We start from the raw sequence: 246,295 nt of genomic DNA, 5'->3' as shown, positions 1-246,295 counted from the left end.
CTCCCCTGGCACGGTGGGTCTGGGCCCGGCGAGCCCGGCTGGGTCCTGGCGGGCACCGCTCGAGGGTGTCTCGGGTGGGGATAGCGCTGCTTCAGCCTGGGAAGGGAAGGGAAGAAGGGAGAAAGGGAGCGCGGCCCGCGGCGCTGGAACTTTGCCGTTACCGTCCCGCCCCCGTGCAGCCGCTCGGGGCTCGGGCAGGTGCCCCGGGCTGCGGCGGGTTGTGGCGGGGAGGTCAAGGAGGCAGCAAACCCGGAGCGTTGTTCCGGGTAGATAGCAGGGAAAAAAAATATTTTGAAGGACGTCGCGGCCGCACAGGCCCTGGGGAAAGGTCTCTGCCGGGCTTTGGTGCGGTGTTACGTGGAAACAGCGCTGCTTATTCGCTGTGTTCTGTGGCGGTGGGGAAATCCTCCTTTCCTGCTCTGTTCAATCTCCTTGTTTGTTAGTATGTTTTGATATTCTGCTATAGCAGAGTAACTGTCTATGTTCCACTGTTCATCTGAAACTACAAAGGATGGAAATTTAAGTGAGCGTTAAGTCCTTAATGCAGTGTCGTTAATAGTGTGGTGAAAGGACAAAGGTGTTTCAGGAACTTTTGCCACAATAATAAATTATTGAAATGACTGTCCATTAACAAATGTAAATGGGGGTTTGTCTGTAATTATATAGGAATTGCCTCAAAGTTCCTTTAATTCTTTAAGAAACACGTCGATTTTTCCAGTTGTATGACAAGGGCTGCCCTTGCACCCTCTCCTCTTAGAGGGGCGATGCTTTAGCAGACAATGCTTTACATTTAATAACAGCAGCTAAGTGAGCATTACCTCAGAGAAGTTAACTCTGCTTTTCTTCCCTGGGTCTCTGGTTTACCATATGCTGCGTATAGCTGACTTTATTGGGTTGTTATAAGTGTCAATAGTGACTATTGAGTGTGCATAAAACATGGGGTATCTCAGTGCAGTGTGGTGCAAATGGGAACTAACATTTATGTGAGTTAGGATAAGCTTTATTCTAAAACCTCCTACAGTTTTCTCTTTGTCTTGCAAAGCTGCATGGAAAGGAACAAACTGCCAACACTGACAGGCTTCTTGCTCTTGGGGCATATTTTGAAAGTCAAATAGTCATGATAAAGCATGAATTCATTAGCTTAACATCATTTATGTTGCTATTTTGAGTAGAAATTACCAAGCTGGAAGAGACAGCTGCGAGGGAGGGAAGCTAAATTGGTAGTGCAATGAAGGAGCCTCACTGGCTTGTCTGGAATGAAATTTCCTCCTAAGGGAATCTGGAAACTTTAGGAAAAAGCTGTTACTGATAGGCAGAGAGAAATCTAACTGTTGCTGCTCTGTAAATCTTCCGTTGACTCATCTTTCATCAACTGTAATTTTAAAAATTGTTTGTGTTAGCCCATAAATTGTAAACTTAACTCTGAATTATCATTTCTTTGCTTTGGAATAACTACTTCTGCATGTTTGGGGATTTTTAACTTGTGAACTGCTGCTGATATGCATCAGGAGTGTGTGTGTATACATAAAGATAGATTAATATATATATGTATGTCTGTATGTATGTTAAAAATCCAGCAGGTAAGAATACATCTGCAAAAGTTAAAATGACAACACTTTTGATAATTTCAGATGGTGCAGGCCATGATCCCAAAGGCATTGAAACCCATGACATTCTACTTTTCTACTGTGTATCAAGAAATATGGGTTGGTGTAGCGTTAACATCTTACGCCTACTACAAGATTTCCTATGGGGGTGAGTCACACATTATAGTCTTTTTTTATAGAAGAGAATATCCACAGCTGGAATCAAGTCATTGAAAATAGCCAGCAAGTCAGAAATTAACATTCTTCCTTAGGGTCAGGTCTTTGCTATAATAATTTAGGTGTTTTAAATGCTGATTGTATATGGTTGCACAAAAATACTCAAATGTCAGTGTAACTGTGCTTATATTATAAAGATTAGGTAATGTTTGTAATTGGTTTTAAAATGCAGATCTAACTTATTTGTGATTTGAAAAAAAAGTTGTTTTAAACAGGTTCTCTCACACGAATGTGTGAAAATGTATTTTGGGCTGATGGCATCTCAAAATGAGAGCTACATCACTGAACATGAGAATGTGTGTTACTTGGTGACACTGGATGACTTTCTCAGAGAAACAGAAAATCTAATGTAAAAATAATAAATTTGAATGGGCCAGGTCCCTTAAAGCAGAAGAGTACAAGAGATTATGGTATCTTAAAAGTCCTGTTTGTCAATTTAGGCTATGCTCAATAAATCTCAAAACCTTTACTGGGTGTTGTGAAAAATGAAGTGTTGTAAGTTAGATAAAGGAACCCCTTGCTATGGCAGCAGCAGAGATATTACCTCAGTATTTCTCTAGCTTTGTACAAATCATAGCATTCCAAAACTGATACACTGCACTTGAAAGTTTAAGTAAATATAATTAGTTGATCTTTATGGCTGTTTAATGACTATTAAGTAAATATGAGTAGTTGAGGTAAACAGGAAGGAAAAAAAAAGTTTTAACTTTTGCTTTAACCTTTTATTTCAAGGAGAGTTCAAAATGGACAGACTTGTTTCAAACTTGTCTTCATGTCATGCTACATTAATTCATGACCTGGTGTAGATTTTTGAGGGCCAAAAAACCTGGATAAATAGCAACTGTATGCTAAGCTTTATTTGAAAGGGAAAATAGTTTTTAATAGCTGTAGCCCTTTCTGCACTATGGGGGATAATTTTGCAAATATATAGAATTACAAAAGAGTATGTTGTAGGATAAATCAGATTGGAAGGGACCTCTTGAGCTCACCTGGTCAAACCAGTGCTTGAAGCAGTTAGATCCCAGTTAGATCAGGTTGCTTATTACCTTATTCATAATTTAAGTGAGTATTTCCAAGGATGGAGATTGTACAAGCTTTTATAAAAGTCTTCCTTAGGAAGACTTTTTTTTTCATCGTTATGACCCAGTGTTTTAGGAGAACAATTACAATGGTAATGTAAAATACAAAGGAAAATTTTAAAGCCAACGTTTCACTTCAGTTCACATCCATATCTTGTGTGTGTGTATATACCCATATATAATGTAAAATAGTGACATTCCATAAAAGTTTCTTTTGAATTATAATAGAAATCTTGATGACTATAATTTCTAAATGCATGAAGTGTTGGTTAATTAAAAACAAACAATTTTTAAAAATCAATATAAAGTTTGCAGAAATGTACCATGGAAAGTACACTTTGTACACTTTCAATTTTTGTTTGACCTAATTATAAGCTAATTAAATCTGTGAAAAGTAAATAGGAAATATATTTTTAACTGTCATTGTTCAGCTTATTTTTTTTTCTTTTTTTTCCCCAGGCAAAAAATCATCAGGAAGTAGTAAGTATTAGATATCTAATACCTCGATATAATTTTTAAATAAGTACAGTAAAAATTAGTTCAGAATATTTTACATTAGATAAATCAGGGGCTTAAGTTACAGATTTAGCAAATGTTTAAAGACTACTTCAAAATAAGTAATTTTGGTTGTATTGATAATTTTATATCCTAGAAACAACTGTGGATCTGCACATAATTAATCTTTTGTGTAGGTTTTAGGAGTAAAATGGAAATTCTATACCTTGACTGTGTGGACAAGGAATTTTTTTTCAAATAATAGTTAAAACTATTTAATGGAATTACTTAAATCAGCATGATTTTAAGAGTACCTGCTATTTAGCTATCAAGAAACTAGAAAGTATAAACTTGTGATTTGAATTTGTATCTTTATAAAGTAATGTTTAGATATTTATGGACAGTTTGTCTGACATCACACTGGAATTTATTTTTTCATGACCCGCTGTATCTCAGTTCACTTTCTGCACTATGAGAGAGAACCCATTTGCTCACAGTTGAATTTTTACATGCAAACATTATTTACATTTTGAAATGTGCAATAAAAGAAAATACTGCCTAGTACTAGACTTAGAATAATAGTGTAAATAAACTTCAGTTCTGGAAGAACCATAACAAAACCAAGGAAGAATGGGTGTTCACTGTAATAGGGCTTTAAAACTCGCAAAAGAAAAATTTTAATATTTGCTACATTTACTCATGTACGTATTCTGAGGGTAGTGTTGTATTTGAATAGCCAATTCTTGTGCTCAGGTGTAAGTACAGTTGTCAGTTCTAGGACCTGCACTACATTCCTGAATTGATTTGCTTTACTGTTTGAACAGCCTAAATTGTGTCTTTGTTTCAGAGTCCTCTGGTTCTGGCCATCATTAAAGATCTCTTCTGTTCCTGGAATATGAATTTGGTGGTTCATCATTTCTACTGCAAATGAAGGGAGTTCCAACCATAGGGAAATGAATACTAGAGCTGTACCTGATCCATCTGCTGTAATTGGAAAAAGAATAAATCCATTGAGCAAAAAGTAATTAAAGATGTTGGACAATATATGCTGGAGTGCAGTCCTAACCTGATTTTTAGAACAAGCTTCTACAGTTCTAAGTACCATGTTAAATTTTTCAACAGTATTTTAAAAGGGACTGAATCTTTATAACTAAACTTCTTAATAGAATTAGATTCCTTTCTCCCTCCCCCTAATAATAGCTTTTTCGGCTATTTACTTCAAAAATGTAATTTAATAGGATGCCAAGTATGAGGACTTCAACCCCAGCTTTTTGTCAACTTGTGGTGCAGTAATCAAGAGTACCAAAAATTGTATTTTAACTCTTACATTTTTTAAAGAGTTCTTAGATCTGCAGGGTTTAAAAGCAAATATTACATTGTTATGAAAACACCATGCAAAACAAATGTTACAGGTATTTTTAAAAAGTGCATAATTGACAACTATATTTTTTTGTCCTTCACATTCCATAGAGCTAAGGCATTATTTTGAAAGGCTTTTTGTTTAGTCACAAGTTTTGCAAAGAAATAAGTAATAACATGCCCATATTGAATAAGAAAATTGATATTATATGGACTTTCATTTGCCATTGGAGCTTACCTCAGAATTTAAAGGGAATAATGAAATCACACACTTGCAGCAGTTGGTATGAGCACAAACATTTAACTGGCTTCAAAGAGCTTTCCTTTTTCCTCAAAGTGTAGAAGTAATACTTGTGTTATTAGGATGGGTATTAGTGGTTTTTGCAGATGGCTGTTAGAACTCCATAGCAAGTGTATTTTGATACTGCAGGAACATATGCTATCCTATGAAAATCAGTGTTCAGAACTATGCATACTGAACTCTGTACCAAGGATACATAGTGTGTAAAACCAAAACTGGACTTCATGTCATGTTTTGTTTAAATTTAGCCTAATCTGCCTTTGAGAAGATTAAGAGGCTTAAGTCATTTTAATGACTTAATGCTTACGTACATCTTTTTAACTACTTCACTGAAACATCTTAAATCTTTCAGCTTGATTAAAGTTTTGCTTTTCAATCTCCTGACTGCAGTATCTGGTCATAGCTTAAATTTTTGTATTCAAACACTCAGAACCTTACCTGCTGATGGTAAACATTCCAAACACTGTTGCCTTTAATTTCTTCAAAAGTTATATTGATGCTTATTAGCTGTACCTACTGAGTAGAGTAAATTTACAGTCTTATTTCTCTGAGAGCTTTTTTAAAGAAGGCAAGTTTAGCATCATTCATTTGAAAAGGTGACATATGTCCTTCATGTATTTTTGATATTTATTCCACCTTCCACAGCTTTCTTTGTTACACCTTTTCTTGATCTGTTTTAGCTGATTTCTTTAATCATTTCTATATGGGTTTTTCTGTTTCCTCACCACAGAGAAATGAATGAGAAATTGAAAGAACTCCTAGATTTTTTTAACATAAAATCAAAGCATCCAACAGAAGGGAATAGAGAATAAAAACGAGAAGAAAATGGAACTTAAATGAACAGATATTAAGCCAGTGGTAATTACAGGGTGAGTGAGTTGTGGTATACTTAATAAGCAGTTCAGATTGAAAATTTATGCCAAGTAAGGAGCTATAAGAGCATTTCTAATGCAAATTTATGATCACTAAGTTATAGTTCCTAAGATACCACACATACTTCAAATTACTTGCTTTAGGAATTTTCAATTACAGAGCTCAGGCAGACATATCAGGAAGAAATACTAATCACTGCAAGATTTGCTTCACCTTAGCCAGACCATTGTCACTGAGGTACATCAACATGCTCTTCTGATCTCCTGGGTTGGAAGCCAAGAGGAGCTTCTGCTGACCTGCCCTTGGAGCACACTTCACTGCACTTCTAGGTAAACTTCACCTGCTTCAAGTCTTAACTCTTCTTTCTATCTGACTTGCTTTATTTTCTAGTAGGGAAAGAAAGTACATACGGGCAGCAGTGTCTGCATTATAAAAATGATAATTTCTACTGAAACAATGCCATGTGTAACTGGTTCTTCCATTTGTGCTTCTCTGTCAGGAATTTCTATGAAGGCTACAGAATATTCCCTCCTTTGTGATCCTTAACACAAATATCTGCAAAAGATAGGGGAAGTAAGACTGCTGTTGATGTTTAAATAGATGTTCTGTTTTGTTTTTTTAATTGAGTAGCATACAGAAGGGGGAATTCAGTCAGTGGCTTGACTCGAAGGCAGAAATCAACACACCCATAACATGTAAACCTGTAGTACTGTATACTTCCTGCTTCTCTATGCTGAAGTAATGTAAAACACAATAGAGGAAAGCAAACTAAGGCATTGTAAGAGCCATTTCACATCTGCAGTGAGGTGTGGAAAGAGTAATCAATTTTCATTGCAGCACTAGCACCTGGAGCATATAGCTCTAGGTAGGCAAACATTTCAAGGAGTACCCACCCTTGAAGTGAATACTCTTATTTTACAATATGTGCCTTTCTGGTTTTTTTTAATAATTTAGCTAAGGCTATTTCTAAAGCTAACTTAAAAATATTTTCTTGTTCCAGGTAAGTGTCTAAACAGACAATACTCAGCTCCTGAATAAACTCATTTGCTATGCAAATGACTATGTAAGATCAGGACATTAATCCATGGATGTAATATTCAACATGATTCACAACTAAACACTGGTGAGGGATATGCTTACTGCACATTGATGGATCATGTTGCTTTCCTTTAGCTGCTGCCTCTTTATATTGCTGACATTTCTAAAAGAGGATTGCATTTAAACTTTATGTAGGAAAATAGTTAAGCAACTGCATTCTTAATTTGTCGCCTGTGATGAGGCATCAGCAGTGACAAAACCTGTTCACTACCTTTGCTATGTTAGTGGAACAACAAACATCTTTAAGGGTTGAAGAATCTCATCCAATTACTGCAGCATCCTTTTGACTAAATTTTGTTGTGGCACTGGTAACTTTTTTTTTATAATCAATACAGAACATGAAAGCTCAGCAGTAGGAAACTGTATTAATGATGACAATGCTAATGCTAGATGTCTTCTTACAGTACAAGTACTTCTGTATTTGCCTCTCCATGCTGGGTCTTACTTATAACTGGGATTACATTTTGGAGCTTGGAAATTTCTAGAACATTTAAAGTTCTGTTCTACAATTAGGAATCTCTGAGTTTCTCCTGCATGCTAATACAGTATGATAGAATACTCTAGGGGAGCAGCAAAATAGAGTCAGAGCCAAGGAAACATTAGTCACAAGGCCCAACCTACTTAACCTCCTTAATGGCTAACTTAGAAAAAACCCAAATGTGTATTCATGTTAATTGGGAGGATGAGTAAAGCTGCAGGAAATGATCCAAAGTAACTCAAACAGCTGAACAAGTCTCCTGTTTATCTGACTCATGATGGCAATCCAGTGTTTCTAGTACAAAACCGATACAGAGCTGGTATGTTCGTGCCTCTTGTACTTTGAGTCCTTAAGGAAGCAACAGTATCAGGTGCTTGTTAGACACAGGTGCTTGTGTGTGACATCACCACCAGCTGGCTGAACTGAAACAGAGGAAATCAGTGTGTGAAACTTCTATTGTTTCATTCAAAGGAATCTGTGAAGTAACTGGGAAGGAAAGAATAGTGAGATGGAGAGTCCCCGAGGCATTAAATCTGTTGGTTAATTCATTAAATGGAGGAACAAGAAGTGACACAGTAGTGTTTGAAGAGCAAACTCTTCAAACTACAATTCCATGACCTTTAGTAACTAACATTTAGCAGCTAATATTTTTAAGAACATAAAGCCATATGGCCGATTTGGTAATTTATTAAAGTCTCATAAATAAGACAGTCTTATGTAGTCTACTCCACTGCTGCAGGCAAAGTACTTGGAAACAATTATTCTGTCCTAACCCAAAACGAACTGACCACCACAAGAATGGATGATTTAGAGGTTTTAATTAAGTTCTGTCTTTGGTTGTGAGTTAACAGTATGAGTACTCTGGCAGCTACACCAGCTTGTAGAGTTTGCACCCTTACACTGCAGTGCCTTGCTCCTCATAGTTGTGTTGATAAAATTATTTATGATTAAGATCAGATGATTTTGCATAATTTTATGGCTTTTCCTCCCCCTAAAATAACAAAACAAGCACTTGTTGGGGTAGTTTTCCATTTTAATATGGACCCATCCGATTCCATTTACAGCAAAGCTGCTTTATAACTAGATGTTAGCACAGCAGTTGGGGGGGGGGGGAAGGGGAGTTGCAGAAAAAGGGCAGAAGAATCAGAATTTCTGTCCTCCCATTTACTCAGCCAAGTTCCCAAAGTCGTTGTGTCCCTCTTAACAAGGCAATGCAAGGTTCCTCCTCATCCACAACGCACATGATCAAAGCACTGTGTCTCCTGGAGGAACTGTCATCACTGTCAACAGCTGGAGCAATAAAAAGAATGCACAACTCCACCCTGAACAGAAATCAGGAATGACAGCTTGTGCTCCAGCAAAGGCAGAGCCTTACTTCCTTCCTCTTGAGTTTATACTATCACTTAATTAATTGGGACAAATGGACAAACAAATAGGGAACAGGGAGAACCACTGGATGATGATATCCTAATGCTCAGTACTAGCAGGAAGAATACTTTTACTTATAAAGGAAAAAATTGGTAGTGGTTCATCAAATTATATTATTGCTTGTCATCAAATGAAAATATGCTTAATTATTATGGCCTTCTAAAGGATCATAAAGGAATGGTTTTTAATTGATATGACCTTTAACTTCTATATCCATATCATGACAGTACCGTCAGTGATCTGCTGGGAGAGACAATAGAGATTTCTTCAGAGCTAATGAAGTGTGTTTGGTAGGAAATGATAATGGGGATTATGTGGGTGGTAGAACTAAGAGCTGTATACTGAATGAATCCCATCTGTGGTGACTGCTGCCTACACAGATTTTTTTCTGCAGTATTAGTTGTAGTCTTCATTTCTTGTTTTAACCTGTTGTGTTTAGCATGCTTTTGATAATATTAAGAATTGCTGCAATTAAGGGGGAATTCTTCAGGTATGAAGTAGAAACTGTTGTGAGGTATTTCATATGGAATGCTATGTAAACAAGCAGACTGGCAACAACTAAACTGAAAAGAGGCACAGCATTATGGGAGGAAAAAGGAAGGATTAATAAAGTGGACTAGAATGTGAACAGGCATTTGATAGAAGACCAAGAATACAGGGACCTCCCTTTTGGGGGAGGTCTAACCAAAAGCATTTTCACTTTTATAATTAACTCTATATTTTATTTTGTACATATATATATATGTCTCAAGAGATGTTTTTTTCAGCACTATTATTGACCATGATGTTTCAGGTATACCTTTTAATTTAGTGCAGTTGTACAGAGAAATAGCTTTGTTTAAATTCTCTTAAACCTGACATTACAATTCTCTCCTTATACCCCTGATGTTGTATTCCACATATTACTTACAGCTTGAAAAGAAAATTCTTCTGGTCTCAATTAGGATCTCTAGGCACTTCTTTAAAATAATTAGCTAAAATTTAAATCCTGCATTTCTTTCAGTAAGCTAAGAATTTGAGTCATACCAATTTTAACAAAGGACCTGACTCTTGGTTTAAGTAAATACCAAGACGTAATACTGTTCAGCATACTTTGATTTAAGTAATTCTTTTGGAGTAATGCAACTAGAAAAGGAATCTTGCAAAAATATTTTTGCTTTCAAATTATGTATTATTATTAATGCTAACTATCACACCTCTTTTTAAATTAAGGTGTGTAAGGAATACATTAAACATGTACTCAAGATCTTTCTAGAAGGAAGAAAGGCAGAAGGCAAGAAAAAAAATTATTCCCATAGGAACTGGAAGAAATAGAAAAAGATTACAGTACCTTGTGCTGTAGCTTGTCCATTTACAGAATAGAAATACTGGTTTTGAATTTGAGACATAAATAGTAGACAAACTTGAAAGTAGTATCTAATCATCCCCCAGCAAGTAGGTTATTATTGGGTGTACTCCTCCGTGATGCACACACTCCTTTCCAGCCTTCTAAATATTCTCAGGTTCAGCTGCATATTATGGTATCTTCTTTGAATAATTCAACCTAAAATAGATTCTAAACACATACCAGTGATACATTTTCTTCTGTCACTATTTCTAGAGCTTTTCACTGAATATTTTCGATAAGGTTCCATCAATGCCCTACACAATTCATCTGCTTCTTCTGTTGACATTCTTCTGTTTATGCAGCTAAGAACTGTAGTAAACCTTGTTGTAGGATCACAGTAGTAAAAAAAAAAAAATTATTCAGAAATGTATTTCTGGAAGATTACAAAACAGGGCACTTGGAAACAGAATCAGCTTGTCTCATTAATGTTCCCTGGACTAGAATATTGTTGCTTTATGTGGAAAAGGAATATTTACAGAAACAGAAGGGATGAACCTTAAGCATCAATAAGGCACAAACCCATTATTTTTCATAGCATGCAAAAATCATAATTGTGAATGTTAGATTACATCTGCTGGTCAGATTACCTGAGTGCAGATGTTCTTCTATTAAAATGCACTACTAAAATTGTGTTTGTGACTGAAAAACTCAGACTCGCAATAAATTGTATATACCTGTATAGAAGACAGCCATGCTCTGTAATCAAATTTTGGTCATCAAAAAGCCCAAAAAGTGGTAATTTAAGGTGGTGTTTATGTATATATGCACATATCTGTATGTGTATCTCTATCTATACAGATATCTATACAGATGTGAGAGAGTGCAGAAATGTTTTCCATAGAGATGCATGTTAAATCAGAACCTGTTTCACATCTCAATAGTGCTTTATTTAACAGATTTAATACTCTTAGTCTCTTAAGAGGAGACTTACCTTGTGTATTCTAATCTGTAAAATCTGTGATAAGTACATACATAAAAAAAGTAAAGAATGTTATTTCCAGTAGTGTAGTCTTAATAATGTAGTTGTTTAAATACTAAGTAGGAACAGATGATAAGGGTTTTTTTTTTAAATGCACATTTAATTTGGTTTATAATTTTTTTGTCCTACTCTACATGAGCATTCTTCTGCTCAGAGGCATGTTTTCCTCTCTAAGCCTCCTTTGCACATCACCTTGTCAGTAATTGCTAGAAAATACCTTTCAGTACATCCCAGACTTCAGAATTGAGCAGAGGACTTTGCCAGTCTGCCCTTCCAAGCTGCAGTCCTTCAAGTCCACCCATGACCAGGTTCAACAGCAGGAGCTTCATTACATGATACCCCCTTCATGTTTGTTCTTACTAGATCTGTTTACCTCAAGAAAGGTAACTAAGAAAATGACAAATTCTAGTAGGAGATGCACATTTCAAATTAAGCATTACTTGGTTTGAATATTGCAGTAATACAAATCAAATACGATAACAAACCTGCATCTGATACAGCAGTAAACATTAAAAAGGAGATTGGTTTCAATTATATTAAATAAGTAGTTGGCCATCTAAAACAAAGGAATGATGTGGTTAATAGAAAAGTCGAAGACTAAAAACCCAAAATTTTTGCAGCATGAGGGAAAAACTAATCATGTATCACAGAATTCTGCATTAGCCTTTTAGCTGAAAGAAAAAGTATTTGAAATGCCTTCACACAGAAACTGCAAAAAACACTTTAAGTGGTTTTTTAAGTGTAAAAAACACTTAACTAAAGTCTAACTAATAGAAGAGATACGTGAGAACAATTTTAGTTTTACTGTAACAAATTAAAAAGCTGGGTTCAATCTTAAAACATGGCCCATCATTTTCCCCTCACATTAACCAAGTGGTACACCCAAAACCACATAAATAGAAGAGGACTTAAAGAGTGAAGGATTGACTGTCCTTAATTAATGTTTCAACTAATGACCCATCATCTGGCTCATCTCAGATACTTGCGCTCATCATGGGCATATTGAAAATTTCAAGAAAAAGGATTTTTATATAGAAACATCCTGAGAGCTCAAATGGCTATAAAGCCTAAAAGTACAAGCAGAGAGAAATCTCCCAGGACATTGAAGTTTTTGTTTTCTCCACCTCTTTGCATATGGTTAATGGCTTCCTTGTTATAAATTACAGAGGAGCAGAACAAGATTTTCCATCTCTAAAGATGGTGGCATGTCATCTTACAGGACTGTGTCTTCTGTAGCTACAATATAAACCAATCCCTTTTAGTGCAATAATTTTATGAGAGTGGACAGCAGCACAGTCCCAATGAGACCACAGCATTTTGCACTAAGTATGTGCTTCTGCATCATGTGCACTGGATTAAGTATACAATTTCTGTTATTGTTTAAAGAAATTACCTCTAATCCACCAAATGCAGGGCTGGAACACATGACATACCAGACACCCAAATCCCAGGAAGTGCACACAGCTATGCTACACACACATAATGCTTCACTCCTGCTTTAATTGTGACACTTCTCAGAATGAAGCACTGAGTGCTGGGCTATGGAAACTTCAGATCATGAGTCACCTAGTCCAGCATACATTACCTTAGAATATTACAAGGCAGTGATGAAAAAGTATCTTTCTCCTGTTCACGTGTCTTAAATACTGTATACCAAACAGACATCAAAGTGTTTCCTTTAGGTTATTATTTGTAGTTTATTTATCTCTGAACAGGTTTGGTGGGGTTTGAAGTGCCTTGGCTGTATGTGAATCCAAGCATGGCAGCATATGACTATTGTTCACTAGGAGCACTTTATGGCTGCAGCCTTAGGAAGCCAATGGGATTCTGGAATGAAAGGCTATTTAAGGCCACAGTAACAAATTAATATACCTTTCCTTTACATATACACTCCTACTTTACACTGCAATTCAGTAAAGATTTTAGGCTCCTGCTGTGAAACTCCCCATGAAACATTCAGTGTTTTTGTTTTTACACAGCACTGCACTGTAGCCACCCCATGAACTGCCTGTCAAGTTAAAAGTACTTCTGTCATTCAGCTTCTCAAATTGCTTACCTACTCAGAAAGAGCTCCTCCTGCATTACAGCAAATGTAAAATACAATTTTTGAAAGAAGAGTTGTATTTTGTAATAATAATATTCTGTAATCCACTTACTCATTTAGCAAAGAGACATCATTTTCTTTAAATACATGCAAAAAAACCCCAGTGCTCCTACCCATACTCAATTTTAGAGATTTTATTCTGCCAGTTATGAGGGAACCCATCTGAACTGTAGCCTTCCAGAAGGCTGCTCCCCAGTCAGAGCTAGTCATCCAGGCTCCATCCTAAATCAATACAGAGATAGGCACCTTCAAAGACCAGGAGATTTAGATAGTGGTATGAGTATCTCGAGGTGAATGAATTACCTGCAGAACTGCCTCTCTCCCCTCCCCATCCTGGTTATCTGTAGAAGCAGCCTCAATGAGTGATTGAAATGACACACCTAACTCCTACCTTAGTCAAGTTGGATAAAATGGATCCCACCCTAAGTGTTTGACCTCTGACACTGTTGCTGGCTATAAATAGCAGTATCTGTTATTTAAAATAATACCACATGAAAAGAAAAAAATAAAGTGTTACATTAATTCAAAAATATTTTCCTGTGACACCTCCAAAGTGTGAAAACATTTTCCTATGCTCTGGAAAAGCATCTTAACAAGAGAATGCAAAACAGGAGAACACTTGGATCTCAGAAGGTAGGAAAGCTCATTTTCCTCCTTTTGTCTATGCATAGAAAAGAAGTAGGAGAGATTCAGACATACTAGTTTTTAAAATTTTTAAAACATCTACCTTTGAAAATCTTGCTAGAAGATACTTAGAAAACACAAGTAGCATTCAGAATTTCTGCAGGAGTGCTCCTGAAAATTTTATTAGTCTGCCACCTTTATCTTTGGGACTCTCTGCTTGTCCTAAGAAAAATAATGATCAAATAAGAGGCCTGGAAATTTATAAACAGAAGTTAAAATCCATTTTTCCAATAAACCTAGGTTGAATACACACCATGTTCTGGTCATTTTTTTTCTATGTGCCCATAAATTCCAAATGTTTTAGCAAAACAATAAGTGACAGTTTATGCATTTCAATCAAATTTCAGTTTCTAGGTAAATACAACTTCTGCACATCTCAAAAACTCAGCATACCATAATCAATAAGCAGTAATTCTTTATTTTTTTATGTCTTATGAGCTCAAAAAATGTGTGTTAAGCTACAGTGGTTTCAACTTGCAAAGTTAAATAGAATTGCTGAAGTTTTTTAAAAACCAAGAGGAGAATAAAAGATATTTGTATAACATGTTTTAATATTTACACCAACAAATAAGCACAACCCCTTTCCTTTAGCAAGAGGTTGACAAAATTAGAACACCTTTCACAAAGGAAGCAGATTTGGAAGCAAATAATTTGGGTTTAGTACCTCTGGCTTTATTTGCTTCCATACCCAAATTCTTTTCCCTTATCTTCTCAGGCATTCCCCAAATCCTGACTGCTTTCATGCAACCTCAGTTATCCCAGAAAGGCAACTGATTTGTAGATATCACTGACCCCTTGGGCCAAGCACCATAATTTCTACAAAATTGGACCAGTCATTTGCTATGGATATGCATGGACAATGGGGGAAAAAAACCCACATTATTATAAGTGACCATTTTTTTGCTCACAGTAAACAGATTTCTGGTTAAAAGTTGGAATCAGAAAATTTAAATTAAAATTAAATCAGAAATTGTCTCTTGACTGCTAAGAGAGTGGTTCCCAAAAAGATTTTTCTGTGGGAGAAGTGTTAAATAACTTCCCATGCTGCAGGTAGAATTTTAAGTATTATACTTGGTAAATATTGGTTAATATTTTTTTCTTTCTGCATTTCTGTAGAAAAATGGAGATGGGAAGACTTGAGACAAGTGATGTTTTCAAGGGAAGCAGAAACAGGAGTAGGAGCAGACTTGCATATAAAGTACTTACTCTACCTTTTGAAGACATTTCCTCCCAGCCCTCAGTATCCAGTCTGTCTGGTTGCTGCACTGGCTGAACCTTCATCTGCCAAAAGCAACACAATGACAAACTTTTATACTACAGGCCATTATTCCAACAGAGGAGTTGCTTGGAGGAGTGTCTGCATCCCCAGCAAATTGTCTACATCATATTCTCCCACTTTTCATTTTGTAGGTATTCCTGCTGTTACAGTAATAATGTAATAATATCTACAGTGTTTTATTTTTTATTATTCATTTAATGCAGGGAAATGTCAGCTATCAAGTATACCTGGAAAAAAATTTATAGACCAGTTTGAGAATTGCTGGCAATGAAAACCTAGTCAATGAGAAAGACTAATTTTTATAGAACAAGTGTGGAAAAAGGTGCACAAATCCCTTGGTGTTAGAATTTTAGAATTTCTGATTTTAAAATTTGAATTACTGTAAGTAGTAAGAGGACAAATTTCTATTCACTCCTATTCTTTTGTTGATTAAAGTTCAATATGAATTTGATGACGACAAATCACTCCCCCCTTTTTTTAAGATGGATGACTATGAGCATTTTAGAGCCTGTTTTATTCAAGCCAGCCTAGTTGCAGGGTTAATACTCTTCTGAGTAGATCTTGGAGTTCTGTATGGGGTTTGAGTAACCTATTTCCAAAGCTCTGTGTGTGAGGTGTAATCACAGCCTACAAGAATCTGAGGATGATATTGGGGTGATTGCCAGCAAGTAACACTCCAACGGGTACTTGCAAAATACCATCAAACTGGCAAAGTACTATCTTGTGATGCTAATCGATTTTCCTTGTAGGACTGTTTTAGTAGAAGAGGCAGAGGCTTTGTCCTGTCAAAAAGCTTACACCAGAGCCTGCAAATGCACTGAGAAGGATACACAGTGAAATCTTAAGCATGTATATATGAAGATAATTTACACAATTATCTGTTACAGATTCTTACGTGGAGAGGTTATGCTTACCATACAGGCTCATACATTAATGTGAGATTATTATGCTATTACCATTTACCTTCAAAGACTTACACAAACGTTATCTAAGCTCCTCAAAAACTTGCCAAGTTAACATTTTTTTTTCCACTCCTAGCTGAGATCTGTCACGGTGTTCTGCAAATAAAGTAACAAAGACTGGAAACCAGCCATTTTTCAGGAGCAGTTGGAGCGCTGGGTAGGTCCATGTATGCTGTAGATTAGGATTTAAGACTCCCAGCAATATGAAATTTGTCTACATCGCATGTGTTGCAGTACTAACATATGGTGATGTTTTGACTTCTAGATGAGCTTGGCTTCTTCCAAGCTGTTAACTTTCATTTTGCCGTTGTAACTACAGAATGAGAGACTAGAAAATGAAGGAAACTGAACCTCACTTTCAAACACGAGACCAGATCTCATGAGTCTGACATCAGGACAAAAATACCTTTCCCCTCCTGCTGCTAAGCGGAGTTTTGTACATCTGACAGATTTCACAAGGAAGGGACGGTGGAAGGAAGGTGACGCTATAGGCATGACACTATCCAAGGTGTGTTTCGGACCCGGACAAGCTGCCGAGAAGCGACCTCCGCTCAGAGGCACGGGAGACCACCGACCCCCGTGTTACCGCCCAGCTCCCCCCGCACGCCCAGCGGGCCGCGGGCAGCTCCAGCGGCGGGGCCGGGCCGGGCGGAGCCGCCCCGCATTCCCCGCATTCCGGGGGCAGAGAGCGCCCGGGGCCGCTGCCCCTTCCTCCACCGCCCGGGCCCGGGAGCAATGGGCCGCGGGCAGCCCGCCCAGAGGAGGCGGCGCCCGCCGGGGCCCGGCCCGGGGGCAGGGCGGCAGAGCGCCGGGAGGAGGAGGAAGCCGGGCGGGGGAGAACCGGCGTGGCGAGCCTGACGCTCGGCACGGCGCTGCGGGAGCGAGAGGGTCCCGGCGGGTCGGGAGGCGGGCGCGGGTGCCGGTCCCGCATTCCCGGCCCGGCCCCGCGGTCACGTGCGGCCCCGCTGCGCCTCCCCGCGCGGCCCCGCCCCGGCAAGGAGGCGGTGGCGGGGGTTAACCCGTGGCGGGGCGGTGCGGGTGGAGCGGAGCCGAGCAGAGCAGAGCAGGAAGCGCCCGGGGAGGGAGGCGGGAGAGGCGGTCGCGCTCCGGAGGAGGAGGAAGGGGGTTGGGAGCCCGGCCGCCGTCGCCGCCTTCGCCTCTTCCTTCCGCCCGCTGCGCGGAGCGAGGCGCGCGGGAGGCACCTGTCACAGCCGCCAGGGCGAGCGCGGCGTCCTCCGCGGTGAGAGGCGGCGGCGGCGGCAGCAGCAGCAGGAGAGGCCCGGCACAGCTCAGCGGGCCCGGCGCGGAGAAGGCTGCGGAGATGATGCCGGTGAGTGAGAACGGGGAGAGTTCGCGTCGTCGCTCCCCGGCCTGGCGCCGCGCTGCCGGGCGCTGGGACGCCTCGCCGTTTCCTGCGGGGCTGCCGGCGGCGGATGGAGTGCGCGGCGCCGCCGTCATCCCCGGGCCAGCCGGGACAGAGGGCTGCGGGTCTGCGGAGACGTCGGTGGGCTCCGTGCCGGGGGTGGGGCCGCGGGTCACCGCCGTCCCCGGCTGTAGGGGGGACGACCTGCCCCCGCCCCTCCACCCGCGGGGGCTGCACCGGCCGTGACAGGTCGGGGCCGCGTCCCCCCTGGCTGTGGCGGAGCGGCGCCTCACGCACCCCGGCAGGGAGCGCGGGGGTCGCCTCCGGGTCGCTGCCGGCCGCCGAGGCCCGCCGTGAGGCGTGGGGGGTGCGTTGTGTTTGGGTGAGTGGGTGTGCGGGCGGTGTGTCTGTTTGTTTCGGGGTTTTCCACCCAAATCCCGATCCCTCGCCGCCCGGGTGCGGGGAAGGGCTGAACCGTCCCGGGGCAGGCGGCTCCGGCCCTCCTGCCGGGGTCAAGCGAGAGCGGGCGGCAGCACCGTGTCAGCCTGGCTCCCTCCTCGATTCCTGTCACCGCTTTTGTGAAACCGTCGCTTATTTATCGAAGACAAACCCTTCCATTTCCCTGCAAGCAACCTTGATTGTCTTCTGTGACAGAATCCCTGTCCGTTTCCTGCCCCCCGCTTCCCTCCCTTGTCGCTGTGGGCTGATGCAGTGGTCAGAAGAGAGTTGTTCCTGATGACTGTTCGTTTTATGACAAGATCCTCTGGGACGGAGTAATAAACAATCACATTCCTTTTGTTGATTTCTTTCAAACTCTATTTGATCTCAAATGTGGCTTTATGAGATACTCTAATATAAGGGGCTATCTCCTATGTTTTCTCTAATTCTAGTAGAAATTAGCTTTTTATTTACAGTTCCTCTGCAGTGTTTGCAGCCAAAGCACTGCAGCAGAATGTTTCTGTGTGAGAATATTAAAGACATCTTTAACAAGATTTTATTGCTCTAAAATTGTTTTGTGACCGAGAGGAGAAAATAAATAGCTCAAACTAGGTGTAAAATTCCAGATTGAAGAGTTCAGGTAGTGTTTAAAAGCCAGGTATTATGACAAGCTTTTTAACATCATGTGCACTTTAACTTCCAGCTGCTGGGTGCCAAAATGCTCTATTGATAAGGATGAGAATTGCAGGGCACTGGGCGTGTTAGGAACCAGCAGCAAAGTTCATGGAGTTAGCCTTGTGCTATGAACTTATGGATGTTAGCATGTAGAAACAAAAACAAGGTGACAGCTTCATCTTCCATCTCAGCTTTGGTTATGCTTTACATTCATGAAATTCCTGTTGAAAACCCAGCATGCCAATGACATGCTAAGTCAGAACAAACGTATTTGCTTCCCATTACTAACCTCTGTGTGGGTTTCAGGTTAACGTCATAACTTGGGTAGTGCAGGGATTGACTTCTTACAAAGTTTCTTTTTACCTATTTGGATGTTTCTGCCAGTGTCTTGTGTTACCTTCTTGCTTGTTCAAATGTGGTGTTTGTTTATATTTATTGGAGGGTGGTTGAAGATTCAGACTTTTTACTGTGTTTTTGAAACACACTTCAAAGCATTTTTAACTGACGGATGAATTTTAATAAAAACAAATTACCTTGCTACAGGAGTAGTAGTCTTGCAGATTAGAGTTTACTTAGTCCAAGTCCTAAAATAATAAATACTTCATTGTTCTAAAGCCATTTTAGATGCTCTTATGGACAGTCTATCAGTCAGGAATATGTATATTTAAATAAATATATGTATTTAAATGGACTTGTAACAGTGCCTTCAGTCTTCCAGTTCTCCATCCCAGCTAGACTACAAGGGTGAAAAAAACCCATCTCCATTTACTGGACTCATCAATATATAATATCCAAATAATGTGAAGATATGGTTGTAGAACTGGACCAAGTGTTTTAGATTTTTACTCATTTTTTTTGTATTCTGAGAATGGAAAAGTTAGTGATTTAACTTTTTACCTAAGAGAATTCCTTGACTTCATAGTCATGGAAGCTTTTTTTTTCCCCTAAACCTGTTGGGTTATTGTTTGTGGGTATTTTGGGCTTTGGGTTTTTTTATATAATTAGCAAAAGCATAAACTAGCAAGAGGAGAAATTTTAATAACTGCTAGACTTACCTACTTGTTGTAAGAGTTCATCATAGTTAAAACTAAATGTTAAACTTCTGTAGTTTCTTAAGATTCACTTTTATTAGACTTGTAGTAATTGATTGGGACCACTTTTGCATCAGTAATTTTTTTGGCATTTGTACAACCATTTATAAGAATGAAATAATATCTGAAGTCCCTGTTTTTCTCCTTGGGTGTCTGTTATGATTTTTTTCCCTCCCCTCACATGGGGAACAGTGTTACTTCTCAGAGGTTTTTATCAATTACAGTTTCTTTTGTGAGTGGGATACTTCCCACTCTGTTCTTCAGCATCCTTTTCTTAGAAGGATTTTATTCATTATCTTTTTTCATATTGCTTATTCTGGTTCTGAAAAATACAGAATAACTGTTCTTGGTCCTGAACACAGTTGAGCTTGAAGAAGAATTAATGATTTAGACTACAGTTTTCTCACTTGTTTTTTTTTTTTTTCCCTTTGCTTTGCTGACAAGACCTATCAATCATAAACCCTTTCATTGCCTTCAGGAGATAAGGACTATGTGAATGGTGAGCTTATAATGTTACACTGAATATCATCCTCTGCTAAGTGTTCCTATAAGTGTGCCTTGATTAGAGGGATGTTTTTTCTCTGAAAAGTCAAGGTTAGTCTTTCTTGCATTCTTGGAATAAAGCATGCAAACATAGAACTATGTGGTATCCCTTCAAAGAGGAAATATTTTGGGTTAAAACAACCAGAGTTATATTTATTTGCAAAATTATTGTGGATAAATCTCCTTTTTCAGCCACAAAATCTACAACATGATTGGAGGAACTTAGTTATGTATTTTTTTGTCTATTTGACCCAGTAGAGAGGCTTTTATTTGTGGTACTTCAGGGTCTGTGTTTGAAAGAGTGTTGGAAACTTTCCCAATTAATGCTTTTTTTTTGTTTGTTTTTTTTGCATGGTAGTTCCAGAATTACCTCTTTTGTCAACTATTGGCATTTTTCTTGGGCACAAGGGTGCACACAAGAAAAAGTCACTTATGAGGAGCGCTGTTTTCCCACTTATAAAGAAATACAATGCAATAAGGAATGGATACGTTGGAGAAGCGTGTGACACTTTCCTCTTTTTGCCTTAATTTTGAGTATAATTCTTTCCCAGCACGTGGGGAGGTAACCCCACAGTAAAGAGCTGTGTATTGTTTACATAGCTGTACATTGTTTACATACATACCTGCAGTAATGTGATAAGGCAGGTGGTGGTGGGTGCTGTGTAAGAAGTTGTGATGGATTGAATCTTTTAGGAGGAAGAGTTGCTATTACATGTTCTCCTAGCAGAGCTTTTCTGGGGTTGCCTTTAACTCATGAATTATCAGTGAGGTTGCAGCCATCATTCACATTTTTGAAAGCATCTAGGGGAGCTTTACAGGACTTTGTGTGGTTAGAATTGCTGGACACATCCTTGTGTAGGATCAGGTAATTCTGATGGTTATTTTCACAGAAGGGAGAGTGAAAAGTCTGGAGTGTTTAGTGGATTTTTTTTTTCCTAGTTAATTTTGTGGGACACTGCAAGTCTTCTCTGAAGATGTCCATGACTAATGCATATCTTATGTGAGACTAGAGAATTTTTATGGAAGCTCCTGAGCTATGAAGATGAATGCTATGATAAAATACAAAGCAAATATGGATGTCCGCAGGAGTTATTTTTCAATTAAGCTGGTGAATTAAGAAAAAGTGGGGGGTTTGGTGGACATTTTGTTCTTTAGTTGGGTTTTCTTGGTTGTTTTAAAATGAGTATACACTTGTCCTGTGTTTGGTCTAAAACATTCCCCAAAAAGTCCCAATTGGGCATTGTTTATTATATTGCTTATAATTTAAAACCAAAATATTCTTAAATCAGTGTCTCCTGTTATCTTTCTGTAGGAAGGTTGCTACTGATATAATTAAACATTGTAGAGGAAGATGTATCACTTTAATACATTTAAATCAATACTATGAATTTTCATTATTTTAATAAGAGCAATTTTCAGTGATATGGAGATAAAATATATTGTGATTAATTCAGAACCGTATAGTTCTCAGCAATACTGATATCCTGGTTTGCTGAATAAATCTGAACTGACTGTAGAGAATAATTTGCATGTTTATCAGCCATTATTAATGGAGTTATTTATTGCAACAAAGCTTAAAGGCCATTTCATGTTTTTTTGGATCATGTCACTATTTTTTTAGGTTGACAGAATATGGCCTATTCTGTGGTAAAAACAAGTTCATCAGCTTCACCATGTCAACAAATGTACTATACACATACTAGTCTGATAATAGAATATTTAAATATATTTATTAGATATGTGTTGGTCTGTGAAATGTATGAGAAATTGAGGGAAAGGATGCTATCTCATATGTTAACATAGATGAGTTTGTTGTCCATTGCAGACTTCAGAGTAAATAATGTTTGACAACAAAATTCCATTCCACCAGATTGATTTTTCTAACAAAGCCAAGTTTCATATGAAATACATTATTTAAAAAACCCTTGCTAATTCAGATATTTATATTCAGATGCATACAGCTGTGGAGCAGCCCCCATTATGCCAAGAGCTGCCCATAGACAGAAAAAAGACAGTGCTTTTTTGTAAAGAATTTGAAGTCTAGTGCTTGGTATTACAATCAGTGCTCATGTTTATTATCTTCTTAAATGTCTGGGCTGGGGGGGGGGGGTTATTCAATAATTTTTTTTTGTCCTTGTAAACTATAGGCATCTCTAAAAATAAAAAATCTTTGCTGGGAATAGAGGTTTGAAGAAGGAAACAAATTATTGCCTGATTTGGGGAGTGGGGGGAAGGCGTCTTGCTCCCTTTCCCTCATGACTCACTGTTGGAATTTACAAGTCTTATGTGTTTGTCTAAATTAAAAGCTTAGTATTACCATACATTAATTACTAGCACAAGATAGCTCAAAATACTTAACCTCTTAAATGAATGTGCTAGCCTGGGATAGAGGAGGTTCATTTCTGGATTTGTATCAGACCCCAACAAAAGGAGATGATACCATTTTTTTCTTAAATTCAAACATTATTTTATTACGTGATCCGAAATATCTTTGAAATCTTTCTGCATTTATGAACAGTTTTTCTGTCAGCCTTGAATCTGGTGTCTCGTTTGTTCTTAAATTGTGGTAAGATTTTTAAGTAAACAAATATTCTAAGATATGAATTTTAACACTTCAGGCTGGTACATTTTTCTGGGAGTTGGGAAATCTGCCATTATCATCTATTAAACTTGAAAGCATGTAATAATCTTGAATGTGTTAGGCAATTTATCAGTGGAGTGTGCTCAATGTTTTGAGGTTCTGGAAGCAATTTTTTTATGACAGACAATAATAGAATTATATTGTGCAATAATAGACACCATCCTTCAGAAGCAGATTTGTGTGTCAAAGGCAACAATGGTACCTGGAGGACAAAGCATAAATTCTGTAATAACTCAAAGGACCAGCAAGAATATGAACTGCTTAGTGGAGGAACAAAAAAATGTTTGAACTTCAAATTTCAGTCACTTACCTGGATTTTAGGTCACCCTGTTATTTTTCTTAGATCGTGCTTGGAAGCAAGTATATGTGCTGTACTGGAGAGCAGGTTTATCATTGTGGTGCAGTAGGATGTTGGAGCAGCTGAATTCCTTTCTGGGCTGAGGTTTCACAATGGGGATGAGCTGGGTTAACCATTTCCTGCAGCTCTGGAAATGGTTAACCCAGCTCCTTCCTCTTCCTTGCTGCCCATTGCCACCATTGGCTGTGAATGGAGTGTCCTGCTTGTCTCAGCAAACCCATCCAGCTCACTAAACGTGTAACAGGAGCTGTATCCAAAGAGCCTTGAAGAGATTTATGTACATGTGTGTATGTATGTGAGTGTATGCATGTACCTGTGTGTGGGTATTGCACTGTTGTCTTGTCCATGTTGGTACAGGAGGGAGCACACTGCTTGGCTAAGATTGATACCAGAGAAGGGGATGGGCAAGTGGAATCTCTCTCTTCAAGTATTTCTGTTTATTCAGTTTAGTTTATTGTGGAGCTCTACCCCAGGCAATGCATTTTGAACAGGTGAGTAGAGCAGTGAGGTGAAACTAAAGTCTCTGCAGTGCAGTAATGTTGTTACTTCAGAGATAAGTTATGGTTTCACCAGTTTCCACATCTTTATTGCATACCCAGTAACACTTTACATTTTCTCTGAAATGGGGAAAAGTAAGGGATATTGGTTTTTTGGTAAAATATGTGGTCTTTGAGAAATCTTGAGAAACAAATATAAAGTTGAGACACAAAAAAATGGAAAACCATAAAATTTAACTGGCAGTTGGTAGTCTATTATCATTTCCCACCCCTCACTTTGCAGTAGTGCATTCCTTCGGATTTCTGCCCATTATTTCCTTATTCTCTAGATTCATAGTGTATTCTAGCCTAGTTCTTTGCTAGTGAAAGTACAATTAAGATTTTTTAGTTTCCAGTTCACTGCTTTGCTTAGCAGCAGAATTCTATTTATGTGTGAAGAGTGTAGCTATGAAATACTTTATTTAAGGAATTTCAACTCCAGCAGGAAGCAATCTCATCTAAACTTGCATATGTTGCAGACACTGTATTTAACCCATGTGTCTTTATGTCTGTTTGACAAAAGGATTTCAGTGTTCGCATGATTAAACTTTTGTTTATAAATTGAGAATGGGGAAGAAACGGAGGCTTCAGTTTTCTGTAGGTGAAATGGATGCAACTGCAGGGGTTGCTGAAGTCCTGCATCCCTGCTGCCCCCTCCCTTGTACTGGCTCTCTCTGGTATTTATCTGTTTCTGTGCTGAGCTGTTTGCAAACTCAGCAGGAAGTTGTTTGCCTTTACTTTTTTTTTTTTTTTTTTTTTTTTTTTTTTTTTTTTTTTTTTTTTTTTTTTTTTTTTTTTTTTTTTTTATTCCTTTGTTTCTTTTTTTTCCCTGCCAGGATGCTTCTCTGCCATCTGAGCACACTGAAACTGACTCAGTGCAGGGTCAGATAAGCCCTGGAACCAGCCCAAGAAAGGGCAGAAGTGTGTAGATTGCAGGAAGGATGTGATCAGTTTTATCAGTTTAGGTTTGGATCATCCTGTAGCTTGAAACAACTCCATGGTGGTAAATGAATATGGATGGGGAGATGAATTCCTACCAAAAGCATCTGGATCTATGTCCAAAATGGCAAACAACATAACTTCCCTGCTCTCTGAAGTCAGAACAAGTAAACAGTGAGTTTCTAAGGTCTCTGCCAGGCTGATCTAGGAGAGTCTCTCCAGTCCCAAATCCCATGCTCTAAGCACAATGCATTGACTAGCATCTGAATTAATTCTGTGTTCTAATCTCTTGGGAGCCAGTTGGACACTGGGAGACCAGTGAGCCTTGTTCTCCTTAAATCCAGAATGTGTCTGCCCAGACCTACTAAGGTGAATAGCTGAAAATTGTTGTGAGTTCCTGTATCAGATGAAAAAAGTAGACAGAGCTGCATTAACATGTGGAGAAAAGTCTTGCCTGCATTGCTCTCTGGTGTTTAAAGGGAAAGAAACAGAATGGTTTGAGACTGGCAAGGTTTACCACAGCCATTAAGTACAGGCTTACCTGCTTAATTTTTTTTTTTTAGTTTCTCTAAGAAGCTGGGCAAAGTCTTAGTTTATAGTAACATGTACAGTTTAAATTGAGAAGACATACTTTGAATGCATTTTTGCATGAGAAAATCCTTTTTTAATCCTGTTTCCTAATGCAATTTGTCTAATTTATGTTTCAAGACAGTACTGCACCTGTTGGCTGCTCTGCAGATGATACTTGCAACATACTAATGGTACTTTCAACATAATTCAACTTTTTATTTTCTTACCTCCTCCCCCTTCCCCCATGCTTACTTCTTTATAACAAACATGCTTCAGAAAGCCTATCTGACTATTTTCTGAAATCTTAACCGGAGTGGTGGTCAAAATCTGTCCTGAAATTATTCTACCTAGACAGAGGGGTTTTCAAATTACTTAAATCCCAAATATTGTCATAATATATCTTTAATAAATGTTACTGATATCTCAGTCACTTCCTTTGGAGAGATAAAATGTAAGGAGAGGATATTTTCACATTGTTATGGTATAATTGATGTCTGTGAAATGGTTGACAGGCTGTCAGTGTTTCACAGAATAATGTGCTAGCCAGAGCATTAACCATGTGATGGTATGGACAGCATAGGAAACTAGTGTCCCAAACAAGTTTAAAGAGTTCAACCAGTGGTTATTTGACTCAAACTCTTACCCACTGACAGCTTAACTAACTTGTTTGGGCAACTGAGAAAGCATCTGTGAAGCCATTGCTTACAAATCCTACAAGATAATTTTTATACTACATGGCTGTGTTAGATGCCTAACTTACTCAAATATGTATGTCAAAGTAGTCAAACCTGGTTCTTAGTGTTAAAGCTGCTATTCAGATCTATCCACAGAGAAGTGGTTAGATTTTGCTGCTGTGTATTTAAAATGCAAGTTCTTGGAATTGAAATTTTGAATGATTTTTCAGGCTAGTGAATGGGTTAATTACTGTTCAGGCACCAAACAGTTGGACTGTAGGTATGTTTTGGGAGATGGCTGAGTTCTTGAAACAGTGTCTTGTAAAAATAAACGATGAAACTCTTCTCTGCGTGCAGCTTCATCTCTGCATGCAGCTCTGAATGTCTCAGCATGCCTGATGCTTAATTTCCTAATGTACTGTTTTATTGTCCCAAGTCATCTAAGTTTCAGTCAATTTTAGCTGCAAGTCTGAATCACATACTTCTGATTGTGGAAAAAAGATCTGTAATGGTTGACCTCCTTTACACTTCTAAATCATGTCAGGTTCAATGCAATTATTTTAAAACCATATCACATGGATTGGAGTCTATTCTAGCCCATGCCACTTGGAAATCTTTTCAGTCCTTTTTCTGAATAGTTTTTTTGGTCTACTAATAGAACAGTGTAGCTGTCATTTTATTGTTATTTATTAACACTTCAGCAAGGGCTGGCTGGATATGGGAAGGTGCTATACGTTATCCAGGCTTTACACTCAAACAGAAAAATTTCAAGTCTTGTTTGCAGTGCTCTCTTCCTGCCAAATTACTGGCTGCAGTACTTTATTTTTACCTTTTCCCCTCACCCCAGATGGTGGAGAGCAATAGTATTTGTTTTTGTCAAAGTGATAGGAGGCAAAGTTGTGAAGGAGGTTAAATCAGTTTAAATTCTGTTTACCCCAGTGTAATTTTGAAATCCATTTCAATGCTTATATTGGAATAATTTAATTTATATACCAGGTATTTTAGTTTTGCTAATTTTTAGCTAAACAAAGTACTTTTGAATTGGATCCACTTTCATGAGTTCCAGCCTCTAGAATATTTTGATAGAGGAATTCTTGTGTTTATGGTTCAAAATTATAACCTGAAAAAGCACTTTAAGGAACATAAAAGACACACTGCATCAGAGGATTTACTGTGCAGTGTTTCTAATATGGTATTTTTGTGTTTCTGGGTGTTTTATAACCTTCAACCTGACAAATCTTTGTGATTTGAGTCTTCAAGGCATTACTGGATTACCCCCATTTGCTGCTGCTCCCTTCCCCCATCCATCTGAAGCTACCAAGAACTGCTCAGTTCTGAAGAACTGAGAGGCTTTGACACAAAATTACAAGGAAGCTTGATCTGGAGCCTGCCTGTAGTTGCCTTTATCTTTTCCAAGCAGGAAAAAGCTTTTGGTCAGCTTTTTCTTATCTCTCCCATGATTTAGAAATTTTTCAAGCACTGAAGTTTCAACAGCCTCTTTTCTTCAGTGCTCAGGGATGGCTGTTCTGATGTGTCTGAATTTGTCTCCCTCCCCCACCACACCTGAAGTGGGGACCAAAGTCTTTCAGTGATTCTTCTTGTTAATTAGTGCAGTTTTCTTATGAGACAAGATGTGTTCAAAGATGTGAAAGAAAGCAAAAATATGAATGTTTTCATGTAGATTTGTATGTTTTTATATATCAGTAGCTGTTGTAATAATGGAATAAAGAGTCTGGTTTCCTGTGGGCTTAGGGGTGCCACTGTGTTTCTAACATCTTTTGCAGAGCAGATTGTAAAATCCCTTCCATTCATTCCAGCCTCATATGGGAAAAGGGAAAAACCCCAAAACTCATTCTCTCTGTAGGTTAATGAGTGTACAGTTGTTTGTAGTGGAACATCATGTTTTTACCTCATGCAATAGGCTCAAGAAATGCATAGTCTTGGTTGTCAGTTTACTGAAGTGGAAGTGATATGTAAACCTAGGTACCTGTCTCATTAAGTGTTATTCATTTATAATGATCTGTGAAAATACTGATTTTGTTGTTATTGTTGATAGGGTTTTGTTTTTATGTTTGCTTGTATGATCCATGGATTTTTGCTTGGTCCTACTGTAGAAACAGAAAGAGAATACATAGAAAAAAACCCAAGGTGTTTGGGTTTTTAAAGTCTTGGATGCAAATTATAAGAAGTTAATTTTCATGTGGACACAATATTAAGGTGTCTGTTTAGATTCATTTTCCACAAATATGGAAAAGCTTAGCTTAGAGAGCCTCTGTGTAATCATGCATATATGTAGTTAAGCATGTTTAAATAAATTGTACATTTGCACATTCAGCATTTACAATTTATAGCGTATATAGCAAGAGGAGAGAAGTGACAATAGTGAAAGAGTGAAATAGGCTGGCCAAGTGACACATAAGTTATTAAAACAAATAAGCCTTAATTTCAAGTTATTGCTACCCTGCATGCAGTATGGTGTTATATTCCTTCTGAACTCTTGCTTTTCTTCTTACTTGTTCATTATTTCTGTAAGTGTTCTTCACTGCTCACACCTAGCAGTTTTCATTTCTAGCTTTATATTCAATAGTTTTCCATTTTGTACAAGCATTTGATGCAAAACTGTATACATTTCAGAGAATTAGACTTTTGAATTTTCCTTTTTATCCTTTTTTCCTACATCATTCTGTGAATTTTTCAGCGATCACGAGTGTGTTAACATTGAAGTACTTTAGTGGGGTCACAGGCTGCAATTACTTTCCTGCTGAGTGATTTACATTGTCTGCAGGTGTATAGATTTGCTACATATGAGCTTTGTCATACAGGTAAAGACTTCTTGGATCTTAAATGGGATTATTTTGCATTTAATGTAGGAAAACAGCTTATGTCAGTGAAATTGTGCATGTATCTTACCTCCTTCATATAGAACATTCAGAACTTCTTGAAATTTTAGTGAGGAAAATCCCCTTCTTTCTTTAATTTAGGATTTTGAGGCTGATACATTAAGCAACCAGAGACTGGTATTCTTATCTCTCTACATATAGCCTAGGTTTGTATTTACCTGTCTGACAGTAAGAGCTCTAAAGCAGCCAAATGCCTGCACTGGATCAGTGCACTGGATCTCTGAGTACTGGATTAGTACTCAGTGTGGAAATGGTACTTTCACAGAGCATAAGGGGCTACTCTGTGTTTGTATTGGTTTTATTATTTATCTGATTGAACAAACTACACACAGATGTTTTCAGTTATTTCAGGAGGCAATGACAGGATGAAAGGGAAATTCAGTGACACATGTTTATTTTAGTTTCTATTCTTCTTTTGAAAGAATCCAGTTGTCCAATAGGTGTGACAAGCTTTAGTGTTTGATCCTCCCAAATACTGCTGTTCTGCATGTCTGTCTTGCCTTCCTAAGTAAGGCTTTTATGAGTTTGGGGGGCAGTTTAGAAGAATTCAGACCATAGCCATGGTTGAAAGAGTGGCACAGTATGTGTTAAAACAGACCCAGCTTTTCCTCTCAAATATTTATTCGTGTGATAGTTTATTTTTCTGGCAGATCAAGATACAATCTGGTTTTGGAGAACAACCAGATTAGATTTTTTTCCATCCTTCCTAAAGCAAAACAACCCTTCCCTTTTTAAGAAATAACCTTGAGTTTCTCATTTATTTAAAATGTTTTAGCTGCTAACAGGTTAATTTTTTTTAAGTTGCAGCATTTTAAACATCTGACTATTCTACCAATGACACTCTCAATAAATCTCTCAACATGGTACATGTTTGCTGTGCAGGAAGGAAGAATACTGCATGGGATCAGAATGTTTTTGTTAGTGACACAATGCATTATGAAGGGACAGTCCTGATTCTGAATGTCAAAGCACATCAAATAAAGTATCTCATTAGCTTTGTCTGCTCTGCTGCTGCTGGTAGGGAAGGGTAAAAATGCTGTGGCTCACAAGCAAAGTTGAGAGCTCCATACTTTTCTGTTCTTGCAGTTAATGTGCAATGAACTACACAAAATGTGGCTCGTGGCTCTGGGAGAGATGGGTTGTCTGCTTCTGCTGATATTTCATAGTGTGGGTCAGCTTGTTTGGGTTTGTTTTTGGTTTGTTTTTACCCTTGGGTCCCTCCTCTCTCCATTTGCTCTAGGAAGGGAAGGATCAGGCTGCAGAACTGTGCTTTGCTGCTGCAGTTGCAGAGTAAGGGCTAAAAGCCCTGTGGGTGCTGTTGCACTGCCTGTTCCCCATGCCCGATCCTGTACAGTGCTGACAGGAAGGATGATAAACATTTGCTGTCCCTTGACATGATGAGACAGTCAGAAACATAGTTTACAGTACATTCTCTGCTGCTTGAATTATGTCCAGCAAGAAGACAGACTTTGCCAAGAATGGTGTAGTGCCTGAACTATAATATTTTTAGGCATAAATATATGGCGGTGTTGTTGTTAAGCTGGTTGTTCCACTTAAAATTTTTTTTGATTTAAGAAAATGTGTCATGGAAATGTCTTTTGACAATTGTTAGGATCATTTGCTCATCTTAGGACTTCTGCTCCTGTCTTTGCCTCTTCAACAGGAAAATCACTTCTGTGTCTTTTGAGACAGTCAGAGCCTTACATGTAGATTTATTTAAGATAAATACTTACTGTTTGTCATTATTATAATAGCAACAAAGACTGCTATTGCACAATGAGAGGATAGCAGAACTCCTGTACTGCAACCTTGCCTAATTAGGTGAAACTTGATCTAGCCTATCTTGTTCCTGTCACAACTGTGGCCTGTCTTGTTTCTTTAGAACATCTTATCACTGCTCGTCATTACTGCCTGAATTCATGTGCCAGTAGACCAAAAATACTCCATTTAAGTAGTTTTTCACTGTAGTTGTTGCACAGAAACTGTTATTAGGTTTTAGCTTTACACAACATTTTTATATTCACTGCTATTTAAAATTGTCCACATGAAGAATATTTTAAGGAAGGTTCTTCAGAATATTGTAAAAGCATCAAAAGGGAAATCTTGGCTACCGAAAAAGACTGGACTTAAATCTAAACAGTGGACCAAGGACAGAATTATAAAAAAGAAGGTGGGACAACATTGTTTTTTGTTTATTTGCTGTAATCTTAAGCAGTTTTGGATTTCTTTTTGTAAAACCAAACATTGACTCTTTATAATGCATTAGAGAGAGAGAGTGTGTGTGTGTGAGATTTTTCTTGAACACCAGGGATTTTTGCTTTATGTGAGTTTCTTCTGTGTATAAAATGCCTGAAATTTTTAGTTTTATCTCGCATAGCTTGATTTATTATCATTAGTTTTTGATTCAACCAAAGTGGACTTCTGAGTATAAAACAATAGCTTTTAATTTTTAAATCTGCCACCTTAAAACTAAAGAAATGTTTTGGAAAGCTTTATTCCACTCTGATGGAAGGAAAATTCTGCTGGTTTGCCTGTTGAATCCCCAAGGATGTATTCACTTTTCATTTACTATTTTTTACCAAGCCAGATAACATCTTTACATCTGAGATTGAATGGCTGGTATTCCCTGAAAGCAATGCACTAAACAATCAGCATTTTGTTAATACTTCCTGCTTAGTGGAAGAAAGCTATGGTAGTACTTTGTGCATTCACACTACTGAAAATAAAGAAGAAAGAATAGTGCGGGTTCCATTTACAGCACTACATATGGTTGTGTGTCTCTAGATTTTGTAGAAATTGTTCCTTGTTTCTAAAATGATACAATTATCATTGGTGCTGCAAATCACCTTTATTATTTGACAAAAAGCATAATCTTTAGTAAAAATACCATGTTGATTGGTTTTGTTTTGGTTTGATGGGGTGTCTTTTTCATGTTTTGCTGAACAGTTTGTAAAAGAAAAGATACAAATGCCTGTCTTTGTATCCTATGCTTTTTCCATGGGATGATTTTTCAATGCAGTAGGTAGGTCAGGCTTTTCTGGAATTCAGTGGATTTTGGATGACTTTGCTGTAGCTGTTGACAAGGTCGAATACAAGACTGTAGAAACATCAGCACCTCCCTGTCCTTAACCTTGGCCAAAATATTTTTAATAATTTGAGAACATTACGTTCTATGGTACAAATTCAATGGGACACTTCTGTTAAATGCGGATTTTGAAGATTGTTTTCTTTCAGGAAAATTGACTCACACTGAGCTCTGCTCTTCACCTTTGCCTGGTGTTGTCAGACTGAACTTTCTTTCTAAGTAAATTGCAGTGTTGCCAATTCCAATATGCAAAAAAAGACTTTGCTCCATATAATAAAACTTTGCTCCCACCTAATAAAAGTAAAATACTCAATTTTTTGTCTTTCTTATCTATCATCTGGTTCTCGAGTCTTGGTGGAGGGTGTCCTTTTGTGTGGAGTTTGGGGTTCAGGGGGTTTTTTGTGTGTGTGGTTTTTTCTGGTTTGGGTTTGCAAGTGGGGGTTTCTTCTGTTTGTGTTTGTGTGTGGTTCTTTGGTTTGAGTGGGTTTGTTTTTTTTTTTAACCTTTCATTTTAGTGAACGCAACTTTTTTTCCCACTGACTTTCCAGCAGAGATTATTATGTAATAAAAGGATCTCTGAAGCTGAGTCATCTTGAATTCATTTAGTTTTGGTTTTAATTTATTGCCAGTTCACCCGTGTGTACTGCAAATTTTACAGCACTACAGTTATGTTGTTCTTCAGGCACATCTTCCTTAATGATTTGGAGAATAAAATATTTAAGAGTATTTTTAACATGTTATTCATATCTCATCAGCTGATGAAATGGAATGGGCAGCTTATACTTTAGGACTGTTTTAGCAAGCTTGTGATGCATTTGAGGTGGGGCATACTGGTTAGCCTGTCAGATGTGAAAGATTTAGATCTCTGAACATCAGAACTAAGTGATGTGTGGGATGCTGCACAATGAGATGCACTTGTAGTGCCACAGGGGTTCCTCCCTCCTTTTCCCAAGGTGCTGTGAGACCACACCTGACCTTGTACTGGGGGTCCTCACATAGCTCTGAACCCTTTGGTTTGGAGGACCCTGGCCTGAAGATGTGAAGAACAGTGAACTATGAGCATCATGTTCATACTTTGTTAAATAGAGCTGGTGGAGTATAGGGACAATTGGAAAGATCACTGCACCACTGCAGCCTTGTTTTGATCTGGAGTCTTGCTGTCCTCCAGCCTTCTGACCTTTCCTGTGTATTAGTAATATTTTGTGCATTTGCAAATGCAGCAGCTGCTGCAGTTTTCTGAGAGTTTAGTAGGAATCCATTATTTAAGGAATTCTCATATTTACAAGCCTTATCAACTTCCAAAATCCTTTATTATAGCTGGGATATTTGCTAGTTTCTTAAATAGATTAGAATTTTTTTTTTTTACTTTTTAATTAAATCAGCATAAAATTTTGACAGCTGATTTTATTGGTTTGTTTCAAGCTGCTTTCGATAAATCTCATTGAAATTGGGCAGGTGGTACTAGATGAGGTTTGTCATTTGAAGATTCACAGAAAAAAGATATTCCAGAAGATAGGGTATCCTTAATGAAGACAGCAATTATAAAAAAAAACCTCTGGAACTTCTTCAGAGCTACTTGATTTGAAGGTCAGTCTTCTGCTCTTGGTTGATAAGACCCTTTTGCAATAATCCTGTAAGGAATCATATAATGTTAATTTGCAATTTGTAAGTATTGAATCATCATGAACATTGTAAGCATCAACTGCTCAGAGCAGAAAATCTTTCAGGAAGAGTCTCCAGCTTCCACCTTTTAATAATAATTGTATATATTGTGAAAAGATAGCATATGGCCCTGTCTTTTAAACAGTGAAAGAAAGCAAAATTTCAGAGCCTTGTTTTGGGGAGAATAAAAATCCATTTTAATCTGTGTTGCCTGATGGAGAAATGTTATCAGGCAGAACTTGTTGGTGTACCTGGAATTATCCCTGTGTTCCAAAGTCTCTTACATGGTAACCGGTGTCTTGACAGTCCTTTGGTAGAAATATTTGCATCAAGGAGCAACAACAAGATCTCTTGCTGTTCCTCCAGATGTAGCAATTTAGGAATCAAGCCAAAAGATAATATGATGCAGGGATGTTGAACTCATTCTGTAGCAAGTGCCAAATTATATTTTCCACTAGAAAACATCACAAGAGGCATGTTTTATAGATTTCTCTAACTTCAGGCTTTGTTGCTTTAGCTGATGATGATAAATATTGCACTTGGACAGATATTCTTCTAAAATAGCAGTTTCATATGTAATGCAATCTCTTTGTTTTTTTACTTTGTCCCTTTTAAGCTATACTCATTTTCCCCTGCTGTAGCCACAAGTTTACTGCCCACCTTTTAAAGTTTATGTAAATCTCAGCTCCTGCTTGGTTTTAGCAGAACTGTCTGAATCTAAAGCAAGGCATTTCAATGTTTTAACAAATAACAAACAGCTTCCCTAAAGATAATGTCTAGAGATCTGGCAGTGGGTTCACTCCCATGGATTGACTCTGACTTCTTATATAGCAAAATGTAGTCTAAAATCTGATACAGGATTATAATGCCTAAGTGATGTCACTCTTCTGTCCTAGGCAGATGCTAGAAACTTAACATTTGTTAGGTCAGTTGTTTTTTTTTAGTCCTGTTGATATTTTGCTTCTCACAGCCTGTAGTCTGTGGGTTGTTTTCGTTGTTTACACAAGTGAGCTCTTAGTTGCTATTGTTTTCAGCAGGTATTGTTTTCCTAGAGCTCTGGAAGTCCTTCATTTCACTGCTGTGAACCTTTCATTAAACAGTTTGTGGATCTGTCTTGCAGATGATTGTTGCTGTCTCCTTCCTTTAGCAAAAATGCTGGTTTATTTCCCTGCCCTGCCAGGAGTAAGGGGCTTCAGATCGCAGATCTACAACCATGCTGTAGCTCTTTTTCTGTCAAAGAAAAGAAAGTGTCCTAAGTATCCCCTCAGCAAATAAGTACCAGGTAGGTGTAGGTTTTTGGAATAGCCTGTTGAAGACCTGCTGTTGCATATGACAACTTGTGAAGGGAGCAAAAGCAACAATCCTGGGAGTCCTGAGAGGAAATCTCTGTGGTTCTGTCAGTTCTTTAGGCCTTCACAACATGTAGGCCCTAAACAAGATTTCCCTACGTCTTTATGAGATTTTCTTTTAACTCTATACTTCTACATTCCTAAAAGAGGACTTAAATACTTAATTAAAATTATTCCTGTGCTTCAGCAAGAGAAGTAATTTTATGCACAACTTTTGTCTGACAAGTTCCTGGTTGTGCTTTCTGTGGGCAGCTTGTGTAGTGCAGAGCATGGTGAAGGTGGATCTCAACATGGATTTTTTTTTTCCAGTGATAGCAAAATAGCAAGTTAATGTAACTAGCATATGAGCTGATGCACAAAAAAAGATTTTGTGAGATAAGTAGATTGAAGTACATTTAGGCAGCATGAACTTTTCAGATTTGATCAAAATCAAAAGTGTTGACCATAAATCATATGACCTTGTTGATATTTTTGAGTAACTTCATGAATGCTTGAGTTTACCAATAGTTAAATTTAAGGTTTTAATGTTTGTTAGTAGCCCATAGCTTAATACTTTACATTTTTTGTGTCTGAGATTCACTCCCAGTTTTGTGGATTCTTTTGCAGGCCATTTGGAGGCAGTTGGCTTCAGATTTGAAAGTGTAGTAGGAAACTATTGGTTTCACAAGTCTACATTTTGGCAGAAAATTTTGCTCATTTTTTTATTCTGTGCAAGCTGAAGTCTGTTGGTTACACTGCCTTTGTGAATTTTACTAATACAGTCAAAAGCATCACTGGGCTTTAAATTTTGTAATGAACTCTAAGTTTACACAGCTTGAATGTGAGTAGGATGTGAGGAAAGCTATTTAGAAATATGGAAATTGATTGTAGTAATTTCTCATCCCATATAGGGGAATAGATACAAGAAGATGTTAGAGTAAAGAAATCTTCTGGTGAAAACCACAGTAATTGATAATAAATTTGCTGTATGTCCTGATGCTTTAATTTGAATTAAGGCTCACAAGCATACTGCAAAAATTTCTTCAACAGACTTACTTTTAAAAATAACAGATTCATTCTGAAGATAAATAATTATTGGAAAAAGCATGCTGGTGAATAACTTGTTGGTTAGATGGATTTGAAATGTTTCTTATTATTAATAAAGAGAAGTTAAATTGTTTAATCTTACTTCTGTTTTTCTGGGATTTCCACATAATAACAGCAGAGATTTATTTGGGATTTGTTTCTTCTGAAATCCCAATAGTATAAAGAAATACTTGTGACTTCAGTCAAGAAAGGATCTTTAGATGGCTTTAATTCAAACAGCTCTGTGGTTATAATTTCATACTCTGTGGGTTTTCTTAATGTAATTGCTTAAAGTTTTACCTAATTACGTCTGTAATCATAAAAAGGGCTGTGTTCCTACTGCAAAAAAATGAAAACTCTGCTTTAATGCTTGAAATGTACAGCTACAGCCTCTACAACTGTAGCTGATGAAAGTTTCATATAATAGAATGAATCCCAGGCAAGCAAACTTGCATGAGAAAATTGATAACTTGTAACTTTTTTTCTGACCATTCTACATGCAAAGTTGTGCATATTAATATATCTCATCACCAAAGGGATGATTTTTGTAATTATTCACATTTTGCTTGCTTCTCATTCTATAATTTTTCCAGTAACTGAAATTCTTAGTCTTACTCAAAGTTCTTATTTGATTGATGGGACTAGGACATTTCAGTAAGATATGGGTTTGGAATTTCCACTTAAAACTCTATTGTAGTAGCGAACTCCTGGGACTCCTGAGTTAGCAAAATCAAGGACAGAAGTTGTTAAAATTCTTGGGACATGCTGAGGTCTCTGCTATTCTGGAGAAATTAACTTGGAACAAGTCCTGTCTTCACTGATTGTTCTCATCTCGGAGTTGTAGGCACCGCTGAAGGCTCTGAAATGGCAAAGCACTGCAAGATCATGACTGAATGTTTTGGAACTCTTTGTTAAGGGAAAATGCATGGTGAGAAGATAATGCCTTCCAGTTCCTGTGAAACAGAAGGATTGAAGTTGGCATTTCTATCAGAAATTGTTTTGTACTTTAAGTTCATTGTGTGTCAGCCTTGTATTTCAAATGTCTGTTTAGTGATCTGCTAGAAGGGGGGTTTTTGTTTGTTTTTTTCTTGTTCATTTACACAGTGAAAGTTCTAGGCTGGTTTAAAGATGAAAAAAAAGGCAAAGAGAGAGTGTAATATGACTAAATAGTAGTATGTGACTTTAGCCATCTTAAATATCTGGTATGTTTTTAAATTGCAGTCATATGTTGGATAATTCTTAAATTGACAAAAGTTTTTCAAAAATTTCTCTATTATCTGCTCTACTGTTAATATCATGTAGGCATTCTAAATTTGAGTCATAAGAGTAATAGCAGAAAGAGAAAAATTCATGGTTTTCATTTTCTTGGGATGTAGGAGTGTTTTATCTTAACCTTGGGTTTTTGCTGGAGTGATCTTGCTTCTAAACTTTCCTATATGTGTCTTTCTTTTTTAAGTTATGGGCATAAAATTACATGCAGGAAAATGTAAAAACTTCAGATCAGTTTTTGCCAGGAACTCTGGTTTTGTTTGGAAACATGGGTTTAAGTTAAAAAATGGTTATATGGAAAATAAAAAGCCAGCTGAATAGTTTGCCATCTTCAGTCACTTACTTTTTGTAGTAGAATACACCAATATTGCTGTAAGAAAATAATCTTAAACTTGTTTTCAGTACTAATGTTGCAGGATGTTCTGAAATAATATTTGTCAGGTTCCTTTCTAATAGCTTAAATACCTCAGTTTGGTGTGAGTAGGGTATCAGGAAATACCTACTTATATGGACTTTGTTATTTTTACAATAAATATTATCAGCTGCCTGACGTAGTAAATTGGCTTGGGCATAAGGCAGTGGAGGTGTGGGTGTACAATTTTTCTTCTCAAGCTGCAGTGTTTTGGGTCTTGGTAGCATGAGGTAATAGTTGAGAGAGATGTAGTTCTTGTCTCCAAAAAACTGTTAAAGAGGATTTACTTAACTGTATACTTTTTTAATTCATTAGCTGAAGATGAAAAAGAGGTTGGGTTTTTTCAGTAAGATTTTAGAAAAATATTGAGGCAAAGACTTTGTTGGCTTTTTAGACCATACCTTAACTAAGAATCAACGTGCTACATCAGCTGTCTTTGGGGTGGCAGTCTAGTTTTATTGCAATCATAAGTAATTGCACACTGAACTAGGGGAGTGTAACTTAAATAGCAAAACACAGGTAGAGAGGTCAAGGTGGATTCTAGGACAGCCAGACCAAGCTCATTTAGAAGAAAGGCCATTAGAGCCATTTGAAAGATGATTTGTTTCTGTATAGTTGTGTGTAAGGCATTTAGTTGTGACTTGTGGGATCTCTGCTCTGGTAGACAAGGTGAATGTATCTCTGGCACAGCTCTTGGAATCTTGGTTAGGGATGAAGAAAGCAATGAACGGAAAGGTTACAGAAGTCTAAGGAGACAAAACAATATTTATCACCTCCTTGGCAGCACTTTAGCACTTCTGCATATTAGTGACTTAGATTTGTGTCTGATGTGTTCTTTTAGCCAGAACAGCAAAGGAGGATCTCCAAGGAAAATAATGAGGTGGCCTTGCAGGTGCATATAAGGCATGGTGAACAACACTGAAGAAACCATAAAACCACCTGTTAGAGTCAGGCACATGGAGAGTAGAAACAGGTGTAAAGGGCCAATTTGACATAAATTTCTTGATAGAGAGTGCAAAGTGATAAGAAAGAAGATTGAAAGTGAAAACAAGTAAATTGTGCTTATCAGGACTGACACAGAAATGCAGCTGGGTAAAGGCTATAGGCAAGAAGGGTGACTTGTTTTGATAGTTGTCAGGAGTGAAAAAGGCACACTAGTGAAAAGTTGGGAAATGTTTATTGCAAGTTTGCAAACTGAGAGCATTAGCTGGACCACTTTATGGAAAAAACACCTTTCTCTGTTTTACATATGGTACAGGAAAAGTAGAAATAGATCTGAGACAGAAGACTGAGGAAATGGTTTGTGTCAAAGATGTCTCTCCTGCAGCTCAGGGTGATTGGGTACCTGTGTGATCTGATGAATGAAATCTAGGGAATCATTGGAGAAACATGGCTAAGAACTGTGTTACAGCCTTGTAGAACTTGAATTGACAGCCAGGCATTCATAAGAGTCAATTGAAGATTGCCAACATTTCAGTTTCCTTAGCAGGAGATCAGGTCTAGATAGATAAAACTGTCATCTGGGTGAGTGATGCCTATTGAAATTTTTGTAGGTAACATTATTCAGCTGTAGAAGGAGATAAGATAATAAGCAAGGAAAATGTTCTTGTAGGTTTATCCCTGTTTCTGTCTCCTTGAGAAACTGCAGAGATGATGAAATGTGTCCTTTAAATAATACATGAAGTATGGTTTGAAGAGGGAATGGATGAAGGGGAGAGACCATGCTAAGAGGAATGTGTGCAAATATTAGACAGGGATCTGTTGGACAGAGAAGATTCAGTTGTGGTACTGACTCCAAGTCCTAGGAGGAGGTCATCTGTCAGCTGGGAAGTGAGAGGACAGCAGTTTGGAAGCCAGCTTGGGAGGTTTGCTGTAGCTTATTTGGTGGGCAAAAGACCTGAAATGTGATGGGATACACTAGAGTTTGCATGAAGGTTAAAAAAACGAAAAACTGAGTGAAAATAAATGAGAATTTGTGAAAGTTGAAATCAAACCATTGGTTGGGTAGCAGGAACCATAGAGGGGAGTAACAGGTAGTACCCATCTGTGTGGTGAGAAGGAAGAAGTGTAAGGTTTGGAGCTTGATGTTTATTGTGGAAAAAAGACATGATTTAGCATCCCTGAGGTGATTTGCTTGTGAGTGTTAGGTTGATCCTGTTGAGTGACATTGTGTTCACATATTAAAAACTGTGAATTGAGAGATGATCAAAGAAATGCTACAATGGTTATGGTCACAATTTTAAAAGATAGGTTTTATTCAGCTGCTCCTATTTAGAAATCAATTTAAAATGAGAAATCAAAGACTTTATCAGTTCTTTCATGTCCTAATCTTTGGTGAAGAATGCTTTTTTTCTGTGTAACTGGTTTACTTCAGTAGGTAGACTTGGGTATTTCATGTATATTTCACTTGCATTCCTCAGCAGCAAATTTCCAGACTCCATCAATGCTTATTTGTATTTTTATCACTATGTGGTACCTCTGATTCTTACCCATTCCCACCACAAACAGGGACAGGTATGACATTGACTTGAAGTTGTAATTAATATTGCAATATATATATAATTAACATTGTAATAATGTTCAATATTTTGAGTCTTGCTGTGTATGTTTCAGGATATTTGTTTTGCAGCACAATGTTTCCATTAGTATTACTCAACCAGTTGAAAACAAATCCTTACTTAATCAAGTTTCTTTGAGGAGTGTTACACCAACTGTTGGCTGCAGCACCTTGCTTCCTCATTAGTGAGATACCTTTCCCTGGGCTGAAACTGTGCCACCCAGCTTTGCACAGGACAATACTGATGCCCTCTGAGCTCAGGAGTCAAGTGGTGTGATTGAGGTACAGCCAACTTTGGCCTGGTATTGCCAAGGGAACTGTGAGTTCATGTAGTGCTTGAGGTTGGAATTTATGGAGAGGTGACTGAGATAAATAGGATAACTCACATCTACAAGGCTTTTCTTTCTCTTTCAGTTTGTCTGCAGAAGCAGATATATAATCTTGAAGGTTTAATACAAGTTTTCTGGGCTAGTGTTACTTTTACAGCAATAAGGAAATCAAAACCTGGAAACCATGTAAAGTCACATGATGTTAAGACATTCTGTATATTCTTTCATACCAAGAAAACAGGTCTTCCACACATGATTCTAAGGCAGTAAAGCCAGGGTCACCTGGTATTCTCAAAAAGTTTCAGAAGTTTGGGTTTTGTTCTGAAACTGCTATCAAGTGCTGTGAGGAAACTGGAACACTGGCACTAATAATTTTGTTAAACTGATGTTATTTAATTTAAGTTACTTAATTTACTTAGATATTACACATTCTTTAAATTTAACTGTAGAGGGAGAAGGAGGAAAAATGTGTTTTCTATTTCCCCTGTGGCTAAAAGAACTATGGCGTTTAAATGGTGGTAAGGAAAACTTTAACTAGGCTTTAAGAAACTTCCTCTTGCAACAGGAATCCTGGATTTCTGGGCTGGATGGCTTAGGGAAGTGGTGGAATTTCCATCATGAAAGGCTTTTCAGAACAGGTTAGACAAGCATCTCTGCAGAATAATGCAGGTATAGTTTATCCTGCCTGAGGCCAAGAGACTGCATTAGGTGACCTCTTAAGGTTTCTTCTAAGCCTCTTGGTTTATGTTCATGTATGTGACTCTTTCTTCTTCAATATGAGGTCAAATTCCACTAATAGATTCAACATCAGTCACTTGTTATATGACCACAATCACTGAATATTGAGACTGTCTGAATTTTCTGTTGGGGGAACAATAAAGTTTTGAGCTTTTTACAGTAGGTGGTTACAGGCCCATTCATTATTATCTGTTGGCTGCATCCTGTAGCTTCCTCCAGCTTTTATTACAGCTTTTACCATGGCTTCCTTTATGCTGCTGCTGCTGGAAAAACTCGGGGGTGAATTCTGGTATATTTTCAGTTCTGGTTGACTGCTTCTTGTGTTGAAGTGTAGGTACTTGAAAACTTCAGGACACAGCATGCAAACTTGGCAGGCTGAGGGAAAGTAGAAACCTGGACTGAAATAGCCTGGAGGACTGACGAGACTGAGAGCTTGAAGCCTGGGCTTTCTTGGAATTTGTCCTGTGTCTATTTCTAAAGTAGACAGACTGCTCTTACTCAGTATCTAGCTGTTATTAATGGCAGTCTCCAGTCTGGCTGATGCATGTGTCCCACAGATAAAAGTATTATGAATGTTTTTAGGAGTTGCTTATGCAAATTGGAACACAACTTTTATTTACCTGGAGAGCGCTCATTTAATGAAGAGCTGTTATTAGGTTCAATGTGTGACGCCACATTTTATTTATGGGAAAGATCTGGCAGAACTTTCATTGCATGTAAAGTTACTAACTTTATCATGTTCTTTAGGGACGCTTACTGTTATGTTCTTCTCTCTTTTCCATCCACTGTTTACAGAACAGTGTTGTCACTACAGATGGGAATTAAGGTACAGAGAAAATGTATAAAATTATTCAGTTAATTTTAAGCAGGAGCTTAGGGTAAGGTGTCTTTCAGAGTATTTAGTGCATTTTAGGAATACTTATCTTTGAGTATATCCTGAAGTTTCTGGTTATTTTGCAAAGTATGAATTTATTTTCAACATTTAAATGCTATGATTTCAAGCATCTAACACAGCTGAAACTTGTTCCTTGTTCCTTTCGTCTCAACCTTGTTTTCAGACAGAACTGAAGCATTTCAACTGAAGCTTTTGTAAAAAAATTGTCAATTCAATGTACTGTCAAAAAAAATTAACACAAAGGACTAAATCTTTGTCAAAGTTACAGGAAACTGAAAACAACTTTGGAATGTAGTAAATAATCCTAGGCATACATTTTCATTTACAGAGGAGGAAAAAATTTACCCATAATCTTATGTATGTCTCTCTTTTTTTTAAATAGTCTGCTGCTTTTCTCTTTATTTCTTTCAGATGATATTAACTGTGTTTCTGAGCAACAATGAACAGATTCTGACAGAAGTTCCAATTACACCAGAAACAACCTGTCGGGATGTAGTGGAGTTCTGCAAAGAGCCTGGAGAAGGGAGCTGCCATCTGGCTGAAGTATGGCGTGGAAATGGTAAGTGAAATGTTCACTGGAAATGGAGTTTAATATGTGCATCAATGATAAAAAAAGAGTGACTTCTCAATCCTAATGATTCCAATTACATATTGTACTCTTTTTTTTCTTTTTCTTCTAGTCTAGTAGACTTTGATGCAAAGGATGGTAATTCAAATAACTGTAGAGATTAATGTAATTCTTGACTCTTCTCTGTTTTGTTCCTCAGCATGAAGTATTTGATAAAATGCATGTGTAAGGCCTGTTAGTGTTCTGTGTTTGTTTTTCTAATAGGATGGAGGGTATTTAAATGACAGTAGGGAATCTCATGATGATGTTTTTTCAGTCAGTGGGTGCAGATCACTACCTGCATTCTTTCCAGTCCTATTTCCTCATTGCTAACATGTGAACACTAGCTGAAATTTAAGAAAGGGTGTAGATTATTTTTTCCCTCTGTATCATGAATAGCAGATGTTCTGCAGACAGTGTTATGGCAGAATGGGACGTAGTTAGTATCTCTCACCTATTCATGAGCATTTCCTCTCAAAGATTTGCCAGTCTCTCTTGGAGCAGGTAGTAGTGTCCATATCCTATTTGTGTTGCCATTATTATTTCACAGAATCATGAGGCAGGCAGTTCTTTTCAGGAATGTGTCAAAATCCATGCACAGTAAATTCTGGTTTTAAATGGATTCTTGTAGATGCATGTTGTACAAACCTCTCCAGGTTATTGTTTATCAATGTATGGATGGAAGCAGAATTGATGGATGGGATAACAGACATGTTCATAGAATCACAGAATAGGCCCATGGAAGGCTTGGGATTGGGAGGGACCTTACAGATCTTGTAGTTCCAATCCCCCATTCTTATCTCTTAGTTATTAAAGTGACCCCTATTTAATGTAATTTGTTCTGTATAAAGGCTGATGATGTCATAACTTGATACTGAATTCTTCAATTTTGTATAGAGGTGTTTTATTTTGCTTGGGGCCTGTTTTGCCAGACAGACACAACAGACATTATTCAGATGCCTCTGGAACTTTTACCTATAGGCAGTCCATAATATTTTCCTCCTAGAAAAACTATGCCTCATCTTTTTCTAAACTGTTCTAAGACTTTGTAAAAGGAAAAGGTACCTGAAGAAGTAATTTCCTACCTGAGTGGAAACTCAGAGTTTAGGCAAGAGTGAACAGAGGAAAGGTTAAGAATTGTATGCCTGCAATTCTAGGAATACAAATTCAGTACACACTCAGTTAGAAGACTTCTCTTTAAGGATAGAACTTGAAGAATGGTTAAAACTTCTTCAAATTGGAAATTTAGGTTATGGAGTCTATGATGCCAAGTGCATCACAGATTTCTAAAATGGATCTGCAGACTTCAACTACACTCAGATATTCCTAATATTTTCCAATCCCTTGTCAGTGATAGTGTCATATGTGGTATTGTTTTTTCTTTTGCTTTCACAATACTTTGAAGGTGTACTTCTTTAAAAATGTAGGAAAGAATGTTGTCAACTAGCTTTAAAGGGTGACTGGAAACTGGAAAAGTGATCCACAGCATCTTCCTGGAACACTTAAACCTTGCAAAACTTGGACCTTAGAAGCACAGTTTTTCTATGATAACTTTTAAGAGTGAGAAAATATTTTATCTGTGGGTGTAATACTTTATTTCTCAAAGTGTTAGATATTGAAAGCTACAAGGCTTCTATAAAGTGGGAAATAGAGTTTATCCATGAGGTTGCAATGGAAGGACTAAGACTAAATTTTGGGTATCTGCCCTGAGAATTATCTTTCTTTGATCCCATTAAAGTCAGTGGAGATCTGGATATTGCTGTGAATAGAATAAGGAGATGTCTGATTTTAGCTGGTTGTTTTCTGTTAATTCTGTTAAATTTCTGTTAATCTCACCCAGTTTACTGGTGAGATTACCCAGATCTACATACAGACACTTAGGTGAAGGAGCAGAGGTCTGCCCAGAGCTTCTACCTGTTGTTAGCTCTGATCTTCTGGTAAAAGTCACAGGAAGATGCTTTCAAAAAGGTAGCTTGACTTGCTACATTCCCAAGGTGATAACTGTATAGATCTATTCCACTGAAAGTGTAGAACAGAAAACATTGGAGAGAATGAAAGAAAAAATAAAACATTCACTTATGTTTCTGGGTCTTTCACCCATAGTGTCAGCAAAAATGATATCCTGCACATTGGTTTTGAGGCTCTCTGATGGGACTTTCAGCACAAATGTTTATTTTATTGTTCTTAAATGTAGGATGCTGTTAGAAAATCTGTGACCTCAGCTTCTTGACCCAAAGTCTAGGGTGCATAGATTTCTCAGTGGAACAACCTGGGCATATAGATGATAATTTTTCCCACTGCTTCTTCTGAGAGCTAAATTGAACTCTTTCTACTGAAATTTTTTTAAAGAATTTTGCCTGGAGCAGAGATCTGATTTAGAAAACAAGAGTCTGAACAGTTAAATGCGACAGTTACAACAACCAACTTTAAACTATGGTTCTGAGTGGGAAGTGTGAGGCAATTTGCAGTAAAACTGCTGCATGTTGTGCCAGTGGAAAAGCATATTTTATCTCTTTTATTACACTGTCTCTGATCCCTCACCCTTATCCTCAAAAGATCTGCAAGTGTTCTTTCAGAGGACATTTTGGAAAGTAAAATTCAAAACAGAAGTTAATACAGCAAATCATGGGCTGAAGAAACACGTGAGATTCAGTCACACACTGTAAGTGGTCTGTTTTCCTGGCAGTCTCTCCCTGTGGCACAAATGACAAATTACACCTCCCTCCATAAGAGTGACTCTGCCTGGCCTCTTGGGAACATGCTTAACTCCTCTGCTCTACAGGTAGCCACAGCTTCTTTTAGGCAGCCCAGCTGAATAATGCATTCTACTCAGTCTATTCAAATTCAAACACTGAGGCTTGTGGACTGTAATCTTATCATCAGGTACAAATAACAGTTTGCATGCCCAAAAGCCTTTCTAAACTGTATTGCTCTAGCAAAATACTGTCTATTTCAATAGTCTTCCTGTTTTGAATGTGTATGTACAAGTAGATGATAAAGACTTGATTTTATTTTTAGAGGATGGGAGACCAATTTTCTTCCAGAAAAATGTTAGTAAATCCAAAAATTATGTAAGATTTCTACAGTGCAGAGGAAGATTACAATAGTTTAGCTGTTGGAAAACATATTGGTTTATTTATTATTGTAGCTTTCATTTCTTTGCTTTTGTGTGACAAAGATATGGTTGAGGGCTTCACAAGAGTTGTAAAATAGTTTAGGTGTTGTTTGCATTAGATTCAAGAAACTGATTCTTCTCAGAGCTGCATGGCCTAAGCATTTCATTTATTCACATTTGATTTTTGTATTTCATTTTCGGTTCCCTCTCCTTTCCAGTTTCTTGAGATCAGTAGTAGTTGAAAAACTCAGTAGGGTTTTTGCCTGATATATCAGGCTTTGTCAGTTTGGAGCTTACTCTTTTTGCAAGGATTTCTCATGCTGTAACAGGAGACAAACCCAAAATGTTCTTCCTCATTCCCCTGTTATTGTAAATAGCAGTCAGTAAGGAGGGTCAAAGACAGGTGTGAGGCAAGGAACTTGTAGTATGTTTCAAGAGAGAATTGATTACAACCTTTAAATCCACCCAGTACTTAATTTTTCAGTTCATTTACACCTGGAATGCCCTTCAGCAACTGGTCATAACATTCCTCAGTGTGGTGGTAACATAGGAACCAAGAGAGTGTGAAAGAAATAGTTTCTTACTCTGAGTGTACTTCTGCAAACCTGAGCAGGGAAAAACTCATTCCAGATATCACAACTCCCCTGTGGAGAAAATCCATTTTATTTTATTCTGGTTTTGTGTAGAGGAGGCATAAATGTGTTTATTTCACATAGCAGGATCCTTGAAATTAGGATAAAAACAGAATTTGAAGACTGAAACTTACTTTTAAGTAGTGGATTTGTAGCTCCACTAGAAGAATTTTGCAACTCTTTCCTGAAACATTGGTGCAGTATCTGTGTTTCAGATTTACAGGGTGTTTTGTTTTGGAATGCTTAAAACTAGCCCATCCTCAAAACTTTTACTTAAAAGGAAAGGACTATAGCTCATTTCTCAAAAATATTTTAGAATCTTGATCCAGCTTAAAATCAAAGGCAGTTTTTTCAGGTAAGCATTTATCATAGTTTTCTGTTTTGTTATTTATGAAAACAAATGTTCTCTAGATCATTTTTAATGTATTGCTAAAGTATAGGAATACAGCCTTTTTGTTATAACTCTACACCCATTTTCCTATTTAATGTTTTTGTCACACTTCAGAATGCTCTCTTCTATTTAATTTTTTTAAAAATTATAATAAAGTTTGAAATAGTTTTGAGAAACCAGTTACTGACAAATATTTCTGAAGCTATAACAACTAGGAAAAAATTAACTGTAGTGTTTGTTTTGATTTGATTTGGTTTTGGTTCTTAAAGAACAGAGATTTTCAGAAAATATCTCTTGTACTATTATACTACAAATATAAAATCATGCTTTCTTCTTGCACTTCTTATAGATTTAAAGGATTTTAATTGTAGGAAGGAATGGGGATTTCAATTCTTACCATGCCTTGTATCAAGTGTTAATGTCCATTCCTTCTTCCTCTTAATTTCCTGAATTTATTTAGTGTAGCCAGGTTGCACAGAATGATTAGTGCTGCTCCATCTTTCTCTTCATGGTTTCAGTGATGTTGATGATGCTGTTACTACTTTAACCTGTTTTCTGTCTACTTCAGGATAACATCCCAAACTGGTTTTGTGAAAGAACTGCTAAACTAGTAGGAAACATCTTTGCCATTTCTTTCCATTGTCACTGTTTGAAATATATTAGTCTTAATTATTGAAGGTGCATTATGTAAATGACACCTCTTACTTTGACTGGTTCCTGGGATCAGGCCTTGCTTTTGTGAGGAGACCAGCTCAACCAGGGGTGAAGCTGCAGCTACTCCTCACCATTCCATAATTAGTCCAGCCCTGTTACAGCTGGGTTTGTCCAGCAATTTTTCTGTTTGGGAGAAATTCCTGAAGATTCAAATCTTGTGTTCTAAAGTCTCTGAACTAAACCACTTAAATATTTTTTACATTCAGTGATGTTTAGAAGACTCTTGCTGCACTTTAGGTGGATATGCTTCAAAGCACTTGAAACCTTACTTTACTTTAGAAGTTGAAAAACCTGAAAATCATGCTTTTAAAATTCCTTTTCAAGAACTGAGTAGTAATAAGCTACTGACCTTATTCTTGTGTGCTTAAACATTATTGACAATGTTTCTATGACACCACTTGAGTGAGGGACAGGAAGAAGTGAAGCAAATCATCAATTTTTTAAATGCAGTTGTTGGTTTGGTTGTTTGGTTTGGGGGGGGGGGGGGGGGGGAAGTTTTTTTTTCAAGAGAAATAACCAGTCACCTGGTGAATATGATTAGCTTGTGGTTTGAATGACCCTTCCCCACTGAAAGCAGCTAGATCTAACTGTGGCTAAATTGTGTTAATCACATACCTACTTGACATGACATATTTTGACAAAAGTTTATTGTATTAAATGCATTGTAAAACTATTGATTAAATTGTATTGGGTTTTAACAATTTGTGAATTGGTTTTCCCAAGCCCTTTCCAAGATTGCTCTTATATCTTTGAATCATTTTGACTTCTAATGTCAAATGAGTGAAGTATGAAATGGATAACAGAGGTACTTTTCCTGGTAGGAGATAGTGTGGTTTGGGTTTTGGAGGCCAAAAGTATTTTGCTTTTAATAACAAAGTATAGTATATAAAACAATAAAATTTTATTCTGGTTAGAAGATATATTTTGGTTCCTTAGCAAGTATTAGATCTTAAAATGGGGATTTTATTATCTTAATAAAAACAACTGGTAATAAATGCAAGTGTAATTATGGAAGCAGTGAAAAACTTGTCTTCTTAAATGTATTTTCATTTTGAAATACTAAATATATAGTGTGCAGTGTCTTACTAACAATATGTATGATCAATTTAGATGAAATAATTACTGCATGCAAATGTTTTCTTGGGGAGAAGCAAAGAGACTGACTGTTGCATAGAACTTAGTCTTTATTTGTTCAAAGAGTTGCCAGTAATTCCACATATACTGGAAGGTAGTGTCTGGCAAAGTTTATTAGAGTGGGAGTACCTGCTCGAGTACTTAGAAGATTAAATGTCAATGTAATGATAAGGCTTTTTGTCTGTGTGGAAACCCAGAGGTTCAAATTGAATGAACCATTTTAATAATAGAACAAATGGCCCATTTGGTGTTGATGGGGAGCAAAGTTGCTATTTCCTAAATTAGTGTTCCTAAACACTGGTATGGATTTGCAAGCTGGTTCTGTAGTCCTGTGGAGCAGCAAGCTGTGTTACAGTGACAGGCCAGCTTTTAATACCATACATCCAGGGGATGCCTGTTTCTTAGACTTCATGTGAGACAAAATACATCAGGTAGGTTGAATTGCTACCAGAAAGGACATTCTGACTATTAATAAGAGTTCTGTATAACACTGCTTGACTTTAAGGAGTTGTGATGAGGATTTTTTGGTTTTGTGCTTGCAGAGCGCCCCATACCCTTTGACCACATGATGTATGACCACCTGCAGAAGTGGGGGCCCCGCAGGGAAGAGGTGAAGTTTTTTCTTCGTCATGAAGAGTCACCAGCTGAAAGCAATGAACAGAGTAAGTACATTTATCCTGTAGTGTTGTGACTAAAACAGATTTTAAAAGATTTCTGAAGTGGTTGGTTTTCAGTTCTTTCAGTGAACCTCAGTGGTTATATGTAATACAACTTCCTTGTACCAAAGCCATTTTAAACCTTCCTCAGGGGCACCTTTATTCTTGTTCTTGTGCACCAGTTCTCTTCTTTAGAATAATTTTTACCAGTCTGTTGAGGAACAGCAAGATCTGTTTGTATTCTGCTTAATTTGGATCCAAAAAAGTTGGTGGATATTAGAGACTTGATGTAGTTTTTTCTTATTGAGAGTCTCTACATTTTGAGAGGGTAGAATGGTTCTTTTTTCTTCTTTCAGTTGCACAGAGAAAGACTTGGTAAACTCCTTTGCCTCCTTTAAAAACTCAGATCTGTTTTACAGACAGAGGTTTCAGTGCCTTTGCTTTCTCAATACTTCATGTAGGTATATTTAATAGTCAGGAAAATTTGCATCTTGAAAAATTGCTGGTCTGCTTGGTTCTATAGGAGAAGTGTTTATATGAAGCAGTGCCCTATGAAGTGGGGTTTCTTAAAAGACTGGAAGAAATAAATAGAAGTGTTTTAGCTTTCTGAACTTACTGGGGTAGACTGTACTTAATCTGTGAGAAGATTTTTGAGACTGTAGACTTAATGGCTGTCAGACTGTCTGAAGGACAGGAAAGGTGTCTCAGTGAGGTGTGTTTGCATGCCCAGATTATCCTGACTCATTCAACTAATCTGACTGCTTTTAACAACAGGATTTCAAGTCTTTGAGTCCTTATTGCTTTCAGCTGAGGCTTCTCTTATTTTTAAGTGGTTCCGGCTTGTTTTGAATGCAGGACACCTAAAAATGTGTGAGGGATTTGTATTAATTGGATACTTTGTAATGGTCTATTATCCTTTGGGCAATACAAATATAAAGTATGTTAAGAAATTTAAGATACACTTAAAGCCAAAGAATTTCAATGTGCAAGGAAAGCATTGCTCCTGAACCATGCTTGCAAGGCTTTTTAATTCATCACTGAGCTATGGATAGATTTTTAGATTAAAGTTGTTTATAAGTTAGACATTAGAAAAACTTCCTCTACTGTCTTAATTTATAATGTGTTCAGTTGAAGCTACTGCTTCTTATGGACACAAAATATAAAACTTGAGTACATTGCTCTTCATGACATTTTGCCTAAAGAGAAGTTAGGAAAATAGAACTGCATGTCTGTACTTTTAACTGAGGAATTCTGTGAAGTCAAGGCTTTATTTCTGCTGGTTCATTCCTTACAAAAAGTAACTTTACTAAGAAAGAGTTGGAACTAACAGAATAAAAATTCACGGGTAAAAGTTTGATACAAGTTCTTGAACAGAATTCTCAGAACATATGAGAACAGACTCAAGAGTAAAATGCATTTGTGTTGAAAACTGAACTTTGCAGTAAAAGTGATGCTTTACTTTTAGGTGGACGTCAAGCCCAAAATCAAAGAAATGGCATAAATATACCTGTGGAGAAACGAACAGAGAATGGGGTATGTAATACGTCCTAAAGGTTTGGATCAACACCACTCAAACACTTTGTGTTTTAAAAATTATTCCTTTTCAAGGTGTGTTATGATGGGAACTGGTAAAAATATATTGATCTTGATTTTGTTTTGATTTTGTTAGAAAATGAATGGAACAATGTGTCTTTTTCATCAACTACTCTGAATTTTCTGTCTAGAAAGAAATTATGTGATGTGAGAAGCTCTGGAGTTTTATTAGTTCATGTTCTAATCTGTTGTATTCATTCTGTGTGAAGTAAAAACAAGCAACATTATTCTTTTATGCTTATATTGCCTGTCCACATATTTTTTTGTTGATTTATCTCACTGGTACTGATTCATGACATATTGTTATATGTTGAAACATGAGGATGTATCTATGAATTGGGATTTTTCAGATGCTGGTAGAAGAGCTTGCACACACCTCAGAGCCATCATTTTATACTGGCTTTATGCACTTGATTAATTTCTACACATGGAGGTTTTTTAACTAATATATTAGGTTTCTAATTAAAAATACAAATTACATACCATAGGCAACTTGTGATTCCTGGCTTGAACATTTTCTCTTTTATACATAAAACATAGTATATCTCTTTCAAAATTAACATGGCTTAAAAGCCTTCTACTCCTGAGCTGAAACTCTCATTACTTTCTTCTCTCTTGTCTTATCTTCAATACTCATGAAGATTCTACAAAGCATAGTCTGTTCTTGTTTGTTCAGGACCATTCTGCTGCCTTTACCAAGACACTCCAGCTATAGTTAGCTATTTTTAAACATTTTTAAATTTCAATAAACATGTTTGAACTCACCAATTCAAAGTTACATTGTCTCAATGAAGCACTGTCACTTTATCAATGTGCATATGGTTCTTTCTCAGAGTAAAATAATACTTAAAGCTTAAAAGCAAACAAATCAGTTTTTTCAAGCTGAAAATCTTAAAAACAATTGTGCAGATTCAACAGTTCTGTGTTTGTATATTGCCTGATAATTAACATTTAAAATTCACACACTCTCCCATGTAGACAGAGTTGTTCAGTCAGTTTGCAGGTCTTTGCAGCTTGTTTTGTGTATGGCATGTGGACCTAGAGGGAGGAATTTTTTCCCTATTCACAACAGTTAATCACGTATTGCTTTCCTTTTCTGTAGAGAGCACTGGCTGATAGCCTCTGCTGCATGGATCCGTTTATCCTGCTGCCATTGTCATATTGACAATGTAGTGAGATCATGGTGCTCTGAAGTGCTGGGGGAATATAACTCTTTCATGACCTCCCCTGATCTACTCCTCTGTGTGGGTTGTAGCTCAGATACTACATTTGAGATGTAGTGTATTTGGAAATTAGGACTGGCATGTGCAGAATGCCTTACAGTCTCACTTCTTGCCAGGGCTAAGCTCTATGATAGCATGGCTCTGTATTGAATTGAATTTGCTGTGAGTGTTAGGGGTAAAGCTCAGACTTGATAACTTGAATAATACTTGTATCTTCATTCCATTCAAGATACTTCTTTTTCTTTTTTTTTTTTTTTGTAAATCCCAAAAGTTGGCCACAAAATTAAAATTTGTTGGGGAACTGATCACTTTATAAAGGAGTTTTACCAGGTGTAGGAAATAAACTGTATTAAATACCAGGTTTATGAAAATAGAAGAAAGACTAAAACCTTAGGGTGTTATAGTAATGTAAAAATGTAGTGGGTTTATGTTAAAATGGTACAAATTAGGTTTTGGAAGTGTTTAAAACTAAGATTTTCAATTGTGCTAAGTTTTAAATCAGAGGGGGAGGGGGAAAAAGAGGTGGCTTCAGGATCAAGGATTTAATCAGCTTACACTTACGTAATGCATTAGGCTTATTCATTGTTGCTGGCAATGCTGAATGTTAGACTGGCCCTAAAATCAACACAAACCAATGGAACATTGAAGACAGCTCAGATTTTACCAAATACTCTGCATTCAGGTATATTTTTATTATGTGTACCTGCTTTAAGGAAATAGTTGATTTCTTGCTTAATATTGGGTAGAGCTGTAAGTGTGATATGCATAGAAAACTTTAAGATGAATGTTAGTTTAATTGATTGAACCAATAGTCTTGGAAAAAATTATGGGCAATCTATCCAGTTAAATTTAGATGATTCTATTAATTGGCATTTTGTCATATGCAGTAAGATTTTTTTGTTGTTGTTCTTTGAAACTATATGTGCTTGATCAGCAATTACTAAAATAATGGTTATCTTAAAATCACATTATGTAAATGCTTAAATTTCATTAGATTATTTTTCAAGTTAAAAATAGAATAGGCTAAGTCGCTTCCAGCAGTGAAACATTTGTTGTAAAAAGAATACTTACCTGTAAGTATTCATCTGGGAGCTTTGCATTCTGCATAACAAAGTCTAAAAGAAAAACTCAGTGAGGTTTTGTGAACTGACAAGAGGTGACCTTTTGGGGTTTGCTTTTTGTTTACAACTTTCTTTCTTAGAAGTGGAATTGTGGTGTAGTCAGGACCTGATCTTTATGCCAGTACACAGAGGTACAGATGAGTGAAGATCAGACTTACATAACTAAACATTTCCTTTTGCCAGGGAGATTGGACAGTGTCTCAGGAGGGATTCTCTTCTCGGAGAACAGCTGCCTCTTCCTCTGCTTCCTTTCTTTAGCTTGTGTAACTGAGCCAATTGGAGCTGAACACGAGTTGTAACAAGGGGAATTCTAAATAAATAAGGGAAAAAGTGTTTTATCATTGAGAGTAACAGATATTGGAACAGACTCTTCAGAGTCTGTGGAATTTTGATCTAGCTGAATAAAGTCCTGAGCAGTCTGAATTGCTCCAGTCAGGGCTTATTGAACCAGATGACTTCCAGAGGCTCCTTTCTACCTAAATCATTCTTTGATTCTGTGATTGGTGGCCATGAAACAGTGGTCATCCATCCAAATGCTGGGTCTTGTTTGCTTTCAGATGTGCTAGCATGATCCAAGCATCATTCCACAGAAGCAGCAGCAGTCTGTGAACAGTGAGGCAGAGCAAATATAGGTGAAACCACTGGGGGTCAGTGGCAGACAGGAGAGGGACTGGGGAGCCCCATCCCGGCTGAGCTGCCCTCAGCAGGAGCTGTGGATCCCATGCTGCTCTCCCAGAAAGAGCACCAACTGGATAATAACAGTTGTCCAGGTGAAAAGGTAATCAGATAACCCAGAAATTTCTTGGAGATGAGAAAACAGGAAAACAGATGTAGTCCGTGGGGGAAAAAAGGGATGTGGTACAGGAACATGACAGAAGTCAAATGTGTTGGACTGAATAAAAGTAGATTTGTGTAATGGAAACAGTCTGTATATGAGGAAATACTCATTTGCTGTAGTTGCTTATATATAAATAATAATGGATTTTAAATATAAACTATTTTATACATAATAATTTACTTGGGGAGCTAAAATCTCAGTTTGTGGTCTCTGGTGCCAATTTTTTAAACTTATTTTTGCTGTTTCTAAAGTTGCTTCCCTGATTTAGAGAGAATGATATCAATAAGCCTTTTTCTTAGTGGATGTTGACTGGAGCCTTTGCCAAGAAATACAAAGTGGAACCTCATTTTATCTCACTACAGAATTTGTGTTAACACTAGTATAAGGGAAATTTGTGTAGAGGAAGAAAACTTGACCATCATCCCAAACCAGACACATACTCCTGCAAATTTTCTTAGTATTGAAGCTGTGACCAGTAGATGAAGTTGAGTGTTAAAAGTTTTGTTCTGATTAGATAACAGAACTCATGTTCACTGTTTCTGTTAAAGTGTCTCAAATCAGCTTTTAATTTTAGCAAAAATTACATCAGTTATTCCAGCTGTTTTAGTATCAGGAGAATCTTATACTGAGGGAATTCTTAAGGATATTCCATTAACAGATGTGTTAGAACTTCTACATATGTGTATACACAAGGCAGTTTTTTGTAGCACTGATTTAATTTCAAAGAGTGTATGGTTGCTGATGGAGTCTCTGTATTCCACTCCATCATGACAGCAGGAAAGCTACACTGCTTTTGAGTGCCTGTGGTGTGACTTGTCCCATTCTGTGCTTAGAGATTAGATAGATTTACAAGTGGGGCCAAAATCCCTGAATAGAATTATAAATTGTTCATTAGTTTTAACCATTTCATCCATATGAGTGTGACCAGATAAAAAGGCATTAAACATCTAATGTACATTGTGTTATGGGGGGCCATTTACAAGTATTCTTGCTCAAGCTACATCACATCTAATTGTGAGGAAAAAGGCAAACAAGACACATTTTTAACAGAAGTAATAAACTCAGATGAGAAATACATTATATGTATTTGCTTGAAGTTTCTCATTTGAACTATTGAAGGATAAAGAGCTTAGTCTGGATAGAAGTTGTTCTTCAAAGCTGAGCTGCAAATTCAATTTAATATAAGCTTGTAAGTATTAAGCACTCTGTTTATAACATTTAACAGTGTGCTTGGAAGGAGCTGCCATTCACATAGGGCAGGTTTTAATCAAATTTGTTTAAAATGAACAGAAAACTATGTCACTCTTGAAATTTAGATTCAGGTGTCTCCTAGCAAAGTCAACGCAAATAATTCAATTAAAAGATGATTTTAAACAATTTAGGCACAAACAATTCTAACAGTGTGCAGAAAAGTATTTTTTTCTGAAGAAATATTCAGGTTAGCTTCCTGGAACCTTTTGACCTTCTAATAAAAGGGTAATTAAATTAGATTCAAGTTTTCTTAGTTTTCTGCTGCAAATTTCTCTCTTGCTTTTGTTAAAAAGACAAAAACTTGTCTGCTGCTCCTGCTGTCAGAGATGCTCCCTTTTATAAGGTATGGATTCTGAAAATTGTTTATCTGTTAGAGAGGGAAGCCTTGCTGCCCCTACACCAACCTTTCACACCATCAAATTCCTAGTTCAGTTCCTAGCTCAGAGTTAATAGAGTTTGGATTCTCCACTGACTGATACAGTTCTTTAAGTCTGTCTGAAGCATTTTCCAGACAGCTGGCAGTATGTTGCTCTTCAAAAAAATAGAAAAACTAATCCAACTAAAGGATTTAAGGGAAAAAAAATTAAATTAGGAAGCAGAAAAAAAAATTAAAGTCTAAAGCTAATTTTAATGCATACAAATAGCTTTTGAATTCTTGCCAGACTAGAAATCTGAGTATTTTCACACCTCAGTAAAGGATAGTTATGTAGGGGAACATCTCTAAAAGACTAATAATTGTGTGATCTTCTGGAAAGTATTTCTGTGAAGCTGTAGGGAATTCAAATGCTCTTGACCTCGTACCTCCCTCTGAGGCCTCTTTTAAACCTTATGGGCAGAATCACATCTTTCTTGGATTTGGAATAAAACCAGCATTTTAACTTGTCCTGTGCAATCTCAAATAAATTGCAGTCCATAATGGACAAAGTTACTGTATGTTTAGATTTTGTGAGAATAATTTCATAGGTTTCATTCCACTTACTCTGTGGTTATTTTCCTATTACAATTTTAATTATATTAGGATTAGTTTATGACTAATACTCACTTTTAACATCTGACTTCGTTTGGTTTGATGAGTCTAAGGGTTATTTGACTAGCTGGGACCAGGGAGCATTCTTGGAACCCACTTGGAACCTTGTGAAAGGACTGTTTTCCTCCATGTCTTCTCCATGTAATGTAATTCTTAATCTCTGTCACTCCAGATACCAGATATCTATCTAGATGGCTGTGGATATGAGAGTCACAGTATCCAGACTTGTATCATACAGACATTTGCACACACTTATTTGCAGTGTATGGATTTTGTAGTTCTGCTGCTTCTCTGGGAATCAAAGAGAGTTCTGTTCAACAAGTTACAGGAACTGAATATGTGGTTTTCTAGTTCAGAACAACCAAGAGAAGTGTCCCCATTTTAGGAGGAGAAAATACCTTAACTGTACCACTTACTGAATCTCTATCTCTAGTTCCTGTTTATGCAGATCTGTCTTTGCTTTTCTTCACTCGTGGCTTTGCAGTTTTACAGCATTACTTTGCTGCAGATATCCATGGCAGGGGGAGGAGGAGTAGTCTGTATGTTTGTTTAAACTCTAACTATGGTATTTATTTTCCTGTGTTTGTGTTGTGGACATGGAGCAATACCATTCACTCTTTCCCCTGGATTTCTAAATAAATGAAGCATGTGAAGAATTGCTTCCAGTTGTCACTGCACGTAGAGATCCTGAGCTGCTTGGCTCTTACATGAAGTTAGAACAATTGAGAATGAGTGTTTCAGCTGATCTATAACATTACACACATAAACTCAAATGTAAATGTAGTAAATGTTTACTTAAGTAAATATTTTAAAAGGATGTTAAAAACATTTACTTTAAGTAAATGTTACTTAAAGACTTGTTATTTTTCTGAAGTGTTGCTGTGCAGCCCTTACACCTGCACTGTACACTTCAATGTCCTTTGTCACAGCTGTATCCTTTTGCAGTCACGTTAGTATCATTTTTAGTTAAACCAAATATTTTAGTATCAAGTTATTTTAAGGAAGTTGGGACTTGTCTTTTCTTTTATTTCTGTAGTTATAGGAGACTGCTTATGAAATTCACTGTGTGGCTCTGAGAGCTTAAATGTGAAAGTTTGAGAGTTTAGACTGCTGCTCTGACTCTGAACAGCTTTCAGTTCAGAACAGGATGCTTTACCAGTCCATGCAAGGCCAGCTATTCATTTTCAGTCCAAATTCAGAGTTCTGTCTTTTATATAGCTGTGTCATTTGCAGATCAGTGTTTTCTCTCACCTTTTCCATGGTCTCTGTGGTGTTTCTCATGCAGTGCTGCCGTGGCCTCCTTTCTCTGACACACCTTTCCATGTTCACAGACTTGCTCATTTAGTTTCCTGTCCATCTTGCCTCTGGACACCAGGCATACCTATTTCCCACCTGCATGTTTTTCCCAGGCGAGTGAACCTTTCTATTTCTCTGTTGTTTCTGCAGCTGCCTCCAGGTCTAATGGTTGCTAAGTTTGTTCCCCCTGCAGTCTTCCTCAGATCAAAGCCGAGAAAAATGAAAGTCCCTCTGGCTAATTTAGGAGCAAGGGAGTTAAACTTGTTCTTCTCCTCATATTCCTAGTGGATGATCGTACTCTACAGCTCATACCTTTACTTGCTTGCTAAAAATAAGCCTGCTCTTTATTCAGCTGGAATAGTCACTGTATTGTGCTTGGACATAGAGTTCTTCACTGTTCTTATGGAGACTCATTTGACTGGATCTCTTGTATAAGTGCAGTGAATCATGCTTGAATTACTTTCTTGAAAGAAGGAAGAGGGTGAACTTGCATGGCATTCGTGATTTTGACAAGGTAAATTACAGCTTTTAATGTTTTGGGGTTTTATCTTCTGCAGTACCCTGATTTGTAAATACATAAGAAATTGTTAATGGGGTTTAGTATTTTCTGTAATGTTTAATATTTAAAAATCCTTAGGTCTAGGTTTTGGCTTATTCCAGTCTTCTCTGGCTTGCAGATTCTTGATTTATGCTATTGCACACATGCTTTAGCTTTATTGCTGGCTCATATATTCATCTTGTTGCATGCAAGATTTAAGAAAAATCTGAATTATGTAGGGAAAAGCAAATAGCAAACTCTGGAAAGGTTATTTGCATAAAATTGTGGTATCTCTTGTGACTCTGTTTGCCTTTAATCTTAGTCAGTCTCTGTTAATAAAGAAACTCTTTGTTAAGTTTCAGGTGGTGTAGTTTGCTATCACTTTAAATGGTAAAATTGCATACAAAAAGCAATGATTTTTGTGATTTCTTTGGTATCCAGTTTTGGCCCAGCATTGGCAATACTACAAAAATACAAAGGCACAAATAATCCATGTGGTTTTCAAGCTAAATTGTCTATAGTCTTACACTTTTAGTTTAACCTGATAACTGTGAAAGAACTGTATATTGCTCAACATTTTCCATTGAATATGAAAAGTGCAATGAATCAAGCTGATTATAGTTGACAGCTGGCTTGATCTTGCCGTGATTAGGTCTTTTACTGCTGGCAAAATCCACTAGCCTTTTCCGTTAGCTGATTGCTGATGAATGCAGAGAGACAGCTTTTCCTATCGATAAAGAGTTTGGGGAAACCTGCATCCCATATGGAGGAAGATTAAAAGGCATCCTACCTACTATTGATTGCACTGAGCCAAACAGCCATGCAGGAACTCGTAAGATGCGCAGGGTTGTTGTTTTGGCTTGCTCACAACAAACTGTTACACCAGTAGTGTAGACAGAAAAGAGCAGAAAGATGGAGCTGAAGCGTGTTGAAGCATCGGAAATGTTTACAGCTGACGGGCAGTGCTGCGAAATAAAGATGTGCTCTCTTGCAATTAGATGGGAAAATAGTGAACAGGTAACAAATTACTTTTCAAAATTTGTTTGTTTTGCACTTTGGTGAGCATGTTATTTAAGTGCTGTGCAGCTTTTGCACTTCAATTTAAATGATTTTGTGTTTAGTTGTCACATGACCAGAATGCAGACCAGCTTGGGTTTTGTAACACTTTATCTCCGAATTGAAATTTTTTATCAGATTTTCTTACATGCATTTACTATCGTTCTTATGTTTTAAGACTTTATCAAAAGCTCATTACTTCAAAATGTCATGGTCAACTTTTGCCTTTAAGTTTGCTTTTATGGAAAGTGCAAGTTGTATGCTAAGGTCACAACACATCTTTCAGTTACAGGATACTTACTTTCTGTGCTTCTTTGTTTTAGAAATGTTTCATTATACTATTCTTATATGAACAGTATTACATCACAAAAACTTTTTGTTGAAACAATTAAGGGCAGAATAAACACAGAATTGGTGCTAAACATATTATTCAGACTAATGATAACTGCATCTTAATCATCCTTAGCAATCCTATCAGAATAAGCTGTTGCTCTTAGAAAAGACCCAGAATAATATAGTTCCAAGACCATTTCTAAAGGATCTAGACAGTGTATTTTCAATGTATATTGTAACTTGTCATGACTCAAAATCACTATGAGTAAAAGGATCAGTGTTGTAGAAAGGTCTAAGATTTTGTGTACAACTCATATTTCAACAAGAATGCATAATCTCTTTTAAGATTTTTTTTTTTAGGAGTATGAGGTTGATGTTTAATTAAAAATCAGCTACTGGGTATTTTAGCCAAGACTAAAATTAATATAAACATACTTAAGATTTCTGTGGCTGTTTAAAAGTGGCTGCAAGGACAAGGAAGAAAGTAGTGCTTTAAATAAACAAGTTTCAGATGCTACTTTCCTAGAAGTAATTTATAAGCAGTCTATTTCAGATGTAGCAGATGTTCAATATATGCTTAAATCCATTTCTAATTTTGAAAATCTATTCTAACATTGTTTTCATTTTTGTTAAGTTCTGTCTTTTCATAGCTATTCTGCTTAAAATAGCAGCCTCACTAAGAAAGTAATATGGGAAAACAGGAAATCTGGAGTCTGTAGCTTATACTGAGTAGACTTTAAACATTTTCTTATGGAGTGACTCATAAGCATGAGCAAATTGGAGGAATTACTCACAAGACAGTGTAGACTGAGAGAGGTTAAGATTTTTGTCAGCTATAGATAATGTGACATTTTTCAGCAAACTGTGATGCAGTTGAAGCAACTTTATTGTAAGAAGCTGTTAGTGTCTTTATTTGCATGATGCAATAATATTTTATAGTAGGATTTTGGGGTAAAATTACCTAATTCTGTTTGTGATGTTAATTGCAGGATTATTTTATTATCATGAGATATTACACACTAGTTAGATTTTCTTTAATTCCCAATATTCTGGGTATCTTTTCTGGGTTTAATTAGCTGTTCATTTCCATTAAGCTAAAAAAAGGCACGTGCTATTGTCATTGGATTCTTTAAAATGGATTTCTGCTATCGGCATGTTTCTGACCCAATTAAAAAAAATGCAAGGCTGAGCTGTGGATAAAGCCACTAAACTGGAAATAATGTCATCCATGTCGAGATCAGCAAAACTCTATTTTAGTTTAAATAAAAACAGATACTTTCTTTTGTCTTTTTATAGCATTACACATGAGTTTAGACAAAGGATTTTCAAGTAATTTGTTGTGTGTTTCACTAAGATCAGGTTTTATGGAAAATGTGGTCATTTCCATATGACCACATTTAATTTGATGATATATAGGGTCAATATATTTCAGAAATTTACAGAGGTCTGAATCACTAATCTTCAGTAGATGCTCCATCTCCTCCTATAGACCTCAGAGAGCAAAAGGAGGCCACATACTTTTCATGTAAGACCTATCTGATGCAGGAGTGACTTAATAAACTCAGAAATCTTCCCTCTGTTTTCCTCATCACTCCTGTTGTGCCAAGGACAGGTACCCAAGATGTGTGTTAGATATTCTCACCAGCAGCCCTTAAGGCTTTGTTGCCAACTGGGCTTTTTAGAGCATCCCCCAAACTTTGTTATTTTGAATGCAGCTTAAGGCAAAGATGGAACATGTCTGGGCTTCTGCTGCTCATGTCCAGGTTAGCATTGGAGAATTAGGAAGTCTTTTGGTAGATTCAGCAGGCAAAGCAAGCTGTTTCTTTCCCTCCTGCTCTGGCACTCTGGCGTTCTTCAGCCAGAAGTGTTATTCCTTTGCTGTAAATGCCACACAGGGAGGAAATGCAGGGATGGCCCACAGGGCTGAGAGCAGCCTGGTGTGGAGAGGCTGTGAATTGGCAGAGCACTGATCCCTATCTGGAATTCAGTGGCTGGAGAGCACTCCAACCTACCCCTTTTCATTTTATAGTTGTCATTCTGCTTTCTTCTGGGAAGATGCTCATTTATGTAATACACTTCACTCCCTTTTTGCCCACATGCTTGTGTACCTAGTTCCAGATCTGCCAGTTCTGTTTGTCATGTAGCTCTGTAGATTTCCAGGATTTGACAGCTCTGCAAAGGTAAATCCCTGGAGATAAATTTTGTATTCCCTCCTATGCCCTAGGAAGTAAGAGCAACTTAAAAAAACTGCTGTGGATTATGGAAAGCTGAGTCTTTCACTGTGTGCAGTAAAACCTAAGTATTTACTGTGCCTTTCCATGTAGCCATTTAAAACCTTCTCAGGAACAACTTGCAGCATCTTTCTCACCTGTGCTGTGCTCTCCTGTTAGGGTGGTGAAGATGTTTTCTTTTTGCCATGGCAGAATTGGATGTCTCCTCAATGAAGCCCACATGGGGGGTGTAAATTCTTTCACGAGCTCAAAGTTGTTGCTTCTTGGAATTTTTTTCTCTTGCAGTTTCTGCCTCTGATAGCACTGTGGTTTTGGTTTGGTGATGGGTGAATGCTGCCCCCACCCCCTCAGTCTTTGATATGCTAGTGCTTACCCCATTTGGGTAAAGAGTATTTCTTTCACATTTTTTCTCCTTGAGGATATGGTTACCTTTACTATCACAAGAAGGAAGGTATGGAGGACTTCAGAGAAGTCCTTTTGATTTGGTTTTGTGGTTTTTTTTGGTTTGGTGTTTTGGGGTTTTTTTGTGGGTTTGTTGGGTTTTTTTTGTTATAAAGGTAATTTGGCCAAAATCTTCCTTATCTGTGTAACAGTTTTAGAGTGGCAGCCTATGTAAAGAATAAACAGTGGAGCTGGGCTGCAGGTGGGGTATCTGCTGCTTTGTTTTCAGTAGCTGCTCTGTATTGACTTTTTAATAAATTGGTTGAATACTGATAGAATGACAATATTGGTTTAATAAAGATGGTTGAAAGTAGTGCAGCACAAGCAAAAACTTTCTGTGTCACCATTTTGATGGGCAAAGCCAGAACCAGCTCTTCTGGGCTCCACGGTAGAAGCTAAGGCATAGATTTTTTAAACTCTGTGTGCTGGTTGTTCACATTTTAAGTGGCATTGACCTTGGCAGTTGGTGGTTTAACCTCAGATTAATTTCTGACTGTGACAAGAGAGGAACAGAGTGGTGGAAAAAAGTAGAAGAAGAGAAGTACTATATGAGGGAGAAAGGATACAGGTGATGGGGGGGAATGATAGGAAGAAGACTAGAAAATACGTGAGAGTTTATAGAACATGATTGAGTGTACAAGAATATGCACAGGAGAAGGTGGAGCTTGGCCAGTTTCAGGAAGCTTGAGTTACTTGAACCTGTGGTTCCTCATGCAGGGTTTGGGGAAGGGAACTTCAGAAGATTTGTGTGGGAGATGGGTGTGAACTAAAAAGAAGGAATAAATAGATAAGGGATGTTAATGACATGGTGGTTCTTGCAAACCTAGAAAAAGATCCAAAGAGATAGTATGCAGGAAATGATTAGTAAGTTCTTGTATTACTCTGCTTTGCTTTTTCAATTAGTTGGTTACATTATGCTTTAGTGGCTGGGTGTTGCTGAACCAAAGCATGAGACCACCAGTCCTATAAGGACCACCAGTAAGCCTGTAAAGCTTTTGAATATTTGGTTTTTCCTTTAAAGCTCTTCTGAAATCATAACAGTCTCAGGTGTGGATTTAGTGTATGTTTTATTATTATTTTCAAAGTAACTGTTCTTACTAGTGCAAATTTAGAAAATTATCAGAAATAAGTATCTTCATGGGTTAAGCGTGGAGGCAAAAAAGATGCATAAAATCAGACCACATCCCAATTAATCATCTTTTAAAAAATAATTTATTCACAAGGTTGGTCTCATGGGGTTTTTATTTTAATATTGACATAATTAGATTCCTCTTAAAAGAGAGTTTTCTGTTGGGAGTAAAGACAAAAAACCACTGGAATCTGCCCTTATTGCTTCCATCCCTTGACTACAGTACATCCTGCTTGTCAAAGAAATATTTTAAGTTCAGGTGCAATTTTTCATTTACCATTATGAGTTGCCAGTGAGTAAGCAATTCATAATAGCCCAGAAGTATGTAGACTGAGGAGTTTGTGATATTAAACAGTATAGAAAGGAAGGAGGAATAAGAAAATAAATTTTTAGAGTGACAAGACTAATATGTAGAAATAAATATTAAAGGAGTTTTGTTTCCTTAATTAAATGCTTAAGGTATGATTTGTTTTGAGGCTGCTTGTAAACTGGTTCCCAAACTGTTTAATTACTATTGTACTATTCATCTCACCTGTCTCAAAAATATTAATCATCAAATGGTAAAATATTAGCTTGTAGTAGGAGGATGATGTCAGAAGCTGAAACTCGAGTTCATTACAAATGCTATCTTTCATCATGCCCTTTTAAAATGCATGTTAAATAACATAAGTATAATTTTTTTAAGATCCCCATCAATATTAAGAAATTGGTGAATATAGGTGTAAATTACTCTTGCCTATGTGGGACATACACAATACTTCTCAGTGCCTAATAATGCAGTGTTTGCTCTATGGCATTTCATTTAGGAGTTCACCCCTGTGTAAATGCTGCTGTGAATCAATGAGAAGAAATTTACAATTCAGCAAAACTGTCTGCTTTGATGTATCACCATGTAGCAAATGAATCTGTGGAATCTGGAGGAGTAGGTATTTGTAGTGGCTTTTTAGTACCTCCTTCAGAATTCAGTTCTGTAGGAGGTCTGGTTCCCTTGCTGCAGGAGAAAGGAGGAGGTCTGGACCTTAAATGTGATAGGCTCGTGTTTGTTATGAGAGGTGAGTGTCTTGACTTGGTGGATGGAATTGTTAATAGCTGCTAGGAGCAGCACAAATGTAAGAATCTGAGAAACCAGCAGCCTGGTTAAGGAGCTGAAAGCTCAGAGCTGTCTTTGCCTGGTGTAGCCTGAGGTTCTGGACAAGGACTGAGACAGGTTTTTTCTCTGTGATGGTGTTTGCATACACATTATTACAAGCAGACTCAACTAATATGAAGTGCTCTGAACTAATCAATTTAACTAGATCTCGGCAAGAGAAGGATTCAGTGGTTTTCATGCTGTTTCAAAAATGAAGCTGTGCTGATTTGGAGACCTGAAACCAGCAACAGTCTATCTGAAAATAATTGATTTGATGTTGAAGAGGACTTCTGTTCATGCTGTTTGCTGCTTTTGCCATGTGGATGAAAAGGAGAAAGCTGCGAGTGAAGTTACAGGTTCAAGGCTGTGTTTCCTTAGCTATTTTTTTCCCTAAGTATAGTGTAGCTCTTGAAGTGAAAGGGACACATATTGGTATTCAGTGAGGTGAACATTAAAAGATTTCTCATAGGGTTTTTATATTTAAATGGTTAATTATCACTTGTGCTTTGCCATTTATAGAAGGTTTTTAGACATTAGACTTTCTAAATGGAACATTTTACAGTAGTTAATAGCTTCTTCAAGAAGATGCTAATATCTGCATTAATCTTATAATTAATCTTCTATATTTTACATGATACAAAATAATACACTACTTTTGCCAGGCATTATGAGAGAGACTTCCAAATATGCCTGTTTAGAGCAGTAAAAATTCTGAGCTCTTGGATTAAACTAGGTTGGGGTTTTTTTGTTAGATTCTGGTGCTTTTACAAACCAGTTTCTTACTGTCATTGTGCTTTCCAGGTTACGTTATCCATTTAGAAAATATTTAATTTTCATGTGATGAAATGGCTTTTTTACTTTGAAATGCTCACAATCCCTCTACAGATACCACTTTTTGAGTCTGGATATATTTTTAACAAGATCACTTAGTGGAATAAAAGTTCTCTGTGTTTCTTAGACAGTGTTATACTCAAAATTTCTACGGGAAATACAATAGGCTATCAATGTTTTTAACTTCAACTGGAAATTAAAGCAGAAAGAAAGGAAGCATTGGGAAAACTGTGCATTGTCTGATGCATGTTGCATATTTCTGAAAAAGCTCATATGTGTATTGAGAAAATACTATTAATTCACACACGCTCCCCTTTTAACTTTTAAAATCAGTGATCCAGAGAAGCCATGATGCCATTCTGAGCCCCTTGTAAGAATTGCCTGCAGAGCCCAGCAGAAGCAGATGTAGAAGTTTGTTTTTCTCGCAGTTGGTCATGCCAACTGAAGTCAGCAGAGCCTGAAGGTGTTTTGGGAGCAGCATCTGGTTTTCTGTTTTGTTTTCTTTTCTCAAGTAAAGCACATTTTGGTTTGTGAATGGCACTTGGAGAAGCTTCCTTACTTTCTTAGCCAATTAGTGCCTTTCAGTCAGTAATTAATAATAAAATATCTCTCTTGGTGGCCACAAGTGAGTACAAGTTACTTGCCCTGAAAGAATATTGGGAAGGACTCTTCTCTGCATAAGTCATGCTAATAAAAAAAGTACACACTAGTAAGTTCTAATTTTTCCTTGTGTTGAAATAGAAAATTATTATCTTGAGTGGACTTTACCTCTCTTAATTACTGCTCTACTCTAAAAATTTTTCATTAGTGTTGACTAGTAAGAGGAATTTCAGTTGTTATTTCCAGTAAGCATTATAATTTCACTTCATAACTTACTCTGTGAGAAATGTTCAAACAGGGACAGTAACCTTATCTAAACATTTTAGCTGACATGTCAACGTCATGTGTCCAAGATGGAGCAGCTTTAAAAGTTAGTGAACCAAATCTGGCTCATTTTCATGATTGGTGTTTGTCTTATTTGAAGAATTATATGCAGCAACATGAAATATTAATTCAGGTAGCAAAAAATAATTCAGTTACTTTAAAACAAATAGTATTTTAATTTCCTAAATGAAGCTTTAAGAAACTTCTGTATTGTGCATTGGTTGGAGAATTGATGCTTATGTAGGAGTTTGATGTAGAACTATGAAAAAAGCTATTCAAAGTGCCTGAGATAATGTGGTCTCAAAAAGAAGTTTCTGAGAGTAAAGTACAAGTACTGCAGGCTACACATGCTGGGTATCAGTAGGGTGGGCCCAGAAAAGCAGAGCAGCTAAATCAGTTTTCCTATGGGGTCAGGTGTGATCAGATCCATAATCTGATGTGTGATCTGTTTTGGGCACTGGAGGATTTTGGTTTGGGGTTTTTTTCTGTGTGTCTGTAAAATGTTGAAACCTCATTCCATTTTATCTGCATTTGAAACAGTGTTATTTATCAATGTATCCAAAATATTTAATTATCTTTTCTTTTTCAGCAGCGTTGACTGTATTGTGTGTAGCAAGTGATGTAGTGTTTGTTTGGTTTACTAATAGTGTAGTCATGTAATTTGGTGAAAAAATTACATTGTTTACTGAATTATTAGAGTAGTCCAGCTTTTAATTGATCCAATAAATTTACTGAATTATGTGTAAATACTTTGAAACAGATGTTTGGCTATTCTGAACTTTGCAGCATAATTTTTCAAAGACTTATATTTTCTTTCTGTGGAAATTCTGAAGTTGTGGTTAAACCCTGCAATTCTAAGGTTATGAGTTTTGGTTTTCTGAATAGCAAATGTCAGCTTCTGGAATTTTTCTTGAAACATTTCACTCTTTTCCTTGAGGTTGCATACAAAAAGTGTAGTTGAAGTAATTTGGTCTATAAATGTAAACTGTATTTGTTGATAGAATTATAGATATATTGAAGGAATGCATTCATGTTTTAAAACGTATGAAATTTGGTCACACACATGGTATGAATTTTAAAGAATTTTCATCATTTGTGTCTCCATCCTAATTTTTTAGCTTCTGTTAATTTTGAAATGCAAGAGGAGTGAGCCTTGCTAATACTTAGCATTTAATTAAAAGTAATAGTCCACTTACTTATCTGAAGGGAATCAGCTTTACTTTTCTTTACTCGTACAGACTGTTTTTCACAGATCCTTACCTTGAATGAGCCAAATATATCACAATTTTCACCATCTTTGAATGTGCTCTTATTGACCCTTTATCTAAGGGTTCTCATGTGGTCTTGTCCTGTGCCAGGTCAATAACATGAACCAGCAGTTAAGCTGCCAAGGCAGTTATGCTGAAAATATTAGGAAAGGAAAGCAGCTTCAGATTCTCCTACTGCCTAAAATCCTATTTGCATGTGTGTTAACATGTGTGCCTTACTGTGTGCCAGTGCTACCAAACATCTGAACAGAGGGGAGTTAAATGTAGGATAAGGCTCTTTTTTTCTCCTCTTATTTGTTTTGTCTCTTAGTGTTCTCATCTCCTTCCACTTTTTGCTTTTTCTGCCCTCTGCAAGGTCTATGTGCCTCCCTTCTGCTCTGATGTTCCTCACTCTTTCACAGCTGCCCATCATTCCTCTTTCTCTGAGAACTTGGGAGGAGCCTTTAACCTTCCTCTGATGAGTGGGGGTTTAGGTTTTCAGCTCAGAATGCCCTGATACACATTGACACATTCATGGAACATTTTCTGTTCTGCAGGTTGGGAATCCACGTGTGGAGCTCACTCTTTCTGAACTGCAGGATATGGCTGCCCGACAACAGCAACAGATTGAAAATCAACAGCAAATGTTGGTTGCTAAGGTAATAATTATATACAGACCATTTTTTTCAATATATGCAAGCATAAGTTTGTGGATAGGAAAAAACACACTAAGTCATTTCAGTTAAGCTCAAGAAATTGCTTGAGAAATCCATCATTTTACCTGAATAATCTTATCCTAGGCAGTGCACAGTCTTTTGGCATAAATACTGCTAGAACAACCTATGTAATGTGTCTTTATAAAAATATTGCTAGGGTATGTTTACCTCTGTGTGTCCCCTTCATGATCTGTGGCAGAACAGGCTTGACTCCGTGCTCATCTTTAGTGGCTCATTCAGTAGAGTAATAGTGGAGTGGAGTGAGAATATGCCAAATTCATAAAAAATTATGTATTGCATTTCCATGTCTCAGAGACAGAAGAATCTAGGTATATTTGCAGAGTGGGTAGGGGGTTTAATGATTTTGACATTGTTGTTTGAAGTATTATACAGCATGCCTTTGATGCTTGGAATACCTAAGAGTCAACCTACTGATTCTGTTGTTCTTTCTTGATGGAAATAATACTAAAAAAATATTTTTCCTTGTGCACCCAGCAGAAGAATTATTATTTAGAACTGGAACATTTTCTTACAGCAGCTCAATTTCCTTAAAATGGTCTGTTGGACATACTTTGTCATCTTTGGGAAGCTGGGTAACAGCACTGGAAATTTATTTTGCCAACAGCAAGAAAACTGTTAGTAGTGGCAGAAAACAAATGCCAGAGGAAGCATCACAGATGTATTCAAATGAGTGTTCAGACTAGGGCCTATCTATGTAAATATGTTATTTTTTGTCTAAAAAAATCTTGAATCTCTGCTCTAAAACACATTTATTAATTAATATTAAAGAGTTTTTTTCTAGGGCTGGTACATATTTCAGTGAAATACAACATTTTCTATTTTGTGGAAATAAAAAACCTGATCAAAATTATAGGGTTTTCTAAGCTAATGTGTTGGGTTTATTTTTTTAATAAATGTGTAACAGATTTCTCTTGTTTAAAACCTCCTTTTGTCAGGAGCAACGTTTGCGTTACCTGAAGCAGCAAGAACGTCGCCAGCAGCAATCTGTTTCTGAGAGTGAAAAGCTCCAAAAACTGAAAGAACGTGTTGAAACCCAAGAGACAAAGCTGAAAAAAATCCGTGCCATGAGAGGACAAGTGGACTACAGCAAGATGATGAATGGCAATTTGTGTATGTGGAATTCTTAATTTATTTACTGTTCACTGCATGACTAACAAATAATGCTGTATTTTAAGTCACTATAGCATTGGTGCAGGTTTTCAGCTACATTTTTTTGTTTTATGGAGGTTCTGTGTTTCCATGACATTTGTATGCAACAGAACTTTTTGTTAGTGTTATACTGTCAAACATAATGTCAGAATAAGTCTGTTCTCTAACCATTAGGAAATCTTATGACTGTTAGCAAATTTGCAGTACAAATATTTTATATGTATTTTAGATGTAGAGCTAGTATGGTGTGTTTATTAGTACTTGTAGAATTAAAAAATTAACAACTTCTGCTTTGTTTAATTGGTTTTTGTTATTTTTATCTTGTTAATTTTAGCAACTGAAATTGAGCATATAAGTGCCATGTTCCAGGAAAAGCAGCAGGAACTGCAGGCTGCGGTGTTAAAAGTGGATCAACTCACTCAGCAACTGGAGGATTTAAGGAAAGGGAAACTGAATGGGTTTCAGTCTTACAATGGACAAATGACAGGGCCTGCAGCAGTAGAATTAAAAAAGTTGTATCAAGAGCTACAGGTAAGTAACAAAAAGATGCTATTTGAATTACAACTGTAGATTTTAAAAGTTTTCTTACTGCTCTTATGAGTGGCAATTTTGTTCTGTTACACCTTATAAAAGTAGTGTGTTGGAATGCTGTTAATGTGTGAGGTTGTAGTTGCCATACAGCCTTTTTTCAGAAAGAACTTCATTAGCATTAAAAACTATTTTGTTTCTTATACACATAATGATACAAAGTGTGCAAGTGTTTTGAAGGGAGTTTCTCAGGCCCTAATACTGAAATACTGAAAGTCTACATAATTTATTATTTGTTTTAACCTCTCTCAAAAATTTTTTGTGAAACTAATTTTGGTATTTCTCTATTTTGCACTGATCTGGGTATTGCAAGCTCACTTACATGTCATCTTAACTTGGAGACATGACTGTAATTTTAAAAGTGTATTGTAAAAATATAGCTACATGGTCTGGTGTGGATAAACAAAATACATAGGAATTAAATAACACATTTTAATAGAGTAATTAAAAATGCAAGCTGCACTATATTCCCTGCACTAGATAGTGTAAAATAGTGCAATAGTTGTAGTATATTGACACAGTATTCCCTACAACAATATTGTATATCTCCTGCAAGAAGCTTGTTATATCTAGAGTGTAGCTCTCATGCAAGTACTTAGGTATCTAGTTTAAATTGAAATTTTGTCAAATTCTGTGCTAATGTAGTAGGATTTTGAGGGCTTTTTTATTTGAGGGCTTTATTGTGATCAAGGTAACAGCTCTAATATATTTCATATTTTAAAATTAATTTAAATTTAAAAATTAGTCTTATTTATTTAGATGAGCAAATACAGCAGAACTTAATCAATCCTGTTTTCATGCATTAGGAATAAGTGTCCTTTTTTTCTCTTTTTACTCCTTCCCCTTTTATACAAGGCATATCTGCCTTTGAGTGTTTCTAAGTGCAAAGATGCTCAATAGATGAAGATTTTTCTCTTGTGCTTTGCATGATCCCATATGTGTTTATTAAGACTTAAATTTGCCTCAGGTGTTTTTTGCTTGTAACATTGCCATGAAAATAAGAACACTGAGACAATGTCTGAGTTATTGAAGGTGTGAAAAAATGCCAACAGCAAAGCAAGAGAAGTAATTATAAGGAGTGTCATGGTTGATTTAAACCATAAAAGTAATCCACCTCATAATGTACTGGAAAACTGCTGTGAAGGTTTCAGTTTAATCCCCATGCAGAGAGGAAAATCTGTGCAGAGTCCCTGAACTAGCAGTTCAGTTAACACCCCTTCCAGACATCACAAAGTCTCATGTGGATCTGGAAACAGAATCAATGGCATAATTTCTGTTACAAGTTTTGTATCACTTAGTTTTCACGATAGGCAAACTGTCTTGGCTAAGCATAACTTTAAACAAACATTTTCTGTGATTTAGTTCTTCACAGTAGAATTTTCTGAAATATCTTTCTGCCTAATTCCTCAATCCATTTTCTATAAAAGGGATGCAGTCTGTATGTGTTTAATAGGCATCCACAAGCTTTTTTAGGATATTTTTTCACTGTTTTCTTCTAAGAGTTGTTCATGATTGCACATGCTAACTTGACAGGATGTGTGGAACTGTAGAGACACCAGAACAAGATGTTGATCCAAATTCCTTTGTGTGTTTCTAATGCTGCATTGCAAACCATCTTGCCAAGAGACAGAACAAGAACTGTTCTAACAAGTGGGGTTTTATTTGTTTTTTTTTGTTTTGTTTTGAAGATCCGTAACAGGCTTAACCAGGAGCAGAACTCCAAGCTCCAGCAGCAGAAAGAGCTCCTGAACAAACGCAATATGGAGGTGGCCATGATGGACAAGAGAATCAACGAGCTGCGCGAACGACTGTACAAGAAAAAAGTTGAGGCACGTCAAAAAGAAAACATTCCTGTAAGATAAACTGTTTAAAGGGCCACACTTCAGTTTATCAAGGGCCTATAAAAACTACGTAGAATCTCCCTTTTTCTCACTCCAAAAATGCAGTTACCTATGATAAAAGTAGCAAGTCTCTTAAAACTACTTTAAGGTTTCTCATAGGTATATCCAAAAACTGTAAGACAGAACATGTTTCCTTTTATTTTTCTTTATGGCACAGACAATAAAAGACAATTTTCTTTATGGCACAGACTATATTAAAAGTCAGAAAAGTTTATTTTTCTAGGAAGGAAAGTATGACTATGTGCTTAAAAGCATTCTAAAAGCATTAAAAGCAAGTGTTTAAAAGCATGAATGCATTAAAAAAACTGGGTTTTATAAAATACCTTCCAGTATGGAAAATGGATAAAATATAAACAGTTTAATAAAGTTAGGCTTAATAGTTGTCTGGAGCTTCAGAAAGATTTTAAGAGATGAATTCTGGATTTCCATATGTATTACTAGCTGGAGGTATTGCTTTAAAAAAAACCAACATGTACATATTTGATCATTTAATAACTCATTTTAGACCATTTGCTTGAAAAAGGCACAATGAAAGAGACTTTACAGACATACAGGTATCTACAAGAGATGTATGTGCTATGACTAAAAAAATTTAAATTTTGAGGTGTTGATTTTAAGGAACAAAATTTATGCCTTCTACCATGTTTTTTTTTCTCTTTTTGTAGAAGTGTAGAGTATGATAACTTAACTGTAAGGTGTCCTAGCTAGAGTTCATGGTTGTAGATAATTAAGTTTAGACCTCCCTGTTCATGCAAAGGGCCTGGATTAAATGGACATTCACGTGTCAATTTGTCTGATCGTTTTCAGTTGAATCGAATTAATGGAACTTCATCGCCCCAGTCATCCCTGAGTGCTTCAGGAAGGGTGGCAGCTGTAGGACCTTACATCCAAGTTCCAAGTGCTGGCACTTATGCTGTACCAGTAGATCCAGTTAAGCCACAGTCTCTCACCATTGCTCCCAACTCAACACATGGAAGATCAAAATCTGGTAAGTACTTGTGTGATGTTTATCAATACAAATGGTTTGAAAAGGGGCAATAAAGAAAAGAAGTAATTTTAAGAGAGCCAGTGTTGGCATAATTGGTGTAGGGGAGGAGACAAGTTCCAGATGTGTTAATACTGTTCTGTGAATGGGACATCAGTCATTTGATCTGTGGCATTTTTGCTTCTTTCCATTATTTTTTCTTAGGAAATTGAGTGTTTTCTTTGAAATTTTACTGGCTGGTACATCCCTAAAAGGGGCACGTTTTCTTCACAGATTCTATGTTGTGTCATTAATAGCTTTTTCAATTATTTTTGTGTTTGAATGTAATAATGAAATCAGATTTGTGGAAAACTGTATTATAAATAACTACACCTTGTTGCTTTTTGTCAAGTAAAACAAAGCTAATGAGTTAATAATAAGAATAATACTTCTCAGAAGGAGACTAAATAGGAAAATAGAATAAAACTATGAGAGGTTTTTGCTCCATCTGGGATGTGGGAATTTGTGGTCTTTGAAGCATTTTTGAAATGGAATAACCATAAAATGTATGCTGTTTACTTGTTTCTGCCCCATTTAGTGAAGAAGCTGCCCCTCCAGAGCTTTCCAGAACTTTGTGTCTGAAATTGGCTCCCATGTTTCCCACTATTAATAATTCCAGAATTATTATTTAATTTTTGTTGGAGGCTGAAGGAAGCAGGTCATATTTGTGCCTTAGCTTCTCAATTCCAGCAAATCCCATGTGTCTGCTCATAACTTAGAACAATCAGAATCCTTAAGAAATTGTAAGCTAGGAAAATATACATAATACAAATAAAAATGCATGATCCCATTGGTCTAACCATAGGACTTAATTTACCTGGTCTCCTAGGAGAGATCAAAAAGGGGATAAGGAATAACTAGGAGACAAAATCTGTTGCAATATTCACTTACATTCAAGGACTTAAAACTGAATATTCCAGCAAAATTTGCATCATGATTTCCAGATGAGGAGGAAGAGATAGGAGAAGATAATCTGAACCTCTCTGTAGGAAAGAATGTCAGAAATGCCCCCCTCAAAAAAGCCCCAAGGTCAGAAAGTAAAACTGGCCAAATAGAACTTAAAGAAAAGTCTCCAGTATTTCCTATTATTCCTAGCAATACCTTTATCAGCTAAAAGTATTCAAAATCTGTGCAAACCCCATCACTGTGGTTTTATGGAAAAGTCTCAAGAAGATGGAATGACTTAATTGTGGGGATGAAGGTACAGATTTGCAACAGTTTTGTTTTCAGATTCGTGGATCCTTCTTCCACATATGGAAAAGGACAGTTCCTAACTTTTAAGTTTACCAACTAAAAACCACAATTTTGTAATATCGACCTCCCAAAATATACATACCCACTTCTAGACCTACCTTGGAACTTTTAATATTATAAAAGTAATTCTTCTGCCTTAGGACTGACTTTGTATTTATTATTTTGAAGATACTTGAATGAAGTTCTGTAAAATACATTTATGTAAGGAGAAGCGTACATGCTCCCAGGAAGAAAAGAAATTGAGAATTTATTTCAAATGTCATGCTTTTATTTCTCATTATCTGAGTGTTCCTGTTCTAATGTTCTCCATTGTCATTGTTATAATTTTTCCACCACTTTTTTTCTTTCTTTTTCTGTGTAACTGGATCTGCCTTGGTGTGTCCGGTAGAGACAGACTGTGGGTGTGTGAAAAAATCTCCAGACACCTGGAAGGTTTCTGATTTAGACATAATAGTGGATCCTATTCTGTCACCTCCCACTTCTCTTCAGTCTGCTGTTCACAATGTCATCCGCCTGGCACCTACTCTGTTTGACACCCAGCACTGTGAGTCCGTAGAAGATCTCTGGCTAGCTAAGAACTCAGTTTTTAATATGGTCATCTGAGCTCTTGCACACAGATGCATATTAAACAGCATCTTTAGAACTTGTGTTGTGGTCTGGCATGTAGATGATGCTGTTGAAATGTAAATTGATTGAGAAGTTGCTTTTCATCTTTGAAGGAAACAGATTTGCAGCAAATGCATCCCAGGAGTACTGGAGTAGTGTACCAGGGATGAGTTTTCTTCTCTGAAAAACCTCTACATTTTCTCAATGTTAGAAATTTCTGGCAATCACTAAAGCATTTTAGTATATTTTGGATTGGATAGATGCATAAAATACATCTTAATTGAGTTACTTAATTTGAGGCTTAGTTTGAGTTACTTTGTGGGAAACCTCAAGTTTCTGTGTTGCACTGACCCCAGAGCTGAGATAAAAGCTCACTCTGCCCAAGTCAATACCCCGAGTCTTGCTGCCTTCCATTGGGCTTGGAGTGTGCTTCAATTGCTGTAGTAAGTAACCTGGATCCAGACCTACAAAAATGTTAAGGAAAGTCAGAGAAAATTCACAAAACCTTTTGTGTCTGTGTGTCAGTGTCTTATTTCTGTAAATGCACAATTGCCTGGTGAGAGCTAAAATGCCCTAGGTGTTACATTAACAGGCACAAGCAAGAGGGTGCACTTGGAGGGGTAGATGGAGCCAGTTGGCTGTGGGGAGGCTGAGAGCAGGAGCTGGGGTGGCTGAGAGCAGGAGGCATCAGATCCCCCCTAGACCAGATTGCTCAAAGCCTCAGCCAGCCTGGCCTTGAACACCACCTCCAGGGATGGGACATCCACAACTTCTCTGGACAACGTGTGCCACTGACTCCCCACCCTCACAGTGTAGGTCAGAGAGAGGAGAGAGAGTCTGAATTTACTTCCAGTCTGTTACCTCAGAATCTGGGGATAAACATGCTGCTTACAATAAGTTTTTGTGTATCTGTCTTTCTAATAGAAAAGTGTTGAATTTGCAGGTAAGATGTTTAAATGTGTCATGTCTTTTGCTGTTGTTTCTTTAAGTGCTTTCTTCATAACTAACTTACAGATCCGGATGCTTTCATGTTTAGCATGAATCAATTATAACACCTTTCACTGATCTTCAAAAAAAAGGTTTTACTGAACTGTAACCTTACTGGAGGTATAGAATGTCTTGTGTATTTTGTACAGTAAGCATTAATTTAGTGCGTAGTTGAAAAATTTGCCATTACTTAGGGCCTAAGTGTTTAGACACCTTTTGGTCTGACTCTCACCTTTTTGGTCTCATTCTTGATAACCAGATGATTAGAAACAATAACAAACAAAACCCACAACATTTTCAGCTCATGGATAATGCCAGTATTAAAACTGGGCCTTATTACTTTACTTCCTGTCAGCTTGCAAGTGTGAAAAGTGATTTCTGGACTATGTACTGTATTCTCAGTGTAAAAATATGCAAGTGTTAATCCTGTTTTGAGAGATACTCAACAAAGAGGGTAAGGCTCATGAATAGAAAGTAGAATGGTGATGGAAAATTCACTCATTAGAATGTTCCTATGCAGCTTATTTTGAGACTATCTACTATACCAGACAGAGAATTCTAGAAATAGTCCTGCTGAGTCTATTTTCCAGAGGCTTAGAACTGAAATAGGAAACTTGGCCTCTAAATACCTGATTTTCATTTGATACTGTATTACTGTAGGGTCCAGAAATCTCATTGAATCTCCACAAATGCACAATCCCCCTCCATTTTAGCTTCTATCCTGTAGTAAAGTCCATTACATGTTACACATCACCTGTACACATTTCAGTGCTCCACTACAAAAATTACAATCCATAGGGATGGAGGAATGATCTCCAGTCTCCTCATAGGAAGACATGCCTGATGTTTAATCTTTTAAAGGCAAATCAAGTCCTTAGGATCTAACATAGGATTTATTTAGTTACTATAAGCTATATCTAATTATTAGGCTACTTAAACTCTTTTGCTTACTTAGAGAACTGAAACTAAATAGTCTCACACAGTTAATAAAGTAACATCAATGCATCTAGGACTTCATTAAGGATTTGTTGCTTCAGTTGATGTGCAGCTATGCATGATTTTTTGCATATGATGAAGATAAAAGCCCATGACTTGTGTCTTCATGCTGTGAGTTAAAGTTGTCAGCTGACTTTATAAATTTATTTAATATTAAATCTCTGGGGCAATTCTAATCTGGTGAGTATGTTGAGGAAAAACAAAGGTGAGTTAACCACCACTTCCAGCAAAGGAATGTGTGCTTTTGTTCCACCCTGCTGTTGAAGGGAGTTTTTACATCCTGTTATGGGTGAATGAATCTGGTAACCATAGTTTAAATTTGGAGTAAGTCCACTCAGGGCTTACATAGACTTAACATTTACTGTAGTTTGACTTTGTCTCTGGATAGTACCCAAAAAAATTGTGTTGATGAAGTGTTTCTGTATGGATTGTTACTCTGAATTTGTTTGCTTTCTAATAGCAGAATATGCAACACTCAAGCCAAAATTTTGATCACATTTTTCTATGGAAATGTTCAGTTTAATTTGAATTTTAGAGGGTTGTGAACAGCACATTCTATGCAGTGATTTGGCTTTCAATATTGATTTCTGAATCAAATGTTAATAATGATTTATGTCACTTCTAGAATAAAACTAATCCCACTGTAATCTAAGCTATTTTATTTCACATGTTGTTTTGCTTGTTTGCAATATTAGTATGGAATATCTTAAATCTAGTATTTTTCTCTGTTTTCAAGCTAATGATGGAAATTGGCCGATACTTAAACAGAGCTCAGCCCCTGTGGTAAAACCCCCTCAGATCTCCAACACAGACTGGAAAGAATCAAGCATGGATACTGCTTTAAAACAAGGAACTATATCCAGCCAGCCTTTGCCAACTTCAGTATTAGGAAGTACTGATAAGCTGGTGGGTTTCATCTGTGATATATTTATAGATTTGCTTTGCTGAAATTATGAACCTTTGGCTTTCATAGCTGAACTCACTTCAATTAGATACACATTCCATTTCCCTTCTGCTGTTTATTTAAAAAGTCATAAAGAAAATTATATTTTTTCTGTTCCTTCCTGTTCTTATCACATTAAAATGTGTGGGTTTCTTTCAACTTCAGTACTTTGTATTCCTTCTTGTTCTTTTACATATCTAGTCTCCCCTTTTCCCTCCTTGCTTCTCCTAATCCTCTCCCCTCTCCTTCATGTTTATCTAATTCATATCTTTGTTAGTCCTTTTCCTTTGTATAGATTATTACTTTTTCAGTGTACTCTTTTTCCCAAAAATCTCACAAAAGAAGTCATTAAATTCATCCTTTAGTGAGACTAATAGTGGTATCTGTCTTCACTGTTGTGATAGTACTTTATCAATTCTTTAAGACTATAATCTTTAAAGAATAAGGACTTGGTCTTTAAGTTGTTTTGGTAAACTCTGACAGTCTGTGTTTTCAAGATCAACTAGACACTGAGATCTGGAACCTAGAACAAGTTAATCAGGCTTTGCATGTATGCAAATAGTTTTAAATTGATATGAATGTGTTAGAGCTGAAAGTGCCTTTCAACAGTGGCCTTTGTCTGAGGTATGATGAGATCCTCAGATAAACTCAGGTAGAATCATATCTAGTGATAAAGGAACACAAATTGTTTATGTTGACTCCTTTTCTGTCCCACAGGATTGTATGGTATGTTGAAAAAGGAATGTTCTTGCTCAGAAGTAGTTTATGTAATTAAATGGTGTATACTATTTATTGTTCTTACACAGGGTCTTGACCTGGGGAAGGTGCCACCAACGGTTCCTGGTGTAAGCAAGCAGCTGCCTCAGAACTATGGGACCTATCCAAGCCCAGTTCCCTTAGGAACAGGTTCTACAAACTCTCTAGAAAGGAGGAAGGATGGCAGCCTGCCCAGGCCTGGCACCAGTATAGCAAATCGGCAGAGGCCGGTTCCGCTCCCGCCGCCCAGCAACGTGCACCAGCCCAGCTCCTCTCAGCAGATCCAGCAGAGAATTTCTGTCCCTCCCAGCCCCACGTATCAACCCTCTGGCCCCCCCTTGTTCCCAGGAGGAGAGGGCAGGCCAGAACTGCCTTTGACTGTGGCAATCAGACCTTTTCTCGCTGATAAAGGATCCAGACCTCAGTCTCCCAGAAAAGGGCCACAGACAGTGAACTCCAGTTCCATCTACTCAGTGTATCTTCAGCAAGCAACACCACCAAAGAATTACCAACAAGCTGTGTACAATACTTTAAATAAGTCGGTAAAAGCAGGTAGAATATATTTTGCTCTTTTTTTTCTTTGAAATACATTAAGATCTACTTGTTTGGCTTAATTCACTTCCCATATCGGTTTGGAAAACTTGTCTAAACCTGTGAGGAAAGTAATTTTTGTGCATGCAGCATAGCAGAAAAATCATTCAATATATTTTTTGAGGTTATCAATAAGTATGCATTGATTTACCTTTTATTTTAAAACAACATGCAATTGGAACAATATAGCCTGGATACTTTATCAATACTTTGATAAATAAGTTGAAAAACCAGTGTCTAGATAAGAGTTTTGCTTCTCTTATTGTTTCCTCGTGAAAGAGGAAAAACATTCCAGATGCTCCTTGCAGCTTATAATTGTAAGCATCAGCATCACCAACAGGTAAGTATTTATTTCTGTTTTGACAGTCCCCAGAACAATTTTTTTTTCTTTCTGTATTAGTGTCAAATAAGTATCAATAGTTCATTTATAAATATTTTATTGTGTAATTTAAGAACAGCTCTTCACTGTTTTCCATCTTTCTTTTCTTCAGTTTATGGAAAGCCTGTATTACAGTCTGGTTCAACCTCTCCCTCACCCTTGCCATTCCTTCATGGCTCTTTGCCTGCCCAGTCTCCCTCACAGCCACCATCTCAGCCTCAGACTGAGGTCACTGAAAAAGATCAAGAGCTGGAAAATGCTCCACCAGCCAGTGAAAACAGCAATGTGGAAAATATTCCCCGTCCTCTCAGTCCTACAAAGCTCACCCCTATTGTGCACTCGCCCCTGCGGTATCAGAGCGACGCTGACCTGGAGGCTCTGAGGAGGAAATTGGCCAATGCTCCGAGGCCATTAAAGAAGCGCAGCTCCATCACCGAGCCAGAGGGCCCGAGTGGACCAAATATACAGAAATTATTGTACCAGCGCTTTAATACCCTGGCTGGAGGGATAGAAAGTGCTCCTTTCTATCAGCCAAGCAATCCACAGGACTTCATAGGCAACTTAGCTGACGTTGATAATGGGAACGCCAGCACCAATGGCAATATTGAAGAACCAATCCCCGTGCAACCTACGGTTCCTGTCCCTGATGAACCACCCCCCTCGTCAGATGCCAATGACAATGAGTTACCTTCTCCTGCTACCGAGGAGTTGATAAGCACTGAAACCACAAATCAAACACCTGAGACAACTGAAGACAACAACAACAACCTTTCTATAGTTCCTTCTACTGAGCAGTCACCCAGTCCCACGCCAGAGGTCAGTTCTCCAGTAGAAGATGAAGCTCCTTTGCCACCTGCTCTTCCTCCTCCACTTCCTCCAGTAAGTAACAAAGCAAAAGAAAACTTTGTGAACTACAGAATTAGCTTTGTGCTTAAGCATAACTGGAACATGGGAAGCTTGTGCTCAGCGGTATCTTTGCATTTGAAGTCTCATGATATTAAAAGGAAAGAAAACCAGAGGTGTTCCAGGGAGAATTCTGGTGGATTAGTTTCTTTGCTAGCTGCTTAATAAGGAAAATAAGCAAACTGGTAACGGGAGGTTGTGTATGTGTTTCTCAACTTTCTGGAGGTTCTTGTTGTAGAACTAATTCAGGAATTGGAGATTCCATTAATTTTTTTAATTTGTTCAGGCCTTCAAAGATAGCTTATCATTAGTTTCATACAAATAGCTAGGTCAGTGGGAAGCTTTTTAATTTGCAGGCCAGCTGAAATAGCTATTCTGGGGAGACTGCTCTCTTTTTCCCCTCTCAGAGGAGATGGAAAAGGACTAACTCCAGCAGCAGCATAGCTGGCTTGTGATAGCAGAAATGTTTTTCTAATGGGCTTGTCACATACTTTGAATTGCTTTCAAAGTCCATCCTCCAGCTACACTAAAATCTTTTAAATACTTGCCATTACCAAAATCTACCACATTGGGGAATTGAAAAGTACAGAAAAAAAAGGATTTTATTCTTTGTTGTTGTGATATCAATCACTCTTTGAAACCAAGGTTCATCCTCATTTTTAGATTCAGATGGAACCTTGGCATTCTTCTGAGAATTTGACTGCAGTGTGCACAAGGCTTTGTATGGTTTTCCATGAACATAAGGGACAGGAGACTCCTGGAGAATGGGATATGCTAGCAGCTAATATTATTCATAATATGAAGGGTTTATTTTCCAAACTGAAATAGCCATCCTATATAGGACCATAAGTGAAAACAGATCCTACAGAGCTAGAGACTAAAAGCATTCTATAAAAACTGTAGTTAATAATATTTTTTCCACAGCAAGTGACAAGGACACATGTAAGGGATTCTGAATATTCTCAAAACACATTTAAATGTGCTTCAGATCTTGAAAATGCTGCTTCTGATAAAACCTGCTAGAATGTCACATAAAATAGCTTCATGTTCTGTACTTTTTGTTCCTACAACAAAACTCCCAACTTGCCAGGTTTGACCTACAACAGACTCCTGCTAATTCAAAGCATTGATTCCTCTAAGTACAGACTCTGGCTTAATTGTGTGGTACTTTCCAGGCTAAGCAAAAGTTTTCAGTGTCTTAGATAATCCACCTGTAATATGCACAGTTTATATTAGATACAATTAAGATGATGATGCTTAAAACACTGACTTAAGTACTTCATGCCTTATACTCATTATCTTTAATTAGAAGATTTGAAACTATATTGGCTTGCTTTTTCATTTTTTTAACTGCATAAAATGTAGTAATGTATCAAGCCTTTTATTTAGAGACTTAAATAGAAATTATTTCATAGCTCTAAATATGATTTAAGGAAGATGAGATTCATAAATGAATCATTTTTTCCACTTGTACAACCTGAAATGATGCCTTCCAACCTTCATCTTTATTCAGACAAAACGTACCAACTTGAAGAAACCCAACTCAGAAAGAACAGGCCATGGTTTGAGAGTGAAGTTCAATCCCTTGGCTCTCCTCCTAGATGCTTCTTTGGAGGGTGAATTTGATCTGGTACAACGAATCATATATGAGGTAAGCTTTTAAACAATGGCAACCCCATGCAGTATTCAGGGAAAAGGAAGTGCTAAACTATTTTATGTTTTCAACAGGTTGATGATCCCAGTAAACCAAATGATGAGGGCATTACACCTTTGCATAATGCAGTGTGTGCTGGTCATCACCACATTGTGAAGTTCCTGCTCGATTTTGGTGTCAATGTAAATGCAGCGGACAGTGATGGCTGGTAAGTGTCAAGATTTTTAACCTAGTATCTGGGAGAAGCACCATGTAGATGCACATTCAAAATTTAATTGAAGCCTGTTTTGGGAACAATTTCCTTCCTCTTTATCCCCATCAAATGAGTACTCTCTAAGCTGTAGGTGGAGATAAATTCAAATGCAAGGTTATAGCGTGTTCAGCTCCCAAGCAAGCACACTTAAACCATAAATTAGATTACCATTTGTGATAATTAGTGGTAGAGTTGCATTTCTTGTTCAGATGCTGAAATAATTAAACTGTAAATAACAAATGACAAAAGTTGTTTTGCTTAAGTTTCTTCATCAAAGATACCACTACAGATGTTGATGTTCTTGAACAATCTCACCTTACAGGTAGCTGTAGCATTCCTGAAGTCTTTTTGAATCCTCAACTTTGTTTTACCTTTCAGGTTTGCTTGTACTGGAAAATACCCTTTCACACCCAACAGCTTTTAAGCTGTGAAAATTATTAGTTTTGCTATCATCTGTTTCATAATGCTTGGCTTTGCTGGAGTCAGGTAAATCCTGAAATCCACCCTAGCTGTTTGACAGGTTTTAGACAATGCATACACATCCTTTAAACATAAAGAAAAATTTCCTTTTAAAACAGACAGGCTCTAAAGGGTAAGATGAAAGTTAGGATTCATGGAAACTTCTTTTTTCACATGTACATTTTTTTGCTTTATTTCAGGACACCCTTGCATTGTGCAGCTTCTTGCAATAGTGTTCATCTCTGTAAACTACTGGTTGAATCTGGGGCAGCTATTTTTGCTTCAACTATAAGTGATATAGAAACTGCTGCAGACAAGTGTGAGGAGATGGAAGAAGGTTATATTCAGTGTTCCCAGTTTTTGTACGGTAAGCTGTGACACCAACTCTTTCTTAAGATTCATCCTGATTTATGCCTCTGATCTGTGTGAAACATCTGCTTAGGCCCCAGACTGGATGATATGACCCATCATGTCCCTGTGCTTTCAAAGTGCTAAAACCAGCATCACCTTTTCACTGTGATGTTGGTCTTAGTCCTTCTGGGTTTTGAATTACTTCACAGGCTCCTTCAAATGTTAAGATTTTTAAAGTTTTAATTTGGCTTCATTTCAGGAAATGCTTCTACAGGGAGGTTTTGACCTTAACAGTGAGTTGGCAAGTGTTTTGACAGAGAGACTCCTAACTTCCTGATGCACAGGCTGTCAACTGAATTCTAGTAGTAGGAGCAGCCTTTTATTTCCCATAAAATTATATTAAGAGTTGGTGTTTCCAAGGCATTTTGACAAGGCAGCGTGTTTCTGTGTAGTGGTGCTGTGCTCTGATTTTCATCCCTATGCTGAAATTCAGAGCTATCTATCATCACCTGAGATTTATACCCAAATTTCTAGCAGATCACACAAAGAAAGATATAAGCTTCATGAATAATTAATTTACAGGAGTGCTTAGTTACTAGAATATATTTTGCAAGAAAAGAACTTCAATGGAGCACACAAATTTTTAATGTCCATCAGAGGATTTAAGCTTCATTAAGGCTCTGTCAGATCTGATATTGTGTGAGTTCTGAAAGCCTCAAGTGTCCCTGTACAAGGCCTGCTGTAGGAAGCAGTTTCCACTGCACATATAATAAAAGAAAGAAACCTCATTCTCTAAGATTTTGTTTTATCATGCAGTTAAATTTCTGACAGCATTTCATCATGGAAGTTCTGAAAACTGTTCATGAAATGTTATTAATGGGAGACTAATATTAGGGCCACTGTGTCAATAGTAAAAATCTCAGAGGAACAAAAGAGGCTATTTTACCATCTGGTGTTGTTAACAGGAGTGCAGGAGAAGCTGGGAGTGATGAATAAAGGGGTGGTGTATGCTCTGTGGGATTATGAAGCCCAGAACAATGACGAGCTGTCATTCCACGAGGGCGATGCCATCACTATCCTGAGGCGCAAGGATGACAATGAAACGGAGTGGTGGTGGGCCCGCCTCAATGACAAGGAAGGCTATGTGCCCAAAAACCTCCTCGGGGTGAGTTCTTTTACCTCTCCCTTCTATGTGTCACCTGCACGTGAAGTAGGAACAAAAGATGGATCTTTAGTCAGAATCCCTCTGTGCACCATCCACAGCACTATGAAGTGGTGTAAAGCAGATTATTCTCTCTGGCCTCTGTGCCATTGTAAACAAACAGGAGAGGCTACTGTTAGACTGGTGCTGGTTGTCATTGAGCAAGTTAGTATATTTAATATAGTTTATGCTTTAATGAGACTTTTTTCTCCTCCTTGGCTAAAATATAGAGCCCTTATGGAAAATATGGTGGCTCTATTAGGCAGCTTGAAGACTTGCTCCAGAAAGTTCTTTGGGAAGGTTTTTAATACCTGGCACAAGATAAGAACATAGGTGTGTGTGAGTTTAAAACACGAAAGAGCCTTGAAGATGTCAACTGTGGGCACATTGTTTATGCTGCTCAGACAGATGGAACACTGTCAGGAGAGAGGCCAGGAATGTAAGGTGACTAAGTAGAGAGCTACTGAGGACAAAATGCATAAGAGAACCTTGCAGAGCAGGAAATAAGCTCTCTGGAGTGCTCAACAGGGAATTTTTGTACTTATGTAAAAGCATCCTTTGTCTGTTCTGGATCTTTAGCTAAATGCACCATGTCATTTTCAGAGCAGCCATCTTGCTGCCATTGGCAGGAGTAAATCAGCCCTTTTCCTCCTGCTTCTTGTTTTTCAGGAGTGGCCTAAGAACACTCTCAAGCTTACAAAAACCTCACCCCCCAAAACATCATCCCAGTTCTGCCTAATAAGTTTTGCCTAAAATACCCCTTTAGTTATAAATTATTTAAGTTTGTATTAACCATGCAAAGCCTAATACTGTTATTCTGTTTTTTTTAGTTATATCCACGAATAAAACCTCGACAGCGAACCCTTGCTTGAATTCAGTTGTACAACAGTGCAGTACCATGCTGGTAACTGGAAACTTAGAACATACACTGGAGCCATCATTTTTGGTCATTTCACACAGAGAAATAAAACTATGATATTTAGTTTTAATGGTGCTTTCTCTTGTTAAATGGACAGCATCCATGATTTCCAAGATCTGCAGTTTGTAAACGAGGATTGTTTGTGTGACCAGCACTGAGGAGGAGAGCGATGCCTCCGCTGCCGCCAGTGCTGCGCCAGCTCTCGTCTCACACGGTGTTTTCAGCCAGAGTTCTGTGGTAGGAGCTTCCTTGTGTTCCATGTTCAGAGGTGTCATTTGCAGAGTGCAGATGCACTGTCCAGTTTGCTCCAACCCCCCACAGCAACTGTCCCATGTCGGGATTTTGGGTATTTCTGTTCCATACCAGTGAATGTTGAGTTCTCATTACCGATCAACTCTTTGGGTTCTAGGACACAAGATCTTCACCTGTTACATGCATAATTAAGTAGTTACCAAAGCTTGGTGAAGGCTGGGATTTTAGGTGGCAACATGGTAAACACTTAAATCCTAGTCTGGACAACCCAACGAAAGCTTTACCTAGTCTAGCATCTTGCAGTATTTGCATTTAGAATCAAGCTAGAGAACTAACAAAAACCAACAGTATTTGTACACTTCTCAAAGTCCCTACACAATATTTCACTTGGTGTTTTTTTTCTTATTATTCAGCTTACAGCACCGGTGTTACCTCTACGAATGTAAAGGTTCCCCTACTAACCCCCCGAGCTCATCCAGCCTGGACACAACAGTTAGTACTGAAGTTGCAGCAGCTTAAGGGATTTGTATGTCTGCAGGGATGAAAGTGCAATAGTTGAAAAGGGTAAGAGTCTGGTAAGGGTTATACTGTGTCACCTGAAGTCTGCCTGAGTCAGTCTAGAAGAAAATATGAAGGACTGGATAGAAGTAGAGAAAGAGGGTCGTGTAGATGCCAAGTCGAGGAGAAGAAAGAAAAAAGGTTTAGAGAAGGATTTAAGAAAGGCAATAGCTTATTTGAGGACAGTTTCTGTGGTTCTTGGCAGCCTACAACTGCTGCCAAGGCAAGTTATGCAATAACCTATTCCACTACATTGTAGTTTCAAGCAAAAAAGAAAAACCCCACAAACAGGCACTTCACTGGAATTTTAATTGTACATTATTTTATATACCAAAAGCATATTTTGAATTTCCCGTTATAAGTTTTAGCCATATTTCTTGTAATTTTCTCCCATTTAACAGTATGCAATTTGATTAACTCTTCATGTACAAGTTCTGTGTATAATTTATATATCCATTTCTGCAGTGCTGTAACTTGCTTTTACCACAGGTCAGCATTAACTGTATATATTGTGGTGAAAAGTGAAAGGGTATTATTGTTGAAGAATTTGCTACATGAATGTGATGATTTCAAGAGCCTATGATACACTAATTCAGAGAACATGTAAATGTGCACAATAAAGTACTGCTAAGGCATGGCTGCATTCTCCACTCTCTTTATAGAGGTCTCGACAGCAGATGTGGCTTTGGTCAGAGTCTGCACGAAAACACTAATTGTAGCTTGCCAAGGTTACAGCTGTCAACCCACCTTTCCTCCTTGTTTTATCAGCTTCACTGAAGATGTGCTTACACACTAGTATCCCAGTATTCCAACTGGGAAAAGTTAACTTAGAACTAAAATTAGTGTTTTCTTTAGAAAAAGTGAAAAATTTCACAGTTCAGAGACCATGGTGGCCATTATTAAAGAAGTTGTATATTACAAAATTAAATAACACCTCTTTTTTTAAATAAGTGAATTAATTTATTCATATTTGTACATTAAATTGTATACAATTTCAGATAGCATTACAGTTAGATTAACAAAAGCTCGTTACCAAAAAAGAAAATACAAAACTAAAAATTATTCTGGAAGCTTATTACAGAAGTGAAGTTTCACGGTCAAGTTCATACAAGTCAAATTTGGTGGTATTCGGTGAAAAATTTAGATGTTTAAAATTAAATGTTTAAAAAAACTCACGTGATTTCTATAAAATCATATCTAAGGCAGATTTTTTTTTTGTACATTGATTTTAAACATTTGGATAGAGGGAAAAACCTGAGATCTATACCCAAAAGCTATTCTCTGCAGAAGAGACATACACATTTGTTTGCTTCCTGTAGCAAACAGTATATATAATGGTTACTATAAAAGTTGTGCTGTACATTAGCTGTAGTGCAGGTCACTTTCATATTAAGTGCCAGTAAAGGCTTAACAAAATATACAAAGTCTTAAAAGGTGAGGCTGTTTAAAGCATTAACTGTATACATATTGCACACTACCGTGAATACTCATGGTTCCAAAAAAATACTCACATTGCATTTGCCAGTTCTTACATAATGAACCACGCTGGAATGAGAGAGTCAAGAACAGCAAATATTTCCAGCTGTCAAATCAGCACAAAGTGAGAGGCAGGTCTGTGGCGGCTGGTGTCTGTGGGTGCCCTCAGGAGGCCACAGCTGCAGTTCTCACTGGTCCCGAGACTCATAGAGAAGTTTTGTTGCCTAACAGAAAGGGAAAATGTTAACTAAAGGTTCACTTGCAGCCACCTTATCTACTTCCCACCCCTCCAAAAACTGCCTTTAAATCCAGGGCTTTAAATTCTTCCTTTTCCTCCATCTGAGGCCTTTACTAGCATTGAGGAAGTGCTGAATGCACTTGCACAATGATAGAAGTTTGAGCACACGGTGCTGAGCAGAGTAAAGGCTGGGGTAGGGGCACCTGGGGAGTTCTAAAATGGCAATAAAGCAGCAAAGAGCCACAAACCTGCCCATACACATTATAAATGACAGTTCTGATCAGCAACTGATATCAGGTGATTGATTGGAGAGTGGCTTTGGTTTTTTCCTACCATAACTTTGATTTAGCAAATATGAACGTTCAGTTTCATTACCCATGCAAGGCCTAGCTCCAAAGATCAAACTCTTCCATTTCCAAAAATCAACAACTTCTTTGAACCTTCATGAAGCAGTAAAAATAATTAGCTGAACTTAGGGTCAAACGAGTATTTCATAGTGCACATTCTTTAGCCAGTAACAAAATCCAAGGAAGTTTAAAGCTAAATTCTTAGTTCTTTTCATCTAATAACATATATAAGATCTTGGAAAATCCTTCAGAGTACATAAATTCTTCAGTCTCTGAGCAGAAAGCTAAAGTCATGTTCATTACACCCAGCCATAGCTTCTGTTTTCTAAGCAACAAGGCCCTGAAGTCCTTGATAAAAAAATAATAGAAATACTCCTAAGGCTGAATGCTCTCTGTGGTGCTGCTGAACACCCTAGGTAAAGATTTTCTTCAGCCTTGTCTAAGTTTTGGCTGCTTTGCTTACCTTATGCATAGCTGCCAGCCAGGCTGCTGACAGCTTCTTGTTACAGCTGAAGTCTTCACCAGCAGTAAACTTCATCTGCATCACCTCCTCCGACCCCGGTACCTTGTACTGCAGGATCATTCCTATGGCACGAGTGTTGCCTCCTGAAAGGAGAAACAACATCTGGAACAGCAGTAGGTTTTACCAGCTAAGTAACACAACATTTTCCAGCTCATGAGTATGTTTGGAGAAATGTGCTCATTGCTCAGTTCAGAGCACAAGCATTTGCTGGATCGGAGGAGCTCATGACCACAGATTGTAGTGCCAGCAGTGGAACCTGCAGCCTCATATTGCTTCATTCTCTCTGCCAAGCACCAAGGCAGAACCTGCATCAGCCTTCAGGTAAAGCCACACACCTGGAACACCCTCATGATTTACCAGCACCATGTTAAGACACTGTTACCACAGTTTCATACAGTAGCCTGCAGTCTGTAGGCCTAGGGTCCAATCAAACTGATGGCAAGGCAGGGTCCTGCTGGATACAGTCTGACACAGCAGGCAGCAGTCCCTCCAAACCTGGCAAAGGTTGGAATGATGCTTACATAAGGCTAGAGAACAGCTGGCAACATCATTTACTTCCTGAAGGAAATTGGTGCCAAAAATGCTGCTCTGCCAACAGCATGATAAGCGAGGTGTGTTTGTATCTCTCTTCCTGAGGCTGCAGAGATGAAGATAAACCAAAGCAAAAATACAGACATTTAATGAGAACTTTTAGAATGACAATTACTGTCATGACTTCCTGCAGCAGTGGAGCATAAACTAAGCTCTAGGAACAGCACTAGCATACAGAGGACACTTCTTACAAAGCTCTTTTTAGAAGTGTCTGCATGAGAGGGCTCCTGGAGGCTGTTACTGCAATATCTGAGGAGCCAAAACAAATCACAATCTAAGCCAAACTCAATCTAGTTAGTGCTGTTAATGCACCCAACGCAATCAGAAGCCCACAGCAGGGTTTATAAAAGAGCTATTTTCTACTCTCCTAGGATAAATGGAAATTCAACTTCATCAATCGCTTCTCTGCACCTATGGTCAGAACAATGGATTAAGGGTCTACTGAAAGATAAACCAGGGGAAATCACACACCTACAACCTTGACCAGTTTGCCCATGTCTGGCATTACTAAGACAGAACACACCCTGCACAACAAAGAGGCCTTTCTTTTAAAGTTGTGTAAAAGCAAGCCAATAATTAACAGTTTCAGTGCAAAGCCTTTCCAGACAGCACACAGGGAGTATATTCATTTCTAGTATGCTCAATTCAGCAACCTGCCAAGCAGATATCTGTAACATTGTGTACTACTGCAGATAGCACTTCTCATCTCCCCTTCTCCCAGCATGGACAACAGCACTTTGGTCTAAAGAACACCTTGAGTACTTTAGTTCTCCTCCAGAGTGTTACAAAACATTCACTCTTGGTTTATTAAACAGACATATGGGAAGGAACAGATACATGTCAGACTCGAACATAACTCAGGTTGAGCAGCAATTATGGATCAAGCAAATAATCAGCACTGCAGAGGAGAAAGAGGTGAGGGGGCCATGACATGCTTGGGTGAGTCATGCTGAAAGGCACTGCAGATACCTTCAGTAACAGGCTGGCTCTCCAGGAGGCTGGTGTAAGTGTGAATATCTTTTTCTACCATCAACAAGGAAGGCAGGCAGAAAAGAGATAAAGCAATCAGAAGGGTAGTGAACAAAGAGTTACAGGAGCATTAAGTGGCTCAGCAATATACCTGGGTGATTTAAAAACCAAGGTAAGTTTATTCAAGTTAACATGCTGTACTGACTGAATAATGCACAGATGGGCTGTGCAATTAGAAAAACCCAGCAGTGACAGAAGTGCTGATAAAGAACAATTATTGAAATTCCTGACCTTGTTTGTTCTCATTTCAGTCAATTCATATTCAGGTTCATCCTGAAAAACTCTAAAATCTGGTAAGAGATGGGGCAGTAAGTTGCTGCACTCCAATTTAGATGTTACCAGTTTCATTTGGCCACCCCTTTGTCTTGAATGAAATGAAGAAAAGATAGTTGAATTATTTACTCTCCCTCCCCCACTTCATTCTGTTAACAATGTTTGAAACAGTCAAGGCAAAATCTCAGCTGGATTCTGAAATGGAAGCTACCAAAGACTAACAGTTCCCTCCCATGAGCTCTTAAATCAGTAAATATTTGTACATATCCAAGAGAACAGGTGACAACCACCTTCACTCAGGTTTATCAAGAGGCTCTCCCACATTAAGGCTGTAGGGGAACTTCTCCATCTTTAAGTGTTCCCCCAAATCCCAGCAGCCACATGGGACATTCTGAGAGCAGTTGTAACCAACACAGTTACACACTGACTGCATTGTCTAGCTCAATAACTGCAGCTTCATTTTTTTTTCTTAACAGTTCATTTATATTAAAAGAAAAAATTACCTCCAGGAGTAAATCCCTCTGTAAGTATCTGAACAGTTGAAATCTGTATAATTTCAATTTCATAATGGCTGTCTCCATCCAAAACCAGGTATCTACATAATAGAAGAAAAAGAGTTTTTTCACTTTTTTTTTCAACAATATCAAGTCCAAACCAGAGGAAAAAAATTAAACAATCTCTCAGTGACATTGTTTATCTGTTCTTTGGGGTGAGGAGGGATAGAAATCAAGTAGAAAATGTTACTTTTCATTGAAATTTCACCCTTCCAAGACATTCTGATCCACACTGTTAGTAAATTCAAGCAAACATTCCAGTATTGTTGGATCTACCCTTTCAGTCTGATTACTCTCTCCAATAACCTCAGGGCATGTTACTCTCATATTTTTTTTAAGTTATGTAAGAATAGAGCTGTAAGTACAACAATGCTATAGTTTACAAGTGCAGTTTCTATAAATCTTTCTCACCTCTGGTTGTTGGAAAGTCGACAAACCATGAGCTCAGATTTATCAGATGTTCCCAGAGTTACAAAGAATGTAGCACCTGGAAAGAAATGGTTTAGTATTCTAATACAGAATTCAAGAAGCAACATTCAAGTATCAGAAAGAACAGCTAACTTTTACTTACTAATACACTGAATTGAGTGAAATAAGAGAATAACTGAAATATTAAACTGATTAACATCACAAAACACTCAAGTATAAAAAGCTGATCTTTAATTATCATGTTCTGACTTACAGGACCTTTCACACATGCTATGCAATTTCTCCCATGTGTAGAAATGCAGATGATATCCAAGAGGAAGCTTTTAAAAATGAGAAGAGATTTGGAGGTGGCAAAGACAGGCAATTAAAGACCCTCTGTCATCACTGTAACACAAATGATTGTTTCTGTATTAAAAAAACCAATTTATTAGCAGGATGTGACCTTCAATTCTATGCTTAAGAAACTGTAAAGACATCTCTTTTTCATTACTGAAGGCTGGCTCAGTCTTATTGTGAGGTCAATGAACTTCAGCTTTCATGTTGATTCTTCCCCCTGAAAACTGCTTTGGCAAGGGGAAGGTCACTGTTGCTACACTGGAGAAGTGACTCAGAGCTCCAAGCAGCCCTACACGCCCGACCCCTTTGCTTCCTCCATGCCTCATGTTCCCTGTATTACCCAATCCCAATACTGCTGGCCTGGGAAATGAAGAAAGTAACATCCAGCCCTGCCCAATGGTCTGCAATCCATCCCCATAACCTGAACCATGCAGCCCTGGAGTTTCACCTCCTTACTTGCCAGTTCACCCAGGCTCACTGACCCCCAGCACAGAGCCTGTGCTGCTGAAGTGAGACAGAGACAGCAGCACCAAGGCTGGAGAAGGACATTACAGCCACCACCACCACCTCTCTGACCACCATCTGTGGCTCTACAGCAAGTCAGAAACAACTTCACAACATGAAAGCAAACAGGACAAGCTTTAAAAAAACCTCCTCCGTTTAAAAGATATGACTTAAAAACTCGTCTACGCCCTCATGGTAAAGCAGAGTGAAGAATGATTTATGTGCTCCAGGATGAGCACACTCCCTTCTGAAGCCAGATCTCCCCAGGAACAACATCCTTTCCCATCACATATGGGGCTTAGCTCACCCATTATGCACACAGGCATCATGCTGAGAGATCATCAAAAGGCACTGAAGGATCACAGACTATTTTAAAAACCGAAGTTTCAGCTTTCTTAATGTAATTGGAACATGAATTACTGTATTGTGAAGGTTTAAACCTATGGAAAATTGAGTACTCATGATGATCTGCCATCAACCACAGCTGTAGGCCATGGACAAGATCAAAGCTCTCAGATGAAGCTTGAAACAAGCACTGTATCTTGTTTGAAAATGTTAAAATATTCTCTCAAGTATTTTTCATCCTTATTTAATGTAACAGGAATATGGTTAAAAGATGCATTATTTCAAGGAAAAGGCCAACTGCATTTTCATCTGTTCTCACAGGTATTAAGAATTAGTCTTTAATTAAATCACTCTTTGTCAAGACCAAGAAGTAAAAGCTGAGAGGTGCAAACACTGACTATGAGGTGTGAACCTCTCTCTAAATAAACCCCTAACGCAAAATCATCAACTGCAAAACAAGAGGAGCGACAAAGAGGAAACAAAACCACAGCTTGTTGGACAAGAAGCACTGCTCTTGCTGTTCACTGGAATTTGAATAAACACAACCAGGAGCCCTGGGTGCTTACCATTCATGAGCACTTTGAGCTGTTTGTCGTAGAACTCCGTCTCCTTCTGCGACACCAGGGCGCACTCGGCGCACTGCCGCACGGGGTCCACGAAGCACATGCGAGGCAGAGGCACTTTCTTACTGCAGCACTTGTCACAGAAACACTTCCCACACCTTCTGCAGTGATGCTAAAAGCACGAGAGAACACCTCCTTTACTTATTTACTAAGGAAACTAAGAGGTTACTACGAGTTTCTCAGGTGTGTGAAACATGCAAGCTGAGGGACAGGTAGAAGAAATGAACTGTTACAGGAATCTCTGAAGGTGGGACACAAAGGACTGAGTATAATATAAACAGCAGCACTCTAAGCCTTTGCTGGCACTCTCTAAAGATGCTTCTGGAGCAGAAAACACTGGAAAGGGCTTCTCTGGTGTCCAGGAAATCCTTCACCTCCCTGTCAATAAAAACCCATGAGAAGAGTGGTTTCCAGGTCCCTTCTCACTTCTGACAAAAGATCTTGGAGAACTTCAACTGAAGTTTCTATTCTTCTTCAACTGAAAATACTATTATTCTCTTTTAAAACTTATTCTCTTCTTCCCATGGGAAAAATATAAGAATCTTCATACTTAGAACCTAAAGCTATTCCATTTATCAGGAGTATCAGGCAGCACAGCACAAATCCAGTGAAGTTGTGAAACCAGACCGAGTATTGCAGTGTGTTTCACAGCCCCTAAATCTGCAACCAGTGGCCTGTGCTCCAGATCAGGGGTGTGACAGTGCCAGCAGATCTTCCTGATGCAAGTTCTCATGACAGAACAAGTACTCCCAGGCAAGCAGGAACTCATCTGTGGCTCAAAGCAAGCCTGAAAGTTTGATACAAGGAACTGATAACACTGCACTTTTGGTCAGTGTTAGGCTTTCCTTCCAAATGTTCTGCAAAATTCTCTGGAGTACCTACTTCCCAGGGCTACCTCCAATTGCTTCCCACAGCTAACACAAGGGAAACACAGCAGCTTGTCATCTGGTATAACATATGAGTGTGTCTGGCTTAAAATTTCTCCTTCCCTCTCCCACCAAACAATTAAATTAAAAAACATGAACTATGTCACTGCACTACAAGTCACACTTTCACATCTTTCTTCCCTTTTGTAAGCCTGTGCTAACAAAGTGTCAATGTAATTATACACAGGAATGATGCTCCCTCCTAAAAATCACTGCTGGCCTTCTTTGGAAGGGTGTTTTGTAGAATTCTCCATGTCATATTCTGCACACCAGTCTGCATTCCAGTGACCTCTTACCATTAATAAACAGAATGTAATGTTAGTGTTTTCTCTTCATCCAGTGAGCCTAATTATGTAGTTTACACTTTCTACTTTAATTGGAATTTCTCTATTCCAAACTCAAGACAAATCCTGGTTTACTTTTCAAAATATGTCAATTTTAGTATTTTGCAACACTTACTGCTTCATATTTCATTAATTTATCTTACCTTTCTAGTTATGAAGTCAAATTTTGTATCACACTGCATACATCTTGGGCACTAGAAAACAGCAGAAATTAAGATTAGTCTACAATCTTTTTAAACCTTTAATTCTACCACCATATACAAAGAACGAGCTTCATATTATGCCCCATAAAGAAACACCTCCAACAAATTTCCATCCCTTATCTTTTCACCATGAATAGCTTTCATTTAATACTGATGTAGCAAAATAATGTCATCTCCATTTGCAAGACAAAAAAAAAAACCTGCCAAACTTCCCTCTAATGAACAGTGCATCCTGCCAGCAGGCAAAAGAACATCTCAGAATTATTTACCATTCTTGATAATGTTTGGCTATCTACACAGTCCCATATTCCAGAGTCAACTGGTTTTCTCTAAGTTGTCCTCACTTTACTCTACTACCATGCTCTGCTGACTCGCCAAAACATTGTTTACACAATTTAATGCTCTCAATACTCACACATTTTTGAAACATGCTAAGAGATACTTGGTTTTCTTCCAAGCCACCAAGACCTAATGCTTATTCCAGCTACAAAAAGTCACTTCCTGAAATATCTCTTTCCTAAAACAAACTTACACCCACACTCCTTTCAAAAAAAATGACAGAAAAAAATTGAAGGAGTTTCTCCCTTCCAACTAAGTAGAGTTTAAGGGGTGACAGCTCTGACTGTGTTAACAACCAGAAGAGATCAGTGACTGCTGGACAGTCAAAATTTTCTGTGTAGAAAGTTACCTATGAAAGGGTTGATTCTCAACCCTTAGGTCACTGGATTTTCAACAAAACCTTACATCTTTTTATCTACCATATCAAGCCCCAGTGTCTGAGGCTTATTATAATGCAATTTTTGCTTTATTTACTAGCAAATATTAATGCAAAATTATGCCTGACAACTTACTCACAAGAACGTGGTTAGATCCTGTACTAGGTTATATAACTCCAGAAACTGAAATTCCTCAAACCAGACTATCTCAGGCTACAGCAGAATGTCCTCTTCACCACATGCCCTGACCTGAGCAGGTGCTATTTGCTAAGCACACAGTAATCACCCTTTGCCTTTAATTAACATATTTCAATACTTAACCCTTTTCCTTCTATAAATCCCCTCAGGTTACAACAGCTTCTATTCAGGGACTTTTGCTCCTGCAGATAATCACTGTCACAAGTTCAACAGCTGCAGCCAAGAAAATATTGCAGCAGCTAAATTAAAAATTCTCCAGAAATTTTTCATGTCCTTTTGAAGTGTAAGCTTGTTAATAATTGGTAATAGTTTATATGAAAGGCTCTTCTGTCTAAACAGACATTAACACATTAGACAGTAATGGCAGTCACTGTAGTGGAAGGTAAACACCTACTTGCAGAATTTGTTACAAGAAGCTGTTTCTAAATCCCACACAGAAGAGCACTGGAAGTGTTCCTGAATTGTTTTAACTAACACTGAACTGAGGCACCCAAACACATCTTTTTCACAATGGCTACAGAAAAGGTTGTTTCAACACTCACTGATAAATAATGGCAGCATGAAGCAATTCCAGCACACACCAGGTTTCACCTCTGTAACAAGCAGAACTCCACAGCCAATGTCATGTTCTGCTCTACCTGGTTTTAATTTTTGACATGGAGTTTAACAGCTTGCCTGGGAGCTGGACCTGGCAATAATTTTGGTATGCCTTCAATTTACCTGAGTTCTAATTAATTTTCTTGATGAAAATATTTGGGAGCTTTTTGGTTGAGTTTTGGTGGTGGGGGGGCTTTTTTAGTTCACCTGGACTGGGTTTTCAGGGGGGTTAGGTTTTGGGGGTTTTTGTTTGTTTGTTTTGTGCCAAAATGCAGAAAGCACAAGTCACAAGCTAGAGGTGGGAAAAAAATTAAACCCAAACTCTTCTAACTGTTCTACATAGATTTCATACAGAATGCTATGCTAAACATAAAAGTGATTTTTAGGAAGGAACAAGATTATCCATCCTCTTATTTAACACAAACTATAGAAAAATATTTCTGAATTCCAGACCCATGATGATTGCCCTGCCTGATATAAACAGCAGTCCTAAATAAATCACAAGTCAAGTAGCACAGGGTAGCTGGCATTGCAAAATGAGATTTTCTTAGGAAAATGTTCTGACACAAGCAAGCTCAAGATACTGTTCCTTCAAGGTATTTCTGCTTTAAGTAACCAGAATGGAGTGAATTATTTGCTTTCTGCTTTATTTCTGCTTTGCCTGGGACAAGTTATTTATTGAGAACATCTTGAAAGGTGAATTTTTCCTATTCATCCATGCACTGACATAATCAGAGAGTGACTAGATTTTAATTAAGTTTCATTGCTTGGAGGGGTTTTATCACATTAACAGAGAAGGAAGCACAGTGTCCAAGTTACTTCTCATGTCTTCAAATAAAAAGATGTGAAGCAAGAAATTAAGTAAGAATTCATGTCAGAAGTACATTCATTTCATGTGCAGTCAAGCACCAATGCCAGGACCAGATTACTTTATCTAGAAAGAGGAAAATGGAAGAACATCCAACAGCTGTTGGATCTTGGCATTAATTTAAAAATACCAAGAGCTGGTTCATTGCAAACTTGTCATGGGTTGGCTCAAGTGTGAGAACTTATTTCCATAATCCCACAGATCCAGCCAGAGGTGAGAATCCCATGGATGGCCAGGAATCTATAGTTACACTTCACATGCTTTATTTGCATAAATAATAACAGAGTGATTCAAGAAGGGATGCATGGGAACCCCTGGCTGAGCTCCCTAACACAGGGAACCTCTGCAAAGGAGGAAGTCCAGGAAATCCCATCTGGAGCACACCTGGCCAGAGGGGGAAAGCGCAGGATGCAAAGCCAGGGCAGGCAGAGCTCAGGTGCCCTGGCACTGCCTGAGCCTGGCTTGGCCAGGAGGGCTCAGCTCCCTCCTGCAGCCAGGGAGGGAACCCTCCCAGCACAGCTGTCAGCTCCTCTGCAGCACACAGTGCTCCTCAGCCACAGAAACATCTGGTGCACAGCTGGGTAGCACAAGGGTTGGCCACCTCTGCAGGCAAACTGACACATCTCACTCCATTTCTAGTCCAAGGTTTCCTTAACAGAAATATCATCAATTGAGCTCTGCTGGTGATCAACAAAGAAATTCTGAGTCAGACAAGGCACATGCAGAGACCAACATTCTAAGCTCTGTCCTGAATGTAATGATGATCAGCAGAGACTTTCATAAATCCCCCTCAACTCATTACCTCTGCTACAAATAAGATTACTTTAAAAAGTAAACTTTTCAGCAGTCCTGCTCCAGCCTTGCATTTCAAATTCCTCATAGTTACTGATAGTTACTGATTTAAGACTGTATAATCTTGTGATTAAATAAAATTTAAAACTTAATTACATTTCAATGCTGTATAAGCTGCACAAAACTACCAACTGCCATAATTCTTAAGTGGCCTTAATTTAACAAAATAAGCCAGTTGACTCTTCTTGCATTAGAAAAATAAAATTACAGGATTTGTGAGGGTTACTGGCTGCACAGCAAAAGCCAATGGATTTGAAAAGCCAGACCAGAATTTGCTAATACCACTCAAGGTCTTGTCTTGGACATAGACCCTTCATTTTTAATTATGTCTGACATGGTACCAAGAGCAAGCATCTCAACTAATTCATTGCCTAGGTAACCCTGTATCTTTAAATTTAATTGTTCTTAACAAAAACATGGGATTTATAAGTTTCCCCATGTATCACACACCTGCTTTATTTAAGGCAAAAGTTTGCAACTTATTTGGCAATTGTTAACCAATGGGATGTCAGAACTCTAACATATTTCCAGAAATCTAGTAAAAATATTTTTTTCTAGTAAGAAAATATTTTACTTCCAGAAATCTAGTAAAATAACTAACCACAAAATAACAATTTATAGTCTTAATCTTGCATTAACAAATGCATTTTAAATATTTACCTCTATCACACTTCCTCTCAATAGCAAATATCACTGAGCACATTCAGTCACAATTCAACACCCTCAGCCTATAGATCTGCAGACTATATCAGACTGATGTATCTAAAATATACAGGCTCAATTCCCTCTATATATCCAACAAGTTTAAATAGATCCTACCACAGTCCCCAAACAATCTTTAGCTGAATTACACAGGACTTTCTGCCTGAAGAGATCCGAGGCAGTGGGAAAAGCTTTGTTATCCACTCCTCACCGAAGGAGGAGCACTCGGTATTCCCATGCAGAACAGACCCAGCACGTCCGGATCTGCCCAGGAACGCTCTGCGGGGTGACCCCGGCTCAAACCCACACTGCCCCAGCTAAAATAAATCTTCATTCCGCTCACATTTAAATGCACTGGCGTGTGTCCACGCCACAGAACGCTGGCAATAAATAAATAAACCAACAATGGATTCTATGTTGTATGTGCATCTGGGTGCGGCGGCTGGCAACAATCAACTCTCGTTACGCGAAATTAAAAATATCACCATCACGTCGTTTACTTAGTAAGTATTTAAAGCAAAGTTGACTGAAACAGACGGAGCTGTTCAATGGCTGTTTAACACCACGAATACTCGCACCGGGAGCCAGAAGGGCTCTTCTACTTCAGCCCTATTGCTTCAATAATTTATGCAATTTAGTTTTAAACGAGAACCACCTTTATCCGCATTTAAAGCAACGCTGCACAATTCGCTACACTTTTCATCACCAATCGCTCGCGAATTTTCGCGCCGGGGCCGCACAGCGCTGAGGGGCGAGTGACAGCCCCGTCCCTGCGTCCTTTAACCCATCAACCCAAGGGAAGTGAAAAAGGGGAGGGAAAGGGAGGAAGGAACAGGAGGAAGGGAAGCGCGGCTCCCCTGCCGCCGGCGGTACCTCCTTGTCGGGCACCCAGGGCGGCTCGTCCAGGCCGAAGGGGCTGCGGGCGGCGCGGTGCTCGGGCACCATGCGCAGCCCGCTGGGGGAGCGCACCAGCTTCTTCGCGTCGCCGCCCGACATCTTCCCCCGCGCGCCGCCGCCGCCAAGGGACGGCCGCGCCGCCGCCCAATGGCCGCGCGGCGCTGCGCGACGGACACGGCACCCAACCAATGGAAAGTAGCGGCTCTCCGGCCCCGCCCACAAGCTCAGGGCTGCCAGCCAATCCTATTCCCCTCGGCGCGCTAGTCCCGCCTCCCTCGTGCCCCGCAACCCGGAAGCGAAGGGCCGCGTCGCCGAGTTCCAGGAAGCAGCACACCGAGCCCGGACCGCCGCGGCCGCGAGGGGCGGCTCCGCAGAGAGCGGCTCCGCAGAGAGGCCCCAGCGCCCGCCCGAGGCTCTGAGCCAGCCCAGCCCAGCCCGGCCCCGCCGCTCCCGGCCGGCCCAGCGGGAGGGGAAGGAACGGCGCCCTGCCATTGGCTGTCCCGCCGGGGCAGTCACTGAAGGGAGCTCTGATTGGCCTGCGGCGGGCAGGCTGCTCGCTGATTGGCTGCACGGGCGGCGGGAGATTCGTGACTGCGTGAGGGCCCTGCGGCGGCGCCGTGCTCTGTCCGGCTGTCCGTGTGTCCGGCTGTCCGCCCCCCGCTCCCCCGGCCGCCGTCGGTCCCGTGGGACGCCCCTGGCTGCACCGTTGCCAGCTCCCGGTGTTTCGGTCTCCCCTGGGCCTCATCCATGGAGCGGCTCCCTGTGAGCGGTGCAATGGTTTGGAGCCCTTCAGTCGAGGGCCGTCGTAACCATGATTGATGTCGGTAAGTTTCGGCTTCTGAATTTTTTCAGAACGTTGCTTTAAATGGGTGTTACTTAATAGTAATTTGCTTGTCTTTTAGATTTATTCTGTTATTAGCACCCGTCACAACCTCTCCCCCCATGTTGAAAAAGGGATTGTTCATAAAGTCGTGTATGCTCATATAACTACCGGCTGTCTGCTGCAATCCTTCATAAATATATCAGAATAATGCTAAGAACCTCACAGTGCTTTCTAAGCAGCCATGGGGCTAAACTGTTTTTGTTTTGTACCAAAGTATTTAAAAAACTGTTTAAGGTCGTTACAAGAAACAAACAGATTTTAACAATTTAATATTAAATTTTCTTTTAGCTAATAAATGTATATTTGACTGTCCAATGCATGAATAATCCTGGGTCATCCTAAACTGCTCGAGTGTGAGATTTTTTTCTCTTAGAAAATGAAAGGCTTGTGTGAAGAGTGACAGGGCAGGAATAAATGCTCCAGCTTGCTTGTGAGCTGCACATAGAGCAAAAGCACTATGCAGAATTACAGGCAATTAAAACTAGCAGGAGCTCTTAACTGCAGGATTATTGGTTGGATTCTTTAATAGGATAAATGTAAACAGCCATCAGGGAAGACTTCTGCCAAAGGGCTGGATTAGAGAATAGCCAGGGTTGGAAGGGAGCTCTGAAGATCATCCAGCCCAGGCAGGCTCACCCAAAGCAGTGACACAGGAATGGTCCCGGTGGGTTTGGAATGTCCCTGTGGCCTTCCTGGGCAGCTGTTCCAGTGCTCTGCCCCCCTCAGTGTAAGAGCTCTTCTTCACCTTGAGCTGAAGCTGAAGAGAGTTTGGCTCCATCCTCTTGGCAGCACCTTTGGATTGTGATATGCATTGATGGGATCCCCTCTCTGTCTTCTCCTCTCCAGGCTCTCCTCAGCAGGGAGATGCTCCTGACCCCTCATCACCTTTGTGGCTTCTGCTGGGCCCCTTTGCAGTAGCTCCTTGTGTTTCTTGTGCTGGGGAGCCCAGAACTGAACTCAGCACTCCTGATGTGGCCTCACTTAGGGCTGTTGGAGGGGGAGGATCACCTCCCTCAGCCTGCTGGCCACACTCTTCCAAATAAAATTATATCAATATATAAAATAATAATAATAGCAATAATTCTCATAATAACATAATAACCCCAGAATAATTGCTGCTTCTCTAAGATAACTGATAAATCTATTGTTAAAAATAGGAAGAAAAAAAAGTTCTGGAAACTTTTGACACTGATTTATGCCTATTTTTTTCTTGCCTGTGTCTGTGATAAAAGCCACTTTAATCACAGATAATTATCTTTTATCACAGATAATTATCACAGATAATTATGGGATGTGCTGCTCATTGCTGTGCTGTGTGAGATGGACTGGGACCAGTTTGACTTGAACCCTAAAACAATTGCTGCCCTGAAAAAAGGTAATTTAATTTGCCATTGTCTCCAACAGATCTGTCACCACAGTGACATCCTTGACATAATCGTGTGTTTGTGGGTATAAGAAGGCAGATGAACACTTAAATTTTAGAACTGTAATTAAGTATTTCATGAAGAAGTTTTCTGAGTAATTGGAAGTGTTGGGTTTTGCCAATGCTTCAATAATAAAATAAATTTCCAAACAATTTTACAGCTTGTGTTGGTACATTCCACGTGAGCGTTGCCTGCCCACCGTACAAAACCCCAAGTAAATGAGAATTACAAACTGGGAAAACTTTGCTGTGTAAGACAGCCATTTATAACAATTCCTCTTGTTTCAGCTGACATAAAATCAGTAAAAGAGATTTTAAACCTGTCTGGAGCAGACTTGCAGAGGTTGATGAAGCTCTCCAGTGCAGACATCCAGTGCCTGCTGAAAACAGTCTCTCACACACTGAGGAGGAGCAGCATGGTCACAGGTAATGCAGTCAGGGCATAAAAAATCTTCTATCTAAAGCTCAGAATAACTATCACTGGGAGAAATTGTGGTTCTGGCTCCTCAATGACACAGGAATGTGGGTTTAAAATGAGAATAGAAGTGTTTTAATTGTGCTGTAGTGAATGATTTAACTATGCTAAGGACAGCTCCCTGGGGGTAAATGGAAGTGAATGGGTGTCATTTTCAGGATTGAACCTGCTTGAAACAGGACAAAGTGTTTCTCCAGTCTGAAACACTTAAACACAGGAACAAAATATTTCCTTTTTCTTTCACACTCTCTTCCTCTCTCTCACTATTCTCCTTTTGGACTAAGACTAGTTGAAAAATTTATATCATATATTAAAAGCTTCATAAACTGCTTTGTCATAAACACCTCATTCCAAAACAAGCAGGACCTAATAGCTCCTTCTGCACAAATTCTTAATGACAAATCTGTATTTAAAACCTATTTTCTTGTATTGCATGTGTCTTCAGGCTTTGACCAGATGCCTGCTGTGCTGTTTTGTACTCTGCTACTTCTGTTTCCATAATGGCTGTGCTCGAACCTTGAACCTTTGCTGTCAAAATCCTCTCAGAGTGTAATTTTCCTCAGGGACACCTTAAAGGCAGAGAAAGGAAAAAAAGAGTTTGAGAGGAGGAAAGAACTCAGTGTAAATTATCAATCTTTATACAGATACTCAGCAGAGCTCTCATGGGGAGAGAGGTGGGGAAGAGCAGGCTGAATTAGGGAAATTCTCCATCAACAAAGCAAACATCCCTTGTAGGGATAAACCTTGTATACAGCATCTATTTTGTATCATTGTGTGTTGGAAAAATAATAAATGAAACTACCTTTTTTTTTTTTTTTTATTTTTTAATCATTAAAACCACTCCCAAACCCTGCAGCACTTCAGCTTTACCAAGATAAAGATCATTTCACCTCCCAGCACCAGAAGCTGAGCCTGGGATGTTCAGTGCTGGACAGCTTGCTAAAAGGAGGCATTCCTCTGGTGGGAATCACAGAGCTTGCTGGGGAGAGTTCTGCTGGGAAGACTCAGATTAGTTTACAGCTGTGCCTGTGTGTGCAGTACCCTTACAAGTATGGTGGCTTAGAGTCTGGTAAGTGCTGAACTGAACCTGGCTTCAGTTCCCATCTGAGGGAATACACTGTCCTCAGGAACCTCATCCAGGCAGGTGCACAGGCCCAGTGCATGAATAACTTCAGCAGGAGGCCAGCTAGTGACTAATGTGTGTTTGCAGAGAGAAAAGCTGTGCACATCCTGCAGCACAACTTAACTTAATTCACAATTCCTGTTGGCTGTTGTTTGCCTGTCTGCCACTCTGGGTTCAACTCAACACACTCTCAAACAATGTAAGAGAAGTGGTGCTGTCCTGAGAGCTCATTGGCTCCTCAGGTCAGCAGAACAGCTCAGCAGATAACTTTCTACAAACATCTTGGGTCTATGGTATATATTCCCTAGCTGGGGATTTCAAATTTCAAAGATTATTTGTTTTGATAACAATAGTTGTACTGATTTACAGAGGAAAAACAATGGAAATTTAATTGAAGAAAGGTAACCTTGTTTTGTACCTGTGATTTTCCTGGATTTACCAAAGTATACAGGTTTATTCTTTGATTTGAGTATGGTGTTTTTACCCTTCTGTCATATTAATCTAACTCCCAATTTTTTTTTATTTTTTTTTTTTTTACTATTGCTGCCATAGAAAGAGAGGAAGCCTGTGTCACTTCTGAGAATTCTGGTAGTCTGCCTTAGGTGTGTTTTGCCTGTGGCCTTGCTGCTCCTTCCACACAGCACTGGCTTTATCTGGCAGCTCAGTGACTCCTTGTGGGGGAACTTACTCATTTCTTGAACTATATCCACCCACGTGGAAAAATCATGGACTGTACAAATTGGGATCTTGCTTAAAGGGCTGTGAGTAGCCCATGGCTTACATTACATGATGTCATTAATCAGAGCAGAAGCAATTATATTTTGTTCTGTTCCTTTGTGTGCTGCAGCTCACTGCTGCACATAGTTTAAATACATTTTTATCCATGCTCCAGCACTTCTTCCTGTTTGTGTTGAAATCAAGGAACAAAGGAAGGTGCCCAACACCCTACTGGCACTCTTGTGTTGAGCCTCCTGTGAGAAATACAGCAATTACAGCTTAGGTTAAATGTGAGGAGTTTTATCCTTTAGGAAACTTGAGGAGAACAGCAATGCTTAGAAACTCTCACAGAACTCTGCACTACCAGTGGAAGATTTTGCTACTGATTTAAAATTATCTCTATATTATTATTATCCCTCCCTGCATTGTATTTTTTTACTGATTAAAAACTTCCCTTCTCATAAGTGGTGATGTTGAAATACATTTCTTTAAACAGTTACTTCATTTAGTTTAGTGCTAGTCTTGTTTGTAATTCTCAGGACAAGGAGGTTGGCAGCAAAGAAATGCTGAAAGTAAACAAAGGCCTCCTTTGCCTCGAGGATATCTTTCTGCTGTTGTAGGAATGTCAGTTGTGTTCAGTTGTGTTGGCTGAATTTATTTTATATGCCCATATTCATAAGTAATATGTGAATATAATGGAACAAATTAATATCTTTATTAGAATTCTGAATTAGAAAATAATGTTTGCTACTGATTCTTGGTAACAAACTGTTTTGGTGCCTGACAGATTATGATCATAGGAAGGAACATTTTTTCTTTTTGAGGTTGGGGGGTTTTAGTAGGTTTTATTCCTGTTTGGTTGATTTTTGCTGGTATTTTTTTGTCAATGACCAGCATAACACATTTATTGGCCTAAATAACAGATTTGATGAAATTGCTGATTTCTGTTTGGGTTTTGTTGGACTTGTGACTGTGTTTTCAGTGTCCTGAATGTTGCAATGGATCAAAACTATGGATCAAAATACAGTTATTTAATCAATGGAGCATCAATCTATCTAGAAATGCAAATCTGCATCTGGAAGAACCCCAGTGACTATGAAATCTGAAGAAATGGACATTCCACCCTTTTTAAGTAAACCAAGGAGAGGACAAGTGACCTCCTGCTTAAGGCAGATCTGGTTTTCAGAAAGCAGATGATTTCTCTGTGAGCCCACAATTCATAGTAGAGAAATCCCTGTTTTTCAGCATTAAAGCAACACTGTGCAGAAGGCAGTCAGCTTAAATAAGCATGGTAGCTGAGAAGGCCAGAAAGTTTTACTTAGGAGCTGTTGTCTCAACACAAGTTAGCACAGGTTTTTAGCATGAAATTCATAATGCTGTGGTTTGGATTTCTGGCTGAAGCAGGCAGACTGTGCAGTGTCACTCTGTGGGTTGGATAAAGTGTGATACTCCTGATCCCAAGGGCAGGGGATCAGGTGCTCCACAGCTGTGCACAGTGAGTGTCACCCAGTGGTGAGTACAAATCCGGTTGTCCCAGCTGGTGCTGAAGAAAGGAGCAGGCATCTGCAGGAGAGTCACAGAAGTGGGGTTTTTGTTCATCACTGATTCAACATGGTTACAAAATAATCAAACAAACATGGATTTCCAAATCTGTGTGTGTAGCTTTTCAATGCAGAATGTCTGCCATAACATGTGTGCTGTTAAGAAAACTGTGTGTGTAAGAGCCCTGTGGTTTCCTTGGCTACAGGAGCTGTCTACATTTGTACAGAAGATGTTTTCCCAAGCAAACGTTTGCAGCAGCTCATAGACCAACAGCACAAGCTGCGTGCAGATGTTCCAGCTGAAATCATACAGAAGATCAGATTTGGAAACAATATTTTCGTTGAGCAGGTAGCAGACCTGGTAAGTAGTAGCACAAAGAATGTTTCTAAGACTCTTGATCAATGTGGATTTGAGGCAGTATTTTACTGCTAAGGTCATTAGAGCAGCACAGTTTGTAACTGGTTTGGAACACTTTAAGATAGTCTCATGTCCTGAGTGTTTCAGTGAGAACCACTCCTTCCCCAGGTAGGCTGAGAAAGTTGGGGCTGTTCAGCCTGGAGAAGAAAAGGTCGCTCCTATGGGGACCTCACAGGAGCCTTCCAGTGTCTGAAGAAGCTGCAGGGAGGCTGGAGAGGGACTCTGTCAGGACATGTGGACAGGGCAAGGGTACAAACTGAAAGAGGGGAAATTTAGATATTAGGAAGAAATTCTTTACTGTGGAGGTGTTGAGATACTGGAAGAGGTTGCTCAGAGAAACTGTGGATGCCCCATCTCGGGCAGTGTTTAAGGCCAGGCCGGATGTGGCTCTGTGCAACCTGGTGTGGTGGGAGGTGTCCCTGCCCATGGTAGGGGGTTGGGACTGGATGATTTTGAAGGTCCATTCCAACCCCTTAACATTAAATAACTCTGAAAACAGATCAGTTTAGGAGTGTAGTGCCACACGTTTGAGATTTAAAAGTATCAGTGAAGTCAGAGCTGCAGGTAAATGCAGGTTGCAGTTTTGTCTGTTCCTCAGTACAACCACCAGATGTGGTTACTGGTGAGACTCAGAGATCTACCAGCTGCCTTCATGATTCAGAACTCCCTGAGCTCATGTGCAGTGGTTGCTGTAGCTCAGTCTCCTGATGTCCAGCAGGGCTCTTTGCCCTGTGTCACTGTCCCTGTGTGTGTGTGTGGCAGGACACGTTCCAGCAGTGCCTGACAAGGAGGCTGTCCCTGCTGCTGGCCCGGGGCATGGCGCGCCTCGTGCTCATCGACTCCATGGCCGCGCTGTTCCGCGCCGAGTTCGGCCCGGCTGACGCTGCCCTGAAGGCTCGATACCTGCAGGCCTTTGGGGCTCAGCTGCACAGCTTGAGCACCAGGTTCAGGACTCCCATCGTGTGCATTAACCAGGTATGGTATCCCATGGCTTCTTATCTGTAGGGACTGCTTGCTAAATGGCTGGAGGGTGATGGAACAATCTGTGTAAATGCAGATTTCATGGTGCTGTATTTACCACCGTCAGTTGATGACTGATGGAAACTGAAGCTTCCTTAAACTGATGTACTTTAGTAAATGTTAACTACTCAAAGTTTATTACTTAAACTTTTATAGGCTGTTAATTGTAGGGAGATAGAATATAAGAAAATAAAGGTAGTATAGAAAGTAATCTTACCCCTAAGGAGTTGCAGCTGAGCCAATTATTGGAGATTAGGAACAGGCCTGACTTTAACAGGCCACAGCTGTAGCCAATGAGAAGAGTACTATAAAAGAGTGGGTTGGCTGGTTGAGAGGGGAACTGGAGTTGGTTGGCTAATGTGAGAAGGAGTCTGTGCTTAGAGGAACTGCCTACAAGAAGCGTCAAGGAGGTATGAAACCCTTGCAATAAGGACACAACAATATGGAACCTTTGCAATATAATGACAAAAGTTAATGCTCTCAAAAGTTGTCCACTAAAGCTAACAGAAATAGGTAGATGTAGCAACTGCACAGAGCATCAAAGGAAAATAACAGAGTTCTTACCACTGGCTTCAAATGCCATTGTCAGGAGGATTGCTCTGGGAGCTCTGCAGGCAGTTATATTCCAGGAGACAGTGAAGCACCAGGGACTTTGCTGCATTTCTGTGGAACTCAGCACTTTTGTGTGATTGCTGAGATTACTGAAGCACTAAAGTGCATGCACTGACTTGAGCTGGACCAAAACAAGCTCACAATGACACTGGTCACAAAGAGGTTTCTTTTGAGAAAACAAGGCAAGACACTGCTCTTAGTCTGCTCACAAGTTGAGGGAGCATCTGAATGCCAGAGGTGAAGCATTCACACTCCAGTGTGGCCTTGGAAGGGGTAAGTCAATGTGCAGGCAGGCCACAGAGAAACTTCAGAGGTAGTGAAATCATTGAGAACAGGGCACTTTTGGGAGATCTGGGCTTTTGTACTTTTTTTCTCCAGCTACAGCACTGGAACAGTTTTGTGAATGTGGGGGATTTGTTTGTGGTTTGGGTTTATTTTTTAACAAACAAGGCATCCATCTAGTAGTAATTTAATTAATGTAAGCTGTACCTTGCTAAGTAGTTCTAACACTACAAACTCAGCTTGTGATTCCCAAATCCATCTTAGTTTGCCTTGAAAGAATAAGTGTTTTCTAACTTGGCTTAATATATGCTCTGATAACTTGGATTTTCTTGCCTTGGTTCCCTTCCCTGCCCTCGTGCTTGCTGAATACAAACCCAGAACGCCAGGTCAGCTGCAAATCTGTTTTTGTGCTCCAGGTGACGGATGCAGTGAGTGAGTCAGAAGCTGCTCAGTGCAGTTGCAGGTGAGTCACCCACACAGAGTGACAATGTCAAACACAGCAGCTCTGAACCATTCTGATCTTTGTCACTCCAGGGTAGGCTATAAAGTCATGTGAGGAGCACTGGGGCATTTACCCAGCAATGCTGGATTTGCTGGAGATCAGCACTAGCTTGTACTGTGAAGGGGAAGAAACTGTCATACACATTTACATTTAATCCCTGATCACAAGTTAGCAGGAAAAATTCTCTGGAGTTAATGGCCTGAGTACCTGCTGACACAAGAGTATTTCTGCATCTTGTCTCTGATGTAACTGCATGCACCTCCTGTCTGCTTAAAAAATACAGCAACCAAACCCTAGCAGCTGGCTGTGTTAGTAAGCTAAGAAAAAACCCAAAATAGTATCTTCTGATACCAAGATATTAACAGGATTCAAATGTACGTATTTGTTGTTTGAATCCTAACTATAACCTTGATTTACTGCATAAATTGGGTGCTACATAAATGGGTGTTTGTGAAAAGTTCACTCTGTTCTTCAGATTCTGGAACTAGCACAGAACAAGAATAAGGTTCAATTATTATTTTTCCCTGGTTATCTTGTATTTATTTTACTGGAGAAATTGCACTTTTTCCAGGAAACCTTGAGTTGAAAGTCACACAAATGCAGTCTTCTGTTTACCCACCATTTCTAAATATACCTGCAAATGGAATCCAAGGCCAACAGTTACACACTTCAGATATTAAAAGTTCAACCATTTTTCTCGTGTGGTTTTCCTGTTGCAAGAGAGGCCTGTCCAGATGGAGGCAGGTATTCCCCCCTAGCTGTAGTTGAAAGAATGGCAGCTGTTTGTACAGAATCACTTCTCCTCCGGCTGTTTCCTTGCCACAGGGAGAACCTAAGTTTTGTGAGTAACCCTGTCACCTCTGTCTTCAAAGACCCACAGTTTTCAGTATATCTTAGAAAAACAATACACGATGCCTTCTAGTGCAGTTTGGTTACAACAGAAGGTATTTCCTGTGAAATCCATGCATGCAGAAATGTGTCATACTTCCCTTCCAGGGTAGCGGGCAGCAGAGTCACTCCAGCCCTTGGGATAACCTGGTCCAACCAGCTGCTGATGAGGCTGATGGCCCGGCGGCTGTGGCTGCCTGGCCACTCCCCTGCAGCGGCGGCGCCCGGCCCTGGCAGCCGCAGGACTTTAAGTGTTGTTTTTGCTCCTCATCTTCCTCCATCCTTCTGCTACTATACAGTACAGCTGGAAGGTGTAAAAGGAATCAAGTAACACTTGTGCATAGTAAAAAAGTGCTGCTCCAAAAATGTACCAGGGCTTTGCTTTCAGGAAGAATTACTGGTGAAATGCAATTGTTCCTAGATGAGAGAAACTGATGGTGAGGTATATGAGCAATGGTGTGGCTACATTTAGCCTTGTCTGCATTGTGCAAGATGATCTTTTTACTCTTAGATATTCAGCTTTTCCTTGTGAGATGAATGTCCTGGAGGTTCTGAAGGAAAGGGAAGCTGTGGGTAGGTGCAGGCTGCACAGTAGAGTGGGATGTAGCAATCCCCATGATGTCTAATTTTATTTTAATAGTGTGCTCATCTAGAAACAGCATTTACTGTAGTTTTGTACCCTGTTTCCAGACCCAACAGGACTTGAAATTCAAGCAGTTTATGTTGCCTGCTGGTGGTTCTGGGTCTCATGCTGCCAATTAAGGATAGCCATTCTTTGTCACAAAGCAGCTGTCCTATTTTAAAACCATTTGTTATTAAGATTTTAATGAAAATAATCCCATAAAGGTACTTTAACATCTACTGTAAGAATTAAAATTACACTGCCTTTGTACTAGATGACTGTATCTAGCTTCATAGCACTCTTTAAAAATTTTAAAGGTTCATTTCCACTCTTTTCCTGCTTTCCAGTCCCTTCCCTTCATAGCAAAAGCCTCTTTAGTCTCCTTTATTTGAAGGACAGCAAACCACATCCCCTGTTCTCTTTGCCCATTGCTGAAGCTGTGTAGCCTCAGGGCAAGCTCTCTGTGCTCTCCCTGGTGCTCTGCCCTGCTCTGTGTTTTGCTAAATCAGCATTCTTCATGGCTTGCTGGATTGCTGCTTCTCATGTCCTGTGTCCCTGCTGCTGGGCTCTCAGCTCAGCCATGATCCTGAAGGGCACCTTCAGCTCTTTTCATCCATTCAGATGCTACTGCTCTTCTGAGGTGATTTTTTTGTTCAGTTACAGCTTCACAGGGGTTTTGTTCCTGTCTTTTTGCTATTTCTCACATTTTTCTGCTGTCCTCAGACCACTGCCATGACATCCACTCTTCCTATGGCTGAATTTTTCCTTTGCTCTGTTCCATGTGAAAGCAAGCCAGGTGCTCACTTGTATCACACACTCATGGAGCTCTCCCCTTTGCCCTCCTCCTGCTGCAGGCCCAGACAGGAACTCCACATCTTTCTGTGGGGTGACATTGCTCAGGTCTCTTTTGGCCAGGACCCCTGTGTTTGTGAAGCAGCTGCCTCCTCTGCTTGTCCCCAGTCATGCTCCTTGAGGACATTCATCCTCTTTCCATGTGGAAGCATGCAGCTGGGTAGCTGAAAGCTTTGTCTGGCTGTAAACTGCCTCAGCTGGAACTGTGGCAGATTTCTCAAGGGACAACTGAGTATGACTCAAGGAAAAGAGACCCTGAGTGACGGCCTGGGGAAGTTCCAGGGGAGAACAGGCACAGCTTGAAGCTGAAGGAAGGAGAGTGTAAGCAAGCAGAAAGGATGAGTTGCTTTCAGTGCCTTCTGCAACCCCTTCAGATGTCTCAGGGGCCCTTGTGCAAATAGCACAAGTTGTGTCTAAATAATTTTTCTAAAATGTCTTAATTCTCTGTATTTGGAAATGACCTCACAGCTTCTTTTAATAAAATCCAACCAGGAAGCTTTGTGCCCTCTAAGGAAAAAGTGACAAGCAGGGCCACCTCCTCCCTCAAACCCTTACCCCTTCTGTGCCTCCTCCCTAATAACTTCAATAAAGGTCAACTAATGCAGCACAGGTGCCACTCCAGTTCTCTTCTGTTCCTGCCCTTTGCAGCTGGGCTGGAACTGCAGCCAAGGCAATGATCATCCCATTGTGCTGCCTGGGAAAAGCAGCCACACAGAGATGGAGTCATCAAACTCTACCTGGATATTCATTTACAGAAGAGCCTCAGCAAATGCTGGGCTCCAATCCCAGGAGTTTGCCTTGCTGTGAGCCATGTCCAGAACAGTGTGAAACCTCTGAAGGCTCAGTCATATTTTGATATTTTGATCAAAATATGAGTCAGTGATATTGTGATCACCCTTTTTTTGCAACTTGCAATTGCTTTCTGGAACAGCCCTGACGTGTTCTAAGTCACAGATGGGTCTGCAATCAAAGTTTCAGTTTACCTGGTGAAAAAGACTTTTACCAAGAAACAAGTAACATTTTGCCTGCTCAAGTGTTGTGTCATTACCCCATTGGTTTGTTGGTTATTTCTCTCCAGCTGAGTCAGAGTACATTGCAGTTTGTCTCCTGGCTCATGAGCACACACAAACCCTGAAATCTCAAATGCAGCTGAGCCCCACTGAGGCTCACAGCCAACACTCAATCACTCCAGCTCCTGCCCCATCCCTCAGTCCCACCCCCAGCACAGCCCAGGATCTCCACCTGACCCAAGGGCAGCTTTGGGCTGCAAACCCTCACAGGAACCCAACACCCTGTCTACTGAAGCCCTGTGTCAAAAGTGTTGAAATGTGCTTAAGTTTTAATAAATGCAATTTAAGAACCTTCCCTTTATAGAGCTTTATTCATCTTTGGGTTTCACAACTGAGATTTGTATTTTATACAAGGAAAAAAATGGAAGTAGTTTTTACAAAGAAGATTTACAGTCTAGAATGTATTAAGTCTTTATCCTGCAAGACTACTTAAATATTCTTCTACACTTTGAAAAGAAATGTTAACACTTGAGAAACTGTGGTTCCCTAAATATTTCTCATGTACAAGCAGATGTAACCAAGGAAGTGTTGCAACTTCACTGTGAGCACAAGCACCCTCCCAGCGTGGGCCTTTGGACCTCTACCAGACCCCCACACTCTGTTTGGCTTCTTGCTTTGTTGTTTCAGGTTTTCTAACAACTGACCTTAACTATTGAGTGTACTGGCACAACTGTGAATGGTTTTAGGGGAAAAATAATCCAATTGAGATGTTTGAGATACTCCTCAATTCTAAATATTTACACACACACCCACCCCTGTGTACTTCTGTAAATCCATGACATCTGTTAACATTTATTCTCTCAGTACAGACTAACATGACCAAAAATGCCACTCTCTTGGCAGCCTTCAGACACAACATGTGACCTACATAACAAAAACCAACTATCATCAACTACTGTAAACACAACTGTCAATGCAGCACTGCACACACCTTTTATTAGATATTTACAACAGAATCATACCATCTGCAAAATCTCTGGATTCAAATTATACAATTTAAGTACAAATACTTCTCAAGCTCAAAACCATTTTAATTTACTAATTAAGGAGTGCTTGGGGGATGAAAGTGTCATTTAAGTACAAACTGTAGATAACTGACTCTTTTTGCATTGTGTAAGTGCAGGCACACCACAGCAACAGGTCAGTTACTCCTCCAGAAGAGGAGCAAATCATGGAACAATTACATTTTACAAGACTATTCAGTAAGAGCTAAACTCAAGAATGAATATTGCCAATATAGCACACAGCCAGAGACAGAAGGGAACAATTCCATGTACAATCCATCCCCCATCCTGCTGTACACCAGACTCAGGGGGGACAATCTGAGGCCCAATGTGGAGTCCTCATTACCTTTTTATTCAAGTTCACCCTTAAAATTTTAGTCAAGGCCAAAAATGCCAGATTAAAAACACAACTGCACTGTTGCAGTTTTCCTAACAAGGTGTCTGTCAATTCTGAAGGTCTTTTCTGGTTTTCTATTTCATCAGAGCTGTTGCTTTAATTTGGTGCTGAAGACATCCCAGAATTATACAACTGGATATTCTGGATATATTCTTTATGCAGACTCTTAGCTCTAACTACAACCTTACAAAAGGAAATCCAGAAAGAAAATCTTGCACAAAAGTGAACTGAGAAGCTGTGTGAAATATAAGTGTACATAAACCATGTCCTGACAGTAACTCATCTATGCTTCAAACACAGGGAATGTTGACTTTGGTTTGGTTTGGGTTTTTTAGAAGTTCTTAAACTGCTAACAGCTCACTGGCTCCTAACAGTAAGGACTTGGCTACTGTTCTCAGGGATTATTGATTAAAGAAGTCTTGAAATTTGTTTCTTCTCAGAAAAAAAAAAATGAACCTCTTAAATATAAAAGTTGTTTAATATGCATTAGCTCAACAACTTAACTTTCCATCACACTTTAAAATATTATAAAAAGGATTAAAACATTTAGAAGCACAGTATTAGTAATGCCACCACCAGCAAGATCTTGACCAGGAAATTTCCCTCACCATCACCCTCTACAAACCAGTCTTGCACTTCGAAACTTACTGTACATTGTCATTTGGCATGGTTACATAATTTATTGCTTATTTACACAGGGCTGGGGGCTTGAGAGATTGTAAAAAATCATTCTGTTTCAAAGCTGAATGTGGGAATCCCATCCTTCAGTTTAAGTAATTCCTTACTACCAAAACAGTTTTGTGTCTGAATAGTTCTGTGGGGTTCTTTTGGAAGCCAGACTCCAGTGGGGTTGGGGCTGCACATGGCCACCCCTGGCCTGGCAGCTGACACGGCTCTTTGAGCAAAGCCAGCTCAGTCTGCCTCTGTGCAGGAGCCCAGTCAGCCAGCAGGGGCACTGAGCACGTTGTACTTTAGGGGGGGAAAAGAAGTATATATATTACATATTCTTTTAATATAAAAAGCTCTTAATAAAAAGATTAAAACTCAAAAGTCAACATTATATGAGTATCTATTGTTAAGATAAACGAGCAACAACCTGTTCCTGCTCGAGTTCATTAAGGAATTGCACTATGTGCTAAAACTTCTACAAAATTATTAGCAGCATTGTCTCTCACCATTCCTACACTGTCTCTAAAGCAGGTGCACCATGCACGGCTTCCTTTGCAGAGATGCTCAGACGGTACCTCCTGGTAAACATTGTTAAGTGCATTACACAGACAACTTCTGCATCAGTTACTGTAACCAACTTAAAACCAGGTGCAAACCCAGTCAAAAACTCCTACTAAGTACTAATTCTAATTACTTTTCACAGCCTGTTCAAATACTAAAACTTTCCTATGTTCCTATATTTTACCTTCTTCAGTTGGTGCTGACTTTGAATGAATTTTCCAGCTTTTCCCAAAGTTAATTTTGTTCGACATTTTCCAACTCACAACTATGACCACAAATACATTTTTACACACACTGCTTGTTTTTTTTTTTACTTTCTTATCCAACTTCACACAAATAGGAATTTTTACAAAAGATGAACAAAATTACAAGCTTTACAGAAAAGCAAAAGGAAATCCTAAGGCCTATAAAATCCTTAAAACATACATACATACTTTGTTCCAGCAGCAGTCCTGTGTTCAGACAGCATATATATATTAACCTGTAACATGGATATGTGGTCACACAGGTCACTTACAGCCTCTGAGTGCTTCCACGAGGGCCTTAGCAGGGAGTGGTCCTTGCAGAGCAGCCACTCCACAGTGGGACATCCTGGCGTGCAGTGCCTGCTTCTGCTGTCACCAGCTGGTGTGGAAAAAGGCAGGATTTGGGATCAGCATAAGGAAATGTTGGGCACTTTCAGCAAACAGAGAATGGGATTGTGAATTCCAGTGGACAAGCGAGAAAGTCAACCTGAGGCTCGATGCTCCCCTGAGAGCAGCAGCAGCTGCTCTGGGACAGTTGCAGTCCAAAACTTGAGTATTCTTCAATCACACAAAGATTTTTTTCCATTTCTCCTGATGTACAGAAACCATCCTATATCCATTGACTATTGTGCCCTAAGACTTACAATATCAGAAGTTATGGTCACAGGTGTTGCTGTTCATTCTATCTAAATGTAACTCACCCCCAGCCATCACTTCTGCAGGATTTAACAGCTCAGTCTAGTGGTTAAGTCAGTCATGTCTAAGTGCTGTTTTGCTAGCCAAGGCTTCTACCATTACAAGAATCAGTGGTGCAAGGGCAAACCCCACCACTACAGAATGCTGAACTGGAATTTCTACAGTAATGCACATAAATTTATCCATTTCTCATTCCAGCACTGCATGGATTTACTGCCACACAGGTTCTTTATATTTTCCAACACCAATGCATTTTGGTACACATTGAATGTGTTTGGTTTTTTTACTCTTTTTTTTTTTGGCTGCTGTAATAGTCAGATCTATTAAAGAAATTTATGTAAGTAGCATGAACGGGGGCAGTGCAAGGAGCAATACCTATCTATAGTTTTCCCTTAGAAGAAAACACTCACTAATGCTGTGTTTAAAATTGTCCCTATTTAAAAAGTAAAAACAGCAGTCCATTGGAAAAAAACCAACAACATCTACAAACTAGGTGTTCCTATGGACAAGGATGAGGAACCAAAGCTTTGAAGGTCTCAGTGCTTCTTTATTCACAAGGAATATGAGCTAGCTTCTGTCCCAGCTCTCAGTGTGCCAGGTCAGAATGACTGACACTCAGAGCCCGCGAGTCTGTCAGACAATTATTTCGTTCCTGCGTGAAGGGGAAAAAAACAAACAAAGAAATTAAGCAGATGTCCAGATAGTTCAAGCAAACAAACAAAGTACCAGTTTTAACAAATGGGAACAAACATAGGCAGCTACTGAGAACCGTTCATGCTGGATAGGGGGATGCTTTCCAGAGTCCAATAAACATCTTTTTCCCCAATTTTTAACTAGCAATACTATAAAGCATAAACACCCTTACAATCCAGCCTAAGCCTTCCCAGAAATGCAAGAGCCCATTTATGGGAATTGCCATGGGTATGGATAGTGGAGGGACCACAGAAGTTCACAAGAAGAAAGAACTGATTTTACTACTGGGTTGTAGACACTAACAAAAAGCCCCTCCTCTGGAAGTGACATCAATTTAACACACACTGGGGATCCATCCAGGCAGGGGCACTCGGGACACGGCTCTCTGACACCCTTGGCACTGCTGCTGCAGAGAGTTGTGCTTTACCCTGCACTGGTTTTGGCTGAACTTCACCCTGAGCAAAGTTTTGCTCACACTTCCAGCCACAGAGAACTCTGCAGAGCATTCATCAGGATCACACAGCTCCACCACCTTTACACCACTAGGGAGTACAACAAGAGCCACAGCTGGGGCTTTCCTGCTGCTACTTTAGGAGATGGTGATGAAGATCCTCACCTACAGTTTTGTTAGTAGAGAAGCAATTTTATCTTCCTAAAATTAGTAGCAGTTACTGTGTTAGTAAAACACACAGCAGTGTTTAGAAGAACATTGCTCACTCATTTGACAATTTAAACAGTGATTTGTTAGGTAAAAACAGGCAATGAGGAGTAGCACTTGGGCACACCATGAACAGTTAAGCAAAGTAAGTTTTTATATTAGCAGAAGCACAACACAGATCAGACAAACTTTTGAGACTGCTCCTGTGCAACCTCAGAAACAACTGAAGTGTTTAGGGGCACCTGGTAACATACAGCAATTACAATGACAGGGCTCCTTGCAATAAACAGACTGCAGTAAAAAAATATTGAAAATATTGGGCTTTAACAGTTCTTGCATTTTTAAGTTGCTTTTACAAGAATGTAATATTCCATAAGTTTTATATCCCCTGTAATAGAAGTCCAAAGCCAGAGACTGCTTGGTATCATAAAAGCCAATGCTCTTTCCTGGTTAGACTTGAACTCTTTCTTAAAATTAATCATAATTCACAAAAGTGTCAGAGAATGATGCCTTAAGCACAGCCTTCAAACACCCTACTGAAGTAGGACCTTACAATCACTGTGAGGTTGTTGGGTTATTATTTATCACACTCTTTTCATCCCAAACCCTACTAACAGTATTTATTTTTGTAAGAGTATTGTAGGGCTTCTTACTTGAAAATGATCTTCAGTAGCCTTGCCACCCATGTTAAGAACATTCAGAGAACTGGCACGCTTCATGCTGCAACCAGGACAGTGAACATGCAAGGATAAACTGATCAGAATGGCTGAAAACTACAGCTCTAAAAACACAAGTACAACAACGAGCAATGCACAGTGAAGGGAGTGGGAACAATGCCTCAAAAGTGACCTGAGGCACAGCCTTTAAGGTAACAACTACAGAACTTCAAATATATTTGCACTCACTTCTAATTACATATAAACCCCCCCAAAATTACAAGCTCCTCAGAGCTTAAACATTTCAGGCAACTGATATAAAATCTCCATTTTTAAAGAATCTCAAATTAATACAGTGACTTACACTGAGTTTTAATTAACTAATTAATTAATTATCTGTTTCAATTTTGTGTGGCTTCTTACAAAATTATCAAAACATTCAAACAGTTTAGGAAAAAACATCTGAAAGACAAGTTTGTTGTGTAGGCAGCATTTACCTTGAAAAAGCTACAACAGAAGTTAGTCTGGTACTTTCTGCCTCATTTAGCTAAGTCTTCAGAATAAATTTTTAAAAGCACTTTTAAAAATGTTTTATTTTAAGTATTTCAAAGTGAAAGGAAATAAGATGGGTTGCTGCTGTTAACTTTGGTTGTGCTTTTGGCTTTATAACACTCCAAGCAGTGGTAACAAGCACCCTGGAACACAGTATGGAAAGCAATGGAAAAGGGGAAAAAATTCATCACCTACCCAGGAGAGACTACAGTCAAAATATCACTGCATTAACTGCAGTATCTGCTGCTGTTTCAAACGAGGATTAATTTGTAGGTAAATAATTCATCTATATTTCTCAAATATACACAAAATTTAACAAAAAATATTTTCAAGTTTTTGCATCATAAAATTCTTGATCAGCCCTAGGGTTCCTATCATGGGATGTCTGATGTCCTTTACACCAGTGCCTGTCCATTCCTCAGAATATTCTGCATTTGCTCTGATTTTTCATGAGCTCTTTACCTCTTTCAGAACTAAATGAGGGCTTTGAATACATATTTGATGAACTGGTCACAAGACAATGAGCCCCAACCCTGCAGTGCTACCTGCAGCTTGGGACAACTGGCTAAAGCAAGATTTCCAATGCCTTCCAGTAACATGGGAAGGTTTTTCCATACAGATCACATTAGATATTAACCAGATTTTCTTCCTACTGAAGCAACACTGCTCACAATCAAAGCACAAGTTTGAAATGCTTTGGTAAAGCAAAAGCTTAGCAGGACAATGAACCAAAACACGAGGCAGCAGCTGCCACACAACACAGCCTGGCTGGTTCTCCAGCACTACATCTGGGTGTTTCCAAAGCCAGAAGCACAGAATTTACAATATTTGACATGAGTGTTAGCAACAACAAAGCAAGGACTCATGCATGGTGTACACCTCTCATTTATTCAAGGAAACAGGTACAACAGGGGTTATATATGGAAGTCAAAGGAAGTTAATCTGTAAAACAAACAAAATGTTACAGAAAACTCTCCAAAGGAGCACAAAGGTTTATGGAAAATATTCCAGGGAAACAAAATCCACCAGTAAAAGTTCACACAGGTATTTTAGGTTCTTGCTAAAGTGCCAATTAAAAAAAAATTATTAATACCCGAGATACTACTTTGTTTGTGGGTTGGTCTTTTATTTGTTTGGGTTTGTTTAAATCAACACTTTTAAGAACTTTAAGTCTGGCAATTGCACTTTTAGTTCCCTCCATGTTACAAACATGGCTCCACAAAGAACATGCAGACATTTTTTTGGTGCATAAATAATAGCAACAATGAAAGCTTGTTTTTTTTTTCTTTTAGATTAGAAATCTTAACTGTTCTGCTGTGTGGTCAATATTTTTGATGTGAAAAAATAAGGAACACTAATTAATCAAAGTTAAATTACTACAGAACTGAATTCTCTAAAGAACTGATACGTTGCTTCAGGTATTGCATGTTTCAAAGACCAGTTTTAAGATACCTATTTGTTTAAAAATGCATTTGCAGGATTGTAAAGAAACAATTTCCCTGATGAGTTTTCCATTTCATTCTCTTCAACCTTCTGTATCAAGTAACAACATGGACACTAAGTCCTTCTTTCACCCTGTGAGTCATTGTTATTCAAGTATTTCTCAGTCAGTGCTCACACCAGCACTGTCAATGCCTATTTAGAGAAGTAGAGTATAAACAAGAGGTGTAAATGAAGTTCAAAATAAACCTTCCTCGAGACACAGGCAGGGAATGCACTGGCAAGGAGGGAGGCACAGAAGGGTTCTGCCTAAAGTGGCTGCCTTCACAGCAAGGAAGATTTATAGGTGTGCTATGTCTGTATTGAAATATTCAGCTGTCAAACACACTCAAACCCAAAGGTCTGCATGGTAACAACTGAATGTGCCTTTTGCTATACTTGAAAGAAGAAGAAAGAAAATTCTATTCACTAAAGTTTCTTCATAAAATGAAATCAAAATGATTTCTTGGAATATCAATATGTAAGCTATGCTTTATGACCTAACAAAGCTGGTGTTTAATACCAGAAATTTCTGCATTTCTTATTAAAATCAGCTAATATAAATCAGGATTTTAAAATTATTTATTACAAGAACATAAATTATAGTATTCATTGTTCTATATACTGAAAGTGCCTATCTACAGAAAAGCCTGGCAATGTAATACACTTATTGCAAGTTTTAAGAATAAATTATTCCTTGAGAACTATGGTGACATCTAAAAACAAGATGATTTTGTCAGAAAGGGAAAGCAAGGAATATCCTGCTTTGCTTTGAATTTTGTTCCACATTAATGCCTCCATCTGAGGAAATCTCATCTGGTGCTGCAGACCCCAGGGTGTAACTCATGTTAGCTTGGGGAGAGGACTCTGGTCAGGTAACACAACTCAGGTGCAGACACTAACAAGGCAGGGGAGTTCTCACAGGCACTGCAAAGCCAAATATCTTCAGTTCTATGTAAGCATCATTTTCTATACCTATAAACATGGAGTTACTTTACCTGCAGAAAGAGCTAGCTATAAATACTCCAGAGAATAAGGAATAAACCTCCTGGCTTTTGTGAAACTGAAAGCCTTTCCACATCTCACAAAAATGAGGAGAAAATCCAAATTTAGCCATGCATTCATATTCATACAACAATATACCTGAACTATGATGTATGAACTCTGGACAGAATTGAATAGAAACAGAAAACCAATGTATAAAGCTGCTAATACTGAAGAGAAAGAAGGAAATGTCCCTTTTATTCTATTTTGGCTTGCCTTTGTTTTCCCTAAAGTATTCTACATTTTACATCTTTCATTCTTTTAATCTGGTGCTTTCCATAGGTTACTCCCAACCTCTTATCTCAGAGGTAGCTGTTAATAATGGATCAATAAATGCAAAGGAATTTTGGCCTTCAATTCTATTCAATGCCTTAAACATCAAGTGTCTGGCAGTGGAATTTTAAGTAACAACTCTAAAATTCAGATCAGGCTGAATTTGAAACAGGCATGCAAGGAAGATAATTGTACATGTACTGCTGCTGTACCTAATGTTTTACAGCCATAAAAACAATAAGACAAAACTTCACTGGAGCACTTCCAGAAGCACAGTGAGACCCTGCCTCCAGGTCACTGTCTTAAGTAATACCATCATTATCATCATCCACTGCATTACTCAGATTCAGCAGCTCCATCACAAGCTACCCCAAGTTCTCCAATATGACTGTTTTAAAGCACAAGTTCACACTGGCAGTTTCCTGTCAACTAAATGACTTCTAGTTTTTCACAACAAGGGCAAAAACCCTGTAAAATTGACTGCAATTGTGTTGGGGGTGAGTGGAACACCCAGAAGTGCCACCATGAAAAGTAGCAGGTACATTTTAACATTCTGACTTCTCTGCAGCAGCCAAGAAGTGATGAATGATTTTATGGATTTATTAGAAATATTACATACAAATCCATCATCATATGGCAAATTGGGAAGAGTGAGCAGTCACACTCAGTAAATGTGGATTTTTACTAGATTTCATTGGAGCCAAAATGTTAGTAAGATGCACAACTAGGCTCAAGTTTTTCAACATTCTCCTCTGAGTCTTCCAAAAAGAGAAACCAAGAGAGGCTTCAGTTGGTAATTCTCTTTATGCTCATAGCAATATAAAAAGCTATATCAAGAATATATCAAGATACTAAGCTATATCAAGAATGTTAGTTGGAGGTTTAGTGTATTCAGGCTTTTACTGTAAAAACCAGTAACAGTTATTATTCTCCACTGCTGTGTGAAAAGAATAGTTTTGCAGGTAATTAACATTTATCAGTAGTTCTATGAAGCTTTTCTAATCTTCAAGTAGGTAAAGCAGCAAAAAGAAAAAAGAAATTTTTAATAAGAGTTAATTCTTACAAGCAAATATAGATCCTCAGATGCTACAGAACTTACAATGGAAGTTTAAGAAGTAATTTCCTATTTTATTTTTCTTTAAGACATAGCTGTGTCTGCTATGCAGTTGGCTAAGCAGGGAGGGGAACACTGCCCTGGGAGCTCCCCTGGGCTGCAGTGGGGCACAGAGCAGGGGACAGAGCACAGCCAAGAGCAGATAAGGAATTACCCTGGGTTCTTTGGTTCACTGTCCCGGGAATTTCCTCCCTTCAGTTTCCTAACCAGCTTCTCACTGCTGCGCCTAAGGGAGGCTCGGAGCTTGCTAAAGGAGCCACTGCGCTTTAGGGATCCAGTGCCATCCTGAAAGAAATGAACACAGGTGAAACTGCAGGAGCTGCTGCCCTGCCCCAGCCTGGCCTGAAAACATCTCAGGGGTGAATTATTACTTTTTAATGGCTATTAATATATGCTTATACTGTATACATTTACCTAGACATGTAATACCATACAGCTACAGCTTTATCAAAGCAAAAGGGCTCCTTCCAAAGTGCAACAAAGATTTCTAAATGTGAAGACATGCCCAAGCCACAATTCTTCATTAATAAAGCCCCACCACAGTAGTCCAACAATTCACCACCACCATTTCATACGAGCACACCATGGTTACAGAGTACAAGCCCCAAGCAAAAGCATTCCATCATCTTTCTACATATCTACATTACTTGCAAACATGTTTAATTAACCCTAAAATCCTTAAACAAAAATATTTCTGATCAGAAATACTTTTAATCAAATTCCTGTGCTTCATTTTTAATCTTTACCAAAAAAGTAAACCACAATGAAATTTATTTTTCATATTTTGCATTCATGTTTTACACTGCTGTGCTGACCCAGAGTGACCACAATTCTATTTTTAAATGTTTTTGCTCTTACAAAACCCCAAGAGTTTAGTAAGATTAGAAGTGACCACTTCCTAGTCTCCACAGAAAACCTATGTGATTATGAAAGAAGAGTTGAAAAAGAAAAAAGCACTACTAAGCAAAGACAGACACCTGAGTTGGAGTGAGTTTATTAGAAGTTAGAAAGACAAATACACAAATCACTGAACACCAAGATTAGTAGAGAAAAGCATAATTGCCAAAATCTCACACAAAGACTAAACAGCAATGCTACTTTAGAATAATTGTAAGTGAAGACATCCAGAGTTCCATATTGATGTTAACCATATAATAGGTCTCTAAATACATTTTAAAGCACTTGGAGAACATGCTTTACTTGTACGGGTTTGGTTTTTCTCCTGTAAAGATCACCATCATGCCATTTCAATAATACCTTGTGTGATACTTTTAACTACCTTTATTCCATAGTGAACAGCTACTTATAAAGGTCATTGTTACTTGTTTGGTTTTTTTTTACTAATGTATTACACAGCAAATGGTTGTAATAACATTTGGTATGACTAGATACATATCTGGCAAAGCTACACAGGTACAGAAATAGAAAACCAAAAACGACACCAGCACTGAAGGAATGGCCAGTTTACAGGGAAGTGTAGCTCTGACAAGAATCTTAAGGGGTTTGCTAAAACACAGCAGTCAGTACTGAAGAGAGAAGTTAAAGCTTGAAGATGGTGCACGCCCGTCATGCAGGAGACAGTATAAGAATCACAAAAGGCATCTAGGCCTGTCAGAAATGGAGAGAGAAAAACTGAATGAAACTGTTGGGAAAAATTCAACAGTTTTCAATTTTGAACAGTTAGTTTACAGTATTTCTAGGTCATGTTCAAAACTTTTTTTTTTTCTAGAGTAACTGTTTGGACAGCCCTTAAGTACAAAGTGCAGGCCCTTGCAGTTAGCAGAACCTACATCTTTATGCAGTTTCACCTACATCACTGAGATGGGACTGACAAATGAGCATGACTGATGCTGTGCATTCAAGTTAGAATTTGTATAAAATACAAAACACCTTTAACAAGAAATAGCTTTGCTATTACATTTCAGAAACAAACAAAAAAAAAAGGATTTTTTTTCAGTTGACATTAACACAAAAAAAAAAAAAGAAAAAAAAAAGAAAAAAGAATGGAGCAAAGTGCATTCATTTCAGCTTTAACTTCTGTCAGGAATTTTCCTTGAAACAAAAGTGCAAGAAGAAAGAGGTCTTCACCTAACCTCCAGACAAAATTCTCATAATTCCCTTAAGGAACTAGAATCCAACTGGCCTGGGTCAGTTCACTTTCACAAGTATTTTTAGAACATATCTGTGTTTGTGTCTATATTTATAATCCAAGTGGAATTTTCTCTACTGTCCCTAATGCAGTGAGAGGCAGCTGAATCAATATACCTTTAAAATAAACTGTGGTTCAACTTGCACACTTTTTATTCTTTGTACAAGTACAGAGACCATTACTGATAGATTCATGATATCTGTCTTGAGAGCCTTTGCCTGTAACAACTGGAATGAACAGTAATTAAAATTATCCTTGGAAATGGCAAAATGCCCTGCTACCAAGTGATCAGAAGATCTAAATCTAACTGAGTATTTATGCTTCAAACTCAATTGCATATGTTGTTCACACTTAATGACAGACTTCTGCTTTGCAGGATTGAATAAACTGAAGTCTAAATTCCAGCTAGGAGTATTAGATCAGGGAAAAGGCTAATTATTCCTGTGGTTTGCAATCAGGAATACCAGAGAAGTGAAAATGATCCAAAGGCAAGACAAATTTGGTAAGTATGGAGTCTAACTCTATACAGTAAAACTAATTAGAAAAGTAGGAATAAGCAGACAAGCTTTTGGGTACTTCAAATCAAAATAAAAATATCAAACTCCTAAGTTAAACACTGACTGCTTGATTAACAAAACACTTCTAAAATATGAGCTCCGGATTAAAAAAACAAAAACATTTCTGATGCCAAAGGAAACAAAACCAAAACTCACAAGCTGTTTTTATGGCAAAGTTTAATTGCCAATTTTTATGCCATTCAGAATGAGAATCACCTTATTACTGCTGCTTACCATCACCATCTCCTGTACTTAGTGTGCCACAACATCCCTCTGTCTGGCACTTATTTAAACAAGAGTAACTCTCATCTATGGCAGTGAAATCCATCATTTTCCCTTCACCTGGAACTGCACTTACATGCCCAAAAGCCTGTCTCTCTGAAGCATATGGATTAGAGTTATGAAAAGATAATTCCTCACACTACAAACATTCTAATAAGTAGCACAAGGATTTTAATCTGTCCTGCAGCAGGCTGCCAGATCAGTTAAAAAATGCCAGTTACAGGTACTCACTGTTATTTTTTATATAAAAGTATAGTAAGAGATCAAATCTGGGCTTTCCCACCTTCCATTTTTAAGAACAAGTACTTCCTTGTATTTTCAAGTATCTTCTGTTCACTTTCAGTCATGAACTTTAAAAGTGGCATGTAAAGATGCACTGTAGCACCTCACTTAAATGTGTCTGTTTTAATAGTTACTGGCTGATTTACTTCAATAGATATTTCTGTTCTTTTGTAAGAGTGCAAAATATTACATCAAAGCCTACAATGCTTATTATGGATTACATTACATATGGCAGGACCTTAATTACATCTTCTGACAGAATTTTGTTGAGTTTGTCCCTTTGCATACTCCACCTATTCTCTCAGAGTCAGCTTGACCACTTCAAAAGAATTTAAATGGAAAAGGCCTCTCTTCAGGCTCTGCAGACACAAATAAAAGATTCTACACCACTTTATGAATCAGAGTATTTTGTCTGGAGGGAACACACAAGGGTAAAAAAACTACACAATATAAAGAAGAGGAAAGAACATCACTGAGATAGAAACACTTGCAGGGGGAGGGAGAGAGAGCTGCCCACTTCACGTAGAACATGTAATACAAAATACCTTCTCTCAAGAGGGGGGAAAAAAGAAATAACAAAGATGAGAATGAAGCAATGCCACTTCAGCACACTAAAAATGAAGTTTGCTTACCCTCAGATGTCAAATTTAGTTTTTCAGACCAGCAAATTTTATCACTGATTTTGATTCAAATATTGACCTAGAAATACTGTCTATTGCTTTTCCCCAGGAGGCCCTTTCCATCCAAACCCTGCATGCATTAATGTCTATAACAGAAAAAAGTTTAATTCATTTAGAATATACAGTCATGCAAAGTATAGTGAAAATTAAGGGAGGAGTACAGTACACAGTTCTAATGCTGAATGGGCAAAATGAGAATTAAAAAGAGAGTTATTCAACCTGACTTTGGCTTTATTAATGATGCAGTATTAATTCACAACAGATGCTGATTGACTGTCTTGGCACTGAGAACACCAATGCCAAGAAAACAGTAATAAAGAGACAAAAGCAAAGATGGAAAGAACATTCTCCTTTAAGACTAAAGCACTACATGTTTTCTCAAGGTTGCTTTGGAATGCTAAGCTTTGTCTCATGTTGCTTACAAAAAGATGGGGAGAAAAAGATTGCTATTGTAAGAGAAATGAAGCTTCAGAACACTCAATATTGCAAAGTAGGCTACTTCCCCTCCCACACAGCAAAAGCAACACCACTTTTATAATCTAAGAGTATTTTCAGCAGAACTGCAGCTGGGAGTTAGTTAAGAGTGCAACATGTATCCCATTGCCAGCAATGGGATAAATCATGGGGAAAGGTGGTGACAGAAGCAAACTACATAAGCCAGGTAATAACTGAAAGCTTGCACTGTCCTTCAAATTAAAGGAAAACAATGGTTAGAGAAATGCACATGTAATCACATTATACATATTATATGTATGTTTTTACTTTATGACAATCAGTGTAACACAGTGAAGCCAATATATGGGAAACAAATAGGAACAAGCCCTGGCTCCAGACAGATTTTAATATGGGAAAGCCATGAAGTCACCACCACATTGTTATGTGATGGTACTGCCTCTTAAAATGGACTGTACAGCACTTTGGAAAGCTGTGCTCCTTCCTCCAGCAAGCTGGGTGAGGAGGAGATTAGAATTATTTTAGTGTTACACTGGTCATTTTAATTTGCTCTGAGACTGCTAACACTCAGTATATCTACATAGGAAATGTTTTTTGCGATTCCATCTGATGGATTTTTTTTAAATAAACATTTAAATTACAAGCAAATACGGCACCAAAAGGAAAAAAGCAAAAGTGAGTTAATTGCAAGATTATTTCTACCATTAAAAACAAACCACTGACAAGCAATTGTACACCAGACCACAACCAGGACACTCAATCAGCATTACACAACTTGGCCTTAGATACAACTGCTTGGGATTCTTGCAGAAATATCACCATTCAGGACAGCAACAGAAAGGGTATCTTAGAACTTTTAAATAGGATGAGTTTTTTAGCATTATGCTAGACAAAATGTTATTCTTCATTTCTTAATTGTTTCTGCAAAATTAAAAACCACGAGGTAGATGAAGCAGGAAACTCCTGAGAGCACAGCAGGCTGGTGAGCTGTAAGGGAGGAGCTCCTAGGCTACTGTGTCCAACTGTGTACTGTACTTACCCCGTTCCACTCTACGCTCATACTCACTTCCTCGCCGCCATCAGGGCCGCTCTCGTACTTTACCACATCCACGTTGAGGCTCTCCCTGCTGCGCCGCTTCTCCATGCTCTCAGGGTCATTCAGCACCTCGGCCACTCTCTGTTTGTGAACATTGTCAAGACCCTGAGAATTTGATAGAATGGGAAGAGGCTTTATCTTGTTACAAGCTCTGTTAAGCTACAAATTACACGTGAGAGCTGCGCAAGGGGTAAAAGCAACCCGCAATTCCATCAGTCGGATTCTGCTTCCAGAGAGCAGCTGAGCTGCCCTTTCTGAATTGCAAGGATCAACACAGCATCGAGTGAACAGTTTAGCAGTTTGAGAACTCCTGACTTGCCATTCTTTTCTTCCTTTCTTATCACTCGTCTAAGCCTTGTGGTGTTTGTGTCACTCACCTGAAGCAATCTGGCAATCAGCTAAATATTTAAGCAACTTATAGATCATGAACCATCAATGGAATTCTCAAGTTTTCTACCCATCAAATGGTGCTGTTTTCACCTGCCTTTGGAGAGGTGTCTGAATCTCTAGTACCTCAGAAACAGGTGGTGTTATTTAAAAATACTGACATAGAACACTTGGCATTAATGTAATTTTCTCTCAGAAAGAAATCACATGGAATAGAAACTTGTAATAAACATACTAAATATATGGTCAATATATTAACTTTGTGTTTAAGCATGCCTATCAATTATAAAATAATCCTTTAAATATCATAGAAGTGCTAAAGTACCTTCTATGAAAACCCTGCACTAAAACAAAAACCTTTAACACAGCAATTAGAAAATATCAAAACTCAAATCCTATTTATTTTCAGTTTTGTCTTCTTCATTATAAACCTACTTCACATCATAACCAGTACTTGCTGACAGGAAGAGATCCCAGATGCATGCCTTATACTTTAGAAAATATTCTGCATCTTCTACAGTACAGCACTAGCAGCAAATGCAGCAGGGATGTGTGTGGCAAATCCATAAAGCCAACCACAATGCAGAAAGTGAAAAGGATGCCAAAGTTCTTAAAAGTGCATGAATAAGCATGAAAGTTGTTTTAGTGGCACGGAGATGTCAGTTTCTTGTTCCCATGTAACTGTTTTTCCCTAAGTGAAGAGCATTACTTGAATGACCCAGAATAAAAAGGTAGAGTTAAATGCTGCTGTAACACAGCATTATCTCCTACATCTAAATCTAGGGGTGTGTATACTGCCATATATTACGGATTAATGGAAGAGGTGGTATATGATGCACAGTGAAATTCTGAAGCATCCATAAAAATAAAGTCAGCAGCAAGCTTCAAAAAATACAAGTCTTATTTATTCTCATATTAAAAAAAATGAAATTAAAATTGAACATTTACGATGCTTGTTTACTTGTATTTTCTTACTTTGCTTTCCATTTTAACACCAATTGACAACCCAAGTCTTCTTGTTCAGTCTTAGACACTTATAAAAGTGTCTTATAAGTGTCACTTATCAAACCATCCAAAAGGGAAAGAAAAAAAAAAGCCAATAAACCCCCAACCAACCCAAACTCTCTTCTACCTTTCAAGAGAAGGGAGAAAGGGTTACTTGAAGAGTAGATCTGAGAGCACAAAGAGAATACAGTAAAAGGAAGTCCCCACTGAAACTGTAATATTTATCCCATTAGTTTACAGAAGTAACAAAAGGTTTCTGTTAGTCAGCTGTATGCAGCAACTGAATATTTTTAATTCTGACAGCTCCTTATTAAAAATAGAACAGCATGATTGGCAAAGGAGATTTCCAGCAGAACCTCCCCATTTTCCCCCAGCTACAGTCTGTTTCCCAGGACAAGCAGCCAATTAATTGAGCACTGCTGGCCAACACAATGTTTTCTGCTCCTTCATTTTCCACATAATTTCACCTCCAGTTTGAATCATGTCCCCAGTACATGGTGCCACTGCCCTAACAATTAACCAAACTGCAAGTGTTAAGATGGATCAGTTTATCACCAGCTCAGGCTGAAATTAGAGGGTGACCAGGCACTGAAAGTTTCCATATTCTGCACACAGGAAGTTGAGAATCTGCATGACCACAGTGCAGAAACATCATTCAGATGAATTTTCATACTTGCCTGTTTACGAGATCTCATTGCTGCCTCTTCTAATGTTTCAGCAGCTTCAAATTTGCCCTGTCGTCTGTAAAGTGCCCCAAGGTTCTTTAAAGTAGTTGTTACTGTTGGACTATTGAAAGAAAATAAAATATAAAATAACTCTATAAATAAAATAAAAGTAACTCTATGTTAAATATATACTCATACAGCAAACTCTTCTCAATTCACTAATAAAAGCTTAAATTAACAGTGTTTATCATATTTTGTAATAATTTATTCTGTCTTGAAATGCACTATACTGTACTTCATGTACACACAATAACCTGCTGACCCCTTTCAAAGCCTATCAATGTCTCTGTGACTAGCCAACATCCTGAAACTGGAATGCCAAAATCTTGTGCTCCTCAGCTGCCCCTCAAGGTGCAAATTTAGTTCTAGATGAGCATATCCAACTGAATAATTGTGCAGCTTCCAAAAAATAAATGCTTATTCATGCATAGACTATTAGAGAGACCACATGTAGCATGTGTTAGTCACAAAAGCAATTAACAGCTGCTTTCATCAGCTTTTACTTAACACCTATTTGCAGTTTCTGTGCATTCCAATTTGCTTGAACAACAAAAGCAAAAAATTGCCCATTTCATTAACAAGTCTCACAAAAAAGACATTTTTGTTTCAATGGCATAAAATTAGCTCAATCATATTATTTTTGAGTGAAGTTTTGCTCCACTAACAACGGAGAAAAGATCTTCTCATGCATTAGAATGAACAAGTACATGAAAAACAAACCAAAAAAAATGTATTGTATCCACAGAACTCAGGATGGAGAAAAAAGAGATTTCAACAGTACAAGGGCTCTGATTCCTGTTAAACATGAGCATTCAAATACTTAATAAACAAAAAATTCTCACTGACTATCAATACTAGTTGCAGGTTTTTTCATGCACTGCACCACCTACACGTTAAAAAAGGTGCAGTAATGGAACAAAATTAGAGCAAAAAAAAAAAAAAAAACTTCACCAACTACAATCCATACAATCCAAGTTGAAATCCTTGTTTCTCTTCTTTCACTTTAAAGTATACATTGTCATATTCACACAACTATATTCTAGAAGATTTAGAAACTCAAGTAATGCTTAGTTGTGGCAGTTTAGCTTTGTTTTCCTGTGCCAGCTATGTAACTAAAGGTGCAGTTATTTGCAGGCTCATTTCTGGCCCTCTCCAGAGGCCCTGCAGGGGCAGGGAGGGCAGACGTGCCAGGGAGTGGAATAGAGGGAAAGGTGACCCATGCTGCCACCTGAAGGACTGCCAAGAACACAGCTGGGGCAATTTCATGTCACTGGATCTAAGCAGCCTCAGGACTTGAAAAGTGCTGCTGTATTCCTGAAAACCAGTCTAGGGCCTGGAATGTTTAATACTTTCATTTTTATAGTCCTAACCAAAGAGTTGCTTTGGTTTCATTCTTAGAAATGCTTTAATCTGAGACACTGAGTATTAATGAGTTGTTTGTCCTGTGAAGGAGTTACTCACCTATCAACTTTGCAGGCTTTGTACCAGCCACCATACTCTCCAAAAGATGTGCCATCTTTCTGCTTTCCCTAGAACAAAGGTACAGTTGAAAAAAATCTGATTTGCAACCTAAAACAAATATAAGCTCCAAAAAAGATTTATAACAATGGTCTTACTTTGCATTCTTCCCTCTCTTCTGCATGCATCCAGATAGGCTTATTTTCATCTGGTGAAACAAGAAAAGTATTTTACAGAAGAACAAAACTACAGGGTATTGATTGTTGGATTTTCACTACTCTGAAATGAAGCTGAGAACCAGGGAATTATACTATTGTTGCAAAAAAAAACTTACTGTCCATACTAGAAGCAGCAGATAAATAAAAGACACAGCTCTTTTACAGTTTTACAATTCTGTCTCTTTTTCTTATCTGAACTTAGGAACAGTTACTTCTGAGAAGCTTTGAAGTAAGTATACACTGCCACCCATTTGTCAGGTGTCTAGTTCTGTGCTAGAAAACATGAATTTATTTCTTTTATCCTAACAACTACTTTGTCATCCACTAAGTGGTGCATATGCTACTGACGTGGAATTCAGTGAAAATGCTTTACTGGGATTTTTAGTTTATAAAATGTACATGACTTCACTGTACAGTGTAATTCTCAATTTAAAGGTGTTTTCCCCGTTCTTTAAATATGTTAATGGAGAGCTTGCATTAACAATGTCTTTATTTATTTATGTCACTAAAATCCTGCATTGACTTTTTCCTGTGACTGGAAAGTGATGTACATTTTTCTGCCTCTATAAACATACCAAAGTTGGGTTTAGTGGGGTGTAAGATAAATTAGGCTAGAAACAAAATCCATAAAACATAAACCCACTAAGTCTACCTCATGTTTTTGAAATAAAGGTTTGCTGCTGTATCTAAAAGCCTTATTAGGATGAATGTTACTTCCAACACATCTATCAGTTCACCTTTTAAGTCCACCTAAAGCAGACAATAATTTTAAAAAGGACACTTGATTTCTTGCAAATTTTATTCCATAACTACAAAAATAAAACATGAATTCAAATCTAGGGACTCAAGTTTCTTACCATCTACAGAGCCAAACTCCCGTTCATGAGCACGAGTAAGAATCTCTTTGTATAAAGTTTCCGCTTGCTTAAACTTGCCCTGTTTTAGATAGCAGGATGCCTAAAAACAAAATACCCCCCAAAAGGTATCAGCACATTGCTTTATTTGTCTTTACAAACAAGAAACACAATACATTGTGGATAGAAGTGCATTTCAATTCACGAGATATTTTGTCTCAGGTCTGCTTTGGGAAGGGCTTACCAGATTGTTCTTTGTTTTTGCAACATTTGGATCATCTGGTCCCAGCTTAGTTTGGTAGATTTCAAGTGCCCTCTGATAGTAATATTCAACCTCCTCGTATTTACCCTGGTTCTGGCATAGCAAAGCCAAGTTATTTAACTGCTTGGCAACATCAGGGTGATCTTTCCCCAGGACCTGGAAATGAAATACACTGTATTAAAACATTCTCTAATCATCACGTCAGGGTCTAGAAATAAATAATTCAGAAACATCCTGTTAGTTTTATTCCTCCTCAATTCAGCAAAAGCAAAAGCTGCATTTCAAAGATATGAAAATTACTCAATTCTATTGCAAACTGAGAATGATGCATAACAATCCATAAGAGGAACAAAGTGAGTAGGAAAACAACATTATAGGGAAATTATTATTTATATAAACCAGAAGATGCAATCTCATGTACTAAAATAAATATCCACATAGAGAATAATCAACTTAAAAATTTTAGCTAAGTTTCATTTTTTAATTCCAATGCTCTTGTCAAATCAAAGATTATTTAGCTATCAAAGGGGAAGGAAAAAGCTAAAGAAGGTTTCTCACAAAATACAGAATTTAGCATATACCCAGAGTGCTCCAGCAATTCCGTAGCACTACTGGAATTTCCTACTGTTTTGAATTTCAGACACTCCTAACTACCAGGCATTGTTAACTCTGGGGTTTATCTGATAGACCTACCCAACCAAAGCACAAAAAAGTAGCATTTAACTTTGCCTTCTCCTTCCCAAAGTCCCTGTAGAGGCTGTGTGTTTGTCACTCCTACCTTTTCTCTGATTTCCAGAGCTCGCTTGCACAACGGTTCTGCTTCTTTGTACTTTCCCCGTTTACCATAGAGTACTGCAAGATTGTTAAGGGTTGCTGCCACCTGTTAACAGCACAGAAACATTAGGTGCACTGAAATCTGCTGATACAAATACTTGACAAATGAGCACATCTGCAAGGCATTGATGTTATTAAGTTTTCCATGCACAGGATAGACCTCTTGAAATTTGGAAGTGAAGAAATAATTATTATTAAATGCATATACACACAACAGAGGAAAGAAAAACCTAAATCATGAAGTAATTTTGCTTCCTTTGTGGAAATGCCATTTAGTGCACACATCTTCACATGTAATTCTCTTAGAAAGGTACCTCTCACATCTACACTTTGATCTGCCCTGCGTCCCACAGGCCACAAAAGTATCACATGAATTTTCCAAATGCTTGATTTACATTTCATTTACAAGCAGCAGTAAATGAAACCACAAGTGCCCCTTCAATCTGAGTATAATAAAGAGATTTGAGTAAGCAAAAATTTTTCTTCACAAATTGATTTCCCACAAAAAATCCAGGCAATCCAAAATCAAGTATGGGCAAATTATTTGTGGTGAAACAGCACTGAATAAAATGTGGCCTCCTACCTGTACTATTTAAAGACAAGCCAGGTCTTAAAACCTTTCCTGTTGAGTTTGACATTAGAATTAGTTGAAAAAAAGTTGAGTGAAACACAAAGTAAAATGATGATATTGCATGTATACAAACCGCTGGATGATCTTTGCCCAAAGTCTTTTCACGGATGGCCAAGGCATCATTCAGGAGATTTGCTGCATCTTTGTATTTGTTCTGGTCTCTGAATTGTAAAGAGATGTAATTAACACTGGGGATTCAGGAATGAAAAATCATAACAATTAAGCTGAGTTCACTACTGACCTAAAGATGCTACTATTAAAGAATAATTGAGAATATATTAATAAATTAGGAAGTAGAACCCTGAAGCCTGTAACTGTAAATAGTTTAGTAGTTGAGGACTATACTGAGCATGCACCACTTCTACACTGATGTCCAATTTCTATCTCTAGATGACCTTGAAGTGGGTAATCAAGACATGCCCCCTCAGTAGACAAAAAAAAAAGAAACCAAAAATCAAAACCAGCTTCATTCCCAAAGCAAAGGTATAGGCAAAAATACAACAACTTGTTCGACTTTTAAGTATAGGGAGACATACAAATATTTCAGGAACTTCTTGAGGGTTTTATTAATAATTTTAAAAAGGAAAATAGAACAGGGAAAAAATTCTAGTCTAAACATTAAAAGGTTGTAGCCAAATAACTAAGTATTTATTTCACTGGTATTTATCTATGTCAGTATACCAACCTGTACACCAAAGCAAGTATGTTCAGCATAGTGGCAACATCAGGATGGTCATGACCTGAAGTCTTCTCCAGATCTTCCAGAGCTTGTTTACAGAGAGGTACAGCAACCTCATATCTACCTTGGGAAGCATACTGGATGACAAGGTTATGTAGGGTCCGTAACCTTGCTGGAATTTCATAGCCACCTTGTTGGGCAGCAGCTGCTGCACTGCTGTGCTGCTGTTGAACTGAAAGAAATCCACAAAATTTCAACTTGTGTAAAAGATGACTGTAAATAAAACATCTCACTTGAATGTTCAGTGGCACAAGAAGAGACTCACTGAATATTATTTCTTCAATACACAGAATTAGCATTAGAGCACAGGTCACAGCTGTCAGGCTGTCTTCAACAGTGACAGTGGAAGTATGACTGTTTTATTCCTCATATCCTGTCCAGTATTGTATTACTATTATTTTTACAGTTCTCATAGCTCAAAGGGCTAAATGTAATAAACTAATGAAGCAAGCAGGAAACTATTTTGGCTCAGCAAACCAGTCTCAAGATGATTTAACAATTTTGCACCTACAAATATTGCTGTTTTCATATGGCAAGGAACACTAACATACATAGGCTGAATATCTGCAGAAAAGCTTTTTCCTTTATTCTTCTTCTCTAAACATACTTTTTTTGTTTCCCTTTGTTTGCTATGCCAAGGAGCACTTAAGATTAGCACATAAAGGACTGAAACACCTTGGATGCCAGAAGCAACAGCTGCAAGACAAAAGGCCCTGAGTCAAAGTCAACCTTCAAGTTTTACTCACTAACCCTCAAGCTTCACCACTTATTTTCCAGTAGCTCCTAACGTTTGGTTGTTGCAACCCTTACACTCCTATTGCCCCCAAAAACCCTTACTCTCCTACTGCCTCCTTTTCTCTTCACCTGACCAATTTCTGAGGTTTAGAATATTCTGTCTTGTTCATTTTCATTAAACTCTAAAGAACAAGTTTATCATTCTCTGAGCCTGACTTTATTCTCTCCTTTCTATTAAGGAAAAACCACTCTCACAGAAAGTGGAAGCCTTTTTATGACAGTGGAATCACACAAGTCCAAGCCTGTACCCAGGGTCACTGCCTGCCAAAGCACTGAAGAATTTCAGCATTTTTTTGGAAGGTCAGAGAAATCACTGACATGTCAACTTTGTCTTTTGTAAAGTGAAATAAGGGAGCTTTGCCTCTCAGCCTTCCAACTCCAAAATTCTAGGGAAGCAAGGATGAGCTAGGAAGGAGCTCATGATCAACACTGACCTGCTGCAAACCCTTCAAGCCTTCACTTCAGGGCTGGCTATGTTTAGCTTTACTGTGCTGACAAGAAGTCAGTGTACCTTGTATGCACAGCCATAAAGGAAACTTGAAACTGCTGATTGCAAAGGTGGGTCCCTTCAGACATTGTCCCTCAAGTCATTTGTCTGGTAAAAACCATTCTGCTCCCACCACATTGATGTTGTGGAGTCAGTGCAGTATGTTCTGTATTAACAAACATGCAAAATACACATTCCACTAAGCACAGCTTACTTATCTACCAAGAGCTTTTTTCAATCACACTACCAAACATCTACCTCAAGTTCCACAGCATATCCCTCAGTCCTGCTCACCTGAAGACAATGCTTCAATTCAAACAATGCTTCCACAATTAATATTAAAACCAATGCAGACAACCTTGGCAAAGGACAAAAGACTATATGAAAAAGATTTCTTATTGAAACCTGCCACAAAAATCTCAAATCAGATCATTTAAAAGGTCATTAACAGAATCCACTATCTGGTCAGAATCTGCCTCAGTCATTTGCAACTAACCATTCTGAGGCCCCAAAGAAGGATAACAGGAGAAATTCTGAATGTAAACCAGTCTGAACTTTACAGCAGCTAGTAAACTCTAAAAAACCTAGGCCCCAGTTCTGTACTCTCATATTCACATAAATTCAATGTACAGAATTTATATCAATTATATCAAGACACTCCAGCTGTGTTGCAGTAGACTGATGAAGCAAGCATTTTTGTAAAGTGCATCTTTATATTCTGCACTGCAGAAACACACCAGCAGTGCAGTCAGAAGTGCACTTACTTCCTTGTCCTTGGTCATCTTCATCATTGGGAAATAGATCATCCAAAGGCTCTTTGGTGGAATCTGTATCTTTATCCTCCTACAGAACAAGCCCAAAGCCAACAAATTAAATCTAAGGCATAAGAGGACAGGCCAGTTAACCAGCAATGTTAAAGGAAAACCCCACATTCAGAATTGACAAGAATAACATTTCTCACTGAAGTTTTATAAAGGTAGGTCTTATATTTTAATGTATTTACACGCTCTGTCCCAAAACAATACAGGACACCTTCAGAAGGGCCAGGAATAGAAATGAGGTCTCCTAGATTTCAGTCTCAATTTAAGCACATAAGAACACATTTGCCATTCTCACAGAGGCACTAGGTCTCATAAAAGTACCCACTGAAGAGTAAGCACTGCTCAGTACAGAACTGTCCATGGTACCTTTCTTAGTCATAAACCCAGTTATAGCTGGGCAAGGGAGAGGAATTAGGAGACCTCAATTTCCGAGTACTCAACTTCTGTACAAATAATTAGAATAATTGCAATTATAATCTGGAAGGTTCAAAAATCAAAAAACAAAACAAGAACACTTGAAAGGACGTTCATTTCCTATAGTCTCCATCTGGAACCATATTAATTTCTACACAATCCATCAGTTTAAAATTATTTCATGCATCCAAAGATCATTTCAAATATAAAATGAAGACACAGATCATCCCTCAGTCCTGTTTCCTAAATGTTGAGCCTACACAATATAAACAGTTGAAGTTCTCAGAAAGGATGAGCTCAGTAAGGAGAAAACTCAGAGGCAGAACACATTTTTCTGGCTCTCCATTCAACACCTTTTTCCACAGATGAGAAAAAGCCAACTGCTGCTGGCATTCAAATTCAGTGATGGCAGAGCAAGGGCACTGTAAAACCAGCAAATTGATGGGACTACATATCAGATAAATGCTCATAATTTTAAGTGTTGATTCCAACCTCATACTGAGTCTATACAACTATTTCAAAGGCTAGAAACAGAGACTGTCCATATGGTTAGCAAAACTATAAAGATGCTTGGCTTACTTGGACTCTATTTGTTAATTAAACTTCAAATAATGGAGCTACTTAATTCATCTGCAGAGTACAATCTGACAATACAGCACATCACAATCCAAATATTCCCTCCTCTGCCCCTTTTCTGAACAGGCTTCACTAGCAAATCCATCTAAAATACCAAGTCATGGAACAGCACTGAAAAATTCCAGGTGCAATTGACCAAAACAACTCTCACCACATACAATATTTTAAAAAGGATTAGTCAAGCAGTCAGTTAAGCATGACTAAATCACATCCATCTGCAACCATTTAAATTGCTGAAGTAATTAGTTATGAAAAACTGCAGTTTTCAAGACACCGCTGAGAAGATCTGAACACACAAAATTAGATCCTTCTCTACAGTGCCACCTAACCTAAGGAAGCAAAATAAAATTATAAAATTAATGGCAAATAAAAAAAAATAAATGGCAAATGTAAATTAAAGTTGTGTCCATTTTCTCTCTGAATCTAAGAATATGTAGCACAATGGGCTTGTACACATGCAGATGATCACAGTGTCTGGCAGATGGTCCTGAAAGGGGATTCAGCAACATCTTATCCTTGTGTAAATTCTCAACAGATACAAAAGCTATACAGTGATTTCACAAGACAAAAATTAAGTATTTTTCCTGCAGTCAAAATAAGCCAAGTCCTCTAGGTATGTAAAATGTCTCATAGCTTAGATTTCTCACTTATTTTTACTGCTAAGTTTATAGAAATGAGATTTTTGCTTTGGTTCAGTTCTTCACATTTTAAAGCTACTAAATGAGTATTTATTGATTCCGTTCCTCATGTATTTTATTATCTGCAGACAGTAATATATATACTCTCTTAAAATAAGAATGAGCTCTCAGAATCATTCTGCAAACTATGTGACACTAGTACAAGGTAGTATTTTAATGACAAATACATCTAAGGGACAAATAAAATGTATCTGTTATTTCTTGTTAAACAGGCAGATTACAACACACGTAAATGTAAGGTGTTTTACTATTTTACTATGGAGATACTTACTGATGGTGAAATATCATCATCATATTTTTTTAATTGATTCATGAATTCTAGATGTTTCTTTTCCTCCTCCAGCTGAGCCACAGACTGCTCACTCTTCTGCAGTTTCTGCTGTGTATTGGCCAGTTCATCCCGCAGCCACTGATTCTCCTGGCACAGCCGGCGAACCTGAGCCCGCAGTTTCTGCTTCTCTGATTCCACTGCATTTAAGTGATTTGACAAAGCCATCATTACCTGAAAAGCAGAATGTGTCACATGGCATGCTTCCCCTAGAATGCAGTCCTGTTCATAACATACAAGGCTTTCATTATTTAAACCTGTGTCAGCTGTGAAATCTGGTAAACATTCCTATTTCTCTTCATTTTAGATTTAGACTTATTTCTCTTGTCCTCTAAACCTTTTTACCATTTACAATGATTTGGGCTGGAAGGGGCCTCTGAGATCACCTCCTTCCAGGCCCCTGCCATGGGCAGGGACACCTTTCCACTAGATCAGGTTGCTCAAAGCCCCATCCAACCTGGCCTTGAACACTTCCAGGGAGAGGGCACATGTTCCCCTACCTCACCACCCTCACAGGGAAGAATTTCTTCCTAAATCCAGTCTAAACCTACTTTCTTTCAGTTTGAAGCCATTCTGCCTTGTCCCATCACTACATGACTTTTCAAAGTCCCTCTTCAGCTCTCTTGTAACCCCCTGGAAGGGGCTGTAAGATTTCCCTGCAGCCTTCTCTTCTCCACCTCTCTCAGCCTGTCTCCAGCCCCAGTTGTCATCCTGTGCCTCCTCTGGACTTGCTCCAACAGGTCCCTGTCCTTCCCTTGCTGGGGTCCCAACCTAGAGGAACTCTTTACTAAATAATTGTTTTCCATGATGCTATCAGAAGTTAAAATTGTTGCAGAATTCCCTCAACATTAAATATAATCTTAAAATACATGAAAAATTTGAACTAGATTACTGAACTGGAAATCTTTGTTCCACTAACATAAAATGGAGCAGTAATACATTCAACTTGCAGGATCACAAAGATAACCTAAGAACTAACACAGAGTTCTAATTTAGCACCTTCCAGACAAAAAAGGGATTTGTATACATGCTTATAGCTCCTAAAGATGAACACCTCAGCATAATGGTAACACTTCAAAGGGATATTTATTTGACTGAGATCTGCATGTGCAACTGAACACACAATTTATAGATGCATTTTATACTACTAACCATAAGCTGGAGTGTGCAGACTTTCAAACACAGTCACATTAAGGGCAAAAAATAGAACACCCATAAAAGCAGCTTACTTGGACTGGGGTTTTTTTTGCTGAGCAAAGTTAAATGAAAAAGGAGCTTATTAAGTGAAAGCCAAACACTACCAGCAGAAGATATTTTCCCTTCACTGTTGATGCAATCTCCCACTGACACATGTAGAACAGCTGGCAGCAGTCCCAGGATGCACACCTTGCCAGAATGGACCACTGGTGAGAGTACAAATCTTTCAGATCTGTTAGACATCCCCAAGTTACCAGTATTTCATCTCCTCAAGTTCATGGGTTTTTTTAAAACAAAGTAATCTTTAAGTGGTTTTCAACTAAGTATTTCATGTGAAACAGATGGTGATTTTAGCTGAAATTTCCAGTGTCAAAATATTCATTAAGCCTTTAGAAACTAATTTTTCCTATAGCAGTAAGGAAAACTCCAGGTATAATTTCCTAAAACCAGTCTGAAACTCCAGACTTCAGCACCTATCTAATTACATATTAGAAATTGTTCTAACATTTTTAATTATTTGGTCAATTCAAACAGTGGCATTTATATAATGAAAAAGCATATTTAGGAAAATTGTGATAATAGGGTCAACGTATTCAAACACTGAAGAAGCTGCAATGGCAAACTAAAATATTTTTTGTCTTACTCACTAGAATTAACTGAAAGACTGATTATTTCTTTAGCAAAGTTAGTTTCATTTTCATGGAAATAACACATCACCAGACCTACATGCATGCCACAAAAACCATCTATTTCCATATCTTAAATTTAAAAATTAAAAAAAAAAATACTACATTGTTACAACTCAAAGCATTCAGGAAGAGTAGCCTTATCAGGTCTGAGAGCAGCAGTTTGAAGTGTAATTGGCTCCCTCACAAAGGCAGCAAATGCAGACTTCTTGGCTCCTCACCACTACAGTTCACAAAGTACCATGGGAGGCAAACAAGGCAGAACATCTGCAACTGAGGCTCCTGATAGAGTAAAATTCAGAACTGGCTTCTCAGAGTCCTAATACTACACAGAAGTTACTCATTCACTTGCACATCTTCTACAAACAACCATTAAGGGTAACTCAACTATTGCAATTTGACTCCACATATCTTCTAGCATTTTCCTTCTATACAAGGCATCAAAGAATATACAATATATACACTAAGGCCTGACAGTTTGTCCAGGGCTTCTATGTTCCCCTGTCTGATAACCCACATTTCATTCTCTCAGCCTCAATTCACCATGATCCAATGCACACAACTTCCAGATCAGCACACAATAATAGCTCAGTCCAGAAGAGAAGTCTGAGCACAGTTACAGAGCAACAGAGAGCCTATTAATGTAGAACTAACTCACTGGCATTTTCAACTCATTTGCAAACACTCTCCTATTTTACAGGGATGACTGTCATATCACATCATTTCAGGTTTTTGATTTAGTACAAAATATCATAAATATAGTCCTGACAACCCAATAAACATACAACTTTTCACTTATTTTCTGCAGATGGTATCTTCATCAACTAAGAGTCCAGAGAAATTAGCTCAGTCCTCTCTTTAATGCATCAGTCAAAGTTGTTCAGATTCTGTACTCAAGTCTTAAACTTTAAAATGCTTTCAGTTTCAATTTTGGTTTAGTAAAATGTTCACTAAACATTAGAGATACTTAAGCTCTAAAAGCATAATATGCTACTATAAAAAATCTGAGTCAAGGGAATATAAATATGAATTTAAGGCTACACCAAAGCTCAAAAGCTGGAGCAAATACATTCATTATATGTGTGTTTTTTTGAGACCTTTCTATGCCATCTTTTAGAGCTAAAATGCCACTGCTCAGTTCTTGAGCTGCTCCAACATTACCTGCCTGATGCCTGATGTGGAAAGTCTAAACAGAAAATGTTTAGACTGAATGCCAGTGATGTCAAGTGGAATATTACTGATGCCAAGTGGAGCCCAGTCATGAGTTTCAGTGCTTTAACACTAACCCCATAATTAGTTCTGTAACACAGCATGATGTACAGCAACTACCTCTATTAATTACAGCAGATTTTGTCCATTATATCCAAGAATAATATAAATGCCCCAGCATATTACTAATATCTGGGGAGAAATGTCTGAAATGCTTCATTTTTACCACAACTTTACCTGTGCTTCACTAAGGCCAAGCTCCAGCATTTCCAGTGACTTTCGAATCATGTTTGATTTTTCTTCAACCAGATTAGTTTCATCATCTTTCTTCAAACATTTCAAAGTTTCAAGTAAGCTCTGTAAAATTGAATTGTGTTCATTCTTCAGTGCCTCTAGTCCATTAATCACTTGCTTAGTTTTGGCAATGATTTCATCTTGAGTAAGCTTCTCCAACTTCTCTTCCTTTAAATACACCATTGTGGACATGTTTTCATACATTCTGAAATGGAAGAATATGCTAGTTAGTACAAAAGGAAAAATAAAATAAGCATGCAAGTATATAAGTGAATAAAGTCTGAAAAGTATATCCAGAATACAATTATATTTGTGCACAATTTTTACAATGTTTCATGTCCTGAGTTTGAACAGTGTCAACTTCCCCAGTTTCTATTTCCAGATTTAATATTAACACTCATTGATAAACCAAAAAACAACATATAATGAAACACAGACTATGGTAGTCTAATACCACAGACGTGGTATTAGAATTTGTAGCAACTACTGAGAACAGGGCTGCACCTCCAGGATTCTGGTTTGTGAAAAAGCAAAGTAGGTGGTGTATAAAATACACACTATAATAAATATAGCTATTTGCAGATGCCACTGATCTGTAGTTCTCTAAAAAAAAACCCCACAAAATGGAGCTTGAAGAATTTGAAGAAATATCATGTAGCCTTCTGAAAGAGTTCATCAGTCAGTCATGAGAAAAGTCATCTTTCTCCTGCAAAAAGGTAACACCAGCCTAATCCTTTCCCAAGGACTACAAAAGCTCTTACCACTATGTATTTTGAACATCACAACTACCCCCAGGAGAACTTTAATTCATTATTTTAACTCTAAACACATAGATATTCAATTGCCTACAGGTCTAGATGCAGCTGTTTTGATGAAGATGGAACACCTGTCTCATGCCAGAAAAAATAGTTTGTATAGTACAAGCCTTGCAGCAAGAAACATTTCACTGTGCTATTTTATCAGTATCTAATGCATTACACTAAAGATAGTAAATTTCTGGATGTTTGTCAACACCTCTACCAAATGCAAATGAAGACCCAAAAAAGCTTAGAAACTCAGATTCTCTAATTATCCCACATGCTGTTCCTGAACTGACAAACAAGCTTAACAATGTAAAAATGTAAACAGAAGACACACAAACCATTCAACCCTTTAAATGTCACTCAGAAAAATGTTCTATAATGAAAAGAAAGACTTGAGAAATTACTCCTCTATAGCTCAGCTACTTAAATCTTTGCATGAACCAGGAAGTATAAATTAGAATCAAATAGGAAAGATTTTTCAAAAGCAATAAATTATCCCATCTATGTGAAGACACCTAGGTAAGCACTGGCAAACTAACATTTAACATGAATTAAAACTGTATTAAAACTTTGTACTAAAAAAGCTAGTCTAATTTTAGGAGAAATCAAAAATAATTAGAACCACTGAAGTCTTCAATTAAAACTGCTGTAAGAAGACATGTACATGCACATCATGACAACAGCCAAAGGATGTGCTCTTATGCTTTTGTATTATATTAAAAATAAAAGGCTGCTCTTTCTGTTTATATGTGCTCAAATTACCCTCTCTGTGATGATGTCTTGCAATACAATACCCAAAAGGCAGAACCACTTGCTACCAAACCAAAGCTGTAGATGACAGTAGGATTTTTTTGTAATAATCTGAAAACACAGAATTTGGGGAAGTGTGAACTTGGTTTTACCCAGATTTAATACAGTAACTTCATATTCACAAATAAATCAATATAAAACATATAAATCTGTATAAAGCAACAAATCTAGCATGGCATAAGAAATTAACCCATGAAGATCTGATGAGGAGAATGATATTTACACATTTCCCATTCCTAACCTGAAAACTATGACCCAGAATGCTTAAAAAGACAGTTTTAAAGTATAGACTCTCCAAAGTTGTGTAGAAAAATGAACTGTAATTGAATGTGGACCAAATTTGCAAATGAATGCTTCTAACACACAGTCATATAGGAATTTGTTATGGATTATACTAACTTCAGCACACAAGCCTAATTAGCCTTGGCACACTTTCACAGCCTCAATTAACAATTTCCATCCTGCATGCACAGAACTGAACCTTTGATTATAAAGAAGTAAAACCAGCAGAGACATCTAATGAAGTGATTATCTGTGTATCTTTTGTGAACAGAGATAGCAGCAATTCCTTCTGCATACCTCAATATTGTCATTTTACAGCAAAATGAAAAGCAGATGTTTGCATGCATATATGTAATGCACACACAGACACTGTCTTTAAAAAATTACACATTTTAAACACTTCAGTCGAAATAAAATTAATTCTAAGTGATGAATACAGATAAATTAACACTCATAAATTAACAGATAAATTAAAAGGCCCATAGCACTGGCTGAATACATTGAAGCTGCAACTAAGGATGGCCAAGCCAGCACAGCAGCTTTTGAAGAGAGGAGAAGCAGGTTTAAACATGATGGGGCAAAACCACACTAAAACCATCCCAGCAGCAGACCTGCTTTATGAATACATTCCTCCTGTCTCAATCCAGTGTGCCAGGCTTTTTAGCTGCCTCATTCCAACTCAAATGTAGCTAAAAGCTTTCATTGCTTCTGCACTACCAGCACAAGGGATAAGGGATCTGCTGGAGCCAAGCCAAAAGCTGCATCAAGACAGACTGACATGAGGGACTTGGGACTCTCAAGTCTCCTCTGTTAGAATCACACTGTTAGAATCCCAATCTCTCCCACTGACAGGAAAGGAATAAATCTTTTGGGATAAGTTTTGAGGGTTGTCTGTTGGTATTCAGAGTTTTATAGATTGTGCTTGGGAGAATAATTTAGAAAACAGGAGGAAAACAAACATATCATTTGTCCTGCTATCAAATCTGACTCCTTGCAGGAGTAAAATTTATGGATAAATATCTAATAGCCTTTAAGGGCAGTAAGTGAAGGTGTGGTGCTATCATGATTCTTCTAAAATGTATTTTACAAAAGATCATTGCCTGTTCACCAATCAAGCCCATATTTGAATACATAATCATATAACTGGGGAAGGTTTTGTAAAGGGCAAGGACATGGATTCAATGATTCCTGTGAGTCCCTTCCAACTCAGCATATTCTGTAATTCTGTAAATTAGATTTGAATATCCTGAGGCAGCAAATGCCACACAGGAAGCAAACAAATGAAGTTTGTATGCAGGATGTATAAAGAGGAAAGGAGACAAAACCTAGCCAGCCTATTGTCACTTCTCAAAAAATGTTAACTCTTTCTTCCTATACATTTTCCCTACAGGAAAAAAATGGTGTAGGCAAAGGCTTCTCAAGCTCCTGTAAGTTTTGTCCTGCACTCCACTGCACTGCAAATTTTACCTGGGCAGGAATTCAAATACTGATTCAAATACTAGTTTTTAGCTCAGTTTACAACTGAAAACAAATCAAAGAATTAAGATGTACAAAGGTTTATAAAACAGAATTCTGGATGAGGAAAAAAAATATGCAATGCAGTCAGAGTTACAGACTCACTAGCTGGCTTAAGAAATTTACCTATTATATTAAGTATGTGTCTGTGTAGATCTTGAATATTATCCTCCTTCTTTCTTTGTCATGATATTGACTATGCTGAAGTCCAAAAGCCACTTAATGCCTTCCAACTTCTAGAAAAATCAAGTCACAGCCTTGGAACGCACAAAAATTAGTAATTTTGACAGATCAACATAAAAAGAGGTTTCCACAACATTTTGTAACATAAGCTCAAAACAAAGAAATTGACTGAGAATAGCAAGAGTCTGAACCAAAGAAAGCACAAGGCAAGCAAAGCCAAGCCTTTCAGTCTGTAACCACTGGGATAATCTCATCATATACAAACAACTTAAGTGGCTGCTATCTTTAATCAGTTTCAGTATTTTGTTATTCATAAAACTTTCAAACCAACTACACTAGTAATGCTGACATGACAGATTTCTGCCTAAATTCTTCCACAGACATACACATATCACAGCCAGCTATTAAACTCTCCAGCTCACATTTAAAGATCTCTTACAGAGCTTTTCCTACCCAGCTGCTTTTAAAGAAGAGTCGTTTTCCTGCAGTTCACTTCAAAATATTCTTGTGCCAAAACATGTATGAATCCCTCTTTGCATAAGAAAACTTACCAAGGAAGAATTTCATTCTAAAAACCCACAAGAATTTTTTTTCCTTGACTAAAGATTAGCATGGATCCTAAAAACAAATAAATAAAACCATTCTAATTTTTCTTCCTTGGTCTGAATCCCTAAGGATGCCCCTCTCTGTATTGATATTTTTATTATTTAATGAGTTTCAAGTACTAAAAGCTTGGAAGATAAAATTTTAATGTACTTAGCATATGATCACAATTATCGCAAAATGTAATTTTAAATAAATTATAAAACCCTCCAAGTCTAAACAGCTTCGTCAAGTGAAATTCTCCTTAAACTTTTTCTCTGAATGTACAGCTAACAGGCAGCATAGCTGAAAATGAATGTGTTCATTCATTTTCCAATAATTCAAATAATGTGTTTGCATATAAAAAAGAGTAAATCATCTTCCCAACAGTAAAAGCTGCTGCAAGACTGGCTCAAGCCATACCTACGGGCTCTGTCACCCACATGCACTGCAAATTCCACGAAGTTACAGAGAAAAGTTAAACTAATTTGAGCTTTTTGTATCTCTAATAGGAACCTAACAGTTCACAGTTTCCTAACAATAATCAGTCTATTCAAGGCTTTTAACCCTAATTTCACTCTTAGTTCCTCCTAATTAAATGGCAAGGTTCAGCATCCTACATCTGCCGCGTACTTGCTTCAATTTTGTATGAGCTGCAAATTACAAGTCATTAATTCCCTGCTCAGAGCAAGAACACGTCTCATTACATCATGGAAGGCATCATCTTCAAATACTACGGGCTGCTTTAACTGCTAATCTTCCTAATGTGGAAAACTGCCTTCTCAAACAACCATCAAAACATTACAGGCTGTTCCAAGCACAAAAACTAAGCAACAAAGGCAAGAGATGAAAAACAGTTAGGGAAGGACTGAGCAGCGTGTCAAACACTGCATCAGCCGCACCCCTCCTGCAGGCAGCTCAGCAACAGCGCAAGTGACAAGGATGAATCACTCATGGATGCCTTTCATAGGCTGAGAAAGGTGTTTGTAAAAGCACTCACATAACAAACAGCGATTTGGACTAAACTGCTGTTATGGCTTTCGGTCAGAATCTCCAAGTCTGAAAGAACAATGATTATCTGTTGTTTTTTTCAAATTTAAGATGTTAAATTTCTCTTTACCTGTGAGACTATTTCTGCTGTCACAAGTCATATTCCCATAAGGAATATTTATAATCTTTCCTTTTTTGTCTGATTTGCCTTCCTTTTACTTAAAATGATCCCTTATAGTCAGGAATTTTGTTCCATTACATGATCCCTAAACTCCCAGAGGAATGTAGCTTTTCCCTCTTGACATATTCAGGACTGCAGCTTCCCTGCCAGTGCTAGTCATCACTCTTCCCATCATCTATATTTGAATCTGCATAAAATAGAAAATCTGGAACTGCACCTGCAAGCAGTGTCCTGGTGGAGGTCAGACTTAAGGCACACTGGCTGACCCAGTTCTATAAACAGAACACTGCTGCACTTCTGCACTGCCTCGGCTTTCCAAATGCCTGAGCTCAGAAAGCACCTTCAGCATTTAACACACAGGTACACGAGCTGCCTTAAAAATAAAAATAACTCGGTGAGGACAATTAGCAGCACATTCTGGAGGCTGTAAATCACTGACCAGAAGCAGGTAAGAGGATGGAGTTGCACACAACCTAGCAACCAGCATTAAGCTACAGAGAAACTCCCTCTCCCCAAGGGGAGCCACTTTTTCTATCAATTACCAGATAGTAAGCATTTGAATTTAAAATATCTTGCTGTGCTCCTCCTGCCAGCCTTCAATTGAGAGCTAGCCCTGAATGCAGAAGTCTGCCCTACCACTTGGTTTAAAGTGAAGGTATGCTAAGTAAATAAATGTCCTGTAAAAAAGGCTTTTGTGGTTCTTTAATGTCAAGGTCACATATCCCAAGAAAAGCTCAGAATCACATCTGGACTTTCACCTACAGTCTTAACATCATAAAATGTCTGTGTTGGTAAGTAAACTGGACAAACACTCAATCTTTGCAAAATTTTGGCATTTCTAAAGGCAAGCCCAGAGGTTTCTGAAGAAATGCACAGGACACTAAAATTAAGCAAAGGACAGATTGACTAAAAGGAGTAAAACAAAAACAACCCTTGAAAACTGGCAGAAATCTCCACATCTCCAACAAGGCTGCTGCTTTTCTCTAATGACTGCCAGGAGCAGCCTACTCTCCACATGGCAGCAGTGGGAAGAGGCTGTGGTGGCCTCACGTTCTACCCCTGCATCCCAGCAGCATCCACCTCTGAAAAACACTGCCAGCCTCTAGAAAACCTCAATGGCCACCAAAGCCCTTGCACTGCATTAAACTATGTTTAAGTGAAGAGGATTATGTACTTGTTTAGCTGAAGAACACAGCCACTGTACATCTACCTTGATAAATCTTTCAATGTTTTAATGTTGGGGCCAGCTATTAAAAAAATTTAAAAATCATACCTTTCAGGGGAAATCTTCAGATTCTTTGGAAAATAAAAAAATTATTACAGAGAAACTCAGACTAACAAACCATATTTGCTAAAAAAAAAGAGATGATAGCAAAAATAGCTCCTATAAAACCCTTACCAAGGGTGAAGCTGACAATTCTCTTTGAGAAAGCACAAGCTAAGATGATTTGCACTGCTGAGAAAGTACAAGCTAGAAGATTTGCTCTGCTGCAGAGTCCTTTGATTTAGATTTCTATAGCACGCTACTTCAACACTAATGAACACTTTCTTAGCAATCATTCCTGGATTCTTAAAGGTAACAAATTTAATACTATTTTGAAAAAAATACTTTTGCACATTTCAAAGACAGCTGGCAAAAATGTCTTGAGAGTTATTTCAGTCCTCAGCCTTCTTCCTTCTGTAACAAGCAAACTATTTTCATGAAATGTATTACTTCCTGCTGAACTAGTTAACAGTTAAAAATCTGTATACAGTGTAAAAGTATTCAGTGACATAAAAGCTTTCTTTAACTACACGGATTATTCTCCCTCTTAAAGAAAAGATTATGGTGTCAATCCCTTGACCGTGCTGCACTGAATAAACACTGGCTACTAGCTAGCATTTCAATTATCATGATACAGCAAATCTGTATCCTTTTAACTGCAGACAGTCCAGATGACCTGCCCATCTAATTCCAAAATCTCTTTTAGACTCAAACATATCTGGAATTCCATAATGCTGCAGGCCAAATCCCATCTTGCTTTTCCTGTTCACAGACTGCAGCAGACAGAGACCCTCAGATGATGTGACTGCCCCTTACACATTATTACACCCATTCCAATTATTTGTGTGGAAGGAATCAAGGCAAAGTACCCTCTTTTTTGCACATCTCATCAACTGCATTTTACCTTTCCAAAGACCTAAAAATACAGTGATTGAAACACAGACTAGCAACATATCCTAAAATCACTGTAGATTCTCTGAAAAGTGTTAGATACTACAATTGGTCTGGATGTATTATAAGTATGTAAGAGAAAAATTCATTCTCTGTACACATTCCCAAGCCCTTCCTATACCTCAGATTTCAAATGAAGCTAGGATGCATATTAAGACCCTTCTATGCATTTGGTATCACATCAAAGATTACTCTTTGGCAAAGCTGAAACAAGTGCAAAAGCAATCTGACAGGCATGTGTGTCTAAGGCAGTTCCACAGAGCCAGTCAGGAGTCCAGAGGAGCTACACTAAAAGCCAGACTTTCAACAAGGTACAGCTTAGAAACTTTTTGTTAATCAAGGCTGCTATCATCTGTTACATGCTGGTGGTACATAACTTCCTTACTCAAAATCTGAAACAACCCTGTGGCAAGATCCAAACTCCATTCTCTTCCAGAATAATAAAACTGAACACAATTCTTCTGCTGTTTGGCAGTATTGGGTGAAATCTAATGCTGAAATTTTTTTTAATTTTAGTTATGTCCATGGAATCTCTGAAGGCAGGCAGGCTGCAAACCTCCAAGTCTCCTACCCCTTGGAGCAAGGGAGTTGCCTCCCTTCTGTACCACTGTTGTGTCAACAGAAGCAGCGTCTGTTGGTCTCCTGCAAAGCCAGCACTTCCTCAGCTTCTGTGAGCACTAATAAAACACTTTCAAGCAGCCACCAATGGATGTTGAGAAAGGAGAGGTTTTTCCCTCCCTAAAACACTGACACAACATACCAGTTTAGGCCACAGGAGATTTGCCTTCTCCTGTGAGATGTGACAACAAAGCCCACCTCACTGGATCACTTTAACCAAAAGATCATGACTGTATCAAGAGCAGTTACATAAAGACAGAATAAGCTTACTTACATGAATCAGAAGGCAGAGGTGTAACAACTTAAAGAGTAGTTATAATTACCTTTAATTATTAAAAAGTCTTGTCACAAGAATCAAAGATCCATCAGGAGAAATCTAGGCTAATTGTTCAAAAATTGTCTTGTAGTTTAGTATTTTGTAGTTACAAGGACATGCTTCATAAATTATCTACTTTAAGTGGATTGAAAGGAAATTTTGACTGTATTTTAAAATAAATACTGTCAAGAAAGTCTGAGTAACAGATCCATCATCACTATCAAATTACACAGTTTTTCCCCTCAATATTCCAAGAACCTGCATTGATTTTTGTGTGAAAATAGCACTTGGCTCTTCATGGACTGGCCACCTTGTGCAAACAGGTTGTCAATGAATTTTGATAAATGTTTTGATAAGGCTGGTTCTTGCTGGTGTGAGAGATTTTGAGACTGGAATAGGGTTAGGGCACACAACATAAGAGGAACTACAGCAACATCAAAAGCTACCTGTCTGCAATTTGAAGTTTTCAATAGTGTAGACAAAACATTTTTTCAGCTTAACTCTAGTTCTTTCATTTTGCATTGTTATTTTTGGACAAGAACTGCTTTATTGACTAATCAAAGTAAGCATCCATTTATGTTATCTATTTATCTAATCTCTAAACAGCACTTAAGTAGAAGTACAGGAATGTTCCCATCAAATCAGTCTTCCAGAATACATTAGAAATGCTATCAGCTTCCACTTGCTAACATCAATTCTATTATCTTAACCAAATCTACTTTTTATAGCATAGCCATAAAGATCTGGAAAATGCATTCAGGAAGGGCAGAGAAGGCCACAGCTTGCCTCATATCACTGGATCCATGTGGGAAGCTCTGCAGACAATTTGCTGTGAGTATTGACTACAATGCTCTTACATGCTTGATGACATTGAAGAAAAGGGTTATTAGGACTGAAACAAGAAAAAAAGCTATTTCTTCTGCAGGCATAAAAGGAACATCCACTAACAGTGTTTCAGCACACAGCAGCCTTTAGGTTTAACAAATCCTTACATCGGGTTTGAAACTATTTAATAGTTCACATTAAGATGCACAAACTGTGCAGTGTCTCTTCAAGCTTTAGGGGAAGTATCTTCCTCCTGCTTATCCTTCAATAATTAAAAAAAGAAATGCAAAACCACTAAAAAGACAGAAAAAGTTTCACAATTAAACTGTTCAGGCATAATCCTTAATATTGAGAAAGAATCAATGCTAACCCATTCAATATTACATTAAAACCAATACTTTCAATGGCAACTACCAGTTATGAGAATTTTTTTTTACCTTACATATTTAAGTTCATAGAAAGGACAGCAAATGATACAACCATCTAGAAAAACAACTGCATATCACTCACTCACTGATTCTTACCTACAACTGCAGAAAGCTGACTTAGCTGTAAGGTTGGAAATAATTTCCTTGTTGAGTACTCCATAATCTGGAGGCCTCATTCTGATGTTCTGAACTCTCCTGGGTCAGGAGGTGCTGAGCAATAGAGCAGGCCCTAACACAACACTTCACAAAGGCACCTTAACATTCTGTGCACTCATATCTGAGGACCAAACCATAGTTCCAACCCCTTCTCTAGTGATCTTTCACATTCCTGATTTACCTTAGCTAGTGCTGGGCACAGAGTGTCCCTTTGGGACTCCTGAAACCCTCCCTGTGGTCACATCACTCGTGTGACAGCTCCCCCGACCCTGCTGCAGGACACTGCTCTTCTGGGGGGCTGACACAGAACAAGAGCACACTAACTGGAAAATAAACACAGAAGCTAAAAGTTTCATTTGAATACTGTTTTTTAAACCATCTCACTTGGCTAATCTGTTTTGAAAGCATGCCCCTCCCGAGGATGGCAGAACAGTGGCCTCCTAAAACAAGCAGGCCATTAAAAGCACCATATCATGCGCTCGCAAGCAGCGCTCCATGTGCAGCCACACTACAGGCTGCAATGCAAAAAAGGAAAAGAAAAAACAGAAGTCAGCAAGCATGTTTTCAAGCTATTTGTTATCCTAACAAATGGGTGTGGATCAAGATTCAATGGCCACACAAAGTACAGGCAGTCACTATAATTCAAATCCCACCAACTACTGCCTTCAAAAACGGGCTGTGCATCTTTGCTGCCCACCTGCATTCAGCACAAATTCCAAACCCAAGATATTTTTCTTTAGTTAAACAATGTATTCCAACAGCAATATTTTAAGTGTGGGCTAAAATCAACATGCAGAATATGATTTTTTTTCTTAAAACTCCAGGGAGAGAAATTGATACTAATTGAATAAAAAGTACTTAAAAGCAAAGTAATTGACTCATTAATCTGCCTTTATCTATTTTCTGAACAATGGAAAGATATATTTAAGTAACAGCAAATTACTGAGACTCTGAGACAAAGTCACCCTGTGGTGCCTCTTGTCTTTTTCAAAAGGTATGGAATGGATAACAAATTCTTTAAACAATTAGGACATCTGGCTATGACACCTGTCTGTACCATAAGAAAACATTACATATCATCTCTGTATGATTTCCTAAGCACTTGGGAGTGCCTACCAAGGACCAGTATCTTGTGTTCCAGAATGCTCCCAGACCAGAATCTTATTAAGCAGTTTTATTACATGCTCTCTGTTAAACACAATTCTGCCTTACCACAGCCATAGTCCTCAGGTTCCCACATCTTATCTTCCCAAAATACAACATTCCTCAAAACTAACATGTCTTTCTGGGGATTCATTCCTTTATACCTCTAGGTCACCATCATGCAAGCTAACACACTGCCAATCATCAGGACTTCTGCACCCCTCCATGTTTCAATACAGTAATATTCATTATAGTGAATGCTACTATGCTGAATTGGGCCACTACATCCAAGGAAATGGTAAATATAAAGTTCAGCACATTCTTTTATTTTCCACACGTTATTGCCTTCTATGTCCAGAGGAATTTAGAGACTGAATCATCTGGCCTGGCTTCCTGCAAACACCTGACCCTGAGCACTCTTTCACTCACCAAGGCTATGGCTAGCCATCCTAACCTGGCAGTGCTCCTCATCCAGCCACACATTTCATTCACATCCCTGTCCATAATAAATCAAAATAAAGGTATGTGCCTTTTACTAGATTATTTTACTGTCAGAAGTGAGGATACAGAAAAGAAAAAAGGTTCAGGCCAACCAAAATACACTTATTTCCCCAGGCTGCCATGCAGCAAGCTGTGTTGATGGAACAAGGACAAGGGAACAAGCAGCAGACTGTGGAACTACATAAACCAGCACTGAGATTGAAGAACATTTCATCTACATCCTTAGAGATCAATTATATATTCCTATTCTGTCAACAGAAACATTATAGGAGGTTGTAATGCCCCTCCTAGCTCAAAACTATAACCTCCCCTGTGTCCTCACATATTACCATCCCACTAGTTGGATTAATCTGACTGCACTCTGCCACTCTGAGGGAGAGATGAATCCACTTCTTTCATCAACCCTCCTCCCTTTAAATACACACTAAATGTGACTGGGAGCTGGGGGAGAGCAGGGTGGAACATCCAGTTTAAGCACATGAACAAATGAAGTATTAAAGGTGGGGATATACTAAAATCCACTCATGGCAAAGACAGGAGGGATGACAGAGTAACAGCAGCCTCTGAAATGGAAGCTGCTCAAGCCAGAAGACAAAGATGAAACTGTGCCTTTCCCACGTTATTCAGGCTGACATTGTTTGATAAAGGAACATCCATAAAAGCACTAAATCTTAAGACAATATTCTATTTGAAAAAACAAAAAGAAAGCAGCAGAACCACACCAACACACACCCTGCTCCTCCCTGCCAGTCCCTAATCTATAATGACATGGTTTGCAAATCATTCAGCTACTGTCACTGGAAGGAACAAACTCAAGATACAGCGCAGGAATGCAGTTACTGCAATCCTTTACAAAGCTTCAACCACCACCCTCTGCACTGAGGAATGGCTCACAAGCTCAAACCACACCACACTGCCAGTAATCTTAATTTTTTGTTAACATTAACTACTTAACTACTACATACAAACACAGATAAGAATGAAGATAATCATTTATCTGGTAATACTGAAAAATATATGTATTGTCCTTTAAAAAGACTAACTTGTAGATATAACTTTTCAAGTAGTATCAAAAAGTTGCTTTATGTCAGACATTTCTTGAACAGTAAGAAGTGCAGTGTTAACTTTTGAAATGGTTTGCTGGGGTACATCCCATAGTAAATGTAATATAACTAGCCACCACCCCAATCCTACAGATATGTAAAGAAGTCAGTGCTACCCACTAGATTGGTGGCATCCTTTGTTCTAGTCACTCTAAAACTTAATAAAATCAGCTAGGTTTCTGACATAGTCCTAGAAAGAAAATCTAAACATGATGAACTGGGTTTATGGTGGGTATTTACAAAATAATCAAAATATGAAACTGCTCACTTTTAAGTGTACCCACAAAATATATTTTAGTGCTTTCACTTGTAAGGAAGACTTGATACTGAGAAACTATGTACAAAATATGTCCATTTAAGCAGACAACAGAGGGAAAGCATATTGGAAATATAAGATGGCATGAGCCCATATTCCTCATTTTCAGCAAGAAACATAACCAACTATAACTATTTGACAAACTAAATTCATTTTAATTCTACATACATGCCAAATGCCAAAATGCAGCTTCCAGAGTAAAGATTGTTTCTTACTGCAGTTAAATAGCAGCATCCCTGGGAGATAAGCTGGATTCAAAGAAACAAACAGTGATTAAATTAACACATGGATACTATTACCTGCATCTGTTTTCTTAGCTGACTGAATCTGAAGAATCTGTCAACTATCAGAGACTGTCTTTACACATTTAAAGAAATTAGCATCTCTAATGTTAACTGTGCTTTAGTGTTCATCCTTTGTTCACATTCCCAAATATATTATGGGTACTAGAAGCATACATACAACCTTCAGCCCTCATGCACGCCCTTTCATTATGGCCTCTTATTATTAAGGATGTTAATTGTCTGGCACAAAAAGCCCCATGTATAGGGTCATCTCATGCCTGGTGACTACCAAACACCTCACACAGAACCCTCTGGAAGTAATTCCTGTATCACTGAAAGCATCTGCAACTCTGGCTCTAATCCGTAACGAAGTGCCCAATTTAAATCCCGGAAGATGACGACAACAAATATCTCAGCAAATCCAAGTCACAAAAAGGGCACCTTTCTCTGGTCAGGCATTTATTTAGTAATTTTCAAAGGAACCACACTTCCTTCTACATCCTACTTTCAGAAAGGAAAATGTTTCACTAAATCAAACACTGGGAAGACTTCATTACCTCAAGAACACCTGCAAGCTGACTCTGACTCAGGGTAACTGCTACAACTAGTTCTATTTTGAAGTCAAATAGGAATCTTTTTAGAGTGAACAAGGTGTCTCTGGCTGGTACTTGGGTACAACAAATACACTTTAGACATGTTTGTCATGCTTTTGCTTGAGGGAAAATCAGAGTTAACATTGAAAAGAAATATTTTTCTAAACTTTGGTCAAGGTAAATACTGCGTTCTTGTAAAACAATTAGAAATACTTTGGAAACATGAAATAATATGAAGGCTGAATTAAGAGAAAGCCTGTGGCTACCCACTTTAATAAGATGGTGAAGGAAGTGGTCCATTTTTACAACAGCTGTGTCATACTGAACAACACCCTGGAGGCTTACTGACTACAAAAAATGTTAATTTAACTAGACCTAGCATGCTTGTCCCCATCACTATCTGCAACTCTGCTCTTCAACACTGAATACATTTTACTTTGTAAACAGAGTACACTTTGCTTATTTATGAATTTACCTAGATTTCTGTATTTTTTACTCCTCTTATAAAAACTTTATTTTACAAGTATTTGTACACTGAATCGAGTTTTAAAATAATCATGAGCTATGCAACTGGAGAGATGCTATTAATCCCAGAGTAAATTCAATTGCACGTCTGCCAGAGAAGTCAAACAGAAGAAGAGATGAAAGAGTAACTGCACAAGCCCACATTTTAAGAGAAACAGAAGCTGCATTAAATGGACTCAGAGCTGAATATAAGGCTACAGTATTTCCCCAAATTCCCAATTAAATAAGAGACATATGTAGGTATGTGTGCATACACAAAAAGATACAGAGAGAGAGATATGTGTACTGTATGAGCAGCACATGAGTGAGAGGTTTCTGACATGAGCATGGCAAGTTCTGCATAAACACAGGAAGCAGCAATTGTCCTTATATGCCTTAAATGTCTGTACAGTGTATTTTGTTCTATGTCAAAAACATTCAGATTGACTCCTGCATATTTAATTTCAAATTATGTATGTGAGTCCTCTGTTGTCAAACACAGACCTTTTAAAAGAATCAATTTCCATTAATAAGGCATTACCATATCATAGGAATTTGACAAACAATTCATGAAGCTACTTCACAGGACCTTTGGGGGGTAACCTTATACTCTTTTTTAGTTATATATGGTAGCAAGTAAAGAGAATCCATGCTCAAATTGCTGTTAGAACTTCTGATTACTGGAACTGTCCAGCTCCATCCTCATCCTTCAGAAACATGAAGGTTGCCAAACTTTAACTGCAACATGATGCAGAAGTGATACTGCATTGGTGAGCGAGTTTCAGGAATGGACAATTTAAATTCCCTGCCTTTACCCACATGCTTCTCCACTATGTGAAATGTCTCCCTAAATGGAACTGACTGCCAGAGTTCTCCATAGCTGTTCTAATTTCATGGAAAAGGTCCTCCTAAACCATGTGGTCATAAAAATAATTGTGCAAGTGACTTACAAGGTCTTCTGCTCAGCCTCACCAGATGGATCAGCTTTCTCTCTGCTGCCAGTAAATGCTGAATGTGTAACTTCCAATTGTATCTGTAATCCTGGGGTTATAACATCCTCTATCATGTTTCGCTGAAGCTTTGGAATTCATACCCAATTAAAATAAAGCTATTTTCCAAAAGAGTTTTAAATCAACAGTGCATTCTAAAAGGTGTTGCTTTCAGTTTTGTTGGGCTTTTCTTTTTTTAATCAAAATGCTAAGCTGTCTAAAACCTCAACAATTCCTCTTTAGCTTCCAATGAACACCCTTTGTGCACAAGTTTCCTATTTAAGTGATGAGCAAATGCAAAAGTGGAAGTGAAAGAGACAATTACTTTGCAGAGCAATTGTTGTTAAACCTTTTGTCTAGCACAAGACAGCTAAAAATGAATTTTAACTGTTTTAATTTCTTGTATTTTTATGTGTAAACATGAAAGCATGCTATATGAATGACACTGGCTCATAATTTTGCTGTTCAAAGTAAACTATAGAAACAGACTTTTGCTTTTTCCTAGCCAGTTTTGTTTTCTGAGTCTGTATTCTGACTTCATGGCCAGTATCTTAAGTACTGATATGACTTTTACATCATATACACTAATGGAAATCACTAAAACGAAAAAAAAAACCACCAAAAGGTTTAAGAGCACCATCACTGATTTAGCCACCTTCAAAAGGCACACAAGAGTATTATACTAAGTGATACCATCTTGGCAATTAAAATGTGCTTCAATATGTCTAGAACATAGAATTCAATAAAGTGTCAAGAAGTTTCCTTATTCTGATTACGTACAACTGCTATGCAGATCTACAAATCTGGCATCTTGTTACTTAGAAATATCAGAAAGACCAAAGCAAAATAAGTAAGGTTTTAAAGTGTCCTTCTAATCAATCTCTGCTCCAAAGGTACAATTAGTTATCAATTAAATCAATTATGTATTTTTTGCTAGAATAACGTGTTTCTAACCAATGCTTTCCTTATTTTGGAGGTGCAAGACCTAAGTCTACGAATCGCCTCGGACTACAGCCCGGCAGGTGACCTACAATGTATAAATCCGGTCACTATGTACAAAGCCCAAAGCAGACCTGTCCTCGCCTCGCCTTCCACCAGCAGTTCCGCCCTGGCAGCGGCGCAGCCCCGGCGCCGGGGGAGCGCAGACAAAGCGCCGCACGCCCGGAGCCGCAGGCCGGAGCCTCCCCAGCCCTCTCTGCCCGCTCCCTCCCAGGGCGGCGCCCGCCGCAGCACCGGGGGGAGCCGGCAGAGGAAACGGGGACAAAGCCCAGCCGATCCCCATCCCGAGGCACGTACCCCTGCCCGCAGCCGAGCGCCGAGCGCAACTGACAAAACGCCCAAAAAAGCCTCCCCAAAAAGCCACCCCGCCCTGGGCGCGGAAAGGACGGGGCCGGCTGTCAGCGGCGGCGCTGCGGGGGGACCGGGCGGCCCGCGCAGCCTTTTGTTGTTTGCGCAGCGGCGGATGAGAAGGGAGAGGAGCTGAACACCCCACGCACCCACAGCCAAACACACACGCCCCGGGTCCCGGCCCGCCGGCCCCGGCCCGGCCGGCTCCCCCCGCTCACCGCTCGGTGCTGCAGCTCGGGCGATGTGCGCAGCGCTCGCTGGGGCGGCGGGGGCCGCGCAGCCCGGGGCGGGGAGGCGGCCGGAGGAGGATGTCAGCGATGGGCGGGCGAAAGGGAGGAAGGAAAAGGGTTTTTGGGGGGGAGAGAGGACCGGAGAGAGGGAGGGAAGGCGAGGAAGAAGCGAGTCAGCACCACGGCGGACCCAGCGCTTCCCGCAAGGCGCTGGCAGGGCCGCGGTGGTTGGCGCCGGCGGAGCGGGCGCTGACAGCTGCCGGCAGCCGCCACCACCGCCCCGGCTGCTGCTGCTGCGGCTGCGGCCGCCGCCCCTGTCCCGCCCCGCGCTCCCCTCCCTCCTTCCCTCCCGCCCCGCCTGACATGGCGGCGCCCCCCCTTCTCCCACAAGCGCCCGCGCGCCCTTCTCCCCCACCGCCCCCCGTCATGGCGTCAGCCCTCCCCGGGAGCGGGCAGTGCCCCGCGGGATGCTCTGAGGGAGCTCAGGGCTTCAGGTGCATCCCCGAGGCTGCCGGTGCCGGCCACGCTAAACCCTGCTAAGATTTGCCTCGTCCGCCTCAAGTGGATGTCAGCGGAGAGCAAATCCCGGCGGTTCCTCAGGGCGCCCTCGGTGACACTGGGGCCGTTCCACGCCAAGGGGGCTCCCCTGCTGATGCTCCTGGCGCTGGTTTCACCTCCTGTAGTGGAAGGAAGTTCAGGGTTATGGTGACTGTAGAACTTGTGAAACTGATGCCCCCATCTCAGTTGGATGCCTCTGGGAAAATCTTGAACTCCCTTTAAAAAGGACATGGAGGTGCTGGAATGTGTCCCGCAAAGGGCAGCACGGCTTGTGAAAGGTCTAGAAAATGTCTCCTATGAGGAATGGCTGAGGGACCTGAGTTGGTTTAGTTTCAAGAAGAGGAGGCTCAGGAGGAACCACATCACTCCCTGGAATAGGTTTCCCAGGGAGGTGGTGGAGCCACCACCCCGGAGATGCTCAAGAGGCACCGGGATGTGGCCCTGGGCAATGGGGTTCAGTGGTTATGGGGTTACAGGGGCAGTGCTGGGTGGAAGGTTGGACTGGATAATTGTGAAGGTCTCTTCCAACCATGACTTCATGAAATGCGCTTGAAAATCTCTGCAGTGTGCAGTGGCTCATGGAGCAAGTCACAGAGAAATGGGCTGAAGGACGAGTTCTGTGTTGAAGGTTGGGGCCCCACACAGAGCTCAGTGTGTGTTGCTAATATATTTCAATGGCCTTGTCTTTGTTCTGCATGGAAGTAAGTGAAAGATCCCTGCTCTTACACAGGTTTACACATGAAAAGTAAGACTTTCTTGAGAACTCAGTGACACTTGTCACAAGAACTATTTCTTTGCAGCTTCCAATTTCATTCCCACTCTCGCTAGAGAGGAAGGAACAGCCACAGTATTTTCTTTGTGTTATGTTCCACTAGGTAGAATTTAAGCCCAGAAAGGAAAGATGGAAGGAATTGAGGTATAAGATAGAAAAAAAAATATTAAAAAGAACAGTTTAAAAAACAAAACAAAACAAAAACAACCACAACAAAAACCTCAAAAAAACCAAAACCCCAAAACATCAAATATAGCAAAGCAGTAAAATGTACATTGTAAATCATCAGGGATTGGTGACAACCTATTATATTGTGATTGTTTTATTGATTATCACCTGGGCTCCACATAGAATAGAATAGAATAGAATAGAATAGAATAGAATAGAATAGAATAGAATAGAATAGAATAGAATGTTCAGTTGGAGGAGACCTGCAATGATCATTTAGTCCCTGCAGTATGTACAGGGTATGAATCATAACCTAATAGAAGAACAGAGGTATAGTGGTAAATGAAAATATGCAGCCTCACCTAACTGGTAATATTTAAAATATTCAAGGAAAGCAGAGCTTATGTATGTTTGCCCTCATGTACAATGCTGAGCAAGTCTACAGAATAGCAGATGTGAGAACAAGAGTTGGGTGACAAAGCAAGGCTCCTAAGAATAAGCAGGAAGTCGGAAGAGGAATCAAAGCTGATGTTGTCAAAGAGGCAGAAGAACAGGAAGAGTCAAAAGAAACAAAGCAAAGTTAGGGGAACATGGATAGTCTTTAGACTGTAAATACAGAGAATCATTGCTGGATTTGAAAAGTTGAGGGAAATAAAGTATACTTAGTGAATTCCTCTCTCTGGTTGATATCTTACACACATCAAGCTGTCCAGCAAAACCCAATTTTGATACAAATATTTCCAAGCAGCAGTTTCTTGTGTTCTTCATCTCCATTTAGAACTTTTCTCTGGCAATTTTATATTAATGATTTAATTAACCACATTCTAGTTTTGACAGGCAATACAACCTAATTATAGCAATGTGAAATATCTCTTTGCACAGTAATATAAAAGGGGAAAAAATATTGAAGGGCATTCCTTTACACAAAGTACATTTTAAAGAGTTATGCCAATTGGTTCACAGGTTCAGAGTATTCTCATGAATATTCAAGAGATTTAATTAAAAATAGAACATGCCCTAATTACATAATTATGCAAGAGAACTGATTCAAAGGAACCACTCCTGCCTTTTGAATAAACAATATTCATTGCTTTCTTCCTATCACACATTTGCTTTAAAAGATTTCCTGCAATTAGCTGCTCACCCCAGGGATGTGAGCATCTCTGAACAAAGCAACTACTCCAGCTATGACCCTGATTCATAATATGCTGGCTAATCAAGTATTTGCATCCTGGCAATTTCCCACATAAACAGCACACACTATAAGCTCCCTGCTGCAGGAAGGTTGATTAGCTCAATGGAGCTATAGTGCAGTGTTACTCCTCTCTGTTTATGGCACACAGCAGAAGTTAGACACAGGAGAGACTTGGTGAAGATGATTTTTCCTCAAGCTACTGCCTGACCTGAAATATCCAAAGAGTTCCTCTTCATTTGGATCTTGTTTTTCCTGTCTCATCTACATGAGAATTATCCAGGTTCATCTAGAAGTAAAAACTATTCACTGCCCACATTTCCATTTTCTCTTCAGGAACTAGTTATGCTGCATGCCCTGATTTTTTGATTAAATTATCGAGACATGCTGTCTCTAGTACATTACAGAATCACAGAATCAATTAGGTTGGAAAAGATCTCTGAGATCATCAAGTCCAACCTATGGCCTAACACCACCATGTCAACTAGACCTTGGTTAAACACCTCCAAGCATGGTGGCTCCTATGATCCTTTGCCTATTGCCAGCAAGGTCACCGTGGTTTTCTGCAGACTTCTGAGTGCAGACCAAAACATAACCCCATAACACATTATTTAGAATGGATTCTTTAGTCTGAATATATACCAATTTCCCCCTTCCCCTGGAAGAGAGAGGGAGGTTTGTAATTCACAGTGGGAGAGCAAAAAGCAAACAGTTCAACTAATGCAGCACAAAGCCCAGTGGTTTTTGAAGTGCAACAGTGTGAGAAATACACACAGCAAACTGAGGTCAGCTTAACTGACATCCACAAATGGGGCAAGCCTGTAAAGAAATTCAGGTTCACTTCATTTAAGAAGTGTGAGTCATTTTATTTTACCATTTGTGATGGGTTGACGCTGGCCAAATGCCACCAGCACACTATTGTACTAAAAAAATATATCCTTCTTAGATATATATCTTAGAGAATCTTTCTACCAAAAGAGAATTTTACTCTTTTTTCAATCTAATCTTATAGTCTATAAAATCTATGACTTCATTTTAGAAATATGGCCACAATAAAGTACTATATTGGAGTAATTTCAACTGCTGCTAAAGTGCTGTTTAAAAGCATCCTGGCAATAATAAATATTGAAAGGCCAGATTCAGCAACCTGTCTGTTTTTTCACCACAACCACTTGACAGTTGCATATATTTTAGTTTGTATTTCCTAAAAGAATGTCCTTTATGGAAAAGAGGAACATAAAAACCGGACTCAGAAGTGTCAAATACCCAGTCCTAGGCACAAATTTAGCCCAACTCTTTTGTTCATGTGTGCATTTACTGCATGCAGAGCTACCTTTTTGTCAGGGAGTTCAGGCACTTTGGGGTAAAAGGACTGTGTTTTGCTTTGCTTGACTCATTGTCAAATGCTGAACTTACCATTGGGAACCCACTGTCAGGCAAGGCATTAATTCTAAGTAAAATAAACACTGATCGTGATCCTGCTTCCCAAGTCAATAAGCTTTATTTACATGCAAGTGAATTCTCCTTTTTCAGAGTCACAAGGACTTCTAGGAAGCTGTAATAAATGGAAGCAAGTTTGCTTTTCCCTGCTGTTTTCTCTCCACAGAGAAATAGCAAGGAAATAAAGCATAAAGTGTTAATTCAAATCTTAACAGTTAATTTCTGTTATATTTTTTAAAACAGAGCAGGACACTTGCACTGAATATTTTGTTAATAAGATTTTTTTTAACTCTCAGTTATTACAAAGCTGTGCTGCTACTAAAGAACATAACATACTGAATGAAAGGTTTAAGCAGCACGTTCACTTAGCTTTAAAACAGTTCTGTTATGAAAAACAGACTTCTAAGCCTCAGGTAATACAGTCAAAATAACCACTGGAAAGCTAGAGAATTTGCATGTCAATATTAATGTGAACATAGAGGAAAATACTAGAAAGTTTCAGCAACACAGCTATATTTATATATCCAAACTTCCACTGTTATCTTCAAAGTAGTAAGTGATCAAGGAGCTAAGGATTCCACCCTTTGACAAGTTCTAATACTCTGTGCTATATGAGGTTACAGACACTGTCAGTATTCTCCAAGATCCTACTTTAAACATCAAAATTCTGAACAGGTTAAGGATTCACAGAGGAGAGCTTGTGATGATAATTAGACCTGTATTTTTACTCCTTGCATTCAAGGAATAAGTTGCCACCTCTACGAGGGAATGTTTACACCACTACACTCACTATGCTGCAGCAGCAATTTCTGCTCTGCCTTCTGTCATACCTCTCATTTCACTGAAAAATGAAGCAACTTTCTTCCTCACTTGTTTCCATGTTTCACAGTCACCTGATGGTTGACTACCAGCACCTTTCTAGCTTGGAAATATTCTCTTCTCCATATTCACTCTGCATGACTTTTAGTGCTTATGCATGAAGAAAGATAACATCCTATTTAGGTTCCTCCTTTCCTTCCTCCATACTTTCACTTCTCAGTGAGTTTATTCTCCCCTGGGGTTCCAGTTGTTCATTCAAGGTTATGAGGATTATTAATCTCTGCATATGAGTCACAGGAAGTTACATTTATTTCTATATTCACCTACCTCAGCCACTGAACCATTGCAGAAGTGTATTAGATCCTCCAGAGGAAATAAAAAACATGCTGTGGCTGGAATATCACACAACTGGAATAATAACATTCAGTCTGTGGTACAGTACTTCCTGTTTACCTTCCTATATCCTTACTTCCCAACTGTGACTCAGCTCCCTTTTTTACCTTTATATTGGGATTAGGCCCAGTATTGATGGCAAAAAAGTTTATTCCACAAACACAACAAACAGACTCTTCCAAACACAAAATCATGTGTCTGTTCAAACCCAGGAACATATAGGTAAAAGCAGGGGGGAAAAGGATCACCTTTACTGATTTCTAAGTGTCTGCTTTCTTACTGCTTCCATTATCCCCTTCCCTTTCTTAGAACACCAGCTCTTTATTACCTCTATGGTTTGTCAGCATTCCTGTAGAGATCTGCTAATTCATCCAGTTTGGCTGCCAGATTACTTGCAATTAGATTAGGTGAGACTCTTTCCTTGGTAATTTCAGTAGCCATTTTAGGATCCTCAGCAAAGGAGACTTATGGATAACCTTTTTTTCATTAAATCCTCCAGAGTTTCATTATGAGAAATGCTTTTTCCTAAAACAACCAACCTGTGAGGGCTGTGAGGGCTGTAATTTCAGTGATACACTAGTGTAAATCTGGGATAATTTCATTAAGCAGTATGAGATTTTTCTTATTTTGAGAAGTGAATCTTTGAAAATGTAGGAAAAGCATTAATTTTTTCCAATCAACATCAGGCAGAGGCACAGACTAGAATATCAACTTGCCTCAGCACCAGGAAAACTGGTGCTTCCTCACACAGCTATAGGAGATCTATTCTCTTTATTGTCACTGAGGTTCCTGCATACATTTAGAGAAGAAGGAAGGATTTTTCAGATGCTGCCTTTTATTAAAGCTTATGCATAAGCTAATCACAAGAAATGCTAATGCCAGTATATGGCTGTATATGACCTTTTCCAAGTAGAAATTTGCACCTACTGATGAAAGAAAACACAACTAAATCTCTGAAGTCTAAAAGCCATTACAGATAAACACCTAATCTGGTCTTTTTCTAAATGTAATTATCAAAGTCCATTGAAAACCAAGCAGGCATCTTGCCCTTCCTGCCCAAGAACATCATTCCTTCACTGTGCATTCTCAAGGGTAATATATACATACAGATATTGTGCCAAATTGTGTTATTTTTTTTCTGGCTCTTTTCCCTGGCTACTGATTGGCCCAATTTCTCTATGTATTTGCATTTCTAAGGAAGTCCTCATAGGTAATACTTCTTTTTTGTATGTTTAATTAAATTCTTGTAGAAAAAGAAGATTCTTTCCTGCTTAACTCTCTTAGCTGGTTCTTTCTCCACTCACCTGTGTAGCAGATTCTGCACACCTTTCTCCCCTCATGACCATCAATTTGCTTGTCTAAACAAACTGAACTCTTAATCTCTTTAAAAGCGATTCTACATCTCCCTGATTATTCAATTTGCCCTTCTCTGCTCCTATTTGCTTCATCTTCCTTGAGCTTAAAGAGCTGCAATTGTTTGTGCCATGGTCACTACCCAAAATGTTTGTTCCCAAGACAGATTTGCCAGCAAACCTCCCTTACATTTGATGTATTCCTTTTCTGCATATAGCACAGTAATTGCCAAAATTTTATACCCCTTTGTTCTGTTAAATGCTTTTCTCTCTTCCTTAGCTAATGCTCTATATGGAATTATACCAAATTCACTTGGCATTCAAGGTTGATTGGAATTTCACATTTTTTATGGGAGGCCATTGTACATTCACTTTTCATTGTTGGAGTTTGTCTTAAGTTTGTGTTAAGAGGGTATTTCAGGGGCAGTACCCAGCTGCACTGGACTGGGGACTTCATGGTAATACAGTTTGCCCCAAGGGAAAGGGAAATGGAAATGCTTCTGCTGTGTGACAATAGTTTCTGTCATTTCTGTGCCAATGACCAATTATGTCTGTACAGAAAATGGCTTCTCTGAATGTGCCTGTGGCAAGATGGATGGTAGACAGGACCTGGGGCTCAGAAGGGCAGAGTCACTCTAAAAATCAATAGCAAACAGAACTGTCTGTGCTGGATATTTTGTTCCTCATCCTGTCTCCTGGGAAACAGAGCAGATGCAGGATAAGGACAGATGATCTCCCTCCATGGGGCCCATCTCTGACCCAGCCTACCCACACTCAGTGTGCCCCCTGCATTTAGGGGATGTGGAAGGAGGCCTTAGAAAGCAGCCCTGTAGGTGTCTATTTCTGAAGAAAGCAATTCCTCCTGCACCTGTGTAGAGGTTTTTTATTGACCAGTATAGGTATAAAAAAAACAGTGAGGGGATGCTATTAGTTTGACAAGTTTGGCAGACACTGCTGCATCACATCATGTTCTGAAGGTTTTCCTTGTGCCAAAGACTAGATTTAATTTAGGTAATTTATGCAGCAACTGGCTAAAAAGGCAGTTACCTCATTGGTATGTAGGTCATTACAGATATTCTGAGGCTACAATTTTACTTTAGAGGACAATTATAAATAAGAATTTAAAGCAGGACTCCTTGGCCTTTCACTTTGGTGGTTAGCTGGGCATAGGAAAATTCACAGAGTAGAGCTTGTAGTAATTTCTTTGAAGGAAAAAATCCATGCTGCCATGGTTATCTATGACATCATTGTCACTCAAAACACCTGGACTGTTGGAGGTGTTTTGATTACAGAGAGCTGTTCACTCTGCCATACCAATTAACTACAGCCTCCTGGGAATGTCCTGGGGAATTGCTGAAACATGCCATATGCATGGCATTTAGATTTTGAATCCATGTATTTTAACATAAGATTATTCCTTAATATCTAAAATAACTATTTTAATGAACGCTCAAATTGAAATATATTGAAATTGTTTCAAAGACATATATAGTGCAGTTTTTTATCAAAGTCTACCTATTGAAGATAATGTAGCTGCAAACACGAACTGACACATGCCTCACTTAAAACTAAGACAAAGCTGGGAACAACTGATAAATATAAATTAGCCATGAAAGTGAAATGTTCTGCCTACACAGTGTTACACTTCATATTACATGCTGAAGGGCCACAAAGTACACCATCACCATATGTTTGAAAGCTGCCATGACTCACACAGAAGAGGCTGATGAGTAACAGTATCTCCCTTCCCCAGTGTATAGCACTGACCAGAAATGTACCCTGTAAATGGTTCCATTGTGGGCAGCAGTTGAACGTGCCCCACGTCCTTGTAATTAACTACATAACTGTAAAATGGTGCTGCCAGGTTTATTGTGCACCAATGAAGAAAGTACTCTAAATTCATTTAAAGGATGGTTCACACATTTGTCATTTCCCATCCCACTCATTTTGCAGCCAAAAGAGGCTGGAATGCTGTGTTAACCATCTTTTTCATTAATTTCACTTCTTTTCTATCTCTTTTTAGTTATGAATTCTGAATGAATATTCATATGAACACTCATATGAATTTGGTTATGAATTTTTGGTTATGAATTCTGTTGGGTTGTGCCCAAAACCAAAGTCCATATTGTAAACAAGTGAGATTGCTTTTCTAATTTACATGTAAACATATAGTAGCTATAAATACTGAAATGACATTGTTAATTACATACAAAATTGAGCATTGAGTGCTAGGTGCCTGTTTGATAATACCTATAAATTATAGACTCAAGTCAGTAAGTAATAAGCTGCTTTGTTCCTTTTAGAGAAACTGTGAACCCCATGATTTAAAAGCCTGAGAAAAGTGTTCCTGAGATGGAAAAGTGCTCTGCACAATGGGAGCTCTTCAGCCACATTGTCCCAGCACCAGCCTGGGTGTCTCAGTCCTGTGGAGCTCAGATTTAGGGCTGAGATACCCTGGTAACTTAGACATGTCCAGCAAGCCCTCAGGTGTCCCACTGAATAGACCCCTTTTTGCCCAGCAGCAGAACCAGCACCAGGGGAGAGGCAGCAAACAAAATTAATTTTAAGCATCTCTTGTCAATTCAAGTTGCTCTATAATATCCTATGGCAGAACTGATTTTTTTCTTTGAAGTGAGCTGGATTTCTTCCTTGGCACAAATTGGCACCTGTGGCTATTTACTCATATGTCAGCTTAGTATTTTGTTCTGTTTTCCATGATGGAATTTTTCATGAGGCCTGAGGAAACTGGAGGTTTTCCAGACATGACAGTAAAAGTGAGGTGCTATTTTGGTAAATGTGAAAAGAAGGTTGATAAATTCAGAAGACATTTTCTTACATATTCATTGGAACTTAGTTTCCATTTTGTCTTTGATTCTTATAAAATTTTGAACAAATAAGTGTTTTCTCCTAAGTATTTATTATAGAGTTACTAAGGTCAGAGCTTGGTTTGTTGCAGAATATTTATGCTGTGTCATACCATCTATTTTCTATATGACACTCTAGGGTAATACAACCACTTGGAAAGCAATCAAGGCAGTGAGACTCTTTTGAAATTTGAAATTCATGGATTTTGTCTTCTTAAATAGCCTTAACTACAAAGTCTGTTTTGCAAACAACACATACCCCCTCTGCTCTCTCCCAAGAATTTAGACTTTTAATTATTTGAGTCATTCCAGGAATTAAAGTCTGTAGCTTTTCTGGAACCCTTTAAAAACAGCCAGCGTATGCTACAACCCAATCATGATTTTTCCATGGCAAGGATTTCTTACAATTTGTCAACAGGAAGTTCTTTTACAATGAGATATGAATAGTGACCTGAATTCCTTATGATTCTGAAACTTGTGTTTTGCCTGTTAATGTGTTTTGGCTCAGCTGATGGAAGTATCACGGCCAAGCCTGCAGCTGAATCACATCAGTGGGTTTTTTGGAGGCAGCAGTGTGAGCAGAGCACTGCTGACTGCCAGAAAGCCTTGACGGCCAGGGGGGCTGCTGGAAACTCCTGCCACACATGGTCCATCACGGTGGCTTCGGGGCTGCTCTGCCTTAGGCTGGTGCTCGCTGGCTCCTGGCAGCCTCAGGAAATGCATACAGACATTTTTTGCTGCCTCCTGCTGTCTCAAGCAGTCACAGCACACCTGGGGCCACCCTAGGGATGAGAACCTGCATGGACCAGCAAGCAAAATCACTGTGCCTTTCCCTGCAAAATATAAGAAACTCAGTTAAGTGGGTATTTGGTTTGAACCACAAGCCACAAACACAAGCCAATGTATGAAATGGACCATGTCTTCTAGAGCTGATTTTGACTATAGATAAGTCACTACATAGTGATACTTCTTCTGAGTAAGATCAGACTTGAAAAGGGATCATGTCTTTTTTCTGCCTTTACTATTTCTAGCCCCATGTACTACTCTTGCACTTCCACAGCATCTGCTGTTTGAATTGTTGTTCGAATATATCAGTCAAGTAAATCTCACAATACTTGGGTAAATCTTAATCCATTAATGTATGCAAAGCCAAGGCACAAAGAAGTGATTTATATAATTGTGAATACTAATGAGTATGTGCTTCAAGATGATTACATTCCGTGCACTTATAAACTCTTCTGAAGACATAAATTGTTAAGAAATAAAATGAGCTTTTCTTCCCTTACTAGTTGGGGGTTTTTTTGAGAAATAAACTTGAATATTCAATTATGGGTTTATTATTCTGTGAATCAGTTTAGAGTGATCAGTGGATATAATTTTTAGTATGAAAATGTTATTTGTGCATATTACAGTTCCAGGCATATATTATCCTTTCATGAAAACATTTCAATCTTCAAGTCTTTATGCAAAAGATTGGCCCGTGGGCTCTGCACAGGATGTAAATTAAGTTCTTGTTTGGCTAAATCTGATTACCCTGTAGGGTACCAATCTTGCTTAGCGACAGTGGAAGCTAAAAATTGCAAGCAGGACAGTCCACTTGAAATGGGGCCAGGAAGGGTCAGTTTCTAAACAGCAAATGTGAAGTTTGAACTAGATTTTTAATAGCATGCCTAAGAATTTTCAGTTAAACATAGAAGCTGTCTCCTCCATAGCTCCTATCATTGCTTTTAAAGACCATAATGAAATTGAGAAAAGCTCTTCTTTTTTTAAGTACAAGTCTTTATTAATCATATGTAAAGATGCTGCAATCACTTTAACCCAGCCTTTAGTCAGTCTGCAGCTTAATTCCCATTCGACACTTCCTCTTTCTCCTCTCATATTCTATCATAATTCATGGTCCAATAGAGAAATTCAGTGAATAGCAAAATGCCACACAGACTATCAAAACAAAACCACCTCAAGTCAATACAAACTAAAACTATTTGAATATTACCAAAATACTGTTGCTTTATTGTGGACTTACTGAGCACATGAGAGGGACTAGAAAGGTACATGCTGACACTACTGAATATGAACTACTGCTGTTCCTTCTGACAGGATTAGCTAAATACTTAAATGATAAGAACACTCCCCTGTATTTTTCCTATACTCAGAAAATGTGCACAGAAAAGTCACTCTTTGATCTATTTCACTAGCTTCAGTTACTGTAGCAGGCTTTTGTATACATAAAATTTTATTTTTAGTAGTCTTTGGCATCTCCTTAGCTTTCCTTTGATGTATAAAGGTTTTATGATCAATAATATCTAAAAGCAGCTGGTGTTATTGCAATTGCTCTGAGTCAAGGATAATAATGCAACACTGGTGAAAATGATACGGTTTTTGGCTGTTCAGAAAATGTAATTATCTCAGTAAATGCATGTGGTTTTTAGTAATGAGATTCAAAATTTCAGACAGATTAATTTTAATAACATCTTTTCACAGTGGTTCTATTAGATATTTTAAATCTATTTAAATCAGACCTCAACACTTACCTAATAGATAAATACCTCACTCCCTCAATAGGTTTAAGATGAAGGGACTCAGCACTCCACACAGAATCCTAATGAATTTGAAGGGGGAAAAGGATAAAACCAGGACTGGAGATAGCCTGGGGGCAACACACCAGTGTCTGAGGGATGGTGTGCTGGGGAGTTCCTTTCATCTGTCGTCCCATGGAGACTGGGGATGGATTTCCATGTGGCAGCAGTGACACAATGGATATTGATGTGTTGGAAACCTCAGAAGTGCCTGAGAACGATCACATGGAAGGTCCTGCTTGACTGACCCAATGTCCTTCTGTGACAAGATGACCTGCAGAGAGGACGAGGGGAAGGCTGTTCCCTCCTAGGCTTTGTTCCCTTCTAGACTTCAGTAAAGCTTTGACAGTGTTTTCCACAGTATTCTCCTGGAGAAATTGGCTGCTCATGGCTTGGATGGGTGCACTCTTCACTGTTAAAAACTGTCTGGATGGCTGAGCCCAGAGTGCTGGTGAATGGTGCTGCATCCATTTAGCACCCAGTCACAAGCAGTGTTCCCCAGGGAGCAGTGTTGGGGCCAGTTCTGTTCCATATCTTTATCAATGACCAGGATGAGGGGATCCAGGACCCCCTCAGTGTGCAGAAGACACCAAGCTGGGCAGGAGAGTGATCTGCTGGAGGGCTCTGAACAGGCTGGATGGATGGGCCAAGGCAAATGGTGTGAGGGTCAACAAGGACAAGCAGAGGTCCTGTCAACAGTGTCTGACCACGAGGCAAGAGTGTGCCCAGGTGGCCAAGAAGGCCAAAGCCATCCTGGCCAGTGTCAGCAATGGTGTGGCCAGCAGGAGCAGGGCAGTGACCATTGCCCTGTACTCAGCACTGGTCACAGCCATCCTGGCTGTGTCAGCAATGGTGTGGCCAGCAGGAGCAGGGCAGTGACCATTCCCCTGTACTCAGCACTGGTCACAGCCATCCTGGCCAGTGTCAGCAATGGTGTGGCCAGCAGGAGCAGGGCAGTGACCATTCCCCTGTACTCAGCACTGGGCACAGCCATCCTGGCCAGTGTCAGCAATGGTGTGGCCAGCAGGAGCAGGGCAGTGACCATTCCCCTGTACTCAGCACTGGGCACAGCCATCCTGGCCAGTGTCAGCAATGGTGTGGCCAGCAGGAGCAGGGCAGTGACCATTCCCCTGTACTCAGCACTGGGCACAGCCATCCTGGCCAGTGTCAGCAATGGTGTGGCCAGCAGGAGCAGGGCAGTGACCATTCCCCTGTACTCTGCACTGGTCACAGCCATCCTGGCCAGTGTCAGCAATGGTGTGGCCAGCAGGAGCAGGGCACTGACCATTCCCCTGCACTCTGCACTGGTCACAGCCATCCTGGCCAGTGTCAGCAATGGTGTGGCCAGCAGGAGCAGGGCAGTGACCATTCCCCTGTACTCAGCACTGGGCACAGCCATCCTGGCCAGTGTCAGCAATGGTGTGGCCAGCAGGAGCAGGGCAGTGACCATTCCCCTGTACTCAGCACTGGGCACAGCCATCCTGGCCAGTGTCAGCAATGGTGTGGCCAGCAGGAGCAGGGCAGTGACCATTCCCCTGTACTCTGCACTGGTCACAGCCATCCTGGCCAGTGTCAGCAATGGTGTGGCCAGCAGGAGCAGGGCACTGACCATTCCCCTGCACTCTGCACTGGTCACAGCCATCCTGGCTGTGTCAGCAATGGTGTGGCCAGCAGGAGCAGGGCAGTGACTGTTCCCCTGTACTCTGCACTGCTGAGGCCACAGCTCAGCTGCTGCATGCAGTTCTGGGCCCCTCAGTTGAGGAAGGACAGAGAGGTCACTGCTGGAGTGTTCCTGCTCTCTGCAACCACCCCAGAGGAGGTTCTGGAGAGGTGAGAGTCACTCTCCCAAGTCACAGCAATGGGAGAGGAAATGGCTGGAAGCTGCACCAGCAGAAGTTGAGATATTAGGAATTAATTCTTCACCAGAAGGGATGTCAGGCAGTTGAACAGGCTGCTCAGGGAGATGGTAGAGTCACTGTCCCTGGAGGCATTTAAAAGACAAAGCAGCTCACAGTATCCTAGTATGGTCCAGTGTATGCTGATACTGGTTTTGGGTGACAAACACGAAAATTACATGTTCAGAAAACAGTTTTAACTGTGAATTTACAGAAGCGCGATCGAAACCTTCCATTTGAATTCCCACAGCTCCCCCATGCCAAATAACACATATCTGCATGATGAAGCACATTAGCTCATCTGACATCGAACAGTTTTTTCCTTGGATTAGTTTGAGTAGTGAATCAATTTCCTGATCTGGTTCAGCAGGCAGACACAAAAATGTCTGTGCTAATGGAAGTGAGCAGCTCAGAAATGAAAATGCTTTTGATTGACCTCTACCCATTTAAAGCATATGTGAAACTACCTTAGGGATGTTCTACACAGGCTGTCAGAACATATGGCCATAAACCACCAGTCCACTGGGGCTCTGGTCTCTCCCTTTCTGGGATATTTTCTTGTATTATCCAATTATTGTTTTACATCAGAACTACCTATTAAAGTGTGCATTCACATTGTGGTCAAATTTTACATACTGTAAGATATGATTTACTGTAAAGCCCTGAAGAATTATATGACATACCCACTATAGTCTATTTCAAAAATTTATTTTCCTAAACATGGTATTTTGTAAATTTTTAATATATACCCTTTACAGTAACTGATGCAGTGTAACATTCACAAATATTTTCAAAGTGTTGGCTATTATCTCAGTAAACAACATTAATCACTGTTTTCATTTACTAATATGTAAAATCACAACTCAGTGGCCACTTTAGCCTGATAATATCATAGTTGCATGAAACACTGTGATCTGCTACTGTATTAGTAATTTATTTAACTTATTTCATTTTGCAGAAAATTATTATAGTTGATGTGGACAAAGCTCTTTTTGCTCCAGTTGAAAAAAGTCTGTGAACAAACCATGTCATGTTTGGATATGAAAAATAGGTCAATGGCCACTGAGATGATGCTTCCAAAAGCAGAACCTTCCCTACAGCACAGCTTTAGGAAAACACTTCATCTGACAGCATACATTCTTTTTAACAGAATCCTCTTAGTAGGTACTGGATAAAAAAAAAGTAATTTAACTGTAGAAATGGACAGAGAGAAGATAGTGAGGATTGAGACTTCTTTTAATTTAAAAATGGCACAATATTTTAGGACTTCACTCAAACCAAACTTCTTCCAATTGCTGTTACTTACCTGGAGGCCAAAAAATCAACCCTCAGACAAGTTATTTTCAGTGCTTTGGTGAAGCTGGTGAGAATAGCACACTTTTGGGGAAGAAATGAACCAGGAGAAAGCAGTGCATGCTTGTAGTAATGTCATTCTTCATGCAGGAGTTACCAGTTTTGTCTTCTACCAAGATTAAATGATGGGTAGCACATTTGTTAAATTGCTCAGCAACTAAAACATTTACCAATCATGGATCAGAGGAGCTCTTGTCCAAGGGAGGCATATTTCTCTTAATTAAAAAAAAGAAAATCTAAGAAGATCCTATTGCACAGCACTTTATATGAAATCATACCTTAAATCTTTATCAAAATAGCAGATAATCACACTGAATAGAGGATTATTCTAAACTGATTGTATATATACTCTCAATTCAAACTTGTTCCTTCACCCATATTGTATTACTTATGGGTAGCTACTGCCCCAGACAGGCAACTGCTGCAAAATGAGGAATTTTTGTCTTTATATACCAATATAGTTAGTGGAGACATCATTCTGAGACCAGACTTCAGGTGCAGCACACAATCTCATATTATTTAGCAGCCATAAGTCTATAGTAAAAACAGGACACTCATTACCCATTCCATCTGACATGAACAAGGAACAGCTTTTGAAAGTTTTCTTCCTTGTGTTTCGGTGGAGAAATATTTTAGATATTCTTGGAATAAAGGGTAAAGGAAATCTACATACTGATTATAAATTAAGACCAGTGTTGACTTTTATTTACATAATTTAACAAACAAATTCAAGTAACTATTGCATCAATCATTCAAATGTTGAACATTACTATAAACCACAAATTTATAGCATAAGTGTTGCATTCTTCATGGAGCTGTGATTACTGTTCTACATTTTTCTTTCTCCGACGAAGCCACCTCAGAGCTCTCACCAGTGCAACTTGTCCCATGAGGAATGTGATCCTAAAGTTTTGTTTATACCAATCTCTAGGATTCCAAAGCCAAGAAAATAATCAGCACACAGAACAAGAGCAGGAAAAAGATACACAATTATATTAAAATATCCTTTGGCACTGCCAAATTGTGTTCTTTGTGGGAACCCTTTTCCTGCCTAATAAGAGTTAAATAACCTATGAAAAAGTCTGTGTATATCCACATTCAGGAACAGATTACACATGGATTACATGGTTGCAGCTGCATTTGAAATCAGCTGAGATAAAATAGTTAAAACTGTCTCATGTTTCAGAAGTAAAGCAGATCACCAAGCTATCTGGACTACCTGCCAGTGCTGTGCTTCAGGTAAAATTTGTTTGTGTGTGGATAAAGATGCCTGTGTTAAAAAGGGCAGAGTTGGTCTCATACAAGGATGGCAAAAAATAAAATCAAACCACACTTCAAAGGCTAATTGTATAACTCAACATTACCCTTCTACTGCAGTATCTTTTAAAGATAATGTCTTTAATATTGTCAGTTAGTCTTTATATCTTTAAATAATTTAATTTTTATTAATCATGCACGGTGTCTGGAACAAATTAAAATTATTCACAGTATAGTCTGCATCAGCCCTTTTTAACCTCTGCAAACTAGCTTCAAGTTCTCTGCCCTGTTACAAATTAAAATAATACCAAATTTTTTTTCTAGTTTCTAACAAGGATCTTACTTCCATGTCGTACAATGCTCACAAGAAGCAATAGGATACATAGAATTCTGTAACTAGAACACTAGGATTTAGGTCTTCTCCTGAGATGTCTGGGGCAAACCTTGCATGCACAGCTCTAACATAAGCCTGAGATACCAACCCCTCAGTGAGGACAGCAGCCAAATTCACACTGACAGGCAGCACTGAGCTACCCCTTCAATTGTCATGTTAAATAAAAGTATCATGCTAGCATTGCAACTGTTTCTTTTCCTCTTTCACCTTTAATTTACTACATCCTTCTTGAATTTTTTTCCAAAACCAAACTCTATTTCCAGTCTAAGTACCCTGAACTAGATATTCAAGGCATCTATGCACAGTCATTGCTTCAATTTTAACTACATTTTAGAAGTTGCAACACTTCAGCTGCCAGTTTTCAGGCCAGCTGGCAATACTGCAAAAGAACATACAGCTAAATGCATAAACAGATTTTTATAAATATGACCCCTCAGAATCAGACTGCCTGTAAAAAGCTCTACTGTTTTCAGTGCTGTGCAGTTCCACTTTGAAACTACAACAATTCAGCCAACAAAACTTGATTTTCCAAGTCAGCAGCAAGGAAGGTCATGTTTAAGCACAAAGCCTGAATTTTCTTCCCCTGAAGATGGGACACTATCCTAAGGTCACTGCAACAATGGCAACTGGTAACCAGTTCTAAGATTAACTATTTGCATTCCCACTTATCAATTATAGGCAATGTATTGACAATCCTTTCACTAAAAACAATTTCTTACTTTGCATCTTTTCATGCTGTTGCTTTGGATTATGATGAGGTTCCCCCCTGCCCCTCCATGGGCAAGATAAGATGTGTAGATTTAAATACCTGTTAGTTAAATTGTTCTTACAGGATTTTAGAATATTTTATGGTTTATGCACAATATACAAGGAAACTCAAGCCACCATTGGTTACAGACCAGCTGCAGTGATGGCTGAACTCTCACTGGCATCACACCATGAGGAACCCAGACACACCTGACACTTTTGAGCCCAATAATCTCCCAATCCACTACAGAGAGGAAACTGCAGTTCTGTTTTCACATTCAGTGGTCAGCATTTCTGAATTAAGTGCTGTCTTCCTTCACCTTCCCATTCCTCCCTCACTTCCAGCCCTTTCTCAAGTGTGCACAGCTACTTGCAGGGGTATGTGAGTTTGCAAGTCATTTTTCAGCCCTTTCAGATCCCCAGTCCAGTTTATCGAGTTGTTGTACACACAGTGACACTGAAACAAGGCAGGAGATGCTCTGAAGAGTTGGATGTGGGTTCACCAAGCTGTAGCTGAGATTCTACCCAGGTCAGGTGATCAATTTATGCCTTGTCAAACTCAAAAGCTGATCACTTTTTTACTAGACACTTGCAAAATAATAGACCCAGGATTATTAAATATTACTCCCATTAAATGATTTTCCTTTGAGATAAATAATTTACTTGTCCTTATTTAACAGTCAGCTAGAATCTGTTATCCAGAACTTTCAAGTGGTCTATTTGCATTTATCAGTTTCAATTAGCAGCATAAAAAGACCCATGCCCTAAAATAATAAAATGTGCCTGATCTTGTCTCTTGAAATCTCAGACTTGAGCTTATCTTTCCATTAAAACAACAATAAGCAGCAGCAGAACTCAAATGATAATGCAGATTCGCCAAATGCTAATAATAGCATTAAAAATATAATTTTCCAAAATTACAAGGGTTTGTGCTGTTTTACCAATTACAGAAAAAATGTTCAAATTTTAAGCTTGATCTTATACCTTTCACTTAAACTGTAATGTATAATGGTCAACATAAATACCTTCTACATACCTGTTGTACTGCAAATGCTTTTTAAAATTTTTACTTAGAAAGTCCTTGTAAAAGTCAGCCATTTCCTCTGCATTCAGCGTTGCTTTTTGACCTGAAAATAGGTTTTGGTGTAACAAAGTCAAGGCAATTCTTTGGATCAAAACACTGGGTTCAGATGCTAGGTCTAACTCCTTGCTCCTACAAGCTTTCTGTGTAAACCTGAACAAGTTAATGTCTTTAACTTTCAATCTTTTAAGACTTATCTAGAGAGCACAGCAGATTAAAAATACTGATCATCTTGAAGCTGGCATAGTTCTTAAAGCCCTATTACTTGTGCAAGTAATAGTTTATCAGCTCTTAGACTGTTTAGGGAAGCAGTGAACCCCTATGAAAATGTGCATAGATCTAGGAGTATCTTCCTTTGAATAAAATAATTTCTAACAGGGCTAAAGCCTAAAGAGTACCAATAAGAGCATTTAGTAATTTAATTTCCCCCCCTAAAGCAAGTCCATAAATATCAAAAGAACACTATCCACAACTGGCATGGTATTTTCCGATGTAATTCTTTTTCTATTACTGTTAATAAATTCCAAGTAACTTCAGGCAAAAAGTTTATGTTCTGAGATATGAGACTCCCAAACAATCTAGTAGGCAATTATTTTGAGAACAAAAGATTATTTTGAATATGTCATTCATAGCCAGAATATAAAAGGTCCAGGAAGACCTGTGGCTATAGCACAAGATGTCTAATCCTGAGAACCAGCAAATATTCTCAACTCTACCAGACAATTCCTACACAACCCTTCTGGCACAAAATGTCCCTAAAATGACAGTCAAATTTCAATGCCCCAGGGAACATGGATAGGATGATGGAAATGGAATTGCAATATTCAACTTGCTACACTTCCAAAATGCATTTTAAGGCTTTTGAGATTGACCACAGAAATGCAAATTATTGATTGGTTCTATTTGTCATTATTAAAAAAACTAATATACCACAATGTATTAACATACTATAGGATAAATTAACTATAAAACCATTTGAAAACTGTTAATACTTATAGTTAATTTGTTTCTTCATACTGGTATCAGCAAAACTGATTCATTACATAGGAAAGTAAGTTTTGTTACAACTGTTTGTGTATATTTTTATTTTTACAAACATTCACAGCTGTATTATAGAATAGCTGACCAAAGGCATGCAGTTGATATAGATTTATTTTTAATGGAAGTATGTGGTCACTCTCTTTTACTTCTAGAGTGTAAAAGCAAAACAAAAAACCAACAAAACAGCAGTATAAAAGAAGTGGTTTTGAAACAACATAGATCTTAATTAAAATTACTTCTCAAGCACACACTGATCACCAGAATACAAACAGAAAAGAAAAATAATGGTCTGTGACATACAGAACGTCAGAGCAGATGCTTCACTGAACTCAAACAGATCATTATTCTGTGAACAAAGTGTTCAACCTCATACTACAATGCTCAATTCACTATTATTATGAAGGCATTTTGTTTTCATTTTCACACAATGAATTAGAGGGACAACTATTTTACAGTAACTGTGCCCAGGCAGAGACAGGCAGATAGCAGCTGCCTTGCTCTCCCTCAAGGAAAAATATTGTATTCATTGGACACAGCAGGGACCTGAAGCCAAAGACTGGGAATTTATCTGCTCAACCATAACATGCACTTGAGGCAAATGCTCTGTATGTTTATCTCAGCCAGCTCACTGGCTTAGGAGGTGTGAAAGTAAAAAGTCCCTTCCTCCTCAGGCTACACAATTATTATATTACTGGGCTAGGATTTCAGCACATTCCCTCTGGCTGCAGGGAAGGAATTAGGGGGAGAACAGTGCAACAGATGATCTGACCCCCACATGCACGTCTCTGAAAAGCTCCTTGTCTCTTTTATAATCACACTCCTGAAAACAGTTCTAAATCCTACCCATAAGATTTACTTTTGACAGAACATAAAGAGCATAAACTAACAATATTCAAAGTTAAGCAGAATTGAGAATGCATCCTAAACTATTAACAAAGATCTCACTAACCTGATTCATCTCTCATTTCCAGACCCTTGGCTTTCAGTCTTGAATAAATAAATTCTTCTTTTTCCTAAAACATGTTTTTCCACATTAGAATGGGATGTAGTCAGTCCTTGAAGTTAACCATTGGTTTTAATTACATAGCAATGTGGTGTTCAACATCCTTTGAAAGAACTAGCAATACTTGTTATACTTGCAAGTGTCAACTAAACATTTTTCTTAGTCTAGTGAGTTAAACTGGTCACTTAGATCCTGCTACCTGCATGCATCAATTAATTCATGCAAGTGTCCTACTGATACTCATAAAACTGATTTGTGGAGTAAAGCTACAGCCAAACTTCAGTGTTGTTTGACAGAAGTCAAACTTTCAGTTTATAAAGCAAACTAAGAAAATGTGCTGTAGTGTATAACTGAGATTTTGAGCATAGAGAAAAACATGCAGCCTAAAAAATTAAAATTATTTAGATGGAAGCACAGTAATCATTTGTGTGTGGGTTTTACAGACTTAAAAACAGTTCTGTGGAATTAAAAAAAAACCAAGCTTCATTTTTTCTGGGATCATTGCAAGTTTTGAGAAGATATGATGTTCAGCATCATAAACAATGGTGAATTACTGAACTGTTACTGTTCTTCCAAAAAATGCCACATTGGCTGGGAGATGCTAAAATCAGGAAAGACAGACTCACTTTAGCCTTGCTGGGATACGCTGCCCAGTGAAATGGGACATGTCATTTACCCTCATTTAGTAATTTTGGTAATTACACCAAATTTCTTTTCTCTCACTTATGACAAGAGAAAAACCAGCCATGAAATAATTTTCAACAGCTGCTCTAGCCACAGCCAGGTCCAGCAGCTACAACTTTATACTTTCAGTGCAAGACAGGAAAAAGGCAAATACTCTATGCCACTAGGCAGCAACACGTGGGATGTTTAGTTTTGTGCATCATCTAAATAAACGAACGACAAACCCATCATTTCCCCCGTGACCCTGAGCGCATTAACAGCGGGCAGAAGCGAGCCCCCGGGTTTCGGGCAGGCAGGGGAGCAGCAGCAGCAGCGGGTGCGGGCCCGGCTCGCTCACCTGGCGGAAGGCGCGGTTGTGCCGTGCCCAGAAGCGCTGGTTGCTGGCCTGCGCCTCCTGGCGCGCCTCCCGCAGCCGCCGCTCCAGCGCCGACTCCTCGGGGGGCACGTAGAAGATGACGGGGCGCAGGTTGGAGAGCTTGTCCGGGGGCCCGATCCAGTCACTGTGAGAGTGCGCGGGGGGACGGAAACCCAGGCCCTGCGGAGCACAGACACAACGCGTTACCAGCACCTCTGCCGAGCTTCTGAAGGACCTCGCAATCTGGAATAAATTCCCAAACGGCACGGAGCATACAAACATAGCAAGTTCAGAAATAAAGCACATTTATTTACTGTGACCAGTTTTTTAAATTTTTTTTTTAATTTTATTTTTCTATCATTAATACTCAGTTAAAATATTTCACCGAGAGAACCAGCAAGTATCCCAGTTTTTTGCGGGGCCGATCTCTGCCCTCTGGCGACCAGTGACAGCACCCGAGGGAACAGCGTGAAGCTGTGGCAGGGGAAGTTTAGGCTGGATATTAAAGGCTCTTCACCCAGAGGGCTGAGGGTCACTGAAACAGACTCCCCAAGGATGGGGTCACGGCCCCAAGCCTGACAAGCTCGCGGAGCTTTTGGACAACTCTCTCAGTAGTGCGATTCTTAGGGCTGTTCTGTGCAGGGCCACGAATCGGATCTCGGTGATCCTTGTAGGGGCCTAGAAATTCATATTTTATAATTCTGCGATTCTAACTTTTCCTCAGCCCGGCGTTCTTCCTGCATCCCTGTGCCCACACACAGGCGTGCGCCTGCCCCAGCCGAGTTCGGAACACCTGGGGTTAGCCCACAGCCCGGACCTCAGCGCCCCTCCAACACCCAACACCGGGGGCCTCGGCAAACACATAAAAACCAGAGGCCGCGGGGATCGCGGTTTGCTGCCGGCTGCCCCCGCCCCGCCGGCGTTACCGGGAGCCAGCCAGAGCGCTCCCCACTCAGGGCTCCGTGGGGGCGGCGGCCCCCGAGGCTTCCCCCACGGCCCCCGCAGGAGCCGCCGCCCCCCGCCGGGTTTACCACGCTGTCCGGCCGCTCCCCGCGCTCAGCCGCGCGGCCGCTGCCGGAGGAGGCGGAGGAGGAAGCGGAGGCGAGGGGGTGGCGGCGGTAACAGCCACCGGCCCGCAGCACCCGGGCGGCCGCCATGGCCCGGCGCTTTACGGCGCTGCCGCGCGGGGGCTGCGGGCGGGGCGGGGCCAGGTCGGGGCCGGGCCCGGGCCCGCCTCGGCCTCCGCCTCCCTGTGCACGGCCGGGCCGGGCGGGGCTCGGGCGGTTCGCGGCGCTCGGCCCGTGGCGCAGCGCCGGGCCGGGCAGCGGGTCCTCGCTGGGCGGCGGGTGAGTGAGTGAGTGACTGCGGCGGGTCGCGCGCGCCGCGCGGGTTCGCTGCGGGGCCGGTGGGGACGAGCCTCCCGCAGGTGCCTCGGCGGCGGCCCGGTTTCATTTCCTCTTCCCGCTGCGCCGGGCCCCACCGCGGGGGAGGCGGGAGGTTGCGACCATGGCGGGGGCGACGAGTTCAAAGAGGCAGCAAGGTATGTGCGGGGACGGAGCGCTGCCCCGCGGCTGTGGCGCCCGAGGGCGGTCGGGTTCGGCCGCTGTTCTCCCCTCGCTCCGGGTTTTCCCCTGGGCTGCGGGTGCCCTGTTTGTTCTGCGGCGGCTTCGGCCGCAGAGCAGGTGGGGAAGGCTGGGGGTGAGCAGCCTGGAGCTGGGCGTGTGGCAACTAAAGCGTCGCCCCTGCGGCCCGACCGGGAGAAAGGTGTAAAAAAATTAAAAGGTTATGAAATATCAGCTGAGCGGTTTAGTCGTATTGGTGAAGGTACTTAACATAGCTGTAACGCTGAAGTGCTTCAGAATGGAGAAGTTGCAGTGTGTGCTCGTGTAGCACTTAAGCAAGTCTTGTTGTCGTTTTCCTTGTAGTTCGTCAGAAGCTGGACTGGGGAAGAGGAATGGATATGGGTAACCAACACCCATCCGTAAAACGGTTACATGAAATACAGAAGGAAGTAAAAGAGATCGAACAGCAAGTGGCTGTCTTCAGCGGTCTGTCTACCGACCGAGATTACAAGGAATTGGAAAGAAACCTTACGAAACAGCTTTTTGAGATCGATTCTGTAGACACCGAAGGGAAGGGGGATATTCAGCAGGCCAGAAAGCGAGCTGCCCAGGAAACTGAGAGGCTGCTGAAGGAACTGGAACAAAATGCAAACCATCCGCGCAGACTGGAAATAGAGGCTTTATTCAAGGAGGCACAGGCTCTTGTGGAACGCGAGATCACACCTTTTTATGAAGGAGGAAACGGTATAAGTGATGAATTTGAAGAAGGAATTCAGGACATTGTGCTGAGGCTTACCCAGGTGAAAACTGGAGGGAAAATTTCTCTACGCAAAGCAAGATACCGCACTCTGACAAAGATATGTACTGTTCAGGAGATTATAGAGAATGCTGTAAAGAAACAGCTGTCCCTGCCACTCTCTAATGATGTTCATCCTTCTGTCTCCAAAATTAACTCTGTAATGTGTGAGGTGAACAAAGCCAGAGGAACTCTCATTGCGCTTCTAATGGGAGTGAGTAGTAATGATACCTGCAGGCATCTGTCCTGTGTGCTCACAGGCCTCATTGCTGATTTGGATGCTTTAGATGTCTGTGGTCGCACGGAAATAAGAAACTACAGAAAGGAAGTAGTAGAAGAGATCAATAAATTGCAGAAATACCTGGACTTGGATGAAGAAGCAAATTCTACTCATGCTTATGATTTGGCAAAAAATCAGTCCATTCTAAAAATAGAAGAGATCCGTAAGAAGATGAAGGAAGTTCATTCCTTACTTCTCAAAACAGAGAATGCCTCTGATTTGTATCTGGGATCCAAAGCAGAGTTGCAGGGACTAATTGCCCACCTAGATGAAGTGAGTCCAGGAAAAAACCCCTGTATTAGAGAGGCCAGGAGAAGAGCAGTAATTGAAGTTCAGACTCTTATAACATATATTGATTTGAATGAAGCTCTGGAAAAAAGGCAGAAGTATCCAGAGCAAACTGCTGTTGAACACCAGTGTCATAAAGCAGTTTGGACTGTACTTGGAAACTTGTCTCAGATTCAGAAAGAGGTGATTTCGTTTGATGGAAACAGAACAGATAAAAATTACATGAGACTGGAAGAACTTCTTACAAAACAACTTCTAGCCCTGGATGCTGTTGATCCGCAAGGTGACGAGCGGTGTAAGGCTGCCAGGAAGCAGGCAGTAAAGCTTGCACAGAATATTCTTTACTATCTGGACATGAAAACAGATGAATGGGAATACTGAAACAGCCATGGCCTGACACAGAAGAACATTTTCCCCTTTGGCACCTTAGGAAGATCATTGGCAGCACATAATAAAGTATTCTGTGCCTGCTGAAATAATGGAAATTGCATAAGCAGTTGACTTGGCTATATGTCTGCTAACCCACGCAGTCACCCACTTGCCATGGCAACTGTCAGTACACCATCAGCAATTCTGGTCACTGATATAAGCAAAGAAGTGCAATTCTCTGAAGGAATAGCTTAATACTTGATCAAATAGCTTCTTCTTTTTTTTTTTCTTCTCTTTTTCTTTCTTGTTTTTATTTCAATAGCTTTGTGCAATGTTCAGTGAATGCAGGTTTTTCAAATCACAGAAACTTCCTTATGGTACAATACTGGCAAAACTATTTAAGGAGACTGAACATGAAAATTAGTATTCAGGCATGAGGCTCCATCCAGCAACTTCACAGCAGTCTGGATGTCCTGTTAATGTGCTGTCATGACATAAAGTACTAAGGGCAAAAAGCCTGCTGGCTTTTGGATTGTACTTGATTTATTCCATCCATCATAGCATCTAGATATCTCAGTTAATGGAGCTATAATGCCAGCTGCAAATTAGCATTTACATAGGCAAAGCCAATTATGTCAATTTTTGTAATACCCGAGCCCTTTGATTTGCAAAACCAGGTCTTTTGTTGGTGGAAATTCTTTCAAGTTATTGCTTTAAGGTACTGAGATTTGGAGAGGAAAATCTGTACATTTACACCAAACAGATAAAGGGGATTTTGAGGATTTCAAACTGCCATCCATAAACCCTTGAAAACTGCACTGAACTTTCTTTAGTGGCTGCTTAGGTGTCTTTTTAAACTCTGCTGTTGCGTCTGGTTTTCACATTTGGCGAAAATATAAGCAGACTTCACTTTGAAGTGAAATGTGCATTTTGGAATTATTTTTGTAAAATTAGGTAGCCAGCTGTAAAGATGTCCCTAATGATGTAAGTTTGTGCTACATGGTCAGGTGTGGCATCGAGCATGTCTTGGAAGGACTTGTGGCAAATGTCTCTCTCTGCAACTCACTCACTTCTTTCAGAAGCTTCATAAATAAGCTTGCTTGTACTGTTGTATGCACCTACCTTTTTATTTGTGGCTGCTAGTGCCAATCACATTTCTACTATAGCATGTTTTTTGGCATTTTTTGAAAGCATGGCATTAAAATTATTTGAGTATATACAGATATATATAAAGAATATAGATATATATATAAAGGTATATTCAATTGTGGATAATTTGCACTCAGCTCTTTCAGGATGAACTAAGGAATTAATATTCTATAGATGATGATTTGCACCACTTTAAGGAGTAAAAACCGTTTCAGATGTTACAATAAATATTTTTAAGATCTATTTTTGACTGATTAGAGAAGACAGTACTGTCTGTGAGAGACAAGTGCCTTTATGACACTGCTATCTTGCACCGTCATATGTAGATATAGGAACTCTTTACTGGCAGCTTGATACATTTGTAATCTTTACAAACTGGATTTTTCAGGTATATATCTAATCCTACTGTAGTATATGTCAAGCTAACACAGTACAATAGGTGACAGTTGCCCTATAGAGCCCTGAGAATGAGTATCAAATTTGGGAAATACATATTCTGCTTCAAAACTAAAGCATTGCTGTGGAGGTGGGGGAATTTGGGCAGGTCTTCTGTGCCTATTGCTACAAGAATAATTTGTTTGTTCATAACATACTATGAGATGTTGATTGAAGGCTGCATACCTTCAGAGTGTGAATAGATTTTGTTTGTGATTGTGCAGGTGATTGCTTTGCAAATCTACTTGCCAAAACCGACGTAATTGAGTACAGTGCCTAAGGCACGATTTGGCAATGACAGAATGTTTGTGGAGGATTCTTCCTGCTCCTTCAGAGACACAACCCCATGGAATTTAACTCTCCTTCACTAAAAAAAAAAAAATTCCCCTAATTAAAATTCCAATCTCTGTTTGAATATTATGTGGCTAACACAGACTATTAATAATGTTATACACCTGAATTATTTTACTCATTTCAAGCTCTCTTCATGTTTGAATTGCAACTTGTGATTTGCACTTAGATTTTTAGGAAAGATAAGGATTTGATATTGTAATGATGTTAATAATTTTTCTTTAGCATTACTGTCGGGTCTGCAGTGGTTACTTGTAGTTTGTTTGAACAATTTAGTGTCTGTGTTCTCTGGCAGATATGTGTAGTTTTATAAGCGTTTGAGCCTCTTATGTAAAAATGAGTAAGTATAGTTATCAGATCTGTCCTATTTTAAATGTGTCTTTTAGTTTTCCTGGATGGATTGTTATGCCTGCATCTCTAAGAATGCAAATGTGTAATGATAGTGTAATTTGGCTGACTGAGTAGAGTTCAGTAGCAAGATATTATGTGGATTAAGCTTTTTTCCTTTGTTCTGTACTCTGATAACTTGACTATTTAAATTTTGTGGTATAATCCTCATCTGGAATGGGTTTAATTCAGTTTTTGCATGAATGAAAGTAATAAAATATATGTGCTTAACAAGAAAAAAAAAAGGCAAAACAAAAAAAAACCCAAAAAACCAAAAAAAGAAATGCACAGGTTTCTCAAAAATTTGCTTTTATGCTGAAGAATGTAATTTCTCTGTTTTTCATATCCAAAGATTGAGGGAGACACAACTTTTCTTTCCAATGCAGCAGGCTAAACTAATCATCAAAATGTAAATGGACCAAATGGCTAAAGCCTGCATTTTAGTACTATAGTAAAATAGAATAACTTTTCTGTGTGCTGTGTTATGTACCTTAGAGCAAAATAATTGAGTGGATATTCTGGGGGAGAGCTAATCCTGCATCATGATTCCTATTTGTTAACCAAATTTCTTTTTGAACTAGTTTTCTTTAGTTACTTCAGTATTTATTTTTTGTTGTTTGCCACTCAGAGTGGTTTTTCTGTGATTTTTTTCTGGATTTCTATATCACAGAAATCCAAATCTTTGGAGAAGATTTTTGTTAAGTACAATTCTTACCTTTTAAACTTAACAGAAGTCAGTGTCTGTGCTCCTAATGGTGTACCTGTCTTCAGTTATTGCTGTGTAGGAGTTGACATTTGTGTTCACAGATCCAAGATTAAATATTGCAGTGTTAAATTCTTGATTATTAATACAAATACATTACTGCTTTTACTAGATATTCATTTGAATGTTACGCCCTGATGCCTTTCTCTATTTATTTTTGAATGTGAGTTATCAGAATGTAAATTATTTTTGTCTTAGAGCAAGTGTTTTTATTAAACATACAGACAGAAAGCTCTTTTTTCCCCCCTCCTTCTTGAAAAGTTTGCTTTTTCACTGCTGTATCGATTAAAATAAAGTTCTTTGTGTGGATACCACTCCTACTTGCTAAATCTGGTGCCTGTTGGTTTTCTCTGCATTCCTCAGCAGCAGCTTTGCAAGCCTGCAGGGTTGCACTTGGCTGGTGGCTGCAGCAGTGCTGGTGGCAGTGTGCAGATCTTGCCACTTTGCCTTTGGAGGATGCTGCCCGAGCAGATGAGCTGTGAAACTGATGGAGGGATTCTCTTTGTGCAAAGTCAGCGTGGATGGATCCCAGAGCCTTTAGCAGGAGCTCAGCTGGGCTGGTTTTAGGCTGTGCACATGAGACAGGTTCCCTGTGTTCCCTGTGTTCTGCAGGTTCCCTGTGTTTTTTGGAGGTGCAGTGAGCCACGTTACCAGCTCGCTGCTGATGGAAATTGAGAATTCCCTCTCTGCCCAGAAAGCTGCCGGCTTTGTGCAGTTTCTGCTGCTTGGCCAACTGTAGTGAGTGATTGAATTCAATAAAATGGGAGAAAACAAACAACAAAAATGGAGGAGGGGGTTTAATGAACCAAACTGGCTTTCAGAAATGCATGGGGGCCAGAGCTGCTGCGAAATGAAAGGGTGGGTGGTGCATCCATGGGCTAGGGAGAAAATGGTAACAATTCTGGTAGCAGCAAGTCATTAGATCAACTTGCAAAGTTAAATAACTGAAGGAGGAAGAAGGAAAGTGTCAACTATCGACTCCTACAAAGAAGTAGGAATTTTCTGCTTCACTAATGGGATGCGATGAAGGCAATACAAATGAATCATGTATGGAAAATAAACCAGTAGCTTTCAACTGCACTTTCATGATCATGTCACAAGGATTATTACAGAAGGTAAGGTTGGAAAAGACTGACTGGTTCTGTATCTTTGTACAAAGTACAATCATGGTAAAGTACTACACAGGCTCTGGAAAAGCCTTACCCAGAAAATACTGGATAAGACCAGGGTTTATAAAGGTTGAATGTTCCCATAGGTAACTTCACTATATCTTCTTTCCCTTTTAACAATAGAGCTTATTTGAAGGAAATATATTCTTCAAAGACCAGTAAATCCTCTGGGCCATGGCTCTAGATGTTGCTCAGCCAGCTGCTGACCAGTTTGTCTTGATTGCATGTTTACTTGTCAAAGAGAATTAACCTCGTAAGAATATTTTTTGTGTGTGTTTTGGTGCCTGAAATGGTTCAACTGGAAAACCACCATATTTTATTATACTATTATATTTATATATTATTATATTTATTTTAGGTGTATCCTCTCCTTTGGAGAATTCTCAGCTGAGAATTTAAGGAGTGGAAGGACATTAGTACTGAGCTCATAGATTGAAGCCTGGGGGTTCAAGCTGGCTGCCAGAAGGAGACATTTAAATGGCAGATCCAGGAAAACATTCCTGCTAGAGGAGACTGCTAGCAGAGACATGACCAAATGTTTTTCAGAGCTGTGTGTCTGTCCCTCTGCTGCTGATGAGCTTTCATTGAGAAAGTGGATTCTTAGGGGAATATTCCCTGTAACACTCTAGAGCTTTTTGGTTTAGATTAAACTGAGAAATTATGTTTAAAGCTTTTGCTGAGCTGTGGTGGGGCTGACCTGGGTATCATTCTGATTTGCTACATGGAAACACGATGTCCACGATGCTTTCAGTTATACGGCTAGGCAAGTACATGTCAGCTAAAAGCTGGGCATTAGCTGAAGAAGCTGAGAATGAGCTGTGCTTTTGTTGAAGGCTTTGCACAACACTTACCCATTCTCTACCCATGGTTTTGTTCTGGGGACTGCCAAACACAGATGATTGCATGAGTTGCACTGCTTGACAGCTCAAAAAATAATGACCTTTTCTAATTCTTCAAACTCTTCCTACAGGACATAAATTGTTGCAGAGTTTGCCATTAGAAATGGAAAAGTACAATGAGTTTCTTAATTGGGCCATTTCTCCTCAATTAGTTTTGCCAGACAAACTTCTGTGCCACAGGAGTTCCTTGTGAAACCTGTATTTCAGGCAGCTAATCAAAAGCATCTCGTGAGGGAGGAAACACCATGATGGAGTGCAACGTCCTTAGTAAGGTCCAGAACCCACATCCCAAACCAATCTGTGATCATGGCCACCAAGAGTGCAAACCAAAGGAGCAGAGAGACAAGAAAGGCTGGAGGAAAACAAAACTAAGACCTAGTGCAGTTGTCAGGTTTGACCAACTTAATTTAGCTTTATGACAAGAAAAGCAAGCAAAGCAAAGCTCCCTTTTGGCTTGGTGCAGTTGTACATTGTCTACACCCTGCAGTTCCACATTGTTTTCCACCCTATGTCACCCTAAGTGCTCCTCCGGGGCACGATGGAGGTGATGGGGGTTAGCCTTGGGGTGCCCGTGGGCAAGAGGGTGCCACCCATCTCCAGGGATACCATAATTACCTTTATTCTCTCTGAAATGTGTGGTGTGGCAACTCCTAGCACATGGAATATCAGCATGGCTTGCATAAGGCAGTGTGCAGCATGAAGGTTATACTCTGTAATAAGGTAGTAATTGGAAGGGGTTGTGTAAGAACTGCTAGCAAGTCTGAGTAAGGTATCTTTTGTGTGTTTATGCTGAATTTATTAGGTTTTAAAAGAAAATTCTTCATAACGTTTTATACAAATCAACCTGGAGCCTGTGATCAAGTGTCTCTTGCTTACCTTCCAGTATGGCCCATGTTAGTACTACATGAAATGGAGGTTTGAAGAGCTCCATTGTCAATGGTTATTTATGAATGGCCTCTGCTCACTTTCAGACAGGCAGTGAAACCCAGATTTTCCAAAACACTCAGCATCCAAAGTTCCCACCATGACAAGTAAGGGCATGTTTTGAAAAGGAGCCCATGCACAGACCCAAACACTGTCATTTCTTGTCACAGACAACCACAGGATCATCCCTGCAGCTAATCAAGAAGCCACTTAAAATGGCTTTGCCTCATTTCTCCAGTGAAAGGCTGTTCCAAAGCATCATTGCTGTGAGGACTGAGTAACCTTCTAATTTCCAGCATAAACATATTCATGAAAAGCTTTTCATCTCCCCTAGCGTGTAGTCTGCAATATATTTATAGGCCACAGCTGAATTGCCTCTCAGCTCTGGATTTGCTTGGCTACCAAGCAAATACACCCAAACAGGCTGAGCTCCTTTGAAAATCTCTATTCTCTGAATCCAAAACAAATTATAAGTAGCACTTTGCATTTTTTTTTCAGGAGTTTTTCCAGTTCTGACAAAAAACTTCCAACTTGGAGTCCATACATGTACACTGCCGGATTTATTGTTTCAAAGGAAATAGAAAAGAAATTTTAGTATTAGCTCTGTAGCACTGCAGTTGTGAATTACTTATTTTCAGTACTTTCTTCATGGCATTATCTTCATGCCCAGTTTGCTTTGCCATTTGAATATTCTAGCAATTGATAGTTTTGAGTGCAGAAGCAGTTTAGAAGCATTTTCAACCTCTGCTATGTTGGAGTGGTTTTCCATCAATAGTAGGTGTGTTGTTGTTTGAAGGAACTTTGTATGAGTGGTTTTTGTATCAGAACCTCTCGCTATTTCACTCAACTGGAAGTGTGAGTTTACTTAGGCAAGTGCAATAGATTAAATAGATTAAAAGGTTCTCTGGGGAGAGTCCCCTCCAATTCATGGCAAAGGTCTTTGAAATCATCAGTTAAAACAGGAGACTGCTTAGTAAGTGTGACCATAGTGTAGAAGAATGATTTACATTGCTGTCATGTATAGATATGTTCAAATTTTCATTATTAAGAGTACTAAAATCTTAAGAAAAAATATCTAATAAATTCAAAATCATCCTACTGTGCATTTATACACAAGTAGACATTCATACAAGTTGTGCCCTGTGGTTTTCAACTTCTTCAAGTTATAAACTCCAAAAAATACATGTGGCTAATTGAAATCTGCTGACCACTGTTGCCTTTTGGGAGCTTCTGAAAGTGCCAGGGATTACTAAGAGTCTGCAGAATAGTGGCTGGAAAGATTGCTGCCATGCAGTAAAGCCAGTGGCTGTTTCAGAAAGCCTCAGAGTAGCTTCATTTCAACTCAGTGTTTTGGAACATTTCTCAGCATCCCTGTTTTCAAAGCAGAAGCCAATTTATTGTCTCCTTTGTTTCTACACAGCTATTGTGTTTCTGCTGTATTTGTCTCTGTCTTTTCATTTATAACCATTAATTCAGTTTTGTGGCAAATTTCATCATATCTGGTTCATCTTGCTCTTCCCAAGCACGAGTTTCTTCCCAAGTTATAATTATTTTGTGGGTATTGTTTCCACCACTTCACTGATGGCTGAGCTCTTTCTCTGTCCTGGTGCAAACCTCACAGCTGACATTTTGGGCACATTTCTTTGGAAAAGATAAATTTTCCTCACTTGGTCACACCTGGAGACACTGGAAAAATACATGTTCTCTACATGAGTTACTGTGTTATGGATCTCTGGGACCCAGGTCCTGGTAGTTGAGAAGAAGCTGTTTGAGTTACAAGGCAGCTGGGAGGATTTTAATGAGCTTCATTCCTTGTACAGAAAAAGAGAATGTTAGGAGGTTGCAGCAACAAATGAGAAACCATGAGGAGGTAGAAGAACAGCCAACAAGGTGACTGAAAATACTAATATTGCTGATATTCTCAGCTGATGGAAGGTAGGAGACAAAATGGAGAATGGCATGGGGCTCCAGCAGGCAGCATGACAGCAGGGCAGGGCAGGTCCTGAGACAAAATCCAGGCTCTGCCAGGAATCCAGATCAAAAGGCAAGGCTGGTGCTAAAGCAGGTCTGAGGGCAGGCCAGGAACACAGCCAGAGGGTTGGGGTCAGGGCCCCAGCTCCAAACAAACAATCAAGGATACCAATCAAAGGGTCAATGTTTTAGACAGACTCTGCTGAGCAGTTAGGGGACCTCAGGGTAAGGTTAAACCATTGGAAATTTGGTGCTGGTCTCAGGTCACAAGGATGCATTCCTATAAATCCAGAGAGCAAAGTCAGCTGCTGAATACCTCAAGGACCTGAGTGTGGAAGAGGTCTGGACCTTCAGCAAGTGTGCAATTTCTGATCACATGATACAAAATTAGCCACACACCTGTACACCCAAAGCTCATGATGCAATTGCATTCTGATTTCCTTACTATGGGACGATGTTATTTGGGGTGATGATTTATGGGATGGTGATTTATAGGATGATGCTGTATGACTGAGGACTAGCAGATGCAATATTTGTATTTAATGCAGGGCCTGTTGATCTTGACTCACTGAACCTGTACAGAGCTTCAGGTGGAAATCTGAGTGGTCACTTCCAGTACCCATTTCAGTTTTGACACTACCTCACAGAGAGCTTTCTGGAGTGTTTCTGTGGTATGGACATAAAGATGATGAAGGTGTTCCTAGAATGCATCAGAGACAATATCTCCATTACAGAAAGGGAAATATTACTGTCATTGCACAGGGGGGTAAGGAGCCCCCTTTGAGATATTAAACTCACTTTTGGTCATTCCCTCTCAGGGAGGATTAATGACCACAAGAGGTGCAACACAGACCAGAAGAGTGAAGGGGCTGCTTTAGGGGAAGGCAGTAAAAGAGCTGGGTTTTGTAGCCCAGGAAAATGAAAACTGAGGAAAAAACAATGTAAGATTGTTCTCTCTAAATAGGTCAAGTATCAAAGATGAAAGAACAATTACTTAAGCTAATGGATGGTGTGGGCAAAGATACAAATAGATGGAAATGAGCCAGCATGAAAATGGGAAAAAAAGACAGTTTCTAAAGGAAGCTATATGAAATGTTGCATTGATTTGATTACCCCAAAGATACCTTGAGTCCTTGAGTATCTGCCTTCTTAAGTCTTCTGTGGGTGAGCTAGTATATGTCACAAATTTCCATTTAGCTTACCCTGCTTTGGAAATAATGACCATTTCAGAGTAGCTGTAAGATTCTGTTAAATTCTTACAGACAAGAAGCCATCCTATGATGGTAATGTGGCTAAGTAACAATGCTTAAAAAGTTATTCAGTATTTCTTTTGAAACTCCTTATTCAGTATCTGGTTCCACATTTATATAATTTCCTGCAAATAATACAAATCCTACTCTGAGTATACCATGACTGGTTTTGTCACAGCCTCAGCAGATTTCACTGACATTGGTGAGTTTGATTTCAGAGCACCCACGGGGAGAGCTGAGGGCTGTTATTATTCCTTGTTCCTAATTGGCTTTGGAGACAGTTGGTGGGAGAGGCTGCACCATACCCAGTATGCAGGCTGTTAAAATTTAGATTATCATCTCTGAGATGCCTTCACTGTCTGTGTGGGAGTGCACTTTTCAGGAGCCCACAGCCACCAAATGAGGGCATTTTTTCATAGGAAGCTGGGAAGCAGAAGTCTGGCAGACATTAAATCACAGAATTAGTGACTTAGACCCCAAAAGAATTAGTAACCTGGGAGGGATATAAGGAGAGCATCTAATGAAAACATTTGCATTAAGAGAGGATTTATATCAACAGATCATGAGTGACCAATATCTGTGTAACCTTCTCAGAGAATCCACACACTCTGCTGGCAGCCTGTTCCAACTCTTTACTTCTATAATTAGCAAGTTTTTTCCTAACAGCTTGACTTTTCATCTAAAGATTTAAATAGTGCTGATTTTTTTTTCTTCTTACTCTATCTTCATGAGTCTGGAGAATAAGTAATGGTTAGTAATAAATAACTAATCCTTTATTATTCACAGAAAATAGCTGTTTCCTCAGCTCTCCTTTTAGCAATTGCTTTTATAGACTAAGCACCCAAACAGCTTCAGTATTCCATCACAGAATAACCCCACGTTCTTTACATTTCTGTTGCTGAGGTGTCTCTCCCATATATGCTCACTATTTCTTGAAGTACTATTCCCAAAAATGGACACAGGACTGCAGCTGGGGAGGCATTGACAATTAGTAGCATGGCATAATTGCCTTTCATATTTTAGCTATTACAGACCTATAAATACAGCCAAGAACCCCTTCCTTGCAAGAGCATCACAGAGTTGACTCACATTCAGCACAGGATCCTGCATAAGCCCAGACCTGTCTGATCTCTCCCATCATGTGCAGGACTCCTGGCACTGGTTCCTGCCCCTGGCCTGCCCACAGCAAGGGTGAGAGCTGTGCTGGGCACATTTCAGCTTTTTGATTTGAAACCTCCCAAACACCTGAAGAAAAAGAACTGCTCAGAGAGCTCTAACAGGCCACTTAAAGAGGTGTCCATAGTCACTAGAAACTTCATTTTGCTAAGCCTTCTCCTCATTCCCACACCCTTCCTTAGTGTTACATATTCAGCTGCTGAAAATAGGAGTGCCTTCTGCTTTCTGGCATGCTCATCTGCTCCTGCAATCCAGAGCACTCTCCTGGGGTTTTATAGGCTTGTGTAGCTCTTTGGCAAGGGACACATTCTCTTCCACATAGTCTGGATTATGGCAGGCAGGGCATTGTATCACTTGCCTTAGTGGTTGCCAGGCTGTGTTTTAAGGAGGAGCTTTCTCTGTGTACTCTGAATTTCAGATCTGTGTTCTAGCTTGGAAGGGAATTATATTTAAAAGGAAAAAGATAGATGTAGGTGGCAATCATTAGTACAGGCATGGGATAATCTGTTGATATCTGGCCCTGAGCTGCTGGTTCCTGGGTTAATGATGAGATCTTTGTATTTGTTCAATGCCCAGCACAGTGAGGATTAGACTGGAGAGGAGGGTAGATGTCTGTGCATGACTTCAGTACCTGCCTCAGTCTGAACTGGAGCTTCCAGCCTGACTTCAGTGTCCTGCCCCAGCTCCAACCCTGGCTGTGTCTGCACAGAGGACAGGCACAGATAAGCCACCATTGCAGAGATAAGCCACCCCAAATGACAGCAGAGCAGCCCCTTCCCACAGGTGAAGCAGTTCACAGACCACTGAACCTGTTTCCAATATGATTTTTGAATGTGAGTGAGGTGTCAGCTTTGGTCTCTCCAAGGCCTTTCCATGGGATTCTCACCTTCCTGCTCAACCACCTGCTCTGCAATTCCCACTTGTGATTGCCAGCCTTAGCTTAATCCCAGACTCTCCCTCACATGAATTCATCTCATAGGAAGAAGCTCCTTCCCTCCTCCCACTGTGGATGCAAAGGGCATCAGCCCACCTGGAGAAACACAGGACTAAAAAGGCAACCCCAGCTCTTTTAGAGACTCAAACTGAGGAGACTTTGTACAGGCAAAAGCCTCTGACTGTGGATGAAATCAACCCCTTCCCTGACATCAAAGAGTTAAAACACTTCACTTCTTTGCAACAGGCACTTGGATATTTCCAGGCATTGTGTGAGCTGCTGGGTGTGTTGGGAGTGCCTGCTTTCTGCCTGGACCATTGTTCTTTTCTTCAAGGCAGCACATCACTCTGCTGTAGGATATCTCATCTCTCCTCCTCCCTGTAGGTGGAAAACCCACCCTGACAAAACCTTGCAGTGTTTTGTGCTGTTCCTTGATTTTCTTTCTGATTTGGTATTTGCTGTGCCCTTTAAATCTCACCAGGATGGCTCTACTTTGAAGCCACATGGTCCCTCGGTCGAGGTGTCACTGCAGTTGGGTGGAAAGAGGTTTTTTATGGGAAGGAAGGGGGAGGCACAGCAGCAGCTTTCTATTTCTGTACATCACTCCAGATCCTGCAGCCTTGCAGGGTGTGAGAAATTCCATTTCTTCTCTGCTTACCCATTTTGTCTGACATGGTCCTGTGCTTGGGCACTAGATTTGTGCCTGGTCCCCTAAATCTCATGAGGGTCTTGAAAGAAACAGGGCACAACCTAATCTGCTGCTTTCTGTCTATAACTGGAGTGCATGACGCACTTCTCAAAATAATCTGCAGTACTCACTGGCTGCTGTACTGTCACAGGGTGCAGAACAGGAAAAGCAGTTCCTCAGCTTTCATCAGGGCTTTTATTGCCAACCTGACTTGTCACTTTTCTAACTGAAAGCAGCAGGGCTTTTATTTCTTTGTTGGCTTCACCTTTTTGCAAAACAACTAGTAGAAGAAGTAAAACAAACATGGCATTTTGGCAGTGCAGGAAGTCAGAGGGATTATTGCATGTGGATTTGGAGGGAACAAGATTCAGCTCCTTCACTTGTCTAAAGAACCCTGACTTTCATCCCTAAACACATGGTTCTCCAAAGTTATCTGGAATGCAGTCTTGCAAAATCCTCAGCCTCTCTTCACTTCAAGTGGCCTGGCCTGTGCAGAGGGAGAGGAGAACCTGTCTGCTCACGGTGCCAAGAAAGCACTGGCAGATGTTTAGAGGGTGCAGATATGTCTTCAGCCACTGGTGTTAAATTCCTGAAGGGGTGAGGCTGTGAGGGGGCTGATAAATGGCTCAGACAGGGCACTGCAGCTGGTCTCATCATGTGCCCAGTCAAGAAAAGATTGTGATTTTCCAAAATTGAAACACTAAAGTGGAAGAAGATGCATGTGTCTGCATTTTTCAGACTGAGTATATTTCTAAAATACAACTCAACAACATAAATGCTGTCATGAAGGATTTTTTAAAAAGCCCTTCACAAATGTAAACATTAGGAGAAGCACTAAACAACCCAGTGAGCAGAAGGAGGTTTAGGTTAATAGAGCTCCTTCCAGAAAATATCATGACACTAATGCTTAGCTAGCTTTTTTTTTTTTTGTCTCTCTGTTGTTTCTGGCTTATAAATGCAAACTCTGTTACTTCAGCCAGCAAAGTCATTTGAAAGTGCAAACCCATGCACAGGAGATGGCATGAAAGGCCAGATGGTAACAGCACTATGCCCTGCTTAGCAGAACAAACACTGCTTGGGACTGGGAGCTTTTACCTCAGGGTCAATATGAACTGAAGACCCAACCTAAGCCAGCTCTTACTGACCAAGAACACCCTAAATTGAAGATAAAATGACAGGAGATTTGCCTTATAACAACAACAAAAAATAAATATAAGCACGGCCAAAAGAGAAACGGGCCATAGGAAGTCTCAGTCAAAAATTTGAGCCTGAGTTTCTTCTTGGTGTGTACTTGTGAATCACAGTGTGCTGACCCCAGGGCTTCATTCTTCCACTCCTGCTGGTTTAGCATATGGAGAAGGGCAGCAGTTCCAAGAATTGCTGTCCATCTTGTTTGTATAGCAGGGTAAGTAAATGAAGGCAATGGGAGGCCCTTGGTGGCCTGATAGGCAGTGGGACACACCCAGGGCACCCTTCCAGCTCCTGGGCTCTATCACAGGCAAACAGCTCCAGAGCTCTTGCTGTGAGCACAGCCCCTTCACATGAGATCAGCCAGAGTGGGGCACAGGCTCGGGCACAGAGCTCAGCCCTGGGCAGGCACTGCTGTGCCCCTCCAAGGAGCAGAGCCAACACTCACAGCCCTGCACAGGGCTGGCTGGCTCTGTGGGGATTGCTGCCTGCTCACCCTGGCTGTGGCAAACACCACTTCCCTCACATGCCCTCCTTTAACTCATCAAGCCTCCTCCCAAAACACTCCCATCACCCTGGTCTCAAGCCTCCCTGCCAGCTGCAGTGTCCCACCTAAGATTGCTGACAACCAAGTTTGCCCTTGTGCTGGCTTTGTCCTTTAGATTGAAAATCACATCATTCCCTGGGTCTGTTTGTGTTTATGTGGCAGCCTGTCCCAGCACAGCCTGTGTAGGGTTTCCTTGGGGTCTTTGTCTTCAGGCATGTGGGCACATTTCAGCAGCCTGCACGTTCCTCAATAAACAACCTTCTCACTGTTTAAGGTCTCTCATGTCTCACCAAAAAGAGCTTTATCTGTGCACTAATTCATTCCTGGCTACTTTGCCTGCTGTGATCTCTGCTCCATCTGTGTGAGTTCAGGCTGTGTCACAGTGGCCACTCACACAGAGGTGTTCCTGCCCTCCACTGCATCCCCACTGCCCTGGGACAGCCCCAGCCTTGCCTCTGCAAAACCAACCTGGCTGCACACAGACAATACCCAGGGCACTGAGAAAAGTAAATCCTCTTGCTCCTCCACAGGAGGCTGGAACAGTGCCCACTTTCTCTGGAGATGCTGAATCTAAGCAGGTAGGTGTGAGAGGTGCAGATGCTCTGACAGGAATGTTTTGTCAAGAACCAGCCCTACTGTCTGGAGACGGCGCCAGAGTGTTGTGTTTGCTGTTTCTGACTCAAAGAAAGGGATAAAAATAGGCTGGTACAGGGCTTACCACAGAAGGTGCACTGCTGTCACACTGGTACCAGCACACAGCACTGTTTAATCTTCATTTACCTTTGTTGATATTGCATTCCCTAATTTTTTACCCCACCAGTATCCACCCTCTCTAGCCTAGTATTTAATGCTTGAAGCTTGGACTTTTCTTCTGACCTTCTTCACAGCACAAAGGGCACATACCTGGTACCCTCCTGATGAGGTGAATCCAAATTTAGAAGCATTGCCTTGTGAAGCAAATGACTTTTCATTTGATGAGCAGCACCTGGCTGAATAGCTGAGCGATGGTTTCCTTCTAGACCTTTCTCAGAAGCAAAAAACAGCTGTTATCCTTGTGCTGAGTAGTCTCAAACAATATAAAAAATCTGGTAGTTATTGATCTCCTGTAGTTAACTCCACAGATTTTGCCAGTAAGCAGTAGAATTTTTTTTAACATCCCTGAATAAAAGCTAAGAAGGGAGGCAGCAATTTTTCATCTCTCTGCCAACACTGATCTGCCTCAGGGACTTGGCAGGACAAGTGACAGGCAGGCCTGACAGGCCTGTCTGCAAACACCAGGAGATGCTAGAAGGTCATTTCACACATTAGCTCCACCTGTGAGGAGAGAGGGCTGCACTCACGCTCCTGCTGCGGGCACCAAGTGCTCGTGGCTCCGGGCTCAAGAGGGAAATCCACATTCCCTGCATAGGCAGGGAGCTTCTGAGAGCTCTGGTGTGAGATAGTCAGAGCAGCCTGGAAGTGGGCAGGCATGGCATGGCAGATAACCACTGGTTCACTCGTTTCCAGGAGTGTTTTCTGCAATGTCACGGGCCTTGCGCCCCGGGTTTTAATTCTCTGAGTGATGGGTCCTTTCACTGTGCAAGCTGTGGCTCCATCTGCAGTCACAGAGCCAGCTGAGGATTTGTGCTTTTGAGAGCCAGGTAAGGAGACTGGCTGAATGGAGAGAGAGCAGAGCATTGTTTGTGTAGCTGGGATGGACAGGAAGAAGAGGAGACCTGGCAAATGTCAGCGGAGAATGATGAGGATCAGCAACCAGGTAAAGCCAGGAAGAAAAAAACAGGCTCTTCCTGGGTTTTTCCCCATGGCTGAAATCTGAAAGCATTCACATTTTTTATGTATTTCTAAGGAATAAACTAAAGGAATTTGGTACCTGTCCTCTGCTTTACATATATTAAATTAGTTTTTGCACATTCAGCTGCTAACAAAGCAGCCAAGGCTCAGCCTGGTGGCCCTGCCTGTTCCTCTTTGCACTTCTGCATTCAAGGGTCTCAAAACATTTTTCTACACAGGGCACAGCCATCACCTCTCTTTTCTGAGAAGGAAACCACAATAAAAGGAAAGGAAGCTGACATGGGTGGCTCCATGACCCTCAGCCCAAAGAGGATGGGGGATGTTCCAGGGGCTTCCAGTGACCTGGGACATCCAGGCCCCATCTCTCCTGGGGTGGGCTATCCCCTGCAGATGGCCTTTTCTGTTGTTCTCTGCAGTGAGAAAGGGACTCAGAAACACCAGCTCTGTACAAAATGAAAGTTTACCTCCATGCCCTGAGCTGCACCAATAAATTTTTGTTTTCCTGAACCCACTGCTGGCATTTTCTGCACTGTGCTTCCCATGAGGCAGTCCACACTTATATCTTTGAGGTTAAGTTCAGTTTTTATACACTGTGTTTCCCACCCTAAGAGTTTTCTATCTCTGACACCCCTAAGGAAAAGTTTTGCAGCAATTCCTTAGTACTGCAAGCCACAAATATAATGTCTCCTCCTGGTTTTGAGACAATGCCCTGTAACTGCTCAGGAGTCTTTAATTAAGCAGCCCAATCAGTGGCAGACATGACAGATGCTTTTCAGCAGTGTTTAATCAAGGTATTTAGGCCCATTAGACCCACAGAGAAGCAAGCCAGCACCCCACTGCAACCCTGGGTCCCTCATCCATCTGTCCCCTCCAGCATTTCCACCTCCTCTCACTGTCCTTTTGAGCAACATGGGGTGTTACATGTGCCCCAGCAGCCCCAAATGGAGGGGCTGAGTCCCAGGCACTGGGTGAACTTACCCCTGCCTTGGTGGCCTTGAGATGCCTGAGAGAAGGAGCACAAACTGTCCATGCCTCAGCCCATGTACACTTTTTACAGGCCATCAGCTCTTCCACAGATGTTCCAGAATTGAGGATTAGCAGGGAGCTTGCTGAAGTTGTTTATGAACATGTTCTGTGGGTGCATTAACACTCCTGCAGCCAGGGATTGCCTCTGCAGGCTGCCTCTGCCACCAGCAGCTCCTGAAGGCATCTCCCTCATTTCTGTTTCACCTCCATGGAAGGCAGGGCTGTGATTGCAAGGATGGCTTGTGGCTGTTTGTGTGAGCCCATGGGAAGAAGGGAAGTCAGTTATAAAGAGCCCATGGGAAGAAGGGAAGTCAGTTATAAAGAGCCCATGGGAAGAAGGGAAGTCAGTCAGTTATAAAGCCAGAGCTCACAGGGCTGCTGCTAGTTTGGGTTGCATGAAGGACACAGGGTTTCAGCTTTGGCAGGTTTGTTTCCAATGTTGCATTGATGAGGAGCAAACACAAGCCCTCAGCCAGTCTGTGTCCATGTGAGCAGGGATGTCAGGGCACATGGGCTCATCCCCTCCCTTCCTTTCCCTATTAAAACCTCAAGATTTAGGAAGAAGAACAAGGTGTCAGCTGGTGGCTCTGCTGGTCAGGCTCTTCTCAGAGGTGTAGGAAACTCTGGTGTATTTTAACCTTTGGTGACCTTGGTGAGGGAGGGTGGTGACCATGAGGTATCAGCTGGAGGCTGATGTGTCCCAGCACCTCCTGAAGATTTTTGCTCACTGGGGAAGCTGTGCTGCTCAATACCCATTTAATGAAACTCTGGGCATGACACACATTTATTGCCCACATGACACACAGCCCATTTATTTTCCTTCTTGGTAACTACATGAGGCAGCACGTCACCAGCTTGAGTCCCAGCAGATACCTGTCCACATCACAAGTCAAGAATAATTCTCTGCTGCTGGGGTTAGAGGCAGAGACTTTGGTTTGGGCTACTCAGGAGTCACACCAAAGTGCTGCAACACTCCCTCTGGTTTTCACAGTCTGTGAATCATACCTGGCATCATGAGAGTAATTTAAATAGGGTTATGAGGGCAGACAGTGGGTGCTGTTAGCCCAGATCTTCTCTGATCTTGGAGGACCCCAGGGGCAGCAGAGTTGGGGAGAGGTCGGATCTTCCCTGCTTTGGGTCAATCATCATCCATAAGGAGCACTGAGTGTCTTTTCAGACATGTCCCTGTGCCCCTCCACAGACCATCCCTGAGGTTTTCAGACCTTGAAGAGCTTTGCAGTGCAAGCAGTTAACTCTGAGTAGCTGTAAAATCAGGCAACTATAAAGTGAAAATTGAGCAGAAGAAAGGTGTTAGGTCAGGAATTTTCCAATCCAATCTGGTCAAAACATGCAGCAGAGATCCACTGTGCAAAAGTAAATATTTTCAGAGGGCCAGGTGTTCACAGGCTGCAATGACAAAGCAGAAATAACTTAGATAATAAATGTAAAATTGACCTGAAGGGAAACTTGGGAGTGTTTTCTGTGAGAGAATGGAGAGAAGGTGTCTCTTGGAAATTTGTGTTTTGTCCATCTCAGTGGGATTTCAGGGAAGCAGTCAAAATCAAAAGCCATCTGAGCACAAGAAAGATCCACACAGACCCATCAAGAGCTGCATTTTGACCCATCTGAATGAGCTGACAGATGCCATTAATAAAAAAGTTTTGCCTTTGGATGCTGAGAAGGGGATAATTTCTGATGTATGGACTGGAGGAAGGTTTTGTGGGAAAGCTAGCACGATGAGTAAGAAATGTGCCCACATTGAATGGGGATTTTCAAAAGGAAAGGGTGTGCTATATGGTCCCCAAACTTTGTTTTGTCAGCTGGATTTGAAACACTGTGTTTGCTCAGTGGTAATGAGCTCTGTGAGTTTACTGTAATGTGGGACAGCACACAGGCATGTGGTCAGCCTCAGCCAGAGGAGCTCCCCAAAGGGTGATGCTGCAGGACTTGGCCTGACATCACTGCTGGGTGAATCAGCATCTCATGGCTGCAGCCTCCCCATGGAGAGAGAGGCAAGGCTAAATTCATGGGCTGCTGCTCAGAGTCAGGGGGTGTCTCCTTGTCTGCATCAAAGAAATAGGGAAGGATCTAAGTGCAAGGGACCCATGGAGGTCATTTCCCCAGCCTCCTGCCCTAAACAGGCCTGACTGAACTCAGATCCAGGTGCTCAAGGCATTTTCCAAATGAGTTTTCTCCAGGGATGAAGAATTCACCTGTTTCCATTCCTCTGCTCTGGTGTCCCACTATTGTCATGGTGAAATATTGTTTTGTTATAAATCAGCTTGGATCAATATCTTCATCTGTTTTAAAGAATGCTGCCTCTTCTGTTTTTCTGTAGAGAGTGTGAGATTTTAGAGGGATTTGTGTTTTACCCCCCAAGGATTAAAATAAAGTGAGATTGTCCTTGATGTGGGTTTCCTGCAAGCAGTAGCATAATGAATGCTTATTTTGAAATCTTATCTGATCATGCCCTAGGAGAGGAGTGAGAGATACTGTTTTAAAGACTAAATATAGTTATTTAAAAAACAATGATGAGCTTCTTTCTTGCTTCCTTCTGGGGAAGATAAAACCATGGCTTACTGTGTATAAGCTTTGCCTGCAGTTTCTCCTGAGAACCAGAGATATGTAGGAGCACAAAGCAACATTTCAGTCATTCTTATTTTGTATTCTGGCAGCAGCCTCTGCAGCTGTTCAGGTACAAAGTCAAACCTCAGGCTGCATTGTGACTTGACAGGTGCTGGCCCATGCAGGTGGCAAAGTGGAATCACCCTACATTAAAATTGGGTATCAAGCAGAATGAGATAATTTTTTAGTAGAAATCAGTTGGAATTGTGCCTCTCTCTGGAAGAGGACCTGGACATCCCCTCCCCAGAAAGCAATTTCATGCCTGCTGTCCTCAGTGGGAAGAGCAAATGCTCTCCTCCCCTCTGTCAAAACCTGCAGATGAGTGCAAGGGAAGGTGTGGGCATGGCCCTGTTTCCACCAGGCATTCAAGGACAAGATCTCCCTTCTGTATGGAGTGCTGAAGGAAGAAAGAGGCTGCTCCTGCTGACTTGGCACAGGTCAGGCAAGAATCTCATGTTTTCTCTCCAGTGTCAATAGAAAGGAATCAGATCCAGGCTGCAGCTCAGTAGATGTGACCTGGCTCACCCAGTGTATGCTTCCAGAAGAAGTCATCCTCAACTGCAAATCTGGGGCATTTTAGAAGGCAGAATGAGGAATTAACTGAGGGGGTCTCTATTTAATCCACAAATGTGGATTTTGAGGCATCTTTTGAAATCCATAGCACCCTGGTTCTCTGAAGCTTGGGGCTGTCTCCTTCCTGTCTGGAGGTGACCTGGAGCTGTGAATGGTCTCCCAGGATCCTCCCTGGATGTGGGGTGTCCCCCAGCTCAGTTCAATCCCTGGCCCCACTGAGCCCCACTGATGGCCACAGTGTGTGCCCCAAGTGCACCCACTGAAGTGAAGATCCAGAGTGGACCAAAGTCTGCTTTATCAGACTGGAGGGAATGTAACACCGAGGATACACCTTCCAGAGCAAAGGAGCATTTGCAAATTAAGCAGAATACTTTTCTTATTACTTAGGAAAACAGTGATGAGCCCAGGGATGGTCCTGTTCCATTTTGGAGGCAGCTGGATGAGGAAAAAGCAGGGCTTAGCCATCAGGTGGCACTCTGAGCATGCTGTTCAGCAGAGCTGTCACTCACCAGGTTCCTGGGATGGAGGAAATTCCTTCAATTCAAGAACATGACATAAGCTTCATGAGCTGTGATACATTTCAGGTTAACTCCCTTTCTTTATTCCTGCAAAATTAATCATCCAGCTACTACATTGTTTTAATGCACAAGAGTCCAAGAAGAGAATTACAGAAACTACATATTTTCCTAGTGTTTCTTCATCTAAATATTTTTTGTGTGGCTTAATATTTTTGCCAAAGTAGAATAATTCCACTATTTGTTCTCCTGTAGTAAATTAGCATATCTTGGCATCTGTTCTGCATTTGTGCCTGTCTTTGTCTTAATCTGCTATCATCAAGCTGATCTCAAAATAGGAACCTGAATTAATGATCTCCAGTTTTTTTTTACATATATCCTTTCTTAACCTTCTCAGTCATTTAACAGCATTTGAAGTCTCTGCTATTGTTCTGCATGAGGCTTCACTTGGGAAGAATTTCACTTGAGAGCTTTTTTTTCTCTAGAATTACACATCTAGATAAAAACATAATATTTCAAATGCCTTCCTGGCTTGTTCCTTGATCATTTTTTAGCAGTAGAGCATTTTCAACTGTGATATACCAGCAGCAGTTTATTATTAGTGCACTGGTTCTACATTAGTGCTTCTACAGGAAAAATTGTAGTGACAGCAATTGAAGGGTGAAATGAAAGGACTCGTGGTTAGCACTGCAGAACAGCACTGCAGACTATAAAAAAATCTCTGTTCTGCTGCTTGAAGCCAGGATTTTGTAACTGGCATCAATGGGAGAGAGATCAGGCTCTGTAGCAGATGGCAAATACTACTCACACGCAGGAGACAGCAGGGCTGAATGGGTTTTGCACAATATTCTCCCCTTCTGCCCAGCATATTTATAAAACATATTTTTTAACTTTTCTGACCTACTCACCACAGAAAACAATTTAATTCCTTACTCCTGAGTCATCTGACCCTGATATTTAGTGTATTGCCTGCCATTCATGGCTTCCATCCCCGGAGCCGTGAACAAAGCCCTGCTTGTTACAGGGAAAAGCATGAGCTCATCCATTGTAATCACCCGGCTGCTTTAGCTGCTGCTCCAAAGGAGGTTTTATGGCAATTTCTGAATGCCTTCAGACAAGCCAGCACTGGATAAACTTTGGTTGAATCTTCAGAGAGCAAAACTGAGTGGATTAAGTGCTCGTAGCTACTGTAAGAATAGGTTTTCTGAATGCAGGGAAGCCCCGGTTATTCAGATGATGCTGTGGGGTTTCAGCTCCAGACACCTCCTGGAGGCTCAGGGAAGCAAGGTCCCAGGGCAGGCTTCAGCCGGTTACCCAGATAACCCTTTGATCCTCTGGCATTCAGGGCTTCAGGGAAACAAAGGTGAGAAAATGAGAAATGAAAGTAAGTAATTTTGAAAGTACGAAGAAAAGGACTTGTTGAAGCTTAAGCTTGCCAAAAATAGCAGTGAAACAACTTCATTTTATGCAGATGAGTTATAATCACATGTAAATTGCATTTTTTTTTTCATTTAGATTCACTGTAGCTTTCAATTTAGAGGTCCCTGAAGGTCTATAATCTCTCCTCCAGCTTTGGCTCCAAGGAAGAAGACTTTGCTAAAATTATTCATGTGCTGCCTGGCTCCTGAAAAATCAATCAGCCCATACCTTCTGTGCATTAACTACCTGAAAGGGCTTGAAAGATAAACAGAGGGCACTGTCCTGCAGTCATTCACTACAAAGAACAGAAATAACAAGCTTGTAGGAGTTTTCCCACTGCACACCTGGGTACAATGAAGCAGCTGCAGCTCTGCCTCCATACCATCTCCTCATTACCTCATAGGTTAAATAATAGACCAAGTTCTGAATTTTTAGTAATACATAATCTAATTAAGTTACATAATCAAGTTAAGAGAGAAGCTCAATGTTGAAGCTCAAGAAGAAGTCCAAGAAATCTTCACAGGTTGTGGGACCTTGAGGCATTGCTTTGCTCCTCTGGACATAATTTTCTCCAATCATTACAAATTAATGTGTTGTTACATTTTTGGCATCACAGTCTGGTAGTGACAGAGGAAGGGCTGCTACAGCTTGTTTGGGGTTTCCTACATCTGACTTGTCTCTGTTAACAGAGAGACTTAAAAGGCATGCAGACCATTCCCCCCTTCTTTGTAATTAGTTGTTAAGTTCCCTATAACTGAGGTGAGCCCACAAAAATAGTCACAGATGTCAAAGTCTTCACCCTTTTCTGATTTCCATTTTATTCCATGAGCCTGGCTTTGAATCTAAAAATTAGGAGCTCAGACTCTCCTCTTAATGTTGTGAGGGCAGTAATCCCTTTACATAACAGGGGAAATGGCATAATTCTGCCAGACAGGCTGCAGACTCAGTGGGGAGCAAAGCATTCAGACCATTATCTATTGTTTTCCTATCCTGACTCATCCCAAGTAATTTTTTCTATGGTTTCTTCTGATTTTCAAATATAAAGTAATTCTGATTTAATTTTTTTTCTCCTGGCCACACATCCATCTTTTATAATAAGTGCAGGTTTTTATTCAGCTGATGCACTCATTATTGTGTATTGCCTGCCCTGAGAGAGATCCACACTGGAATTGCAGATGAAATGGAAAATAGAGCTACAGTAAAAAGTACAGTAGCTTAAATCTAACTCATGACCTTTTAAGACTTGTGGGTTAGCTACACATTGTGATAACGTGGAATTTCCTGGCTTTAGCAAAGAGATACTCAGCTCTCTTTGCTCCAAAGTGCAAAGCATTTGCTGCCAAAGAAAAGGGAAAATCTTCCTTGCCATATGCCAGCCTGCTGAGCCATTTATATTTTCCCCAGCAAGATGGACATGTACATATTTGATTGTAATTTCTTTATGTTAAATCATATATTATATAACATGCAGTCAAGAGCACCAAAACAATGAAATCTTAGAGCACCCAGAAAAGTAAATAACTGCTTGTAACATGACCAGTTTACAGGTGGTAGGCAGGGACAGAAGCACGGAGGGATTTATGTGACTCAGACGTCACAAAATCCAGGTCTGCCCGAGCCAGAGTTATCCTCTCTCACAGTCTCATGTTTTAATCCCCAGTCCTTCTTTCCTTCCATTAAGATAAAATATGTTTCCCTGATCCATAATAGTTAAGGGCTTTTCAGGTAAGCCCTGAATCACTGGAATTCTCTGAAGCTTCCTCTGAAAAAAGCAGGGTGTTCAGCTAGCACTCATGAATATTTTAGCTGATGCCATTATTTTTTTAATACAAAAAATATTACAGGGGAGAGCGGAGAGGCAGCGAAACTTTGCATTGGGAATAACAGTGAATGGAGACAGAGAATTCAGGGCAAGCAGCCCCTTGTTGGTCCTGCCTGTTTACCAAAGCATCCCTTGCTGTGCCAGGGTGGATCACCTCCGTCTGTGTTTTTAAGTCTCTCACAGCGCCTGTGCTGCGCAGAGAGATTCACACTCCCTGTGCATCGCCTGGAGGGTCCCTGTCCCCTCCTCAGGTCACCAGCCACCACTAGGTGATCTGCCACCACCTTCCTCACCTCCCTTTATCCAAAGGGAGGGTGGAAACAGCCAACAGAATTTTCCACAGAGATGCTATTCATGAAAATATTTTTGCACGCGCCGCTTTGCAGCCTGCGAGCTGCAGTTTTGAGTTTCCTGGGAAGAAAGCCTATTAAGCTGCCTTTCTGCAGGATTGCCATAGCAACCCTTGCACAATGCCAGTGGCCCAGATTCCCTTCAGCCCTTCTTTCTCAACTGACAGCAGTGATTTTAATGCTCCTTGAACCAAATCTTCGCATGCAGAGACCGCTTTGGGAAAAAAAAAAAAAAAAGGCCTTTAATCAGGACTAGTTGTTCTCTTTTCTCTTTCCTTTCTTCCTGGGAAGCAGTGGGAAGACCTTTAGCATGGTGTCCCTCTTGGCCCCTTAAAATCACAGCTGGATAGTGACCACAAAGCAGTGCCATGTTCAGTGTTATTCAGAGTTGTGGGACACAGTGAGATGATTCTTGCACAGGGATTGCTTTTTACAATATTTACATCTTCAGGCAGCAATTCTGGGAGCACAGCAGGGAAATAGAAACGAAACTATATCACAGGAGCAAAGCAAATTCCCAGTTAAGTGTGAGAGCAGGGCTGGGACTTGGAGCAGCAGCTCTCTGTAAAACAGGCCAGGCTGCTCTGCTCATTTCAAGCATCCCAAAGAGGCCAATATGTGATTACTGCCAGGTCTGGGAGCTGTAGTAGGGTCCCCCAGTGACACTTGGTAGGGCAAAATGCCACAGTCAGGGCTGGCTTCAAGCTGGTGACATGGGAGATGGGAAAGCAGAGGCAGCACCTGAGGATGCAGCTCAGAGCCAGCTCCCTGCAGGGTGAAGCCACTCTCCATCTGAGCACAGGCACAGCACTCCCCAGGTGCCCAGAGCCGCCAGCAAGCCAGCATATGGGCAGGCACTTAGACACAGCTCAGGCAGGAAAAGAAAGAAATGTCACTGAGTCTGACTAATGAAACCCATGCTTTATGGGAAGCAGTCCCTGACCAGAGCTGGTGCTGGGCTGCCACAGCCCTCAGGCACCCCTTTCTCTTGCCACTGTCCCTGTCATTTCTCCTGCCTGCCCTCAGAGGGGCCCTGTGGTTCATTGCCCATGCAATGTCATAGAGATGGTGGCAAGGTGTGGGTAGCCTGGGGAAGGTCCCTGGGGGTGAAACACCAGGTCAAATGCTGTGCACTGAGCTGCAGCATCCCAGGCTGCTGCCACCACAGCTGCAGAGGGAGCCTGGGGGGCAAACCCCACCACATGCACCTTCTGCAAGGGGAAATAAATCCAAGCTATACATGTAATGTCATTCCTGCTACCAGACAGACCCAACCCCTTCCTCTCAAGTGCTCATTGGACCCACTGGCAGCATTCCCCAGCTGCATCCCTGTTTGCTGTAAGCATCTGGCCCTCAGCAAACACAGTTTGCTGCACATTTACGTGCAGTGCTTAGTGCTTCTGGCTTCAAAGTCTGTGCAAACATTAGAAACAGAGGGAGCTCCTCAGCCACTCAATTCAACCCTGGGCTATCTCAGGTAACCATGTCATGTGTGCTCACTAATCCTCCCAGCAAAGCCCAGATGGAGGGATGAGCTGCCTCAGTCTGTCTGGGGAAGGGAACTAAAGTGTGTAGTGAGCAGCTGAGATGTGCAGGGGTGGATCCCCTCCCCATCTGAGCCTGCCCTGGTCAGTAAATGTGAGTGGTTACTGCCCAGACAGGGTTCATGCCATCGGTCCAAGCAAATGGAGCATGGACACAGAAGTGATGACGAGTGGAAACATGCTTTAGGGGAGAAATAGAGGCCAAGCTCTTGTCTGCACGAAACCAAAGAAGCTTTGGGAGCTGCCCCAGACTGAGAAAGCTGAGCTCTCCCTGCACCCCATATCTCCCTGTGGATGCTGGATTGGTCTGCTTCAACCCTGCTGTGCTGTTTAGTGCTGGTGTCCTGCTCCCTACTCTTTCCTGATGCCTTTTTGGGGTGAGGATGCCAGGCTGTACCAAAGCTGACCTCTCTGTGCAGCTACATCCTCACATAAATCCTCCCTTGGCAGGGGCAATCTCCCTTTTGGGACCTGGGAGAAATAATCTCCCTAAAACAGGAGCCTGCAAAGAGGCTTGTAGGAGCAGAGGTGATGCAGCAAATTCCCCTGAGCTATAAATGTATTTATATCCCTTCCCATCCACTTGTGGTGAAAAACCCCTTACCAGTGCTGTGGACAGAAAGGAAACCATGTTTGCATTTATCTGCACTTTTTCCAGCTGGTGGTTTGATGGTTTGTGGGATCTGTCTTTCCCAGCAATCCTCTGTGAGCTGCTTCAGTGCTGGGAGGGTGGGAGAAGGAACAAAATGCTCCTTTGCTGGTTTTCCCCCTGGGAGGGCAGAGGGACTGGGCATCCTCCCCATTGCCTCTCTGCCTGGGCAGCCCTTTGAGCAACATTGAGGGAGAAGGATGGGATGGACTGGACAGTTTGGGGAAGTTTTTATAGTCTTACATAGACTTGGAAGCCTACAAGCTTGTCATTAAATTTGCCTCATATATCTGCCACTATTTCTGCCTGGGTGAACTATAAACAGTATCTTATTATTTCTTAACACAAAAAAAAAAAAGGAGGAAAAAGAAATTCCAAAGTTCCTATAGGGTTTTACTTAGTATAAATATAACCTTTCCTCCTTCAGAAAGATAACAGCCTGTCCAAAATGAATTTTTACAGGATTATTTGCCACTGTGGGAGCCAGGCTGGGTCCCAGTTTGACCAGTCACATTATCTGTGTGCCCATGTGGGGCTGCAGGAGCTGTGTGCAGGCAGAGCTCCTGGCTCAGCTGCTTCACTGCTCTCACTCAGCAGCTCTCAAAGACAGAACAGCACAAATATTTGTGTGTGAAGCAGGAAATAAACTGTGCATTTTGCTGGAGGACTGGTGGCATTTGTTTTCTCATGCTATGCCTGCAAATGTTTGTAAACATTGCATCAAGTTGCCACACTACAGCAAAGATTAGGATTCAGCACTTTAAAGCCAGTGTCAAGACTTGAGAGAAGTCTCTTTTTAATGAGGTATTTAAGGACCACTCATACTCCAAAAAGGATGGTTTGGGTCTGTGAGTCTGCCCATTTCACTCTGAAGAGGCCACAGCTAAGGGCAGTGAGGGAGATGCACAGCCTCCTGGATGTCTCTTTCCAACCAGGGGCACACAGATGCCATCTCACCAGAAAACACAAGTTTCTGCCATTGCTCCTCATGTGGCTCATGCCACAGAGCAGGCCAAGTTCATGGCCTCACAATGAAATCAAGGCTTTTAAGCAAGAACTAGGTTAGAAATTCAAGAAGCTGGAGAAAGTCCATACAAAGCTGGCAGGAGACACACAAAGCACCCCAATTTTTCTCCTGCAACAGATTATAAAGCTTGAGGTTTATAAGCCAGGCTGCAGAAAACAACACTTGAAATGCCATTTTCCCAGGCTGCCTGTCCCACTGGTGATGTGGAATCTCCAGCCCTGCTCCTTCACCTGCTACTGGTCCCCTTCCTGCTCCCCTATGTGCCCCACAAGGCTGCATCCCTCAGCTGCTGCTGGGGCTCAGTAAAGATGGAAAGCTGCCAGAAAGACAGGGACTCAGCTCCATGGATATGAGAAAACATGAACTACTGCACATGTCTAACCACTGGCACATTGGAGAGGAGGCAATGGCCCTTCCTTGGGTAACCTTTCCCCAGGGTGTGGTGTTCCATGGCTTGGAGCAGGCATCCTTGAAGGAGGAGGGAATCTCCTTCCCAAACCTCTCCTGAACTTGTGTTGGCCCCACATCCTGCTGGAAAAGGTGCTGGGCTCATCCTCTGCTGGGAATACTCCTGGCAGGCTCATGCCATGTCTCCTCTGCCAGGCCCTGAGCCTCTCACAGCAGCAGCAGAGGGACCACAGGGTTTGTTAGGGCAAAGTGCCCCAGAGCCACTGAGCATCTCCTTTGTGTATGTCCAGCCCTCCCATCTGGAGCTCCAAGAACTGGTGCAAAGATGCTGGGCTGGCACTGCAACCTGCAGGGTGATAGGCCCTCACAAATACGGTTGGTCTAAGCTGTGAGGGCCTATCTGTGTTTCTTTTTATTGTGGAATAAAGCTGAACAAGCTGAGAGCCTGAGTCACATGGGTGTGTAACTCTACCAGCAGTTTTTATGAGACTGAGCCTTTTGGACTCCCTTCAACTCCTTGCTTTACCCACCTGAACTGTACCTGGCATAGAGGTTGCCAGAAAATCCTGGTCCTCCATGATGAAGTCAATGCTTGAGATACACTACCTACCTCTCATCTCCCTGATTTATGACACACATAAACCATGAGATTATTAACTTTGTCTAATTTACTTTCATATGTAAAAGGTGCCATGTAATCAGAATCTGATTGTCATGTGGGCCCTGGCTTTACTTATAGCTAAGGGTCTCACCCCTCTGCCTCACCTGGGAATTTTCTGTTACTGTCAAGTCTTTCCCTATGTATTTTATTTTTCCCTTCAAAGCTGGCAAAGCCTAACTCTACTGTTTGTTTGGGTTTTGGTTTTTCTTTTTTTTTTTTTCTTTTTTGTCATGAGTACTGAAAAAACAGGCAGGAGGTCTGTTTATGACTTCTTGTTGGGCTTTAATGAAATACTTCATATTTTATGCCCCATTTTTTTCTGCTAGCACTGACTAGTGAAGCTTGCTTTAGTACTCCCAGCTGTACTGCATGGTTAATCTGTGAGTGATTCTAGAAGAGCCATGGAAGATGAGAGAGAAATATATATATTCCCTGACTGGGACCTGCAGCATTTTGCCTGATTTCCCTGGTAAGACACCTCCTTTGTATATAGCTCTCATGTCTTGCCTGCATCCAGGACAGTGCCTGATCCAAGCACACACTATAATTTGTGTCCTGTTGGAGCATGTTCCCAGAAAAAGCCCTACATGAGTCATACCACTCTCCCCAGCTCCCTGCCTGCTGCCAAGAGGTCCAGCTGCATGAGGAGGAAGCACAAACTGTCACATGGGGATCTTTTTGACAGTGGTGTCCTGTGAGCCTTGTGCTTGTCAGAGCCTCCCAGGCTGTGCTGCCTGGCTTGCAGCAAGGCTGCCTTTGCTGTAGGAGATGTGTGGGAACAAATTCCCTTGGGGTCACCTTCATCTGCAGCAGAAAACCAGGCAGATGGGGCCTGAGGGAAGCATTTCCATAATGAAACAGAGAGGCAGAGTGCCTCCAAGGATGGCAGGAGCTCCCTTGTATCAATAACATTCTTCAATAACAAGCACTTTGGATAATCTTTCCTCACTAGCTACTCTCCTCAGAAGTCCCTTCATTCAGTTGTAGTGCATCCCCTTTGATGCACTTGAGTTTTCTCACAGCCTCATTCAGAAATTGTTATGTACTTCAGTTCCTTTGTGGACTCATTCATTGTTTCTGCAGCTCCAGCATGGCTGTTAGTGGTGCAGGTGTGTTCCATCACATCCATCAGTGGCTGCTGCTGCAGATGTTGAGTTTAGCCTCAGTCACACTCAGGCTGTTGTTTTCCCCACGAGATGAACTGAAACAAACAACACACATTGGAGGTGCAGGGTAAGGAGCTGGAAGAAGGCAAGAGTGAGAGGAAACAAGCGAGTGGTTTGACATCTTTCAAATGGCTCATTTTCTATAATTTAAAGTACAAGGACTAAGGCACAGTGGGAAATGTCTTTATTCTAGCAGTATTTCTTGACCACCCACTGCCAGAAGTCTGCAATGTGCCATGTCCTTCCATGTATGTGCATCTTTTACATGGAGTGGTAATGTCCTACTACTTAGTTTTCCAATGATAAACCAAATTCTAGGGGTAAAACACTTGACTTCTGGTCCTTGTAAGAGTGAGGAGGAGAATGCTCACCTGTGTAAATCACTTTGTTGCCTACATTGGAGCTGGCCTGTGTTAATCTCCACCCCAAAGTAACCCAGACCACTGGAAGAGGCTGATGCCATCTTATTAGTTTGCCTTGTTTTGTGTTTTTGTGCATTTTTCTGCCACAGACTTTTTGGAGAGTCATGAAGTTTGTACAGAACACAAGAATGCCAGTAAAGACTCTGGTTTGTTCATTGTGGTGTCATCTGCAGAGAGCTAGAAGTGATGAGACTGACTTGAAAATCACAAATTCTGAAATAATATGTATTTTTTCACATGTTTTTCTCCTCTACTTGGACCCTCCAACTACAACCACATATTCAAAATTTTTCAGCAAAAAGGGTGCAATTAAAAAGGAAAAAAGAGGGATGGGATAATTTTCAAGAGGTGAAACATGTAGGAAAGGAGCAAGTACTGTAAGCATTGAAAATCAAAGTGGTAATACTGCTTTAAAAACAGTTTTGGAATTTTATTTAATTTAATTTTAAACTCTGTTTGGCTTCTTGTCTTCTGCCTTTACCTAATTTTTAATCCGAGCTAACTCTGCTGTTGCTAAGACTTCCAGGAGAGAAATCCTTGTTTCTAAGGGCCATTCCAGTTGACACAGCAGGACTCCAGCTGAAATCTAATGTGAAGCGAAGGTTGGCTCTGGAGGACACCCCGGTGCTCATTGCCGTGCCCTTGGCCCTGGGTCACGGAGCTCAGCCCGAGTATAAGGCTTGCGATTGTGCTGCTGCTGTGGGTGGCAGAGACAGCCTGTTCCTATGGCCAGGGGGAGGGACGGGGGCCGAGGGGCCGGGGGAGGAGAACTCCATTCGCCGCTGCTCCCACGGCTCTTAATGCAGCGGCACACACGGTGCTAAGCCGCTGAATCGCCTTTGCCCGGCCGGGAAACGCAGCATGCGAAACAATTCCGTGTGTCATTGTGTCACCCGGCATGTGAAACAATTCCGTGTGTCATTGTGTCACCGGCATGTGAAACAATTCCGTGTGTCATTGTGCGCTCGCCCCGCTCGCCGCCGAGCCGCGCACACACAATGCGGGGAGTAAAGCAAATATCGCTGCTGCTCCGAGAGCCACCGGCCCTGCCTCGGCCCGAGGGAGGTGCAGGGATCACGGTGGTGGAAATCAGCCCACGTTGGCCAGGCTGCATGCTGTGTTTGTCCTCCTTAGGGCACAACCTCCGTGGCGATGCTGTTCCGCCAGCTGCGGGTGAACATCTGGGCCGTGCGGCGCTCAGAGCCAGGGGTGGCACACGCGGGAGCCACCAAGAGTGGGGACAATTCCCCTCGGATTTTACAGTTCCCAACTCCTGAACACCGACTATTTGCAGGGAACCTGCAGTTTGCTTGTTTATGTCTCTAGCTCATCCTGTGACTTCCAAGGAACGGTTTCCTTGTCCTTATGCTAATTCAAGCCCTGCTGAATAAAGAGGCTTTTTTTCCCCTCATCCCGTCCTGCGAGAGGTCATCTTTATTCAAGAGCCGTGAATGATGTGCGCGGGGTACTAATCGCGCACAAAGCGCCCCGTCCCGAGCCAGCCAAGCGTACAGCTGTCCTTTTGTTCCCAGCGATGGAGAGGGAACCTAAAAAGTGCTCCTGCCCCAGGGACAATAGCAGCGGCTCGAGAGACGCCTGAGATTTGGCAGGGCCCCTCTTTCCTGGCGCTAAAAGGGCCTTTATTAAACATAAATCACGTCAGCTGCTACCGCAGCCCTTTCTCAGCTTATAAAAGATTCTCCTTTACTGCTTAAATGACACGATGGAAAGGAATTGCTCCGAAATACCCCAAAGACCAAAGCAGTGGAGCAGGTTGGGGACAAATGACACTTCTGACTGTTTAATAGTAATGCTCATCTGTCGCTGTTACAACGATGCTTGCAGCTGGGTTCGTTTTTTAAGCTGGCTGATGATTCAATGCGCTTTATTGATTTGGTGTTGTCTTGAAATGTCATGAGGTCACAAGGACAAATTTCATACCTGTGAGTTATGAAGAATAACATGGAGCCCTACAAGCCCTGGGATAAATATGCTGCCATATGTTATCCCTGGGAAAGTGTGATGCCTCGGGCATACCAACTAAGTGTAGAGCATCTCTGCAAAGAGTGTCATACCTCTATCAGGGGAATAATTATTTGACTTTCTTACCCAGTGATGTATGACCTGACTGCAGCATTTCCCTAGGCTGGGGAGCAAACGTTCTTTCTTCTTCCCCTTGTAAATAAAAGGGCATTCTGAGTATAAGGAACAAAATCACTCATGAAAAAAGGGTAGCTTCAGGTAGTGCTGTTGGCAATTCCTGTCCCTCACTGGGCAGCAGGTGCTTCTGGGCAAGGAGATGTCACTGGGAGTGCAAGACATGGCAAGCACTGAAGCTTTGGGCAAGATGAGGATGTGTCAGGAGGAGTTTGATGTCCCTCTGGAATTTCAGGCAACTCGATGCTGGTCGTGACTGGAATTGAGTAGTGCATAACTTAAAGTCTTACCTGGAGGGCTCCCTTCAAGGTATAATTGTCTGGGCTCATCTTCTGCTTCTCACACAGAGATGTACCAGCCAAACCCAGGCAGTTACCAGCTCTGCACTCTGTCTATAAACATGCATATCCATCTGCTGTTTAAATTTGCACTTTAATAGCAGTGCTAGATCATTCAGAGCATGCCTCAACATCCCTCCGCCCCTCCTGCTTGCATTCACCTTTGTTTCCCTTGAGTTGACACACCTGGCTGGGCAGCTCTCTAGCTTGCCACAGACAGCTGTCACAGGGATGGCATTTCTGTCCCACAGAGTCCCCTGCCCCTGTTGTGCTCGCTGTCACTCAGTGTCTCACTAACTCTTGCAGGCCAGGCATGGCAGGGCTGCACAGCCATGGAATCAGTCCATGCCTCTGCACTGCACACTGGAACAGGTAATTCCATGGCTGGCATTAGTCTCCTGGCTCAGTATCAGTGCCATGCTCCATGATCATCACCTCCTGGAGTCAGGAAAAGCATTTAGAGGCCTTCAAAGGTGAGGGCCTGCTGGCACTGGGTAACAAGCAGAGCTCCTTATTTGTATAATGAGCTTCTTTCTCATGTTTTCAATGTATTCTCAGGTTTTGACAAGGATCCCCACCAATCTCCCAAGGATTCATAAATAACTGAGCCTACAGCTCTATGCATCACATCCCAGCTCCTCTCTGCAGAGCAAGACATTGCTCCAACCACCCCAGTCACCAGCTTTGCAAAAAACTGTGTTGACTGTTCCACATTTTCCAGGCTGGATTTAGGTCTGATTTCTTCTTGCCACATTTTATTGCAAGTTATTCAAGTCAGTGAAGAGTTGCTTAGTTTTCCCTAGCAATAACTTTGGCCCTGAATCTGCAACAATTTATTCCCATTTAAAAAAGCAAAGGTAATGTCTGCAACCTACTGGGACATTCACAGAGAGTATAAAGTCCCTTATCCACTGCCTCTTGCTCCTTGAATTTGATATTTGCCTCGTGAAGTTTTGGGTGACATGGCACTCAAATGAAGATTATTCAGAAAGACACATTTTTCCTGACATGAGTAATAGGCTGGAAAAAGAGCTAATGGAGTGTTAGTAACCCAGAGACCAGTCATCACATTGCTATCTTCACAAAACTCATCTGTATGAAATGCTCATCTTTTTTAAAGGTGCCATAAAACCTCAGTTTTCTCCTAAATAATATATCTCAGAATTTACATATGTAATTTTATATTTATTATTATTATTTATATACTTATTTATACATTATTTATCTCAGAATTTTTATGTATACATAAAGATATTTAGATTATATATATATTTGTATGTCAATGCATATGTCTTATGCATAATATGTAAAGTTGAAGTATCAAAGCTTAATTTACCCAAGTAAAATTTAAAGGAGTTGATGGCAGGGAAAGGCAGAGAGAAAGCAGTGTATTAATTGCTTTGGATTTTCAGATTTATTGTTTCTGACTTGCTGCAGACCAGAATAAAATTCATAATAGCACAGGTAAATCATTCTATTTACACTGAGAAGCTTTAAACAGTTTTTAAATGCATTTATTTTCTTTGGAATACTTTTTCAATTGCTAGGACGCCCTGACTTGGGTTTCAAATATCTTTCAGTCACTCGTTAAACAGAAGAAGAAGGACAACAAATGTCAAAGTGAAAATGTGCAGAGGATGGGGAGATGATTCAGCCTCACTGATCACTATTTGCCATGGCAATTTGCTTTATAGGTTGCAGATGTAAGTTTCAGCAAAGCAGGATCATCTCAGACTGTTTTTCCTTTTGTGCCTTAGTGTCTCCACCAGTTAAAAAACTTTTCTAGGGCTGAATATGTAACTTGTGGTTAGCCCCACAAACACAAAGGCAGATTCTCATTTTGGTTGGTGAGCACCGAATTCAGCCTAAGTGTGGCCACTCACTGTCCCCACCCCAGGGTCTCCTGCATTCAGCACTCATCCTGGAAACATCTGAGTTGTTGGAAACAACAATCTGTTGGCAGATCTTCCTTGTTTGGGTCCCCTCTGACTGCAGATGTCTGCATGTGTTGAGTTGTGTTCATTTGCACCCACCCAGGACCACTGAGCTCTCTTCCCAGGAGTCACAGCCTCAGGAGCTGGCCTGGGGTGACACTGGTGGCTTGGCACTGTGACTCCAAGCAAGTTCTTGGGAATTTAGTACCCTGTCTCACTTCCAATGGAATGCACAGCTTTTTGCATGTGAAAGTATGAGATGTGCTCTCAGAGATGCTTGAGTCAGTAGAGCACAGGCACTCCCAGAAAGCTCGTGGGGTGGAGATGCACAGGGCTCACTGCTTTTTGGGGAAGGATTGCCCTTGGCTGTATGTGCAGTGCTGAAATAGCAGAGCATCAGTGTTTCTGAGACAGTCATCCAGTTATTGGTAAATGAAAGCTTAATACTGCAAAAAGGTGATCTCAGATCAATAAATGGTGTGTCCCTTGTGAGGTCCTGATGAACACGTGTGTGTCTGAGAGGGTGCATAAGTCCTGACAGTGGCCTAAAAAGTGATAGGAAACAGTAAAGGATTCACTACCTATTTTTTTGCTCTTATTGTACCAAAGGATGTAGGTTCAGATCCCTGAAATTTATGCCACCAGTACCTCATCCTAGTGAAAAGGAGAACTGATTTTTGCCTGCTACCAGAGCACATCCCTTTCTAGATATAAACTCACTACCCAAAGGTCTACTTTGATTTGCACTTAGGTGCACTGTACTCTTCTGCTGTCTCCTGAAGTGCTCCTGATAATTGGGGTCTTTCTTTAGCCTTTAGCCCCAGAATAACTGAATTATGGACACAAAATTACCTGGCCTTGCAGGGGAATGTGCTCCCATTGATTTTCTTTCCACTCAACTGATATGAAGTTGCATTAATCCTGGCAAACTTCTTAAACCATTTTCCCAGTCCAAGTAGCACATGCTTGATTGGCACTTCTGCAAAAAAAAAAAAAAAAAAGGGATCTGAATGTGAAATCCTCGTTTTTTTAGCAGCATCATTCACATATGGGAGCTGCCAGATGGCTGTGCTCTCCTAGGCCAGCCCATTGAGGGAGCAGGAAAGCGGCACACGACATCCTGGCGACTGTGGGCTCGCGGGTGCGTGGGCCCAAGGAGGCAAATCCCACCTCCTCCCTGCTTCAGGAGGCAAATCCCACCTCCTCCCTGCTTCAGGACACGCCATCAGCAGATGACTCCTGCCTCTGCATGTCAGCCCTGCCTCTGGGCTGCAGGCAGTGAGTTTGCCAGCAAGCTCTGGAGACAGAGCTGCCTCAGAGCATTGATGATACCAATGGGCGTGGTGGAGAAGGGATGTCAGAGCCTGGATTAGGAGCAGAGCAGCTGGAAGGGGGTTGGCAGGGGCTGGGGGTTCATCAGAGCAGCACAGGAAGGTGCCCCACTTATTGAACAGCTGCAGAAATTCCAGGGAGTTGTTTTCTCCCCTGTCAGAGCCCAGGAGCTCATTGTGCCTCCTGAAAGGCTGGGGTGTGCAAGCTTGGGGCAGCACTGGCACTGGAAAGGGAAGCAGGGCTGTCTTATGGAGCCAGCTGAAGAAACAGGAAGGGGTTTTAAGCTGGTGACTGGGAGTTTTCAGAGTACTGCAGGGCAATTTTCAGCATCCAGTGTCTTGTTCCCCACCTAACAGATCAAAGTCATCAGCATGAATTCAGACAGCACCGTTTATATTTCCATCTATTACAGAAACTAGATCCTTTATTACCAATCCCTGCTGTCTGCAGGTGAAGGCACCAACTTCAGTCACAGTAGAAGTGCTGCCTCCATTTGCCTCAGCCCTCCCCACTGCCCTTGCTTGCAATGGTTGCTATTTTTATCCTCTGTAAAAACAGTACAATCAACTCCCTCTGCTACCAAAGAAGCTCTGATGGATAATTTAATACTGAACACTGAGATGATTAGGGGTGCAGGGCGGCTTTATTACAGTCAGAGAGAAGCTGAACAAGCGAAGGTTGTGCTGCAATCTCTCTGAAATCTCCCAAAAATAGCAATGTGGAAAGCCCACGGGGGGAAAGCTCTGCGGAAGTGTCAAATGCTGAAAGAACCTGGTGTCTCAGGGGAAAAGAGAAGTTCTTGAGAATGGGGGCTGTTCACCCACTAAACCCCAGCCTGCAAAACTGGCTGGCTTCTGGTGTGACCAAACAAAACATGAGGTGGCTGTTCAGGCTGTCAATGAGTCAAACAAATCAGGCCATGCCTTTAATTACACCCACAGCTGCTGGACCAAAAGAGGAGTAAACAACTCTACTTTCCCCACAGGAGGAAAGACACAATTTCTTTGAAGCTCTCTTGATGTCAGAGGTCATCTGTTTTACTTTTTTTTCAACAGTGGCTCTACTTGTTGTTCACCTCCTTGTATTGTTGGAGGAAAGGGACTCAGCAGATCTTGCATAGGAGCACGTGTTAGAGCAGACTGTATTTCCTCTTGTTACAGCAGACTGTATTTTCTCTGACAGCTTCTGCTGACTGGAAGGTGCCCTCATGCTGAGCTGTGCACACAGTTAACATGGCAAAACTCCTTTTGAGTGGGGTAGATCTGCTCTCTTGCAGATGTGCTGGTATAAATACATCTGTATTGGGATAGCTACTCATGTAGATAAATTAAATGAATCTTCTTGTCTAAAATAGATATACTTGTTATACCAGAACAATTTATGCACTAAGGGAATTAGTCATATAACTATATACAGTAGTTGAAATGGGATTTACCAGCTAGTGGGATGAATATTTATTCTTATCCATACAGAAGTAAGTACAGGTTTATTATTAATCTGTCCTATGTAGCAGACACAGTATGGACCCATATGGCTAGCAGCATGAATCTTATAACAGTGAACTTCCTATATAGCTTGTTTCCAGGATGTATCAATTAAAAAAACAAAAAACAAAAAAAACCAACAAAACAACATCTTGCAAAAATAATTATGGCAGGACAAAAAATGCTAATACCCTGTCTGAACAGCTGTCTTGAAATAATTATGGCCAGAGGTGGGTTACAATCCTTCCTTCTGTCCAAACTCCTCCTCGCTTTGAGATTTCAGTCATACCAGTATGATAAAGGAAAAACCTTTCTCTTCTCTGGTGGCATTTCAAGAAGATCCTCAGCTCATGTGAAGTCCACCTACACCAGCTAACAGAGTGGCTTCTTAGTGGGAAGCCCTATTTAAACTTGAGACAGACCATCCTGGCACTGTGGGAGAACACCCATGCTGGGTCTCCCTGTCCATCTCCCTGATGCTCTGGGCACAGTTCCTTGCCCTGGTCCTTTGCAGGGGGGTGGCACAAGGGAGACACCAGGGATTGCCCTCAGCATTGATGGGTCCCAGTCCTGGAGCCAGGGCAAACTCATTTCTCTTGGGCATGCTGAGGAGCAGAGACCAGTGAGCATTAATGCTGAGTTGAGCATTCACATTTCCACTCCTACCATTTTAATCATACACTGATATCCCCCAGCCTTGGGGCTTACCAGATCTGGCCTTTGCTAGCATTTTGCTAAAGCCCAGCAATAAGACTTCTATTTTGTCTGGCAGAGCTCATTTCAAAGAGGCCTGGTCCCTGGAGAGGCAGCTGACATTCTCTTTCTTCATTTCATCCTGCCAGCTGTCTTCTCAGTTCTGTCTTTTAGACCTGTTTTTGTTCCTGGGCAGAAATACTTGTGCAGGTCAGCACTGTTCTTTCATTCAGTAACAAGCTAAGGAAGTTTTCAATGGCATAATGTTAGCCTGTTTTAGTCCCTGCATAAATTCACTCTCCTATAGCCTGGATGCATTTAATTTAATGACAACATTGAGCCACATCAAGAAAACAAGGAGAAGTGGGAAGGGTAAAAAAAAAGTCCCAAACCTTTTCTTTTGGCTGTCTCAGACTGCAAAGTGGGTGAAGAATGCAGAAATACACCTTCCACTGCACCACCTTGGTGACTTTTCCAGGCCAGCAGAGCAGTTACTCAGTAGCTGCTATTTCAGTTCCTAGCTCAGCCACAGATGTCACTACCAAGATAAATTTTCTGCCTTTTGCTGGGAGTTGCTGACGTAAGGAATAAGATGCCTGGCTACAGAATCCAACCTTGTGTCTCCCAAACCAACATGGAATGATGCAATGGTTCTCTGAGTGTTTGGCAGTTCACCAACACCAGCAGGTTTTCCAAGTATGAATGTCAACCAAAAAAGCCTTCTTCCTGGCTAAAAAAAAAAAAAAAAAATCTCTCTCAGAGCCATCTCCATCTCTGCTTCCCCTAGGTCCCAATTACAGCCATGTAAGAAACTCTCATCTCCCTTTCCTTTGCTTGCAGCCATGTCTTTGTGGTGTGGGTGGAATTGCTCTTTGTAGGTAGCAGTGCCCCGGGGCTTCATTCTGTGAATCTCACTACAGCAGCCACCTCTTCTTATCTGCCAATCAAGGTATTCTCCCACTAGTCATTTTATAATCTACCATGTAATATTTTACAATCTACTGTAGGGTAGACTTTTGACAAGATATTTCATGGTTTTTTTCAGAGTAAATGCACACTAAGCTCATTTAATCTAAAATCCATGCAGTTTCCAAAATTTCCTGTGCTCCCTGTATCCTCTTTATAAAAAAATCAGCTTTTTTCTCCTGCAGCTTGGATTCTAACAGGACTTTATTTAATTCCTCTACCTTTTCCTTAACTGAAAGTTGCTACCAGCTTTTTCTGAAGACAAGGGCAAAGCTGTGATGGACTTCAGCAGGTGAAAGGCTGGGTCTCATCTACCACACTCATCTACCAGAAATGAGACCAGCATCACCTCCATAGGGTGTGAGGGCACTTTCAAAACACATTATCCACCATAAAAAGCAGGGCATCCAGCAGCACAGCTGCAGGCAGACCACTCACTCAACAGCAGATTGAGTTACCAGAAATCACTTTTGTGAGTTACCACACTTACCCTGAGCTTTACACATTAGTCCTGGCAAATGCTGAGAAAAGAATCATAGAGTGAAAATCATGTTGTTGTTCCAAATGGACGTGCTCAGTGCCAGCAAGTGAGAGGTTTGGTGGCTGCAAATATAATGTCACTGGGGGGAATTCTTATGTCCTGCCTGGTTGAGAGAATTTTGGTTACAGCAGCATTTTGCTGGACACAGCTCCTAGAGCATGGCTCCCTGTGAGCAGCCTGGACATTCCTGGGTGCCTCTCCCACTGCTGTAACTCCCCAAGCACCGCAGCTGAGGGCTCAGCTTGGTGCCAGCACCTCACTGCCCCTGGGGTGAGTGATGCTTTAGAGGTGTGTATTTCTCCATCCCTGCAGAGCAGTAAAATCAAGCATGTGGGCTTGCCCCAGGGTTTCTGCAGCTGGGCTCAACTGGTCCCATCTGTCACCAGCAGCTGTGTCAGACATGCAGTGTGCCTTGCTGCAGGGTAAGTCCTGGTGTCAAGGGCCTGGGCTGCAGCTGCTGCACACCCAGATGCCCCCAGATCTCAGGTATCAGCTGGGGATTTTGTGGAGGTAAAGGGATACACTGACTGAATTCCTTGCCCCTCGTTCCTCCTTTTGTTTTCACAGAATATGCTGAACTGGAAGGGACCATTCAGGATCATCAAGTCCAGCTCCTGACCCTGAGCAGGACACCCCAAGAATCTTACTATGTGCCTGAGAGCATTGTCCAGATGCTTCTTGAACTCTGTCAGGGATGGTGCTGTGACCACTCCCCTGGGGAGTTTATTCCAGCACCCAACCACCCTTTGCATGAACGACCTTTTTGTGATACCCAACAGAAACCCATGCAACTCAGCTTCATGCTGTTTCTTCAGGTCCTCTCAGTAAAGAGATTGATACCTGACCCTTTGCTGCCCTTGTGAGGATGTTGAAGGCCACAATGATCTCTCTCCTCTTCTCCAAGCTGAACAGATCAAGTAACTTCAGCTATTCCTCATAAAGATTCCCCTCCAGACCTTCACCCTCCTCATGGCCTCCTTTGGAAGCTCTGTAACAGCTTTATGACTTTCTTATTTTGTGCCACCCAAAACTGCCCCCAGCCCTCGAGGTGAGGCAGCCCCAGTGCAGAGCAGAGCAGGACAGTCCCCTCCCTTACCCAGCTGGCCATGCTGTGCCTGATCCCCCCAGGACAGGATTGGCCCTCCTGGCTGCCAGGGCACCGCTGGCTCAACTTACCATCAACCAGGAGCCCCAGATCCCTTTCCACAGCACTGCTCTCCAGTCTCTCATGCCCCATTCTGTACACACAGCCAGGCTTGCTCTGTCTCAGGTGCAGAATCCAGCACTTGCCCTTGTTAAACTTCATGCAGTTGGTGATTGCCCACCTCTAACCTGTCAAGGCCTCCCTGCCCTCGAGGGAGTCAGCAGCTCCTCCCAATTTAGTGTTGGCAAACTTACTTAGTATTCCTTCCAATCCTGCATCCAAGTTAATGAACATTTTGAGTAATTTTGTTGGAATTACTTCTTCCTCATGTTCTGAGGAAGCCTCTGCTCAGTGGTAGATGCTCAGGACATCGAGCTGACACATAGGCAGAGAATGACCCAGAATTCTGTGAGGCCACCATGATTTTGCAGATTTTTCCTACCAGGAGGTTTTTGTGAGGAGTGAAACGTGTGGGAATGGTGAGCCCACAGCAGGGGGCAGTGCTCTATGGAAAATCCATCCTCCGTCCTTCAGCCATTTTGAGCATGGAAACCGTGACATTTCAGGGCCTGGCCTAGCAGCCTGGAGCTTCTTTAACATCCCTCTTACTCCCTGTCCAGGATGATTGCCATCGAGAGAGGCTTGTGCACCACTCTCTCTGCACAACTCAGGCTTTGTTTCTATCTCAGACACACACTTGGTTTTGAGGTTGAAGAACATTATCACATGTTTCAGTGTTTAAATCCATGTGTGTGTTTGTATCTGGCGTCTCTTTGGGCCATTCCTAGAAAGAAAACTCAAAAGGCCAAGGCACCTCCAGAGCACCCTGAGAAATGAGCCCTTGGCAGCTGGCCTGTCTTTATCAGCCATTGTTCAGGAGTCACATACTACCCCAAGAGGGGCCATTTTAATTAAACTTGAGACTACTGCCAGCCTTTCCTCTGGCCTCCAGCGTCAGCCCTTTTCCTGTGTTTATTGCAGACACATCCTGCCTGGAACTCTGTCCAAACACAACAGCATGTTGCAAATAAACACTCAGCAGTGAACTCCAAGCCTTTTCTCCTCCTGTGCTCGTCCCAGGAGGCAGTGGCTGTGCTGTGGGATGACAGATCACTGTCCAGGAGGGAGCAGGGACAGGTGGCCCCAGTGAGCTGAGTTGCCGCTCACTCCTGCAATTTAAACCAACTCAAAGCTTTGCTGAAGGTGTGCTGCTGCAATTTAGGGTAGAAAGTGGTTGTTTTCTCATTGTTTTGGACCATGTTGCTGTGGGGAGCTCAGCTGGAGCATAATAAGGAGCTCTCTGTTCCATTCTCCATCTCCTCTTGCCTTCTCTGGCATGCAAAGGTCTCAAGGGGACACCATGTGTGAACCTTCACAGTGCTTCCTGCAAGTGTCAGGGCAGTGAGAAGATTTTCCTATCTAATCTGTATCTGTGTACTTGCTTAGACTTGTAATATGTGCAAGAGAATGAGGCTGCTCTTGCTGTCCTGCCCATCCCACCCAGGACGCAGGGACCTCTGCTCCCTCTCCTGCTGCTGACATTTCTGTGGAAACTACTGAACTGGCATTCAGGGTAGAAGGGGATTGGAAAGGATTGCAGGTCCTTGAAGAATCCTTTCACACCACAGGCTTTGTCTCCTTCCTTCCCAGAGGTCCCACAGGTCCCTGAAGCCACCAGAAGAGGCATGGTAGAGCTGCCCAAGCCTTCAAGGGCCTCACAATGTTGGCCCTGTGCTTTGCATTTTGTTTTTGTGATCTCTGCTCCCTGGCTTATCCCCTGATCCCTTTCTCCTCCCCTCTCTGACGTGCCTCTCTGGTTTTCCCAAGCACTATGCCAAGATGCTAATTACATTCCTCGTTCTCCTGTGTTTCCATTAATGGCTGAGGACTTGGACTCATTCCTCTTTCCTTCTCTCCTCCCAGCATACCTGTCCCTGGCCCAGAGATGGTCCTGTCCTAGCAAACAGCCAGGGCTGAGGGTGCCACATGGGATGGAGCAGGACTCTGAAATCCAAGTGAGCAGAGAGGAGACAGCCTGCACATTGTGCCCAAACACAAATGTGAAGGGTGAGACTTGTCACCCCAAGGTTACACAGGCTCAAGAAGCAATTAGACAAACTCACTGAAGGCAAATATGCCCAGGGCTACTAAACACACAGACATGACCCCTAAATGAGAATGTCCCTGAGCTGTGGCTTGCAGGGCCAGGTAAGTATTCTGGGAATGGAGCCCATATTTTTGCTCTGTTGGTAGCTCTTCTCAGTGCTGCACCAGCAAATGCTCTGCAAAGTCAGAAAAATCATATGAGACCATAAATTCTCTTCCACAAGAATTTCTCTCAAAATATCCCCTGCCATATTTCCACTTGCTTGCTTCCAGGTTTTCAAAATATGGAAGCTAATCATCCACAACAGGGAGCAGGAAACTGGCTTCACCTTGTGAATGGTGTACCAAGGTGGCAATGGTTTTTCTGGCAAAAGAGAGCTCATGCAGATGGCTCCCTCTCAGTCCCTCTGTCCACAGGTGCAGGTTGCACCATTTTAGCACCAGGAATCCTCCTGGTTCACTGGCTGTTTCCAAAAAGAAGTTTTTGATATCCAAAAAGAAGGCTTTTCAGTGATGTGCTGGAAGCCACACAGGACTTGATGGGAAGCTCCCCCAGTCAATCTCAGACCCCAGTGTTGCTGCTCAGCCTGCTGCTGTTCATCCAGGAGCTGCTGCTGCCCATCTTGCCTGCACCCACCCTGTCCCCTGTGCACGCTGGGCTCCTGCCCCATATTCATTATCACCACCAGGCTGCAGCCTTGGGGTCCTGTGGGGGTTCCTGAGTCTCCCCTTGACTCTGCACCCTCAGAGGGGCAGTTCTGGGTCCCAAATTGTGTCTATATAGAGGAGGGGGCAGCCCTGGGAGAGCTGCCACTGCATCACACCAGTCCCCCAAGACAGGCTGCACCAGATCTGCTTAAAGCGACAGTCACCCGCAGGCTGAGCAGCGTCGCTCCCAGGAAAGGCTCGGGGAGCTGTTGTGCAAAGCTGACCTAATTTACAGCTTTCAGTGCTATTCTAGTAGTTTGGGATGTAGTGAAAAGGAACCTGGCATCTATCCTCATTTAATACACATCTCAGCCTGACTTTGGAATGTCCTACTGAAAGTGCAGCCAAGGGAAACTTTTTTTTTTTAACAGACCAACAGCCAAGGGGGGAGTAAAAAGTAGGGAAGAGGGAGTGAGAAAGAAAGCAACAAACAGCAACCAAGGATTTGGGGACTGCAAATAGCTTCATGAATAATACTATCCCCTGGAAATCAAGTGGCTGGAAACACTTGCCTGACCCAATATGCAAATCTGTCCTGGGAGGGGATGGGGCAGACGGGATTTCTCATACCCAGCACTGGGCTGCTGCAAGGGGGACTCAATTCTCAAGGGCTGGGCACAGCCAGAGGTCTTCACCATGTGTGCCACCTTTGGGGATGCCATTAGGAATGAGGTCAGGTCATTTTGGTGAAAACTGGGGGATGCTTTGAGGAGGAAGGGGATGCATGTGGTAGGTGAAGGTCAGCACTTGCACAGGGGAGCACAGAGCACCTTGTGGTGGGAGCCCCTGTGTGCCCACACATAAATGTGGATGGGGCTTCAGGGACAGACAGGGATCTCTTGCAATCCCCCTGGGGAATGTGGACTTTTCTGAAAGCAGCAAAGAGCCTGGCATGGCTGTGTTGGCACGGTGCCTCCAGCACCTGTCCTGCAGCACATGAAGGGCGGGTGCTTCTCCCTCTGCCCTGCCAAGGCAGCTCCAACCAGCCCAGTCAGGAACACTCTGCAGCCAACACACCTCTGTTTACAAAGTGTTCATGGATAAAGGCCCTGGGAGGGCACCAAGGGAGGCAACAGATCCTGAGGAAGGCAAAGGGCATTTGCTCTCCTTGCCCTTGTCAGGCTGTGGCATGGAGGGGCCTTTGCTGCTGTGTCCCTGGCCAGAGGAAGGGCTGTCCCTCCTGCTGGCTCCATGGTGATGCTGAGGGATGTGGCTGCTGCATCCAGGCCCCTCTGTTCCCAGGAGCCTGACCCAAACAAGGACTGTGCTTTTTATCAGATTTACCAAGCAGTTTCTCCAGACATCTTCACTTGTGCTTGACTTGGCTCTCCAGGGCAGAGAGGTCCAAAATCAGAGTGGCTTTTGTGAGTAGAGGTTATTAGGTTCCAATGACCCATAATGTATCTCCAGACATTTCCTCATCCCAGTGCACACATGTGTACAGCATTCCCAGGACACAGTGTTTCACAGTGGCTGCCTGCTCTCAGTGACACACAGGGACTGGCATGCTGGCCTGGCACAGGAGGTAGAAACCACAATAAATGTGTTCTGGCAGAGGTGTTTGCACAAAACTGGCATTTTTGCCCTCGGAGTCCAGACACACGTGGTCATACTGTGGTCTATCTACGCTCCCACTGTGCCATTTCAGTCCCTTCCTGGGGTGGGTCTGCTCCCAATGGCTCATGTTGCTCTGAAGACTTTTCCTTCATTTCCAACAGGAAGATTCTTCCCTTTCTCTCATTACTCTGTTTTGACTTCCTACCCTTTCCCCTCCTTGGATAACCTTGTAACTTTTTAAATATGGAATTATTGCCTCGCTTCGTGGCATGGGGATCATAGCAGTGCCTGCTTTTTGTTTTCATGTGACACATCATTACATGTTCTGCACTTTTTATGTTTATTTGGGGAGTTGTCCCCATGGATGTTACAGTGGCTCAGTCCAGCTGCTTCTGGTGCAAATAACTCAGAGCATCCCTTTAGCATCAACACCCCTTTAAAGTGTTTGGCACTGGAGAGTTAATAGAGCTCCCAGAACTGTGATACATCTTGTCAGTCTCACATGAGAGGCCAGGACATTGAACTTGAGCACAAGGTGCTGGGATTTAAATCAAAATGAATTTGTGTAGCTCATTGGTGCCTGCAGTGCACCTGGTAAAGCTGGAGCCAGCAGACACCATCAGCAATTTGCTGGGGTGCAGCTCTTTGACCTCTCTCCAGATGGACTCACAGTGGTCATTCCTCCCTTGGTACAAGGAGCAATTGCAAAACTTCTAAAGACTGAGCTCTGATCACTGCACCCTGGTTCACCCTTTTGTGTGCCCAGGCAATTTGCATAGATTTTGAAGGATGAATCCTGCACAGGCTCCCTTGGGTATCGAGGTATGGCTGGAACTTACCTGTATCAGTTGTGCTGCCTGGGTAGGTTCCATGCTCTCACCAAAGCCTCTGTGCTTTGGTCTGCAAATTCACAAGTGGCAGAAACCAGCCCTTAAGCTACAGAGAGCTGCACTTGAGCTCCTGAGCTCCTTCCTCAGCCAGTTCTGTAGTGTTGTTCTTCATTTGTCTAGGATGGACTTTTTAATTTTAATCACTGGTCACACAGCAGAGCCTGAAGGGACTGTTGTGTAGGGTTAAATAGAAAAGCTTCTCCATAATTACAGTGAAATTGCTAATATGAGGGTCAGTTTTAACACAAGCTTTAATTTTAACCACAATTGAAGACTGACAGAACACAAAAGAGATCCAAGCCTGTTTGAATTCAGATGTGAATTCTGCCCTGTGGTAGGTCAAACAATTGGCAACAACATCTGCAGGTGTAATGAAGTTTGATTTTCTTGATACCACAGCTGAAAGTCTCTGACTCTGGTCTGTGCAGCACAGGTGTTGCTGGCCCTGGGAATGTTTGCCTGGGTGTAGCTGTGTGGAATGGGTCTGGGTGAGGCTTTCAGCACAGTTTGAGTGTGGTTTGCAGCATTGCCCAAGGTTTGCAACACAGGCTACAAGGCCAGGAGCAACTGACCTCATGTATGGCTCCCTTCTCAGCCATATTGTTCCCTATTTGTCTAGGATGGACTTTAATTTAATCACTAGTGTATGGTTCCACGTGTCTCCTCTAAGCATAGGGAGATTTATAACTCCATCAAAATAAATACCCCAGGATAAAGATCTCCAGACCCAAGCACAATTGTAGGGATGTAGGGGACAGATGTTTTCTTCCACCATCTTCTCCCCTTGCTGCTTCCACTTTTCCTCTTGTGCCAGTAAAGTGAGGAGGTTTAAGGAGATGCACAATCTGAAAAACTCATCCCACAAGGAAAAGGAGAATACCTGTTTGGTTCCTCCACATACCTGGAGAAACCCCAGTGCTTCATTGTAGGTGAGGGGAGGTGGGACCACCATTTTCAGCTCTGCAATCAGCTTAGTTGTATTGTACTGGTGCTTTCCTTTAATTTCCATTGCTTTCCTCCCTCCCAGGGACAGTCCTGTCATTTTGTACGTGCCACCAAAATATAGAGAGGCAGTTTCCAGAAGGCAAAAGACAGGTAGCATCAAATGACTTGAGAAAACAGACTAGGATTTTTAGAGCATGTGCTGTGATAGGAATCTTCTTCACCTGCTATTGGGAAGAAGATACTTCAGCAGCTGTGGATAAAAATAGCACTTATCAGGCAGTGAAAGGGAAACAAAGGCTTGGGTAATTACAAGAAGAAATGTCTAGGGGAAGATGGTTTTTTAAAGAGCAATTAAATCAGCTCCCGTGCAGCTGGTAAAGGTAGGAGATGTTTGGCAGCAGGGTACAGAACAGCCAGGTCTAAGAAAGGTCTTTCAGTAAAGGTCAGATAAGAGCAGGGGCTGGGAGCTTGTGCATATATTGGACAAAAATATCAGAAGTAAAGAAAGATGATTGGGACTTTAATAACTAAGCTGGGATTTGTCTGACTGAAGAACAAGAGCCTGAACCTCTTTCAGCTAAGGGCTATTTTTTCACAAACAGCATTTTTATTATACCTTCACCTTCCAAAGATGGGCAGCAGATAATAGAAAAGCACAATTTCTCTGATGATTGTACTTCCTCTTGATTTCTTAATTTAAAAGAGACATCTTGGGAGTGGCTTGAATGCCAACAGGCCTCTGCAGTGTGCAAAGATCCTTGGCATCAGCAGACTTGTGCTCAGGATGAGGCTGGGAGCAGGTACAGTGGTGATAGAGAGATGTGCTGCTGCATCCTTTCAAACAACAACAAAAAGAAAGTTCACACGAACAGGCAGATGACAATGAAGCCAGTGGGGCTACAACCATTAAATCAGTAGAGGCCCAGGTTATTAATTCAGCATTAACCACATGGCCAATCATTTGTTTGACTGTTCAGATTGAGCTCACCTCGGTTCTGCCCAATTTAGCAGTTCTGCCCCTATTGGAAAAGGGGACAGGAAATATTTTCCTAGAAAAAGGACAACCCGCAAACACAGGGCTCTCACTCAGGCAGCTGTGGCTCAGTTTATCACATGTGGGATTACATTTGGCTCACACAGTGCTCAGATAAGTGGTCTGTGTTGCTTGAAATGTCAGCAAGGTCGCCCAAGGTGCTGGATGTGACTGGAGGGAGAGCTGATAGTGCAGAGCCAGGCTGTTACCTCTGCTGCTCCTGCTGCCTGGAGCAATGCTTGCTGTGTTTTGGCTGTGCCAGTGAGTTGTTGCAGTGCACATGCTGCTCCTCAGAGAACAAAATGGTAACGTGGCTGCACAGATTACTTATCTGCCAATAAACCTCTCAGGATGAAAATTCAGGGAGTGGAACATTGCTGATCATGTGAGAGTGAGCGAGCAAATGCAAATATCTCAGCCTGTATCAATCTCTGGGAAAAAAAATACATTCAGGGCCAGCATAGTAGCAGAATTGTTGGTCACTTAGCTCTGCCCTAGAGCAGTCTACTCCCAGCTTTTTTTGGTTTTAGTGACAATGAAGGACAGATTGCAGCTGCATCATGTGAGAAAGAATTACTTAACCGTGCTGCAGTGTGTTTTGCATTAACTGTTGGGAGGCTGATGCTTAGTGGCCAAGACTCTGGTGCATTTTGAAGTCCCACAGTATGAGAAACATGAGGGAAATAAAGTTTCCCTGAGGTCCAGAGTGAAGGATTAAGTCCTTAACAAAACTTTGCCCCTCCTCTGGCCCTCCCACACTTAAAGTAACAGGGCCAAGACAAAAGGAACAAATAACAATGAAACTTTTCTCAGTTCTTAAAAAGTGGATTTTTCAGAAGTGGTGCTTGCTGGCACCTGGCTCTGGTCCTTGCTTGCTTCTTTGGAAAGCCAATCCAAATAATCCTGTTCCTCCTAGACAAAGGGCCCTGCCTGTTTGCTGTTGCCTATAGAGATGGACTTTTCTTGAGCTGGGGACAATTCCATCTGCAGTGGCAAGCCCTCAGCCTCAGCTCCCTGTGGCTGGTCTGATGAGCACTGTGGAAAATGATGGGGATCTCAGGGTTAAAACAAGTTAGGATCACTATTTTTTTTTTAGCAAGGCAAACAATTCCAGGGCTGTGGTGCCTAGGAGAAGCTCTGCCTCTTTCCATTCTGGGTGCTCAGGCAGCGCTCAGGCCTGCCAGGCATTTTTTCCCTTTCTGAGCTAGACACCACTCTGCAGAAGTAAACTTGAAGAGCAGAAGGAAACTCTGCATTTCTCGGTATAAAATTCCATGCTAAAAGTTTTTACTGGTCTCACTGCATCTTGGGGTCTGCTATGAACTGGGCTTTTGAAGGCTCAATTCTCCTTGCAGGAGGTTGGACCCTCAGTGGTGTAAAGGCTTCCAGCCAGAGAGCTTGGTCACTCACTCTTGCCCTCTGCTAACAGCCAGAGGCAGCTGATGTTGGAGACATCCTGGTTTCCTTCTTTGGTTCCTGACTCCCATGCCTGTGGGGAGGGGTCAAGTGTTGCTGTATTTAGTGATATTTTTATGTGTGTTTGATTTTGATCAGTATTGGTTCTTTTGGAGTACCTAACAGCTTCCACAAGCCCAATCTGTAGCCATGGTGTTTGTTGGTACCAGGCTGGTCCCAGTAGATACAAATCACCTGACAAAGTTAACAGTCCACTCCATCCCAGCTAAATTTTTCTGCAGAGTAGCTGTGAGATACAATCTCATCTCCTCTCCTCTTCCCTTCCTTCTTTTTTACTTTTTCTTTGTTTTCTCTTTTTTGTGTGTGGTTTGCACATCTGAGATTCCAAGGGAAGGCTGGTCCAACCATCTAAGCCCGTAGCAATGGGCAATGTATCTCTGATTGTGGGGATGTGCTGATGCCTTGAGCCCCCTTAAAGCTGACCTGTTCAGGCCTCATGCAAGGAGGGTGCTTACCAAGAGCACCAGTAGAATTTCCTACTCACAAGATAACATTATGGATTGTGACAGTGTTCACAGGGGTTTTCAGGTGAGGGAAGAGATGAAAATGTTGACTCCATATTCAGAAGGCTTGATTTATTATTTTATGATATATATATTACATTACAACTATACTAAAAAATAGAAGGAAAAGTTTCATCTCAGAAGGCTAGCTAAGCTAAGAACAGAAAGGAAAGAATGATAACCAAAGCCAGCTGTCTCGGACTCTGGCCGAGATAGCTTGGCCTGGATTGGCCATTAATCATAAACATCCAAGATGGGCCAATCAAAAACCCACCTGATGCATTCCACAGCAGCAGATAACCATTGTTTACATGTTGTTCCTGGAGCTTCTCAGCTTCTCAGGAAGAAAAAATCCTAAGAAAGGATTTTCATAAAAAGATGTCTGCAACAATGGATCATGCCCTGAATTCTTTAAAGCCTTTAATTGCTCTTCTCTCTGCTCATCAATGACGTCAGGGAAGATTTTCTAAAGCTTCCAGCCTCCCCCATGTACACATGCCCACATGCCTTCCTTGAAGGTGTGGGGCCAGCCAACACCCACCATTACTGAGAGCAAGGACCCTTTGCATCCTGTGGTTCAGCCTAACACCTGTTCTGAACACACGTGGAAACTGGAAGGCAAAAAAGGAAAGTATATCAAGGAAAATCAGAAATACCAGGAAAGCCTCAGGGTCTGTATTGAGGAATTCAGTTCCCATTTAGTACAAAATTCTCAGGGCTGGATGACAGTGACACCAGAGTGTTGGACTGTGATTTTCTTGGCTCTGTTCGTCTGCCACCTCCTCTGGGCACAACTGAGTGAGAGGAGCTAATGAGGTCCAGACAGATCCAAGTTGGAAGAACACACAGTCTGCTTCTCAGAAGGATTAGGAATTAAAGAGCCACTGTCAGGTCCCATAAGTGTAAGCACGAGGTACAAACCCAGCAGCCCTGAGCTGCTGAAGTTGAAAGAGCTCATTGCATTCTTCACGGCAGGACGCAAAGGGCATCAGTCCAACAGTGCCTGCAGAACAAGAGCTGGTGCTGTGTCAGGAAGAGGGGCTCTGCCAGGCAGGTTCTTGCAACAGGCTGGAAATGCAGTGATTGCCAGAGGTGGATCAGCACCTATTTACCCAGGGGACAACTTCAGCCTGAATGTCCTGGTGCCACACTCTTCTCTGAATGCACAGCTTTGTTGTACTGACCTGGTCCAAAGTGTGTCTTGGAACAGCTCATGCCAAGTTCCCAGGTGGCAGCATGTCCCCCAATAGGGGGCAGAGGAGCAGAGGTGGTTTTGGAGAAGTTGTCCCAGCTGTGGTCCATGTGTGTCCTGAGTCACCCTGCTCTGAACCTGGAAACCTGAGTCACGGTCCCACTTCCCTGCTGGGCCAGGAGGGTTTGAATCAGATCCCAGCAGCGTGAATCAGGACTGGAATGAGCCCTTCTCCTGAGTGTCAGGAGGCTCTGAATCAGGATGAGTTCTTTCCTCCAGACATGGAGAACCTGAGGCAGGGTCCAGGCTGATGCTCCTGCTCCAGAGCAGAGGGCGTTTACAGAGCATGATGGTGAGTCCCTGTCTGGCAGAACAAGAAGGAAAACCATTGCATGGTTTGATTTAAAACTGCCTGAATGCTCTCATTCTCTGCCAATTTGCTGCAATATCACAAGGCCCTCTGAAATGGAGACAAGAGAGGAATACAAAGACCAGTAATGAATACTGGACCAGTAATGATGATTGTGGTGGAGAAAGGGTACTAAATAGCACACTTGCAGTCTCCTCACAGGGTTGTCCTGATTCCAGAGAGGACATCTAGCAGTCTACAGCCTGCTACAGAACCTCTTGCCTCACTGCCTCTGTGTGCAATGCAGCCAAGCACAGTTTGTGAGGATTTTTACTTAGGTTTTGAGGATTCTTGCTCCCTAAATGTGGGAGTTCCTGTGTGCTGGGCAGAGAATGGTCACCTACCAGGGAACTTGGAAAAAGACCAAATCCAGATGAGTACCAGTGCAGGAAAGGAGGCACCATCCATATTTTGTAGAATGACCATTGACATTATCCAAAGTCACCCAAGGGCACAGTGCTGCCAGCACAGCTTCAGGCTCAACTTTTCATACTGCTTTAGAAGCTTTGTTTTGCTGACACAGGCGTTCTCCCTTCCTGTCAGGGAATAAGGGATGCTTTCTTCAGCTTTACACATTTCTGCACACATTCACTTTCATGCTTTGATTCATTGACTTGTTAGTGATGGGGGTAATGAGAGTGGGATGCATGTGCTCTTCTGCACTCCTTATCTTCTTTATTATTGCCCTTGACACTAATAGTGCTCTTGGGCTGGGATGGGGATGATTCATGTGACACATTTTATCATCTGAGAATGGAGTTTACAAGGTGTTTTTTCTTCTAAGCAGTCCTGTGGTAGCATCTCTCAAACTTTTGTTGTACCTAAGAGCTGCTGCAGTGGAGTATTGCTGTCGTGTGACCCATCCAGGGAGATGGTTTGTTACAAGAGAAGATGGAGGAAGAAGGAAAAAATTTGTGAAAGGTGTGGGCCAGGTCCATTTGTGCATGCAGCTCTCTGGTTTCAGAGAATGCATGGGGCAGGACAGCATGGACAGCCAGTCACTGCTGACAGCTGATCACTGGCAGACATGAGGGGATCAGCCAGGATTGCCTGGATATTTTGTCTCCATCTTGGCAGCTGCAAATGTGACAGCTGGGTGCCTCCTCCCCACCTCCAGTGGCAAGGCAGAAGATATTGGATCACATTTGGAGAAGGAGGATATAGAATGGTGTTTTTTTAGGAGGAGATATGTTATGGTTGGAGACAAGACTAATACCTGGCGGGAATGAAAGGATATTTTGAGGTATCTGTGTAACTTTCTGTTTCCTTTACTCTTTTCGTACAATATCTTCCCTTTCTATGACTTGCAGTGCTTTATGTTATATCTACTTCTGATGTGCTTTAGCACCCCTGGTAATCCCTCTGCTGACTTGGAAGGAACTTCTCATCTGTCTCTGGGGTTTGCAGGAGAATTGTCATGCTACATTTGGATCAACAGTGATGATCAGAGCATAAGTATTGAATTAAAAATAAAATAATAACTAAGTGGCACCTGCCCCTAGAGGGGTTTCCCAGCTCCCATCACTGGGCACAGAAACCAGCTTAGTCTTGCAGTTAAGTCTGTACATCCAGGGACAAAGTGGCTGTGCCAGGCCCTTTTATGCCACATTTAGCATGTCCCAGAGCATGCAGCTCCTCCAGCCCTGAGGAGCTGGTCTGGCACTTCAAAAGCCCCAGAAGGGGCAGCTTATCTCCCTGTTGCTCACCTAATGCAGGTTTATACCTTATGATGTTCATCACAGTGGCATTAAATGGCATGGAAACATCTGCTCAGGAGCTGAGGCCAGACTGGAGCATGGTGACCCAGACTGACTGATGGGAGCTTTGGCAGGGACTGAGCCATCTAAAAGGCTTCCATCATGGCAGAATAAAATAAAAAACTGATTTCTACCATGTTTTTCACCTACCAATCCTTTTCCAAGCAGTTACTGGTTATGCCAGCAGTAGAATTAACAGCTCTTATTTAGGTTGCCCTTTAAAGACCCACTTGGTACATCTGCTTGATTGCCAAGTTACACGGGAGGCAACTTCTCAGTCTGGACCACAACTTGAATTTAACTGCAGTAGCCAACACTCAGGATTGCTTTTGTTTTATTGTAGTCTTGTGGTATTGTCCAAGTGCAAAATGCTGGTAAGAACAGTAATAATCCCTCTAGTTTCCAAAGGGAGGGCTGGCAGGAGTGAAACAACATTAGTTTGCATCCAAAGAATCCTGACTGGGAGGGCAGGAGAAAGGGGATGCTGTTTGCATCTGAGCAGTGTTTGCAGCTCTGACAATAGCTATGGGTCAGGAGGCTTTGGGGTGCTGCTCAAGGCCAGAATTAAACTCCTGGCTCCTGCTGATGAGCTGCACAGCAGGCAACAGGTGGGAAGGATGGAGCAACTTGGCACCAGCTGTCATGATGGAGAGGAGAGCAGCTCCTCCCTCCTTCTGAAGGGGCAGCAGCTCCATCCTGCAGGTCCAAGGGCTACCAGCTGTGGCTGTGGTCACCTTGGATTGGGTTCCCTTTGATGTCTTGCCTTGCAGAGCACCACAGTGATGTGCTGCTGCCATGCCATGGGCCTTCCCTGGAGCGTGGCCTGCCTGTGGGGTGCTGTGGGGCTGGGCCATGCCAGCCAGTGCCAGACCCTCCAGGTGCTGGGAGTGGGGACAGGCTGCAGGCACCAGCCCTGCCGAGGGAGAGGTGTCCTGGAGCTGTGAGTCCAGCCAGGGGAGGGAACAGCCCAGCCATGGGAGCAGGGGCTGTTCCTGTGTGTGGTTTGCTCTCTCTCCTCTCACAACCCCTTTGCTTTGGGAGGCAGAGTGTGTGTGCTAATGGCAAGCTGACAAGTGAATCAGTGCATATGTGCAATCAGCAGTGCTGGGGGAAGGAAACAGGGATTTGTCCTCCCCCCATTGCTTTAGACAATGCTTCCGCTGGCAGCCTGAGCTCTGGTTAAGGACATTTATTGATTGCTTCTCTGGTTTACTACTGGCTGCCCAGGGAGCAAATAACAACATTTTAAATGAACAGGCTGAAATATGGCAAGGCAGGAGCTGACAGGCAGTGATTAAGCAGCTCTCTGATCTGGAGGAGGGTGAGAAACAAATGCCAGTATATATAGATGTATGACGGCTAATATAGCAGGGGAGAGAATTAACTCATTGTAGGAAGGTGGAAGATCTTTCTGCTACTCTTCTTCCTGGCTGATGATTAAGCTGCTAAACTCGAGGTTGCCAGAGGGAGAAATTATCCCAAATACATTTTTAAAAGGTGCTGTCTTTTAGAGCACTGTGTATCCGTGTTCCCACAGCTCCCACAGAAACGAGGGGCTGATTCAAAGGCTGCTGGAGTTGATGGGAGGGTGCCAGTGATGTCTGTGGGTGTAGGTCTGACCTCCCAATTCTGAGAATGGTTTCATTGAGAAAAACACTTAATGCATGGCACCCTTAAAAACTGATCCCCAAATTATTGTAATGAGAAAGGAAGCATTGCTGGTGACCTTCTGGGTGCCACAGTAGCAAGCACCCTGGATCACAGCCATGCAATTTGTATCACACACATTTACATTATTTTGCTAGTCCCAAGAGTTTAAGGGAGTAAAGCCACATTTTCCCCTCACCCCACTTCTGAGCTGGCACATGTTGGAGGACCCACTGAGTGGTGGTCTGTAAAGCATATTGCTCAGTGGGTCATTTGTGCTTAATGGGTCATTCCTTAGAGTTAGAACAAGTAACTTTTTAGGTGGAAGGAGTCCAGCTGCTGTTCTGCATGGTACCATGTGCTACCACTGTGCCACCTCGAGCCCAGGTTCCCTAATCACATATATCTGGTGCTGCAAGGGCATTATCTGCTGATAAGAAATATTTGCACAAGGCAGATTGAATTTCTTAAAAATATATCTATAACTTATATAAGAGGAACTAAGTTCCTGGAAAATATTGGCAGAGAACTGGAGAGATAGCACGGTTCCTCTGAGACCTGCCATCAGCCTTTAATCTCCCTCTATCACCATTTTTGTATTGCCATTTACAATGGGGCTGAAAGGCATTTCAAAGGGCTCAGGTGGTAAAGAGCTGACTCCAAGCTCCAAATCCATGGCTGAAGGTTACAGGCAGAGGTGGGGCCAGCAGTGGCAGGTCTGAGAAATGGAAAGTCAGGTGCTCACTGAGCCATTGCTTTGCTAGACATGAACTCCAAAGCCCTTGAAGGTCACTGGGTGAGTTTCATAGTAGGCTGATGGGAAAAGACTGTCTGCAAATCAGGTTTTCACCAAATGTAATGTTACTGTAGAATCAAAGTCCTCTTTGTTTAACAAGGACAACAGGTTTATAAAGATGTTATCATTGCCAGATATTACTGCTGTTCTGCAAAACAGCAGGGTGCCTGAGAACACAGGAGGGACATTATATCATCTTAAAACCTGTAATTAAAAAATAGCTCTTGTTTGGAAAAAATAATTAACAAGAGAATGTCAGTTCTTCAGTTTTTTGCAGGCAGGCAGAATTGAGAGATGATGCAAGATGTCCATGTTATGTTGTGTCAGGCTGGACTTTAGGAGAAAATGTTTGAGAGAAAGCTCAAGAAAGGTGCATGAATGACTCAACTTCCCTGAATGTGTTTTCTGGATGCCCCACAGAACCAAGTGGTTTCCACTGACAATACAAGCTGGCTTTGACTTTTGTCTCTGGGCATTTTCTTTTCTTCTCATTAAAATTAACTTTCCCCACTGACACTTTCTCCTTGTTGCCATTGTTGCCATTTCCTGGGTTGGACTTTCCTCGGGGAGAAGCAGCTGCAAGACCATATCATGTGTACTCCATAACATGGACTTTGGAGGAAAGTGGGAGGAAAAAGAGTTGCAGATTTGGAGAGATGCAAAAGACACATTTAAAGCTGTTAAGGAAATGGCAAGCTTTTAAAAACAAGGCATTTTTATGAATAAGAAAAGCTCATTAAGCCTTTTTAAACATTGCCAGCTCCAAGGAAGGGGCATTTTCATTTACCTATGTGTGTAAGATTCTTGATATTTACATTGAGAACTGGCTATATCTTGTGACAATCTGGAGAAAAATGACAGAACACTTTCTCTGCTAAAGGGAAGCATTGCCCCTGTGCAGCCCAGGCCTGTGGGATGCAGGTGAGAGGAGATGCCCTCTCCAGGGCTGCATCACATTAATCCCTCCATGATATGTGCTACCACAAGCTCACCTGGCTCCCTGATGGTGTGTGTTGAAACTGAATTTGGCTACTGCAAGTCTACTCCAGAGACCTCCAAACACTTTGCTCTCTTATTAGATGAAGAGTACAGGGTCTTTATTTTGTGCAGAGATGGGGCTGAATTATATTGGAACCTTTCCTGGCATTCAGAAATATAAACTGTAGACCTGAATGATGTAATTATGAAGCATCTTTGTTTCTGTGTACAGAAGCATTCTAAAAGACATAAATTTACTGAATCAACCCCTAATAAGCTGACTTTATAAAGCACCCTTCACTTTGCTTTTAGCATATAATCGATCATCATGTCCATACGGCCTTCGTAGAGTAGAAAGTAATATTATAAACAAGCATGTGAGAAGGCTTTATATGAATAATAAAAGAACAGTAGAGCATTAAGGGCAGAGCCAGAAGCAGTGCCTGGCCCTGTGCTAGCTGACTGCAGAGCCCTTGCCTGTGACAGTTTTGTGCTGGACCCAAGTGACCCATCCAAGGTCGGACACAGTCACAGGGACACTGGCCCTGCTCCATCAGCTGAGGCTTTCCTGTAGGTAATCACTTTTTCCTTGATTTCTTTGTTTTGAATTTGCAAGAAACTTCCCTGCTAATGGAGGTATTCATTCCTCAAAGAGGGGCAGGGGCAATCTCCCTTCCTGTGCACCAAACCCGCACTGGTGCTCCTGGAGTTAGCATTTCCTCAGTGACAGGCCTGACTGGGAGGAGGAGGACTGGCAGAGAAGTGGAAAGACTAATTTCAGCAAGGAACATGGAAAAAGCCTTCCCAGTTCTGGGGTGTGAGTTTCTGAGATTGCCTCCTCCCTCCTCGTGAGCTCCTGGTGAGATATGTGGAGGCAGCATGGTTCTTCCAGAGGGACAACATCCCTTCCCTGCAGTGTCCCACCAGGTGACAGGGACATATGGGCACAGAGCACATGTGATCCTCCTGCTCCTGCAGCTCACAGCAGCATTTGCCCTGGGGAGCATCCACCTCAGGGGTGAGCTTTCTGTTGCTTTGCATGCATGCTGTTCTCTGCACAGACTGATGGCTGAGTGGGACTGTTTGTGGTGCAGGTACAACTGATTTGTTTTCCCCAAATAAAACTTTTAATGCAAGAAAACCCCACCCATAACTGATGTCTGAATTTGCAGCACATGACTGACGCAGGTGAAGCTGTACAGATGATTTTGGAAATAAAGCAAAGGCTGCATGGCCTTGGCACATGCCAAAATGCCAGTGTGCCTTTTGGGGCATAAACCAGCCTTTCCTGTGCCTTCCAAGATGTGCAATGCCATGAAATGAGAAAGTGCTGCTGCTGTGAGAGCACTTTGCACAGCTCCTGCTCTCAGGCATCAGCTCCAACGCCACCACACAGCCTGAGAGCTGCCTGAGGAAGGGGAAGGGATTTAAACTGACACATTAAAGAGACCAAAATGAAAAGTTGTGGGTGCAATTGGGAATAAATGCTTCAGAGCTGCTAGAGCTTGTGCTCGAAAATAGCACAGAGGAGGGGGGTTTAAGCCCTGCACAGTACTTCCAAGTAGCCCTTTGGATAAATCGACACAAATTCCAGAGGGATTTTAACTACTAGGACAAGGATCCAGAGCCTCTGCTCTGCCTGTGCACAGGCTTTAACCATGTAATGGGAAAAGCCTGATTTCAGTTCCTTGGGGCAGGGACAGGAATTTGGGAAGGGAGCATGCTTACAATGTGCATGCTTGCACAAGCTTTATTAGGATTACTTTTAGGAGCATTTATTGTACCTGGCCAAAAGAGTATGAGCAACACAAGCTCCCTTCAAATACAAGATTACATAATTTTGTGAGAAAGTACAAAATAATATGTACCTAGTGAAAGGCTCAGGAATAGGGTTAAGTTTTATTTTGTCTTTGGCTTGTTTTTCCTGTTAAATAAATAATTCTGCAGTTAAAGCTTCATTTGCAGAGAAATGCGGTTTTGTTTTGAAACAAACTTTAGGCTGCATCATGGGGAAAGCATCTCTTGGACTTCCCAAATGCTTCTCTTTTTGTGAAGTGGTGGTGGGGGACAAGCTAGGAGAGTGAAGCAGATGTTATTAGGATTCAGTTTATTGCTGCTGACTTTGCCCAGCTCCTGTGCTGCAGCACAAAGCTGCTCTGCTCTGAACTGTGGGAAGGCACAAAGCCTTGCTGAGCAGGTTTACTCCAAGGTCCTCAGGAGGTGAAAGAGGAATTTGTCCTTTTGCTGGCAAAGCCCACTGCTTACTCTGTTGCCCCAACAGTTCCCTATCTGTAGTGAAATTCCCTACAAGGCTGTGCCATCACCCACAGCCTGTGCCCCTCAGCCCAACACTCCCCAGTGCTGCTGCAGTCCCAGAATTCAGACTCCAGCACTGTCACATTTGTCATATGGTTCTGAGGCTGTCTTGCTTCTTTTATCTGTGTTTCAAGATAATGAGCCAAACACATTTCTGATGTCATTGGTTTAAACTTCCTCATTAATTCTAATTGCACTGCATAGGGCAACAGGCTCTAATTGCAATGGGCATGGGAATGGGGGCTCTGGGCAGAAACATGGCAGCTCCCTGCTCTTGGAAGCCAAGGAAGGAAGGCTTTAGGTGGTGATGACAAGGAGAAATCATTAGACCAAACTTATGTACAGATATCTCCCAAGTAGCTCAGAAGGTGACACAGTCTGGGGTGTTTATCAGATCAGAGCAAAGAGCAGAGTCTGCCCAGCCCATTCAGCCCCCATGGGCAGTTTAATAAGCTCAGTGCCAAGAAATGCAGCTGAGAGACCTGCCATAAAACTGATAAAACTGCTACCAGTGAAGTCAGGAGGACATCCTGACTGTGTGTGACTAACCAAGCAGGAAAGTAAAAACACCTCCTTAAGGCAGGTAGGAATAAACAATGTCAATTTACCCATGACAGGTTCAATCCCAGAGAGACCCTGCTGAGTTTGTCTGTGTTATCCCATCAAGCCTGGGAAGGGAGCATCCTTCTTCCAGACCAGCACTGAACCCACTTTTCCAGAGCCTGTTTTTAGTCCCTTGCCTGTCAGTGGCAGTTTTTGGACAGGGCTTGAATTATGGGGCCATTCCTGTCCCCTCATGGCGTGAACGCTGCTGTCACAGGCAGACAGCTGCTTTTACCTCTTCTGTGAAATTCTGTGAATTCTGGACCCTGTTCAAGACTGAACAAATCAACGGGGACTTTCCATTGTTTGCAGTGAGCTTTGGAGCAGCTGTTATTGTTCTTCATCATCTGCTGGAACATTTCTAATCGAGTTATTGTTGTCTCCTGAGGAAACTTTTAGAAGACTTTCAGAAACCTTCACATATTGGCAAAGCAAGTTTTTGGTTTCATTCCCAGGGCAATAGTCAGGCTTTTTCCTTTTTACTGACGTCATGGCTTTTGGATGTGCTCAGACTAACTCGTGGGTGAATTCAATATTCATCTTCGCAGCTTCTGCTACTTTTTCCTTTCTATCCCACGGTGGTTTATGGCCTCTAGTTCTTACAGAACCATGTTTGATTTCCACAAAAGAGTGAGCTAAAGACAGAACTAAAGACAGAAAAAGCAGAGACATTAATTTAGTATTGAAATACTTAGGAAAAAACCCCAAAATGCTGTTGCTTATTATCCCAATAACTTGCTGTTGTTGGTTTTGGTTTTGTTTTTTAATCCTTTTCCTTTGCAAAGATTTCTGACACATATGTCCATCTGTAGCCATTTTTCTTGTATGTCTGGATTTTGCCTCTCTCTTGTTGTATGAAGACTGATGGGCATTGCCAGCTTTTTCCAAAGCTGTGGATTTAGAAATCCAGAAATCTACTAATTAGTTCATGTTTAATCTGCATGATCTGCAAGAGCAGTTCTGGAGTCTTGTAGATTTGTTCCAGCACAGTCAAATTATGCTGATTAGATTGGTAAAAAGCCAGAAAATAAAGCATAAATAGCAATTATTTCAAATAAATTCCAAGCACATAAAGACTGATTTTAGCCTGGGCTGTTGAAATTTTTTGTGCAAATTGTAGTGTGTGTTTATTGCATTTTTTTTCCAAAAGAAGTGGAAGAGTTGGACCTATAGTTGTCATACATACACTGAAATATGATGGGCAGCTGTGATCAGGAGCAGTGAAACAGATAAACCCTGCAGCTGCGTGGTGCCTTGCAGGGGAGAGCACCACCACCAGTGTTTGCTGTGTCACCTGTTCCCAAGGCAGAGCTGCCTCTTAAAAGTCCTTGTAAAATCCCACTGCCTGCCAAGGAGCTGCTGCTGCTGAACTGGGCTGCCTCCCAAGGCCACTGGGGCTGCCAGGAAGGGGAATGGGGCTGCTCCTGCTGCAGCCATGGAGCCCAGCCCCTGGAGCAGGGATTGGGCTGGGAGCGGCAGTGGCAGGACAGGGAGGGGTGCCCAGCTCTCCACCAGCCCCTGCACCCCAAGCTGCCACCTGGCAGTGCCCTTGGCAGCACCTTCCTGGCACTCCAGTGGCTGCTGCCCTTGTTTTTGGGGTGTAATGGTGCTCAGATAAGGAATTTAAATGTCTCACTCTCTGGTCCATCCCAGATTCAAGCATGGTGCCAGGAGGTTCAGCTCCCCAGTCTGCAGTGCAGGTAAGAGGTTTTCCACCATCATCAGTCATCAGGACTGCTGCACTTGCTAAACAGCAACATGCACACACAGAGGATAAATAATACAGGGTAGAAAATAAGTCAAGTGTAATTTGAATGTTTATGGACACAGCTGAGCAAGCCCTCTGCTTTTCAAAGGCTTTCAAATGTTTAGGAAACAAAGTCAAAATGATCTTACAAGTGGGCAAATGTACTGTTAAGAACCACTAAAGTTTTGCAAGATAAATCTTATTATGTGGTTGAAAACACAACTGGAACTTGACTCTGACTTGCAGCAAGCAGCCATTACATGTTTGGGAAGGGTCACAGAGCTTTAGACCATCACTGGCAGGACAGTGGGACATTGGATTGAACGGGAATGATCTCCTAGATTAGCTCTGCTTAGTCACGCTCTGCAAGGAGGTTTCAAACAGCTCCTGTGAAAAGGAACAAGCCTGTACTTCCCTCAGAGCATGGCAGTGCTCCTCTCATGGTGTTCCTCAGTTGGAGCAGCCATCTGAGCACAGAGCTCCTTGGCCCTGGTGTGCAGCCCCAGGG

The 246,295-nt window shown here is 40.6% G+C and overlaps 6 protein-coding genes across 25 annotated transcripts; 3 read left to right on the top strand and 3 right to left on the bottom strand.

Moving 5' to 3' along the window:
* The first annotated feature begins 17,458 nt into the window (after positions 1-17,458).
* PPP1R13B (protein phosphatase 1 regulatory subunit 13B) lies at positions 17,459-86,971 on the top strand. Of its 5 annotated transcripts, none has more exons than XM_077180750.1 (18): positions 17,459-17,659; positions 42,830-42,977; positions 49,554-49,673; positions 51,133-51,200; positions 68,433-68,534; positions 69,548-69,722; positions 70,096-70,292; positions 72,038-72,202; positions 73,058-73,238; positions 74,917-75,072; positions 77,854-78,023; positions 78,867-79,368; positions 79,899-80,665; positions 82,203-82,340; positions 82,418-82,551; positions 83,256-83,422; positions 84,372-84,571; positions 85,438-86,971. In XM_077180750.1, exons 1-18 carry the CDS (start codon positions 17,651-17,653, stop codon positions 85,477-85,479), a joined length of 3,441 nt encoding a protein of 1,146 aa, XP_077036865.1. In that variant the 5' UTR covers positions 17,459-17,650; the 3' UTR covers positions 85,480-86,971. The 5 variants fall into 5 exon arrangements, with proteins under 5 accessions (XP_077036865.1, XP_077036864.1, XP_077036863.1 ...); XM_077180749.1 differs by lacking the exon at positions 17,459-17,659 and adding an exon at positions 31,087-31,227 and having other exon boundaries at positions 72,038-72,178; XM_077180748.1 differs by lacking the exon at positions 17,459-17,659 and adding an exon at positions 31,087-31,227.
* A 69-nt stretch (positions 86,972-87,040) lies between these two features.
* ZFYVE21 (zinc finger FYVE-type containing 21) lies at positions 87,041-100,061 on the bottom strand. Of its 2 annotated transcripts, XM_054634450.2 has the most exons (8): positions 99,884-100,061; positions 95,018-95,068; positions 93,548-93,716; positions 91,779-91,854; positions 91,317-91,408; positions 90,481-90,534; positions 88,861-89,003; positions 87,041-88,036 (listed from the first exon to the last, which is right to left on the bottom strand). In XM_054634450.2, the coding sequence occupies exons 1-8, from the start codon at positions 100,004-100,006 to the stop codon at positions 88,001-88,003; spliced, it is 744 nt and encodes a 247-aa protein (XP_054490425.1). In that variant the 5' UTR covers positions 100,007-100,061; the 3' UTR covers positions 87,041-88,000. The 2 variants fall into 2 exon arrangements, with proteins under 2 accessions (XP_054490425.1, XP_054490426.1); XM_054634451.2 differs by lacking the exon at positions 90,481-90,534 and having other exon boundaries at positions 99,884-100,059.
* A 133-nt stretch (positions 100,062-100,194) lies between these two features.
* Positions 100,195-112,630, top strand: XRCC3 (X-ray repair cross complementing 3). The gene is made up of 8 exons (XM_054634449.2): positions 100,195-100,731; positions 102,058-102,165; positions 102,502-102,639; positions 103,545-103,757; positions 106,276-106,430; positions 107,250-107,462; positions 108,818-108,864; positions 109,900-112,630. Exons 2-8 carry the CDS (start codon positions 102,111-102,113, stop codon positions 110,120-110,122), a joined length of 1,044 nt encoding a protein of 347 aa, XP_054490424.2. The 5' UTR covers positions 100,195-100,731; positions 102,058-102,110; the 3' UTR covers positions 110,123-112,630.
* A 1,565-nt stretch (positions 112,631-114,195) lies between these two features.
* Positions 114,196-159,795, bottom strand: KLC1 (kinesin light chain 1). 10 transcript variants are annotated; one of them, XM_077180753.1, is made up of 16 exons: positions 159,456-159,795; positions 142,497-142,758; positions 139,111-139,341; positions 137,035-137,113; positions 134,935-135,160; positions 134,323-134,410; positions 133,563-133,664; positions 132,767-132,940; positions 132,526-132,625; positions 131,609-131,658; positions 131,454-131,521; positions 129,941-130,053; positions 127,819-127,952; positions 122,531-122,661; positions 117,912-117,978; positions 114,196-116,559 (listed from the first exon to the last, which is right to left on the bottom strand). In XM_077180753.1, the coding sequence occupies exons 2-16, from the start codon at positions 142,755-142,757 to the stop codon at positions 116,494-116,496; spliced, it is 1,890 nt and encodes a 629-aa protein (XP_077036868.1). In that variant the 5' UTR covers position 142,758; positions 159,456-159,795; the 3' UTR covers positions 114,196-116,493. The 10 variants fall into 10 exon arrangements, with proteins under 10 accessions (XP_077036868.1, XP_077036870.1, XP_054490418.1 ...); XM_077180755.1 differs by having other exon boundaries at positions 127,846-127,952; positions 159,456-159,794; XM_054634443.2 differs by having other exon boundaries at positions 127,819-127,980; positions 129,945-130,053; positions 159,456-159,794.
* Positions 159,796-159,890: 95 nt separating this feature from the next.
* COA8 (cytochrome c oxidase assembly factor 8) lies at positions 159,891-182,575 on the bottom strand. Of its 4 annotated transcripts, none has more exons than XM_054634453.2 (5): positions 182,443-182,575; positions 181,394-181,591; positions 180,319-180,382; positions 178,284-178,374; positions 175,533-175,776 (listed from the first exon to the last, which is right to left on the bottom strand). In XM_054634453.2, the coding sequence occupies exons 1-5, from the start codon at positions 182,566-182,568 to the stop codon at positions 175,671-175,673; spliced, it is 585 nt and encodes a 194-aa protein (XP_054490428.2). In that variant the 5' UTR covers positions 182,569-182,575; the 3' UTR covers positions 175,533-175,670. The 4 variants fall into 4 exon arrangements, with proteins under 4 accessions (XP_077036861.1, XP_077036860.1, XP_054490428.2 ...); XM_054634452.2 differs by having other exon boundaries at positions 182,338-182,568; XM_077180746.1 differs by lacking the exons at positions 175,533-175,776; positions 178,284-178,374 and adding an exon at positions 159,891-160,144.
* A 47-nt stretch (positions 182,576-182,622) lies between these two features.
* BAG5 (BAG cochaperone 5) lies at positions 182,623-188,120 on the top strand. Of its 3 annotated transcripts, none has more exons than XM_054636006.2 (2): positions 182,623-182,757; positions 183,337-188,120. In XM_054636006.2, exon 2 carries the CDS (start codon positions 183,366-183,368, stop codon positions 184,716-184,718), a length of 1,353 nt encoding a protein of 450 aa, XP_054491981.1. In that variant the 5' UTR covers positions 182,623-182,757; positions 183,337-183,365; the 3' UTR covers positions 184,719-188,120. The 3 variants fall into 3 exon arrangements, with proteins under 3 accessions (XP_054491981.1, XP_077036859.1, XP_054491980.1); XM_077180744.1 differs by having other exon boundaries at positions 182,630-182,765; XM_054636005.2 differs by lacking the exon at positions 182,623-182,757 and adding an exon at positions 182,773-182,951.
* Positions 188,121-246,295: the final 58,175 nt, after the last annotated feature.

This window comes from Agelaius phoeniceus, chromosome 6, assembly GCF_051311805.1.
Source record: "Agelaius phoeniceus isolate bAgePho1 chromosome 6, bAgePho1.hap1, whole genome shotgun sequence".
In the NCBI taxonomy this organism is placed as follows: domain Eukaryota; kingdom Metazoa; phylum Chordata; class Aves; order Passeriformes; family Icteridae; genus Agelaius; species Agelaius phoeniceus.
This window is presented reverse-complemented; position numbering and strand designations above follow the sequence as displayed.

Coding starts and splice junctions, on each gene's coding strand:
- PPP1R13B (XM_077180748.1), top strand. CDS start 31,102: ATGAAGAATATTTTAAGGAAGGTTCTTCAGAATATTGTAAAAGCATCA. Junction 70,293..72,037: donor AGTTGTATCAAGAGCTACAG/GTAAGTAACAAA, acceptor TTTGTTTTGAAG/ATCCGTAACAGGCTTAACCA. Junction 84,572..85,437: donor TGCCCAAAAACCTCCTCGGG/GTGAGTTCTTTT, acceptor TGTTTTTTTTAG/TTATATCCACGAATAAAACC.
- ZFYVE21 (XM_054634450.2), bottom strand. CDS start 100,006: ATGTCGGGCGGCGACGCGAAGAAGCTGGTGCGCTCCCCCAGCGGGCTG. Junction 90,535..91,316: donor AGAGGGATTTACTCCTGGAG/GTAATTTTTTCT, acceptor TGTTGATGGTAG/AAAAAGATATTCACACTTAC. Junction 89,004..90,480: donor GAGCCAGCCTGTTACTGAAG/GTATCTGCAGTG, acceptor TTCTCCTTTCAG/GAGGCAACACTCGTGCCATA.
- XRCC3 (XM_054634449.2), top strand. CDS start 102,111: ATGGACTGGGACCAGTTTGACTTGAACCCTAAAACAATTGCTGCCCTG. Junction 103,758..106,275: donor GTATGGTGGCTTAGAGTCTG/GTAAGTGCTGAA, acceptor CCTTGGCTACAG/GAGCTGTCTACATTTGTACA. Junction 106,431..107,249: donor TTGAGCAGGTAGCAGACCTG/GTAAGTAGTAGC, acceptor TGTGTGTGGCAG/GACACGTTCCAGCAGTGCCT.
- KLC1 (XM_054634443.2), bottom strand. CDS start 142,757: ATGTATGAAAACATGTCCACAATGGTGTATTTAAAGGAAGAGAAGTTG. Junction 137,114..139,110: donor ATGATGATATTTCACCATCA/GTAAGTATCTCC, acceptor CTTGTTCTGTAG/GAGGATAAAGATACAGATTC. Junction 131,659..132,525: donor GGAGTTTGGCTCTGTAGATG/GTAAGAAACTTG, acceptor TTGTTTCACCAG/ATGAAAATAAGCCTATCTGG.
- COA8 (XM_077180745.1), bottom strand. CDS start 182,568: ATGGCGGCCGCCCGGGTGCTGCGGGCCGGTGGCTGTTACCGCCGCCAC. Junction 180,383..181,393: donor ACAACCGCGCCTTCCGCCAG/GTGAGCGAGCCG, acceptor AACATGTTTTAG/GAAAAAGAAGAATTTATTTA. Junction 160,145..180,318: donor GGAAATGAGAGATGAATCAG/GTTAGTGAGATC, acceptor CTTCCACTACAG/GAGGTGAAACCAGCGCCAGG.
- BAG5 (XM_054636005.2), top strand. CDS start 182,918: ATGGCGGGGGCGACGAGTTCAAAGAGGCAGCAAG. Junction 182,952..183,336: donor GAGTTCAAAGAGGCAGCAAG/GTATGTGCGGGG, acceptor TTTTCCTTGTAG/TTCGTCAGAAGCTGGACTGG.